This window comes from Lagopus leucura, unplaced genomic scaffold (assembly GCF_019238085.1).
Source record: "Lagopus leucura isolate 7727_CA_CO unplaced genomic scaffold, USGS_WTPT01 Super-Scaffold_100001, whole genome shotgun sequence".
Classification (NCBI taxonomy): Eukaryota; Metazoa; Chordata; class Aves; order Galliformes; family Phasianidae; genus Lagopus; species Lagopus leucura.
The window spans coordinates 46566252-46854609 of NW_024962262.1; the positions used below are offsets into that span (position 1 = coordinate 46566252).

Here is a 288358-nt window from a genome sequence, read left to right on the forward strand (position 1 = left end):
AGGTATGACCATCCCTGTCTATGAATTTGAACTTTTTAGAACTGATTTACATTAAATAGAAATTCATATTAATGTAGAGCTAATACAAATTACAATATGAATGACCTAATTATAAATTGCAATATGAGTGACTGCTTACACAGAACAAGCTTATGAACAATTTACTCAGCATTTTTTCTTGTTGAGTCTAGCAATTTGAGCATGGTCACCAAAATAAGTCTTCTTCACTACCTGCTCCTTGTCAGATGTGTAAAAGAAAACTTTTTAAAAATCTTTGCACTGTAAAGTGTTCACTTTCTACCTCCTTTTTTTTACATTTTTACATCTTTTTTATCTCTCACTGTAAAAAAGAACATCTATGTGACGTCCAATACTTGAAAACTAACTTCCTCTGCAGGTGCCCGTGGTACTCTACCATGAAAATTTGATAAGCATTTGTGTAAAAGCATCTACATCTTTATTCTAGAGAAAACGATATTACAAATGACACGTAGAAAGGTTTAAAGTTACGTCACTGATATTCCCAAAAGGAAATCTCATGGGAGATTTTCTTGCCAGATTCTCTGGCATGACCAGGCTCAAGCCTCCTAGAACAGAGTTTGTGATCTCCATCTGCTTTCATTTCAGGCAAAAATGATAGCTTGGGATCTTCCTTGCCTAGAAAAGCCCCTTTGGAAAGGGTCAGCATCTCCAGGTAGACCCTATATAAGTACACAGCATTTCTAATCAGCCCGAACTCAGACTGTGTTAAAGGTGCTTACACAATGCACAATTACATCTCTGGCTCCTCCAAATTCAGTCTGTTCTCTGGAGACCTCAGCCAGGCACAGTGCTGCGAACTTAGTTACTGTCACCATGGCCAAGTAGTGGTTCTGTGCAAGTCTCTAAGGCTGAGCCAGAAATACTATCTTCCCAAGAAGTTCGCTATTCCTGCAACATTCAAAGACTTATTTCCAGACCATATGTTCCTTTGAACACTCTCTAATAATAGGCATTTAAAATGAAAACTGATAAACTACAAGCAGAATTATATCAATTGTATCAATAACATTGTTTTTAATACACAGCTTATACATTGAACTGTATGTCTAAATATAACCTAAGACTAACAGAGAAGACACATGTAACAGAAATGGGTCATTTTGAGTATGTTTTTTTAAAACCTCCCACATTTATTCTGGTTTCAGTCACAGTATGTTTCATCATTATTTAAGAGTTTCCTTGCTAAAGGTTAAAAATAACTCAAGGTGATGACTGGACTCCTTTTGATTACACAGGCAAGAGCTCTGAAAGCACACAGGTGGGCAGGCAGCCTGCTGGAAGTCAGGAGAAAAGAGTAATCAAGGAACAGGACATACAGAATGTGCAGACACTTTGGGAACAACAGGTTTTGCATCTCTGCCCCCACATCTGTGCATCTAGATAGGCAAACTGAGAAGCTAGAGAAATGCCAAATCTAATCCCTACCAAAACCAAGGTTCTTCATTTTTCATTTTGCAACTCTTTGTCACACAAATTTTATTTTATGCCCTACATACATTTAATACTTCATCTGATCTCTTTTGAATTCATTCAGACATCTAGGGTTCCTCTTCTGAACAAACCATGGCATCCTTCAGGAAGAAAAAAAGCAAAAAAAAAAGCCCTAACTGCTCTACTGCTCTGCCATACCCATGTATTCCCTAAAGCCTATATACGTGGATTTTGCTCACAGAAAACCCATAGAAGAAGAGGTTGATCAAGAATTGTTACTATGTTGTGTTCAGCTTTTTCTGGAGTTGACCTTTGTGCACATTTTTCTCCAAGCCAAAAGCCTCATGATTTTAGTCTCTCCTTTCCCTGAGCTCACATTTAGAGCTTCCTGTTAGACAGCGTATGCTTGAAGTTCTCTGATTATTCACTGTTGGAACTCTTCCATCCTCTTTCACAATCCTGAGCCTGCAGCATATTAGCTGCTTGTAAAACAAAATATATTCACAGCCCACACAGAGGGGGCACTCGGAGCTTCAGAGCCCATAAGAACTCGTGAGGCTAAGACTGCTAAAGAAACAACCACAAAATCCGTGCGTGTACCCAAGTGGACACAGCGTCTGTCTGGAAAGGTCAACAGTCAGATTTAAAAGTGTTTGAAGTCTACAGGCCACTACCAACAAACAGATAGAATCAGTATCCCTACTCTCATAGGTTTTCTGCTTTGTATTAAAAAAATATATATGTACTGTTAGATTACAAACCATGGGTTTTTTTCCTGCTCTTCTTCAACACAGAATTGTTGGGCAGTCTCATTTCATAGAATCATAGAATCATTAAGGTTGGAAAAACCTCCAAGGTCATCCAGTCCAACCAAGCACCTACTGCCAGTATTTCCCACAAAAATTGCCCCTCAGTAACACATCTCCCTGTTTCTTGAACACGTCCAACTCCACCACCTCCCTGCTCAGCCTACCCCAGTGCCTGATCACTCTTTTGAAGAAGTTTTTCACAGGTTTACAAAACATATTTTCATATTTTGATGCTATTTTCTGTGTTTTCACTGGATCAAAAACCATGGTCAGCAATAGTGATCAGTCTAAAGCTCTTCTTTTCTGCAAACTTCTCAAAAAAAGACCAAATTTCAGCTAATATTTGATGTGCTATATATAGCAGATATGCAACATATAATTAAAAGCACAATCACATCTCAATCTATAATTTAATTACAAACCTAACCAAATAAAACTCAATGAAAGAGGACATAGACCCATGAGTAAAAATACAGTTTCCTATGCAAAACTTTTTGTGGTAAGGAAATAAAACTTAATTTGCAAAACATGAACAAAAAGAAGTCACCAAAGATATCTGAGTCCATCATCAATTTCTCCGCCACTTAGAGACAACCCACAGGATGCTGAACAGTGGTTAACCAAGTAGGTCAAAAAAGCAACAGAAGTGGGAGATTACATGTTATTTTTGGAGTTTCAGGAGATAAGTGATCTTGAGTCCCCAAAACTGGGATGGAAAATGGACCTGAAAACCCCATGAGGTGGTTCAGGCACTGCTCATGAGTGTTTCATATTTCCTTAAGGATGGCAGCATTTCTTTCAACACAAAGGTCTTATAAGGTATGATTTGATAAGGTGAAGATATTACAGTAATGGAACCACATAAACCACAGGAAAAAATAGTTGTAGAAACAGAACCTCTTTTGTGAGGCATGGCAATCAAGAGCACATTACAACTCTAAGACTAACTTTTCCTGAACAGTGCAGACTGACTCTTGTGGGGAAGACCACAATTTGTGAAATGATTTTAAACAAGCTTCCAACTACTTTTGTCTTCCCCTTGCCTTTCATAATCATTTTGCATTTGCTTTTGTGAGAAGAGACTGATCATTCAAGTTGACTCGTGTCCTGAAGTTGTCCCCAAGGTTTGTGGGCCCAGGAGCTGCAGGTCCCAATCGTGCTTTGAACCCACGCCAGGGAGACACCTCAGAACATGGCATTATTCCCACGTTCTTTTCTGTGGAAAATAAACCTCATTTTGAGGGTTAAAACAATATCCTTTAGATTCACCATATGAGTGCCTAGAAATCCAGAACTTGAGGGAATTGCACAGCTCATGCTTTCTTTGAGTGCATAGAGAGACTGAAAAGATTAGTTAATTAAGAGTTCAAGTATTTGTCCAAATTCTAGTTATCATGCTGCATGAAATTTCACACTTTCACACATACAGTGGAGTAACTTGATGGGGACTGAGGACCACTATACAAAGTTTTAATTGCTTATGAGTTTGAACTCTTCTCAGCAGTGTCGTGAAGTCGTTCTGTGTTTTTCAATATCACAGCTGCAATGTTGTGCTATAATGACAATTTAAACACACTAACGTGTTTATAGTTATAAGAAAACAGAGAGCAAATCTGAGCTGACAGTATGGGCCACATGAACTCAAGCAGCCTTAAAGTTCTGGACTATCCCATGCAGGACTTGGTGTTTAACATGGCACAGCTGACATTAAATCTTGTCCCTGAAGGCAGTTTCTGTAGTGCACATGGGTCAGTGTGTCCAACATCTACAAAAGACCGCTAATCTCTTCCATCTTTTGCTCACTAGGGTGCTTGCTCTATTTTTAGGAAGAAGAGTTGACACACATCTTGTTTGATCTTCACTGTACAGAGCAAGAAAAACATTGATATCATCCATGTGCATTTTTTTAGAGTGGTAATCTTAAAAAAATACGGTCAGCAACTGTCATTGCTTGGAGGGGACAGTTGGTTTTACCCTAGAAGATGTCTGGAATATATCTGGTAGAATTCCAGCTGTGCATTTACCTATCAGGTATTCATACCTCATATGATATAGAGATTGTACTTAGTCTCCCTAAACAATTGTCATGCACATTAAATTAAGTCAATTAGTTGTATGTTCCCATTATAATGCCTGCACAGATGAGAAATCCCTACAAAATATTAGTTCAGTTCTATATTTATATTTACTGCTTGCAGATCTGATCCCAAATCTATGAGCTATGATCAGAGGAGAACTCTGCTGCTTTCCAAAAGCTTTGGCTTTGGTCCTAATGAGAGAACATCATTAGAAAGCTTTTCAGTTTAGAAATACTCACAAAATGCCAAATGTTTGGCTAACATTACCCAAAGCAAAGATCTTTTTCTCAAAAGCAGAACAGGATCTCTACCTTCTCTTTTTTGTTTCTTTCTTGGGTGACAGGTCCAACTTCCAGCAAAGCATGCACAGCTATTCTTGGTCCTTTAAAGTCAGTTCGTGACTGAATTAATGACTGGAGCCCGTTTGTCTGGTAAAGATTAGAAAGTGCTGTGTACAAACGTGTGCGGTGACCAATATTGAAGCGCACAGGCAGCACACTGTCTGGCTTTTTTAAATGCTAAGACTTATTGCAGTGTTTGAGAAAGAGCCAAAGCAGAAGAGAGAGAGCACTGTGTGGGTGATAACTCCTTCATTATGCTGCATCATGGACTGCTTGTATCCTTTAGGAAATCCAAACAGGAAGCTGAGGCAGCTGTGTTTCTATGAAGCAGCAGAACTGTTTTGTTATGTTACAATAACCAGGAAGTGGCACATTAGGTTGTTTTAACCTCATTCTCAGCAGTGAATAACTGAACACGAGTCTGTTTTCATGGCTTTCGTATTTAAAGTGCACTTGAAACCTTCTCATATCTTCTCTCTGCTATGTTGCCTTCCCACTTCATGTTGATATGCAAAGGTTAGACATTATTTGATCTCATGTTGATTTTATATCTATTTTCAATGAAGCTAATCCTCATTTTTCCAGCAATTGCTGCTTGAAGTATGTAGCTTGTGAGTGAACAAAACAGAAGTGTTTAAAACCACCACTTGCTAAAGACAACGTGACAGAGAACAGAAATATAAAGCCATCCAGCACCCAAGAAAATCTCGTGTTTCTGACTTTGGCCAGTTGCAGATGCTTGGAAAAACATTTGCTGTTGCAGTTTCCAGTAACAGCATTTCAGGCATCCTCTCCATCAAGGGTCATACCCTGACTGTCCCATTCAGTGGTGACTAATTCACTTTCCCTTTATCATTTTGTCTAGATCCCTTCTAAACTTTTTATCTTTTCTTGCTTCCACATCATTCAGTGGATATGACTTGGACATTAATCACTAAGTACTAAAGACACACTGTGATTAAAGAGAAACACTCAGCTACCCTTTCCTTATCTGTCACTCTATAATTCAGCTGGGCACCCTGTGCTCTGCTTATGTGAGAAAGAGCAAACACATCTTCTACCTCTCACTTTCTCCAGTACTTTTCATGACTCAGAGGGATCTCTCATCATGGAGATCCCTGACAGTTAAGCCACACTGGTGTGAATTGCATCCATTCTGGAGCTGATGTGCATGTGAGTGCCAGACCTGAAGTTGCAAGAAGTGCTAGTGCTTCATAGTGATACACACTAGCTTGTTCCATGTCATCAGTATTCCAGATACCACAAGCGGTGAACAACTCTCAGTTTGAAAAGGCCAAGTGAGTTGTGAAAATGTTGCTCTTCCTGGTTGTGTTATCAGCACAAATTGGGAGGAAATGAAGAAAGATCTGTGGGAATCCATACTTTCCTAACAATTCCTTGAAGCTGGACATGAACTGGAAGAGCAGATACTAAAGAATTATCTCAGTGTCTACAAAAGGTTTGTGGAGCATCACTCCAAATTCCAGAGAATTTACAAGGAAACAAAAAGCTTCCTGTTGTTGAAGATCTCAATGAGCTTTCTCATTGATATTTCTCTTCTTTCTACATTGTGTTGGAGATGAAAAATTGGTGAGTTTTTCACGAGGAAGCCTAAAGAATGTGTTATCTCCTGAAGAAAAGCCAAGTTTTCAGCAGTGGGAGGAATTCAATCTCAAATTTATCTACTTTGGGAGAAACTTAGTGACATTCTGGGCAAAAGTTCTTTCTGGAAATTAATTTGGACAATATGAATTGATTTTTATAATTACTTTACATTTTAATAAATTGACATTTTCTTGTAATTAAATCTCAACTATGAAAACCATTTTCACTTACATTGGCCTCTCCCATACTGAAAGAAAACTTGCCATCTTTTTGTATGAAGCCACCTACTTAAGTAACTTTCATTCTCTCCAACATCTGTAAAACATGTACTTTCAGAACAGCACCAATTTGAGCCTAGCTGTGCCAGTGCTTACTCATTGCACTACAGAATGTGATCCAAAACAGCATAACCAGTGCAGTCCACTTTGTGTGCCTTTGCAGAGCCTGCTAAAACAAACAAAACAAAGTCCTCTCTGTATTTTTGCCATTTATCTAATTTGACAGGGGCAAACAGAAGAGAAAAAAAGTACTGAGGGCTGATTTACTGCTTCCAGTACTAATTACCAAGACATTAACCAAGTCACAACCAAAGCAAAGTTCTGCAGTAACATGCAAACCAAATGCAAGCACATGTTGTGGCAGGGAAAGCCTACCCTTGGAGTGGCGGTCGCATGTCCTTCAGGAAGAAATCTTTCATCATCTTGCTTAGCTACACAGATGTAGTAGCAAAGTAAGAGTTATGTATTTCAAGGTCTGGTAAGGAAATTGGGAAGCTTCCAAACCCATATAGCAGAAGTCAAGTGAAATCTTGCTTTCCTACTATTTCATTGTCATGTATCATTCATATACATATCTGCTAACAGTGCATATCTCATTGTGCATACATATGCAGAGTAAGAGCCTGAAGATGATGGCAACTTTACTCTTCTTTTTAAGTGCAAATAGAGTTGCACCCTGCTGTATGCCTCAAGTATTTTTCTCCCTTAAAAACTGTGTGTCCTATCCACATTCAGTGTGGCATCTGCTCATGTATCATCCCAGAAAACAGGAACAAGACTCATTGAACCATAGAAACATAGAGTGGCTTGAGTTGGACGGGACCTCAAGGATCACCAAGCTCCAACACCCTCACCACAGGCAGGAACGCCAGCCTCCAGGCCAGGCTGCCCAGAGCCCCATCCAACCTGGTCTTGACCACCTCCAGGCACGGGGCATCCACAGCCTCTCTGGGCAGCCTGTGCCAGGTGCTTACCGCTCTCACAGTGAAGAACTTCCTCCTAACATCCAAGCTAAATCTTCCCTCCTTCAACTTAGAACCATTTCGCCTTGTCCTACAGTTATCTACCCTTTCAAAGAGTTGGCTCCACTCCTGTTTGTAGGATCCCTTTAGGTACTGGAAGGCTGCAATGAGGTCCCCTTACAGAGTTCTCTTCTCTAGGCTGAACAAGCTGAGCTCCCTCAGCTTGTCTTCGTAGGGGAGGTGCTCCAGTCCCCTGATCATCTTCGTGGTTCTCCTCTGGACCCTCTCCAACAGCTCCATGTCTTTCTTGCATTGGAGACCCCAGACTTGCACACAATACTCTAGATGGGGCCTCACAAGGACAGAATAGAGAGGGACAATCACCTTCCTGTCCCCTCTGGTTGCTGACTGCATGTGCTAACTATTGAGATCAACCTCGAGACTCCTCATATGCAAGAACTGCTTTGGCAATCTGTTCACCAAAATGAGTCGTGTTTGCTCTAAGCCTTTTGTGCAAGAGCTTTGGGCAATCGGGTTTACTGGAAAAGAGAGCACTAAGGCTCCCTCCCTCTCAGAAACAACCATTCAAAGTAATAGCAGTCACAGGTCACAGCCAAATGCTCTTTAGGAAAATTCTTCCCAAAGACTTATTTGCTTCTTTTTCTTCACTTTTGAAAGCCAGGCTCACTCCTCAGCTCCTCTTCTCACTGGAAGGTGCTATGTACCCCAGTGAGGCATGCATGGCTGCTTCTGCTAACAGAGTGGAGCTACTTCTGCCTGACATCATTGGAAAGGTTCCTATCACCTCCAGAGAGGTGTTGATTGAAAACTGGAGGATAATTAATGTTGTAGATAGGTTTCAAGACCCTGAAGTATGCATATTTTCATAAAGGAAAACCATCCTCCTCTGTAATCCTGCCTGAGGTATTAAAAGAAGTTATACGTAACTGTGAGACTGCTCACACTTACCAGCAATTACAGATACTATATAATACTACAATTACTTGCATATGTAGATACTGTGTACACTACAGCCCACAATAGCAATCCACAATTGCACTTGAGAAACCTAGGCTCTGCTGGAAATGTGTGCACAGAGATGTTTCAGCTAATGTTCACAAAGCCAACATTCTCTTCTCTTTTCAGAATCACAGTTCCAGGCACTAGTTTCTTAAACTTGCTCTGCACTTCACTCTAAGTCCCGCTTTGCTTTGAAACAGGGCTGCTTTTCTTGTAGCCACAACTAGTACTATCTGAAGAGTACAGCAGCACAGGTATTTAACTAAATACAACTACCAAAGCTGTCAAAGCATCATATTCCTGTCTCAGCTTCTTCAAAAGTAAAGCAACTTCTGAAAGACACAGCCCAAGATGCCTCTAAGTCTTGCAGGACTGGGGCAGAGCAATGCTTGAATGACAGGCACATTTTGGTCAGCAGCAATTAACAGACAGGGGATGAACTGAGGAGGTGACTGTAAGCACTTAGGAACAGATGCAAATTATTTCTCTCCAGAAAGGAAGAGAGTACTTCTCATCTCAGTGTTTTTCAGGTTTGCATCTCAGTGTTTTTCAGGTTTGAGCCAATTAGCCTGAGGCCAAATTCCCTCAACAGCCAGTGTTATGTTGAATTACTACTGAACAATTTTTCTATATGATATCTTAGGTCATGGTTCTATTAGCATTTTTTAGGAGAAAAGCTGATGAAAACTCTGAGATCATTCCCAGCACAATCCATCACTTTCTGCATCACTGAGTCAAAAGCTGATCCATGCTCTCATACCTTGGTTCTTTTCGTCGGGGGGGGTGGGAAGAACACAGCACCAATCTTGGCTTCCCATCACCAGAAAATTCACCAAGCCTTTGACTAATCCTTAGTGGCATTTCAGCCATGTCTGGGTGGTGAGTCAACTGTTGAGTCCATGCTATGCTCAGCAAAGATATGCAGTGAAGGCACATGTGCGGTAGGAGGTTCCATCTCCTGTTTTCCTCCCAAAGAGATCTTCTAGAAAACTCTGCTTTGGCCCCCAGTCCAACATGCTTGCTGTAGGCACAGCATTTCACATGGCTTGTGCCAGCTGTAGCTTTACAGCCACAGGCTAGCCTTTGCCACTTAACCCTCCAAGAACTGTGGCAGAAAGCAGAGGAAAACTTCTTTATCATCACATTCCAATTATGTTTGTTCCTAATGCATAATTCCAGTTTCTTCCAGCTGGTTTTCAAGTTTGGCATATAAAAGTTCCATGAATCATCTAAAAGTGCTAATTAAATTTAAAAGGAAAAAGAAAGAAATGAATTATACTCACGAATTTTACATTAAAATTGGCTTCATTAGCTAAAGTTCCTGCAAATGTCTGATTAGCAAAGATACTTCTTACGACGGCATGACCATTACTTTGACTGTGGCCTTGTAGTTCTGAACTACAAATTCCAGACTGTTGTTTTGTTTCGCTTTTTTAAAGCTTTAAATTGCTTTTCCTTCTAATTCCTTGCAAATAATATATAATACTGGGCAATTTACAGTGCCTGTAACTGAAAATGCAAGTAAGTTTCTGTGAAACCTCTTACAAAGTTACAGTAGGAAAAGCAGCAGCCAAATTCAGTAGGAAATCCTTGAGCAAGTTTACACGCTGCATGACTGCAAAAGTGTGAGTGTCAATACCCTAATTTTTTTGTTAACTTGCTGCTGACGTCCAAACTTCTGTAGCCAAAATATCCTAACAATGAAGGGAAGAAACAGCAGTGTTTTCCTGGTTTAAAAAAAAGCAATAACCGCACATTAGAAGCTTATACACACATGCAAAAAACGTTAAATACAGGTGAGTTTTGCAATTGCAAAACCACAAAGTTGGTTATGTAACTATATATATGTAACTATACTGCTATTTGATCTGTGAACCTGAACTATCATTGAAGTAAGTATTTACACATGATGTGTATTTACGTCCAGAGACTTACAGAGGTCACATACAGAAGACACACCAGTATTGATTTTGTATATTTGCATTTGCAGATGTCATTGAAGTCTCCCGAAGAACTGGATTTTAAGCCATACTGTGATCAAACATTCAGCAGCAAAATGCAGTCTCAAATTACTGAAAATGAGCATGAAGTTTCTGTGAAGACATTAAACACACATCCATCCCTAGTCAGAACAAATGGGAAAACTGAGGCTGTTGGAAGATACACAGCTCTGCCTTACAGAGTTACAATCATTTCTGCTCACTTAAACTTTTCCGTTTAAGGAATGTTTGCAGCTCAGTGGGCAAATTCAGCTGGATTAATAGGCTAACAAAGAATCATAATTATCTCTGCTTAGGTGCACCCAGAGAAAAGGTTTGCTCTAAAATAATCTAGAACTCTGATAAAGGTGTTGGACCTACAGAAAGAAGTTTCTCAAAGAAGGACTTGATGTGTTTAACTCACACACAGGTACACTGCTGCCATTTACTCCACAAACCCTTGCACAGGAACTTGGATGAAAATGTTGGGATGGGACTTTATGAAGTTGTGTAAGTGATGTGTTCGTCCTGAAGCAAAGTCAGTACATAGAATCATAGAATCATAGAATCACAAGGTTGGAAACTACCTATAAGATCATCCAGTCCAACCGTCTCCTCATCACCATTGCCACCACAAGCACTAAAACATATCACGCAGCACGTCATCCAGATGCCTCTTGAACACAGCCAGGGACAGCGACTCCACCACCTCCCTGGGCAGCCATTCCAGTGCCTGACCACTCTCTGAGAGAAAAATTTCTTGCTTATGTTTAATCTTCATCTGCCACATCTTAAGGGATGTTCAACTTTTTGTAAAGATGCCATAGTTCATGCATCATGGGGTCTTTCTGCACTTAAACTAAAAAAAAAAATAACCATGCTTCAGGTAGACCTTCTTTCCTTAGATGTTTATTTTCCAATGCTAAACTGAAGAGACTAATGTCCTAATCCAGTGAACGTGGAAAATAAAATTATTTTCTTGCCATTTTTGAAGCATGTTATCATGTCATTAATTTGACTTCAGTCTTCTCTTACGTAAACAAATTCAGTTGTTTAAATTCACTGCCAATAGATCTTATATTCCATAACTCTTCACGGATCTCTGTTTTGGACTGTCTTCAATTTTTGTGCAAATTTCTGAAAGCATGATTCCAAAACTGGATGAAGTTTGAATGCCAGATGAGATCTTCCCACTAAGAATAGAACGGAAAAAATACCTCTCATGTTGTATTAAAAAGAGCAGTGTTAGTACTTGTTAGTACAAATTGTCTGAGTTGCAAAAGTAATGCTTTACATTATTGACTCATTTGGACTTCTGCTGACCTTAGTTTTCCGTGTATCTTGTAAAGCTGTTATTGCTTCATCAGTTTCTCAGATACCACGAAAGTGATGGTTGGACTTATCAGTCTTGTACCATTACCCCACATACCAGTCAGTATAATTTGACCTCATTGTGCTTCCACTCCATCTTACTTTATCTTACATGTAAATTCATCAAGCTACCCTCTAGTCCATAAGATTAGGCAGAATTAAACCATTTACAGGGATTAAATTTACAACATTGCTTTGAATTTTGGCAGAAATTCTTTGGTGATTACTCTACAAGACAGTTCTCCAACTAGTTGAGCATTAGCCATACATTATTTTATCCACATTTCTCTAGCTTACTTATGGCAATGCTCAAAACTTTTATTAAATATGAAATGCTATATCACAGCTGCTGCTTCCTCTTTAAAATGAAGCTACTTATTCTCAAAAAAAAAAAGGAAATTCATATGACATGACCTTATTTTTAATCAGATTTTATCTCTTACTTGTGTTCTTTTCCTCTGATATTCCTTGGAAGTTCTTCCAAAGACATGTTACTTGTCTGTCTTACATTGAGTCATGGCTTCCTTCCTTTATTTATGATGCTATTGTTTTATGGTCTCCTATTACTCAGATTACTGTTCACCATCAGCCTGAATTTCAAACAGATTTAATTACTATTCATTATCTATTAAGTTCCTCTGTTTCTAAAATGAAAATCTGTCCCTAACACATTCCCAGAGCTTGCTGGATCACCCATATTCTCATCTGTTTCTTCTCAAGAGATATTTCAAAAAGTCAGACCTCCTCTGCCAGCAAATCCTTCTCTCTGCTTTTACTGTGAGACTGAATTTACTCTTTTCCCTATTTATTTTTGCCTGAAAACATTAGACAAGTCTCTCTTCCAACTCCTTCTGGACTTTAGGAAGACTGTTGACAAGCTGAATTGAAGATATCTGCCTTTCTCAGTGTATCTTCGTTTAACAGGAATCCAGTGTAATCCAGCAATATTATTAAGAGGCCAAATTACACTAAAATATTTCACAGTAAGATATTAAAAAGAAGAGAGAATGAATTGTACAAAAATGGAGGATAATGTAACAAAGAACATGGGATAAAACTATAGGGATAAATTGCGCCTTTCATACATTGTATATAGTATATATATGCTATTATATATATGTGTAGAATTGAATGCATAAAATAAATTCAGATGTAATCCATTTAAAATAATAAAACAGCAAATATTAGTTCAAAATTATGTATTAACTACTCAAGTTTCTTAATGTTTATTTTGGAAGACCTTTGTAACGTGGAACATATTTATCTCTCTGACACAATCTGGTGAGCAGGAAATTAGCTAACAAAATATATTTCTCACATTTTTTCCATTTTTTTCTAATGGTGTCTTTATGTGTCAGGAATGAAACAAGTAAATCAGCCCCACAGGTTAAAGGAAATTGAGAACATCTTTTTATCTGAAGAAAGCAATTGTCCTTGTTTCTGGAAAGAAATCCATGCTTTTTTAGATTATGGTTGCTTGATACAAGTCTGAAAGGAGAATGGCAGATAGTCTTTGTCTTGAGTTGCGGATGAGAGGGTGTGTTTCAAAGCTAAGCTCAGTCTCTCCTCTCTGTACCCTGAATCATGAGGGATGTGCCAGTATGCACTGTTGAAGGATGCAGATTGAGACGTAAAATGCTTAAGTGTTTCTGCAAAATACTTGAGAACCAAATGGCCTTCAACAGCAGTTTACACCCTAAACTGAAAGCACAGGTTTGTTCTCAGTCAAGGAAGGAAAAGTACCTCTTTATGGGAACTGGGAAGATATTTTCCAGCTTAAGTAGTCGTCATCAACAGGCAGATACTTGTGGAAAAGCTTTCCTTCTCATCTGAATCCAAGAAAGCAGTGGAGAGATACTGAGTGAGAACATATGGCGTGATTTCACCTCCTTATAGCCAAATTGCAAGAAAAAAATTAGCAACAAGAAAGTGGAAAATGCCTGAGTAGAGACTGTGCCTGGGTGTAGGCAGAGGGGACTGAGCCGGGAGTCACAAAAAGCAGGGGAGGGGTTGGGGGAAGTAAAGAGTCATCACGTAAGTGGCAAGCAGTAGAAATAACCATAAACCACAATCAGCAATTTTAAATGGTGCTATCCTTCTGTGTCTACCCACAATAAGTGGTATACACTGTTGCACCATTTCCATAGTTGCATCCTCCATCCCTTTGACTTCAGCTGGGCCTGGCTTGGATAACATTGTCATGGTTCCATGTTTTTTGTTTTTGTTTTTTTTTTGTTTTTGGGTTTCAGTATTCCACATCAAAACATCATGTAGTGTACGGGGCATTAAAGTGTCACTGCCCCAATCCCAGCTACCTATCCCTGTACATTACAGCAGTCACGGGATCTGGCCCTTCCGGGTGGGGGGGGCGCTCTCTTGCTGCCTGGCAGTGGGTGCTGGAGGTGCTTTCCTAGCCGTTCCAAGCTTTTCAGGTTTGAATCGGTCCCGGGAACTCTCTCTCTCTCATCTCGTCTGATTTATTAATCTCAATTGCAATTAAATTGTATATATTGTGTTATCTTGTATTCCAATATTATAGTGAAATAAGTTTTCCTCCATAGATTGTTGCCGCTGTTCTTTTCCTCCCTTCCTTCCTTCCCATTTTTGTGGGACTGGGGTGGAGGGGGGAGGGCAGAGGCCTGTCGCCCCTGTCACGGACATAGATTGATCTGGTCAAATCCGTGACAAACATTCACCTTACCACTGAGAGTTTTAATTTTAAAAAAAATGGCTTTTTTAAAAGGAAAACATGCATACAATGTTGCACATACTCTTTCTTTCTCTCCATCCTACCCTTTTGTGCATTCACTATGAAGTATAGGAAGTAGATCCTTAAGCCCATAGTGCAAACACAGCTCTGAAAATCTGTGCAAGACCCTGCCTTTAAACTCTGAGAGTCCCAAGGTTCTAGTGAAGTCTTCAGGAGATTCCAACGTTTGTCATGTTTTGTAAAGCATCCTGAGGTCTGTGAGAGGTCAGCAACTAACTCGTATTCATTTATTATTATTATTATGTAAAAATGTATGAAACTGCTGAATAGTAAGTTGCAAAAGTCTAAAATATTTCAGAGGGAAGCATACGTCCCCTATGCTAATGGCTTTCCAAGCTATAAGGTACAAGCTCTCCACTAATATTTGGTTTTAGTCTATTTCTGTGCATAAAACCAACTGTAATGAAAGCCAATGGATTTTGAACACAGGGAGGTCAAAAGGTGAGCAAACAACTTACACCTAGCGAAAAAATAAATGTGCCAACTCTAAAATTGCCCCCTTTTTTCAACAAAAACATACACACAGTCCTGAATGTACAAGTTCAGACCGAGTTAAAATCTGCAATTGTATTGATCTTGGCAACATGCTGTGTTTCATGACAAGTTTGACATTTAACTACCTGCACAACCATAGTGTTTAAATGACATGAGAAGTGTAGAAGTTTGAGAATACGGTACTATCAACAACTACATTTAAAAAAAAACACTTTAGATATACCTCAGCTCAGAGTATTTTGTAGTCATGCACAAATAATTTGCGGTCTCTGACCACATTCATGAAACCTGCACTCAACTCACATGGAAAGGTTGAATGACAGGATATGGCCACAGGCATCCATGATTCAGTGACATGTTTTGTTTTGTGTTGGAAAACTCAACTATGTGCCAATTCCATATTAGATAAACAACAAGGAGTCAAAGGCTCCCATCTCAAAAGACAACATGCACTGCCTCAGCCCTGGGAAACATACCAGACCCTAGTACAGGCAGAAGTCAAAATGATTGCACCTAAATACATGTGTGCACAGAGCAGAAGCCAGAGCTGACATCACCTGGGATTTCAACTAAATTAAAACAAACAAACAAACAAACAAAAAACACCCCAAAGCAGAGATTACAGATGAACACGAACTGCGACTATAACAAGGCTTTCTCCTGTCTCACAGGAGGAAATATGAGAGGCAGGGTATGGAGGGCAGGAAGGCCAGACAACCTGGCCACTCTGACGAGAATTCCCATTTTAAGAGAATGGGTGCTAGAGGAGTTGCACTTCTCCCTAAACAAAAACCTGTTTATTTCAGGCTACAATTATGTTTTGATTCAATAAACCTGTGACAGCAGGCCACTTTTTAAATCCTTTTTCTCTGCCCCCAGCATTCCTTTCAATGACAGAACATACTGCTTTCATTTGAAGGCAAGAGTTGGGTGTCCAGAAGCTCTAGATTGCTGTCAAGACTGCCAAATTTGGGACTCTTAGGTCCTGTTCTGCAGCACACTAAACACCAAGACCTGGCATCTCCACTCAGGTTGCTCTGTTTGATTTTCCACATCCAGAATGGCAGGGCCCACAACATGACATCTCCTCCTTTTGCCTGTGGAGCAGAGGGAAAGATAGCAGAATCATTAAGTCTGGAAAGATCAATAAGATCATCCAGTCCAACCATCAATGCATGTCTGGGACTACTCCAGACCATGTCTTTCAGTGCCACATCCACATCGTTCTTGGACACCTCCAGGGACAGTGACTCCATACCTCCCTGAACAGCCTGTGCCAATACCTAACCACTCCTTGAGAAGGAATTTTTCCTAATATCCAACCTGAACCTCCCCTGACAGGTAAGATCTGTGAAGATGCAATGGAGTTTTCTTTCAGCCATTCTTATGCAAGACATCTTGGGAAGAGAGAAAGGAGAAAGACTACTGCTTACAGGGACAGGCCTCTTTGCTCTTCTTCCCCTTCTCCATGAGGGAGCATAAGTCCTATTTGTATATTCTAGGTTTCCTGAATGAGTGCTCTTCACTGGAAGGCAGGTAAATGGGGGTAGCATCCACTCAGAGGAACTCATACAGCTGTAAGAGGCCTGCACACACCTTATCATGTAGAAGTGGCCTCAAAGTTGCGAGCAAGGCTCAATGAGCCCAGAGGGAGACACCTGTATTTGTAACACTGGTGAGGGCATTCAGCTGGAGAGAATGAGCCTATCTCCTTGTGTGCTTGATCTCCCCACATCCTCTTTGCTGAAATACATGCTACAAAAATAACAGATGAAAGGAAGATGAAAAAGCATAAGTGCTGAAACTAGAGCAATTCCCTAGAGAGACATGACATGAAGGATAATCTATTTAAATAATGTTTTGCCTCTACAAACAAGCTGTAACATACTCAGACTTCCTTGAAGTGTTGCATAATAACAATTGGGTTTTAAGAATAACATGACTAAAGTCCCACAATACACTTATAAATGTCATTTTAGAAGTGGGATGTGATTTCCTTTCTTAATAAAAAAGAAATCTAATGAATGCAAATGTTAAATATTCCAAGAAGTATACCTAAACTGCAAAACTGATGAGTAGTATACACACCAATGCTCAGGCTGCTTCTGGATAGCCAGTGTGTTCTGGCATCAGTGAGTAGACTGATGATTACAGATTTGACTTAAGGGCCAGTGTTACATCTGTATAAATCAATATTCTGTTTTATAATTCAGTTTAAAAATAATATCCAGGCACAGACTATAATCCGGTAATGGGATCCCAGGAGCTGTAACATACTTCTGCCAACCCACTAGCAGTGATGTTTCAGCAGTTGGTTTCTGTCCCCAGAGGCTCACTGCCAGGACTGTGCATCAGGTGCTACCATGACTTATCATTGCTGCACCTTTTTCTCCTTGTTTCTAGTGATCTGACATTGCTGATAGAGACTTCACTCTTGCTTGCATAGTATGCTGACACTGTGGGCTTTTGATGGGGAGCTCCTGATAACCCTCACCATGTCAGTGTTTCTCCATTGTGGTTTCTAGTGCACCACCAAGTGTGAAAGCCACAGGAGCAGCCATTAAGCCTTAAAATAAACAAGTCAAAAGTTACATCTGTGAGATGGAGTGAATGAGAGCAGAAAAGGGTTTGAGGGCCTCTTCATCTCTGCGTAACACAGGCACTTGGGTCATAGGAAGAGATAACTCATCTCTTACAACACGGTTTTGTGTAGAGGTTGGATCAGTCCCTCCAATAGGAAAGCAGACTCTTTAAGTGCTGTTTTCCAGGGGCAGCTGGCATCTTCAAGAAGAGCTTAAAGCAGATTAGGTCATTGGACATGACTACAAAGCTATCCAGTAATTGTCTGTAGCATGTAATTCTTTTTACTTCCATCTCTTAAGAGCTTGAAAGGGCTGTATACATTTTTCAGTGGAGATTTAGCTGAGGAAATGAAACAATTGCACAATAATTAAACACTTAGGCGTCAGTTTGTATCTGCATCTCTCCAGAGTTTTTAAATAATGGAAATGAAGTGTACATAGCTGCAAGAAACAATGTAGCTTTGCAGGAAGACTCCCTGCTGTAATGTGCATCGAATCATTTTCATAGACATACCCAGCTTCACATTAAAAGTCACATATTTTCCTCCCCTTTACTCCTGCTGAGAAGCTCTTTCAAGACCTCACTGTTGTGCAGTGATTAGTTTCCAGCGTAATTTTGGTTATGCATTTTTTTATCTTCTTTACCTGGAATATTTACATGCACAAGATCTCCATCCCCCCTGCGTCTGCAGCACTTCATAGCCCTCCCTGCAGGAAATCACTCTCTGCCATCTCTTACATTCCCCCATTCCATATTTCCTAAATGGCACTGTGTCTGTGTGATAAAATAAACAAATAAATAGCATTTTCCTATCTGTTCTTTCCTAACAATGAACAATCAGTCATGTAGGACTCTGCCCCTCATACGTGAAGACATGAATTTGTGACCTTTCTCTACATTATATCCTCAGACATTTTACTGGTTTACATTCAGCAAGTCAACTAAAATTTGTGGCCAGAGGTAAGGCACCTGTTTCTCCCCTGAACAGACAGCTCCTCTCTTCCACAGGAAAGAGGTTCTTGTCTTCACTGTTCACAGTTTACATAGGGTACAGTGACAAGAGCTGAGAAACCATTGCCGTTAGCTGACTCTCTCTTCTGGAGAACACTTGAGTTGACTGACAACCAGTCATGGTACGTCCTAGTCCAAAGGAAAAGATTGGTAGCAATGTTTTGAGGAAACTTGTAATGATACTCTCTGTTTATTCAGTTCATCTCTGTCCCCAGCTTGAAAACCACAGATCAGTTGAGAGTTATAATTGTTGTAAGTAAACTAACACGGTAGCAACTATTTCCAGTCATAGTCTGGCCTCCCTAACACTTACGGCAAAGTGCATTTAGGAGACAGAACAAGCAAACAGGATGATTCATTTAGCCTGCAGCTAAGCAGATGGATGAATCCTCAGTAATCTAAGGCAAAACAAGACCTCTGTATCTGTACCATGAAAACACAGAAGGCAGAAAAGCTGGTCACTCTGCACTGTCCACAAAGAAACCAGAGCCCACCAAGACTTCCAGGTCTATTAAACTTAAGTACACAGAAGTAAAATGCTATGTATCAAATGAACAAACAGTAAAAGCAGTGAGAAAGAGAGAACGGAAAGAGAGGATTTATACTTTTTATCAGGACTGAGAGTGAGAGGCTCTGTTAGTACATGGCAGAAGAGCACATTGCCTGAAGCTGTAATCAGATTTTGAGATAATTTCAATTTATGCAAAGACCCAACATTGGGGGGAGGGACACACAATCAAATGAGCCAAACTAGACTTTGTCATTAAGGATTCAGTAACGGGTGAATGTCCCAAGTTTTGATAGGTGAGTCTCTGTAAGGTTTTGAAAGTGTCCCCGTTGTTATTAAGCATCCAGCTCTACCTTGAGGAACTTCAGGAAGACAGCAGCGCGTCCCTCCTGAAAAACTGACCACTGCTATATTTGATCTGTGTTATTGAGCACCTTGGCATCACGTATATCAGCTAATGTATAAACTGCCACGGAGAATAAGCCCTGGGACTGCCTGCCATCACACAGCAGACCTTCCAGTCCCAAGGAGGCTCTGGTCCTGCCCCACAAACACTGCAGCTTTCTTTTCTTCCTGTAATAGCTATGGCTGCTCTCCAGGCCATGAACCGCTCCGTGAGCCGCAAGTATTTTTCCATCAGTCAGGCATTTTCAGCCTGTTCTTTTTCTGTTGGGTACATCCATCTGTGCTTGCCTTCCAACTTTTTGCAGTATTTTTCTTTGGTGTGAGCTCGTGTCCTTGCTCTGTTCAGGGAGCTGCCAGCATTAGAGTCATTTCCTGAGAAAGTCCATCAACTTTGGCTGCGTGAAAGGGTGTCTCTGGGCTTAAATCTACTATTTCTTTCTATAACCAATAGGAGAGGACAGGGAGTTCTCAGCTCCAAAATGAACTCCTTATTTTGTTTTGCTCTGCTGTGTTTCTTGTCTTGCAAACTGGAAACAATCATCAAGCATTGTCATCAGTTATTCCTGTATTTAAAGCCTAATTTCTGGCAATGGTGTTTTGCATTTCTTGTGCTTTCTCTTGCTTACTTCCCCCCTCCAGCTTGTAAAATTAATATTTGTAACCTTCTTGTCTTGATCTACCACAGTTGGCTCTGTGCATAGGTCTGATTTTTATTTCCACTTGCTCTCACATTTATTCAAGGGTTTTGCCTGAGAATCAGCAGACTCTTCACTGCTCTCCAAATTGTGTTCACATTGTTTCAGTTGCTACTTAGATGAAACAGTAGTTATGTTTTCCATTTAAATGGACAGCTGGTATCAAGATATGGTAAGTAACACAAGAAAATTATTGTTAATTAAACTCACTCTTCCTGAAAATAACTATTTCCATGGAAAATTATGCTATTCTGGAAACTAGCTCACACAAAGGCTGCAGGACACCAGGCTTTTCCCTTTGTAGATGTTGCTTTGAAATTGTTGCAGACAGATGAGCTCTACCTACAAATGCTGCAGACACACACAGTCCCATGAATGTGGTGGCCTTGCCCTCCTTGCATCATTGATTTTTCTGAAAAGAAATGTTGTGGTGCAGAGCCCTAGGCCCTGGAATTGAAGAGACTATCTCTTCTAGTGTGTTTCTTTTCAGGTTTTATTATAAGCTAATAGGTACAACTAAATCCTCAGACTCAGTCTGCCTTGAGACTCAGGATATTTTCTCCTCAAAATACATTAGACTTCATTAAACCAGGCATGTCCAACCCGAGGACAAAGGGCCACATGTGGCCTGGCCCAGCCCTGAGTGTGCACCCATCACTCAGCAACAGCCACACATCGTTGCAGTTGGCACTGTCTGAACTTAAATTAAAGCATGGGGAAGGCACAGTGCAGTGCTAACTCAAGAGACGGCAAATAATGTTATGGATTATGATATATTGTCTAAGCACACACCTGTGAACAGCAAAAAATATGCAGTTTTTCTTTCCACTGTGATGAAGGCATTTGAGGATAAGTTTCAAGACTGCCAAAAAAATCATCAGTTTTTTTTTTTTTGTATATTTGCAACTCCATTTTCAGTTGATATAAATACATTACCTAAAAAATTTCAAAAAGAGTGTATAGAATTGCAATCAGATTTTCAACTCAAAAATCTGATCATACATTTCCTACATGTGTCTCTTTTATAACACCCAAAATATCGGAGAAATACATCCCTCCCTTTACAGTCACACATTATTTTTGTCATCATTTTTTGGCAGTACGTACATTTGAACAACTATTTTCATGGATGAAGCACAGGAAGAGCAAAAATTTCACCAAAATTCTCTGATGAACACCTAAGAATTGCAATCACAACCATTTAATCAACCTGATGCACTGGTTTCGCATTAAAAGGGTCAAATATCTCACTGGTTTTATGCTTTTGTTGCTATCTATTTATGTTTAAATAAACAATATTAGCAATTAAAATAAGTTTTGTTACTTATATACTGTAATGATATTATTACATATTTTATGAGGGCTGCTCCAAAAGTAATGTCTCCTGTTTTATTTTATTGGCCCATGATGTCAGAGGCAGATGTTGGTGGGATGGCAGTAGGGGTTGAACCTTCCCACCAATATTCCGTTATGTGTTGTTGCCATGTGACAGATGGCAGCAGAGGGACAATCTGACACAATGCAGTCTGACATGGAAGTGTGGATGGAGCAAAGGCGTGTCACTGAATTCCTTAATGCACAGAAAAAGTCACCACTGACGTTCACTGGTGCCTGCTGAATATTTCCAGCCTCAAGGGTCAGTGGAGGGACCAAATATTACAAAGTCTGGAAGCTAGAGAGAGAATTATTACCCAATCCCACCCCAATCCCTTGGGAGACAAAGGAGCAGAGACAGCTCTGACAGTGGCAACAGTCAGGAAAGGAACCTGGTCCATAAAGATTAATTTGCCTTTTGGTGTGAAAAGGCAGTACTGCAGAGTAAGAGCAGAAGCTGCTGTAGGACTGAGCCCATCCTCTGCAGTCCCACAGAGTCACTGCTGCCAGGGGACAAGCTTCTCTGCTGGAAGAAGTGTGGCACTCCTAGACAGCCACTGTACACTTACCTTCCTACCCAAATCACACACTGGCATTTCATTTTGTTTAGTTTTCCTTTTTCGTGTAATATTTTCAAGAACATATGGACCTTATTACAATTATTTACATCAGTACAAAACATTTATGTTGTGTAGTTTGTTTGAATGAGCAAAAACCACTTAACAAAAGATTATCCTTTTTTTCCTTACATTCCCCTTGTATTCAAGGCACCACTGAGTAACCACAAATCTCCTTATGTCCAAATTTTATCTCACATTCATACTTCCTTCTCCAGTTTGGAAGACAGTCTGAGGTATCAACTTTCTCTGGCACCAGCACTCCATGTAACAAGTTCCACTTCTTTTCCACTACTGAGTGAAATCCAACTCCTCTCCTGCAGCCAGATGTGTCATCATGCGACTCACAGAGCATACATGAAGAGCAAATTACATTTTGAAAGGTTACATTTATTGAAAAACCTAATTCTCTAGTTAGAGAACAGAAATTGTTGAAAAAGAGCACTGCTGATTTACCTAAAACCTTCTCTTATCTCATGTTCCTTCCAGCAATGTTCAGAATTTTTCTTCCTTCAAAGAATAGATATGCAAGAAAACTAACATTTTCCAGCACACTCAGCCACCTTTTTCACATCCGCCCATAAAATATATGTATTCTTTCTCATCATCTTTAATATCCTGCACTTGGAAACAATAATTCCTGTGGTCTTGTCTGGTTGTCATTGACTCAAACTGTCAGAAATCCAACTCCTGTATCTTCACAGAAAACAATTAGAATATTTGAAGAGAAATTATGACTTGAATCTCATAAGCTGTGACAATTCCTGCTAATAGAATTAAGGATTTCTTAATTCAAGCCACATCCTTCCTTTGAAATGCTTCAAATATTTTTAGGGTGTAAATTCAGAGCCAACTTTAAGTGGTGGTGGAAAGCACTTTGATTATGGCCTCTCCCAGACAAATGGGAGTAGTTCATCTCTGTAGTTTGGTTCCATGCAGTTCCAAAATTCTTACTTTACAAATTTGTTTATTTGGAGCCAGCATTTTCCTGATTATTTTTTCTTTGAGTTTGAAAAGTGTCTGTGGTGAACTACCAAAATAAATCTTTTTCTTTGGTGTCCATGAGAGGCGTCACTTATGGATCTGTAATGATCTAAATTTTAAAGCTGGATCTCTTCCCCTCCTATGCAGATGAAGATAATACATATGATGGAACTACTTATCCACTGTTGTGTATTGCTTGGAAGACAGAACAACCAGGTTCTTCTACTCATTTTGATTCTCAAACTGCAGCATGGTTACTGATTACTTATTGCTCCCTTCTGGTTTTTAACAAGACTTGAATCCAGTTAGACAAAGCCAAATGGGCAGCATTTTGCATCATGACTGCATACTTCACTGTAAAGGATGCGTGGTTCCCAAAACTGCATCATGGTGCACATTTTTTTACAGGAATCTATTAAAGACATTCATATCATTAAAGACATTCATATCAGAGAGGAGGAGCAGGCCAGCAACAGAAGTTGGAAGACCAAAGGACAAGACTGTCCATTATTACTGGTAATTTGTCCAATCACTTCCAGGAATAAAACTTTATTTGTATCAGTCAAATGACTTTCTAAACACTAAAACATTATCCAAATTCTTTTCTTGGCAAAGATAACAACGTTACAGCTGCCTGTGAATCTCTGGATATGAGATGTTGGCAGATGCAAGAGAGCTGAATTCTCCAGTGTACACTATTGTTATTCCATTACATTGAGGTAGTTATCTCTGGGAGAGGGATATTCTGAGACAACCAATTAATGTAAAGAACAATCTGAATGGTAAAAGAAAAAAAAAAATTCTGAAAAAGTTCATAGATTTACAGTTGAGATGACAATTGTATTAGGATCTGGAAAAAAGAAAGATAGGCTTTTTAAAGCAAAAATAAAGTGAGTTTGGGTGCAGAAGGAAACTACATTTTTACACTGGTGCAGATTAACCCTTTTGGAGATGATAGCTTTCTTATTGCTTCATAGAATCACAGAATCATAGAATCGCTCAGGTTGGAAAAGACCTTAAAGATCATGGAGTCCAGCCACAATGTCACCATACTACCCTGACTCTAACAACCCTCCACTAAATCATGTCCCTGAGCACCACATCCAAACAGTTTTTAAACACATCCAGGGATGGTGACTCAACCACCTCCCTGGGGAGCCAATTCCAGTGCTTAACAACCCTTTCTGTACAGAAGTGTTTCCTGATACCCAACCTAAACTTACCCTGGTGCAACTTGAGGCCATTTCCCTTCATCTTGTCACCTGTCACCAGTGAGAAGAGACCAACCCAGCTCTCACTGTAAGCACCTTTCAGATACTGGAAGAGAGCAATAAGGTCTCCCCTCAGCCTCCTTTTCCCCAGTCTAAACAGCCCCAGTTCCTTCAGTCTCTCCTCATGGGGCATATTCTCCAAGCCTTTCACAAGCCCTGTTGCCCTTCTTTGGACCTGCTTCAGCACCTTTCCCTTTCTATATGGAGGTATCCAAAACTGAAACTGAACTGAACTGAACTGGGTTTTTGCATATATATATATATATATTTTTAAGGTTCTCAGCTTTCTCTACACCTTTCCCCCCCCCCAACCCTCCCCTTCCCCCAAAGGATAAAACTATTGGAAATACAAAGGAGAAAATAATCTAACTTTCCTTACCTGTCTCATAACAAGGGCATGTACGTGGGACGCTGCATTTCAAAATGCGGTAAGTCACAGCCTAGCCACAAAACAATAGAAATAGGTTCCCCCAAACATATTTCTAACTTAATCAAATCATGGAAGACATGGAGAAGAAGAAAAAAAGCTGATAATACATCCATCTGGAAAAGAAGTGTGTCTGGTCCAAAATGTATCCCTGTGTCTCACATGAAAGATAGCCAGGATGAACTTTTCACTGTTGGCAGTGAGAATAAAGCAGATCTTAAACCTTTGCTATTGTATATCCTTTATCAGCTCTCTGCTTCCAGCACTTATGTATGCATATTCCTGCCAGGAAGACACAGGCCAATGCGACTGGAATTGTTGCAACGTACCAGGGCAAGCCGACAGCTGGAAAAGTAAAGAAATGACGTATTATCAGAAAACATGGTTCTCTATGCTCAAAGAGGAAGAGGAGAAGCCAAATTAAAAAGGATGTCTGCAAATTAACCTTTCAGCAGGGCTAACTGCTTCTGAAAGGAAGAGGTCTATTGATGCTCTGGGACATATGTTTATTGGGGTGGGAGGAAAGCATTGGAAAACAATGGAAGATGAGAATTTACAGTTCAGTCCTTTTGTGTACACATGGCTCTTCCCTGCTCGGGGTGGTTGTATATTTTCAATCTTAATTTGGTGAAAGCAGCGACACTTCAAGCAGGAAATAAAGGTACCGCATGGAAAGAGAATACATAATAGCTATTCCACTCAACCTCTGTGAACAGTTTTCTCTGTTCTTTCAAGAGCACTTGAAAAATTATTAACGATCAAGATGAGACTGTGAGCTTCTTCCCAAAATACACCTGATTTCCTCAGTTTTGTATTATGCAGGCCCATACTGGTTCATGGGTTGCCTCCTCTGTAGCAATACTTGTGTAGCTCATGGAAGACCTGGGCAGCACATTGTATAGATATGTGAATACAAGTCCCTCATCGTATGATGCTGGCGTGGGTTATGAGATACAACTCATAATGAAGACTGTAATTGTTCATGTATCTTTCTAACACGGTGTGAGCAAGCTTTGGTGATTCATCAGTGTTATGCAAGGAAACAATTAGCATTGCTTCATACTGTTTTTACAGCTGGTTCTTAGCCAACAGTCACAACATGAATTGCACTGAGTTTAGGGCTTCTCTTTCCATCACTAAGAACCAAAATAACAACAGCCACCATTATTTATATTTCTTGTTATTTTGGCAGCAGTTTGAGGAAATGGAACTCTTTGATCTTTATTTTGCTATTGTCTTTTTTTTTTTCCTACTTGTTGAGGAACTGGGTAAGATCTGTCCCTGTTGCATCCAGTGAGAGTGTGCCAGTAATCTCAATGGAGCCATCATTTCACAAAATGTATCTATATTTGAACCTTATCCAGCGAACAGATATACCAGCACAGATTTTTATGCCTGTGGAAAATGTCAGCAAGTGACCTACAGAAAGTGTTCTTTGTGAACAGACTATTCTAAAACGTTGAGCATTTTGAGTCTACATGTGAAAGAGGTAACCAATATCTCCCAAGCAATTATCACACTAATACTAAGGTCTGAAAGCATAAAATACTTCAATTGTAATTTAGATTTAGAATAAGTATAACAATTGCAGCCTGTTTCTCTCCAAGATAAGTAGTTAAATTAGTTACCTTCCTGCTTGACCCGTGTTGGCAGTACTTGGGATCCATATCTGTTCTGGGCCAGACACTTAAAATCTGTGTAAAAATCCACTTCTTCCACAGATTTAAAAATCAGTGGAACTTCAATGAAGTTCTCACCATTTTCTGTGATTTCTCTGGAAGAAAAAGAAAAATTAAATGTGAGTTCCTTTTATCAGCTCTCTATGGTGGGCTCATTCTAACAGCACATTGCAAGAAGCTGCATTGGATATTTACTCATTTCTGAACTAGCTCCTCTGCCTTACAGGACACTGCGTCACCCAGACTAGTTCTACCAACTCACTGAGTTTCCTCCTTTCCATTCAGTACCCATGCTGCACTCACTGAATCTTCCAGGAAAAAAAGATCTAGATTTGTCCTGCAAAAATGAAAGCAGGGAAGAAATGCAAGCAGAACTGTGTATAACTGAGCTCCCCACACAGCATCATGGAAGGATCTTGTTCCTTCTCTCTGACTCTCTGATTACCTATTCAATTTATGAGATTGATTCTGGGAGAGGGCATACGTAAAACACAAACCTGCAGCCCCTCTCTCAGCAAACTGAGCCACCATACCTGCTTATCATCCACCCAAAACCGAGATTTCAGTACAAGCAACTGTCTAGAAAGTTTCTAGCCTGATTTCTCCATCAGTGCAACTACTGAAAAGTGGTTTTCTAGGTGCAGAATAATTCTAGAATATTATCTCTGGATGTCTTTTAGTCACTGATGGAGAATTTATCCAGCTGCTCTGTAATGATTTGTTCATGGTTTTGCTATGCGCCATGACAATGGATTTGCCTGTGCACACATCCTGGGTCAGTACCACAGGAAGGCAGCAACTTGGCTGTGGGTGCTTTGACACAGACTTCTGTGAAAAATGTTTTTTGTTTTTGTTTGTTTGTTTGTTTTTGTTTTTTTTTCCAGTTATATTTGACCTGTTTTGATGCAGTGCCTCTGGAGGAACCCAGAAGAACTGTGGCAGCTTCATACCATGGGTTCTTTGTGATCCCGAGCTGATGTAGCCTCCCTCCTCATGCTGTTATGTAGTAATGTATAATAGTAGCAGCAGAAAAAGCAGCAGCAGCAGTGGCAACAGCAATACAGGTCTAAGTAAGAAAGCATATGTGTTGTTCTATTCTGAATCCTGTAGACGCTCCCGCTGTTCCACTGTGTATTTTAAGGCATCTCACCATGAGTTCAAGGCTTTCTCATTTATTCATGTAAACAACATTATAAATTAATATACTCAGTCAAGCTGTAAGGAATAACAAAGCACATAAAGGCTCAGATCCCCAGCTGTCAATGTTACGTCTGGTTGTAACTGTGCAATAAACTCCACATGGCCAGGTTGTTATGTAGCCCTGAGGCTGAAAACAGCCCACATCCACAAATATTAAACACTTTTGCCCCTCAAAATAGGGATGCCATATCCCCAGATCCTGTTGCCAATGCCTCTTGCATCATGGTAAGTCCTAATACCTAGCCAGGAGTGGTTTGGACAAACCGTATCTGGTGAGTGACCAGTTTAATTGTTAACAGCATAGGCAAAATGTCAAGTCTTGAGGTATGCAGCTATGAGGCAACTCAGAGAATGGCTCAAGATAGGGAGAGACAATGAACCATGGCAAGAGGATGTTTTCCCTCCCACCAGCATCCTGCTTGGTGCTGCCCTGGTGCCAGCACTAGCACTCTCTGGACATCTTTGAGAGTCAGTTTAACTATTAACTAACAATAAAGGAACAATCCTAAGGGGAAAAATAACAATAAATAAATTAACAATAATTAGAATAACAATAATAAAAAGTGCAAACCAGAAAACACAGACAGTTTTCTGCTATCTCAGTGTATTCAGAGGTTCATGAAGTATCACACGAATGCCAGGGCTGGTGCAAAGGCAAGGATGTTGACGTTTCCTTGGCACAGGGCAAGAAGAGAAATAAGACAGGCACTGGGAAGGATCAAGGCCCCTTGCTTATCACTGCAGTCAACTCATACATCAGCTCAGCTACCCACAAAACTGCACTTCAATGTAAGGCTCTTTGTTGGCTCATTTACAGTATAAAGACCTGCTTGGGCTGATCTGCACTTATTTGTTTTGTTGATTTTATGTTTTCATTTGCTTATTTTTCTCAGCTCTCTCCTGCACTTCTGGGCTCTCCATATCCCATTTCATTACCTGGCATCCAGCTGAAAGCCCCTGTTGCACCACAACCACAAGAACTTTCACCCGACTTACTGTCGTTCCCCTTCCATAACTCTGTTTTGCTTGTAAACCACATCGATCGTGGTATCATTCGCTAACCATTCCACATCAGTATAGATGTTGCTGTTTGGTCCAGCAAATACTTTACATGGGAGAGTCATCTTGGAGCCTGTTGGCAGAGGAAGATTAAAAAAACGTTCAGATATATGTTGAGATCTACTCTTTCTCCTGGTGAACAGAGCATCCCATGGGAGATTGAGTTCCCACACATGTCAAGCACTACTACATTGAAAACTGATGTTAAGCCCCAGCTTGCATTTGCTCCCCTACCCCTTGGCAGCTAGACAATTCAGTTTGGCAGTCCTTTCCACTACTTAGCAAATTACTTTTCCATTCCAGCAGTTATCAATCCTCGTACAATACATATTTCTTAGGAGACAAAGCTATGTTCCTATGCTCCTTCTGCTGTTTTGCAGTTCAAAGGGCAAGGTTGCTCCAGAGCAATTGCTCTAACCCACAGCGATGCAGATGAGGACATTCAGTACTAGATGAGACCCTTGGGGACAACGTGACCATGCAAAAATTCAGAAATGTTGCTGTAATTGTTGCAACTCTGAGCTAAGGATAAGGAGCCCTCCTTATCCACACTGGTGGATATTTATTTCATATGGAAAACGCTTGGCTCAATAATCGTACAGTAATTCTGAAGAGAATACAGTACACTCCATGGGGCAGACAGGCAAAAAAAGAAAGACAGTGTTACACTTGCAGAAAGAAAAGTGGTAGTGAAAACTAAGGCTCATGGAACATAGCTGTGTGTATAATACCCAAGTTAGGAGACCTTAGTGTCAGATATACATGGCATTCTCTAAAATGAGGGAAAGCAATGCTGAAAGAACTTCTGTACAGTGAGGTGACGGAGCACTGGAACAGGCTGCCCAGGGAGGTCATGGAGTCTCCTTCTCTGGAGATGTTCAAGACCTGCCTGGATGCTGACCTGTGCGACCTACTGTAGGGAACCTGCTTTGGCAGGGGGGTTGGACTCGATGATCTCAGGAGGTCCCTTCCAACCCCTACAATTCTGTGATTCTGTGATTCTGTGAAATGCATTGTTACAGCATCATCTTTGAAGAAAAATTGAGATTTTTGCAAGAAATGTTCTAGCTAGTGATAGATAACTCTCTGGTTCAAACATTAAGAAGCAATGAAAAATGTCTCCTCTCAACTGGGTGGTTCACTCAAAGCCACCTGTCAACCTAGGGCTGACTGGGGGAATATTGAAAAACGCATGTTCTTGACAAAGGAGGAATTCTGAGCAGCTGATCCAAGCACGCAAACATACCTTTCATGCTTTGTTGCTAAAATCTACAACTATTTTGCTTTGGTTTGCACAAGGAGACATGTTTAGTGAGCATGGTGGTGATGTGCTGATGATTGGACTAGATGATCTTAGCGGTCTTTTCCTTGCTGATTCCATGATGTTATGAAAATAGTTTCTTATGGCAGACAATAAGAAGGAAAAACTACAATGAAAAAACTACCACAGCACCAACATTCAGTTAATATAATTGAGACCAATAAATCAGGGTACAAATCAGGGAACCTGCTCTAATTTTCTTCCAATTAGACACTTTCAAAATAATACTGATCCTTACCAAGAGCAGCTGACGTTGTCTTCTGAGTTGGATACACAATTATGGGGGTAATTCTCTTTTCTTGTTCTGCACAAAGAGAGAACAGAGTCAGTGCTACCACGACAGAAATAACAGGCGTTGTAAGGTGCTGCTCGGCTCAGCATCTTGCACTTCTCACACAGCAGTTTGTTTCTAAACTCCGCGGCAAGGAGAGTCATTACCCACCCAGAGACTCTGTCAGCGGGGATAGACGGGCCCAACCCGGCATCGTGACCCCGCGTGATGGATGAGGAAGGCAGGGATGGCGAGGGGATCGGAGTAACGCCGAGCCCAAGGGTGCCACAGCCTCCGGCCGCCCCCTGGTGCCCGCCGGGCGCCCAGCAGCAGCAGCCGGGCCAGCGGCTCAAGCCGCCTTGAGGAACAGCGGTTTTCCCCCAGCCCTGGAGAGAATACTCACTGTTTTATTTCCTAAGCCCTCTGAAGTCGTTCTTATCGACCTCCAGCCCCCTGAGAGATTAATTACTCGGTTTTAAGACCGCAGGCAGTTGCCATTGCGACAGCCAGTTCTGCCTCCTGCTGCTGAATGCCAGGGCAAGCTCTGAGGTTAGCCAAAGGGCTATGTCAGCCATGCTGCTGGAAACCCCCCGGCTTCAGCATCAAAAGCCAGTATGCCTTCTACCCTACTTGGCAGTACTGAATCTGAGCTCCTCTCCCTGATTTCACCAGCAAACCATCTGTTGCAAAAGCTTTCTTAAGTGTTCTCAGTGGTCAGTATTTACCAAGAATCTGCAGTTTAATTGTTCTGGTGATTTCATATGTGTCACCTTCATATGGAAAAGTCATTTTGCAGGTGTAGTAGCCAGAGTCTGTTGGTAATACAGACGTGAAGAACAGAGAAGACGACTCCTTCAGAAATACAAATTTTTCACTGTCATCTTCCAGAAGCAGAGCATCCTGAAGAAAGGACAACTTATGTTACAGCTCAGATAGGTGTGGGTAAACCCTGTGTAACCTCCAGACAAAATTATTTATCTTTGTCTCTCTCTTACAAAAAGTGTGCTGATCACTGTTGAATCTGTGCAGCTTCACTTTCCCACCATAATTCAAGTTCTATGAATACGTTTTCCTCACCAAAAGGTTCTGAGTCATTATATGAAGTATGAAGAACTGCTACTTTAGCATATCTTTCCAGTAACACACATTTTAAAATGGAAAAATACACTAGGTTACTTCCTGAGTCCTCTTATGAGCAATCACGTAAGACATTCTTCTAAGATAAATAAATTACGGTAATCATAAAGGTTTTCACAATATTGTTTTCCGTACATGGCCTCATAAGAGCACATTCAGAGGCACTCTTCTAAGACAAATACATTTCAGTCATCATGGAATCACAGAATGATTTGAATTGGAAGGGACCTCAAAGCCCACCCAGCCCCAGCCCCTGCCATGGGCAGGGCTGCCCCCACCAGCTCAGGCTGCCCAGGGCCCCATCCAACCTGGCCTTGAGCACCTCCAGGGATGGGGCACCACGGCTTCTCTGGGCAGCTGTGCCAGCACCTCACTGCCCTCTGAGTAAAAAATTTCCCCCTAACATCCGATCTAAATCTCCCCACTTTAACACCATACCCCCTTGTCCTATCATAATCTAAACCATGTATAAATTTGTGTTCCCTCCTGCTTATAAGCTCCCTTTAAATATTATTCAGTATAATAGCATGTCATGCAGTCCTTCATAACACTATAACTGATCGTGCAAGATCTCATAAACTGTGAAAAATTTCTGCTCTGTCCCACTAATGCTCACACACAGATGGGAGCCCTCCTTCTGGAAGGCAGGATAGCTCTTCTGAGTTGTGGCAGGAAACAAGTTGTGGGGAAGGCCATAGACCAACAAGTGAGACAGGAGACCATGATAAGCTCTGAGTGATGATCCTGCTCTCAGTACCTCAGAATGCTGTAATCCAGTTGATCGTTGAAGGCTATCTCCTCTGAACAGCTCACACAGGAGGTCTTACTTTGTGGGATTCCCTACAGGGGCTGTTAAAAGAAGCGTAGCACCAAAGAGAAAAGCCTAATCTGAAATGGCTATCCTGGAATCAGGTTAGGTGAGCTGGACTTTAAAACACTCCCTATGGAGCACTTCAGACCACAATGAACCCACCCCAGAGAACCTTTCCTAAAATACATACACCCATCCCATAAATCCCAATATATTATGCTACAACATCAGATTCCTCATGATTTAACAACACAATGCTCCGGACAAACAGAAAGTGAAGATAGATGTTCGTCTACAAATGAGACAGTGTTTTAGATTTTGCATGAAGAGAAATTGAAAATTCTACCTTGTACCATTGGAGCTCTGTGTTTGTCCTGTTTGTTGTAAACTCCCACAGGTTGGGGCAAACGAGCTTCCCAGAGCTGAAAGTGAAGAGGACCTGGGGATAGGCGATGTCCCGAGCAGCTGCCTTCTGCACAACCGTGAGGTGGATGGACACCTCAGCACAATAGGAGGAGTTCCTGAAGACAGCAAGTAGACATGAGCACACAACGCTGGTGAGGAGAGCTCAAGTGGCTCTTTAGTCCTCCTTCAAATCTCTTCCTCTCTTGTGTAAACTAAGCTTGCTGTGCCACCCTAGACTAAGTCACGATTTTTGATTTTACAACACCTAAATACTCCACCTAAATACTAGCAGATATGTCACAAACTCTCCACTTCTTTCTTTGGCAGAGGTCTTGACTGTGAACACTGATTGCAATGTAAGGGAGAAATAAAAAGTTTAAAGCGTGTATTAAAATACATCTGCAGTCACTACTGTGCAGCCAGCAGCTTTTTCCTTGAGGACATATTATTTTACGCAGGGAAGAAGGTTTCAAAGTTTTACAGTATTTATTTCTTTCTCCTGGTCCCAAGAGGCAATTGTTTCCAGCCCCAGGAAGGATCAAAATGCATGTCACTTGGGGGATACAGGTGCTTGAGCTGCATCCTCTTCCTCTTCCTCTACCCTCATTTCATAGCATGCTGAAGAAATGTTTTACTTCAATGATATGAGATGAACATAGGGTTTGTTTCTATTCTATCAACTCTGTAACAATGTTAGCGGTGAAGCTATGTACTTAGCCTCTGCATATGTTTCTCAAACGGGTTTCACAACATTTTACTACATTTGGAATCCATGGATGCATATGGATACTGCATAATGTGGAGCGAGGTGTTCACTGTCAGGCGTGCCCTGGGAGGTGGCAGGAAGGAGGAGCTGGCAGGGACAAGGACCCTATATCATATGGCTTTCAAGCCTCAGTGGCACTGGTGGTTTCTGCCTTCCTCACTCCACCACAAGACCAGATCCCCTTCCTCTTTCAAAACTATAGAGCAGGCTGTCAGACTGTAAACACACAGAAAACAACGACCTGGAAAGAGCCTTGGCTCACATTGCAAACCACTGTAGTATCACAAGTCTAATCCCAGCCCCATAAACGCACATTGAGTCTCATGTGAGATCTTCCAGCAATGCCAAAGCAATCCAATTCTGATTAAAAACGTGAAGTAGAAGAAAAGTAAAGTTCAGGAAAAAGGAACAGGGAAGAAGAAAGAATCACAGAATGCTGCCTTGGGGTATTCTTTATAAGGCAATCTCAAATGCAAACAATACTGTCTGCTTCTCTAAAGCTGTGATGTAGGAGTTGCAATCTGCAGGGTACCCTGTTTGCAGCACACCTCTGCTCACTGCAGCCCTGACTGAACAAAAAATAAGCTAAAGCGAACTTTCATGTACACTTCTTCCTTGTGAGATTACAGAATGACAATCCTTGTCAGTATGCATTGAGATTTCAGTTTATATATATATGTATAGGAGACACAACTTTTAACATTTCTAACTTTCCGTATTTTTTCCCTAATAAAGCCAGTAAGGAAATGATCTTACACAAATAAGCTCTGAGGACAGCTAGACTCAAATTAATCTATTTTAGGCACAGCAACCTTGTTAGTGAATTGAAGTTCCTTTTAAACACCTACCTTCTGGTACAGATATACACTCCTGAATCTTCTTGTCTTGCTGGCAAAAACCAGAGCGCGTCTCCTTTTGCCCAGATTCTTGGATCTTCATCTCTTCCTAATATCATGGTTTTTGAATCATTTTTGTACCATGTGATATTATGTGTCAATGCAGAAAAATCCACATGTTTGTATCTGGGGGAAGGGCATTTCAGAACCACAGGCTCTCCGTGCAGTTCATAGTAGTATTGGAAAAACATGGTGTGATCTGGGCAGTTTTCTATATGAATTAGAGACATTTAGTCATTACTGTTGGCCAGGCATACTAAAGAAAAGGAAAAGGAGACAGAAAATAAAACAACCAAACCCATGCCCTTACCTGTGCTTTTCCCTTGCTGGAGCTTGAAAGCAGAGGCACACACTGTGCATGTAATCAAGGCAAAGAAGAACCCATGCATTCTTTCCCAGAGGAAATGGGAAGAAGATTGAGGGAAAGTGTCTTGAAATCTGCAGGCAAGTTTTTTATGACACAGAAGATACAATCAAAATACTCAACATTAACTAAAGGGTTTACTATTCTTCTCCTAACTCCAGACTTGGAAAGCTTTGATAGGCCTTGATGAACGAAAGTGCTTCTTCTCTCCCAATTGAGAAAAGATAATTTGTGGAACAAGAGCATCTGGCTTAGTGCAAATGCTTCTTGTCTGTCATTTTCCTGTTACCCTGGGAGATGCAAACAACACACCACAAGATGCTGCTGTCCCCGCGGTAGAAGGGTAGAAAAATACAGCTCTGTGTATTTTGCAATAAGCTGTGACTGAGGCATGGGCCAGATGCTTCAACTTAGCTGTAGTGTAGCTTGTTTGGATAAGCACAGGAGAAAAGCTGCAGTACTGCAGACTCTTCAAGTCTCTGCTAAGGCTCTACGCCCTCATTAATCCTCTGCCACATTATCTTCTCCACTGTGGCTACCAAAGTAGGCCGGGCAGCACATATCTGCAAGCAAACAGTATAACCAGAGAGCCAAGCTCTCAGTGTCTCCAACAAATTTATCTCCTGAGACAACAGCTTTGACTCCCATGGTGTGCACACCCACCTTGCTGTTGGGACACGTGAGTTCTCTCATGTGAACACCATAACAATCTGTGCAAGCAAATGATGACAAAAGCCCTGAACAACAAGTCCTAGGTATCTGGCACAGTGACCTCAGGGGAAAACAAAACTATCTGCTACAAGTCATTCATTAGCCATCATACAGTCGTGAGCACAATGGCTAGCACAAAGTCAATCTCTTACTTAATAATACACCATTATAACACTGAGTTGCCTCCTGTAGTACAAGGTCTTCACTCATTTCCAGCACACCGATGTGGAGCTGTATCCCTTCTCAGGGCCGTACCTGGATCTGGAACTTGTGACTCCCTTTGCTGCATTAACAGCCCCAAAGGTACGCAAGGAACATACTGTAGGAGGAGATTTTCTCTCTTTTTATATCCTTAGCTTAATCAAAATACTTGGTTATTTAATTCAGTCCCTTCAGTTTAATATCAAGCAGTCTCCATGGGCCCTACACAAACAGAAGCTTTTAGGGATAGCTTTCCTTCCCAGATCTATGTTAAGATTCACTTACCTGTGGTTCTGCATCCTTTCAACCATTAGTTTCTCATGAAAAGATGTGAGAATGAAATTGCTGGTATGGACGTTATATAGAGCTTAACTGAAGGCACAGCGGAAATTTGTCTCCCGTTGCCCAATCAAATTTGTGTCAAAACCAAGTGACATTTTAGGTCTATCTTTCTTTCCTTCCGCAGAGTGAGGATGAGGGAAATACAGGCAAAGAGAAAGAAAATATGCGCTTGGATTTCCCAAAAAAGGGGAAATGACTGCTAAATATATGAGTAAATTTCCCTTTTTCTGACGAATGGTAGTTTGCTTACACTCATGTCTTCACATGACTTTCTTATACTCTGCCTGAAATAAAATTTCTCATGGGTAACAAAAGGTGTCTTTCAGCACAGTCAGCAGCAAAATAACTGCAGTCTTCACACAGTGTGTTTTGCAAGTTTTCGTGTGGACAATACGGCAGGTTTTTCCTCTTTTGTGATTTCTCAGATAGCTTGTGAATCACGAATGGGTTGATTCCTCTTTCTTTCCATGACACCCATCTCAATGTCACACTTTGTATGGAGGCTGTCTTCACAGTGGAGTATGAAGAACAGACAGATGTAGGCAGGTCATGCTCTCGGGGTTCATAAGCGGAATGGTAAGATAAGGGTTACTAACTGCGGTAATGTTGACATCCACCTTTCTAGAAGAGGGCAGTCAAGTGTAAGACTTCAGTCAGCAACAGTACCACAGGTCAGTTTTGCCTTGTCCAAACATGTGATGCCTCCTGTGGGCTATTCAGTATTTCTCCCAGCCTCTTGATCCTTGGGAAACCAGCCATCATGCACTGCGTCACTGCTGGCAATGTGTGGTGTCTGGCTGACCTCCCGGAGCTGGAGCTGGCACACGCATTCCTGCCCACAGATCTCAGACAAACCTCAGCGGAGCAGCCCTGGATCTGGAGCACTAGGATCCTAACTTGATGTTAAGGCTTCCTCATGCTCTCACTAACCAAATAATGACTCAAAAATGAAAACAAAATAACCACTTAAGATCACACTGCCATTTTCTACAAGGAGAAGTACTATACAGCTGATGGCATCTATCAACATACTGCAGCCTTTAGGGATATGTCATAACTTCATGTTGCACATTTTCTTTTGTTCAGGCATTATCCACAACATTACTGTAATTTCAGGAAGTAAACAACAGGGAAGGAATCATGAAGCTTCATATTTCAATCTGGGATGGTCTTATAGTTTCCATATTTGATCAACACAGTCATTGCAAGGATCTCCATAGCTATCAGACCCACTTGCGTCCGTCTGTTTTTCCTCAGACAGTTCTGTTATCCATAAACCAAACAGGCTGATAATGCAAATATCATTAGCTACTGTCAAGAGAAAGGACTCATCTCTGTTCATACTAGATGCCCTTGTCTGGGCTACAAAAGCACTAGTCTGGTTTTCTGGAGACCCTGCACTGCATTCTGAGCATCCAAACTCATGAATTAAGATGATTTTAGCCCTTCCTTTGCCAGATCATTGTACAGCAGCCAAAAAGAAGGTCTGTCAGATAAGGTGAACCATTTTATATGAAATATAAGTTCAGACTATTACTACACAACAGTCTTCACTTACGCAATGGAGATGGGAGTCTCTAATGAATCATAGAATCAAAGAATCATAGAACAGTTTGGATTGGAAGGGACCTTTAAGATCACCTGGTTCCAACCCTCTGCTATAGGCAGACATCTCCCTCTAGACCAGGTTGCTCAAAGCCCCATCCATCCCGGCCTTGAATGCTTCCAGGGAGGGGGCATCCACAGCCTCTCTGAGAGACCTGTTCCAGTGTCTCACCATCCACACTGTAAAGAATTTCTACCTGAGGTCTAGTCTAAATCTACCCTCTTCCAGTTTAAGGCTATTTACCCTTCTCCTGTCACTACATGTCCTTCTAAAAAGTCCCTCCCCAGCTTTTCTGTAGGCCCCTTCAGGTACTGAAAAGCCTCTATGAGGTCCTCCCAGAGCTTTCTCTACTCCAGGCTGAAGCCTGTCCCTGTAAGGGAGGTGCTCCAGCCCTCTGGTCATCTTCATGGCCCTCCTCTGGACACGCTCCAACAACTAATGGCAACCAGACATTTTCCCAGAATAAGCTGACATTAATCACATTTAAATAGAGCAAAAATGCAGGGAATTATGTTTGATGTCTTTGAAAAGATTGCACCTACCAATTAACCTGTGCTAATTACATTCAGTGAATAAAGCCATCCGATAGCAAGCTGTTTAGTGAGCAGCAGAACGAGCACAAATTGCTCTTCTGTAAATATTGGTCTTATGCTCTTAACATGCACATACATACACACAAACCCCTCTGCTACAGCCACTTCAGCTCATGGTCCTTCATGGCCTATCTCTACCTTACTCCAGCCCTTTCCTTCCCTCCACTTTACATCCTCTGCTCCCACCTCACCCATGACTACCTTGTCCAGACAAGGTGCAACCTATCCTTCTGCTCAGGTACAACTGGTGCCAGCCAGTCAGTTTGTGTGCCCATCAGCACTCACTGGGACCTGACTTTCCCTCCACAAGGCAATGATTTGGGTCTCCAATCTGTATGTGCCATTAGTGACCAGTTTTCCTCATACATCTGCAAATCCAGGTGATTTGAAAACAAAGTGCAAAATACATCTGAAGTGGGCAACACAATTCAAAGTAAATTTACAGTGCAACAACTTACTCTGTCTTGTTTTTGAAAACTAGACCAAAACCAAGTATCTACAAATAGTAGTGCAGTTTTTAGGTAACATGTTGTCCTCAGATTCAAGGATTCAGTCCTAACAAAGATTAACAATTTCAATCAACGTCCTTCAGAGAAGATCTTAGTCATCTTTTATCTCAGAAAACTTGTGATCACACACATCCGTATCAGTACCTTAAGTCAAAATACTTTATCTGAAAGTACGAAAGTCTAGTTTAAAGTAGCTCAGCAAAAAAAATGAAAGATGTGATAAGCATTTTTTTAGGACCTGTCTGCTGAAAAGACCATTTCACTTTGTGGTCATTATTATTTATAAACAGAAATATGCAAGTCTAGCAGATACATATATGGAGACACTTTTGGGGAAGCTGGTGTCATTCTGTGGTTTTGCTCTGCAGATGATTCATTTATACTGCTTGAGATGATGGAGCATAGCTGTGAAATTCCTGACTTGAAGAGCAGGCTATTCCCTATATGTCTCACTTGTTGCTCATCTCACCAGATAATTATTTCCCACAATGTGCAGCTGCCTTGCAGCATTTGGGTGGATTTTTCTCCGTAATAAAATTACCAAAATCTCAAACAATATTTAACATTCTAGCAGTTTCTTCCAACCTAGGTTTCAAAAGACTTCCACAAGCAAGACATGTCTGGTCATTATCTGCAGTTCATGAAAATTCAGGCATCATGGAGCAGCAACAAGAACATCTATGTTATGGACAGCTAAAGGACCAGGTTTTTCTGGTGACTGACTACCAGGTCCTGCTGTCTTTGATGGAGGAACTTGTCCAAGCTTTTGTGGCTGATGCTATTTGACATCCAGGAATTGCACTCATGGATATTGCCATTTATTCCTGTTACTCGGCTTGGCTGAGTCAGCTCTACATGATTAAAAATAGGAGTAAATTGCTCTGGTTCACATGAGAATAAGGTGGTGAGGCATTAAGAAATATTGAATGCTGAAAGCTGACTGGCAAAAAAACGCAAAATAAAACACAGCTATTGCACCAACACATGTTCTTGGTCTTACTGATATGAGCAAACCTGGTTTTAATAATTTATAATGTTCTTGTGTGTAGTTCCCAGATGGGCTCTTGGGGAGCATTGGAGAGGGAAGAAAAGCTGTCCAACTCCAAGAAACACCAAATAGACAGGACAGAAAGAGTAAGACTGAGCAGAGGGACTAGCCTGATTTGCATCAGATGTCAAGAATACAAACACTTGCTGGCTTTTCCAGAGAAATAAGTGCTTTCATATATTAATTTAAATGGTACATGAGAGGAACAGGGAAACAGAGGCCAAGAAACATACACTCTGTCATGGAGGGGTGCTTGTTTTGCAAGAGCAGTGACAGCTTGGTGTCAGGCTGCCTCCCTGCTGTCCCATGGCTCCTGAGTTTTCAACAGCTTCTTTCACTGTAAATGCAACCTGGCAGCCTGGGAAGACAGATTATATTGCAAAAACTGGAAGGAGAAGGGAGAACAGGGAGGAGAAGGAGGAGGAGACCCTTACTGTAGAATTTAACAAGCAGCAAGGGACTAAGGGGCTGGAAAGGCCCAGAGCTAGCAGCAATAAGCCACAAGGACTTCAAACAATAGAAGGCTATGTTTATCCTCTCCAGTGCCTCCCCTGCCCTCAGCCCAGAGTCAGAGCTAGCACAGGAGGGCTGGCTAAGGCTCTCCCTGTGCTGGCCATCCTTATCACTGCATACATCATACCTGGGTTTGTGGTTTCCTTCTAGGAAATGGAGAGGTCTTCTCCTGCCCAGTAGTGCTGTACACAGGCTGCTGGCAGCAGGTCACCTCATCTGCACAGAAACATTGCTGTAGAGTGAGAGGGATGGAATAAAGAGAAGATTGTTAAAAAAGTGGGGTTTGCTGGATCTGGGTTTAGGAGAGAAAACCTTCCTTGGGCACTCTCTATGTAACATATGATGCAATGTGGGCAAGCAGTGCAGGCAGACTGTTGCAAAGCTGAGTCTTGAAAGATGAAGAGGTAAAGCGTCTCTGTCTCTGTGCACTGAAATGGGGAGGGTAATCCAAGTTGCTGAGTAGTGATAGTCTCACCATCACCATATCTGAATGCTTCTCTAAAATCACAATAGAGAATGAAAAAAGTCTCATATTTTCTTTTTATTACCCATGGATAAAAATACATATGGGCATGCTACGGTGCGTCAAAGAGCAGCTTCATCAGTGCAGATTGTTTGCTGTGAGTGAAAACAGTCAGGTCACTGTTGAAATGCAAAGACAGAAGCATGTGTACTTCTTTTAGAGAACAATAGAATCATTAAGGTTGGAAAGTCCAGTAACATCACCCAGTCCAACAGACAAACCATGCCTGTGACTACTCTAGGCCATGTCCCTCAGTGCCACATCTACTCTTTTGTTGGACACCTCCAGTTACAGTGACTCCACCACCTCCCTCGGCAGCCTGTGCCACTGCCTCACCACACTTTTGGAGAAGAAATGTTTCCTAATAGCCAACCTGAACATCCCTGGCTCAATTTAAGGCTATTACCTCTAATCCTATCACTGTTATCTGGGAGAAGAGATCAACCCCACCTTGCCACAACCTCCTTTCAGGTTGTTGTAGAGAGCAAATTGCACTTCTGCAGATGATGGTTGACAGGGCAAGTGGACCACAAGCAGCAGCTCAGCTCAAGAAGTTTGCTCAGCTACCAGTCACTCCCCTGCTTGTTGGGAGTAAGCCAATAGGACATATCATCTACCATGCCTCTGTGCAAGGCTTTGAGCACAGCTGAACACAAGCATGGTCACTCACCGCACTGGGGATGACTAGTGGAGTAAACGATGTCAAGGAAAAACACAAACAAACACTTCCCACCTCTATGGCATCTTCTCAGACCGCAGGCATTGAGTCAGAAGGGGACACGTTTTGAAAGAGAGAAAAGCAAACCTGAGATTGCTGAGTAAGTTGATTTCTTTCTTCTCCCAGAACTGTAATGGTGCTTGTAGTCATGAACCATTTTTTATATATGATGCAACACAATGCACTCTGTGGACTTGCATGTGAAATGTATGTGGGAATTTAAAACCACAACTGCGATTATGAAAAGCCCATGGCAACGGCAGACAGGGAAGGATCTGTGTCCACACAAGAAGAATGACTTATGTGAGCCAGAACATTAGGAATAATGTAAGATTTCTAAATCTGTTACAGTGGATGGCTTAAACTGCCAATGCAAAAAACAAGGAATTTCAGAAGCTGAGCAAAACAAAAAACAGATAACAAAATTTTTGTTTACTACCTTTTTTGTTAGCTGAACTTAAATTCAACTGGTAAAAAGTAATTTCTTATCTCTGAGAAACAGTGACAAATATATGTCCTGTGAGTGTTGAAGAACTGAGCTTGTGCTGATCATGGATTGCTGTAAGTGCACTGGGAGGCTAACAATGACCATTCATTGTTTTTTAGATAGCCCTGAATGAGATCTGTGTTTCATCCAAAAGATGAAATTATTTATTTGATGCAGGCAGTAATTTCCTTATTTGTCTTAGATTTAATATCCTTTTTTATAGTATTGTTCGGTCACTTGTTTTAAGAAGCAGAAGCGTGAAATTCTTACAGTGGATACAGTTACCCAAGGTATTTCTTTCCTATTTCACTACCAAGACATGAAAATTCTTCACAGAAATTGTGTGGGACTTGAGTGGGGTGTCACAGTGTGAAACACATGAAAATATAGGTGATATGGAGGTAAAGACACCAAAGTTTCAGCAATGTCTTTTATTCCTGCTTATTGCTTGTCCTGTGCTTAATGGAACGACGGTCAACACTTCTGACTGGCAGCAGGAGTGGCTTGAGAAAAAAGGGAGAGAAGATGTGAGACTTGTGCTGGATGAGTGATATAATGGAAGAAAGGGTTACAAACAAATAAATAACATAAACAGATTTTTCTTAAGGGAAGGAAAAATTCAGCATGTTTGAAAATAGGACTTAGGAGAAATCAGGTCAGTTCAGAAGAAAAAGAGCAAATCCCAATATCACCATTACACTCTTGAAGATGAAATGCAAGAGCAACTCAGATTGGTGCTGCCAGATCACATTTGCTTGCAGATCTTCATCTGTTCAGTTGGTGCACATACACCATGAAGCACCAAATAAAACAAGAATTGGTACAATTAATTCATTACAGTAGTTTTAATAAAGCAGTTATCATGAGCAGAGCATGGAGGATTCTGTTGCATTCATAATGGTTGACCACATAAGAGGAGCACAAACACAAGGGGCAGGAAAATTAATCTTGCAATGGTTTATACTTAACCTGCGCTGTGCTGAGGCCTTCTCCAGCACATGATGTTCTGTCCCAGATGAAAAGGGAACTCTTCATTTCACAATTGCTTTTTATAAGACTGTGTGAGGATTTTACACGTGATGAAAATCAAGAAAATATTTACTGTTATTAATTGAAACCACTGTTATTGACTTTGTTTTGGAAAGCAAAAAACAGGGCTTTTAGCAAAAGAGCCATGGCTTTACTATGCAAATTCTCATTAATTATAAGCTGAAAAGTGTTCAGTCAGGGTTGGGTAATTTAAAAGAGAGAAAACTCAACATGAGGGCTGCCACAGGAAATATGGATAACTTTAACAAAAGACTGCAAGTTGAGTTGTGTTTTTTGTTTTGCTGTTGCTTGTTTGCTTGTTTGTTTTTCCTCCAAAACATCCTTGGATTCAGAGCTTCCCAGGTCAGTTGGACTGCATGATCTTGGCGGCCTTTTCCAACCTTAGTGATTCTCTGATTCAAAAATAGAGACCCTGTTGGTCCTTCTGGCTGTCATTTCCAGGAGCTGATATCTCAGGGGTGGTTACCAAGCAGACCCTGCATTTTCTTTAAGGACAGCTCATCTAACATGACCTTCTCAGAAATGTTGAACCATTATTTTTGTCTTCACGGAAAGCTGGAAAATGTCAGGACCTTCACAAGTTACCATTTTGGTTAATGTACAAGTTCTCATGAAGTCTTTCCAGGGAGAGTGGTTTCCGGAAGAGTGTATGAATAATTGATACAGATCTTGGCTTGATACCATCATTACAGGAAAAAATGGGGAACTGAACTTCACCATGTAACGCCATGATGATATGGCAGCTCTGTTTAGAAACTTTGACCATGGTGGGCTCTCTGAAAGTTGCAAAAGGCAGCTATGAACAGCAAGGGCATAGCACTCATGGAACAAGCTATCTTGCTGCTCTTCCATGGTGGGGAGCTGCCACTTGCTTCACAACATGTTTATTTGCCTGGGCTGAGGGAGCTGTGATTATATATCCTTGCAGGGGATAAAAGATTCCAGAGATATCCTGAAAGAATTGTTGTAAGAAAGCACATAATCCTTGGCACTCCAGTGGTAATTCTTAGACAACAAATCTCTCTCTGTACATAGATCCAAAGAATGTGAGAGAAAAATATTGAGAGAAATATATATTGAGAGATATATAAATATATCTGTCCATGGAGAAATACAGAAACTTGACACTGCCCCCCAAGCCTTCTGGCTGGAGATTCTGCTGGTTGGTCCTTCTCCAGAGGTAGGACTTGTGAAATGATTGCTTACAACTTTTCCATTGCCTTCAGATTCAATTGCTCACCAGTTCCTTCTTTGTTTGCCTGGCTGCGAAGACCACAAAGTACATGAAGTCTTTCTCCATGCAACAAGGCAGAATTTTTAAAGAAGCAGGAGTAATGGAGTTGCAGTGCCCAAGGTGACCTGTGCTTCTCAGGGCACTGTTCAGTAGGTCTGCATGCTTCCTGAAAGTACCCAGGACAGTTCTGGAGCAATGCATCATGAAACATTTGACCAGAACTCACAGCATTTACCAGCAGTCAACATTCATATGAGGTGTACGTGGTGAAATGAAACCTATAGACAAAGATTGCAGAACAGAATGTACTGTGTGTGCTCTACTCACAAAACCGTATGGAGCTGCAGAACACATTTGCAGCAGGGCAGATATGCTCTTAAAAATATGCTCTTATCTGCTCATGTTTGAAAATAATTCAGCCCTACCATCCATTTTGAGCAAAAGATGATGCTATGCACTTTGGGTCATAAAGCTGTAGGTCTCAGGTTTTTAGGTGTACAAAGTAGTGTGCCCAGAGTACACTGAACAAAAAGCATCCTATTATTGCTCAAGCGATAGGAAGGAATGCTTGCGAAATAAGACCCCGTGACTGTGTTTACTTAGGCAACATCTCTGTGCAAGTGTTCATTGATCAGTCTGCCAAGGGGCTGTCCCACATTGCGTATAGCCTGCCTTGTTCCGGAAGAATTGCCACACGCTGAGAGGCTCAAACTCACTTCCCCTTTATGAATCTGACTGCTAAGTTTGCTTCTAAGTTTGCTTCTAAGTTTTGCATTTGGGCCGGAAGAACCCCCGGCACCTGTACAGGCTGGGAGGAGCGGTCCTTGAGAGCAGCTCGGCAGAGAAGGACCTGGGGGTCCTGATGGACGAGAGACTGAATATGAGCCAGCAGTGCGCTCTGGCAGCTCGAAAGGCAAATGGGATCCTGGGCTCCATCAGGAGAGGGGTGGCCAGCAGGGACAGGGAGGTGATTGTCCCTCTCTACTCGGCTCTTGTGAGGCCCCATCTGGAGTACTGTGTCCAGGTGTGGAGCCCTCAGTACAAGAAAGACATTGAGATTTTGGAAAGGGTCCAGAGGAGGGCGACTAAGATGATCAGGGGGCTGGAGCACCTCCCCTATGAGGACAGGCTGAGGGAGTTGGGCTTGTTCAGCCTGGAGAAGAGAAGGCTGCGGGGTGATCTCATTGCAGCCTATCAATACCTGAAGGGAACCTACACCCAGGAGGGGAGTAAACTGTTCAGAAGGGCTGATAACAGCAGGACTAGGGGAAATGGTTTTAAGTTGAAGGAGGGAAGATTTAGGTTGGATGTTAGGGGGAAGTTCTTTACTAGGAGAGTGGTTAGGCCCTGGAACGGGCTGCCCAGGGAGGTTGTGGATGCCCCGTCCTTGGACGTGTTCAAGGCCAGGTTGGACGGGGTCCTGGGCAACCTGATCTGAATGTCTATGTTTGGTGGCCCTGCTGGGCAGGGGGGTTGGAACTACATGATCCTTGGGGTCCCTTCCAACCCGGGTGATTCTGTGATTCTGTGATCTGTGATTCTACCTCGACAATTAGAAGCTCTCCCTGCTGGCATGGTTCCATTTTCAACGAGGGCGAGTGAACAACGCTGAAGAACAAGATGATATGAAAGCACCTGAGAATGATTAGAATTTAACACTGTGAACATGTCCTAAAAGACACCAGGCCAAATGGCCATTATAATGACTTATGTTTTAAAGTTTAATGTGTCCTGTTGATGTACATGCTCATTTTTTTTCTTTCGATAAGGATTAGGAAGTTTGGAAATCTTGGCTCAAACTACTGAATATTATATCCTGCAGGACATCTACATATAACTAGTACTACCTGTATGCCTTTTCACCCTAGAAAATACAACAAGGAACTTGTTCCATATTGTAGAATGCTTCCAATTTTGGTGGATTTTGGAACTGCTTCTTTTTGATGACCTCGGTCATCGCTATATTCTGCAGTTAGACGTTATAATGTTTGATGAAATTATAGACTGAGTTTTCTGTATAACATTTCCTTCCAGAAGCTGGATTTGAAGGAATATTGTGGTGTCTAATGACTCCATCTGCTAAGGTTAAGAATATTGAGTCAACGTCCACATGCGTCTCACCAGTGCAAGTGTAACTGCATTATGGACTGCGGTACAGTAGGGAAAGAAGCTGCAGAGGCAGTCACACGGACCTATTTATCATTTCAGTATTGAACTTACCTCTCCTTTCAGCCCTGTCTCTTCACTCTTTTCTTCATTTATATATATAATTTTTATCATCTCTTCTCTCTGCTTTATCAAGTTTGAACGTGTGATACAAAACTAATAGATTCTAATATCTGGTCTTCAACTTTTCTTTGATCCACTGCCAGTTATCTTTTCCTGAAAGACTTAATCCGAATTTCAACAAAAATAAACCATGCATTGTTTTTGTCCAGCTCCAAAAATAACAACTCCCTTCTCCATCTGTGATTCTCAATAAATATTCATTTTATCATGTATCCAGAGGTTTTTCAGCAGCCCTACAAACAGGCAGCTTACAACTGAAAATGATTTTCCATTTGAATTATTATTCAAGTAGTAACATTTTTCTTAATTAAAAAACAAACACATTCACCTGAATCCAAATGTGGTCCTGATTATTTCAGAGAAAAAAAAGAAATCATATAGGCTTCATGAGGATCTTTACGGATCTTCTTTTTCATGCTAACAGTTAGCAGTTCGAGTAGCTTGTCCTTCTCCAGTGCATGCAGTATATCTTGGTTTCTACAAGAAAGACAGCTGGCACCCATCTGTCTGCACATAATGCCAATTACACTGCTAACTTAACTAGCTCCTTTTTTAGATCCTTGTTCTCTCTTTCTTCATATCACACACTGTGCACTTCAAGGATACCGTACTTTTTAAAATACATCTCAAATGCAATGCTTTTTAAAAATAATGCCCAACAGTGATCAAGTCACGAAGTCTGACTCCACCAGTTTGAGTTTCAACACACAAACACAGACTGAAAGCAGGAAAATAGTCCATTCGCCCATCCACATACTCACCATTAGGCAAAAAGGCTTAATGGAGACAACACAAATTGACCATTGGGCCTAAACCACCTCAAGTCTGGGGACAAAATCTGAACCTGATGCTGCCCCAGAAAGACAAGTCTCAGCACCAGCCATCATGATAACTCTTGGACAAACAAGGCCGAAGCATTTTGCTTCTCCAGTCCGGTTCTTGTCATGCAGCTTAAACAGTTCAGATCTATTCTCTCACTGAGGAAGAGCCCAGGTTTCCATGCAAGGTTTATTGAAGGTAGCTTTTTTATTTTACTGCATGCTCTTAAGTGTTCCTTAAAATATAGTAAAAGCTTTACAGCAATTTTCTTGCAATAAAAAGCAATAAAAGAACTATAGAAAGCAAAGCAATGTAAGATGTGCAGTATCTCTTTGACATTTACACTTGGTCTATTTTAAGATTAATTTATGAAACCACACGCTCACATTTGTACGGTACTTGAGAAATAACAGACATGCTTGTCACTTATGGCTGGGGCTTGGAGACTTAGCAGAGAATAGAGCACTGGCTTGCTGTAGTTCAGGGAGATCTCCGGTAAGTGATAGCTACATGGATTACAAACCCTCTGTTTCACATCATGAAGAAACACAAATACCAAGCACTATTCCCAAAGCAAGAGCCCAGATGTGCTAGATTATGCTGTGAACAACATAGTGAGCCAATACATCAACAGCTTGCCTGTTTTCCTCACCAGAATTACACACAGTGCAGAATTAGGCACAATGCACACCATGCACTACCACAATGGGTTGAGCTCATGCTCAAATCACAATCAGCTGAAGTAGTCTGAATCTTTGAAGTGCAATCTCTCAACAAGGAGATCAAAATGGGTTCATAACACATCTATGTGATACCAGCTTGACAAAAGTGTTTTTGTTGTTGTTGTTGCTTTTTTTTTTTTTTTTTTTTTTTTTTTTTTTGTATTGTTTCTGTGAGGACAGAAATAAAAATCACTGGAACAGGTTGCCCAAGGAGGCTGTGGATGCCCCATCCCTGGAGGCATTCAAGGCCAGGCTGGATGTGGCTCTGGGCAGCCTGGTCTGGTGGTTGGCGACCCTGCACATAGCAGGGGGCTGAAACTGGATGATCGCTATGGTCCTTTTCAACCCAGGCTGTTCTATGATTCTATGATTGAAAAATCTATGAAAAAATCTACAGGAGAAATTTAAAGCATGTCTACAGCCTTCCCCAATGACTCTTTGAGCCTTATTTGGGTACACACATGCTTTAAAGATCTCAGACATATAGCAAGGAGACCAATAGATTCCATCTAAGGGATTAAGACTCTACATTCAAAATATACTGTTTGTTCTATTGAGAAATGGACCGCTCCCTGCTCTCTGCTTCCATGAATCTGCCTGAACTAATAATAAAAGTAGCAGTACAGGAGAAACTTCACTGGTCCTTCCAGGAAAAGCCTCTCTACTGAGGGAAAACCAGAACTGAAATCACAAGCATTGTGAGAGTGCTGGAAACTGCTTTCTAACTGTGGGCAAACTAAATTTTGTTTTCCTTAGAGGGCTTTTTAGAGTAGGTTTAAATGTTAGAAGATAGTATGGATCCAAGAATAAACACAGTCATCATTAAAACTTTTCAGGATGAGATTCACAGCCTACCCTTACCTGTGTGCTACAGATGCTATATACCCTGACAGCAAAACCACCACTTCCACATCTTGCAAGTCTCCATGGCCACCGTGAAACTGCAACAAAAGGGTTTTTTTAATCTGAAATGTGAACCTGTTTAGACTGTGGCTTGAAGTTGACAATCTTAATGTAGGTATTTAAAAAAAGAAAAAAAAAAAAGGCAAAAAATAATGTAAAATACTGAAACGTGCAGAGCTGTAAAGGTACTGCAAGTAAAACGTGTCCCTTGTGAGTGGAAGTCTTTGCATGTACAGCATCACTGCTATTCAGCCAGAAAAGCTTTATTTTTTACCTCTGACCCATTATGACCTCCAGAAAGTCTTTAGTGCCACTGTCTCTGCACACTTCAGACTTTTGAGCATCCCTTACTCTATTGCTATTGCATAAAACTCCCACAAGATCACATCCTACATGCCAGCAAGAACTCGGCATCCTGGCTGAGGGACACCACCAGCTCAACACATATTTTACTGGAAGGAAACTGGAGGTACTTCTCTGATGGCCACATCTTCATGAGAATAGCACTCACTAGAGTGAGATTAGAACTTGCAAAACGAACTTGCTTAACAGCACTCTATTTCAGATCCAAAGGGAACTTGGAGACCTTCTCATCCAGTGTTTGAGAAACATTAGCATAGGCAATGCTTTCCAGAGTTAGTAGTGAGAAAGATCATTACAAAACTTCATTAGTCAAACTTCAGTTACCACAGCAAACTGGAAACCAAATAATGTATATTAAATTATAATATTTGCTGTTACAAATATCACACACAGAATCACAGAATACCCCAGGTTGGAAGGGACCTCAAGGCTCATGAATCTCCATCCCCCTGCCACTTGCAGGGCCACCAACCTCCACATTTAACACTAGGCCAGGCTGCCCAGGGCCCCATCCAACCTGGCCTTGAACACCTCCAGGGACGGGGCATCCACAGCCTCTCTGGACAGCCTGTTCCAGCACCTCACCACTCTCTCTGTGAAGAACTTCCTCCTGACATCCAACCTAAATCTTCCCTCCCTCAATTTAAAATCATTTCCCCTTGTCCTGCTGTTATCTACCATTTCAAAGAGTTGACGCCCCTCCTGTTTAGGTACTGAAAGGCTGCAATGAGGTCAATCTACAACCTTCTTTTCTCCAGGCTGAAAAAGTCCAGCTCCCTCAGCCTATCTTCATAGGAGAGGTGCTCCATCCTTCTTGCCAAAAGATAGCAAATTTAGAAGCCAGAGCTGGATTTGGCCTGTTCAAAACATCTTTTGCAGCCTCATCCCTACAAGCAAATCTTCTGCTATTGGCACAAATTTCCATCGTTAGCCCAAACCTGTTTGCTTAAAAGCTGGAGTGCCGTTCTATCTGAGACATTTTGCGCTGGAATTAGTGCACAAGTACACACTGCAGTGCAGAAATGTGACGCCAGTATCACACAGCCACAGTTTTGATGGAAGGAGCAATAGTTGTGTTCACTGAAAATCCTCCAGAGTGTTGCTTCAACCCATTATATTGCAAAACAAGCATTGCTTTAGGCAGAAACTGCAGTTCCAATGCAGTTGTCCTAAATTGACCACAAGAGCTCTGGAGACATAGAAATTAAAGATGGATAGATAGCGAGGATGAAAAGAAGCTGAGAAAAGGAAGTCAGGAGGAATGAGACTAATAGTACTTCTTCAAGTAAGATCAACTTTACAGCTACTGCTGCAAAAATAAATAAAATAAAATAAAATAAAATAATAAAAATTATAATTTTATATATATATATGTATAAACAACCTCTCAGTCTTCCAAAAGGTGAGAGAGTCCTGCAGGGCCTGAAGCTGTGATTCGCAGCGGGAAGAAAACTCCTGCAGTGAGATGTGGGATGATCCTGAATGCCAGGACTTCACTGAGCAAAACTGTTCACTGAGCAACACGTCACTGAGGACCTGCCACAGATTCCCTGCCTGGTTGCACCCAGCTTGATCAGGCCTGCAGGGCAGCACAGGGCCTCACCAACCTCCATCTGTTCCCCAGGCTGAGGGCACAGCTGTGGGTGGCATCCAGGTGCACAGTCCCTGGCATCCCTCCTTCCTTCCCTACAGGCATTGAGAGTGGAACTTTGAGCTCTCGTGTACTCGGTCTCGCCACGCAAACATCTCCCAGCTACTGGGAAATCACATCCTCCTGCAGGCAGCACTATTATTACAGAGGAACGGCAGGAAGGTCTGGTAGTCAGCTGCTCCAGCAGCGGGAATGAGACAGTGGTGCTCTCCCTGTGATTAGAAATAAAACTGAAACCAAAAGGGCAGCCTATTTATGGAAGGGTAGTAAAAAGATGTCAACAACTTCACTTTGACTGGTGTCATGACCTCACTCTCCTCTTCTTGCTGTCTGCTGCTGAGTGAGAACGGGCTCCCTGGGGCACTGAGCAGCAAGGACAAGGCTCTCACTCCATCCCAGGTCACTGCAGGAGTGCCGTGTATGGAGACAACTAAAACCCCAAGCAGCCTAACACCTCTCACAGGAAGGGCCTGCTGGTGTTGTGCCGTGCCTGGCCAGCTCTATCAGAAGGGCTCAGCACCTAGCCCCACCAGTTGAAGGTTGCTCTTCATTGCCTACGACCTCACAACTTACCTGAGTTAACTTTCCCCGTTCTGAGGTACCTTGGATGTGGTTGACTTAAATGAAGAACAGAGATTTACACGTTTCTCCCAGTTCACGCTCCGTCCAAATTTCTGCAGAATCCAGATTCACACATTTCATTTCCAGACAGCATTTCTGATTGGGAAATAACCCTAAGGGAATGCTTTATCTGCTAGCCACTCTCCAGACTGTCTATTCTGACTGGTCTTTTAGGAAGAAAAATTCTGCTGCAATGAATCTCAGCTGCAAACTGAGCTCAGGGGAGCAATATCTTGGATCGATCTCAGCTGAGAAACACAATTGTGAGGCGTTCTTTGTGAAAGTGTGAACAGCAGTGCTGAATAACGCTGTGTGATTTGTAGCCATGTACACATGTGCAATAAGGAGCAGAGGGAATCTGTTCTTAATGCCCCCACGCTGCAGCTTGGGGGCTCGCGCCTGTGTCATGAATGGTGCAATGAATCTCTCTTTGAAAGCCCTCGGGCAGCAGGAATGAGGGATCCCATGAGGGATGCGTGGAAAAAAATGATTTCATGCTGTCTTTACAAATACAGGATCATGGTATGTGCCTGCTACTTTAGGGCAGAAGACACATTTTTAAAGACTGACAGTAAATCACCTCCCATCGACAAGCTTGAGAAACAGACAATCAGAAATAAGGCACCCATTGAAGACACTGATTTTATAGCATAGCATAGTCAGCTCTTTTTTCTCTTTTTCAGCCCAAACCTTTCTTTGTTCCACTGGAAACATGGTTTTGCTTAGGTAATACCCTGCTTATCTCCTCTCTAACAGCCAACCATCTATCATAAGCTCTCCTCCCCCTCTGAGCCATAGATGTGGTTGGCTGAACACAGAGGTCTTGTTCTCTCCTTGTGTTTAGCATACCTAGAGAAATCCAAATCTTGGTTGTTCCAACAGAAAACATCACTTCTAGGCACCTACACAAAACAACAGGCTGCAGCTTTACGCACGGGTTTTGGAGCTATTCTCATCTCCTCAGAGGCATAAATGTAGCCTCATGTAACACATCTCCTCCAAAGACAAACTTCATGAGCCAGACCACGAGAGACGTGCTTTCAAAAAGACCAACATCTAGGGGGGTTAGGATGTAGGAAACACTATGAAAACACCTTTAATTCCAAATTATAGTTAATGTGATGACACAAAAGTGATTATTATAGAAAACAAAATATTATAGCATCCAAATTGAAGAAATTCGTTTTTGACCAACTACTGCAATGCCTCACTTTGACTTTTCTGAAACAAAACGTGTTTGAAATTCTCTTCATTAAAAACAAACAAATAAACAAACAAACCCAAATCTGTTTGTTCGTTATTTCAAATTGAGATTAAAATAATAATAATAATAATAAAAGTGCTTCTAATGTTAATCCTCGCCCACCTTACAGGAATGTAGAGTACTTGTTACTACAGGGGAACCGTATTAAGCTGATACATCACATGATAAAATGAGCACTTTGGATGACACCAAGTAAGATACACATAAGGCTCCCAAACTAATTAACAAGGATAAAGAGTTTTTGAATGCTTATCCCTCCCATGAGGACCATCTGTTGCAGTCTGAATATGACACTTCAGGAAAAGATTCCAAACACAATTAAATTTTGAACAGTAGTAAAGGGGCCTGTGTTAAGTTTATCTTTGGAACATGAAACCCTAGCGTTTTTTCAATTTTCAGCATTGCTGAAGAATCCTTTGTGTCACACTATCACCTGGTTACATGACGCAAGGCGGTACTCAAAAACATGCAACAGATGGCAAGTCCTACAAAGAAGATTTTGACGTCATGAGAAACGTGTTAAAACCTGGTTGCCTGCTGACTTCTCGGCTCATGGTTTGTAAGATACAGCCACCCTAGGTCTCTGGCTCCATCAGCAGCACACCTAGCCCTCCTCACAGCCTCCAGGGCAGCTGCTCGTGAGCCAGCTGTTACTTGCCATGTTTCACAAGGGGCCTTTTAAGGCTAATGACCATCAACGTTTGTCACAATGCTGTGAACTGAAACTTTTCCCAGTCAGATTTCCAGCTTCAGCCATCTGCGGATTGAACCAAGAATGCTGTTAGCCCCTCTCAACCCTGTTGTCCTTGCTCTGTTAGAGACTGGAACTGCCAATTCACCAAATCACTCAGTGTTAAGCATGCGAAGAACCCAACTGAAGCTGGCTGCTGGCCTACGTGCTTGATGGTACGCATGAGTTAATGCACTTCCCTGAGCCTTAGTTTGAATGATGCCACTGAACGCTGTGTGATGCGAAATAAATCACTTCATAAAGGGAACCCAGTGCTTTCATTAGCAGAAAACTGAGATTCCTCCACTGGTACATTTTGAAAAAAATCTAGAAAACGCTTTTATTGGAATGGCAGACAATAAATGAACGCACGCCTAACCCACATTACTCCATTTTAGAAAAAACAGCCTTAAGAAAAACCTATCATAGCAGCATAGTAATGATAATTGCAGCTTAATTACCCATAACTGATTCTTTATGCCCTGAAATAATTTATTCTCCTTTTATACTTTTCTCTGATAACCATTGGAGTCATTACAACTGCGAGTCTGTAATTACATACTTTGCATTTTAATGTTCTTTGCCAGTTCATCCTCTCTTCCTGTCTTGCAGTTAATTTCATTACCAAAACATGGAGAAAATTTCCACTTGGATTTTCCAGAAGTTCTTGTGATTTGATCTGGGGAGGTCTGGGATTTCATGAAGTCCAGTGAGACAGATCTTCAGACAGAGCTTCTGCACACACACGGCTGCAGCTCCCCCAGCTGAGCTCCTCCATGTGAACTCTGCATTAGCGTAGGCCCCATCACCACAAGTCTGCCTTCAGGTTTGGGACTAAAGCATTCCACAGAGGTTAGAATACAACTAAAAGCCTGGAGAATGGGGGCTATGGCTGTGTTTATGTTTGAAGTTAACAGATGCTTAAGGCTGCAGTGGAGTTAATGCCTATAGCTGGGTGATCCCTATACATCAAAATAGCCATCTTAAGCATCAAAATAATTGTTTTTTAATCATGGAAGGCATTTTCTGAGCCTTTAGCTTGTGTAAAAGAGGCACAAACCTCCAGCTCCTTGCACCAGGTGCTACTCTCCATGCTGAGCTCGGGTGAGAAATGGGCCACCATCTGGGTGCGTTCACTCTACTTTCAGCAAAGCTGATGCCTTTGACCATTTTGTTCCTTTATGTTCTGTGTTCCTCACTTGGGCCTGTCTCATCAGTGCCACCTACCCAAGCCCCACAGAGATCAGCTGCTCAAACGCCCTCATCTTTAATCTCCATCTTCCTGTTGCACACTCTTTCACAGGAGCACGGAAGTGTTGCATGGTATGGCCTGTGTCACCCCAAACCCCTAGGGCTGCTGGATCCAGACGCTTTTGTGCTTGACTATCCAAAAAGCATTCTAACTCAGTGAAGTATTCAGCTGGTGAAAGACAATGAAGGAAAGCTGGCAGCTGCAAGAGCAGCTTGCTGGCCCCCATGGCTCTCTCAGTTCAGCCTCTCTTGGTATCTGATATGCACAGAAGCGGAAAGCTCGAGGGTTTCAGATACCTTTGTCTGCAGGAAGCAAAGAAAACCCTGGAATGTGTTTCAGCTCACAACATCCCCTTGCCTTCAAAAGATGAAAGCGGGTGGGAAGACTGGAGGCCGGGAATGCAAGTTGCCCCCTCCTCCAGCAGAGAGCAGCCTATGCAGAAAGGAAACATCTGCTGCTTATCTCCACTGAGAAAAACAGACATGGTCCATGGTGGAAAATATGCACAAAGGTTAACGGGAACTCTGCTGGCACACACAGCAGCCTTGCATCAAACCTGCCCAGTACTCAGGGCTCGGTGCTCAGAAAGCCTGGCCAATTTCTTGGATCTGTGCTTTTAGACCATGGGGAATCTGGCCCAGGTCTCCAGCTCATGCCACTCCCTTAGCAGTATCCCATTCCCAGCCACCAATGCTGAGGGCTGGAGGGAGGTGGGAGGGCATGTACACAGCACTTCCAGGTTGTCCTTCGGGCAACATCTCTTCCCAAGCCGCTGGCCACATACCAGTGCTTCTAAGCTTCTTTTTTCTTTTTTCTTTTTTTTCTTAAAGGAAAACTAATTCTCAAAAGAGCAATTGCACCACGAGATAGGGCTTTCTGCAAAAAAAAAAACAAAAAAAAAGAAAAAAGAAAAAGAAAAAGAAAAAGAAAAAAAGAATTAAAAAAGCCCTCAAAAGCCCAAGTTTGTTGTCAAAGTCTCCATAAAATTAAGAGATTTGACAATAAGGCTTTTGTTCTTATGCAAGCAACTGGGCAACATGCAGCTTGATTTCTGCAGCCAGCAGATATTCAAAATACTTTCCACATACGACAGGTGTCAATTTGACTTTATTTAAGGAAAAACGGGGAAAAAACAGTAATTTCCATAATACACAGAAGACAAGTTAGATAGCACTGCAAAAAAAAGGCTGAGTGTTTTACTTGTCACCAGTCTGCTTTGCAGCTCTACGATTAGTAATTTTAATGCAGTTTGTCATTTTGTAGTATTGTTTAGCATCTTTATAATCAGCAGAACCTGGGGTTATAAATCACAAAAAGTGTACTACTACTACTATGAAAAACTAAAAAACCCACAAAAATCACTTTCAAATAAACCATAAATATGTGATGCACATTAGTGTAACAAAACCATTTTTGTAAACATTTTCTCCAACATAACATGTGCATAAGATAAAAAATAAAAACACTGCAGTCATACAAGTTAGGGTTACTTTGACTTAAAGATACAGAAAATTATTACTTATTAAAGCTTAAAACTAAACCTAGGAGCTTTTCTTTTCTTCTTTGCTTACAAAAGCACTGTTTAGAGTTCGATGTCTGTATACGTAGTGGTTTTGTAATACTGGGTTTACCTTGCCATGTTGCTGTCCTGGCACTTCTATGGAGACAAAGACAGAGGGAGCTTCCCACCGGGAGCCTCCCAACGCCAACAGCGTGCATCCGTGACCCGGGAATCCCTAACAGCACAGGAGCATCTTCCTCTGGGAGAACAGCATCAGCTTTCAAGGACTACATTGATTTTGGAGCACAGAGCGCTGGAAGAGTTAAATCACGCAGACTGACATTGGGTCAAATCAGCTGGGGTAAGCTACGCTACAGGGCCGATGTGTGATTACACCCGCGTTGCTTCTCGAGTCCCCTTTAGTTCATGAGAGTACAAAAGGTTCATCGTTCCTCTGGCTGACCGCGCCAGGCATGGAAAGAACACATCCTTCACCTTCAACGCTATCCAAAAGTCACACGGTTAAAAAAAATATTTCTACGTACTCCTCTGCCAGCACACGTAAGGCTTTCTTGAGTTTTAACTCTTTTGGTGTGTGGGGTGTGTGGGTGTGTGTACATGCACTCGTGGTACGCATCTACCACTCACTCTTACACTGTCTGTGACGTTCGAAGGAGCCTTCAGCAGAAACGCTGCTTGGGTTTGAAGGATTTACAGCAGTCGGATTGATACCAAAAGAAAGTTGGCTGAGTCTCAGCTCCGCACAGCTCATGCTGGAAAAGCCCTACCTGCCATGCCAGGAGAGAAAGTTCAACGTAGCAGAAGACAAAGCCCACGGAACACTGAGAGCCTGTTCACTGAATGAACAGCTTAAGGCAGCTGTCGACAAAGTACCCCACCAAAGGAATAATAATAATAATAATAATAATAATTAAAAAACAAAACGAAAATAAAAATGGCTGAATCATGACACTGTGCATTATTACATCACCAACAGATTATTATACACTCAAGGTTTTCTCAAGTAATGAACATGTAGCCATTAAACAAATTATTACTCTCAAGACATTTATTACAAATGTCAGAACTTATTAATAAAATAAAACTGACTTAAAAAAAAAAAAAAAAAAAAAAAAAGAAAGAAAAAAGCCAGAGCTGGGATCTTACATCTAAACACAAGTATACGTTGTTTTTATGAATAAGCAGTATTAACTACATTCTTAAAAGAGTTTTAGTGCATTGCATTCTTAAAAAAGAAAAACATCACCGCCCCAAAATGTTTCCTACAACATTTAACAGTTTATAGAAGAACTAGCCTAGTTATTTACCTGCCTGTTGCTAAGCCCACATGTTAGAAGAGTGAAACCTCCGGTTTTAGGCTAAATTCAGACTTCTATTAAGGATGAAACTGGTTTAGAAAAACGCCTGCTTTCCAAATTTAGTCAGCAAATTACAATAATCAGTGTCTCACTGCCATAACGCTACCACTATTGCCCCAACGGCCCACTCTCTCCTCCTGCTGAAACTTGCTACACAATAACAGTCAGAAACCTCTCAATCTGGTAGTTTTGGTATTAAGATTAAATTAGACATTAATGGTTTTCATCTAAAAATGTATAAACTAAACCACCTCTTTTCTTTTACGCATTAAAAACAATGAGGTAGGCACAAAAAATAAACATATGTAGTTTGGATTTTATTTCTTTTTTTTTCCTCTTTTTTTTTTTTTTTTTGTTTTTTTTTAGTTCTGCGTGTGCAGACTGTGGTAAAACTGTTGTTGCACTTCTAGGTTTAAACAAAAATTAAACCTTTAACTGAGGCAGTGCTAATACTGTGACATAACCAAGTTCTGGCCTAACACAGAATCATTATAGAAAATGAACTTTTTTTTCTCTTTTTTTTTCTGTTTTTTTTTCCTTTTTTTTTTTTCCTTTTTTCCTTTTTTAACCATCTGCACATGTTTCAGGCAATATCTGGTACACAGAAAATGACTAAAGTTATTGGCCAGGCCAAAAGGAAACTGCAGAAACAAAAAAAAAAAAAACAAGAATTCCACCCTGACCCCATCCCACCCTCCCTGTCCCCAAGAAGTTCTCCATCCTAGTCACTGCATCTTTCACATTTTATAAATATTAACTTCTTAAAACCTGCACCTTCCTCTTCGTCCACATATTGTCACATTACAAAAAAAGAAATGTCAATTAAATACATTGTTAACATTACTAGATAGACTAGATCTGCCCTTCTGTTTCAGCCTTTCTGACTCTCTACACCACTTCTCACCTTCTCTTGCCTGCCTCCTGTCCACTCAACAGCATGTTCACGGTAAATCTGTTTTGTTTTCCTTTTTTTCCCCCCCTCTGTTTTAACACTAACAGAGTCCTTCAAAGCCTAGGAATCCTGGAGCTGAAGGCAAAAAAAGACCTGTAGCTTTCTAGCATGATCCCAAACCTCAAAGACACTGTAGCACCTGATGGCAATATCTTTACAGCACCAGCTGCCTTGCAGCCTCAGTTGAAAAACAAAAAGAAACCTAACACCAGTGATGCCTGCACACACATTTACACAGAGTGCTGCATTAGTGCAGGTCTGTACTCCAGTTGAAAATAATTCCGAGTTATGAAGATCTCAGACTCTGGATGTCAGCAATTCCTTGCCAAAGCCCACTGCTTCTACCAGCTCAGAAGAGAAGTCCTGCCAAGGGTCATGAAATATACTTGACTGCTTCCACCTGACCGTACGGAGGCAAAGAAAACCTGTGAAGAAAAGAAAAAAGGTAAGGAAGCAGAGATTTTCCTTTGTATTTGCTGCCTGTGACATCTACAGTGCTGTTACAGTTCTGTAAAGCTCAGTACTGGGTCTGGCTGAGATGCAGCTGACTTTGTTCACTGCATCCTATATGGTACTGAGCTTTGCACTCATGGCTAAAAGAGCACTGCTAACACACTGGTGTTTTGGCTGCTGACAAACAGTGCTCGCACAGCATCAAGGCTTTCTTACCAGGCCCCTTACCCCCAAAGACTGGGAGAGGGTAACACCTGGATGGTGGGTCCCAAATGACCAAAGAGATATCCCATACTGTATGGGAAAGCATGCTTGGCAAGAAAAGTTGGCAGAAAGGAGGAGGAATGAGGACATCATTGTAATGGGAAGAAACTGACGAATTCCTTATTACGCTTGGCTTGCACAGCCAAGCTTTTGCTTTCCTTATTAAGCTGTCTTTATCTTGATCCATAAGTCCTTTCACACTCCTTTTATTTTCTCCCCATTCCACGTGAGAAAGGAGTGTTTGGCTGCTGGTTGGGGCCAACTCACTGCAAGCACCAGCTTAAAGTACACGTCTATCATCTCGGCAAGAAACAGGGGTGGGGGTGGATTATACCTTGTCATTACGTTCACATAAGAACTTGAGTCTTTGTGCCCTTTTGTGCATGAACACACCGTCCAAGTGTCCAGTTTCTACCGAGCGTATTTCGATCGCTTTTTCTCCCCAGCCCATAATCTGATTGGATCGAATATATGCTGCGGAGAAAAAAACACAGTACAACACAGCCGGTTAGCACAGGTAGAGGGCAACACAGAGTAAGTTTTTAAAAAAGCAGGGGAATATATTTAAACACTGTAATTAACAATGACTTGCCTGTGCACACCGTAAAAACACACAAATGCTCAGAGCGCTATTTCAGCCGTCAGCACTTTCACAGCACTGCCCCCAAAATATCCTTTTTTTTCCTTTTATTACCACACGAGCTGTCCATGTTAGTAATGTATTTTGTGCCTGAGCACACATGACACAATAGAAGCTTTCCAATTAATGGAAGGAACACTGAGTTTTACAAAGATTTTTCCTCCCAAGTTTGGCAACGAGACAGGTTAATTAGGTGTCGACAAGGAAAAAACAGAACCCAAAGTTGAAACAGACAAAGCCTATCCGCTCCGGAACATCCCCAGAACCATTTCAGTGTCTTACAGTGTCAATTCCTTGCTTTGAAGGAGTTTGTTGGCAAAAGAAAAAGAGACAGAACGGAAAAATTAGGAAAAAAGAAGGAAAAAAAAAACCCTGCTAGCCGCCTTTAATAGGAATAATGCTTCAAAAATCTGCTTTCCTTCCCAAAAAAGCCAGCTGGCCTGACAAGTACTCTGCATATTTTAAAAAGGGTTCATATTAAGCTCTCCAAGTGGAAGTACTATTATTTGTCCTTCTGCTTTCCTTCACACACAAATAAATTAAAAACGAGCATTTATTCCTCAGGGTATCACTGGGGAAAACAGATTAGTACTGGCATGAGGAAAAAATCTGTTCCTGGTAGCATTAAAAACTGAATGAAGGAGAAAGGCAGCAGCATTATGAAAAGGTATATTCAGAAAGAAATTTGATGGATAGTCTTAAGAATGCTGCCAAAAATAACATATGGGAACTTAGTGAAGAATAAGCTGTTGCCTCTGATTTGTATGCACACTGAACAGAAAAAAATAAAAAGAAGCACAACAGATCTTAACAAGGAAAATTTAAAAAGATTTAATTTCATAATACTTCCCCATTTATGTTATCTTTTTTTCACATTAATTTTCAGTGAAATTAAGCCAAATTATCTGCTACGGTACAACACATGTCTATACCAACACATGTGCCGTTGTGCCAGAATATTTTTACATATGTCACTAGTGATAACTGAGCCAAACATTTTATCAGAATTGTCAGATGAGATATTCTGATGGTATCAACTGCCTCTGTGCCATTTACTTCACAGCCACTTCAGTCCCCAGGGCTCTACAATTTGCCAGTTGATAGAATATGCTTGCTTTCAGATCTAGTCAAGAGTTAAATGCAGCAGAGTGAACATGCCACGCATAAAACTTTTTAAATTTCCTTCTCCCATGTTGCTCTCACAGCAGCAGTAACCTGAGCAGTAACTACTGGTCCATGCATCCATTCCAAAACAAGCAAACTCAATGTGTTCACACAACAAAACAAAGGTGTAATCACAGCCCATGCCACACTCAGCACTGAAATAAGGCAGCATAGGCAGCAAGAGCACCTATACCAACAGGCTATACCAACACTTTCATGCAAAGATAGATAAGCAATCTGCAGATGAATTAGAGTAAATCCATCAAATCAGATAGACTGTCATCAACCTGTAATAATATCCTGTGTGTCACCTTACACATCTTTATAGTTAATGGCTTTTCTAATTTTGTTGCTGTCTAGGAAAAATTCTGTAATGGACTGGAAAGATCATGTTGTATAATAAAGGAGTTTTTTATTCCTGAAGTCCACACTTTTCCTTGGATCTTGTTCTAAAAAACTCAACATGAAATGGATTCATACGATTCCTCCGAACTTTGCACAGCTGTTTTTCAGCAATATCACAGCATCGCTGCTTCTGAATCTGAGATCAAACCTGATGCATTTTCTTTCTGCCCACATGCACTCTCACTTTCTCACAGCATATTACATTTGACTCTCTGGGCACTTACCAACTGACGTTGGCATTTCTCCCCATTGCAGAACCACATCCTTGGTGATCCTTCCATATGTGTTTACATAAACTCCTTCATCCTCATAGCAGACCAGTAGCTCCATTCCATCCGTATTTGGGAGAATTATGATTGCGTGAGGTTGGATACTGCTCTGGATCTAAAGAGACAGAAATGAAGACAAATTTGTTGTTGTTTTTTTTATTTTAATACTGAAGAGCCCGTGGTGGGGGAAAGGCCTAGGTGAATTCTGATTTTTGTCCAATAGCAGATCAAGGATGTACACCAGAAGTGCTAGCTCTCCCTTCAACTTAGACACCCTACACAGCAACAGCAGGTAATTAGAAAACTTTAGGGAATGAATTCTTTCATCTTAAGGCAGACATCTGAAAACAGGAAAAATGAACTTCTCGGTAGGAGTGCCCATTTCCACGGCAAGAGATGAAGCCACATGGCCTTTGCCAAGCCTGCTGAGTATTATCAGAAGGCAGTCATATAACTCATACTGCCACCTTCCCTGCAGCTGACTATGTGCTATGCACTCAGCCATCTACCTATCACCCCTGAAACCCAGATCTGAGCAGGCAGCTCCCAGGCAAGGAGATACAATGACCCTGAGGACAGGACACAGGACCTCCACCCACTCCCACTTTGCACAGGGACAGCCTGGCACATTTTTCATCTGAGAAAAAGGAGGGAGGGGAAAACCAGAAGGAAAGAAACTCCCCCACCCCAGGAAGAACTCTTACATGTGTTGGTAGATAAATATCGTAGACTGATCCCGAATCCACATCAACAGCATGGAAGCCAGCACAGGAGCCATAAATGACTTTTAGTCTCTGACCCTCTTCTACAGTTAGATCCACCAGCAATGGCTTATGTACCAATTCACCAAATGACTGCAAGAAAACAATCAGTGAGATTTATTTTCCTGTTTAGAATCTCGACAGGTTTTATAAAAGCATGCTGTTAATGCACAATTGATTAGTCTACTTCTCCAGTAGGCCTTTGCTCCATCCACCAGAGCAGTTAGAAGCTAACATCTTCCACAGACAAGGAGAGATCGCTCAGCACCCTGCTGCATTTCAATCATGTAATACTACACACTCTATTCCCTGGGGTTTACTGTCGTCTGTTTGTTTTCAGTAAGAATCACCTTGAACTTTCGCGAGAGCAATTTGATACTCCTGGAGCATTTACTTCAATCTGCACAACCGGCAGTAACTGATTGTCTGCAAATCAGTTTGGTAATTACACCGAGGCAGCTAAATTCATTCTTGCTGTATTCAAAAGATAACAAAGCTGAACATAATCTAATGACATCTTCTGCTCACATGAAGATGCTTAGACTCAGCTCGCTTCTCTTGGCTTCATGTTTTATTTATAGCAAGGATACAAACTGCTGTGATTTTGTGTCATTTTGAACATTCATTTATGCATGGTTGCAATTCAGCATTCTAAATACAATGCCTCTCAGAGCCAACCCTCCCTCATCCGTAACTGAAAATGTAAGAAATTCAAGGCAGATTTACCACAGAAGCTGGACCACAGCCGTGACAAAACGTCCGTCACACCACTTTTGTAAAAGGGGCAACTGTAACTCAATATGTGAAAACCCAACAGATGGCTGAAATATACTGTTACCTTAAAGGCCATAAATTTGTGGTATGGCTTTGGTGCCCATGCATAGACTTCCACAGAACTCTTCAATGCAATTACCAAGAATTTGATTCTTTCATATTTTACTGAAATTAAACCAAAACAAAAATTAATTCAGTAATTGGAAAGCGACGCTAGTTCCCCATATTTACACATGTTTGAAGGTTTTTACTAATGCTTCATTTTAGAATTGCTATTTCTAAGCAGCTAAGTATTTTGACACATTTATACCACCAAAATTGTTACTCCTGTCAGTAACTGAACCTGTCATCACGCTTTCTATTACCTAGCCAGTACACATTTATTTACACTTTTCTTTCCACATTAGACTGTGCTAGCTCATCAAGAAAACAGTTTTCAGGCTGGGATGTTTCCAATAAAAGAAGCCAATGACTGTGGTAGTGTATTGGCAATCACAATCACAGCACCGGGAGTGGTATTTTGAGCTGATGGAACAATTCCCCAGAGAAAAGGAGGGGAAAAAGGGAACTGAAGTGAAAAGTTGAGAAATGAGTCCATTTCAAAAAACAAAAGGTGGCTTTTTTGTTGTTCATTGCCCAAAAGAAAAACTGTTATCAAAAATTTCACAGAAAATAAGTAGGTGGCTGACAAAAAGCCCTTCCTCAGATGACAGTTTAAAGGAAACAGGTAGCTGACCAAATGCAAACAAGTTGTACTACCTAAGCTGTCTCCAACTGACCTTACCTCTAATTCTCAAGTAAAACATGAGCTCAAGTCACCTTAGTGACAATTCTGGTGACAAATTTTACCTCCTGCCTAAGGAATGGAGAAGTTTTTAGAGGTGTTAAGGAGTCAGGAGTTTCTCAGGAACAGTTCAGAAACAACAACATTTTGCAATCTTTTCTTTTTTTTCCTCATTTGACAAAAGCAACAATTGTAGCATTTCAGCCACAAAATGCTTCAAGCAAGAACTACACCAAAGACTTAAAAAATAATCACAGAATTGATCAGAATTAACGTAGGTCACGACATGGATGACTTGCAAATTCTTGCCTATCTTTCTGTTCCCAGTCAAACAGCTGGCAAATGTAACCATCTCAAAAAGCTCTGTTTACTACTGCTTTATTTTATTTTCGTAGGAGGGAACTGAACGTTTAGAAATTGCCATTCAATTAGTGTCGCTGGATCTGCATTTGCAGCTGCCATTTTCATTTGTGTAGGAAGAGATTGTGAGGACTTTTAGAATACTGAGGTTTGTTAACCTGTTTCTGGTGCTCTTTTTGGAGGAGAAGAATGAAAAAAGAACATTATTTGGATTACACTTATCTCAGGAGGCTTTCTCTATCTCTTCAAGTATTAGGAGTGGAATGCTTTTTGAAAACAATGAGTAAGTCCCTACATCTCCACCTGCCATTATTATCTCCTAACTAAAATTGATTTTGAAATAGGGCTGAAGCGAAGAATCTCAGACTTGTGAGAAGAACATTTCTTTAGTAAGTACTATTTAACGTATTTCAGATATCTTACCTACTGTAAAAGCCTGCAGTTGCAATCTATTGGTAGGCAGGAGGGAGACAAAGCTATTACTTGCTCCCCCTTTTATTCTGCAGGGAAGCAAGAATACTGAGCTTTAAGTGTTAGAAGACTTGACACTTCAGCAGACAAAAAAAGCCTCTCAACCTCCACAGCTGTACCGATGGAAAAATAGAGCTTTTGTTCAGTCTTGTCTGGCTTGCAAGACTTCTTGGAATATTTTCTTGGGGAAGAAGGGGATATTGAACAAAATCACCTTATCTCTGAAAGGAAACCTTTGATAATCCTCACTCTTTGCTCTGGGTGCTATCTGGGAATTCACCCAAATCTTAAGTTTCAAAAGAGCGATTAATCACTGAGAGGAGCCAAAAGTTGCCTGAAGCAACTGAGAGCCATAAATACCACTTCAGCTTGATGTCTGAAATGCCACTGCATCAAAGAGACAAGGAAGCGACCAGTGCCAGCTGCCTCACTGGCAACCTCCAGTCTGTAAGCACAACTATTCACAGGGCTCATCCTTCTTGGGAACTGAGGCACAGCTGCCAAAGGGGCCTCTCACTACCTGAAGAAGTCTACTGTGTGTTTTCAGCTCAGAGGGAAGTTCAGTGCCAGGCTGCAACAAATCACCCTTCATCTGGAAAAGAATGCTCTTTGTTTCTCACGCTTCCCTACTGGAAAGCCTCCTTTCTATAGCTGTTAATGTATTGTTAACAGACCACTTCATTATGCTGCTGACACCCAGGGATATGATACTAGAGAAGTACATTATTAATTGTTTTTGGGGTCAAGCTCAAGGTTCAGCAGTCACTTACTGCAATAGTTATTGATTATGCTCTTCTGCAAGAGCGCGTGCATGACAGAAAGAAACAGCTCAGTCTGACTGCTGCTGCTCTACACTGACTGACAGGGCTTGAAAGGAACTGAACTGGCTCTTAGGGGAAAACCAAACCAAATGCAACACCCGGGGTCCATTAAGATGCATCAGGACACTGAGCATAAGGAAGAGCTCTTTGTTCATATCCCCACCTGCAGGGCAGCAGGCTCACTGCACATGGCAAAAATGTGATGTGTCTTTGACTAGCTGTTGTGGAAGCTTCTACAGCCAAATCCATTCAAGCAACTTAAGGGCACTCAAAAGGTGCCTTCGTAGTGAAAACACACTTCATCCCCATAATCCCACAACTGTACTGCAGTGGATCTGAGAAAGCATTAGGAAAGTTCATGAGCTAAAGGGAATCAATGAATCATCCTGAAGTTAAACATATGCTTCTGTTCCCAGATGCCTCCCCAAAGCTCGTGCACTAACTGGGCTTGCTTTTTCCTCCCACACTCTTCTTTTTTTTCTCCACCAGTCTTAAAAATCTACATTAAAAATGAGATGTTTTTCACTCCATTCCAGAATTTGATTTCAGCATGATAAAATAACAGGGAAACCTGTTGGTAGAGAGAGCAGCTGCTGGTTGACAAGAGTCCCTCTGTCATCTCCAGGGTTTAACAGAGGTGGTGAAATGCCACAAGCCCCTGCTGTCCCTATCAGCCTTCTACTGAAAGTTGCATTCACAACAGGAAGAAGGCAGATGGAGAATCTGTGCCTGCACCAATTTACAGCCCAGTATCTCATATTTGGTTTAACCCAATAGCTTGCTATCTATTCTGATGTTTCAACAGAAAATTTGTCCTTCGGCCTAAAGAAAACAGTCAGAAACAAATCTTAAACCCAGTAGCTACATGCATTGCAATTCTCTTTCTCAGCCAGCTCTTATCCGACAACTCGATACATTCGTTACTTACCAACTTTATAGTGCACACAGCCTTCCAGGTCACCCACTGTTGTCCAACCTTGTTTCTTTTCTACTTCAGGATCATTGTGAAGGATTTTATTTCTCAACCAGGACAGATAGTAAACTCGCAACTTGTTCTTCTTACCTAGCCACAAAGGGAGAAATAATGGTTTATTTCCAGAGGAATGTAAATGCTAAAAAACCCTGCCCTGACAAACAGAAATCCCTACAGAACAAGACAAAAGAACAATGAAGGAGAAACTGCTGCAACCACTGAGATCTCATGCAGTATTTATGTCCACACCAGCATCACTCCAGAGTCCACCCAAAGATATGCTTTCCTGATAGTGACAGAGATGCATGGTAATACCACCTAAATACTCAAAATGACAAACTCCTTAGCTGCCTGGTTCTTAGGACAAAGCTTCTACTCGAACAGGGTTATCAACCTACAACAAAAACACCAGATTCCTGCACTGAGGCAACAGCTGAGCCTCAACGATTCTTATTTGCACAAAACTTTAGGAGAACAGCAAAGCAGAATTTGAGGCTCCAAATGATCTGCACAAGTAGAAGAGAGTATGACTGGTTTGAAAGGAGGAAGCAATGGGAAAGAAGAATATGGTGAGGGAACGTTAAGTTACAACTTCTGCACAGGTAGCAAGCAGGACATTTCCATCACTTACACCACCTGCAGATACAAAGTGATCAAGTTTTTACTAAGGCTGTTTATCATTCAACTGGTGGAAAAGTACATCAAGAACAGTGCTAAACCATTCCAGCATTTAACCACTTTACAACAGTACTGAACAGTACTGTACACTGCTCAGAATGTAACTCGCAATATGAAAAGGCCTCAAATGCAGAGCAAGTGACTTAATCAGTTCTTTTTGATTCTGGGGAGACCTCACTGGCCTTTCAGTAAAGGGAGCTCATAAGCAGGAGGGAGAGCAACTTTTTACATCATCTGATGGTAATAGGGCAAGGAAGAATGGCTTTAAACTAAAAGAGGGCAATATTACGTTAGGTGTTCAGAAATAATTCTTTCCTCAGAGGGCAGTGAGGGACTGGCACAGGCTGCCCGGAGAAGGCCAGGTCAGATCAGGCCTTGGGCAGCCTGATCTAGTGAGTGGCAATTATACCCATGGCAAGGGCTTGGAACTGGATGGTGTTTAATGTTCCTTCCAACCCAAACCATTCTATGGTTCTTTGATTCTTTAATAACTAATGGCCAATACAGCACAGGCTGAACTGGCAAGAAGGTGGCTCCAGTGCAGATATTCAAAGCTTGTCCCCCTTCTTCCTCCTTCAGCTGCTTTGCTGTCCAAAGCCACCACAGTCCTGCAGGTGAAGCTGGAGGCAAGGAATAGAGATCATCTCTGCTCTGATGAGGAACCACTATGGAAGGCTCCATGAAGTCTCTGTGCAAGGAAAAGAAATAAGAAATGCCCACAGGGCCCCAGCTTGTCGGTGGAAAAGCTCCATGCCAGTGCTCCAGTAGCTGATGGGGATGAGCACACGGCATCAGGAATTACAGGTTACAGCAGGACAAGAGGTCTGAGCATTGAGAGCATCCTGCTGTTCTTGGCTGGATTCTAGAGCTGGCACCTAGCCCTTGCCTTGATGGCAGAGGACCCCTGACACAGCTCGGCTCCTCAGGAAAAGCAGCTGGGAAGGCAGGGGCAGCACATGCAGATGCACAGCTTGCAAACAGGCTGTGCCATTGACTCCAGCTTTCTCCTTATAAAAGACACAGTCTGAAAAATTTTCTTTGGGATTACTTTGATGGGGAAAGGCATGGGGAAAAGAACAGGCAGTTACAAAATGAAAATCTGTTCACTGAGCTTAAAGAGGAACTGGAGACCTGTTTTCAACTACTGGATCTGCTCCTTAATTTAAAAAGCCTCTCTTGCTTTGATGGCACCCAACAGAATGTGAAGCAACATCATGCTGAACTTGTTTATCCCTACTACAAACATGACAGCTCATTTGGCAGTAAGGGAACATACGATTTATTGTTTGACTTCATATTTATCAAATTTGACAAGGGATAAAATCCCACTGCTGACACAGCTCTTAGAGATCTGGAAATGGGACCAGAGCAGTAAGGTCCTCCCATGAAAATACTGCAAATGACAGCTACAGCGGTCCTTTTAGAAAAATTGGAATAGAAAAAAGAGTACAGACCAGAAAGCACTGTTCTTCTGGGCAAGGAAGAGCTCACAGGACACAACTATCACAAGTTCCAGTCGATTGGGAGAAAAAATTATCTCCCAGTTATTTCTATGACTTTAGCTTCCCCATAGCTTAGTAAACCTTAAGACTCAGACCAAATAGTGCACATGGGAATTTCCCAGCACGTGGCTACTTTTTTTTTCCAGTTCACATGCTGAGCAGCAGGGTATTTCTCTCCAGCTGGAAACATTTTCATAACAACAACAGAAGAATATCTAAAGTGTGTTCCCATTGTGTTTTAGTGTCTAGACCACAAGGAAAGTCACAGGACAGGAAATTCCTCAGCCTTTCAGCAGGCTGACATGAAAAGAGCACAACTGGTCAGCTAAATAAACATAGTTATGCATGTATTTAGAGTTACGCTGATTTTAATATTTATATTGGAGAGGGGAATTAGATCCTTTTGCTTGTAAATCCACAACGCTCAATTTAAACAGCTCTCAAATATCTGCAACTTCTTTTTTCCCTTGTCTAACTGTTATGGCTATGAAATAAGAAAGAAAACTCTGCTCCAACCATTAAATAAGCTGATTATTGACTCCGAAAACTCCCAGCTCTGGTTCACCCACAGACATCATTTCAAATGCAAAGCCTCCTTTCCTATATTGAGTTTTTGTTTTTACTGTTGTGTGGTTTTTAATTAACAAGCATGCAGATTCCAACCAGTTCTTCGACACCGTCATCCTTCCCTACATTCCCGAGAGCCCAGATCAGCCAGTTGGGCTTACAAACACTTAGGGAACCACAAATGGAGCATGTTCTATATGCACTAGTCTCTCTTACAGCACTCTTAAGACTCTCAGCACTGTATATTACCTGAGCATTCAAAACTATGTTTTTGCTTCCCAACAGTATGAGCTACCCAGCTTTGACCCACAGTTTTCTTGTACCAGCTGTAGTAGCTCAGTACCAAAAGCTTTCTTGTCAAGGTAAGTTTTGAATTTGAGAACTATATTGCAGGAACAATTGGTTTCATGCTTTCAAACTCAGAAGAGTATACATTAAAAGCAAATTTTAGGTGACAATCCCCTCAAAACCGTACTGCACCACAACTTCTTACAGTGCGGTGACATATCTCAAGTACTGACACCATAAAGATATTGATTCCTGAAAAAGCAGATAGAACATATGTCTGGGAGAGATGTAGACTGAGCAGAAATGCCTCTTTCCTGCCTTGTACTTCACTATCCTCCCATAAAATGCAGGATATGGGGCGGAGACAAAGCCATAAAACAGACCAAGACCAGCCTGTTTCTTAAGGGTTAATGTAGCGTGTCTTAACAGAGGAAGCAATAGTTCTGAAGGAAACAAAGAAAACGGATGTGTTGGGGTTCTCAGATCGTGACTGACGCAAACATAAATAAACCTAAAACAATTACACACAAGATTTAATCACAGGCACTTCTGTTTGTGTAGAGTATGGTTCAAATCAACACATTTTGCACAAGTTGGATTATACAGTACTTTTGTTTATAAGGTCTACTATAGAATTGTTTATAAGGCCTACTATAGAATAAACTATCAAATGATGCTTTTCAAGTAGCTTGTATTTTTAACATACTGTGGAAACACGACAGGTTGCTTTTTTTAAACCCTCCTTGATTCATCTTTTCTTTTTAAACACTTCACAACACAGCTGGGGCTTAGAACTATGACAACACCAACACGGGCATGGCTCATTTCAATTGTATTAGTGTGATACATCTAACACATGGTCTAGCTGCGTGTCCTTTTGTACAAGAGTTGGGAGAGAATTCCAGCAGGGTAGGATGAGCTCAGAAGCATCAACAATATTTTTAGTGGCTCCAATGAATAACATGGCCCACTGTGCAGAACAGTGTCCATGTCATTTAACATTCTCTCCCTCAATAGCACAGCATAGCAAAGACTCATTTCCCAAACAAACCAAACAAAAAATAAAGTAAATGGCTGAACACCACCTGTGAAGAAAGATTAATAGTGCACCACATCAAGTAACTTAATGGCAGAATAACCTTATGCAATAACTCTTTGGAGCCAAGGAGTCTGGAACCTTGAGCTTTATAAAACACATTTTCCATCAGTGCACACAAAATAAACACAGCAATCACCACCGCCCTTCATCTCTCAATGCTGAGTCGTCTGCACTTGCATCCAGTGAGAGGCAAGGCCAAAAGCTGCTTCAAGCTGCCTCCTCACAATGGCAATTTCCACACTGCACAAATACTGCACTCCCCACACCCCGTTAGACACACACGTTCTCCTTCTCTCTCTTGTCAATCTCAACTATCTACTTTGCAAGAGCATTTATCATTATATATATTTAGACACACAAACTGTCTTTAAACTCCAGGAGCAAATAATGTTTTGGTTAGAAAGAGGCCAGGTTGCAAGTAACTGCAGCGGGGGGGTAGAATGTCACTTCTACAAATTTCACAAAACATTAACGTACAGCTCTGACAAAAGAATGCTTCCTCCAAACCTATAAAGATATTAAAAGGAGGAAGGAGAGGGGGCAAGCTTGCACAGGGTACTATGGAGAAAATGATTCACTCTTAGAAACAAACTGCAGATTCAAGAGAGGCAAAATGATGGAAAATCCACTGACTTCATTCAAGTCAAGACTTTCCCCCTCAACACACAGGCTGTCAAGAAAAGATTTTTGCCATGCCATGGAGGAAAAATCACATAGAACAGTTAACATTACCAGAAATTGTCACCAAGACGTTTAGCCCTTCAAGTACATCCATTTGCTGGAATCTTCTTCGATTGATGAGTGGATAAACCTTCCCCTGACCACTTCTGTCTAGCAGCATCAGACCACTTTCCGTGCCCACTAACAAGTTCACTCCTAGATGAAACAAAAAGATCTAAGTTAGTAGACAGATTTTCCATATGCTCTGATGAAATTATACCTTTACATAACAACTGCCTTGTCTCAAGCAAGTCTAATCACACCTGAATGACCTCTACATGCTGTATGTTACCTGCACTCAGAGACTGCTGACACCAAATTACAGTGTAGAAGAGAGTGAGAGACTGGAAGATCATGAGGAACTTTCTGGAGTATCAGTTCCCAAACAAAAAGTCTCACTAACACTGGAGATGGGGGGGTGAGGCATGACTGAGTACCCAAGGTTATATATTCTGAAGGATGTATTAGCTTTGATTAGGGGAGTTGGTAACAGGATGCAGTATATAAGGACAAAAAAAGCACTGGCTTTGGCTCTATTAGGAGGACTGGACTGTAGTGCAGCCCTCCTGGTAAAGAGACAGGCACTGGGCTGGTCTTCATCTTCCCAACAACCTTTTCCATCTGAATGTTAAATCTAGAGAAATTATATTGTGTTTCCATCCATTTCTCCTAAAGGCCAAGCGATTATAAATGAGGAAGGTCAGCTTCTTTTTACAAAGGTACACACATCCACTGGAAACCTTATTAAGAGTACATGGAACCTTAGTGCTTAAAGCCAATTGCATTCTATTTGTGTATATGTATACATATACACATACATCATACCAAAAGGCTTTAAAATCTATTAATATGTAATTACTTTTAAATTTCATAAATTTAATAATTTATGATAATAAATTTCAATAATTTCAATAATTATTACGGCGTTTCAGTCCCAGAGCCCACAAATCGTGCAGAGGAAGGTCAAATATAGTACAGGGAATGGAAAGCAAACCACATGCATGGTTTGATTTCCATTACACTTCTCTGTTGCAATCTCAATGTAAAACTTGCTATCCTTAAACATAGTAAAATAATGAAACAATAAAAGACAAAAACTCACAGAAGATAATCATAATTATATTGCTTAGTGCTTTAATCTCCGGACAGACAATCTGTAGACATAGCTACACAGGTGCCAATGGTCATACACCAACTGATCACATAACAAACCCTTTTTAATGCAGCATGTGACCCATGGGAGTCTGCATCTGAGCATAGCCTGAGTCTATAGCAATCATTTGCCTTTTCAAAGCATTGAAGAAGCACATTACTCATCAAAACTGCCCACCTCCAAGGCATGTGGAAAGCCACCTAAACATCACCCTCACTATCACACGTTGGAGGAGTTGGAAAAAGAAGGGAACATTCACCCTATCCTATGGTGCACCATTTCCCAAGGGGGATGCAGTGTTACGGGGGAGCAGAGCCACGGCTAGGAGGTGATGATGGAGCTGGGGCACTTTCAAAAGCCTCTGGATGGAAAAGAGAGACAATGGAGGAGTGACACATCGTTATACATCTCCATTTTCCTCTCTCTTGACTCTTTCAAATTTATCCTGGGCCTCATTTGGAGCATAACATCCAGGTCTGGGACCCCCAGAACAAGAAAGACAGTCAGAGGGTTGGAGCACCTCTTCTTGAGCAGAGGCTGAAGGAGCTGAGCTTGTTCATTCTGGAGAAGAGAAGGCTGTGGGAAGACCCACTGTGGCCTTTCAGTACTTAAAGGGAGCTTATAAACATGGAGGAAGACTGACTTTTTACACAGACAGACAGTGATAGAGGGAATGGTGTTAAACTAAAGAGAGGAGATTTACATTGGGTGTTAGGGAGAAATTGTTTACTCAGAAGGCGGTGAGGCACTGGCTCAGGCTGCCCAGAGAAGCTGTGGTGCCCCATGCCTGGAGGCACTCAAGGCCAGCTTGGATGGAGCCCTGGGCAGCCTGAACTGGAGGGGGGCAGCCCTGCCCACAGCACGAGGGATGGAACTGGGCAGTCTTTATGGTCCCTTCCACCCCAAGTCACTCTATGATTTTTCTAAGTAAACTTCAGAGGGCTCAGCAGTCCCCAGAAACAATCACCTCTCCTTGCTCAAATGTGCTGCTCTGTTGTTTCTCTACCCCCTCCAAGGTAGGAGAGCCCATGGACACAAGTAGCACAGAGCCTATCTCCACACTTTCCTTTAGCTACTGATGCCCCTCCACTGTCTTCTTCCCGCCCTCCTATGTAGCCCTTACACAGGACTGAAACTGCTGGCTCCCACTGCACACCCCCAGGTGTATTTCAAATCTCCCATCTCCCACACTAGGACGCATCCTCAAACCAATAAGTGGAGGAAGGATACAGGAAGAGTGAGGCACGGTGCAGGAGCACCAAACTGGCTAAGGAAACACCCACCTCTCAGCCTCTTTCCTGCAGCTCCAGGTCTGAGCAACTAAAGCTGTAAGTGATTCAGCTCTAAAACATATTTTTTACTCTTATTCACTGTGGTTTATAGTTACAACAAAATCACACACAAACTGCTGCCTCTCAGTCCCTTTCTCTCTTTGCATATCAGGACTCAGGCGCTTCTGCCTCCACCCTCACCTCTTCCTCTGCTGCCTTTGCATCACAGTTGTCCCTGCTCTGGGTTGACATGTGCGCCAATCCCAAACTCCTTCCTCATTAGCTGTATCAGGATGAAACTAATGAGGTACCACGCTGGTGGCAAACAGTGCCTGTATTTTAAAGTGCAGACATTGCCTTTGTTCACAGCCAGTCGAGCTCTTCTTCTACCTCCACTCTACGATAAAACAGTTCTGATTTCTCAAACATGGAAATGTTTCCTGAATAGGCACAGGGCCCCTGCAAAGGCTGGGCATAAAAATCCATGCAACTACATCCGTATCATTAACTTTCACCACTCAGTGCCATTAGAAATACTGTCACAGAATTAAAACACCCAGAAATTTACCAGACACTGGTATTAGCACTGGAAAAGGAAAACAAAACAAAGCAAAGCAAGTGCCTTATTTTTAAATAATACCATTATAAAATGACTTCATTTGCTTAAGGGAAAAGGAAGCTAGAACTTATCAAGAAATAAGTATGTGCATCAAGCTTGGACCACCATCAGTTCAGCAATAAATGTTCAACAAGGAAGTGCTTTGTTACAGCTGTAAAACATCTCAGATTTTACACCTACATTTTAAATCACCGTAACAGTCAGATATATAGATCAAAGAAATATTAAACCATTAACACATATTGCTATTGGCAAAACAAGCCAGATCAGAGAAACTATGAGTCATCTTTACTGATCCCATATGACTTCTCTCTGCCTCTCAGAGTCTGAAAGCTAACACTTGCACAAGTTTCCTTGTTTTACCAGAAAATTATTCATATGAATACATGCAGAAGTAGCATGGGAGTAAAAATTCTTACCAGTAAACTCTAAAAATAAGGAAAAACGGAGATAGAAAGAGGATAAGGTGTTAGAAAAGCTATTTAACTGACATGGCTTTGCAGGCAATAGGGAAAGGTCAACAATGCTTTTCTGAAAAACAAGAAATGCTGGAAATAACCTCAAAAGATAACTGAAACCTTGCAAAGAGCTGTGAAAATGTAAAGAAGAAAAGTGACCTGTCCTACCTATACACTCATCATGTGACTCTGGGGACTGGCCACATCTCTTCTTCATAGTCTTTAAAATTACATGCATATGTATTTATAGCATGTTCAGTTTAAGAATACTATATAGACATCTGTGTAACATATACAAGATCACTTCTTAACATCTAGGTGGCCTCACAGATAAGTTATGCAATAGAGAAAAGCTTTTAGCCTGGCACTGTAGCAGCGGTTTCACATGGTAGCAGGCAACAAGCACTGCCCTAAGCCTCTCACCAGCACAGGATACTGACTAACTGTCTGAAACTGTTAAAAGTTTGCCCTTGTAATAAGGTCAGACATGCTGGGTCAGCTGATATCCTATCACTCAGCTTCTCCATGCCACTAACCACCTTACAAGAAACAAAGCCAAGTCCCATGCTGGAAAGTGTTCCTCCTACGCTTCTCTTCCTACATAATCTGATGACTGAGGTGGAAAGTCATCTTATGAAACACATCTTCATCAAGCGCTGTGGTATCAGCATCAAGATGGTTATTTTAATACCCTGTGTGTACCAGGTGTAATATGAAAAGATCGTCACAAGCTCCTCAAAGCTTCTCAAAAGCTGTAGGAAATGCACTAGAAGGGGTTAGAGAGAGCTGAGTGAAGTCTGAACTTCCTTCCTACCATTGGAAGTTTTTATACAGAAAAAATTGTATCAAAGCAGAAGCAACACTTTGCAAAACTGTAATAAAAACAATCAGATCTTGCAGCGAAAAGATATACACAAGCACTGAAAAACTGCAAACAAATAGCCTAAGGTTTGAGAGAGAGGTCCTCAAAGACCACAGGGTCATTATAGCATGTCTGCACTTCAGCACTGCAGGAGGCAAGTAAGGAACAGGTTTTCCTTACCCCATAAGGCAGCACACAGTATCTCAGAATTGAATCTTTTCTTGTATTTGCGGATCTCTGGGGTATCACTTTGTGGTCGTGTATTTGTAGGGTTCACGTTGACAACTGATCCTTTCCGTGTTGGGTCTTGTCTTATTGCCTCTGATCTCATTGCTTCACTAGAAAATCCTACTGAAAAAAAGAAAAGTAAAGTGCATGTAGTATCCCTTAAGTGATGGATTCTGGCCATATATTCTTCACATCAAACAACCCAAATTGATAACTGAGAATATTGAGCAAGCCTTTCTTTTTGTAAGAAATGTAAATGGAAAAAGAAATAAAACTATGCAATCCACTGCAAATAAAATAAAAAGCATGATGGTAACACTCGCAGTACTTTAAAGAGCCACTGAAGTAACTGAACCCCTTTTCAGTTGTCATCTTCATCTATTTTACTTACCCACAGAAGTCACAGTTGTCCCACTAGATGGAGAAATCTGAAGTAATCTGGGGTCTATAAAAGGTGTAAAGGAGGAGGAAGATTTGTGTTTCTGGAGTGTGTTACTAGCGGACTGAGTCTGCAATGTAAATTTCAACTTTATTAATATTAATGACAATAAAAAGCAAGGACAACAACAACCAACATTATAAAGTCACTACAGAGCCTCCCCAAGCTTTTACACTTCCTTTACAGTTACATAATGCACTGCAGGCACCACAACTGAACATGTACACACTGCACATGTTACAGCAAAATGCAAGTAGCTAAATCCTCATCTCTGTCACCTCAGTTGCTAGCAAAGATTTTTTGAGTGGCCCCTACGATCAGGCACAAAGGAGGGAATGCCTCCTTTTGAAAAATCTGCTTAAATGGATGTCCACTACCTTATCTTAAAGCTCTCCACTATACTCAACTTCAGTATGTATGAAGAACTTCCTAAAATGAGCTAGTTATGAAATAAGTTCTGAAATGCCACCTCTTGGCTTGTGCAACAAAATCAGAACCATATGCAATCAAGCATTCACTTCTGTGATGGTTTATGTTTCACTGTCCATTGCTATTTGCTCTCCCTATTTTGTTTAACCTGAGCCTCTTGCCAGAAAGCTGCAGCAGGTTCTTCCACCTTTATTTAACAAAGCAAAATATAAACCTGTATTGAACAAAGGGGCTCATTAGTGTGGAAGGTGTAGCAAACGGTGGTATGGAGCTATGAATATGTAGTGAATAAAATCACTGGTGCTTGCTGAGTTATATGGTCTAAACATGAAAAAAAAAAACAACAAAAACATAAAGAAAGGAAGAAGACAAGTGAAACAATGAACTGTTAAAAGTGGAAATGGAACAACTTAAAGACTCTTGTCAGTTTAGTATTAAAGTGACAACATTGCACACTGAAGCAGAATGGGACAAGTAAAAATATATATGTATTATGTACATAAAGGGTGTGCATGTGGGTGAGTTATACCAAGCAGTACTGGGCTTTTTGCTCAGTCTTATGCAAATATAGTTAGAGACTTCATCATCAACAACTAATCTTCAATCTCTGATCCTTCCAAGCCTCTACTCTGCACAAAAAAATAGCAATGGGTCTTATGAGCACATCACTCCCCTGCACAGCTAAATACCAAGAGGCTCCTTCACCACCAGCCACTGCCACTGCCTCCGCCTGCCAGGCTGAGTTAACCAAACCCTGCACATTTATTGCTCGGATCAAAGGAAGGGACAAGCCTATCTGTGGATCCATTGCCTGATCTCTGTAACCTACATGAGTGTGCTTTTACACAGATCAAAGGCAGATGAAGCATAACTGAAAATGAAATATTACACTAACTGAATTTCCAGGAGGAAACCCTCCCACCCACCCTCCTGTTACGGGGTTCAGAAGCATTTTTGAATCCATTGTAAAAATGTGCATTGCCAAGGGCCCACCCAACTCATTGCAGTCCATTCCTCCCATCCCAGCACTTCTATACCTACAGGGTAGGATGGCTCTAAGACTGAGAAGCAGCTGATTCTCTCCACAAGTTTCCCTCCCCTTGTGCCACCCTTGTTTGCACAGAAGCTCTCCCTGAACAGTTGGCCACCCAGTGGGAGCTGAGCAGCCACGCTGGGATCCTGACTGACTGCTGGAGGTATTAAGGGGGGAACAGTGCCCTCTGTTCATACACGTGCATCTCCTCTACTTTCGAGGGACCATACACACGTGAAGGGCAGGGCTTGTCTAGCTGCACTTGGCGACTGAAGGAAGGCACTGCTTCTATCAGTGCCATGGGGCTAGCCCAGGACAGCAAGAGGGAGCTCCCCCAGTAGAAAAGCCTTGGTTCTCCAACAGACACAAGCAGCGCTGGTAGAGGGCACATTTACACAGCTGCATTTCAGAGCACAAACATTTTCTTCATTCATTATTCCAAAGCAATAATACCTAAGGATTTTAAAGCCTCCTGATGTGTTCATCCAAGCCCACGTGGTAAGTTTTAAAAATCCTTCCACGGTGGCTTTCTCTTCCCAAGGGTGAGCTTCCACAAGCAGTTTTATATGTGCACAGTTACTAGCCCAGCCTCTATTGACAAAGGCAAAATTAACTGCTATTTTTTAAGAGGCACTCTGCTCACAATCAGCCTTCTCCCAGAATAAAACAGAATTAAAAAATAAAGAATATTGTCTAGAAAATGCAGCAGTCAAGTTTAGATTAAAACAAACGCCATGCAATTAATGACTCACTAAGAGGAAGCAAAAATAGTAAACTGGCAAGTTTGGCGTAGGACTGCTCTACAGTTAAGGGCTTCTTACAGAGAACTGAAATGTGTTATTTTGGGGGTGGGAATAAAGGTGACAGAAAAAAAAGCAGGGGAGATTGGCTGGAGTTCCTTTGCAAACTAGCTACTAGGCAATGCTGCTACAGCCCTACGAAAGCAGCCAGCTGTGGTGTAAGACATACCTCATTAGTAGTTAGCTTGTCCTGGGGTGTCTGTGGGGACATGGTGGGTGTCGGCTGGCTGGAGGATGGGGAAGAGGAGGTGGAGGAAGTGGAGGAGGAATGGCTTTGCTGTAAGAGATCTGGCAAGAGGTGAATGCGACCGGCAAAGCCATTGCTCTCATGATGGCTGGCACGCTTTTTGTCAACTGTACTCTGTAGAGAAAACAGGCACACTTGTCTTGCTCAAGTGCTGCTTAAAGGTCTATATCTCTAACAACCTCTCTCCTCTCCCTCACTCTTTCCTACCTCTTTACATTTAGTTTTTAAATTAGCTGACAATCTATGCCTTGACATCAGGATTAAAGGGGAAAGTGGGCAGCATTACCTCAATTCTGCAAATTCCCACCTTTTCTGGCAGCAGAAGCTTAGTTTGTGTGGTTGACTTGCACAGGCAGTTCTAGAAATTAATGTGAAAGGAACTGCACTGGTAAGTATTCCACCAGAATGCAGACAAGCACATTTTGGGGGGCGAGGGAGGATTTCTTCCCCTATTGTTTTGTTTAAAACTAACTTAAATCCTACAGAGATATGAAAATTGACCGTCTGGTGAATGCCTTTATCTAACTATTTAAAACAATAAGCATGAAATCTTGATTTTCAAACCAGAGGGCTCAATGGAGAAATTGGCATTCAATTGTGAAATTCGGAAAATGTGATTATTGGAGAAACTCCTATAAGCTAACATGCTCATTAACATAAGCTCATTTATAGCAGGGAATTGTTATCTTTCACAGGCACACGAATGCAATATTTTCACAATTAAAAGCAACACCACAACGCTCTAGCTCTGTCCACACTCTCTGCTTCACCATCTTCTTGCTTCTCTATTCCCCCACATGAATTTGTGTGTGTGAGAGTGTGTGTGCTATCTGGGTGGTCTGTATGCCCTCAACTACAGAAGAATTTTTTTACAGCCCTGTATACTTCCCCTCCAGCCACCCTCCCAGCCCCTCTCCTGAGAGTCACATTTGCCTCCATGGTAAAACTAAACTAAGTTTCTTGCTTCAGGTACCAGCTCCACACACCTGCAGCTTCTCTACCATTCTTTCCTACAGGCTTTGAGCTACTCTACATGGTGCTGCCATGGGTGTCACTGGAAAGCATGCAAAACAGTAGCAAAGGGTGAAGGGCTACTCTCCTCTTTGCATGCATCAAACACCTTGCTCATCTGAAATTCACTAGAGCTGTGTCTTGATAATACGAACAACGAATATAATGTAGAAACAGCATGGGTGAATGAGCGAGTGGGTTAATGAGCACAGAAAAGGTGCAACACTGCACAGAGAAGGAAAAGCAATACCTGTCGGACAATTAAGGTGCCCTCCTTAGAAGGAGTCAAGGCAGGTTCACTCTCCACATCATCATGGACAATCATAGTTTTTACAGACTCTGTTTCACCATTGCTCAAGTTCAGTGTTGACCTATTTGCCAGATAAAAAAATAATCAGGATGAGATAAGAGTATTTGTGTCCTAACTCTCCACACCAAGGTACAGTCAAAATTGAATTTGAGATTGTGTCCAGGGTGGAATATTTACATAACCTGCCTACAAAAGCTTCTCTCAAAAAAAAAGTTAGAAATTTGTTAAACACTGCTAAAACTACAAATCCAAACAGAGAAGAGGGAAAGGATATAATTTACATGTAGAAGTGCAGTCCAGCCTACTTCACTCTGGGCCCACAGCACTTTCTTGAGGAGCTGCAAAACTGATTTCTCACTTAGAGAAATAACTTAAAGAGACTTCTCTGTTAACTCGGTTCCTAAATGCCCAGCTTGATTTTGAAAAGATTTTTGGAATTTGAGTGCACAAGGCTGCTATGCCTTGTTCATAGGTTGCTGTAAGCTGACAGAACTAACGCACAAGCCAAAATGTCCAATGTTCTTTTCCTTCAACCCCCTAAGAGGAAAAACAGAAGCAAAACACAGAACTAACACTGCTCGGACATCATCTGGTCCAGAAGTGGATTCATCTGCTCCTTCTTGTTCCATATCATCATCTTCTTCATCTGTTGTCCCCGACTCCTCACTTGAGGACGAATAATCTGTCACTTTATGCGGAGGTCGCACATCCTCTACTGCTCGCAGCTCCTTTGCCAATGCAGTTAAATCCTGATGGGAAAAGGAGGAAAAAAACTGTGTTGCAGTCAACAGAGAAGAGTTTGCAAGGCAGTGAATTAGTGCCGAAGTTCACTCACTTGTCCACTGCTGTGTTTCCATGGCAGTACTGTTTCCTTTGATTTAAGTCTAAACTATTTTCGTTATGACTTCAGTTTATTCCACTATATCATATGAAAGACTTACATAAGCATCCAGATCTACTTTTACTCAGCAGTTGACTGCTGCAGTTCATTTTTAACTTTGCAGGTCAATAGCATCCACCACAAGATAGCAGAAGGAGTTTAAGAGTTACTGAGCCACCCAAGGCACAGTGTATTTGACCAGTTGCACAGAGCTGATCACCTTTAAACCTTTTCACTCATGTCCAGGTTCATGGATCTGCTCTAAGTTCACCTGAGCAGTCAGATTCTTCAGCGCTAACTCAGTCACACACAACTGCATGGGACATAAGCAGCTTTCCTGTCAGGAGCTTGGGGTGTGGATAAAACAGGTTTACGGTCAGCGCAAGCTTAACTGTGTAGCTATGATTTATTTAGATTAATATGGTTTATGGCAAATACTTCACATATTATACACCAGAAGTGAAGGACCAACCTCTCATTCTCTGCATTCGTTTATTTAAATGAGCAGCTCTAACTGAGAGATTTGGGTGCCAGTGCAGAATCATGACAGCAAGTGAAAGAAGTTGTAGGGAAAGCTGGAATTACTGCAAAAACCTCCTGTGAACCCCAGCACACATAAAACTCTAATTAACCATAGCAGCAACCAGATGAAGGAAACATTAGAAAATTTTCAGAGGAAACAGCAACATTTTAAGGTCTTACCACTTCTCCCTGCACCATTCAGCACAGCATTGGTACATTCAGGTCAAATGCATTATCATTGGTCCAGTCACAGCAAGGAAACACAAGATTGAAAGAAAGAGAATATGAAGGTTAGGAAGGAAGCAGATGAGAGAGAAGAAATCAATTCCCAAGAGAGAACAAATTCTATTGTTTAAGGGATGCATAAAGGCAATTGCATAGCCAAGAACTTACTGCCAGGCCCACACAAACTCCAGCTGAAGTTGAAGTTTGCCCTCGATGACACCATGAATGGAAATTCACACAGTATTTTGGGGGACTACTTAAGCATGAGGGAGGACAGGAGAAAGCAGGTGCAACTTACAGCAGGCTTGATAGGTCTGAAGACCTCCTTCTTCTCTTCAGGCTTTTTAGGTGCACTTTCATGACGCTGCGATGGTGAACCCTCTGATTTGGATGATGCTGTATGTTCCAAGAAGAAAAACAGAACAAAACAGGGGTTTCACCAAGAAGGTAAAATATGTTTTCTTATCCCACTTTGGAGTGAAGAAGAGAGCTGAGAAAGCTATTAAGGCAGCATGTGACAGCAATACATCAGTTTCACTGGTTCATCATTACATCTTCTTTGAACGACTTTACAAAAAATTCTTCCTAAACTCTGATCTTTATAGGTGCAGCTGACCTGTAAGTGTAAATTGTCACACAAATGTGAAAGTAGTTGCAGATACCATCTCTTTTGCACAATGAATTGGGTTTGCAGGTGATTGGATCTGCATAATTTGACTGAAGCCACAAGTTGAATAACGTGGATCGGCATCTAATGTGCCCCTACCTGAGATCCATCCCTAGAGGACTGCACCCATTCAAAAGACACCAAAGTGAGAGACAATATGCATCATGAGATGTAGCAGTGAATGAACACGGAAAGTGTTTCACTGTTCCTTGACATATTTGTATTGTCTCTCTTTCCTAAGCAGGCATGCATTGACAAGGGAGGAGTTTGAAAACTATGCTATCCAGTATTGTAAGTTCAAAGGCCTTTCCCAGTGATGGTTACAATCCTTCATTACTGAGTGTTACATGGCTCAGGTTTAAAAAACCCTGTGTTCTGGTAGGGGAGGAAGGACTTACATCTCATCCGGAACCGCTCGCCAGACCCACTCTGAGAGCCAGGGTGAGAACCAGGCTGGGAGCCAGAGTTGCTTGAACCTGAAGAACTGCCACTGCCTGGTCTTGGTACGAGCTTCTCCACCCTTTCCCACAGCAGGCGAGGCTCTATATTGCTGTATCAGAGGAGTGAAAAAAGCCTTGGTCATGCACTTCAGATTTCTGTTTCTAAACTCAAACTTCATTCTTCCCCAGTGTTCTGCTAATAATTGATCTATAAGAACACCTCAGACTGAGCTGAGAGTCTGTCTCAATGACAGTTCACAACACAAGCAATGACTCCCTCTGAAATATCTATTATCTCATTTGAGATGGCCCAAAGCAAAATGTTTATGTAGGTATAAGCTTTTCATTTTATTAGGAATTCCCTACCTGTCATTCTTACATATCTAATCCAAAGTGACTGGATCTCTCAGGCTGGATGCAACAGGTTTTAAATTGGCTCAGAAGAGCCCTGGCCACCCAAGCACAAGCCAGAAAGCTGGAAATTCCTGTCCCTTTTGGAATACCCTCACCCATTTCCAGCAAGCAAGTTTTGCTTTGCTGAGATTCAAAAGCAATCCCTTTCTCCTCCCTCCTGACCTCCAATGTTCTATGTTAAAGCTTAAGGTTGCTTCTGCCTCTCTTCAAGTCTGATTCTGGCTGAGAGGTTGGAAAGTTTCTCAGATCTCTTCAGTTTAGATCTTACAAACACTACTGCTGCCAGCAACCCCCACAGTAACCCAAGATGACCCGTTGCTCCAGGAGGCATGATATTCACCAATTGCCACATTTTTCAGTAATACTAAGGATACTTCGAAATTGTTGCAAAAGTCATAGGGTAGGCAACTCGGAGAAGGAGAGGCAAGAGGAAATTTAGCCAGTGTTTGTTGGCACATGTGGAGTACCAAGGGAAATTAATATTAATCATTACTGACTGGTAACGGTAAAAAACTGACCATTTCTTCCTTTCACATCCAACAGGTATACCAAAAACTCTGAAAAAAATTCTAGCTTCCCATAAACACAGGAAGGCATGGATATAGACAAGCTGACAAACCTCGTGGAGTTTCTTTGACCTGCTTGGTTATTTTGCTGCCCACTGCCCTGCAGTGGAGAATCACGACGGGACAGAACTGGTGATCGGGATGTTGTTCTCACAGGTACCTTGAGAGGAAAAAGTCTGAGTTAAATCCATGAAAAGGAGAGAAAGAAGAGGAAGATTACATCTCTCCTGCTACAGAATATACTATGATTTTAACACCACTTAGACTATGCTCAAATTAGCATCAACAACCAAAAGCAATAAAACAAATACCCACAAAACCTTAATAGGAATGCTGTTCAGATTTTGAAGAAAACTCAGAAGTTTAATCTTAAGTTTAATGTTAAGTAGTGCTTAATAACTACCACGCAAACACATACACACCTCACTACCTTCCAACTACTGAGACACTTGAAAAGAATACAGCACTTTGACTGAAGCAGGGGAGGCACAAAGCAATTTGCTGAAACAGCATGAGAATCAGGAGAATAAGCTTAGGGGAAACCAAACAAATGCCCAGGAATGGATCAGCAGAAGGCAAAGACTGGTGGTGTAGCAGGAATATACTTAGAAGAAGCAAATCCCAGTGGATGGAAAGGGCTTATGGGGAGAGGAGGAGGAAATATTGAATGTTTCCTTTTTGTTCAGTTCCATTTCAATTTCAAATATGTCTATGATTCACAGTTTGGGTTGCTACCAAATGAAGAAGAAAATTAACTCTGAGCAATAACCTCAGGGATATTTTAAATTCTTTCTGGAATACAGTAATGATTTGTTAACTTTGCATAATCAATTGTCTCTCTGAAATAGCTGCATTCTATAAATAATTGTCAATTTTATACGAAGCTTCAATATTGTACTTCAGGTTCATTATTGTTAGCCCACTGAATGAACATCTACATGATGATCTTGCTTCTAAAAAGCTGTTACCGTGGTTATGAGGGCATGGTCTTCCCAGTGCCCAGCCTACGACATCCTTCAAAAAAAAATCATCATCATCAAGAAACAGCATACATCTGTCTTTCTACTCCTTACCCTTGGAGGCACCTCGTCACTGTCTGATCTAGCCCAAGCCTTTTGGGTAGGGTCGGGTACCTCCGACTTAGAGTCAGAACTCTGATTTAGCACTTCACTGCGTGAAGGTGGATATGGGTCCTGGGAACGAAGATGGTGATGAGCAAATTTGGGAGAAGGGTCACTGAAGGAATGGGATCGCGAGACAGGGGAAACATTGTTCTTGAGAGATGCCAGATGGGACCACTGTACCTTACAAGAAAACAAAACATAAAACATTCAATGCGCTCAGAATAACTGGCTGTCCAATTAACACAGAATAAAGGCAGGTGGGGTGGGCAGAGACAAATTGTTATGGCATTAGGTAAGCGTGGGGTGGAATCAATGCACTTAAAAGCGAGGCAAGCGCCCAAAGAACGTAACAGACTGAAAATACAGCACATATGCATTTTTGTGAGATACGCTCTCCACATACACATACACTAGTGCCCAAAAGAAAAGGGGACCTAATATCTGCACCATGAGCCTGGGGCCAAAGGCCACCCAAGACAGAAGTCATCTTCTGCTTCCCAGTCTTCAGCGGACTTTGGCCAGCCCTCATGGCAGCACCGATGGCTTGGGAAATTTGAAGTGGTGATCCAATTGAAGAAACGTACAAAATTAAAGAAGGCCATGAAGTGTACAAACCAACAGACGTTTACATTGTCTAAAAAATTTGGAAACTAGACACAGTTCCAAACTTTTGGAGAACGGCCATAACAAAAAAGCCTTTATTCCTTTATAGTCGTTGCAATATATATACAAAAACATAATATGTATTATTGTATATAGTATACATATGGACAATGCATATTATACATATGCCATATATGTACCATATACCGTACATATATACATATTCATAAACAAACTAAACACACACATATACAAGCACATATTCAATTACAGATACTAAGAAGGCACAGCAGTGACTCCAGAGGTAAAAACTCTTCGGGATTTTCCTTGAAATCCACACTGACCCTCTACTCCAGCCTACTCCCTCCTTGTGCATAAACACATATTTCCAAGTTAATTTCTGAAGCCAAGGAGGAGACAAGATCATAACTGAGGAACACGCTGCCTTTGCACCTAATAATTAATCAAAACTTCACTTCCAACTTCATTTTCAGTAGGTTGGTTGTGTGTATTTTTATTGGGTTATTCTTTCCTCAATTTTTATACACACAGCTGTTGAAGAGCCTGATTATTCTTAATGTGAGTGGAAGGCCAGACTTTAAAAGTAACTGGCACAGAGAGCATGAAAATACAAGTGCAGTACTTTGAAATAATCATAGAGGTTTGAATAAAAGCCAGGAATTAATGAGTCAGAGATGAAGTTCTGTCCTGATTTCTCCCACTCTCTCGTCTGCTCAAATTCTCCTGTCACCCAGAAGAGCTGCAATGCCTAGTCACAATCAGGAACAGGTTTAGCTTGCACTGTCATCAACCGACTTATTTGGGAGAAAGAAATTCTGCATGGAAACAGACGAGCTTAATATAGAACCACACTTTTAATTTAGCATATCTCGACTGCTCAGAACTTACAGGTTATTTATAAGTTTTAGACCAGATTTTTTTTAAATTTATACAGCAATTCCTAAGAGATATAGCTACCAAGTTCTGGAGGTTTTCATTAGCAAACAACAGAATGATGGCAATCACATAGCTCAGTGGTTTCAACCTTTTTTTGATTTTCCAGGGTGGTAACAGAGCTTTATTTAGCAAGTATAAGCTTACTGACAACAAACTTGCTTTTCTTAGTCATGTTTTGTGGATTTCTTTGAAGCTTTGCTTCTGTTAAAAGTGTTTTTTTTGTTTTTGTTTTTGTTTTTTTTCCAAAGAGTTTAGAAGACTATATCAGCTCACTTCCTTCCTGAATATTCTTTTTGATAGCAAATATTTTGCATGGATCAAATTCTGAATTGTAGAAGTGTTTTGCAACTGTGACCAGTATTTAGCCTACTATTCTCCTCTTGCACAGACAACAACAGAATAACAGTTTTCTTTAAAAACAAAGCAGAAATCTACGCCTTGATCAAAACAATTAGCAAAAACATACAAAGTCAATCTACTAAATAAGCTACTTTGCGTATGAGCGTTACTCTTTACATAAGACTTTCTACGTGCCAAGATCTGAAAAAGTGAAGGAAACACGTTAGGACTTCTTCTAGGCTCACCAGTATTTTCCTGGGCACTTACTTGGGGCTCCATTGGCCTCTGCAGGGCAGGCTGAGCAGGTTCTGAGTTTCCATTGGAAAAGGACTCTGATCTTGAAGGCACTGGTGGCTCCAACACTTTGCCCATCTGCTTAGACTGTGCTTCAGGGGAGCCCTGATTAGTTTTTCTAAATCTCTCCTCCACCTTAAGGAAAAAAAACAAAACAAAACAGGCTATATCAGGGAGTCAATAAAACCAACTGCAGTAGAAATAAGAAGGTGTCTAGCCCTCTTCTTTTGCCATAAAGAAAAGAAATATACTTCAGGCTTGGCAGGGTTTTCATCCCTGCAGGTTTCACCAGCAATCTAAAACATAGAGTGAATTGCATCAAAACAGCAAGTATGCCAACATGGGAAATACATACTAGGAAAGGTCTTACAGCAGGCAGTATGTTGTGAAGTCATAGGAAAGACTGTCAGGGTGCTTCTTTCTGCCTAGACTATTTAGCACCCATCAGCAGACATAGACAGCAAAAGGGATGTGTGAAAACAGAAACAACTTTACAATTTAAAAGTATCTTTCCCATTGTTATCCCTTATTATAAGTAGAAACCCCACTAAATTAAAGGGAAGTACGTTATTTCAGTTATATGTTTTCCTCTGCGTGTCCCTTCAGCAATGTAAGAAGAGATAGCTAGGATATGCTTCTCTATCTGGTAATACTTGAGGCAGTTCAGCTTTAGGTATGAAGTTGTAGGACTACTCAACCCCTCTCTTATCAGATGGCCCTGAAACAACATCAAAAAGCTGCACTCTGACCTCAGACTGCAGAGAACAGCCCCTGCAACTTATTTCTGGTTCTCAGAGCCACATAGAAGTGACTGTATGCTAACCCAGAGTTTTTCGAAGGGAAGATTCTATCAGAAAAGTGCTCAGCCCTCAAAGAATATCAAGTAAGCTTCCCATGTAGAAATGTCACCTCTTTAAAGTCTGTGGCATTGAAAACAAAGAGAGCAGTATGGAGGGAAAGAGACAGAAGGAGATATGAAATATCCTCCCATTTCCTACAATGAGCCACTGCTGGGATCACAGCAGTGTGTGCTGTGCTTTCCAGTCAGAGGAGTTGCCAATGAGGAACGCTATACTCCCAGCACTTCACCAAATGTTAAAGAACAAACTGGAAGCTGGGGTTGATTTTATTTGTTGAGATGCTGCTCATATGGTCAGCTTTCACCCTTGTGCCCGGAGCATGAAACCATCACTGAGGTGCAGCATCCTAATTGCTCCTTAGCAATGTTGGCATGATGAAACTATTTCTATATCCATGTTGGAAGACAGATGAGAGTCTCCAGGACTCCTTAGCAAGGCTGCTTTACAAACCCAACCTGCCTCTGCTTTCCAAAATTTGAGGACAATAACTGTTTGCCTATGGGAGCAACCACAGAACCAAGCTTCTGCCAAGTCCACACAAAATACACCACGTCTTGAGAAATACTGCAATAATGAAGACAAGTATCTTCACCATACAATCATTTTCAATATCATGTCAGTCTCACAGGCCAAACTCCTCTTATCAGACTCCTTCTTATGAATAGAATAAGGAAAAGCCCCAAGCCCTTCTGTCTGAAGGAACAAGCTTTAATGTCTCTAGCTTAAATGACAGGAGGTTTCCTCCACAAAGAACACAAACTGCACAAGCCGCGTGTCCTTAAAGACTGGCAAGGCATGGGAAAGAGACAGTTCATCCCTGGATTGAAGTAATCCCTGTTGTAGTCATCTGACTGTCTGGACCAGAAAATGGTATTAAGTTTCATTTCTTGCTCTAAGCTTCCTTCTGTTTCTTAGAGCCAATTTTAGAAATCATTTTCCTTATATACTCATTGGAGCTGGAATGAGGAAAAAAAAAGCCCAGATCATCATTAGACTTTGCCAGGACTGGAAAGTTAGCCCACACTGGATTATCATCTTGATGGTCGACGTCTCAGTGGACGAAGACTTTCTCTGGACTGAAGTTTTTGTGAAAGTATGAGGCACAGAATACTTGCTCCAAGACACTAATTCATGTCAAAAATTACATTGGCTGATGCTTGCTTTTAAGACTAACTGGTGTCGCTCCCACTGCCAGACCAAGAGATACTGGGCTATACTTCTATTGGACTTTTTCAAAGAAAATATTACATGGCAATCTCCAAGAAAATCTGAGTACTCACACATCTTTTTCCTTTGCCTTCACTTTATTCCTTCTACCTAGCACAATCATAATAGGAAAAGATTACATTAAAAGAGCTGAGTCAGCAGTTCTGTTAAAGCACTTTGAATTTTTAGGAGTTTTTCTCCTTTTCAACTCTGAAAGGAAAAAGGGAGAGGAAGAATGGAGATGTTTCTCTGCCTCTCCAAAGCCCTCCCTCTGGCGGGACAGGAGTGCTGGACTGGCACTATGCTTTCACCAAGGCAGGCCAGGAATGCACACCAGGAAAAGAGGGCAGGTTCCACACCTGCACCACAACATGCTGGACAAGTCTGAACCTTTTCCAGGAGAAATACACATACCAAATATTTCAGCCAAGAACAGATGAGATAGCAAAGTGTGGTTTGTGAAGAACGTAGACAATAGTACCTCTAAGAAAAGGAGGTTTTGCTCATCAAGTCCCAACAGCAATACTTCAAAGGCAGTGAAATACTAGTGGACATAGGTGGACTGAAAGCTATTCTATGTTTAACAACCACAAAGATTTTTTTTGTTGCTCTTGTTTCAAAATGTATTAACCTCGCTCATAGACACTGGTGATGAATGCCATTAAGAGTTTTGACCAGCACTGCCCACTCTATTGGCTTGCAGGCAGCATAATGTTCAAAGGAAATACAAGAAAAGGACTGCTGAAGAAGCCAAGTACGCATCAAAGAGGTAGTTGCTTGCTTAGCTACGTTCACCATGGGCCAGTGAAGTCAGGGAACCATTCACTGAAACAAACAGAGCTGTGATGATTTCAGATGGACTTGTGAGTGCCTGAAGTTCAATAAGGCAGCACTACAGAGTATCATAAAGCCAAGCTGTGAACTCAGCAGGTAATATTTAACACATGAGAAATGAAATCAACTCAATTCAGGTTTGTATTTATCTGAAGCGAATTTCCAAGAGCAAGGACTAAAGCACCTACAGGTGCTGTGTGCAACCATCCCTCACAGGTCTGTGTTTTCCAATTCCCTCCAAATTTCCAGTTCTCAGTACCTGCCAGCAACACAGTCTGACAAGTGCACTAGTACTTCCTGTGAAGACATCTTGATAAAGTCCAGATGAGATTACCTCCCTGACTGGACGATTCCAGTAGCAGGTACCCCTCAATCTGCAGCATTTCAGAAATTCTTTCAACCTTTTACATCTAAAAACTGTAACTTACAATGACAGCAGAAGTATTCAGAAATATTCCTTGGGTTGGACCAACATTTAAAAACATCCCTCTCCTCAATCGCGACACTTTGGTCTCCAACCGTACTGCAGCAGAGCCACGATGCCAAGAGGTGCAGAGATGGGGGAGCAAGTAGCATATTCCTGTCCATGAGCAGGACTTACCTCACGCGCTCTTTCAGCAGGCTCATAGTGGGATTTTGGCTCAGGGGTATGATAGCTTTGTTTATTTCTTTCCTGCTGCTGCTGTTGTTGCTGCTGCTGTTGCTGCTGCTGCTGCTGCTGCTGCCGCCTGTGATCATGCTGCAGTGACAGGAGGTAGGCTTGCTCCTGCTGCAACTGGCGCTGGAGCCGCTCAGCCTGTCGATGCTCCTCCATCTCTCTCCATCTGTATTCCTTTGAGAGAATGTGTGAGTAATTCAAGACATGGCATGGAATATATGGTAGACATGTCCCTATGCATCCCATTAAAAATGCACGTTTTTGGTTGCTGTTGCTTTGTTTTTTTTATTTATTTCATTGTTAAAGTGTAACCAAAAGCTAAGTTGGATCAATATGACACGCGTCTCATGGAAACAGACAAACTTAATATAGAAACACGCTTTTAATTTAGGGAAAGTTGAGAGCATACTTCTAAGCTTCATGTGATTGGAGAATTATGTCAAAACTGATTTTTATTAAAAGAAAAAAGAACAAAGTTATTTATACTAGATTCAGTGTAAGTTCATAAAACAATGATTTAGAACAACACTAGGCCATTGTATCCTGGGGTGGATTTACATATCATGTGCGCTTTTGATCCGCAACACAAGCACTCTAGTTCTTCAAGGTCTGTTCAGAAACTCGACCGCCAAACCAGAACTGTTCCACTTTAACATAAAGCCTCCTCTTACAGCCCAGAAAGCAGTGTGACCACACAGCACTTCTCATATGTGCCTGTCAGCCCACGACGCTAGTATAAATGGCCTTTTAATCAAGCTCCTTTGTTGTCATACTGTCAGTGCAGCTGTGCCCGACTGAGGGAAGCCTAGGACTGGCCAGATAAATGGATCCTATAGCTACTGAACAAAACAGATACAGTGCTTTACCAGTAACATGGCCTGCTCCTGGAGCAGCTGCTGCTGTAGAATTTCCAAGTGCCGCTGCTCCTCTTCTAGCTGTCGCCTGATATACTCCTGTCACATAGAAATTACCCAGCAATGAATTTATTCAAAAGGAATGCATCAGAACCCCCTGGGTGGCACACCGCACGCTACTTCCCCAGTTCAGCTTTAACGAGAAATGCACTTCAGGGTGGATTAGTGCCTGCAGAAGAATTTAGGAAGCCCTGTCTCCTGAGCATCGTATTTTGGCCCCTTCCATTCCAAAATTTGGACTACTGCAAATGTTGTCGGCATGAGCCAGAACTCATTTACATATTTTGGAAGTGATTTCAAGAAGCAGCACAATGCACTTGAAGGTTTTGGTAAAGTTAAAACATAGCAAATCTGACTCAACACAGCCAACACAAAGTCACATGCAAGTTGTATTAAACATTAGTTTGTTGCACTGGTGCGATGAACTGTTAGCAACAGCTAGAGTCAGGCTTAGTGCGGGCAGAGCTGGTGCAAGCTCCCCCCAAAGGGGCTCTGCCAAATGCAGTTCAGCCCTGCCCTGCCTTCTCCCCTGCCGCCCTCACCAAAAGCTTCTCCTGAGCAGACGCTGCCAGCCTTGCTGAATTATGCGATGAGTTATGACACAAACAAACATCCACCAGGAAACAGATATTAGACCAAACTTGCTCGCTCTTGCGATCTAGCCGTCTGTTCGCCTGCAGCCTTCACAGCTCAAGACATTTACCTGCAGCTTTGCCTGACCCCCCTACAACAACTCAAAGTCTGAAGCACCAAACCCAAGCTGGTAACATCCTATCATGCAATTAATGGAAGTACGTAACACGTGCATGCACACACACACACACAAGCACGCACACACGCACGCAAGCACGCATACGTTTACAGTGTATGCATAAAGAAATTAATGGTTCAGTGATACAGTGATGGGAGCTATAGAAAGTCTTGCGACAGACTGATGGCGTCCACTATGTTGTCATTACGCACACTGGCTGAGCCGTTGTTTAGGGGAACAAAAACTCTAAGAGGGGACACGTCTTCTCTCTCTTTTAAATAAAAAATAATTTGTAGTCGTTTGACTGCATCAATTAACCATTCGTCATTATTGGCACTGTGCGTAATTTGCATTTCAACAGTTTAAAAAGCAGCTGGGGGAATACCCGGTGTCTGCCCAAAAGCAAATTGCTGTGCTGTAATTAAAGATTTTCCATATTTATTCCCATCGGTTAGTCTTCTCTTCTTTTGACTCAAAAAATCTTTGAAACATATATAAACACAATAAAATTCCCCAGTAACATGATCATCAATGATCTCAATGACTTTATGGAAGAAAAATTAGGTATGTCAGGCCAAAACCAACACTCCTGAAGGTAATAGGAAATTTACAATGCCTCTAGGAGAGTAATTTTGGCTTTTTATTTGAGATCACAGTGATGCAGAGTAATTATTACCTTGATTATCAACCCGATCAGAGTTTTTAAATAATTTTTAAAACATGAAGATTCCATGCATAAATTCGGCAGCTCAACTTCATATGGTTTCAAAGGTTTCTCACCTGTACTTTCAATGTGTTAAGAGCACTCTGACAACTTAAGACACATTTGCTGCCTGAATTGGCATACATTATCATACTTGATTTTAAATAAAGTGAGATTGCATATTTAACTGTATGAATTTTAGAAAGGAAAATCTTCTGCAGCTCAAAGGTTCCACCACAAATTCAGAATATGCAAAACTTGTGAAGACCCTCTGACCCACTCTGGGTGCCAGAAGTCGACAGGCAACAGAACTGCCTTTCTCTCGGAGGCCTCTTGAACATGGGGCACATCCTGCAAGAACCACAGATCCAGAAAGACAAACCTATAAATGGTTTTCAGTCAGTGATTACCAATTACCAATTCTGATGGTTTTTAGTCAAGTCCAGAGACATGAGCTGAATTTAGAGTAACTACCATAACAAAAGGTCTTTTTTGAGGGAATATTGAGGCTGCAACAATTTTCCATAAAGCCCTACAATCTGTGTTACTGCCTTTGCTGTCAGAGACAACAAAGATGAAAATGCCAGCATATGGCTGTCTCTAGACTGTTTTAGCCTTATTACTTTTTAGAAAATAAAATTAGAATCAAGAAGAAACAAACCCATTCCATATATATACGTATCATGGACTCACCTGCTCCCTTTCTACCCTCCTCTTTTCCTCCTCTGCTCTTCTTCTCTCTTCCTCTTCCTTACGTCTCCTCTCCATTTCTTCCAGACGTCTTTTTTCTTCCTGTTCCCTCCGCCTTTGCTCACGCTCTTGTTGCCTGCGAGCTTCCCGTTCTCTTCTTTGTTGCTACAAAAAGGGAAAAGAAACCACAAAGTTTTACTTTTGTTGTTATCAAAGAAAGAGGTGGGGTTGTTTTCTGCTGGGAAGAGAGGGATTTACCAGGACTGGCAAGCTCTGCAACTAAGTGACAAAACATTTTATGCAAGCGCTCCATCAGGAAACTAACTTATACCTAGCAAAAAACTACCTCTAAAGGCATCACTTACTCTCCTGGGCTTCTTATATAAGAAGTCACATACTATATTTTTGACAGTTGTGGTGTGGAAGCTCACCTCTGCTCATCAAAACAGAGACTCGCACTGAAATCTCAATCTCTGAGGCACTGTTATCTCAATCTGTGAGGCACTGTTGAACTTGAGTATAAAGCAGAGGGACAGTTTTCTGGGCTTCAACACATTACCTAGTTGTTTCCAGCAGGAAATGATCAGCCTCACTGAATCAGCTAAAAGTCAAACGAGAACCATCTGAGCTTTTGGTAAGCAGCTTCTCTTTCAAAGACTAGCTTATGGTCGGCTAAGAATCTGGCGGTGTTGGGTCAACAATCAAACTCAATTTAATGTACTGCCCAAAACTTTGCCCGACAGAGAATGAAGGCTGACCAACAGCACCTCAGCCCCTCCCAGAACATCAAAAGCACCTATATGTAAAAGACATAAAAGAGCTGAGTTAAGCTTTTATGCTTCCACAGATAAGCTTCCACACATGACCCAAATCCAAACTGGTGCCCATAAGTCTGCTCAAGTCTAAAAAGAATTTGGAAAACAGCTCTAAAAAGCACGAAACAACTCATTTACGTCCAGATACAACCACGTATGACATTCAGAGAAGACATTTTAAATGCCCATACAGTCGTGACCAACTCTTTCAGCACTTCTGCAGAAGCATCCAGTTTGTCCACCTACCTCAAAATCCCAGGCAGCCTCCCACAACTGCCTGAGTGTCAAAAGACCCAGCTGTCTCCTGTTCAACTATTTATCTACTTTTTCTTTTATTACAGATTTCTACAGTATGATAAAAAGCAGAGAAAAACAAGAAAAAATAAGCATACTCAAATTTAATCCCAGATCCAACAGTAAAACCCCAAGCCCATTGGTTATTGCTTTTTACATTCAGATCAATACAATCACCACTTTTTTTGTTGATGCAAAGCTGCCACATATTTACCAGTTTAGGGCACTACGAACAGTCTTGCAAGAACGCTCTGATTAAGATTTTGGGAGGGTTCATAAATCCATCGTTATGGGTGCGTTTTTCACTGAAAGTGTTTTGTTCACTGAATGAGCAAAGGCCCAACTACACTCCTTGGGCTACTTCATGGAACTGGGATGAGCTTCCTCTACTCACTATGTTACCTTACATGCCTATGAAACAGTTGAAAGTCCAACTGCTTTTTTGCCTTCTAGAATCAATGCTGACACAACTCAGGCATGTTAAGAATTGGTAATAAAAAAAAATGGGCTGCATTATGATTCTCTTTAACTACATGCTGTTCTGTAAAACATACAATTTCCTTGAAGACCACTGTTCAAATATACTTTTCTCTACTATGACCCCTTTCTTCCTTGCCCAAAAGGACATCCTAGGTTCATTACCACCTCTCTATGCCACGAAGGACAAGTTTCTCTCTCTCTGCATTCTTCTCAGAAACATAGCTTCTGCACTCTTGCACATCCTCTCCTAACTAAACACATCTACCAGTTTTTCCTCTCTTGTTTAAGGAAGCTCTCTTCAATGAGGATAGATACAGAAATAGTTGGAGTGCTGCAAGGCAGCTGTCAAACACAGTGCATTTCATAGGTTTCACTGCTCCCTCTCCTTCACTTCGATGTATGCGCTCTTTGAAGGCATTAAACAGGCACTCTTATTTCTGAATATACACATCTGTGTCAAACAATTTCTATATTTAAGCCAATATATTCGAGTGCCTCTTGGCTAATCAAGTCTGACAGGCTCTTTGTTTAAGAAAACTAAGATACGAAGTGCAATAATTCTGTTGCCCTGCGGATGTGAGAGACAACACACTGCTGGCTGCTTAATATGCACATTTATCAACTCAAACACTTCTTAAGCATATGAAGCCTGCCTGTCTAACAACACTGTGTTGATGTTATCAAGTGGATATTCTGCAAATCTTGTGATGGCATCATTCTCGTTACAAGGAAAATGGGCAGAGTTTGAATCTTTCAGACAACACAAATTCATCACTTCTTGAACCAACAAAGGAATAGTCAACAATAAATAAATTGAACTTACTAATATAAAAACAAGTTACAATTTGACTAAGAGACAGCTGACTCCCCACGGCATCATGAAAACAATTATTGACTGTTACAAGACTAGATTTTTCAGCCACTCCTGAACAAGACTGCTAACTTGGTAGCTGAATATTTATTATCCAGCATTTTTTTTTGTTTTAAAGGCAGATCTTCTGCCACCAATGTGCAATTAAGTCAACTCCCCAAAGCACAAACACGTTATTCGTTATTGTCTAGACACCAAAGAGCACAGTGAGATGGCATTTCAATGCATTGCTACTGCCTTCCCACCAGAAATCCCCTTAACCCACTGCCATGCAGGCAGAAAGCAAGGACCTGGCACCACATGCATATTCACAAATACCCTACACCATCTGTTTATTCTCAGTCTCCTAACTATAGGAGAAAAATTCCCCTTCCTTTGAGCACTACCTTGTAACCTGAGCACCGGAACAGTGACTGCTAACAAAGTGGAACTGACTTAACAACCACAGGGAAAGGAAATCCACAGTGACAAGCAACTCTTGGATCCGGCTCTACAGTTTGTCAAAAGTAATGGCAAAGGTGGTTAGTTGCAAGCTGTCGTTGACCCAAGATGGCTTCAGGAGCAGCCCTTTAGGTGATTTCCAACCATGCTTCTGTTGGCACAAGGTTACCTGGTTGCCTCCAGTAATCCTTCCACAGAGATAAAGCCGTGGCCACTGAGTTCCTTTAGCTTGCCCCAAGGAAGGGAAAATCACTAAAATCTGCGGCCTGAGTTAAAACTATTGTCAGTTCTGTTTACAGAACTTGAATTTCTGACTTTAATAAGTGTGGTTGTAAGATGTTGTAATTTTTATCATACACTACAGAACAGTTCTGGTGTAAAACAGTGTTCTTCTACATACACATTAGGTATCAAGTAAACATCAGGATTAAGCGGATGCATACATCTTCTGTAGTTGGATATGGTATTACCAACTTTCTTATCCATATAAGATGAAAAGTTTATTTTCAAAAAGGTAATCAATACCCAGAAGGTAAGTATAGGAACTACTCAAAGAAATATCAGAGATGATGAAATAGAATTTTTATGGAACACACGCAACCTCAAACATCATAAAACACTAGAAACATGCAGAGACGTAAATAAGATACAGAAAACACAGTGTATATACTCAGGCTCTTCAGCTGGCTTTAGGGTGCATTTAGGATGATCTCATAGCAGTACCCTACACCTCCACGTTGGAAGGCCATGTAGTAGAGTATGATTTACCAGGAGGGGGCAATGCAACTACACATGCAGTTGGTATTTACCAACAGATCTAGGACCCAGTTCATACAATGAAATGCCTAAGGTGGATATAGACCTCCTAATTTAATATTCAAGAATATTATTACACTGCCTTGTTCTCAGGTAAAGGCTGAGAAATATATATGTTAATTATCTATTTCACAGAGAATTGGGCAGGCTGGTATCAGCTTAGGAAGAGGATTATTCAGATTGATAGAGGGACTTTTGCTTTGCTCACACAACAGATAAGCCAGATGTAGAACTTCTTACTCAGTACCAGTCCAAAGTGCAGGCAATTCAAATGAAGTAGATATGAATAATCTCCTCATATGTAAAAGAAACAAAGCTACGGCAAAAATCACCTGCGGGTATAAGTACATTAGCATCTTAGTTCAAATCAGGAGTGCTCTTTTGAAGTGAATCATCCAATCGTCTCCTCTTACCAGGTTTTGTTTCATATTTTAAAGAGGTCTCACAGTGCCAACCACTCCTTTTGGACGAAATTAAAAGGGCAAATGTGCTCCAACCACAAGCAGGCAGGCAGTCTAGACCTCAGCTAATCCAAAGCAATTCCTCTTGTCTTCAAACACTGGTAGTGAAGCCTTTGGGTCCTCAGCACTCTAATTACTGAGCTCCACAAATCTGTTTCTATTGGAGCTATACCCTAACACCACAAGAACATCCATCTTAGGTTCTCATTACCAGGCATATAATTTCATCTGGTTATCCTGACCTACAGAGGTCCACACAGAATGGGATACAGATCAGCTAATTCTGAATTTGTCAAACCAGACTCAGTTTTGCAAAGTATAAATTTCGGTGCCTTTCCATGTGCGTTACACTGAGCACTGGGACCACCATGTTGATGAACAGAAGCATGATGAACCTGTTAGCACAGCCTAGAACAACTCAGGTTCCTTGTTTTAACCATCCAAGTATACTCATATGTCATATAGCAGATATTTATGCAATGAAGCTTTATGCACATTCTAAAGTGGGGGGAGGAGGAGGAGGAGCAATCCTCTTCTCAAAATGTTTCAAATAATTTCCTGCACTTTGACCTTGTATAATTTCCACCTCCTAATATATAAATAATAAGGTCCCTGCAACAGTGACTTTTAAAAGTCACCTTTATGCCATTTAGAAAGCCATCTTTTCTCACACACTGCTGAGAATTACAGTTTTTGGCAGGTATCCTAAGCACCATTTCTGTTGCAGTCTTAGTCGAAACCGTCTAGGCTCTGTGTCAGCATTGTAAGAACAAGCCCTCGATTTTAATTTAGGAAGAGGGAGACAAGTAACTAGGCCAGGGAGATTATCTAATGCACAGAATTCTTTCCTAAGAATGTCAAACAGGTATACCAAAACATATGCTGCACACAAGCAAAAATTACAAGAAAGCAGTGCTTATTAATAATATCCAAAAACTGACATAAACTCAAAGATTCGATGCCTGATGCTAATCATAACATTACCAAGCTCCTCATTGTTTACTGGCTTCATCAAACAGTGGGTGAGTTAAGGACAAAGTGACAACATTTCAGTATTTTGGCCTTCAATTGTGTCACAATACTGATGTTTATCTAAATATGTGTCTACTACCCTTCCCCCATCTTAAAAAGCTTGTTTTGGCAGATGCTTAGTTAAGAATCACTGGGGAACTTGCATTTTTCCAACCGAAGATCCAACACATTAAGTGAGCTGTTTTTTTTTTAAAGTTCTGAAGCCATTTTTAATTCACTTTAAGAACTCCCCCACCATCATCTGTACAAGAAAACCTTTAGAGCTCATCACTCATATTAATGACTTTAAGGGAACCAGGAAGAGGTTACAGACTCAATAAAAGGTAATAGCTCTTCTCTTTCAAACTCTACATGGTTTACCATATAACCTTATTCAGTAATACATCAACCTACATTACATGATGTCTTGTGGTTGCTGAAGCTGTTAGTTCTGTCTTGTATTTTAAGAAGCAGCAAGACTGCTTTAAACATAACTTTCAGGTAATTGCCTTTTCTTTCAGATGCTCAGCAACTTACGATTTCTGCAACTTCCCAAATACCATTCAACCCTGTGCAGCAAAGAGGCACATTGCTTTGTTTCCATTAATAGCAGCTGCATTTCCTTTATTTTAATATGAAATTCCAGATTTTAAAGTTTGTACTGATTACTGAAGTTAAATGACTTAGATAATGTAATTGTAATACCCCTCCTCACCAAAGAACTACTCCCCAGAGAACCCTAGACATAAAAGAGGCATTTAAAAGAACTTACTGACCTTCAGACTAAAATCAAGCTTAGAGCAGAAGTGGTATCTCTCACCCACACCTGACAACGTAAATTTTTTAAAAAATATTTTCATATCAGCCCCTTGTTTTCTTTTTATAGTGTCTTTTTGTCATCTGTTCCCCTGAAAAATTCTTGCACAGCCAAAGTCTAAAAACAGCTGGATGAGCAACAATGTTTATCTTGGCAGTCTCAGAAGGGTGGGGAAGAAACAAAGAAGAAATGGAGTTTATAAGTCTCCCCCTTGCCCCTCCTCCTGGCTCTATGTGTGGCTGAGCGTTTGCTACCAGTCCCTTCTTATAACAGCACTGAACTCTCTGGCACACTTAAAAAGGAGGGATAAGGAGCATAGCGTGACCTGGAAAGCCATTTGGAATTTTCTGTTATTTGTTACATAAACACATCACATGAAATTTGAAGTTGGGATGCAAATTAACATTTGGTACTGGTTGCCTCCTTGTTAAGCATTAGCAGGATTTGGAAAATCAGACTGGGTGTAGTTTTTTCACCATTGCTAAGTGAACAGTAGAAACAGTGACTCAATAAGAGGTCATTTAAGGACAACTGGAGTTTGACCCTGCATTTCCTGCAGAGCCAGATGACTGGTTTCACTGCAGCTCTCATGCCCAGCTTTGGCTGAAGAGCTGTTTTGAAATCTTTTACCTCAGAAGCTCACACTGACTATTCCATTTACATAGCTATAAACACACATAAGAGGCGAAAAGGAACAATGCTTTACACGTTCGTTTTTTTCCCCTAACCTCCAGGTTGCACATGCAAACTGCTTACTTACCATATTACAGAAGCGTGATTTAAGTATTAATGATTTTTGTACAATTATAAATTTAGGATTGATTTTTAAATCATACTTATTAATCTGTGTCACTTCTAGTCATCATGCTACTATGTAGGAGGGAACAATATATGACAAAATAGGTTTCTACCTAACACGAATGAGTGTCAAACACAGCTGCTTGAGAAAGTTTTCCAGTGAAATTCTAAGCACATCACGGCCTCCCAAAAATCATTTTGATGCACTGCCCAGTTTTAAAAAAAAATCTGCACAGTAATAATGTCTCTTGTTCTCTATAGCTACCTAGAGTCTAGACATGTTGCCTCTTCTTTGGAACAGAAACCAAGGCCCAGACTTCCCCAGATACTTTCAAACAACTAAGGCTTTGGCTCCTCTTGCCTTCACAGGAGCTCCTGGAAATTCAATAGTTTGGAATACTGCTCACATTCATGTAGGCAGACTTGGGTTTAAATCTTCTGCTCTACGTTTGCCAGTGAATTTGTACATTTTCTTTCCTGAGATGTTCTGAGGCTGCAGAGAACTCTTTCTAAATGGGCATGGGTATGGGAAACACAAGTGGAAGAGGGGCTCTTGCTCCCAGGCTCTGGTCTCCTGTCTCTACCTCTTCCAGCCGTCTCCTTTGCTCCTTCTGCTGCTCAATGCGCTTCTGTCTCTCTGCCAGTAGCTGCCTCTTGTACTCCTCCTGCTCACGGAGCTGCTGCTCCTGCAGCAGCTGCTGTCTCCGAAGGGCTTCGGATCGTTCCTTGTTTTCCTGCTGCAGCCTCAGGAAATCACGTCGGAGGGTTGATTCTCCAGGCACATTGACAATGGAGCTGCAACAAAAGGAAGCTGAAGTCTCTCATACAAAAAAAAAACCTGATGGGCCATTAAATACCTTTTCCAAAGCAGGGAAACATTAATAAAACATATAATGATGTTAAATTTTAATCCCATTTCTTTCAAAACGACACTGGATGCACATCAAATACACGCTCTCAGTGGAAGGCGTGAAATGAGGCCAAGCAAAATACGGACCAACTCTGACATGCTGGAGCCCCTGACCAATCACATTTGCCATAAATCTCCTTCCATCCAGAGCTCTCTGGCTCTAAGCCATACAACAGGGAGCTTTAAAACCTTCAGCAGTCACAGAAGAGGCATTCAAACCCTTTGGGTGGTTTGTGCAGCTTGTGCATGCACTTAATAGAAAACAGAAATTCAGCATGCTCCTGATTTACGTCATGGGCATTTAGACTTGCTTAGCATGGACTGCTCAGAACCCTCCAAAGAGCAATTATTACCTTGGCTCTCCTTCTTGTTCAGGCACTTCCTCCTCTTCTTCCTCACTTCCACTATATTCATACTCCGTCTCATCTAAAGGAAAGAAACATTGACCTAGACAGTGCTTATCTTTTATTTCAGGACAGTGCAGATTTGAAACAGTGCCTTAATGAACCAGTTCCTAACCCCTTCAGTGAGAAGGTCCATCTCAGACCCTAGGATTCATTTACATACATATACAAGCCCATCTTCCCACACAGGTAGCAAAGCAGTGCTCTGCAGTAAACTTCTGGCAAATTCCCTGAATGACACCAAGTTCTATACATAAGACAAAACATCTGGGGTATCTTGGCACCACCTGAACAAAGAGAATAGGCTGCCCGAGACATTTGCTTCACGGGTCTCGTGATGTGTTACTTCCTGAGTTTCATTTATGGCATCATTCCAGAAATGAACCTACCACAGAACAAAAAATGCAAAGGCATAAATGCCAATATCCTCCTGAATACTGTTTAATGCTCAGATGGAAGAGGCAGTAGCTCATACAGGAGTAAATGCAACTTCTCTGAAAACGAGATGCTTGCACCTGATATTTTCTCCGTATAATGACAGAACAAAACTCAAAAACCCGCTGAGAGTCAACACATGAATTAAAAAAGAACATCTCAAGGGCATGGGGTTTTTTGGAGCTTTTCTAGCGGTGGGGATTTAGATCAAAAAGCAAAACAAAAATACCTACTCTTAGTAAGCTGCAAGAATGGATTTTTAGAAGCGCATACCTTTCTCTCCTCTCTTCTTCCTGGTCCTGTCTATATGGTCCTTAAGCTGGATTCGGACTTGCCTTTCATTTGGTTGGTCACGTATAAATGGATGTTTCAGTAGTTGCTCTGTAGAAGGTCGCTGCATGTAATTCTTCACTAGACAACCTTCTATAAAGCTGAAAAACTTTTTTGACCTGAGGAAGCAGGAAAGGGGAAAAAAAAAAGCAAAACAAAGTAAGATCACAGCCACAACTCAGCTCAAACATCTTCTCCCATTCTTCCCCAAAATCTAACTCCTTTCCTCGAAGAGCATCACATCCCAGAAGATGGCAAAAATGCTGTTTGCAAGTGTGCTTCCAAAACAGAGCCAAGCATGCTCCAGCTGAACACCGGGCTGGGCGGACACAGGGCAATGCCAACATACCTGCAGTGCTTTGGCACAGCGTTGCAGAAATGCGCCCTCTTTCACAGGCTTAATTGCCCTGAAATGCAGGATATATTAGTGAAAGCAAATCATGCAAACCCAGCTCTGCTACTTCTGGACTGGAGCTGGCTTGCATCCAGCTTGCTTGGAGCACAGGCAGGGCAGCTCTGGTGTGTCTCCACCTGCCCATGCTATCTAAGGGCATGTCTACTTCAGACAAGCCATGAGGAAAGCCGCAAGAGTTGCTGCCAACACTGCACTAATGCAAGCAGCACCATGCACACTGCTGCTTTTACAGGCAACCTGGGTTCACTGAGAAGGGTCTATAATAGCTTAAGATTATTTATTTTCCACCTGAAGACCCACACAAAGCAATTCTCACAGAATAACACGCGATGTTGAACAATGCTGTCCATTCAACACCAGCACTTGGGGGCAAATTCTCACTGGTACAATTTAAGGGATATAAACTGAACTGAGTTCCTCCTGCACACTGCGTAAAGTGACAGGGAATGGAAATCTGTCAAGCTGGGGCACCGCCATTCTCAACCTGCACTTAATTTGAACTCTCCAAAGAGGATCTCTCCAGACAGAAGTCTCCAAACAAACTGCCTTTCAAAACGCCAGCAAGGGAAATATTCACAACTGTATTTTTCACCATTTGGCCTATTTTCTCATAACCTGATATTGACTACAGTAAATAAAAACAGTTGAGTCCCAGCAGCCCTGGCTTTGGCCAGATTCACTTTTTGATTGCTTGGTGTTCTCAAGCTGCTTCCGTGCTTGGGCAGCAAATGCTTCTATTATCTGGTTAAATGCAAAACCAACAACGGTTTCCATCCATTGCTTCACTTTCCTAGTGCTATGTAGGAGGACGAATTCAAGCTAACTTCACTTTTTTTCTGTTACTACTCACACCTAGAATGTTATGACTCTGAATAAAAAGCAATAAAAAGGTTCATGAAATGTTCGTACAAATACTTTATTTAACACATGCAGAAAGCAGATTCGAAAGAGGGAGTGGGATACCCTGACAGCATAAGTGCATAAATAAGTCAACTCAGGCAAAGACCAAGTCCAGCAAGCAAACCAAGATCATACTATGTTGAATATGGCAAATCACTATTTTGACAGGATCACAGCATTCTGCGATCACATTCAATCTATATGAAACCTCTTCCAGGGAGTACTTTCATTTCATACATGCCAGTCATAACCAGTAACTGTGAGGAAATCCTCCGATACTAATGGATTCTTCTCAGCTGGCAAGGAGCACACACTCAATTTCAATCGTTTACAATAATTACAATAAAAGCCTTCATTACTTTTAATAGCTCCTTTCAACTTAGCAACTAGTACACTACAGTGCTGCTCTGCTTCTGTGTTATGATACACCGGAGAAAACGTACTGCTTATTAAGAGTGCTGCAGGAGTTTATTTTTTAAAACACAGCTCTATTTGTCCCCTTAATACTGATGCTGTTCCATAGAGGGAAAAAAAAAACACGCTTCATTTTTATTTTCATAGAATTTGGTACCATACCTCTGGGACAAACAGAACTAAATAAACAATACACGCTTTTTATTTTATGCTTTGGTTCAATGGCACAGGAGATAACAGCAGAGCGATTTTAGGTAACAAATTGCCCTACAGTTCTGTGGAATTGGAAGCAGAATGATAAGCACAAAGACAAAATACCATGGCTACAAAAGAAGACAGAAACAAGAAGCAACGTATACATACCATTTCTTGGATTTTAACCGGGGGGGAGGGTTTCTGGGTATCAGAAAGAGTGCCCTCATGGGATGCATGTCACAAAGTGCTGGAGGACAGAAAACAAAACCAAACACAAATATGTAGGCATTTGCTTAGTTGCTCTCTGTCAATACCATGGCTTCAGCTCCCACAGACATTCCCACAATCCCCACCACACATGCATGAATTGTAGACAGCAACCCAGCTAGATGGAATTTGACCAAAATGACAACAATTCTGTAGCTCAACATGCTAAGGGCAGCCCCAGAGATCAGGGCACACATTAACCTTCAGAATCAATCACAATGGGAACATTTGTGCACAGCCCTCCTCCATTTCCAAGTTATCTAACTTAAGTTTTGCTCAAGAGAATACTGGGAGACAACGATGGCAGAAAGAAAGAAAACCAGTTACTTTTACATGTAAGTTCTTCACTTTCCCTCCTCTCCCATACACCAACAACTAAAGCAGGATGCCTCATTTTCACTCTCCAAACTTGAAGCTTTTCTATACTCCCAGGCCTGCAGATTTCGAAACATGGAAGTATCGATATGGAAAAAATAAATAAAATATATATATATTCCCTGCAGAACTGCAATGTAAACCTGAACTCTCTTAATTCAGAGAGCGTGGAACTGGAGTCTGGAATTTCTGCCAGACGATCTTTCTTGCTGTGCTGGAGCAGAAGTACCATGGCAGAGCTGACAGAGCAGGGAAGGAGGCCGCCCAAGAAAGGAAACTGAAAGCAAATCCTCCATTTTGATCATCTTCCCATGGCTGACCCCTTGCACCACAATTCCAGCTCCAATGATCTCTCCAGGAAGAGGAAATGTCTGCCATGCACAAGAAACTCAGGACAAACAGACTGACATGATAGGAATCCAGGTTTCTGAGACAAGAGGCCACAATGCTGGTGGAGAAAACTCTTGGATGCCCACGGATTCTACTAGATCACTGTATGGGAACTGCTGAGTCACGGCCTGAACCTCTGATTGATCACCTGAGGTGAGCCTTGAGTCAGCCAGAGGAGCACAGGTGAAGGCAATTCACCTGTGCTGCCGGAAGGGGTGGAGCCAGGCTCCCCCCCCTCCTGGACCTATTTAAGAGCTGGCTACCAGAGGGGAAGGATCTCTTCTGGAGATCCTCCTCTTTTGGTATCTTCTGGTGAGCTCAACCCAAGGGTAAGCTCTTCCACTTATTCTCTTCTTGTGATCGTAGTCTGCTTTGCCTTACTCTCTTGATTATATTGCAATTATAACATCTTGATATCTATTGATTATACACAATTATATTGTGATTGTAACATCTTGATTACACAATCACCAACTTTAAGGACAGATTTTTCAGCTGCCTCTTGAGGAGGCAGATCCCACATACCAGTGGACAGTCCAAGGCAAGAGCTATTTAGCATTAACATAGGATTTTTGCTTACTTTCAAAATGCCCTTCTTCTGATTTCACATGAAAAGGGGCCACAATTTTTTTCAGTGCGAAGATGAAAAAATATTCCTGTCCAATTCCAGGCTTACAAAGCCCACTGAAACAGCCTTTAATTGAGAGCCTCCCAGGCAACTCAATGCTCTGAACAAGAAGGTAATGCAAAAAGGAGGTCAAGTGGTAGCTCAAATGCTGTTAACACAGGGCTGGCTGAGGTGTCCTGGGAGCAGCTCTCATATGGGCATTCATGCAAAATTGCCATTAGAAAGGGAAAAAAAACCCAAACCATCAGACCTCCTACAACGTGAATCCAAACAAGAATGTCATGCTTCATTTTATGAATTTTACATTAACAACAGCAATGATCTAGCAGAGGCTGCAAATGAAATGACTGCTTTTTTTTCTGGTAGGAAAATGTCAATACTTCATTTCAATGCAATCATTTCAAGTTTCAAGCTGGGCTCTTGTGTGGTGGTAGCGTTTGTTTACACTTAGAAAGAAATTAATATTGTAGTTTACTCTTAAGTACTTTACCCTGCTTGGTTTTTTTAAATCCAGAGCCAAACCTGGGAGTGGGGGTAAGAATATCTTCCTATATCCTAAGGATTTTTTCCAGTTTTCTCCCTCAAAAATATCAATATCAACTCATGAGCGCTCTCAAGCAGTAAGCATAAATAAAGTTCAACATTATGTACCGAAGATGGATTTACAGCTTAAATCATGCCACTTCTAAGGAAGATCAACACCGCCCGCTGATGAGTTGAAACAAAAGGAGAAGCAGTGTTAGCCTTACCCAGCCTCACAGAAAGGCAACACAGAAAAGATTGTTACAGGTGCTTTATTCATTACGGTCAAATTTCTCAAGGCTCCACTGCACCTCTCCCTAGCTGAGGTTCCAGTATCTCAGGCCAGACCATACACAAACTGGGTCACGCTTCCAAAAGACAGTATACTACCCATAGGAAGGAAGTCTGATGCTTGATTAGCTTCCAAATATTCCTGCTATAGAAATTAAATTATTGCAGCCTGTGCTGTAGTGCTTAAGCACTGTATCAAAAGTGTTGCTGTTTAGGGGATTTTATATTTATAGGGCAGGCAAAACCGAAGAGAATAGAAATAACACGAGGACACTTTCAGAAACCTCAAAACTAGGTTTAGATTACAACAAGCATCTCTTAAGTATACGTTTCAGCTTTATTCAGCCCACTGGAAAAGCACACACATCACTTACGGGGAGCTCCTTCTGCCATTTCTATGGCTGTAATGCCGCAGGACCAGAGGTCACTCTGCATAAAGAGAGACAGACACCATATGTTAGGAGGTGGATTCACTCATTCAGACAGTAAGAGTGCTATTTGCAGAGGCCCTGTAGGTAGGGCTGTAAGGAAATAACAAGGTTGTTTAAATAATAAGCTATTTTTTTCTTTAACGGTATCACAAAATGCTCCTTGCCATATCATACACATTTATAAACAAATGCATCTACATATTCATACAGAGCATGCAAATGACCCTTCCTAAGAACACATGAATGCATTCACATTAGGACAAAAATACATTTGCCTTAAGTCTAAGTCTACAAAACAACAGATTTTTTCCTTGTTCCACCCTTGTTTACAAGGGACCAAACGCTTCCCTGTAATAAACTCACAGAATACACTCTTGATATTCCCCCAAGCAGAAGACAAAGAAAATGAAGGACTACATAGGCCGTGGGGCAAAACCCCAAAACCCCGTAACTCTTTTTCACTGTCTAAATCAGCAAATAAACAAGTACAGATTAGTGGAATATAGCCCTTCCTTGACTTTTTTGTACTTAATGGAAACCAGATAATAATATAAGCACATAATATCATATAGAGGAATAGCCATTACTGCTAAAAAGGTAAGAAGCCTCTGTTGGCCTCTATACTTGTGGCCAAAGCAAATGCTCTTTCCCTGTCGTATCAGTTTTGCTTGAAACATCAAGAAAGAAGAACCCTTCAGTGAGAGTCTTTCAAGGTGTCACCTCTGGAGAGTGTGCCTGGCTGGAAGCTAACTGCACTTGCTCCTGAATTAGACCCAGGAGGCTCAAACATAGCTGGAAAAGTCCCAGCAAGGAATGAAAGAGATTCCTTATGGGGAAAAACAGTGGAGGAGGTTGCTGAAAGGAGTATAGCCACTCCTACGAAAGACTTGTTCTTATAAAAAGCAGCGTTCATTTCTGGCAACAGTACTGATTTTGAACAAATTAATGAAAACTGATGAGCAAACAAGCTCTTCTGTACTACCAGCAGAGAATTTCTAATGGTCTGGCAATTGTACTTTTAAGCCCAGCAGGGCAATCGTTTTTCTTGGTGCAATCCTTCATTTTAAGCAAAACTGCACAGCCTCCTGGTCTTATGGAAGCTTCAACCATCAATTTTCTAAGGGAAGAAAAAAAATAAATAACTAAAAAAGACTACTGCTTCAACACCCCTATGGGGTGCATCAAGAACGATACATGCGTGTGAAACGAACCCCTTTTCACACTGCTGCTGTACCAACGACTACAGCAGAGAGTTCTTCCCTTTTGCTAAATCATGTAATAGTTGCCTTCCTAATAATCCCATCTGTAAAGATCTGAAGCACTGTTTTTATTTCAAAGAGCTGTTAGCTGTAAAAAGTGATTAAATCAAGACAAACATGACCAACATGATCAATAAATCAAAAGGGGTACAAACACCACAGCAAACCTCCTGTTTTTTAATAAATTTTTACACACCAATATCTAACATTACATCAATCTCAGCAACTTGATATTCAGCCTTAATATTCGGTATAAGAGCCTAATCATTGCTTTTTCAATCTCTTTGTTGCCTTTCTTGGTTAAAAGTTTGAATGGTAGCATCAGTCTACGTGAAAATTTTTATAAAACCTTATTTTCTCATTCTTCTTGCTTTCATTAAACTAAGCTGAGAAATATATTTAAGATTACAGGATGCTCTGCCTAGAGAAGTTTAACTCTGAATACACAAACATAACATCCTTAAGGGTAAAGTAAATACCATCACACCCATTAATGGTTTTGCAGTAATTAAATCTTTTATCAAGATCCGCATGCATCCAGTAATCAGGAACAGACACAGTGTAAATACCTCCTCCTGCCCTTTGCTAGCTCTCCAGACGGTGCATCTATTTAAGGCAACACCTAAAATGCACTGTTCTGGGTTATTACAATAACTGGGGCATATTCAAACACAGTTTATAGGAACAGCATTACACAAATTGAGAACACAAGCACTTTCAGTTAAGCTTTTTTTTTTTTTGGCTTTCCCCAAGTAGCTACAGCACACTGAAGTCTATACCTTATGAAGCTAAGACAGTACAAGCCACAGAAATGAGCCATACCTTGAGCCCCCATAGCAAGAATGTACCTACACAAAACAAAATTACTCTTACAAAGCATACGTCACAAAAACTGCTGGCATTCATGGATGTTTATAATGCAGTGGTAAACTATTGTGTGTTCACTGTGTGTTAACATGACTCTCTTACTCTGTAATCATACGTAGCATCTGGATTTTCATCACAGGCAATAACTTCTGGAGCCATCCAGTATGGAGTTCCAATGAAAGTGTTTCTCCTGCCAACTGTCCTGTCCAGCTGAGCGCTCACACCAAAATCCACTGCAAGTGGGAAAAGATTAAAATAACATCAGAGGGGAAAAATAATGCAGTGATTACTTCTGTATGATGATTTGGAAATAAAACCAGGTGGGTATTCCATGTGGGAGGACCTTGCTGAAGAGAAACATGATGATTCATACAGAGGCAGCCGACTCCTTGTGTTTCACTTGCAATGTGCTCAGGCCACAAGCCCATGAAAAGACACAGCAGGGTCTCTTCACCGTTCTCCAATCTGTCTGTGAAGCATCACCTCCTCAGAAGGGAACGTATGGCTGAAAAAATACCATCTTGGAGGCTGAGGAAGGACCATTCTCTTCCTAACTGGTGAAGCTAAGCACAAGACTGTCTACACAAGCGGACTCAGCTTCCCAAAGGTACCTTTCATGCTATGGGAAAACCACATGTGAACAAGTCTCCTTTTTGGCTGTCCACCTTTTTTGCTCTGAAGCTGGACAGCAAAAATAATTTGTTGCTCAGTGAAGAGCTGCTCTCTGCTCTATAATGCACAGAGCAGATGCATCATAGGAAGGAAATATGAGGATTATTCAGGAGGTGATAACTTCAAGCACATCTGCACATGTGTTGCAACAAATACATTTATTTCATTACCAGAGATTTTCCTTCCCTTTACTTCTCCTCACTCCCAATTCCACTGATGGGACCACATTCACAACAGTGATATATGCCTTTCGATACCAGAAATTTTGTCTGTCTAGGAAGGCTGTGTCAACTTCACAGAATCCATCATTTGAGTGATACAAACAAACTGGTAGAGACAAGCTCTGTGGGAGCAACAGTTCAGGAGCTACTGTGCTCCACTTTGGGCTGAAAGAAAAGCTCTCCAGAGAACTTCCTCCTCTGTCAGGAGGACAGAGTCAGGACATCTTTCTATGCCTCGTGCTGCAGGAAGGTGTAATGCAAAACAGAAGGGATGTGGGCTGGGTAGGAGGCCTTCAGCATGACATATATTTAACCAAAAAAAGGTGGTGAATGTAGTGTGATGCAAACACAGAAGGTTGAAGTGTGCAGTAACTGGAAGAGACAGACTAGAGAAAAAGAAAAAGGAGATTGTCCACTTGCAAAGGAGAGAAGAGCCATGGAATGAGCATGGTTTTCAGCAGGCATGCCAGAGGTGGAAATGCATTTTGAACTTCATGCCACTGCTTCCTCAAAGGCATCATCCAGGTCACATTCTTGTGCCCAGAATCTGAACAGCACGTGCTGGTTTTAATTAAAACCAAATACAGGAATGATTTCTATCACCTCCCAAGTCCAGAATGAAGGGAATCAGAACGAACCTGTGCCACACAAAACTTGATGTAGACACAAAACCATTCACTCACTAATTCCAATAAGAAAACAAATAACCCTGAATGAAATGCAACAACTTGCAGGAGGAAATACGTCCGGAGCCTCAATCCACATGAGAGAAGTGGCAGAGTGTACATGCTAAAGAACATGTTGCAGGGCTTTTGAAGTATGAAATTAATATGGAGAACATCAGGAAAAACAACAAAGGCTAGATGAATCAGGAAGCAGTTGTGCTTGTCTACTTACCAAGTTTCACTTCTGCATTCTCTGTTAACAACACATTTTGCCCTTTGATATCCCTGTGAATCACATGGTGGGCATGAAGATGTGCCAGCCCCTGCAGTAGGGAAAAGAGAGGAAGCAGACAACATTCAGAGTTAGGCTCTTTGTTCAACAGCAGGCAATCCGTGCCTTGCAGCCCTGTAGCCCGTGCTTTGGTGCATGGGTTTGTGCTCAGCAGATACACATGCAATGCAATCCACAGGAGCCTTGTAGCAGCACACCACCCGCTCAGCTTTCGATAACTGAGCAGGGAATAAGGCCCCAGGTTGTATCCATGCTGTGCATACACACAGCTCAGCATCTGCACTGTGTAAACACTTCTCAGCTGTCACTTGGAGGAAGCTCAGCGACCAGAAAGTCTCAGTACAATTACGTTGTGAATGACAGTGGTGCCAGTGTGGTTGGTGACATCCGACATATACCGAATCACACTTAGAGGAAGGGAAATTTAGTCCAGGAGTGGGGCAGAAAGGACAAAGGAGGGAGCAGCATGATGCAGGTATGTCTTGTGAGAAGGAGGAGGGATGGTGGTGGGTTAGCATTTATATTGGAGGGAGATGGAATACTGATGGCAAAAAAAAGTGCTTTTGCAAAGATGGAGTGGAATTCTCTCATCTATCTTGACTTATCTCCCATAAATACGAAGGCAGATAATTGTTCCTCAGGAAAAAAAAATGGAGGAAAAAAAAAGAACAACGAGCACTGTACTTTCCAAAGGAAACAAAACCTCCTGGCATACGGTGCTTTTTGTTGAGACAGCACCTGGATGCATGCCCCAAAGCGTTAGCCATGTGGAGGGAGGGTCGGGGAAGACATATGTTGCATTCTACTCCCTAATGTAATTGGTGGAACAATAGGCAACCCTCTTAGCAACTGCCCATATTTTGGTTTCTCCTCGGCACTCTGCTTGGAAAACTGCAGTCTCCGGTGGGATCATCTTGCCTGTTTGCACTGCCCTCACAGACTTCTAATGTTTTATGAAAAATAAAGCAATAGAACCTTTACAGCTGCAAAAGGTTAAGAGAGTAGTGCTTGCTGCAGAGAAATATTTTCTAACACATGTTCTTCATTAAATGATCATTTATCAGTTTGCCTACATAACCATTGGGCTATTTTCTATTTTAAAAACACTTAATGAGCAGGACAAAAAAAATATATAATCCACAGCTCCTCCTTGCATATGCCACAAGGAAACAAACTGAATGGTTAATGTCCTTGGTATCCATTCACTGGCTCTTAACACTAAGCGTGGCCTTATTTTTTGCAAGAATGAAGGCTTTTCCACAGCTTCGCACACGATACTTTTCAAAGCCTAACGTTATACTGCCTCAGTCAGGGAGATAATCATATGAATCATATGTTCTCTCTGGAGTACAATCTGATCTTACTGGAAAAATACATTCAAGCTCTTGAGGGGTTAGGATGTGACCAAGCAGCAGCAGCTTGACCCTCCTGCAGTCCCAGGTAAGTTCTCTGAGGTCCCTCCGACCACACAGGGATGCATTCAGGAGGCTCTCACCTCCATCTTAACCTGCACAAATCTTTGGCACTTCAGCTCATTTAACTTTTCGTTACACAAGCTCTCTCATTCACCACTGACAAACTCAATGTCAAATCAGGTTTTGCAGTGCCTGTTTGCAATGTGAATTTTGCATCCCTTTTTTTCAGATATTCCAGTTTCTGCTCGTAAACAATTGAGGCTCCTTTTACAAACGTCTCACAAGAATGAGAAAACAGCTGTAATGCTTTTCTGAAGTAAAACCTTCTTTCACTTTCTCAGCGAGCATGATCCTACCACCTTAAGAAGAATTTACAGTGAAGGCAACATAGCATGCAGTACTTCCAGGTTTGCACAGCTGTACTCAAGCATAAGATTGGTATTCTGTATTACAGCAGTTAGCTTGGATAGCATGCTGTCCACTTGACTGGAAATACAACCACCAGTAGGTATTCATGACGGTAACTTTTATTCCTTCTAGTAAACAATAATTCAAAACGTGCCAGCCCAAACTTCAATAGCCAAACTCTCTCCTGGCAGATGGAGTTTGAGCAAGAGACCACAATCATATGCCTCCATCATTTAAAATAATCACCAAGACAGAGCCAATGTGCAACGCAGACATCAGCAGCATTGATTTATGCGAGAGCTACTGGTGGTTTCCTTCAACATAAAGCCCTTGGAACTTCAGTTTTGATGAGGCAATTGAACAGACTCACTGTATAATGGAATGGGTAGAAGGCAATTTGTTTTACAAAGAAGCACGAGGAAAATCATACCAGATTTACTTAGCACAGCAAACATGCCAATTCAAAAAGCACTTCAACCATACCAACTGGAAATTAAACATGAGATGTAATTAGCTTTAGCTATCAGTTTTAGAAGAACTGATAAGTAGCATCCCTCTTTCTGAGGAACTTTTGCAGTGCCTTATGCTAGCACTCTACAGCGCATGCGACATATCTGCTCACCCTAGAATGACTGCAGCAATAAGCAACATGTAAGCACACTGCAGCACAAAAGTCCCAATGGCTGGCCTAAGCCAACAGCTCCCTTCCTCCACAGGCTCGATTATAAGCAGAGAATGAAGGCTGTAAGCACATTTGGAAAAGCCCATTCTGCACCATCTAGTGTTATGACACTGTTGCAACCTCAGTCTTCTAAAAATAAAAAATCTACAAAAAGCATCATACAGGCACATGGGTGCTGTTTCTCAGCTTCTACGGTAGATAAGGACTCTGGTTCTTAAGCTGCCTTCTCATGCAGCACTGCTCTCACAGTACAGCACAACTCACACAGTGTGTGAGCATTTGTGGTCTTGTCCTCACTGCCAGTGTAGGAGATTGAAGTTAAATGATGCACAGCAGACATCCATCTACTCCTACACGCTCTTCAGACAATGACTTGGCTAACAGGACTGATAGGAACAGTTTCCTGCAGAACTACAAGCTAAGTTACATCCGCAAGATTGCTTCCGTGTTTCTGAGTGCAGTGAACTATTTTCCTTACCCTGAGAATCTCTCTGGAGATGTATGCTATCCAGTCTTCTTTCAGAGTATTCCCTTTTGTGTTCTTCACAAGGTCTGTGATAGAGCCTGCTCCACAAAACTCCATAACAAGCTGCAAAAGAAATACCAGCATGCAATCAACATTAAACACAGTTTCCAGCTGTCTAGCAAAGTAAAATAATCACTCTGCAGCATCGATTTGGGAAACCCTCATGAAGCACAGAATATCATTTATTCTACCTCTCTGCCTTGAAAGTGGATCCAAAACAAATGTCTCCAATGTGTGTCAGACAAACATGGAATATGTCTCACATTAGTTACCACATTTTCTAGGACTGATTTAATCACTGTAATTTAATACTGGGAATCTGGATATGCTCAGCTGTGCAAAATGCATTAGCAGTAACAGAAGTAAGAGCACATACAGTGCTGAAGGAATCAAGCTGACCACACCATTGCAACACATCTTAATCTATAATTCCCACTTATTTATAGGAGACAAGAGCGTGTACTCGTGTCTCTACACTGCCATTTCAAACCCAAACTTCAGTCCTCTGGAGGGAATAGATGAGATGCAATGAGAAACGGGTAGAATTTTCAAGTGCAGCTTTACTTTCACAGCCACACGTTCCTACTGCTCAGCTCATCTGCCTTGTTCCCATGAAACACACTACTATCCATCTTTGAAATGGGGAAAAAAATTACTTAAAGAGCAAATACACTGCTACTAACAAATCTTAGCTCAGCCATCACATTAGCCTATGTTATTCAATTTCTATCTGTTCAAGCAAGCACCAAATTCTATTAGGCAGTCTTTCCATAATGATATTTCTATCATCCTCAAATAATTTGCAAAAGGGAAAGGCTTATGAACATGCTTGAGAAACATCTGCTTACCCACAGTTGGTCATCATGTCCTGGAGGACTTTTCTTAATGAAAGCACCATAATAAGTTGCAATATTTCTGTGATGAGAATATTTCTTTAGCATATTAATCTCCAGTTTGATTTCTTCTTCTTCATCCTTTGGAAAAGCAAAACCAAAAAATGCATGTTTAATATACCATGGGCATAAATTATGCTCTTTTTTCTTTTATACAAGTAGCTTTTAAAAAGTTGAATTGATATCATCATCATACTTAATAAACAAACCCCAGGTTCACAACAAAATCCTCTTCATTGAGATTGTCTCAAATAGACCCATACTTCTCTAATCTTACAGTAGTACAAGAAGTAAGCAAAGGATCACAGAATCACAGAATGGCCTGGGTTGAAAAGGACCACAATGATCATCTGGTTTCAACCCCCTGCTATGTGCATGGTCGCCAACCAGACCAGGCTGCCCAGAGCCACATCCAGCCTGGCCTTGAATGCCTCCAGGGATGGGGCATCCACAGCCTCCTTGGGCAACCTGTTCCAGTGTGTCACCACCTTCTGTGTGGAAAACTGCCTCCTAAAATGCACTGGTCTTCATCCAAAACCCAGTGACTACACTACCTTAAACAAATATGCACGTAACAGACTTCTATTCTATGTAATCCAGAGAACTAAAAAAAAAAACACAGAAAAATCTGTTAATTTACAATAAGTATTATTTCTCTTTTTTTGTTTGTTTGTTTGTTTGTTTGCCTGTAAGGATTTCAACCTGTTCTATTTAAATGCCACCAGACGGGCTCAGTGCAGCAGGAATTCCCCTCCCTGCATGAACAAGACATTCGCCTCACACACAGGTTTCCTCCTCCTCCATCCGGCTCCACAGAGGAAAAGCAAGTGCATCAGGAAAAGAGGGCTGGGAGCCCGACCCGTAAACAGGATGCTGCAATACAAAGGCAGAGGAAGGACTTCCCCCTGCTCGCCCCTGTCAGAGCTGTGCCAAGCAGAGAGCAGCTCAGGTGAGAGGAGGCTGTCCTCACCATACATGAGATCAGCGTTAGAACAAACCACACAGCTGTTTGAAAGGGGCAACGCTACACAACCACTTCTTAAGAGCACCAACAATACGCAAGTTAAATAACAGCGGGGTGCATTTCACAGAAGGATCCATGCATGCTTCTGGAGCAATGCAACGACAATGATGTACATGTGTGAAGACAGTAAGCAGGAGAGAAGGAGCAGCCACCATCCCACTCTCCTACCACCAACGCACTCCCTGGCCTTTCTGTAAGCACACCTAGACAGTGGGAGTCCTCACTTAGCCCAACTCAAGGCAGCTAATTAAAACAGAGCTGATTTCCCCATTTAGTTGGGGTGTGTATTTGCTCCACAACCTTTTAGCTTTACATACCCACGGGCCACTTTTCTGCCTTATGCTGACTCCAGGAAGAAGCTGCTACCTCTACTCCCTAGGGTGGCAGGCTGGCTGAGATGACAGCGAGTGTTTTGATTATCCTGTATGTCAAAGCTGATTACATTTTAAGCTTTAAACTTCCTTGCAATTTCAAGCACACCAGCAATCAAACATCCTATCCACGACAAATGCAGATGTTAATACTAACTACATGTTAACTATTTACATGCATCGGTACGCATGGCTTTAGTGAAGGAAACCACCGCGTGCTGTAAAGGAAACAATTGTTTGAAATACACCAGCACTGGGATGCAGTGCTTACTCATACATTACTGGGCGAGAATTCCCAAAATGCACCAGGGATAAACTATTCTTAAATCTTCTCGTGATGCCTCTTTAAAGTAAAATACTGCGCATTTCTGGAACGCTGAACGAAACAGTAATATTATCTAGTAAATCAAAGTTACCAGCAAACAGCAGCCCCGGGAAAAAGCATTATTATCAGCATGGCTTGTTGAGCCAAAAGCTAACCTGGGGTTTCCTCAGCTGTTTCTGCTGTCATTGCTGTTGTGTGATCTTTTTTTATTTAGTAAAAAAAAAAAAAATAGTAGAAGAAATATACATGATCACTGCTAGAAAGAACAATTCTGAGCTTTGAATTTAGGCAAAAAAAAAAAAAAAAAAAAAGCTGCATTGGGAGCTCTGCTAAACATAATAGTTTGGGACTGTTATGCTTGGTAGATTACTAAGTATAATTGGACAATCTGCTATTTTGTAGTCACTCTTTATAAGAAAATTATTTCCTACCACCAGCACATAAACACAATGGCTTTTACAATACAATGAGCAGGATGTCCTAAAAGCTGTTCGTGCTTATCTATTATAACAACAGCAGCCAAAATGATGATGCCTAGACAGGATCCATTTCTGAAAAAAAAAAAAAAAAAACCAAAGAAACAAAAAAAATAAACAACCACCAAAAAACACCCAACCCAAAGGTCCAGAGATCCAGCAGACTGTAGGCTGTCACTGCTCTATCCTTTTTTCCTTGTGGCCTTGTCAAGGCACCTACACCACAGCCTGCGGCGGCCCTTAACTAAGATGAGAAATGGTGCTAAACTGCTACTTGAGCTGTCACTGAGCATTTGTTCACAGTGTCTCACCTACAGGTCCAGTCCAGTCCGATTGCCAGCTTACAGAAACAAACAGATTCGGTAAGCCTTGCCAGTCTTTGGAGGACCCTACTTACTCAGTGTGGATCAATAGCTCTCTAGCACCAAGTCCTGAAGACTTTGAGGCAACAGACTGAAGTGACCGTAAGGCTTAATCAGTGTGGAAAATTACAGAATTGTAGGGGCTGGAAAGAACCTCCAGAGATCGAGTCCAACCACCCTGCTGCAGTACGGCTACAGGACAGGAATTGGTATAAAAAATAAAATAGTAAAGAGCTGAATTGCTGTGTTCCAGATTCAGGACCTTTTATTTTTTCCAGGGTAGAATTGACTTCATTCCAACGTGGACATCTGAAGAGGCCAAACAATATAAACCCTACGGGTGTTTATTTCTCCCCCCTAACTACAAAAGGAGGATGAGGTCATCAGCAAAGATCCAGACACTGACTTTGCAGATGTCTTCGCTCGGGTGAGATGAGTCCCACCCAAAAATGTCACCGGATAAGAGCACTTCCGCACAGCTCCGCTCGCAGCCACGTGCGAGGCAAGGCGAGCAGCTTGCAGCCACCCCACAAGGAAAGCACCCGTGGGGCCATCCTGGGACTCGGACACAAGGGCTGACGTGGGGGAAGGAAGCTCCCTCGTCTCTGGCCTTCAAAGCTGTCCCTGCTGGTACTGCCCAGGATCACAAAGGGAAAAACTAAATGTGACTGAGGAGAGACTGCACTTTCACGAAGGGGTACAAAACTGCGTCTTTTTTTCCACTGGAGGCGAGAGGCAGCTGGTGAGCCCTTCCTAGTGATTTTATGCAGCTGGCATCAATTACACTTTAAGCCATTATGTGCAGATACAAACTCTCATTGAAATATTCTTTGTCTGGGCCTGTGCTGGGGCTGGTGCGAGTGTTTTATACTTCTACACTCACTGTCTGTTTGTGACAGCATGTCTGATTACCAGCAATTTTTGCAGTAAGCTATACTTTTGTAGGAGTCACATGGTTAAATCAGGCTTGGAGTGGATTTCCTCTCCTTTTCCACTTGTTTCCTTTCCAAAATTCAATGGCCACACCAGCACAACACCGAGGAATTTCTCAACGCGAGGCTGCTTTTATCAAAAAGCCTTGGGCTGGGAGATTACAAACCACATGCACAGAAATCTACCATGGAGCATAAAGCTTATTCCTAAACGCCTGCATTACCACACGACAATTAGCAGCAGGCCAGCCACCCCTCGCTGTGCCACCTACTGGCTTCCCAGTCTGCTCACTACTGCAGCACCAGGATGCTGTTCTCCAAGGATCCTGCTCACCCTTCCATCATCCTTCATCACAACCACTCATTACTGCAAGAAAATTCTGTTTGTTTATACTAATCTTGAGAGGATGAGGAATTCATTAGCACTTTACTGGACACCATGGGGGGAAGGGAAGAGACTGGAACAGAAACTCTAGAAAGAAACACAGAATCATAGAATAGCTTGGGTTGAAATAGACCATGAAGATCATCTATTTCCAACCTCCTACTATAGGCAGGGACACCTCCCTCTAGACCAAGTTGCTCAAAGCCCCATCCAGCCTGGCCCTGAATGCTTCCAGGGAGGGGGCATCCACAGCCTCGCTGGGCAACCTGTTCCAGTATCTCAGATAATCAAATATTTTGTCCAGACACCTCAGGATACTGAGGAAGGCAGTCCCAACCTGTCCCTGCTCCACAGATTCTGTGAGGCCACCAGCAGTCTGAACCAGGAGTGCCTGTCTTTCAGGGACAGACCTAGGGATGACAGGCAGCAGCATTGCTTTCCATGCTCTATAATACATGTCAGGAGCTGGGAGGAAGACAACAGTCTAAAGGTACAGCAAGGAAGTACCCCAGGGCATGTCCATGGTGGTCTTACATTCACTCTCCCTTTGATGGAAGAGGTTGCATCTGTGGTTGCCTCCAAAAAGCAGCTTGTGGTGACTGCCAGGCTTCACTTGTATCTCAAGGGATGCCACAGGTAGGGGAGGAGAAACATAGGAGAATTACAGAAAATTTTATTTACCCTAGTGAAGGATGATGGGCAACATGAATGAGGAAACATGGCCAAGCAAAGTTACAGGAGAACAGTGCTTTGTGACAAAAGTAAAATCAAGTTTATCTAAGCTTCCAAGTAGTTTACATACTGTCCTACGTCAGTTTGCAGAGGAATACAAATTCATCCCTTCAGCAATTTCCCTTTTTGATTTAAGAAGTGAGACAATAAAAAATTTCCCATTACAAATGTCATAAGCTTTAAGAAAGTGTTTTAATTAATAACACTACCCAGCAATGGAAACCTAAATATTCAGGCAAGGGGGGAAAGGAAGTCTCTAAGTCTCCTTTTGTCTGCTTTTTCCCATGCCACCACAAAGCTCTGCCAGCCCATATCCAGGGGCTGCACTGCCTGGAGAATGGCTGCTGGTTGCACTGTACCCAGGACTTCAGGATGAGCTCAGCTGGCTATGAACCACAGGCAGCAGCCTGTAGGCTTTGGGACTCTTTCAACTATCAGAGAATTCAGATGCATGCAGGGAGGCACAGAGGAGCATCAGCACAGCTTCTCTGTAAGAGAAGAAAGGGAGAACTAAACCACGGGCCCCAAGACGGTAGAAATTGTTTTGCCTTCAACAGGCACCAGAAATGACAGCTCATCCTTTCTTTCACCAACTCACCACCATATGAGAAACAACAACAACAACAACAACAACAACAACAACAAAAAAGGAAAGGCAACAGGAGAGGACCATAATCCAGTTTATTTTCCTTTCCCCTCCCTTTCTCTTATAACTTCTGCTCTCCCCCATCTGAAAAAAAGTCATGAAATATTCCAATTGCAAACAAAAACCTTCTTGGATAAATCACAACACCAACTTTTGCAAACCACCGTTCTGCTTGTGTGTCACATCCTCTCTCCTCCCTTCTCCCCACACCCCTAATCTGGCTTGCATCCATTTGAAGAAGGATCTGTCCAGAACCGGGAGAGTCTGAATAGTGCCTAGCACAATAGGTGACCTTTTCTGGTATTGGAATCCATAATATACACAGTCGCTAATAAAGTTTCACACACAAGAGGGAAGTTTTGGCACAAGGAGCTGGGGCAGTATTGCACACAGAGCAGTATTCAAACCAGGAGCTGTGGTACTGCCTTCAAGACGGGAAGGAGATCGCAATTTTGGGAGGAACCTAACCACAATAAAAATGAGATTCCACATGCTGGGCAAGTCCCTGCCAGAGCCTGCCAAGGTAGGAAGTTCATACAAAGAGAAAAGCAGAAGAGCTTGAAGTACTGAGAATGCTATGTGGAGAAACATAATCCTTTCCAACCCCAAAATTGTGTCAGAATTGGGAATACGATACAAAATAGTTCTTTCTTTTTTAAAAAAAAAAAAAAAAGCACAGGCTTCTTGGGAGGGAAAGCCTAAGCTGTTGAATAGAAAAGACTTTAATCAAGACATGCAGTAAACATTTACAAGTCCATATGCAGTGCCTCCTAGATCTTAATATACAAGAGCCTCCAACTTTGTTACTACAACTCACTCTCCTAGAGCATTTTACAGAGCTTTTGAGCTTTGTTACCCTCAAGGTAAAGACCTCATGCAAGTTTGTTTGCCATCTCCCTCCTCTATTACTTTTTCAGCCCCAGCACTCCCTGTGTCTGTCCCACCATATGTGCAAGGCCCTTCTTTCACAGACCCCTCACCCACAGTCTGTTTCCAGCTTGGAATCGGTGCCTTTCCTTTCTCTGCATTGTCCTTCCAGTTTTTCCTAAACATGCACTTCTCCAGCAAGCTGCTTGTGCTTAAGAATAAGGGCTTGTTGCACCACATGCTCAGTGATACCCCAGGAGCACTGGACATCCAGCATGCAATAGTGGGGGTAGGGAGCACCTTCCCACCACTGCTGTCACTTTGCCCCTTATCCACATGGGCAGCCCATGCAGACAAAGCCCTTTGTAGTCTTTGCTGGTTAGAAGCCTCCCAGAGCCTATCCTGATGCTGTGAACTGCACATAAGCCTTTGAGCTGCCAGATATAGCAGGACCTTGCTTGAGAAGTACAGTAGCTAAAGACAGCTGGGCTGCTTTCCGAAGGGTCAAAAAAATCTTTTTTGTGAGAAATGGTTGGGAGAAAAGGGCTGTCCTTAGGACTACGTTTGGTTACCTTCGGTCATTAGATTTTGTCAAGCAGATTAAAAACACACTTCACACAACACACCAAACAGAGAGTGCTTCATCTCCCTTTGGCTCAACACCCTCTCTACTGCATACTAAAGGCATCATCTGAAACAAGTAAGAAAATGAGCCAAATTGTTTGCAACAGTGCCATCGCTGAGGATTCAGCTATAAAGCAACAATAAAGTTAACTGGACAAAGAAGCACGAGGGATGGGTAGCTTTTCAGTAGGGTCCCAGCACTGCCTGAAGGAGCCTGTGTAGCAGTATTGTGCAGGAGCACAAGAGGGAATCACGTGCGCAGGGGAAGGAGCCAAGAGCCACGTGAAGATAATACTTGTCTGTTGTTTCCCCAGAGCCACCTCCTCTGCCAATCACGATGACAACAATATTTCCTTTCTTGCCTGATGTGCCCCTGGTGACTTTGCTGGGCACTGAATGAGCTGTGCTAAAGGCAGAGGGAAGGCACTGCTGCTGACCTCCCCCAGCAGAACTCCAAAGCACCAAAGGCTTTTCAGAAGGCAACCCAGAGAGAAGGCTCCTAAGGGCAAAATCCTGCAAATATTTCCAAGGCTGGTCCCTTGATCCTTGGTCATGGTTCCCTAAAAGCGTTTCCTGCTCAGACTGCATTCTCATCTATCAATCTACAATTGTCCATCCTCATCAAGCCTGAATTATTTACAAGTTATGCAACAAGCTATCCTTGTACTTACATCACTAGAGCTCCTGCCAAAAAGGGAAGGGTTAGTACTCTACTTCTGCCAGTATAATTCACGCTAAAAAAGGCCTGTTGCCATACAATTCTACATCCAGTCTCAGATTTAAACCCTTGCTAGCAGGTATCAAAAATAAGTCTGTCTGCGAAGGAAACAGGTTAAAACATTCTGCTTTATGCAAAGGTCTGGGGCTGAGGGAAAGAGAAGAAACATAGATACCAGAGAAAAAACAGTTTCACATGCAAAGCCAAAAAGTTGTGTGGCTTTTCTGCTTCCCATCTCAGTATATATTTGATGAGAAGGAAAGCAGCATCTCTGGGAGCCACGAGAGGCATCTTCACACCACTTGGCTGCTGCCCCCTCCTACACCCAGATTCAGACAGCAGGTCTCCATCCAAAAGGGCAGCAACCCATAGGTCCTTCCCTGGATGCGCAGTCCAGGCACTGCTGGGACACAGGATCTGGGAAAGGCTCCTGAGTCCCACAGGTTTCATGCATATGAAGAGACTCAATGATAAATGAAGGTTCTAGTGGGAAACTAGATATTAACTTTGAGAAGAGTGAGCAGAACGCGAACATCTGGGAGAGGAAAGAAAACAAAAGGCTGAAACAACTGAAAGTGTTTTTCTAATGCACAAAATACCACAAAGATGTTATATTACAGAAATTTAAGATGGGACAAACAACAAATTTGGCCTAACACAAATGCACTTTTAGCAAGTACGCCACAATAACCTATACTTTAATGAACACAGCGATTTCCTTACTGAACAGATTTGTTCAGTACACAGCTTCATACCCAAGCAACCAGTAAGTCCTACAGATGAGATGTACAGAGAAAAGAGATTTTTGCAACCCCTCTTTCATTAAAAAAAAAACAGACCTGAATTTTGCAACCATGAAACCAAAAGCTGTCACCATGCACACCCAAACAGGAGCAGAACAAAGGAGAGCAAGGAAAAGTAATCCTACTTCAGCATTTCCTTGGGGCTGTTTCACATAGATATTTTATTTAAAAGAGATTGGGCTGGAAAAGTAGCTGACAAGAGAAATTCAGAAGCTCTATCACATGCCTGACAGCAATGAAGGGCTATGCATTGCTCAGTACGTAACTGTGTTTAGTCCAGAAGCAAACACAGACCTGTGAAGCAGAGGAGCAGACTAGAGATGGTACTCCCAAATCAATTATAAAAAATAAATTTTAAACAAATGGGAGAGCACAAACCAACACCACTGCAACTGCCAGCGGCCATGAAGCACGCACCTTTGACCTCCAGGAGACACAGTCCTGCTGGTGACATCCACCCCTCTGTAGGACGCATCCTACCTCAGGTGGACGGACCTGACCCCTTATACAGGCACCATTTACCCAGCGCTATGTTGTGTGTACCCAATGCACCAAGCTTCAACACAATAACTAAGTGCCTAAAATAAGACAAAATGAATCCAGGCTTTGGTCATTACTAACATCAACCATCTGCTGAAATGACAGCAAACAGGTAATGGAACACTGCAAGGTTTATTACTGACTGGCTTTTGAAACCATATCAATTGGTAGGTGGAAGAACTTCATAACACACTGCTGATCTTTCAGCTGTCTGCATTCCCCAAGTCTTCCACGCTTTAATTAAGCAAACCCTCCTCATTAAAATGTTGCAAGTATTGCAACTTTTCCTTCCAAATATTTAAAACTCTGAGAGCTACACTAAAGAGCCCTGCAATTTATCAGAAAATGAGTACTGTGGAAAGCCCTAAACAAAGAATTACTGCATCTTCTTTGTAGCCCCAAATCCACCTGTATAACATGAAACATTGCACTGAGCCCATACTACGAAGAAATATATAGGACACTTCTTCCTTAAAGAAATCTGTCTTAGGTACACCTGCAAAACCCTATTGAATAGACTGCCATCACATCTCCCTCAACATCATAGGTCATACACTGGCTTAGGAACACATCATACCCAAGTTTAAAGACTGTTGTACACGTCACCCTTAACCTATGCCCTGTTTTACATCCACAAAAGGAAAACTTCAAAATTTGGGCTACAGCACAGCCTCCAAAAAACTTCTTGTAAGCAAGGACTGGTGTGTGAGATCATGATCTGACATTTAACATAAGGTTTCTTTTGTGAGCCAGCCAAAATATGTAAATTACACAGAAATAAAACGAACCGTCCAATCTGTACATGTGTCTTACAAACCTGCTTGAATGACACAGTGAGAATTCGCAAGCCTTTACAAGTCTTAATTTCAGGTAATCTTTGCCTCAAGGTTGAACACCTCAGTTCCCCTGGACCAGAATTAGTCACCATTCAGCCTGCACAGGTAACCCGTGGCCTCCTCCTCTGCTCTACGTGCGGACAGGGCCAGCCATGACGAGTGACAGCAGTGGGTGGAGTGGCCAAGTGCCCCTTCTTCTCACAAGAAAAGGAGGCAGAGCGTGTGAAGCAGGCTGAGCAGGCACTGTGTGCCAGGAAGAGAAGGGAAGCTGGGAAACCTGCCCAAGGTGACACTGGCAAAATACCACTCTGGCAAGGCCAGGATGGCACAGGGAGGGAAAGGCACGGAGGGGATGGAATGACCAGCAGTTTGTATCTGGGCTGAAAGCATGACCATACTTAGAGCAAAAAAATTACGGAGCTCAGATGAGCGAGCCTCAAATTCACCAAGTCATTCTTTTATTTATTATTCTCCTTTTAAGCCTTGTCAAATTCCTCTCAGCATTGATAAGGTCACAGTTGGAATACTGCATCCTGTTCTGGGCCCTCCAGTACAAGGGGGAGATGGGCATACTGGAGAGAGTCCAAGAGAGCCACCGCAATGATGAGCCTGAAGTACCTCTGCTATGAGGAGAGGCTGGGAGATCCGGGGCTCTTCAGCCTGGTGAAGAGGAAGCTCCGGGGGATCACCACAAATACCCAAAGGATGGGTGCACAGAGGACTCAGCCAGGCTCCTTTCAGTGGTGCACAGTGTCACGATAAGATGCCGTGGGCACAAACTGTCACACAGGAGCTCCCTCTGCTCACCAGGAGCACTTCCATGCTCTGCCAGTGGTGAAGTACCAGCACAGGCTGCCTAAAGGCTGTGGGGTCTCCTCCCTGGGATCTCCAAAAGGATCCTGGAAATGGGTCTGGGCACCCTGCTGTCAGTGGCCCTGCTGGAACAGGCTTTGAGCCAGAGGGACCCACATGGCCCTGCCAGACTCAGCCATCCTGTGAATCTATAAATTCCATTTTCCCCTTAAAAATTACCCCAGAAAATACCCATGCTGGATACGGGGGGGGGGGGAATCAACACCTCAAGCAAAGAACATTTGGCAAGCCAGCAGCAGGAATTTTCTCCTCCTCTCTTAACCCCTATTTCCACTTTCCCTTCCTTCATTCTCCCCCTAAGTAAGAACAGGCCCCCCAGAAATTTCAGCACAGAGGAGCAAGTCTGCAGCCAAAGACAGCCAGCCCTAAGCAAACACACACATACACTGCTCCTGCCTGAAGGAAACTTGCATAAAACTCCCCACTTCGTCCTAGGAAGCAAAGGGCTCTTGTTGTAAAGGGTGAACCCACAATAGATGCCTAAGCAGATGCAAAGCCTTCTGCTCTTCCATGCTCTTCAACAGCATCCCTGAAGCCTATGAGCAGCAGCAACTTTGGGGGTGAATAAGTGCTGCCACGCTGAGTGGCTGTACTAGTCTGTGGGAATGAGCACCAAGTCAGAAAAGAAATAATGAGAAAAATACAGTCCAAGAGCAACTTCGCTGGAGTGAAGACCTGTTTTAAACTTGCTTGGTCACACAAGGAGGAGACCTATAACCATAAAGGTTTTAAAGACAGGAGGGAATAAGGGTGTTAAATTTTAACTCTAAAATATATTCGCACTCGGAAACACAGCTTTTCAAAAAGGAAATCCATTATAGAGTAATTTACATCTGACTGACAAGATGATGATGATGACTCTATAATTATTAGGTCCAATCACTCAAATTATAATTTACCAGCAGACACACAAACTACTCAATTCACAGCTAACATTTTCTTCGGCATGCATTGCATTTTTTCTAAAACAAGAGAGGAGACAGACCATCTCTATCAGCAACAAATAAAGCAACCACCAACAGAGGAATTCAGGGACATCTGTGAGGGGCGCATTTTCCTTCATGCTCATGCCAAACCCTGCCAGAGGACAGATGACAATCAGGGCTGTTACCAAAAGGCTTTTCCTTTGTAATTGGACAGGAGCAGCTTCTAGGCAGGTACAGAGTTAGATCCACATCTGTGCACGCTTGATAAGCAAGTTCTCCATAAAAACCAATCGCTGAGGTTTTGATTTTCTTTGGTAGATTCATGCTGACTTACGCACGGTATTTAAAATCACCCTGTGCTGCCAAAGCGCTATAAAGGCTGTGCACTTTAGTGTACCAGTAAGTGCATTTGGCACCACGCCACTATGTACAAAATCATTTTCATGCAGCTGCCAGCAGAAGGGAACTATATTCTTGGACCAGATGTTTTTGTTGTCAGTGCTGCCAAGCACGCTTGGAAACCTCACAGCTGAGCGGTGCTGCAGGAGTGAATTAACAATGAACAGAGCCACAAGATGCTTGTGTCCATCTATCAGACAGGGTGTCGCAGCTCCTGATCTCCCCTCCTCCCCTTCTCAAGCAAGGAAGCTGCTGATAACCACGTAATTATTGCCTGCCTGAGAAGGACACTCCCTCCGCCTCCATTGGGATAAATAAAAGCAATAAATGCTGGCACAAAATATCACACCTCAGCTCCTCAGCTGCCTTTACCCTTAGCTGGGCAGGTGAAAAAGAGACCATGATTAACAGCCAAGAAAATAGGATTGGAGCAAACATAGATGGGTCCTAATATTACAGTACAGGTTTGTTTCTGCTGCTGGGCTGCAAACAAGCTTGCGATTATTAAACAGTATTTCATCTCAAAAATCAGAGCTGCCACAGTATCTTTCTCTCCAGTTTAAAAACAAACATCCCTGATCCTAGCACAAGGCTCTCTCTTTTCAGCTGAGTCCCTGACAGCCTCTGCTTACAGCAGAGTTGGAGGACTGGAGCTCCCCATCCCAGCTCTTGTCACCAGCCCCTGCATCACCCTGCTGTTCCCTCATGCAAAACCAGGGCTGCCAACAGCCCCTGCCTCAAATCCCCCTCCCCAGGCTGGCTCTAACTCAATCCCAACGCCTCTAAAAGAAATTGAGTGTGGGGCAGTCCACACAGAAACAAAAACTGCACAGGGTATAAGTGCACATCCACAGGCACACCAAGAGGGGCTGCCCCTGTGGTGGGGGGAGAGCACTTCAGGCTGGGTGTTGCGTAGATGTGTGGGTTGGTTGGTTGATTATTCCATTTCCCGAGCAGTCCAAGTATTCAAAATGAAAGGCAGGCAGAAAGAGGATGTGTGTGCAGCAGGTCTGCCGGAGCTTTGGTCTCTTCTCCCCATCCCCAGGCAGCTATGCCTTGAGCAGCCTGCTCCTATCCAAGAGCATCCTCTTGACTGGCAAGCACCATGTCATGATGACTTACGGCATGCCTGCCTGCTGGTCCTCACGGCAGAGCAACACACGCACATCTCTGCTAAGCGACCTCCCAAGTAGGAAGCTTCACGCCCTCATTCCCAGCACTTGCAGCCTTCAGATGTAGTTACCAGCTCATTCCTCCTCCTCATCTCCACTGTTAAAAAGTGACACTCAGCAACTTGGCTGCAAATCAACATGTTTCACTGAAATCCTTCTCTACCAGAACAATCTGATCTCTTTAGAAACAATCTGACCTATCATAGAATGGTTTGGGTTGGAAGGGAGCTCAAAGCCCACCCAGCCCCAACCCCTGCCATGGGCAGGGCTGCCCCCCACCAGCTCAGGCTGCCCGGGGCCCCCTCCAACCTGGCCTTGAGCGCCTGCAGGGATGGGACACCACAGCTTCTCTGGGCAGCTGTGCCAGCGCCTCACCGCCGTCTGAGTAGAGAATTTCCTCCTAACACCTAATAAAAATCCCCCTTCTTTTAGATTAAACCATTTCCCCTTGTCCCACCATCATCAGACTGAGCAAAAAGTCAGTCTCCCTCCTGTCTAGAAGCTCCCTTTACGTACTGGAAGGCTGCATCTCCTCAGCCCCCAGTGGCCACATCTTCAACCTGCTGACATCTGCACGGGAGCAGTGCTCAATGTTAGCGTCTGGAACAGACACAGAACAAATTTGAAAGTTGCATGTTTAAAAAGAAACAAAAACAGACGACCTCTCTCATCTGAATAAATGGCCTCCTTCTCAGGGACTTTTCCTTTAAAACAAAAGAAATGCTATCACCACAGGGTCTCTTGGGAAGATGATTCATAAGCAGGAAAAGGACTGTAATTCTATGCTTGGGGTACTCACCCTAACAGATATTACAACTTTTTACTATGCTAGTCCTGTAACACGATGAAGTGACAGTCTGAAAAATCTCTTTAATCACACTGATTTGAGATGGAACAAAGAGCAATTAAGCCCAGCGAAAATGTTGGGGGGTGGGGAGGGGGCCATTTACATCTGAACGAGGAAACCTGAATTGTGTGCAGAGCCTCGAAATCAGGAGGATGTGCTTTAAGGCACTGGATTTGCTCAGAGCGGAGCTGTCTGACAATGAAGCCATGCACAAAGGGAGCGATCGCACCAAACGTGCCAGCTCCAGCTCCGCCACCAAGGAACAGAGCCACTAGTCGGTTTGGAAACATTACTGAGCATCGCGGAAGGAGAAATCCCACACACAGCAATCAGATCTTTGCAATAGCAGGAGAGAGGCAGCTAAGTGAAAGACCATGTGTTGTGGAGGTCAGCTTCTGCCAGACTACAGGCATTCAAACAAAGCCTGTCATGGCCAGGGACTCCTGTGGTGCTGTCGTTCTAAGAGAAGCATGTAGAAATCCCAAAGCCCGATCAAAAAGGAAAGCCTCATACAAAGCACTGGTTGAACTAGTTGAGCTCATCTCTGCTGGGTTACCAACAAATGGCATTCTGCTTGGAAAAGCCTTTAGTTGCACTCTGGCTGGCGTGAATTGCTAAGAGTGAGGGGCAGGGGTGCAGAACAGGAAAAGGAAGAACAGGCAGGCTATTATGAAGTCAGCAAAACAATACAAAAACTTTGTAGAGAGAATTTTGAAGGTTGTGGGTGCTTTTTTTTATCCTCCCTGTTTTGAAAATCTTTCTCCCCAAATCAGCTCCATCTGCAGTCTCCAAGCATCTAGAAGTTTCTGCCAAAGTGATCAGCAGCAAAGAGCTCACATTTGGCTTTGAATTGCACCCATTATGTGCTCCAAAGTTCACACACCATGGAGAGAGATCGAAGAAAGTCGGAACTCTCTTTGGGTGAACACTGAGTCTCCGATGCAAAGCACAAGAAATGACGACAGTGCATGTGAGCTGCTTCAGCAAAAACAAGGCACTGTGGAAAAAAGGACATTGCCTCTTTTCATGACCCTATAAAACTTCCTCACTGAAAGTAGGCTGGGCTGAGGGCAACTCTCCAGCTTACTGGCAAACATCTTCAAAGCAAGACATCCAGCTCAAGTTTTCTTTCATACAATACAGCCTTTATTCCCTCATGCCTTTGCTTCACCATCGAACACATTTCCCCAGAAGCTGTACCTAGCTGCAGCATGTATAGCAAGGCAAACAGTCACAACCCAGCTTTCACCACCACCACACAATGTGTTTCTGCAGCACCAGCCTTCAGAGTAAGCATGTTCCACACTGACAACCTCTACAGCATGTCCTCTTCCTTTTGGGGAGGTGCTAAACACTGCAAAAAACTGTTCCTCTGCTGCTACCTAATCACAGCCCTATTCGCCACACACATGGAAGGGCTGCTGAGGCCCTATTTGATCATTCATGTTGTAAAGATGGCTAATGAACAAGGCTAAAAAGGAAAAGAAAAAGAGGAAAAAGAAAAAAAAAAAAAGGATGAAACTAGTTTATCCAAATAGAAGATGACAAAAACACCACTCAACACCAGTAAGCATTAACTCAGAGGGGTCAGCATTGCGTTACTGTAGCAGACTTCAGAGGAAACTTCTGGCTCCCACTGTCATGCAGTAGGCAAATCATTTTCTCAATCTGAAGCCCTCTAGTGATGGCCCAAAGTACAGCAGTCACACAGGCGATCACTTTTACTAAACAAGTACACAAATTTAGATAAACAAAAAGACCGCACAAGAAATCGCTGCTCTCCAGCCAGTTAAGATGGCCATTTCTCAGAGAGGACACAGCTCATGAAGTCACGCTAAGCAGGGTGATAGAAACTGTTTGTCCATGCTCTAATCTGAGTAGCTACTTGCACTCCAAAGGCCACTGATATATGGATATGTTCAGAATGATTGTGGATTAGACCTGTAATCCAAAAAAGAGGCACTGATTCATTATGAGTGGTTATTAATTAAGATCCAGAAAAAAATGTGAAAAACTCACAGCACCGTGGGCTTGATACTATCAGTATTATTTTTTCCATCTCAAACACTGGAATCCAACTTTTCCATACATGTTAAGCTTTAGCAGTAGGCACGCACTCTGCTGCCCACTAACCATACAGTTTGCGAACACTCCTGAGTTCCCACAGCTATATTCACCACATGCACTGGTGAACAGCAGAGAAGACCAATACAAGAAACATCTTCATTTTTCCTTAAAAAAAAAACTACTACTAAATGCCAGCGAGTTGCTCAGCAGCCCTCCAGATCCAGCACAGCCTCAGGGATGCTACTGTGTCAGAAGGCCTTTCTATTGAACTGTATAATGCTCTGCCCAAATCCAGCACTTTATATTCTTCTGCTTTATCCACCAGCTGTAGGAAATTAAACTATAATAGATCTAACTGTATTGGCTTTTGCATCTCAGAGCAGCAAATTGCTAGATGCATCATAAGCAGCAACGTTAAAACAAGCTTTGTTTCCCACATAACAGTCTCCTGTACCTCAGGACCGTTTCACTATCAAATAAATACATGATTTAAGTCATATCTATCTAACACCTGGAGAAAGAAAGAGCAATATCCAGTCCGTTAGCAACGGCACTACACTAGCATACACATACTAGGGCTTTTCATTTTGTACTTAAAGCAAATGGGTGTCTTTCAGAGGTAGATCTGCTTCGGGTACCTGGCTCAAGCTGTTCCTGGGTCACTTTCTTTTGCCATTTGCCAGCAAAGGGACCATTAAACCCAGGATTAAGAAGATTCTTCGTTGGCAAATACAGAGCATGGTCCAAACCCTGGTTCACAAGGCCAGTCTCCTGTGGGTCACCAGCTCAGAGGCCACTGGCACGCTGCCTCAGTGCAAATTTCTGGCTCTATCATTGAATCAAACTCGCCACCCCGCAACTCTTTGCTCTAACATTATCCCAAACACTGGAATTCAGAATCACAATGAATGCTATGGAAGTGGTCCAACACAAAAAGTGAAGTAATTTCTGAGGCAGGCAAGCAGCCTAAAAATAGCCTGCTGCACAGCAGAAAGAAACAGAGGGTGGGGGAATCCCTGCAGAAGATCTTGGCACTTCTCTCCCAAGCCCCCAGGTGCGCAGCACTGCAAACCCTCCCTCACAGCCATTGCAGGTGGTTGCGGAGGATGCAGTGAGGCCCTCAGGAAGACAGCATGACCAGCTTTCCTCCAGGCATCGCAAAGCCATAGCTGTGTGGGCACGACTCCCAGACGGCCCCACAGCTGTAAGGAATCCTGGGCACCCTGCTCTGGGTGGCCCTGCTGGAGCAGGCATTGGGCCAGAGGAACCCAGAGGTCTCTGCCAGCTTCAGCCACCCTGTGGTTCTGCGAAGACCACGCTATCTGAATATTTATAAATAGAAAACAAACTGTTCCTCCTTTCTTCCCTGAGAGTAAGAAAACCTTTCATTCATTTATAGCGGTGTTTGTTTGTTTGTTTACATTGGTATGCATGGAGAAAGGGAAAGAGTTTGCAATTTATATGCTGATTCCTTCATTTCTACAAGAACAGTACAAATGGCAACACGTTAACAATTTGTGTTGCAGATCAAGGCTAGGTACACTTCCCAAATTGAAAAACGTCTAACCCTTACAAAAACAGCTTTCTCTCACAGACTAAAAGAGAGAAAATTAAGCAAATGCTAGAGAAAAGGCTATCAAAGTAAAATACGCCAAAGACAAAGAAATCCCTCCCTAGTGGTGCTGCCTGTGCTCACAGTTTCCAAAGCATGGAGTCAGCACAGCCCCGCTATATCTGCGGCCACAGCCAAGAGGACAGGTTAGCACAGGGGGAGTCAAGCAGGCAGCCGGGGTGCTCACTCCTCCTTCTGCCCGGGATCTGTTCTCTCAATTACATTTCCATTTGGTCAAAAGTTCCACATCAGAAAGCCATTTTCAGTAATCACGTGCATTCTCCCGTCTCGCTCTCACATGCACGTCCAAGGTGCTTTGCCAGGCTAGCAACAGTTATCTGAAGGTATAGGGGCTGCTGCATTTACACTGGGATTTCCACTTAATTCTTACCAACTCACGTAAAACTAGAATCAAACACTGAAGCTCAGTTCAGGAAGAAAGAGCTATAGTGGAAAATATCCCTGCTCTAATGACAAACTGCAAAAACACCTCATCCATCCACTGACACGCAAAAAAATGAAAGTTCATTTCTGGAACCGACCTTGACACTTGGCAGAGGGAAAGGCCTCCATCATCCAGCAAAGCTCTGTGCAAGCAACCAGGCTGCTGAATTCTCACCATGCCATTTGCATCAGCGGTGCTGGGTAAAGAAGCTAGCGTTTTACCTTATGGGCACAATGCAAAATACACAAGTGATGTGCTCCCTAAGTAGGAACAGCAGCTCCTTCTGCACCTTTCTCTCTGTTCTCAGAGATACTCTTTCAGACCAAAACATCTGAGAAGAAAAGCCTGACACGGAAAAGATAACTGGGAGTCAGCACATAAAGACACCCTATTGGCCAGATTCCCATCATCTTATTCCTGCTTGAAGCAAGATCCTATGAAAAGAGAAAGCAAAGACAGGAAAACAAAACTGAACTGCATGTGCTTATTACGAAACAACTATCTGCAGTTTAATGGCAACACCTTTGCAGATTTATTTAGCAGTAGAAAATATTCTCTGCCAGAGAGACTACACAAAGCACACTCTGGGCTTTAATCCCTTTTGGATTAAACCTATCCACAGGAATGTACACAAGCCCCTTACTGGAAAAGATGTTTCTAGGTTCAGGAGACAAAGAGCAGCTTCTAGACCAATCAGCTAAACTAGTTTGCACAGCATCTTCAGGGCTCTTTTAACACTTAGCTCAGCCATGTGCTTTCTATTGCATATTTAAGAGACTGGGCATCAGGGGAGAGAATGCTTTCCTCTCAGGCACGAGGGGGGTGTTAATCACGGTTACAAGTCAGCTTGGAGTACAACAAATTCCCATGTCCTTGCACATTAGCACTTTCTGCCATAATCTCCAGTTTTAGGACCTGGGTTTTAAGACTGTATTTCAGCCAACAACTCCCTACACATCACTCAAACTTTCTGTCTTGCAAAAGAAGTGCTGTCGAGAGACTTTGAGCAAACATTTCTCTCTCATTAAACATTAGAGAACAACATCGCTATTTTACGGTTATATATACATACACACATGTTAAAAACAAAGCACAAGAGAGATCACATGGGATAATCTCAAATGTACAATTCTATTTGTAGACCCATAAGCTAAAAACAGAATCAGAGGGAGATTTTTAAATGCTGGAAAGCAATTTGCATGCGCTACGCTGCATCCATTCCTGTAGCTGCAGTACGCACTTGAAAGCCAAGCATTAGAACTTTCTCTTTAAAAAAAGTTATCTACTTTCTCCTCCTGATTTACTGCAGAACAGTGGCCAGCTAGCTGATAATGACCAGTGGCTGAGGTCTGTCTGCCATACCTGGCACAAAGGATGTAAATTGCACCCGCTCTCCTCTGTGCTGCTTGCCAGCTTTCACATAACTCGTTGGGACTTCATATCTTTGGAATTTCTCCCTCATTACGCTTGGCCAATGTTGGCCAGCAGACCTAAACAGCACTGGGTGGAAGAGCAGGCAAGGAGGCACACGTGCTACCACCGAGAAGCCTCATTTCCTTCGGAAGTTGAGATAAAAATACGGAATGTCACAGAAGAAACAGGAGGAGCCCCCAGGCAGGTGGGGTTGATGAAACTACAATTAAACACAGTCAGGAAAGATTACATTTCAAGGAGATATATCCCTTTTAACATAAACAGCAAATTAATTCTCCCGTCTTTGATCCTAATGCCAAAATGTAAAGCTCACCCCTGAAAGACGGGAGCTGGAGCTGTGCTCCCGCCGCCTATGCTGGCAGTAGGAATCTGCTGCAGAGCCCACTTCAGACTGGGTACTTGCTAACATTAAAGCACGGTGCTCTGTCACAGCTCTCATTGGGTTTTATTTCAGCCCAGACTGACAAGAGCACACATGTTCTAACAGTGCATTGACAGAGTTGTCTTGTTTTCCCCGAGCAGACAGTGTGTCTGATTCACCAGCGGTAAATCGAGCCGTGCTGCATATTTGACAGAAAATATTCCAAATGCAGCCCCATGCCTCTTGCTGTTACCTCCACACAGCACAGTTTCCCAATAGAAGCTGACCCTCCTCAGACAACTCCAACACACTCTTGGTCATGCAGCCAGGCCACAGCTCCCTCAGCAGGGCCCGCATGCAGCAGTACTCAGCTTTGTGTCAGCACAGGTGTGACCAGGGGGCTTAGATATTGCGGTAGTGAAAGCAGCTGTGTGCTGCCACACAGAGACTTCACCATGGTTGATATTAGGATTCCCTCCCACAGATGCCAGCAGTCGTTCCTTTCAAACACACCTGGAAATCACACTGCCATTAGTGGCTTCCTTGTAGGTCTCCAGGTGGCTGCAGGTACCAGGCCTGCAGTTAAACTGCATTTTCAGTGTTGCTTAGATTGATAAAAAATAGCCAAATGCTGGAATGCAAGCACCTGTCCCACTCACTGTAAGGACAGCAGCAGACATCAGCAGCTCTTCCACTCTTTGCTTCAGAATGCTGGGCCAGTTGCACCAACAGACCAAAGGAAAAATTTTTAAGGAGCAAGTCCAGGCTTGTCTGAATTGCTGGAGACTTGCTGAGAAACCTTCATACACAGATGCACTGCCACCCATCTGCCAGTGGAAGTCAGCTGCAGCTCGTGCAGCCTGTGGCACTATGCTTCAGGTACACAGGCACTCGCTGTCACGCACTGATCAGTAATAACAGACCTTGGTGGTACAGCTCAGCTAAGGGAAGCACCCTGACCACCGCTAGCTGTGCTACAAAAAGGTGCTATTCGGTTCTCCCACGGCTAGGCAGGCAGGATTTTACAACTGCCTCCCTAAGAGAGGAGATTCTTCTGCACTACAGCAAAGTTCCCTTTAGGTGGACATAAACAGAGTCAGGACGTCTTTACAATGTAAATTGCATGCAATTTATGGGGCAGGAGCAAAACATTTTCTGCTAGACAGGATGAGGCCTTGCAGATCAGACCGAAAGCAGGAGGAGATGAGAAGACAGAGTCAATACAGCTGACTTTACATCCTCTCAGTACAGAGATCCAATGCAAAAGCTACTAAATGAACCACGCTAAGTCCTCACACTCAAAGCTCTTTGGCTGTTAACAGGTAATAGATGCTAGTGAAGCAGCAATGGTGCCCTCAAGGATCTTTATGGCAGAAAGAAAACATCTGTTTCTTCCAGCCTTGAAACAGTCAGGTTCCAAAACAAGCATGTTAAAATATATAGAGGGAGATCCACCCGCAAGTACAGCTGGCAACAGGCCATGCATGCAAGCAGTCTTTTGCTCAGGTGGAAATCTTATACTAAGAAACTATATGCTGGAAAAAGCAAGTAGAGCAACATGCGTGTATGAACATTTCACATCTCTTCTCTCCCCTGTTGCAAATTCTCCACCCAACCACACAGTACCACTGTGAAGTTGCTCATTACTGGAGCCGTCATGCTAAGTGCTAGCTCTCTCCATTCAAACCATGTTGTATATGGTTTCCCAAAATGCTTAATAACACCCAGGGCTTCCTGCCCCACTTGAAGAAGCATGTTCAGCCTCCTTCCTACAGCAGCACCAAATCTTACACCTCCCCCCCTCCTCCCAAATAAGCTTCTCTAGCCTAACAGTCTCACCAACCACCCCAGCGCTTGGATGAGCGGAGTGAAAGTTTGCCCTCTGTACAACCTGATGCCAGCACTGCATCAGGAAAGTTTATTGGATTATGTCCAAACATACTTTTTGCAGTTGCAAAGTGGCTGCCCCACTGCCTGCACGACTATCTTAGCTCTTCTCTACCATCTTCCAAACCAGGTTATTAGAGTTCAAGGGACCATACCATTCAGTTTTGTTTTCCTCTGACCTGCAACAGAAAGTGACCAGTTTGTTTTTTTTTGTTTTGTTTTGTTCTTAACATCAACTAAATCTCTAGAGGAGATCAGAGGTTAATCAGCTTCAGGAGGGACTGGACAGTAGGGCTGCACACACTGTAAATGCACTTCCTATTTATTCATTTTCCACAGAACAGTTATTTCATAGCTGTGCCAGGTAACTGTTTATTCAAAGACTGCAAAATTTTGTACCGACCAATATTAAGCAAGCTCACATCTGAAGGACACACAAGCAGAGTGCCAGCACTCCCCATGGGAATGACCTTTGTTTTCAGGTTCCCCAAACCAGTTCATACAAAGAGCAAAAGCTTTCGGCAGCACTGTTGGCTTCAAGTCTGCTTTGGCTAACCTAAGAACAAGCACAGCCATGGACGATAAGCTAGTGCTGTAAGGAAGCTGCTCTAAGCCAGGGAAATCAGTGTGCTCTTGTCTCCATACTCAAAAGGCAGCCCACATTCAGCTTCTTCAGACTGGCTTGCCCTAGCTCTATTGCATGCTACCATGAAGACCCATACATTCATGGTCTTTCAGAGTGACGCATCAACTTCTTTTTTTTCTCCACACTAAAAGATCAAAATCCATAGACTATCTTTTGTTTTGTTTTGTTTTCATTTAAAATAACAAAAGTTAGGGTAAACTTTTGATGCTTATTATTTTTTTATTTTTATTTTCTCCTCATTTAATCTGCCTGTGTGCACAGGAACACAAAACACTTATCTTCTGTAGTCTTTCCACAGGCCAATTTTGGGGTGCAAAGGATAGATAGTCCGTAATGTCACAGTTCACAACACCGTATGGACCATCAGAAAGAGACAGACAAGACTCAAAGTGACTTGTCCACCATAACATAAAAACCATTCAGCAGAGCTGGAAAGGCAGCAACGAATAATTCTGGTAACCTCTCCTACCGGAGTTCATGAGATGAGACATACTTCTGTGCAGGCCTGGAGGTTTTGGTTTGGGGTTTTTCATTGTTCTGTATACCATGTACGGAAAGGGTAAGACAGGCAAGCACTAAAAGCAATGCAGCCTCTTTCATAAATCAGGATACAGTACCCAGTTGTTTACTTAGCATAATCTTACACAGACTAGACTGGACAAGTCATGAAACACTGGGCACAAGAGCTGAGAAATGCTGCTATTAAAAAGGCATGCGGAAAAATTTCCCAGAGGATGCCAAGAGAATGTGTGGGAAGAGGTAGGAGGAAGAAGCAGCAGCGTCAGGGTTATAACAAACAGTGAAAAAGTGATTTGTGCTTTTTCCTCAAAATTAGCTACTGAAGATTTCAAACAGAAAAGCATCTCTGGAAGTGGAACACAGGACCGACACTGGAAACAACTGTGCAGCTGCAAGTAAGGCCTCCAAAAGAGTCGAGCTGCATGTTTAGGATAGAATGCTAACAAGCTCAGATGCACACAAATTTGCCAAGTAAGCTTTGCTAAGGTTTTAAATGGCTTGAGGGTTTTAGGGTGTTTTGGGTTTTTTTTGGCTTTTTGTTTTTTTAAAAAAACTTCACAATAGAAAAGGATTCTTCTAACTAACCAGTGAATGCTGCCAAATCTCACAGCATACTTGTGTTGCATCTGATAACATCAGTCACGCTCACTTGGTGTGCTACAGAGCTGAACGACGGTATGGAGCAAGCAGTCTGTGGAAACCCAGCAGCATGGGAGGGAGTAATTTTGGGAAGGGGTCAACACTTACTCAACATGGACTTTTCCAAAACAATGCCCCATAAGGAACGGTCACTTACATAAAAAAGCTTCAAGACAGACTGCAAGAATCTCTCAAACAAAGCCTCCCCACCAACATGCGTGCAAGCCTGAGATTCAGCCTACATACATACAGTTTAGAAAACAATTTTTCAAGTGTGTGTATGCTGATAGCTCATCCAACAGACAGAACAGCTTTCAATTGCTGAAGACTGGTATTTTGTTGTTACTTGCTCTTTGTTCCAGTGACATTTTTTCACCCTTACATGTGCTCCAAATTCATCCTCAGACAGCACAAATATGATCTACATGCATGCCATACTATTAGAAGGCTTGCAGACCTTTAGATCTTTCAGTGCTTGCTTGAGTGCTGTAGATCTGTGGATTTATACAGACCTACACGATTTTACAGAGCTTTTCTTAATTTGTTTAGAGAAGAGAAAAGTGGAAGAGACAGCAAAGCTGCACGTCGACATCCCCCACCATTTCAGGCAGCAGTACTGACGAGTCATAATATATTCAAAGATCAAGCTGATATCTTCAGCCCACCTCCTCTTTTCTCATCCTTACCACCATTCTTCTCAAAATTAAAATCTGAATAGAAAACCACAAGAAAAGCTGGGAAGGATGAAGAGCATTACCAAAACACCATGTACAGTTTGAGCTATAATGTTTCTTCCAGCATTGCTAGTTGGAGGTTACACAACCTCATTTTCTTTGTGCCAACCAAAACTTTCTAAGGGAAGTCTTCACTTTGACTTGGACATTCCTTCTGTTCAGGTCATCAAAGCTTTACAGAGCTGATGTAACCTTGGTGATCCTGAGCAATGCAGGAACTGCAGAATTGGGCCTTGAAAACCGAAAATCTGAGGCGTGCCTACGGAGCTTGCCAACACATTAGGCTTTCTAATTTTTTAAGTGTTTGGCAAAGCAAGCACTGGATCAGAGGTACCTGAGAAGAAAGAAAGTCTTGTGTGTGTTCTCAGCATCAGTTAAACAAAACAATCAGATATCATCCACAGCAACATTTAAGCATAAAATACTGCCAGCAATACATGTGCAGAGGCACGAATCACCTAGAGCCACAGTAGCTGCTCATAAAAAAAAATTCCAATTTCAGTTTTTTAGGAGAGTTTCCATTCCAGCCTCTTTCCCCACATACACACAGTTAGTTACCATTAGTTCTCAAGAGCAGTTCGTGCAAACAAAGCTATGAAAGCAAGTTGAGAAGATCCTTATGTTCTCTGCTCTTAAACGTCTGCATAAGTTGCAGTCAGCTAGAATGATGAAGAAGCTGCTTTAAACATGATCTGCCAGTAAAGGAGATGCTTAGGAAACCCTTCCTTGAGGAAACCAAGCAGTACCTGGATGGCAAGGCCATCTTCGGCAACAACACCAATCTGAGCTCTTTCCTCCCCTTCTCATCCATGACCATCAGCGGCTCTTTCCCAATCTCATGCCATATTCATCGTAGTGAAGACTACGTGCTAAACTACAGCAGCAAACTCATCCAGGTTATAAATAACCATCAGGAAGAGAAAAGTGAGTGAATTTTTAGTGGAATTGTGGCCTGCTCGCTGATCCAGGTCACCACCTGGCCCTTAGGCCTTGATGCCAGCACAAATACGGAGATGCAGACAGGGAGCCAAGTGCTGATGGCAGCAGGAGCAGACAGGAATATCCTATGGGAATATCATCCATGCCTGGTGTTAAAAAGTAGAGTTGACTTAGCATGACTTGGAAGAATTTACACCACATTTTTGGCCTCCACAGGCTCATTACTTTGAAGTAAAAACACATGAGCTCCACTTGTAGGAGTAATGACACTTCTACACTGCGTGGGGCTAACATCTCCCAATCCTCCCTCTGACTGCCATGCATCCCTAAAAAAGAATGAGCTTATGAGGTAGAAGATAGTGCCAACATACAACTTTCAAAACCAGCCAAATATTGCAGAAAGTTTCAAAACATAAGCCATCTCCTGCAACATGAGCTCAGCCACTCTATACACAGCATTTTTCAATTGCTTGCCTTTTGCTGTGCAACCTCTCCATTACAACTGTTAGTGATTAATATACGCTATTAAAAACAGAGGGAGTGTGCAATACAGCCAGAGTTACTGTTATGGAAGAAACCTTCGCTGCTACAGTCCAGCAAGCTGCCCTACTTCAGAGTGCTGCACAAATGGAAACATTTGCTGAGCAAAGAGCATTCGCTTTATGTCAACGCACCTTCATCCTTCTCTGTTTTGTCTACATGTTAACTGCAGAAAAATAGCGCTGCCTCTCGAGAAGGCAGCCTTTGAAAATTTCCAGTTGAACATCAATTTTTATCAGGCCATCTTACAAAGCAAGAATGTCTAGCTCTTGGCAGACACAACAGCTTCAATTAGAGATCAGCAGTCACACTGCTCATCGATCACAGGGAGATCGAGAGATAGGACTGAAGTACTATCAGTTGACCCATCCCTGCCTTCTTGTTTTCCTCTCTATCCAGCCTGGTCGCCCATCACACCTCAGCCACTTGCCAGGCAGCTTCTGTCCAAGTCCATTTTGACCTGCTGGGGCCCATGCACAAACTATCAAAATAGAAAATATTTTGCAGCTATACCCTTGTAAGAGTTTTTTGCTTAATACAACCAGCTTACCAAAGACCCCTGCTCCATGCAATGTATGCACATTAACTTAATTTTTTCCCTAATGTCTATGTAAGACTGAGGAGTTTAGAAAATTTAGATGCTTGATTTCAGGATGAGCTTCAAAAAGTGCAGTATCAGTCAGGCATTGTGGATATTGCACAAAAGGAGCAATTTTAAATCTCAAGCCATCGCTGAGGATGTAACTTGGTAAAACACAACTGGAATCAACAGGGAAAACTCTTGCTTTTTCTGGTCTGTTTTGAAGTCTTAATTTAAACTGATTGCTTTTTGAACAGTATAAGCTACATGACAGCTACGGATTCAAGCATGGATGTATATTTTTTATTTCTGTGGCTGGGTTAATTTCCCGTCTTTCTCATCTAAAGCTCCACAGTAAATCCCCTTGGGTCAGTTACAACTACTACTTTACACTGCTGAATTCTGCCAGCAATCTGCTCATCGTTCCTGCAGATGTTTCTGCTTTCAGGCTTCTGGGAACTTTATTGGACCCATTTCCTCTGAATAAATGTACGCCCTTTTTAGGCTGCAAATGTACCAGGGAAACTACTGTCAAGCAGCCTCCTCACCTTCTTTTTTGGTACAGCAGACGCAAGATGCTACATTTAAAAGAAAAAAAGTGGGAAGTGGGGAATGTGCCTTTCCTCCCCTCTTCTGAGAAGTTTCAGATAAGGGAGTGCTACACATGCTCCTGGGGGCAGCCACGGCAATTTGTGAAAGGCCAGAGGCCCCTACACACAAGCACACAGAAATCTCATAATGGGCAGACAGACTCAAGAGGTCAGGCCCTGCAAACAGAAAGCAAACGTTGACTTGCAAGGACCATTCCCTTCCACATAAACCTGAGGTAAACCGCATGCCATCTCTTGCTGTTGAATTTTACTCACATTACTAACCAAGCAGAATGTTTCTCTACTCACCTCAGTAACGTCCATGACTTTGATGGCTGCCAACTGGCCGGTTTTGACATGTCGACCCTGAAAAGAGAGAGAAGCATCAGCACCAGCATTTCACCAATCCCTTGAGCACACACAGAGCAAAGCATTTGGAGAACTCCAGCTGCTGGGTTTTGCCCAGCTGTGCTGGACTCTTCTCTTCTGCTATTTCATGTGAAAAGCAACAAATACACTAGATAGCTAAAGAAGAGAGATTCCTTTTTAAATGTTCTTACAGAAATCTTAGGACCCATTCTTTATCTCCACATTAAGAGGATGATCATTAAGATTAAGCACAGACATTGCATTCGCTTTTCTTTCTATCTCAGCAAAGCTCATAGTAAGTATGGATCATTTATTAATGCATTATAATGTTAAACTCCATATACCACATATTTTATTTGTAAGCATTCGTGCCTAATTAGAATAGCCTGGGTTGTATTCTACTGGGTAAATGCAAACAAGCTGGGCGAGTTAAAAAAGTACATTTGTCTCTGCTTTGGTCTTCACTGTTAAGTAAAGGTAAAAACAAAAAATGGTGGAGTTTCTGCAAGTGATCTATCAGACCTGCAGAGCTCTCTTTGTTTGTCTCTTGATGATGAAGAGGATGTCTCCCTTCAGCTCCATCACCATAAGGGTATGGTTAGTACCCTTACTGTACTGCTTGAGCTGAATTAATAGATCCCAGCTACTGCAGGGGGGAGCTCTTTCCCCTGCCTCCCTCCCTCCTCCTGTCACATATTTCTCCCATGAGCATCGAGCTCATTCTGGCACTCATCAGATCATATGATAAGCTGATTTAGATCACTAAAATGGCAGAAAGTTAACACAGAAAAAGCAAACTGCGGGGCAGGGAGGAGGAGGGATGCAGATCAGGAAATTAAACGGGCTTGCTCTGCAAGCAAAGCAGAGCCAGAGCTGGCACAGGGGCAGACCACGCGGAGGGGAGACAGGAGCACAACAGTCCCTTTCCAGCTCTGCTGAGCTGCTACTCAGCACAGCTGACTTGTGACAAAAAATATTTTTCTCTAGTACATTTTTGCAGAGACTGGAGCCATACCAATTAACTATTCCTTTTTTTTCTTCTAGCAAGCATTTAGCGATGGTTCCAGCCCTTCACATAACACTGAGTCTGTTCGAGGATGTCCAGCTCGACAATCTGGCAGTGCTTTACATATTCAAGACTGGCACCCCAGAAGGACAGCACAGCAAAGCACCAGTCCCTTTGGAGAAATCTCAGCCCCTTCATACTTTGCCATGCCCTCTGCTGAGGTAATGTCCAGCTACTTCTGTTGCATGACAAAGAACTCAGATGAAATGCTGCAGAATTCACAGCCTCCAGCTTCTTTTACAACTTGCATTGTGCTGCACTCTCCCCTCATTAACCAATTCACGTGTTTTCTATAAATAAATTACTGTACTTGAGATTCTGCCTGCTCTGTAAAGTCTCGTTATTACATGCATTTCTTTGTACAGTTTGGTCTCAAAGCTAGGTTGGATTTTGAAACAAAATTAGGGTTATAACATATGTGCAATGGCCAAGACTGACCTCACTTTGACCCCGCTACTTCTTGAGGCTTTCAGCAAGCCTTGGGGATCTCCAACTCCAACATCCCACCCTGGACCTCTGCCTAATGACAAAAGCTGTGGTGGTCTTGTTGAGATTTACCATGCTACCAAGGAATGAGGGGAAAATGCCTTACAATGAGCTGGAAAGATGCCTCCTCTCTCAGCTCTGCCCTTGTTCTCCGCTACTCTGTGCAGAGAAATAAAAGGGCCAAGGATAACAGGCAAGCACAGTTTGAGATACAAAAAGAACACGTTCAAGTTAAAAGAGGAACAAGGACATCTCTGAGAAGGACTAAGGAAAAGGAAACTTTAAAAGAAAACAGTGAAACATGGTTTGCCAGACTGCAAAAGTGGCATACAAGAAGAAGGAAGGAGCATGAAATCCCCAGGGTGCCTTTTTTTTTATGAGGAAAAAAAAAGTTTGCTTTATTTGTCATTTTAAACCTATAAATTACTGCTGGGCTTACTATTTCCAGACAGGAGCCTGAAACCTCCCAAGGCTCAGCTTCCCAGCTTTCTCCAGACAACATTCCTCCCTACAAGGCTGCTCAACTCTGATGGGCCATGCCCCAACCTCACCGTCCCTCTCCCAGCCTCCTAGCATCCCACCAGTGCCTCCACTCTTTGAGAGTGAACCCAGAGCGTGGCCATCACTTGTGCTTCACTTCACTGCCTCTGCAGCAGGGAGGGGAAAAGCCTCCCCACAGCCTCCTGAGGGACTGGAAAACAGGGGAATTGCAGACTGTGGGAAACGTGGGCTTCTCAGTATCCCAGGCCAAATTTAAAGCCTGGTCATTTCAGAGCATCGTTAAAAATTACTCCGTATATCCTTTTCACAACGTATGGAGTGTTCATACTCTAAGCATCCACAACATAAATTTGGGGGAGGGGGGAGGAGAGCATAACAAATTGATTTATAAGTGAGAAGACATTTTCAAGTCAGATTCTTTTTATTAAAAACATTTTTAGAGAGAGAGGAAAAAAAAACATCACAGGCACAGCATATAAGCAGGAGAAGAGCTTTTGTTTGTTTGTTTATCCGCTCAACAGCTCTGCTCAAGAACAGACTCGTCAAACTATTAGCATGCTGGTACAATTATGCTTGCAAGATAAAATGGCTAAGTAAGCCTGGTTTGGAAGCCGGTATTCTGACATTCATAGCTGGCTTTCACTTTGGAAAACTCTGTCTACATTAATAACAAAAACAATAAATAAATTGTTAATTGGCTGAGTGCGCCAAAGAGGAGACACCCTCAAGACTCCATCTCCAGGGGTTCGAACTTACTCAATGCCACCCCCCAAGCACCTCACAGAGGTGGCAAGCACCAGGGCCCAGCCGTGCATCATCTCAGTGATGCAGCCAGCCCATGTGCCAGCAGGACACCATTTTGTGCTGTCCCTAGAGCAACCTGGATCTACATACCCCTCCATAGGGACGATGGCAAATGTGGTTGGCAACCCTGCCTCATGACAGAGACGACTGATCTTTGAGATCTCTTCTAATCCAAGCCATTCTGTGTTGGCACTGCCAGCTGAGCTGGCCACCACCCTCATGGCCAAGAGCATACTGATGCGTCCCCTTCATTCAGGCCATCTTAGGAAGTTTAATAGCCAGAATTCCCAAACTCCTTGCTGTTTTCTTTTTTGTTTTGTTTTTAAAACACACCCTCCCCTCAGTCCCTTCCCTCTTTCCTTCCATCTATTCATAATAAAGCACTTGCTTATCCTCCTGAGGAAGGAATGTAAGGATATTTTTACAACAACTACTGCTCCCTTCTATTTATAAATGATCTGTTGGGCAAACACAGAGCTAGGATGAGCAAGTCAATGGAGCTGAGTTTACTGACCCCAAACCTTGTCCTGTGTCTTCTCATGGGGGTGACAGGATTTTCATTATGTACAGGAGATTCTGAAACAGAGCTCTTCTCATCAGCAGCACAACATTTAACTGGATGTTAGACTGGATCCCTGCATGTTCCCAGCCACATTTGATAGCAATGTGCTGTTTATTTCTCGTCTCAGTGGGCTTTCTGCATGTTGAAAAGCAGAGGGGACAAGGGGAATCCTTGGTCGACTGCCAGGATCTGCAGAACATTATGAATTCCAAGCCTACCCACGCTCTCCAAGTCAGTTAATACACCTACTTCTTGCCTCCACACATTATTACTGTATTGTTTGGGAAAGGTTCAAAGGGAAGTAGCGTAATGTGCTGTTATGGGTGGTTTTTTTTTCCTCTCAGATGTCTTAATGTTATCAAAGAACTATGCAAATGAAATGCAAAGGAAACGCTATCTGTTCATTTACTGGCTCTCCCCTCTAGTTAACCAAGACACATATTCCACAGTAATGCAATTCTCCTATTAACACAACCTCTTGCCTGAGTATTAATGTGCCTTTTGGGGGACTGTTCCTGGAAATCTGCTCCCCAGCTGAATGGCATGAAAGAAGAATATGGAGCAACATCACAAATTCAGGAAGGAAAACAGCATGCGGAACTCATAACTAGCAAACTTGCATTATCCTGTGCACTACACAGTCTTTGGAAAACCTTCCTAGCCTCTCATTATTCTGTGCTGACAATTAAGAAGAGATGAGCAAGCAAGATGAAAAAAACCCTACTAATTCACATTTCAGTTGCTATGATGCATGCATAAGCAGCAGGCCAGATTTAAACAGTTAGCAAGTAAAAACGTACTGCTCCACCACCTCTCAGTACAATGCCCCCATGCCAAAATTAACTTTTCAATTTGTTTCTCACTTGGTTGACTCTAAGCTCCTACCAGCCTGAGGCAATAGGCCATGGAGCAATGCTCTGCTATTAGGTTGCACACCCTGGTGCAGTAAATGATACCGTGTTGTTCCAACACATGTTTACAACCAGCTCTTTTTGTCACTCGCCAGCACAGGCAGTTTCACAGCAACCAACTCAGTGCTGTGAACACCCAGGCTCCATGAGGCATTTCTTCCCACTCCCAAAAAACGACCAGATCTACCCTGTGAAAAATAGTGAGAGCGGGGCTTGCAGAGAACATAGAGTATGCATTTTAATAGGGAAAAAGATAGAACAGAACAAAGCAAAAAGAAAAAGAAAACTCCTCGGTTAAGAAATAAATAAATAAAAATAAAACATTATTAAGCAAGAAGCCTACCTCATTGCTTTTGTAGCCAAACTAATGCTGTTCTGATAAAGCCTTTTGCAACCTAAATAATTACAGGCTCCAGCTACGGAGATAAATCTGTGAAAAAGAGATAAAGTTTGTCTGGCATAGAAGCTCCTTCTACAATGAAAATCAGCAAACAACCTCAGTACAAAGGCCTGGCACATCATTGCAGAATTGCAGAAGAGTTAAGAAAAGGCCAAAATCAATGTTCCTTTTTCCTGTTAAGATGACTACTAAGCCCAAACCAACCACAAGCTATTAAAGACTCCTACTGTTCAAGTCAAAAGACGGGACAAGGTTCCCGTCTAGCACTTGACATCAAATGCCTGGAAAGCAAAATAGAAAACACCACCCCCTCTATCCCTCTTTAGATATCCACAGACTCCCTAGCAGTCTGTTGAAGAAATAATAATGACAATTTACTCATGCATAGTACTGCATTCTGTAAAGTATGAAAGACACAGTTACTATCAGTTCTGTACTTCCAGGAATGGAGGAAAAAAGTGCAACACTATGAAGCAGGGCAAAAAAAAAAAAAAAAAAAAAGAGAGAGCCCAATGCACTTTTTACTTCAATTACTACTTTTGTGGTAGCTTTCCCACCCCCAAAGATGCTGGATGTACATTACCACAGGCACTTCCTTCTCCCTACAGCTCATTGCCTAAATAGGCAAAAAGGAAAGCAAAGAAGAGAACGGATGGTGGGAAAAGCATGGCAGAGAGCCATCCTCTGACTTTCCCAGGATCACAGCAGGTCAGTGGCAGAGCTCAGAGTCACAATGCATCCCAGGACCCTGCCCAAAGGGCCACCTCGAAACACTCTATCACGTGCCCAAGGCTGACACTTATGCCCACTTTGGTTCTTGGCCACTCACACACCTACTGACTGACTGGGCAATAGGTGAATGAACACTTGAGTTAGCCCACTTGAGGCCCCAGCCTGGAAAACACCCTCTTGAAGAGCAGTCTTGCATTCCCTCTTCCCAGCCACCACAAGGTTATGCCTGGATTCAGCAACCTTCACCAAACATGCCGTCACCCCTTTTCTCTCTCTCACAAGGGAGTCCCCTCCCCCCATCCTCTCTGAAAAAAGAACTGCCATCTGTTTTTCTGCTTCTAACCTTATTATTCCTTATTTTCAAATGTAGCTCAGTAACTTAGTTGGGTCAGTATCAAAACACACCAACAAAACAAAGCAAGAAAGAAAGAAAACTGAAACTCTCTAAAACAAAGAGAAGAATGAAAATACAGAGCAGAGGAATACCTCCCGCACAGACACAGTTGGCTCAGAGCACCTCTGGCTTCCTCTGGAAACATCAGCTAAAAGCTGCTGCTTCCAGCTCTCACTCAAAACAGTTCTTCACCTCACTTTAAGGCTTTAGCATTCACTAAATCACCCCTTCGAACTCTGATTTGTCTTTCCTGACCTCCCTGCAACAGCCTCTTCCACGCCGAACAACTTATTTCTAGTAAGCACAGCTGAAAACAAGCCTGTAAGCAGGAACATGAAGAGTACAACTGAGATCAAAACACATGCATGTAGATACAGATGAGGGCTACAGATGCACATGCACTTTCATTTTGCACCCAGCCAACCTATTTCACCACCAAACACCCCACAGCTGGGCTGGAGCTGGTCACACTGTTAGGATGACCGCAGGTCCAGGTGCCACCCCACAGGAATGCTGCCCATAGCAGCAGCCCACCACAAGATGCTTCTGTCCCAAGGGACAGGGTCCCCATGTGGGCAAGGGAGCTTCAGAACAAGGCAGACACCTTCACAGCTGAGAGACGGGGCAGACAGAAGGCAGAGCCTCCCAGTCGCTTCTCCAGGGAGACGGCAGAATAAGCCTGAACGAGAAGAGCCCGAGGCCTCTTCTCTTTGTTTTTAAAATGAATTCATATTGACATTTAACTCGCGCTGCTGGACAGGCAAATCTGAGCTTTCTGACCCAAGGGAGCAATTTACACCTTGTGACTGAGGCCCCGTGCTGAGCTTGACAGGCCTGGGCCTGATTCTCCCAGCACACCACGATGGAGAAGCTGCACAGGGAGCCCCTCGGGCGGTGCTGCAGGAGGTGACAGCCTCCCAGACAGTGCTCCCAAGCAGCACCAATGCAGGTATGCAAACATTTACTTGTCTTTTTCAAGGGCTTACTATTTGGTCCCACCTACGATTAGGTACAAGAGAAACGGCCCCAAGAATCTCCTTCTCTTTGGCTCTTCCGTGGGATTATTTCAGGAGGTACAAAACCTCACGATGAAGGCAAAAAGAAAAGAAAAAAGAAGAGGTGAGAAGGAAAGGGGAAAGGGAGAAAGATTGGCTCTACCTGTTGATTTCTATTTTTACTATGGCTTTGCTACTGCTTGTTCAGCCTGCTCAACAAGGAGGAGCCCACCATACCACTGTATCCAGTATCTCCACCAAGAGGCCTCTGCCCCCCTGCGCGTAAGATGTTACAAACACTCTTTACCGATTGGATTTGAACCTATAATTTTCCAGTTTAACATTAAAGAGGGGCAAGGGAAAGGAGAACTATTTTCATTTATACCACCCAGTGGAACAGTACAGCCAAACAGAGCAGGCAAGTTAAGACTGCGTAACGAGGTCTATTTCAACACAGCTGAAATAAAAAAAAGAATCGCATCCACGACCTTTAAAAAATTCCAGAACATTAGCGTTAAAGGGGAAAAGTTAATGAAGTCTTAAATATATAAAATACATATGCACAATGAAATTCCAGTCCAAGTGTCAATACTCCACCACTGCCACAAGGCACAATAAAGAAGGGCTGGAAACTATGTTAGGACTTCCTGCATTTTATACTGGAGGCAGACTTCAGCTGGTATCTCCTTCGTTTTCAACCAGTCGTTACAAACCTGATCAGTGCCACTTCCTGTTAGTCACATCTCCTGGCCTTAATGGAGCAGGGAGACATAATTCACCAGGCAGCAAATGCTGCAGCTGAAATGCAGTTTCCAAGGCACAAGAGAGCTGGGGAAGCACAAAAGGAGGCTTCCTTGTAGAACACCACACCAGCCAGAGTAGAAGCCACACAGACTCAAGACTGTGCTTTATACTGTGACCCTCATGTACGAGCAAATTAAGAAATATTTTCCCTACTTGTTTGCAAGATGCAAAACATGCATTTAGCCTAAAGCCATATGTATTTTAATTAAACGAGGACTTACACTGTAAGGCTCTTTCCAGAATTATTCTTTTTTATTAATTTTCTGATACCCTGCCAAGTACATCTGTGATTCTAAAGCAAAAAAACACCTTGTCCTTGAGAAACTGGCAGGTAGCCAGAGCGATCTGTAAACAGCTTTCTGTCCCATGAACTATTTTCTAATACTCGCACAGTATTCTCAGGCCTCAAACTATTTCTGCTTTGTCAGCACTCAAGCCTGACTCAGAAACTCCAGCCTATACTAACAATCCTTTCTTTATCAGACTTGGAAACAATAAAACCTCAACCTCAGAAAGACTCTGATCCTATTATTTATTTATCCAGTGAAGGAGGGAGAGTGGAGGGAACGATCAACAGGAACACAATTTCCTCTTGGTTGCTACCTGAGTAGTATTTAAGTTGCATTCCCAAAGCCTGTGGCCACTGTGTTTATTATTTGAAAGGGCCACTCAACAGAAAAGCCATTATGCAACATATTCAGCTTACAGGTTAATCCACGGATGAGAACAGTATTCATTAAGTAAATGGAGCCTGCACATTCTCCAATTATTACTTTTTACCAAGTGCTCAAGAACACACCAAGTGCCTTGCAAAAAACTAGTCAAAACATGTTCAATGCTCTGAAATAACACTGCATGGGCCTTAGCAGACCAAGCTGTGGCAAACAAAAAGGAAAAGGAATTCCTCAGGAGGGCATGTAAACACGCACAAGGTGCTACTTCCTCCAAAACTGATCCCTGACCACCCCTCACAGTGCACTATGCACTTGTGGTACAAATATCATGCAGATTAAGCAAACGTTTTGCCCAGTGCAAAAGGATTTGTGAGATTTTAGCCACAAATGGCAGTCACCTTCTGTAACTGTAGATAGCACACAAGTTGCAGATTTTCTTAGCCTAATAACAATCGCACTTGGGAAAAACAAAATCTTTTCTCATGACACTGCACAAAAGTGGTATTCATCTCATGACCCAAAACCATCTGTTCCTGCAGACCACAAGTTGCTAATCTGGAGCAGAACTGTCATTAGATGTAATACAAAAATTGTTATTCAGAAAGGCCAACATTTTGGTTGCAAACCATTTTGCAAACTGGAACAAATAAGACAACACAGTATTGCTCCAGACTACAAAAAAGCTGTGAGTACCAAAATTGAACCGTGGAGGCCAATCAACACGTTTGGTAATCAGCTGTGATCAATTACAGTTGAGCAGCCCATCCTGGCGTTACCATTTGTGAAGCCTTGTCTTGGATGCACAACCTGAAGAAGCAAGGAATGGGCAGCCCCCCCTAAGACCACAGCAAACTGATCACTGACTGGCTCATCTCCAGTAAATACAGGTAAGAAAAACAGGAGCCCCAAACCATTTCAGACTGCAGTTCCAGTCCCAGCAAAACAATCAAATTGCTCCAGACTGTCTCAGGAGTCCCCTACACACCCAAAGTTTCCGTACTTAGCTGGGTGTTTTCCAGAGAGGTAATTGTGAAAGTTCTCACGTATCTGCCCATACCCTGATGTTTCCAAGAGCATGCCTGCTGATGATGCAAGGGATGCACTCAGCCACATCCGAGTTGGCACATCAGGCACATCTGAGTTGACACATCAGGCACATCTGAGCCACTCTCAACATAGCTGAGAGCCTCACACCATCTCCTGCCACTTGGGTCTTTGCAAAATGACCTCTGCCAGTGCAGCTTAGAGATGCACACAGACCAGGAACAACCAAGAAACTCCAGAAGAGAGAACAACATCTGGTTTGGGACTCATTGGTGAAAAAAAAAAATCATTAATTGCACTCAGAATGTAGCCACAAAAGTCTACTTCAGTGGCAGTTAGGGCATCTGTGTTCACAGATTTGAACACACAATCTTTTACCATTACTTACCACTACTTCCAACCTCACTAGAAAGGAGTGGGAAGGGGAAAAAGAAATTTAAATAATAGTAATAATAATAAAGAAAAAAAAAAGAAGAAAAAAAGCAGGAGCCATCCACTTGCTTTAAGGTATTTGTGCTATCACACTGCCCTAGGAAGTATGCAAGCCTATTGAGAGAGGAATGCCTCCAGTTTGCTGCCATGAAAGCTACCTACCATTTATACAAATCACTATTTGAATCTGGAAAACAGTCATGGTAAACGATCAGGTAAGTCTGACCAAAAGCTACAGCCATGACCTAAATACATTATGTGGTATGGTGGTGCAGAACAGCAGTTCCAAGAATTAAGCAATCTTTCAATTAAGTGCCACACACCGAAAACAAAATTAAATCAGCTGTGATGCTACTCTACAGTTTCTCCTCCCTTCTCCCCACATCAGGAAAGCAAACCCAAACGCTTTCCATCCATCTGAATGCTGTAGCTGAGAGCTGCAGCACCAGCACAACTGGATTTCCAAGTTTCTGGGGGGGGTTCTCAAATGGTAGCACTCTGAAGAGAGATGAAAGAAAGAAATTATTTTTAAAACTGTCATAAAGTTAGATTTCTTAAAAGTTCTAATGCTTTTAAACTTTGCCTTTAAAATTTACAGCCACTTGTCTAATAACCAAAAGAGCATTACAGCTTATTATAATCATGTGTCTGCTCTCAAAACATCAATAAAGCATGCTGGAATTGATTGCTCAATTACACAATGCACATCTATTGCAACTGCCATCAAAGTAGAATTCATAACAAATCTGTGGGCTTGTCTTTCAAAACAGGAACAAAAGTAATACTTAACACTTAAAGGAATTTCACTGAACCATGGAGCTGCCAGGAGAAGCACACGCGAGGTGAGATTCTGCACAACGTGCTGTCAAACACGGGTTGTGTTTGCAGACACATGCATGTGCATACATGTGTATTACTGCCACGTGAGGTGCAGTCCCCCAAAAAACACCACACCACTGAATTCAGGGATGACGCATATGGGATGGGCGTATTTTTTCCAGACTGAACTACAGCAATATGCTTTCTAAATTTCTGCACCACCCCATCACCAGCCCCAGGTGTTGAGGTCCTGAGGAAAGCCAGAGGCATATTCCTGCTGCCAGCCCCTGCCATACAGGGACACTACTGAACCCAGAACCCACTCAGCACCAAAGGAAGGAGAGAGGCAGAAACATCGAGGCACAGCCCTGTGTGATGCCGGCAATCCCAGCTCTGACAGAGCTGTTGAGATGCTGCTCCACATCTACAAAAAGTGAAACACATCCTAGAATGTCTTGTTTTCTCCATCAGCACTCACCTCTGCTTGACTCTTCCTATGGCAAGCTCTTACAATCAGCTCCTCCCAAAAGAAAGCCTGGAGCTTTCTGATCCTCTGAAGGCACCACAGGGGCACCCGGTCTCTGCAGCCACACAGCCTGATAGGTGACAGCCATGTCCCAGCAGGCACATGAGACTGTCCCAGAGGGCTCACATTAGACCAGGAGGATGCTTTAGTCAAAAAGGAGGAAAATGAAGAGGGTTCTTTTGCTACTTAGTCTTCATATAGCTACTGCATATCTCAAATAGAGATGCCTGGAAAGAAAACAAACAAGCAATAACAAACCCAAAGCCTCCAATGAATTTCCATTCAGAAAACCTCAGAAGCTTAACTTGATATTGCACTGGGCTTGAGTTCAAATAAACAAGAGAATTCAAAACTGGAAGCATAAAAGATGCCCAGTACTGAAGGAAAGCGGGGAAAAAGCACACACTTCCCACAGGTGGAAAGCTACAGGGGCTTCCTGCTCCCATTTCTGCCACAAACTCTAAATTCAGCCACTAAAGGATGAAGGCTAAGGGAATCAGAGGTAAAATCATCCAAGATACATCAGAAAGATTAAAACTGGTGAACTGTAACACCCAAGTTTCTACAGGAAGCACAGAAAAAGGGTTCCTAAGTAGGCAACCACAGGGTTTGGGGCAGAGAAAACAACCAAATGCAAATTACTGGCAAATGCTAACACTCTGTTTTAACAAAATTAGCAAGTGCTTAAGTTTAATTAATTTTGATGACTTTTTTTATTTTCATTTTTTACTAATGCTTTGCTAGCCTACAAGCCGCCTTATGCGAATGTTTAAAACTTGCTAATGTACTGCTTCCATTTGGCCTGCCCATTGGTTTAAGTATTTCAGAAGAGACTGTTCCAAAGCAGAAAGAAAAAAGAAAAAAAGAAAACCGATACTTCTGCACTACATGAATGAGCAAGTAACAAAACCAGATTTAATCTATTTAATAACACTATTTGCCACTTGCATTTATAGTTACTCTTGAAATCAGTGGGTGAAATTCAACAAGAAGTAGCAAGCAAAAGAAAGCAAACAGTCAATGTGCTTGCTACGTGAAAATGTTTGAAAACCAGCCCTAGCTGCAGGAAAAGCTATCAAAAATTATTAGGAAAACCTACTAGTGGGATTTTGAAGTAGATCATTCCAGCTTCTCAGTCTTCATTTTCATGCTCGTTGCAGGCAAAAGTTCGCTTGCCTTGCTTCTGTGACTCTCTCATGAATGTGTACATACACATTCAGCTCTAAGTACACTCCTCTAAGGACAAGTTTTGCTTCTGCCTCAAGACAGAAAACCATTCAAAGCACGGGCAAGTGCCAAAATATTCCAAGAAAACAAACTATAAAATACATAATACACTTAAATCAAGTCTGATTTCTTCACGGAAATTAACTTAAAAAGGAAGCCTTCAGGCTGCATTTCCCCAGCTGTCCTTTTGTAGAGAGCTAGCAGAGGATGGGTGATCCCCAGCAAGGAGCCACGATGGAGGTCCACATGTCCCACCTGGAACAGCCTTTCCAGGGAAACAAGCTGCACTATGGTTTTGGAAGAATTCAAGAGCATAGGGAGAAAAGATTGCAAACAAACAAAAGTATTTGAATGGCGGATGGGTCAATGGTAGCAGAGCTGGAAATATGACATGTAGAAGCAAGTACAGCCTTATCTTTTATCTCTTCCTCCTCATCAGACCTTAAGCACTCACACTGACACCACCTCTGCTCTTCTCAGAAAACAGGATCCTAACTGGAGAGACCCAATAACTTCAACTATAGGTAGGATTTCATTTCCCCCAGCTGGAATCACCTTGCAAATGATGAGCAAAGCCTTTCTTTCTTTAATCATGATTACCTGATACTGGATCGCATGTGACACTCACAGACCTGCTGCCCTCTGGATCACCCAGTAGTGACAATCAACCAAAAACCTAGAAGGAATATAACCAAATAAAAGCCTAGAAGGAGTGTAACCAGAGCTTCCTTCTGAACATGAAACTCCTGACGCAGCCAAAGAAATGTATTTAAGGATTATACCATGATGCTGAGAAGCGCCATCCATTCCAGAAAGGTGGAAGGGGCAGCCATAGAAAAAGAGGGGATCTTCACATGGAGTTATGATTGAAAGGTCAACATTCAAATACAGCTATCTGTATAAAAAATAAAATTAAAAAAAAAACAGCCTGATGTTCAAAGATGAAGAAAGAACAAGTTTCTGTACAATAAATAAAAATGAAACTTCAGAAAGAAGTATCTATTTAATGCTTTCTGCAAAGCTCTTTGACAGACCCACAGCCTCTTAGTCAAACGACTAGCAGTTGGGCCAGACGACCTCTGTACACATAAATTAATTGTGGAAAAACTTCTGTAAGTGCATAGATGTTAGCACCACTATTATTTTTCCTTCAATTCATGCATGCAGCAACAATCTGACCCACACAGTGCCTGTATCTCCACCCTTATGACCACTTCCCTGCTTCTCAGTTTGCAAATATTTCTTTCTTCTCTTTTCAAGTCACATCTTGCAAAGTCTGCTAGTACAAGAGCTAAGCACTGGGTTTCTTTTACCACATTTCACTTCCTCAGGGGAAGCAACCTTAGCATTCAGGAGGCTAGAAGTATACACTTGCATCTTGTCTTTGCTTTGAAAGACAAAACATGCCAACCATCTCTTTTTCCTGCTAAAACCAGCAGGAAACTCTAATCCTCTGATTACAAGAAAATACACAAATCAGAATGGTTACCCAACTGGACAGCAGGTTTGAAGCTGGAAGCGTGTAGATAGGAACATTTCCAGGGTCAAGGAGAGAGTTAATATTCAGGACAAAGTTTGTAAAGCCCCAATCTCAACATCAACTCAATTTTTCTAGATTTCCCTTCAAAATTATCAGAAGCTTTAAAACCATCCAAGGAAGAAAAGTTCACAAGAAAATTGCTATTTTGGGGAAGCTGAGACACACAGGACACACACTAATCTGACATGTTTGTCACCTCAAAACACTGGGAGGTGGGAGAATGCATGCAAAGAAGAAAGGTCTGAGAGCAGATGACGCATTTCCACTCCAGCCACTAACTTCCCAGGCAATTTTGAGCAAGTACATCGATTTCCTCTGTTCTTTATCTATAAAAATGCTAACCAACTTCACAGTTGTGTTGTCAGGCATAATTAACTGTGGCTTATTTTTTAAAAAATGCCTTTATATTCCTGGGTAAAAGCTGCTACAGATAAATCACACATTAAGAAACAACTGAACATTCCTAGGACTGGTATCTAACACAAGTATTAGCTGTTCCTTGTACGGAGCAGCCGTTTGAGACCAAGAAACAGCAGCCAGCATTTCCAGCAGAAGCATCAGGCACATTCAGTGCCTTGCAAGATCCGGACAAGAGTAGCCAACACCACAGAAGCAAAGTAACAGGATCATGTGTGCTCAGGGAAAACCAAGGAAATCGAGTCAGACTTCCCTTTCCTCCAGCAAGCAACCGAGACTGGACTGCCAGCATCCTGTGGCTCAGTTCACTTGGTCTAGGTACGGGTGACTGCCGGCTGGTGGGACATCCCGGGGCAGACAGAAAACAAGATTTATTACAAATCTGTGTCCTTTTGGTGCTGGGCGCTGGCAGAATGCTCTAGTGCACCTCAGAATTAAAACTAGTGCATGTGCACCTTGTGACTCCAGTACAACACTTGAATCCCCTTGAGAGGCAGCAGTAAGGAAGTCCACCATTTAGTGAAGACATGCCAAGCAGCTTTGTGGTGTATCTCCACAACCTCATGGAGGTGAGCTCCTCCTTGAAAATCATACTTGGCTGAGAAGAGCAGAGATGACAAGAGCAGGACATCACTAAGTGCCAGCTTCCATCCTACCACCCATGAAGTGCCACCGCCAGCCAGCCTGACCTCAACAACTCTCTCCCACACAGGAGGAGAATATGCATTACAGTTTCCAGCTTCCAGATATTAAGTGATTTCCATGTTAAATTTGGAAAAGCAGAAAGGATTTAGAAGAGGAATTATTGTTAATGCTCTCCACGCTCTTCATTACAGCAGAAGAGAAAGAGCAGGTTAAGACAGTCTCGAGAACAAGCAGATATTTTATTAAAAAAAGATCTGTTGAATAAACATCAAGAGCATCATTTGGAAGTCTTCAAGAGACTGTAAATCCGAGATTTGCTGATGCAGAGGAAATGCAGATCTTTATCTGCAAGCCTGAAAGCAAAGCAAAAGACAGTAATTTTCTGAATTCCCTCGCTGCAGAAGTATTTTGTCCTTCAGGACAGAATTCAGGTGCTTCAGTGCTGTCTCTTCTGCACCTTGCTCCACTCAGAGCTGGAGCTGCTGGTGTACTTTCAAACCTAAGGTGTTTTTGTTTCCAAATTAAAAAAAAAAAAATAAAAAAAAATCACTAAATCCTCCAAAGGCTCTGTGTTTCAGAGGTGGCGAGAAAAGACTGCCTTTAACATGGGCCAACTCCTCCCACACTCCTCCACTGATGGCTCGCTCTATGCCAAATCATTAGAAAATGGTGCAAACACAAGAAGGAAGGTTCCAGAAAGGAGCAGCAGCCCAGAGCCACACGGCACAGCTCCTAGGCCACAGGGATCCAAATCTTGCATCCCAAAACCTGCCACAGGTTTAGAGCTTCCCCCAAAAGAACGATCTCCGGAGGGCAGGATAGGATCTCCAAGGATCTCCTCTGAAGTGAAGGATTCCCAAATCCCTCGGGCAGGACTGAATCAACATCATCACCAAGCGCTACAGAGCACATGGGCCTGGATGACCACTCCGCGACCCTTCTGTGGCCAGCCTTCCTAGCCCCCTTCAGCTGTTCAGCTGCAAGAGTTGCAACTATTTAAAGACAGAGCAGCACATTCAATACTTGTCACCATCCACTGAGGCCTTGCAGCCCTCCTCCCTGGCTCCTCAAGCAGGGGCAGACATTCGGCGCGCCATTAATTAGGCCCTCAGATCACCCTCTGCTTGGTGCTTTGTGGGCCTCTGATTCATTAGAATATTACTAGGGCCCAATTCAGGATAATCACGCCCTTGGCAGGGCAGCTTACAAGATTACATGTAACAAGTATCAGTTAAAGGGAAGTGCACAAGTGCAACATGAATTTAACAGAACATTATAAAAAGAGCAACGTTCCAATTATCTTCTCCCTACGCCAAGTTTCAAATAAAACTCTCTGTGAGGCAGCACTATAGCACAGTAGGGAGCAGCACAGTGGGCTGAAATTCTGTTATTCTTCTCTTTGTTGGGCAAGGACAACTAACAACTTGGACGCGGGGGCATTTAACTATCTGTGTGATTAGTCATTCAGCAGAGCAGCTGGGGTCACCAAAGAACCAGCCAGCATAAGCAATGTCCCTGACCTCACAGAGCAGGAGCAGGCCAAGTCGCAGTGCAGATCCTCTCCATGCTCCTCCCGAAGCTGGTCCTGATACCAACATCCTGATTTAACTTATTTACCTTCAACAACTGTGTTTCCTGCCTTTTGAAAGAAGACCTTTCCAAGGTTGAAGCAAGATGTGGAAGAGGACGCAGAAGTTAAACATGTGGTATTTTTATATAACCGTTGTATAACCTGCAGGTTATCTGCTTGATGTGAATATGTCCAAATGCCAATGGCTGGAACAAAGCAAGGGAGAAACTCATGGCAAAAATAGAATCATAGAATGGCTTAGGTTGGAAGACACCTGAAAGATCATTCAGTTCCGACCCTCTGCCCCAGGCTCCATCCAGCCTGGCCTTGAGCACCTCCAGGGATGCTCCACCACAGCTTTTCTGGGCAGCTGTGGCAGTGCCTCACCGCTCTGGGAGTAAATATTTCCTCCTAACATCCAACCTAAATCTCCTCCTTTTTAGCTTAAATCCCCCCTTGTCCTGTCACTGTCTTCTCGTGTAAAAAGTTGGTCTCTCTCCTGCTTTTAAGCTCCCTTCAAGTTCTGAAAGGCCACAATGAGGCCTCCCCTGAACCTTCTCTTCTGCAAAAATAAAATTATTTTAAAATAAACAAATAAAAAAAGGCACAGAGGTATTGCTTTCTCTGTTTGTCTTTTTTGTTGTTTTTTTTAAGCAGAACCACACTCAACTTTCAGCTTGATGCAGTTCATTCTTCTTAGGTGAAGGATCAAAGAGGATTCAGAGGCTGAAGAAAGAAGAAAAAAACTAGGAAAAGGAGCAGAAGTTGAGAGAGAGCTTACCCTGGCTATCTGGGTGGAACTGCCAGGCTACCAGATCCACAGATAGGGAGCTACAGCAAACGGGAAATTAAATTAAGTCATCTAGGGAGAGGCATAGATGGGAGGCACTTCACAGCTGCTATGGACAGTCTAAAGCACAAGTAAACACATCCCTGCGTGCAGATGTTCTGCAAGTTATTTTCAAGGTCCAAGCCATCTAGAGCAATGCCAGGCAGTGTTTCTGCATCGCCAAGTGTACATGTTGGCTGGGACAGGGGCACACTAATGCGCAGGGAAGCATAGAGGGACTGAATGCAATGGGAACTCATCCATTGGGAGCACAAAGTAATCGAGGAGCTAAGGCTGCAAAGAAAGCCTGTGGAGACACAGCCGCAGCCTCTCCATGGGCCACTGGCATGGCCTGGCTCCTGGAGGATGCTTGCACCGAAGGCTAATTACAGTCAGAACAACAACCCGTTGGGAGTGAATGGATTTACAGAGGCTCAGCGTGGGAGTGCAGCTCAGTGACAATTTATTTCTTATTTATGTTGCAGTACCACTTGGAGCCTCACATCACAACCAAAGCATCACTGTATCAGATACCGTTCAACCGCCCCCATACACAAAGCGCTTAGACCAAACAGCTTACGCTCTGACATCCTGATTCAGAAGAGCATTTGCACCCCAACTACCCAGAGTAGCACATGCTCCCAGAGCTAAATCCTGTCCTGATTTGTGCAGAAATGCTAGTCTGGAAACAACTGAGCAACTGTTGCAGTAAAATCAGCTTTCATCCTGGCTACGCTCTAATGCTCAGCACCTCTAAGTTGCCAGTCATTCCTTATGCAGGAAGGGAAAACCTCAGGCAGCTGCAAAGGTTTAGTCAAGACTTTTCTGAAGTGAAGGGCTATGGCATTCAAAAAGAGGACACAGTATTTAAAGAATCCTTCCTAGAAACACAGATAGAAACAATCCAGCTCTCATCTAGCTTTATGTTTGCTCCCCATTTTTAGGGCTCAGTGAAAACATTGTGTGCCCAAAACTTTGACTACTGTCAAAATTTGACTACGTGTCTCCCTGTGCATGGCATTTCATTCAGACCACCACAGTACTAACCTGTGGGAGGTCTGTGCTACTATTTACATTCATGGATTTAAAAAAAGTATTGTGAGATTTTGGTGGAGGCAGTTTCTCATTTCTTATACAGATGGACTGCTTGGAATATGTGAAAATTTCCACATCTCAACCAAAGTAAAATCTGCCTAATGCCAAATTTTCCCGTAGTTTAAAATGTTTTCTCTAGTCCACTGCAAAATAAAGGACAGAATTTAATCAGACAAGGGGAACTAATTCCTCCCATCACCCTCTTGATTTCAAAGACCCTACCAAAATCACTTAGCACAAGCACTCAAAGCAATCATATGGGAAAACGAGCCAGATGCAAACTTTCGGCCAAAACAGGGAAAAAGAAAATCAATTAGTTTGAGGGTCTCCAGTGTGAGGTTCATAACAGAAACCGTTTTACAACTTGAATTACAACTTACAGTGGAAGCTGAATTTATAGTATTTTCTTAGCCCTTGTATATATGCCTAAATCAAATCAATAATTAAGCTTTGGGCTTATAGGATTTATTTTGTTATAGCGTTCTACTTGGCAGGGTATTTTACAGCAGCAAGTTTACATAGCAGTTCATCATAACCATGATTTACTTCACTTTCATTAGCTTAAAGACTGAAATCAGAAGACATTTAATTCTTCTAATTTAATATTTATAAATTAAGGAAGTAGGATCATGAGTACGGGGTTGCTAAAAGCCACTTTCATGCCAACAAGTTCAACATGAAAAACTTACTCCTGCCAAGGACATCACTTTCAGCACAGCTTTGCAATTAACTACTGCTGTGCTATGTGACTGGACCTGTGATCAACCCTGTCCAGAGAATAAAAATATCTGCCTTTCTCCAGACAGTTTCCAGAGGGTATTCAGTAAAGTTCCAAGGAACAGAAAGGTAAATTGGAATGGTTGAGGCAGAGTCTTGCTTCCATGACTTTTTCTTCTGTTACTGCACTTAGCGGCCTTCAAGGATGGATGGATGGATGAATGGTCAACCTCCTATCTCGGTAAGGAGGACCAGATCCATGTCACCGAGACAAGCAACCAGTTTAATTCACAGGCTGCTAATGAAGACCAGGAGCTTAACAGCAAAGTGGAGCTTCTCCAGCTGTTGTCCTTTTCTTGGAGAATTGCAATTAGCACCTCACCCCTTCACTGTGCTCAGGCAATGACAATGCCTTCTGCTAGCTAAGAACTAGCAAAAAAAAAAAAAAAAAAAAAAAATCAGAAGAGTAAATAAAATAAAATGTTATCTCAGCTGCAGACAATTTTATTACTACTCTACTCCCCACATTTTTACTAAAAATAATGTCATTTAAAGAAATTCATTTGTTTTGCTCTCAGCTATGAAAACAAATCCTTGGTTTTGAGGACAATGTAAGAGTAACTTAAGCCTTTTGAAAACATGCCTCTCTGAAAGCAGGCTCTTTCACCCTAGCCAGAGCAACACAGGCCTTTTCCTCCTAGCTTGACTTCATCTCTTCTTCTAAAGCCGGGGAAATAAAAAGGTTGGTGCTGTTTACGGGAAGTTAAACTCACCCCTTTTAATGTGTAAGGAAAGAAAGGTCTAGACTGTTGTAAGTTAAATCTTGAAATGTACAGGATCACTCACAAAGAATGTGTTCGATTTTATCAGTTGCAATAATTAACCAAAGCAAGTATAAAAAAATATCAAGGTATCCCCAGAGAGAAAAGAGACAGTGGTATCATTTTATCAGCTGGAAATCATGTGCGATTTCATAACTAGGGGTTGCTGCTGGCCGATCTTACCTGGGAGAAGGAAAGGACAAGTCACAACCACCTTAGAATGACCTACACAAAAGAAATGACAATACAGGACAGTGCCACATGTCCTATGGCTAAGGCCTGCAGTCAGAAACACTGGCCTCTTACATAATGCTTGAGCTTTGTTCCTGGAAGAAAAGGCCAGAAAAGGTAGAATCCTCGAACTGAAAGAAATCTCCACAACGTTTATCTGATGACCATTAAATAACCCTGGCCAGTCACTCATGGGGACACAGTCACACGTGCTGAATTAACACACTGCCCTGGCAAGTCACCGCCACTGCCCCTCGTGCCCAACAGTGCACTCAGGAATAAGGCAGTGAACCCTGATTTGTCCCACTCCCCACAGGAAGAAGTGCCATTTCACACTCCCTGCTTGGCACTGGGGCCAGCACTGCCAGCAGGGTCAGGGTGGCAATGGGGAGAGAGGAGTCACCAGCTTTCCTGAGGAAATGCCAGCAAGATGGTATCATTGCATCCTTTGAGAACAGGGGACAGATAAGGCCACACTCTAGGAGATAATTACCCAGTTGCTCTACAAACATATTTTCTTTTACAATAGCCAGACTTTTACTCCTAAGCCACTGGGCAATCTTTCTCCCCCATGAGGAAGGTTAGATGGCTATTATAAGAAATACTTATGGAAAATGTCTGCTAGAAGCTTGAGAGCTTGCAGAAATGCTACAGACTGAGGACCTCATAGAGCAGAGCAGGGGAACAAGTCAGCTGCCCCCGCAAGAGCACAGTGGGAACTGGGGATAGGCAGAATGAACTGCTGCCCTTACAACAAGCATCTCCAAACCTCTCTGCCTCCACGCAGAGCAGAGGGAAGAGCATCACGGTGATGACAGCATTAACGTTAGATGTTAAAAGTTAACTTTTAGTCCTAAGTCTGAAGAAAAAAAAAAGGAAAAAGACGCAGTCGGGGATTTTCAGAAGACAGGTACTGTGTGCACTCTGAGAAAGCCAAATTTCTCCATGCCCTCCCAAAAACTGAGGGCATGTGGAAAGCCAACCCTGTTACATCTGAATGTTTTCATTGCAGGCCCAGCACTCCACGGGAATGAACTGAGAAACCTAAGAGAAAGACCAAAAGGTTTCGAAGCCAAGCACACACAAATCATGCTTACTTCAGTCAGCTTCTTCCACTCCCCTCTAGAAACAGTTATTTTATCTGGCACAAATTTGCTCTTCCCGTAACACAAAGAGAGCGGTGAAAAGAACGTGTTTAATAGAATTTACCCGTAATGAAAGCCAAGGCCTCCTAAACACTGGCTTGGAGTGGCCAGAGGCTGAGAAAATGCAGCTTGCTTCTACCTCCCTGGGCTTAGCCCCAAAAACTCGACCTCCCTAAGCCTCCCCTGGACACAGCCAACCGCACATGCCAAAATGTGCTGACCTCGGCAGTGCTGTGTGATGCGGTAATAGCCGGAGACTGAGCCGGGGAGGGGGAAAGGACCACCAGGAGCTATTTCAAGCCCCACCACAGAGTCCCTGACACTTGCAGTTTGAGTAGCAATTATAGAGCACCAAAAAAATAATCATGTGTAATATTACATTTGTAACAACTGCCTCCAGGCCATACTGAGGTAAAAATTACATAGAGGATTTTCTCTCGGAACAGCACTTTTATACAGCATCCAGGGTCAGACTGCTTCCTCCCAGAAAACATAAAGCTTCATCTAAGAACTGCAAACTTTGAAAGCTTAAGGTGCAAGAAATTTGACTTTAGCATAAAGAGCTCTGAAAGAGGTCTCTCTTCTTTAAAAGCTGCAGCAGCTGTGGGGATGTGTCAAACTGTGTGAGCTCATGACCTTCTTGAAGCCCAGCTCCCCAGACAGAAGAGGGATGTGCTGAGCAAAACAACCCCACCATTTCCCTACATAGTGGGGCAGTGAGTCTGACTTGTATTTCTGGCTATCAAAATAGTACTACCTCACAAATTCCCAAAAAACTTAGGGGCCAAAAGCAGGAGGAGAAGGTGGTCAGACCCCCAGTCTAATAAAAAGACAATAAGCTGGAGCTTTACACAGCTTTCTGAAAGTTACATAAAGCATGGGAAAGGCTAATCGCTGATGTTTAGTCTTTTTCTTTTCAGTAAAACAAAGCAAAGATGTCTTAAAAAAAGGATTAAAACCAAGATGTACATAACCTAGAACATACGGTTTTTCTCAGCTTTTTTTCTGTAATGCTGTAAGCTCTGTCAATTTACCAGCCTGAGACAGGTGATGCCAAGATTCACGCTTCCTTCACATGCCTATTGTTCCCAGCCTCCAAAAGTTAAAAAGCTTCAGTGCCAACCTCCTCTCCTTTCCTGAAGCTCACACAAACAAAGCAAAAAAGGGATCCTGCACTAAGTGTTGTGCTTTACCTCCTCTTTCCTTCATTAGGTACAGAGAGCACAGGTCAAGAATGTGCAGCAGTTCAGCTCCCTCTGTAAAGATTAATGACTGAGCCAAGGGAATTAATACCGGCTACATTTCTGAAATACGTGCAAAATCCTTCTGATAAGAGCAAAATACCAGAGCAAGCTCAGGTCTGAATAAGCCCTGGAACCTCATTTCTGCATTCGCCAGCTGGGAGTTAAACCTGAGCCTCAAAGGCAGGAGGACAAGGAGCGCTGAACACCCCAGGGAGCAGCACAGCCTCAGCTTTCTGCTGCCAGTCCAAGGTGGTCAGCAAAGTGGCCAATAAAATTAGAAGCCAGCTGAGAGAATTTGTAACACAAAACCGTCAGGCGCAATGCTGAAAATTTTCCTGTCTGCTGAGAGGGAGAAAAAAAACAGGCTGGGGAGGTCATTAAAGACAGATGGTTCATGAACGGAGCTAGTAAGAGTGTGCTCTGCATCCCTGTGACACCTCCTCCAAAATGGGGTGAGCATCGCTGGCAGGCAGCTGCTTACAAGGGCTAATTCCTGATGGGTCCTTAGTGCGGCTGCGGTCAGAAGTGACTGCAGCATCCAGCCAAGGAGGGAAAACCCAGCCGCCGACATCCCCTGCCTGCAGCCGGCTGGGACTGAGCACAGATGGGCTGGAGAGAAGAGTGGTGAGACCTCGAATGAGTTTAGCGCTGAGGTTTTCCTGGCCTAGCATCAGCAATTTGTCAGAAAAGGAAAAGCAAAGCCCTAACCAAAGCATCAGTTATGCTCATTAAAATACTAAAGATGTCTGGAGAACGGGGCCTTCTGCGGCGTTAAGTCATGGTGAACCTCATCGTGGCTTCCCTGTCCTTCTGCCCCCAGCCAAGGCTGCAGAAGACAGTGCTGGATCCCGCTCAGTCACAGAAGGAGCCAAAGGCCTGGAGCAGCGTGAGGAGATGGGGGGGGGGGCACACAGATAAGGAAATCCTTTGCCTAGCACGTGGCTTGTCATTATTTATCCCCTTGCTGCTATCACGTGAAGCGAAACAGAGCCCACAGGCCAAACAAAAGGCCTTTGCTGGGAAGTCCACAAGGAGCCTTTTAAGGACTCCTGCACAGCATCTCCCCAATTAGTCTTTAAACTGTGACACTGAAATAAAAATCCTTTCATGCCACAATGTTCCCCCTTCACCATTCAACGAGGAAGGTGCCAGCAGGCCTGGCTGGGATTGCCCCCCTCCCCCCCCACTCCTGCTTGTAAGTTCCCTTCAAGTACTGGAAGGCTGCAGTAGGGTCTGTCTTTCCCACAGCCTTCTCTTCTCCAAGCCAAACAAGCCCAACACCGTGAGCCTGGGTGAGGTGCTGCAGCCCTCTCATCATCTTTGTGGCCCTCACCTGGGCAAGTCAACTGCCTCAAAAGTATAAAATGAGTCAACATGTGCAGAACCAGGCTGAGATAGAAAATCAGCCCCTCTGCTTAACCACAGCAATCGTCTCCTGCCAGTTCTTTTTAATTGCTAGACTGACAGCCATGTGGTAAACTCAACGTGGCCAAGTACTTGTCATTTCATCCGTGCTGCCAATTCCCATCTTGCTGAGACAATGACACATCAAAAATAGCTTTCATCTGTTTATATTCTGCATGCTCTGTAAACTATGTCACCAACTGCTGGTGTGGAAAAATAGGCTTTTTTAACATCCCCATCCTGAGAAGAAAAAAAAAAAAAAATGATGATGTACTCTCTGAAAAATATGAAAAATGTATTCCACACTTTGGAAAATCTTAAATGCATCAAATGTTTCATTTCAGATTACCGTATTATGAAAATATTTATGACGTGAAATCACAATTCTTGCTCTTAGTATACTGAGAAAGAGCAAAATAATATAAACAGAGAACCTTTTTTTTTTAATTGGTACTGGTTTCCAAAGTTGCTGCAAGTATTCAGAAGGCAGAGTCAGATATGTGAAAGCATTTTTCCTTGTATATTTTGCAGGTCTAAATACATGCCAAAAGCAACATGCACAAAATTTCACATTCTTCCTTCACAATTTTCAGTTGGCCTCCCTAGAAGACAAACTGTGTGAGTCACATCCTTTTGTTCCTGTCTTCTTGGGTTATTCAAATTTGCTGAGCTATTTCTTAGTGGACAACATAATTAGAACAAGTCCTGCTCCCTACTGATCTGATGCACATCTGAGTTTGAGTATGTAAGAAGACACTGTGAAATGTTTATTTGTGCAGCTTCTGCTTTGTTCTTCCCTCTCCCTAAATATAGCACAGAGGGTAAAAATGGTCTAAAGCACTGAACTTCACACATGAAATCTTGAATGCAGATCTACAAAAAAAAAATCCATAAAACCCACAGTAACATTGGGAAGGCCAAATTGGAAAATTATAGCAGATCTGCTCACATGGGTTAAAGCCATAAGTTGGGACTGTTCTGCCTGGAGACGGAGGCTCAAGAGGGATCTCATCAATGTCCATAAATCCCTGAGGGGGAGGGTGCACAGAAGACACAGCTCCTTTCAGTGGCGCCCAGTGCCACAATATGAAGCCATGGGCACAAACAGGGGGCTCCCTCTGAACACCAGAAGCACTCTTGTGCTGTGTGGGTGATGGAGCACTGTCAAGGCTGCCCAAAGGCTGTGGGGTCCTCCTTGGAGATCTTCAAAACCTGTCTGGCCATGGCCCTGTGCACCCTGCTCTGGGTGGCCCTTTTGGAACAGAGGTTGGGCTGATGAGCTGCAGGGTTCCTACCAGGGTCCTCAGCCAGTCTGTGGTTCTGAGATCACCCTTACAGCTGAGAAGATATATCCAACAGATGCTGTCAGGCACTACGTGGCCAGCAATGCCTAACGTGTGACTTGATTCTTAAGCAAAGCCTAACACTTGATTTTATCCTTAATAAAAACTCATCATATACTTGGTTTGCAAGTGCGAAATTAACTGCAGAAATTCAGGAACAAGATCTCTTTCGCAGCTAAAAAGAATATATTTAAAGCTGGAATAACATTTGCTTGAGCCCCAAACCTCCTGTTAAGAGAAAAATTCTCATGAGAAGGATTCTCTCATAGCTTTCTGAAGGGAAAGAAACTGTTAACCCTACATATATGCTACTGGAAAGGCCCACAACTCCAGAAGTGAAATCTGACACAAGGAGACAGCTCCAGGAAAGCACGGCGTAGATGTACCACCTTTCCGTGAGGCCACAGGATCAGCAGGAGAGGCAATGCTAGGCACTGGCCAACTAAATCTATCCAGCAAAACCATGCTGTTGTGCTTTTGCCACTGTCTACCAGACAGCCGGTTCAGCTGGCACATTTCCCCACAGCCAGACTCACAGTCACAGGATGCTTGCCACCAAAGCTAAAGGCAGAACCATGGTGATACCATGATGGCTCATGAGGAACTGAGTGTGACCTTTGTCAGAAAAAAAAACCAAAACACCTACCAAATATACACGCACTATCAGCTGCCAGAAATCGGTATAACCATTGGGGAGAGCTCTTTCTTTGTATTTAATTTTCTATCTTTTCCTCCATCCCTGCCAACTATCCCAGACCTGAAATCTGACCCCACCCCACAAAGAAGCTCACTGGCTAATCCAAATACATGTAGTTTTTTGTCTAGATTTTCTCTTGGAAACACAGTTCTACATCAGGAACAGCTGCTCACTGGCATCTTACAAAGTCAGACCCAACACTAAGTGCTAATGAAGGGATGTTTTGCTGACAGGATCATAGAACGAATCATATCATAGAACGGCCTGGGTTGAAAAGGACCACAATGATCATCTAGTTTCAACCCCCTGCTATGTGCAGGGTCGCCAACCACCAGACCAGGCTGCCCAGAGCCACATCCAGCCTGGCCTCGAATGCCTCCAAGGATGGGGCATCCACAGCCTCCTTGAGCAACCTGTTCCAGTGAAAGTAGGAAGCAACTAAGCTGAGGAGAAAGTTCCCCTAATATCTCCTGACCAGGATTTAAAATCAAGTTGGTTAAATGGAGCACCAGAGTCAATGCAAAAAGGAGACTTATTCTCCCTCACTGCCCTCTCCTTTTAACATGTTGTTCTGGAAGTAGCAACACACAGGGCCCCATCCTGCACCGCAGAAGAGGGGGATGCAGAGCCAGCAGCACCTGGCTCTAGGTATCAATAGCACAGTCACCAGCTGCTGGTCTGTGTCAGACCAAATCAAGCAAGTGGAAAGACTTACATATGTTTTAAGATTAAATCTGTATTCCAAAGTACTGTCAATAAAAGACTGATGAGATCAAATGCAACACATTCAGTGCAATTGCTGGATTAACATGGGTTTGTTTCTCCCTTCCCCACCCCCCATAAATGTATTCTGTAAGAGCGAAGAGAATCCCAGACGGTTAAATGTTAATTTGGCTGGTTACATAAGCTACACACCACTATAAAAATTCTTACCAGAAGTTTCAATTCCATCACTACATGCTGTTATTCACTTTCCATGATTACACATTCTGCTCCTCTATAAAGCTCCTCCTTCTACTTCAGACTCGGTTGCAACTCCGAAAATGCATTTAAATCAGCCTTTAAGAGAACTCGGTGAACCTTCTGAGTATGAAATCTACTAAATATAAGCCTGACTTTGTCATCATACTTCAGCAATCTGTCACCAACTTCACCGTGTACCTAAAGGCAGCGCTGTTCAAAACTGAGACAGGGCATAAGAATGCTGCAAAGAGAAGGCGAGTTCTCACTCAGTTTTTTCTTTGGTTACACTACAAGCAAAAGACTAGCAATCTGTTTTGTTTTGGTTTTTAATATAAAACTATAAATTGAAGCTTTTCTGGAAAAAAATCCAAGAACATCATGCAGCAAACACCCAAAGTGCAGCCTTCGTACTGAAACACATATGCTCTTAACACAAAAATAAAGGCCTTCATGAGATGGTTTGGGTATGCTTTGCTTTATTCTCCAAATGCTAGAATAATTAAAATGTATTACATGCAAATGCTAGATGAGGTTAAGTCTGTGACTCAATTCTCATGTCATCTCCCATCAAAGAGACAAATCTGCTCAAGAAGACATGCGAGATCTATGGGTAGAAAGATTTACTGCTTCTAGCTCTAATTAATCCAAACTCAACTGTTCCTGATTCTTTGCTATGTAAAATTAACTGCATACAGGTTTCTCGCATTTGCGATGCATCTAATTCGAACAGGAAACTCTTCAAATTTAGGATTACAAAAACGTAATGAATAAATTGGAATAATTTGTCCCTTTAGGCCCCCAGTCAATGAAATGATTTGTAAATGTAAACTCAAGAGCACACCTATAATTTCCACAGTATCAATACACTGGCATAGCCATCAAAAAAAACAAGGATAACTCTTCAGACCGTGGCATTCTATACACAGCAGTCCAAAGGAGCAATCAAGCTGAACAAACACCAGGAAGAGAAATACAAGGGAGAAGGACTAAGAGACTAAAATTGCCACTTTTAACTGAGATTATAGCCTTTTCTTAGCCATGCCTGCCACAGGAAGGTGTTTCCACAGATGGTTAACGTGCACATGCAGTTCCAAAGAATCCAGAACAGGATAAAAATATTAATCTTTTATTTTTAAGCTCCAAAAGCACCCCAAATAAACCCTCTGACTGACAGCCTCAACCTGTGGCCATCGACATAGCTTAAAGCACTGTAAATAATCTCCAAGGGGAGTGATAATGTACAGCCAGCCCCGAAACAGCGAGTAGGGGTCGGGGGGCAAGGAGCTTATGAATGCTAAGCACAGCATCTCAAAAGAGCAGCCCCAGCTCCCTCCAGCACCCAGCACGCTTGTGCGTGACCCCTAACCTGCCGCTGAGTCCCAGTGCTGGGGCTCTGATCCCACTAAATCTGGGAATTATTTAGGATTTGGCCAATACGGACAACAGCAGAGCTGGATAGGAACCGAATGCCTGCCTTCAAAGCAAGATCAGCTTGAACAATTATTATTTCCGAGAGGCCAGGAAAAAACAAAAGTGCGCAACAGAGATACTGCAAGACAGTGTTACATCTCAAGGAGTGCCAGAGCCATTTACAATAGCCAAAAAATAAAAAAAAACTCAACACCTCTTCCCTAGAGCCTTTTTCTTTGTGTTGGATCTATCCTGTGCCAATATCCAGAAATCCAAGTGGATTCATCCTTGTATTTGAGGTTGCATTACAATTCCAAAGGGCAGTCACAAGTGCTGGCTGGGTTAGCAGTATTGCCAAGTAGTTGAGTGCAAGAACAAAGCCCTAAGTTCTTCATTCTGCAGCCCTCAACTGCTCATCAGAGCCATGCACCAACGGCTCAGCTCACCAGCAACTTCTCCATGAAACAGTGCAGGTGCCAAGTATGGAAAGCACAGTAATTTCCCTACCAAAACAAAAGGTACTGGCCACAGGATTCCTCTTCATTCAGTTGAGCAGAAGGTGGTTTGAATTTCAATCAAACTATGGCAGAAATTCTGTTGTGTCATTCAGTTCTCACCAGAAAAACAAATTCAGGTTTGCTGCAAAGGATGCAAATATCGCTGAAGAACCATAACAAGCAAGCAAGCAAAAAAAAAGAAAGAAAAACAGTCAGAAAGGCCACTGATGTCACCTGCTCTGCTTTGCACACTTAAATAAGAGGAGAAAAAACTGGAGGGCAGCAGTTATGCCTGACTTGCTTTCCCATAGTCTTTTCACCTGTCCTCACAAGAAAACCTCAGCTAGTAGCAGCTTTGGGGTTCTTCTTGTGTGCTTTTTTATCCTATAATGTGGCTACTGCATCTCTTTGCCTACTGAATGTTTAATTGCATGCTTCCCTTCTTATTTCTTTGAGCAAGGAGACCTGGACAGAGATGCACTTGCACTCACACAGTTCACAGCAGAATTAAGAAAGCTGAGTGAAGCCATCACTAAAAAGACTGAGAGACCTAGGAGACGATTCCCCTAAATAAAGGAAGTTATCTTTATATCTAAAGCCATATTTTATTAATAAAATGCATAAGGTGGTATTCATAGCACTGGAAAACCACTTGCACCACAGACAGTCCCATGGCCTGCAAATGCCAAAGCAGCAGGCAGGGAGCACAGAGCCTTGCCCTGGAGTGAGGCCACCCCACAGACATCCACCTGCTTGGCAACCCCATCATATCATGGACCTGTCCCTCTGAATGGGTGCTCCAAGGCCATTAGGCTGCTGTGTTCCACAACAGCTCACTGTCCTCCTCTGCTCATCCATAACGGGCCACTATTTCTAAACACATAGCTAGATCCTCTACTCTCAAGAGCTCTTTAATTGCTTGGGGCTTTACAACCCCATTGTGTTCCCTCATGTAGCCTTAAGGTCCTTGAAAAATGAGCACATCATTTGTATGAGTCTTCTCTTCCATCACTGTTTTTCCCAGGATCCAGAAATCGAGAAATGCAAGTAGGGTTAATAAAGCTGGTGAAGGGTCTGGAGCACAAGTCTTACAAAGAGCAGCTGAGAGAACTGGGATTTTTTGGACTGGAGAAGAGAAGGCTCAGGGGAGACTTTATAACTCTCTACAATGACCCGAAAGGAACTTGTGTTTGGTAGGAGTCAGTGTCTTTTCCCAGGTAACAGCAGTAGGACAAAAGGGAATGTCCTCAAGTTGCACCAGCAGAAGTTCAGGTTGGATACTAGGAGCAACTGCTCAGAAATAGCAGTAAGGCATGGAAACAGGTTGCCCAGAGAGGTGGTGGAGTCACTGTCCTCGGAGGCATTCAAGCAACATTTAATCATTATACTGAGGGATACGGTTAGTGGGCATGGTGGGGGACGGGTCAGCAGTTGGACGAGATGATCTGAGAGGTCTTTTCCAGCCTTAATGATTCTACAAGCACCAAACAAGTCATTGGAGACACCATCACAACAAAAATCAAGTGTTGGATAATTACTTTGGCATTGGCAAGCTCAGTAAGAAAACTGAGAGGAAGGCAGCCCCATGGCAATCAGGCCAGTGTCCACCTTCCTGGTGCCCCTCCAGCACTGCTGCTGCCAGCACCGCTGCCCCCTCCTCCAGAGCCTGCAGAACAGAGGCCACAGCCACCACTCTAATCTTCCACCAGTGGTGGTGTTTGCAAAGCACTCACAGAAAAATGAAAAGTTGAGTAGATATAAAATAAATATTTGGCATAGACCATTTCAGTTCATAGCGCAGTACGCTTACAAACCCCGTGAAATCAGCTTTTCCTGGTTTTGTTTCATTACAACACCCACTCGCACACTCTAGGAACAGCTTACAAGCATCACTCTTCCCTTTTTGCTCTGCCCCACCCCTCTTCCACCAGCCTCAGAGCCAATAAATTAAATATAAGAAGAAAGTTTCTACTGAAAGTTTCGGTTTCTGACTTCACTTAACGTTTCATCATGTTTGGACTATTTCAAACATCCCCGTCTGGTTCATCGCTGCCAACGGCACCCAGCCACCACTGGAAAATTAAGTGCTTAAACACCTCTCGCTTAGGTCAATGAAAATAAAACATCCAAACGTGAAATGTTTGGCATCTTCTTTCTCCCCCCTGTGCTTCTGCAGCTCCTTGCTCTCACTGAGCCCGAGGGAGAGGTGGTGCCAATCAGCGCCTCCCTGTCTGTGCCCACCCTGGTGTGAGCCCTTTGCCCCAATATACAGACACTGCCAGATTCCTCTGGGCTTCAGGGCTGTCTGTCACGTTATCAGGGCACCCAGGGCAAAGTGACAGTCCCTGGTTTGATCTTCCTCGCTATCTGGCCTAGCTGCAGAGACTCATGCAGAAGTGGCTGCCCACAAGCTGAGGGCAAATGGTCCTGTTTGGGAAATCATTTACAACTGTGCCTTGGAGACGAATGGCTTCAGCGCAGTATCAAAATAAAAGTTGCCACTTCAGCAGTGTGAAAATCACATGAATGTATGGAGCCTCTATAGGCGGGCACGTGTGTTTGTCACTTACTGACTGAGAAGTGCCCACTGCTGCACAACGAAACTGCAGGTTTGCCCACCAGCATCTTCACCAAGCCACCAAAAGAATATTAACACAAAGACCGAAAGCGCTAATGAGTATGAAAGCCATGTAATCATTTCTCCAGATTACACCCATCTGTCCAACAGAATCCATCTGTCCAAGAAGCTTATTAAGGCCAAAATAAGTCCTTTATTAGTCTGGTTACTCGCACCCAGGCTTTGTCCCTGAAGCCTCCCAGCCCCAGTGCACGCAGCATCTCCAACAACTCCAGCTCTATGTGAGAAAAACAGGGCTGGGTGCCTCTTGTTCCTTTTTGACGGCTCTCTGCAATTACACTGAGACCTTTCAAGCTGAAAAACTACTCTCTGAATAAGTCTCCCAGCCCAGAAAAAAATTGCCTCCAGCTACTATGGGGCCCAAACTTCCAGCAGTGGCACAATCCTGCGCCTGTGCCTGGGGAGCTATGAAGAGAGCCTCTCAAACCCAAACCCAGGACAAAAGAAGGCAACTAATGTCTTCATCAGCCTGCCAGGGCACAGAACCCGCACCCCGTCTCACTTTGCCAACAGCAGCCAAGTGGGAAGCGAACAGTGCCTCGTCAGTCTCTCCAGCCACTATTCAGAGCCTGGCAAGCCAGGAGATTGCTTCAAGTTCAGCTTTGTTTGCTGCCTGGCATGGCCAGGACCGGCACCAGGGGCACTGGAGGAGAAGGGTCCCCCAAACACAGAAACGAGAGGAGGGATGTCTGGGCAGAGAAATATTCCCACCACAGATGCCAGAAAAGAAAGGAAATGACCAGCCAGGGGAAAAAAGAAAAAAAAAAAGAAAAAAAGAAAAAAAAAGTGCTCAAAGCAATTTAACTAAGGAAAGAAGAAAAAAAAAAAGGCATGAGATCAGTTCAGTTTGGAAGGGAAATCGCAACAAGAGCATTCACCAGGCTGTGATTTTTTTTTTTTATAAAAAATATCCATCAACGATACACTACAGTTGTGTATAAAGCACAGCTTTCGCTCCTTTGCAAGGGTGTGTTATGGGTGTACTTCTTTCCAATCCTACAGGAATTTTCTTCTGTGTTTTATAAACCCTCCACAAAATGAAGAAATGCGTGCATGTCTGCAGGCTGACAAGTGACTGGATCATGCACTGCAACAGACAACAGCAGAAACAGGAAGAATTAAGTCAAAAGACCTCAAAGACGTGGTATCTTCAGTTACTCCTCACTATCTCTGCTGCAGGATCCAAGGCATGCTTTAGAAACTCAGTGTTACATCAGGAGGGACACCAACCAGAAGCCACCACCGCAACTGCTATGCTTTAAAGACAGACTGCATCAAGGTCAACACTGTGGAACAGTGCTGTGAAACAGAAGAGGATGACAGAATTGCTTTGATTTTAAGCACTACACAAAGAAGGATGGGGAGAGCAACATAAATCCCCGGTCCCCTGTGGCAGTACCTCTAAGCCGTTACAATAGAGGACCATTAAGACAGCACAGACAGGTCTTAAGGGGATGATCTGTAACATACAAACAAGCCCTGGACAAACAAGCTTTCTTTGAATCTCCGCCTTGAACTCAGATACACATCCAAAGAGCAAACATGGCATAACACCCTACCTGGCCCATTTCATCCATATGACTGGGCTTATTTACTAATGAGATGAGCTGAAAAAGGGTTGCATTTTTTTTTTTTGCCATGTACAATAACCCTGTCTCCTCACCCACCCACTGAAGAGGAATAAACTGAGAGTTGTGTTCCAGCATTTAAGTCACCAGAACCCCCAGTTTCTCCAAAAAGCTATAATGAAAAATTAGTAAGGTGCAGCCAAAATTTCCACAAAGAAAAAAAAAAAAAAAAAAAAAAAACAACCAAACCTCAGGGCTCCACATTTTGTACCAGATCACGCAATTTTCCTTCTCACATTTTCTACTTCCCAAGAGAAAATAAACAGATACCAGGCAGTGAAATGGGATGAGTGATGAGGGAAATAACCATTGGTAAGTACATCCTATAAAAAGTGTCATTTGTTTCTGTAATTTCCATGATGCTAATCTACCCTAGCAACTCAGGAATCAAAAACAGAATTACTGCCTCTACTTGCACATCATTTTTTTTGAAGGGTTCCTTAACAGTGTAGTATTGAACACATTCAATACATACACAAAACCTACACTTCAATGAAGAAACAGCTCCTTATTGTCTAAGCAAGGGTAAGGACATTCCTCAAAATCATGATGCTCTGTCAGCTTTTGCTTATAACATATAGGCTGAGGTTAGGCTGCTTTGGAGGACAAGCACCTTTCCACACCCAGCCCAGAGGTATTTTACACTTAGATGTGATACATGCTCAGGTCTCCATCACAAGTCACTCCTTCCTTCCCCACATCTATATGTACAGTCACGAGGACGACAAAGCCCCATTAAAATCTAATCTGCAGTGAATCTAGTAGAAAAATGAAATGAATTAAAAAAAAAAAAAAAGAATCTAAGCCAGAACTCCCAACAAGGACTTTTTTTATCCTCAGCTGACTAAGGGCTTGTCTACATGGGAAAGTCAGGGTGAAGGAAGCTACAGTGTGAATTTTCAGCACACTTTCTTTCAGCGGACTGAACCAGCTGGCGCAGCGGGCGCTCGCAGTGCACACTCAGCATCCACAGGGGCAGTCAGTGCAGAGCAGCTAGCGTGCTGTCAGCTCACACCCTAGCTTACCGCGCACTAACTTCCCCATGTAGACAAGCACCAAGCTGCTGAAGGCTTCCTTCACATAAACGTGTCCGTGTTTGGTTTGGTTTTTTTTTTTTCCTTTCAGTTCTCAGGCCTTCACTATACCAAAGGAAAAAAAAGAATAACAGAATGAATACTTATTCCTCTGGTAAAGCAAATCACAATCTTCAGGTAAAAACTGCTTTCTGAATTCTTCCCAATTTTGCATGTTATGCCAATGAAGAAAACAAGATAAAAACAGAAAGCAGGAGAAAAAAGGCATGCACCTCAACGCTGTGAAGCGAGAAGAGATGCCCCAGCACCAGCAGTGTGGGGCCACTGACTTGTTCATGCCTGGGAAAGGTCTGTGCCACAGATGCAATTCTTCTCTCTGTTAATTAATGAGACCTTTCCCCGAGCCCCAGGTGACTAAAGGCAAATTTGTCAGCCTTTCCAGCTTAATGGCTGCGACTAGTGCTCTATCACATAAACTTCCCCTTGCCCCTCTACAAAGCATAATCCTCATTAGTAAGCTAACGATTCAACACCGCTCAGACACTGACATCCTGATATAACTGTTTCAGGAGCTGTCTGCACCCAGCTAGGATTTTTCAACTCCAGACTTATCCCATCAGTGATGCACATAAAGCCATGGCAGCTCATCCACAACTCTGGTGAAAAGCACCTTGGCGGGCAACCCAGTGACCGATTAACCAGGCCCTTCCCCAGGAGGACAAAGCAGCTTAGCAAACAACAGCTCCATCCCCTTGTCTGTCATTGTTTCCAACTGTGGATTTGGCTAAAGTCATCAGGCTTCAGACTTTTGAATCATTTACCCAGCGCTTGTTTACCCAAAAGACCATTACAAGGTTAATATTGCACTGGGAGGAACAGAAATCATCACTCTAACTTGGTTCAATTCTTACTTCTTTTGCCTCACTTCTACCTTGGCAGTAAAAAAAAAAAAAAAAAAAGAACAAAAACACACGGTGTGGGTGTAAGGAGCTGCCATCTACAGTGTTGTACACCCCACCAGCAAGACGATCTGAACTCAGAAAGGAGCTGGTACTCTGCCTTTGCTTCCTGCATTTGGTCACCTACACTATGGAGACTCACATTTGTCATTTTCTACTGCCAGAGCACAGCCACAGCAGAGACAGCAATAGGACAGATGGAACTCTACATAGTTTTCTTCACCTCTGACCCTGCCATGGTCTCAGTCCTATCAGAACATCACCTCTAGTTGGGTACTGCTAGGACAAGGTTGATGCTGCAGACCTAGAAGGACCACTGGTGAGCATGCGTTACACAGCCTTTGATTTTCTAAATCTTAAAAGGAATTAAAATTTCTTTTCAAATAATCAAATATAAACAAGGAAGTGGGTCTGCTGACTACAGTTTTATCTCTTCATTGGCAGTGCAGTGATTGTCAGGACTGCAAAATCCCATCACAGCCTACTGCTGGCCTGATGGTCCCACATTAACACAATACCACAAAGGAGACAGCTTTCTACTCAGCACAGCCTCCTTCTTTTAAGGCCAGTCAAACATTCCTGTATAATTACCTGCCATAAAGATATACCTTTATCCACAGACAGGGTTTTTTTCTGAGGCAACCGAAACTCGGCAGCATCTTCCCTGATGAACTAAAGCCATGGGGTTCCCAGCATTCCTGCTGATAGTGAGGTCAAACTCAAGAAAGAACATTCTCATCAAAAGCAAGAATTTGGATTTTCACACTTTAGCTTGTCTGCTTCCATCTTGAAAAGGACATAAGCCTCTTAGATCACACAGACCAATGCTACTCAGTAAAACATTATGGGGTGTTGTTTTTGTAAAATGTTGTTCCCCCCCCCCCGGTTTTTTTTTTCCCCTCAAATTTGTAAGAGAAACTCCCCTAGCTAATTCCCCTGGGTATGCTTTAAGAAAATCAAAGCAAGTGATAAAACCCCTGTTTTTCACACGCAGCCTTGCAGTCTCTTCTCTGCACTACCCTTTGCTCTCAGTGACCTGCAAATTAACCAAAACAAGAAATCTGACCTCACTTGTCTGCTCTGCATCGCCCAGTCAGCCCACCATAAAGTCCAAAGATGACAAAGAGGTTTCAAGTAAAGCTGTTTAAATACATTATGGTCTATTGCCATTATGCTTTCCACAAATGCTGCTGTCCCGCCTAAATGTGGCACACACTGTTAGAGCAGGGAGGGAACAAAGACTGAGAAACACTCCCAGAATAAGCAACAGCATGGTGAGGAGCCAGGGAAAACAAAGGATGGCTGAGTGGCTTCCAGGCACTTTGCAGCTCCTCTACCTCGAGCTATAATCAAGCTAATCTGATCAAAAATAAATCTGGTCACTGCATGCAACCGGGACTTTCAGAGAATTCTCAGCACAGAAACTGATAAGGACAATTGCTCATCGCTGGTCTTGCTGGAGCTAATAAAAAAAAATCCTGAAGGTCTGCAAAACGCTAGCCATTGGAAGAACCTTGAGAACAAGCAGAAACATAAAATGGATGCAAAAACAAAACTACCAACCAGCATCTTGAACCTTCAGTTTTTCCCATCTTGCAGTTTCCAGGAGCAGACACACATGTGGAACTAAAAGCAGATATCTGGGCTTATATCTTTTCCTTTGTTACAACTCTAGCTCTGGGAAGTAAGGTTCCCATGGCTCACTTACACTTCTTAGAGCCCATTCCTCCAATACTAAATGAAAAAGTAGGCTTTCAGGCATATATGCAAGGTCACCAAAACAAGTCTTCCACTTACTTCCATACTTACAAAGGAAGGTGGGAGAGCTCTACCTCAAAGTATCCCCCTCCAACTTTTCTTTAGCAGCCTAAACCAGAAATGCTGAAATTCAATTGTAAATTAAAACCTCCCAGGAAATCAAGGTATGGGACATGAGGTTGAAATAGTGAGTGGGCAGCAAGCATTCCATTTCTTGTGGAAATAGCCAAAAAAAAAAAAAAAGGAGAAAATGTAAGCGAAACACAGGAGGAAGAAAGGAATATAAGCAACAATTGGAGTGTAGGAGTCTCATTTCTGGTTTGTTTTCTGTTTTAACTTTAAAATGCTTCCTATGAAAGACTCTCAGATCACAGAGGCTAGTATTGTGAAGGCTACAATAAGAGCTCCTAAAATGCAAACAAGAGAAAGATTTTGTTTATGCTGACAGAGCAAATTGAACAGACCAAAACCTATCTTCAAATATTTATTTTCACATTGTGAATGTCAACATTCTTCTTGGTCTTCAGATCAAGTGGGTAAGGTACAGTAACTGCACAAACCAAGGTCAAACACATCCCCTTCAAGGTTTAATTTGGCTAGATACCACTGCAGGACTTATTTGTGCAAGCTTGGAGATACGTAATCGAGGAGGAGACCGCACAAATTTCTGAGAATGCGGTGTATTTGAGCAGTGTATTTATTAGTGTTTTGAATTATAAATGGGTGAAAGATTAATTGTCAAAACAATAAAGGAGCAGAAGCTGAGAGGAGGCCCACAGGTGCCAGTGCAGCAGGGCTCCTTCCCCTGCACACCCCACACACCTCCTGACCCCCGGTCTGAGGAGGGAGGAGAGCTCTGTGTAATGGAAAGACAAAATAAATACCTCTGGCATTCAGGCTGTATTTCTTCCTACTGTTAGATATCCCTTACAACAGTAGGGTCATAAGGCAAGGTCCCAACAGATTGAGCCCACCACTCTTCAGAAGGCTTTCAGAGAACAGTTTTTGACAAAGATTTCACAAAAGGTTCTGTAGTTCACCCTCTACCTGCAAGGCAAATGTTCAGACACCTCCAGTACACACATATGCTGTATTTTTCCATAGGGCGGGGTCAACAGAACCATTTTTCATCAGAAATCCCTTTTGTGTGCCTGTCCAAAGCAGGAATAAAACTGCTGCTCTGGGCAGGAACCCAGCATCTGTGCTGAGATGGTTGGGCGTGCAGGGGAACCTACCAGAGCCCTAATGGCCACAGCAATGCGCCTTAGCAGCGAAGGTTTTTAAGAACATCCCCTAAAAACAAAACAAAGCAACAGCAACAAAAAAACAGATGCAGCACTTCTCCTTGCTTAAAATTTTTTCACCCTAAAATGAAAGAAACTGGCTTCTGGAAGAGTTCAGGATTAAAAGCTGCATTAGATACCAGGATCTTTTAGCAGTGACTGCAATTAAATGTTGACGTTGATAACCTGAGCTTAAGCAGAAGTACAAGCAGGCAAGGGTGTAAAACACAAAGACATAAAATTGCACATTGTGGGGCTCTTTTGCATTTCTGTTTCTGACACATAAATCTTATATATCACAACCGCCCCCCACGCACACTGATTACACTTTGAGGCACAGCATTTTGAGATACCTCTAATTAAAGATTAGGTCAGGACTCAACAACTCAAAACATCGTTTTTTCCAAACGTTACCCCTTCCAGTGCTGCGCCTGGGGGAGTTACTAGCAAACTTCCAGGCAGTAATTTTAGCCAATGCTTGCTCCAACCAGCCTCACCTTTACCTGATCCTACACTGAAACATTCCCTGTGCTACCTTCGTGAGAGCCTCCAACCCCTTTTAGAAAATACTTTATTACTCATCAAAGTTCAATGAAGACTACTCTGGAAAACAAAAATTACGCTTGCATTTACACTCTTTGTCCAACATCTAAATCATCTGGGGGCAACCTGGGAGCATTTGGTTAGTGCACCTATATGCAAACATCACACCTTCCCTTCCAGCTAAAACGACAAGGTGCAGGTGACAAGCAGTGGGGTGACAGTGTGGCAACCAGGAACTCCTAACACATGCTTGGTCTCATCTCGCTCTGAGTCACCCAGCTCAGGCTTGCAGCACAGGGCTGCTGCTCTAAGCAAGTCAAGTGTGATGCATAAGGGAAAGGAAATATTTCAAGACCTCTTCCAGGATTTTGGGGGGAATTTTTTTGTTTGGCTGCTTTTTTCTGGCACGTGTGTGTCTGAGTATTAATCACCTTATTTATGAGGAGTAGTCACTCCATCTCCAGATGATAAGCGCTGCCCCTTCTCCTGCTATCACTCTCAGGCACATCTTTCATCAGAATTCATTGTCCCATCATGCGAAAGAGTAATCAGCAAGTCAGACAGGGGAAGGCAGCACTAACCAAACCTAGATTTGTGAAATTTCAAGTGGAAACTGCACAATCAACCTACACAAAGGTTGGTATCGGACAGGCACACCACGCGGGTGCAAATCAGACACACAGCCACGTGCAGGAACACATGCACAGCCAGAGGGGACTTACCACAGGAGAGACCTCACTCAAAGGGCTTTCCTTTTTTGATTGTTTTCCTGTTGGGAGTATCACAACTAGGGCCCTATCAGCAGTTACAGCTTTGCAAAACAATCCACTCCAGAAGATTCTTCTGAGAGAGACAAGGTAAAAGCAATGCCAGAGATGTCTTAAAAGTAACCAGGTACGACAGATCAGAAACCTTGACTTTAAATAAAACCAGGAAGGCTGTATTTCTAGGAATGTAAATGAGACACCTGCACACACCTAGCACAAGGGAAGCATTTCAAAAGCACCAAGAAAGAATGAAACTCACCCACTCAAACATCCAACACAACACTGAATGAAACAGTAACCATTTGGTGAAAAACAAGCTGTGGTTAAGGGCAGGACTTTGAATCCCTTCTGTTCCTTTTCACAGTCTACCCAAGACCTTCACGCACCACCTCGGTGCACTACCAGATCCTAGATGCTTTTGTGGGGAGTCAAGCTGAAAAACAGGCATGTTTTCATGTCATCCATGGAATCTGGGCTGTAGGGCTGTTGCCATTTTTTTATTTTTTATGTTTTTCCTGCAGATGAGAAGTCCCACCACTCAACCTGTGCACAAGGTTAAAAGCTGAGTTAAACTGCACAGTATTTATGAAACACAGCAGAGAAGAAAATCAATAGCATCACATTTACAGCCATTGTTCAATGGTCTTGTACACAAAGCTTTGCCACTGCCAAGTTGTAAATTGTGCTTGTAGTTTCCATTTATGCCTCGCGTTCCCCAAAACACAAATAGTCAAATTTAATCCTAGAAAACTATGCATTTTTCTATCCTTACATCCAAGCCGTACACAAGCACTCTTAACCCTGTTAGATGAATACTGTATGATTCCTTTTGTAAGAATCCAGTATTTGGTATTTGGCTACGCAACAGCTTTTCGAAGCTGATAGTAAAAAGAAAGAACACTTCAATAATTTGTCAAGTTCTTTCCCCACACTACCAAAAATCACAACCCACATCTTTGCACATCTTGCAGCCCTCAGTCTCACCTGTTCAGAACTTCATAACCAAAAGGTACACAGCTCCCGGGCAAGAAAAGGGCTGCAAGAAAAAGACAGAACTCTATCTACAGCGTTCCTGTTTTGCTTTAACCTACAGCGATTACTCATCTCCACAGCAAGAATCCAGACTATTCTTCTTCCTGCAAGCACTTGCCCTCCTCTTGCCTTCAGTCTCATCCACCTGATGCTTGCTCATCTGCGCACCTCAGGGACATTCGGCTTGCGTGGAGAAAAACAGTAAATAGAAAGAGAGAGCATCTCCAGTTCACACAAATAAAAGGGTTTCACAGTCAAAATACAATCTTAGTGAAAAACCTGTAAAGAACGTTGCACACTCCTGCTAGAGCCTTGGGGTAAAACTAAATTATGTACCAGTTTTCTGATGTGGGTTTTACATGTTGATTTCATCTCCCACCAAGAAAACAACAACAACAGTAACAACAAAACAAAAAGTGAATTTGGTATTGCACTGGCCGATACACTGGCTACCTCACAGACACAGGGCAAGATGGGAAGAAGCAGGGAGCATATTTTCTTACTGCTCTTGAAAGGAGGTAGCAAAGGTATCCCCTAAATAAATTTTGATTTTGCTTTGTAGGGTACATCCTACACAGAGTTTCTTCAGAAGCACTGGTGTACCACTGAAAGCATGAGTATACCATCGCAATACAAAGCTCAATGAGTGCATAAGAAGCCACGTAAACCAATTCAGGGTTGATGAAGCAGCTGCATGGTATCCCTGATCAGTTATACTTGGAGCCGTTTCTTTGGGCCAAGCAGTTCTTTGTGGAAAGAGACCTAAACGTACACTTTCTTGGCCCACATGAAAGTGCAGGGACCTCCTTTACTCAGAGACAGTAAGGCACAGTTGTGGTGCCCCATCCCTGGAGGTGCTCCAGGCCAGGTTGGATGGAGCCCTGAGCAGCCAGATGTGCTGAGAGATGTCCCTGCTCACAGCAGAGGGTTGGGGCTGGGTGGGCTTTGAGGTCCCATCCACCCCTAAGCATTTTATGATTCTATGATTCTCCCTGAAACACTTCAGTCTGATGTTTTTAATCAAAGCTCTGCATATTTTTCAGTGCTCTATCTGGAAAGTTTCAACATTCGGCTGATTCAGGCCCCAGCAGAAGGCAGCCAGGGCTACATCAACACAGAGTAACTAGCCAAAGGAGGTAAGTCTGTGACACTCCTAGAGCTGGGCAAGCTGGAGGGGTGAAGGTTCCCAGCAAGACAAGTTCCACATAGCAGATTAAACAGATAGGCAGACAGATAAATAGATATTAAATAGCCATGGATAGACTTGAACCAGCAGTGAGTTAGCACTGTGAGGAATCGGTACTTTTGATTTGGTATAGAAAGCTAAAATTAGCTTTCACAAATTGTCAATCTTCAACCACCCTTTCCCAAGTGCTTGTTTCAGCAGTGGGGCCAAGCCCAGCGTCCCTCCTCCCTCTTGCCTGGGGCCGGTGTATGCAGCTCAAACTTTGCAAAGGCAAAACCCCAGAAGAAATACTAAATGCGAATCTACGTCAGCCTTATTTTGCAATGAAGATCTCACAAACCAAACTGTTCTCTGCACTCTGCCCCTTTCCTAAGCTTGTTTAGATTGCCTTGATTTACAAGGCAAGTAGCAGCTCTCTTCCCCATACACACCTCCTAGGTGCTATGTAATGCGCAGCATGCTGCTTCTTAGGAATGCATTAATAGTTTGAGCCTTGCTAGATCACATCTGTAGCACTCCTTTAGGATTTTCTCATGTTTGAAAACTTCAGCTCTTTTCTAGGAAGAGAAAGCTGGAACAACCGGAACATGAAGGACAGGAAGCTGTGGACAGGCACGTAGGCCCTGAATGGAGTAGCTGATCACAGCAGAGGGCACACTGCTTGTGAAATAACCATGCAATCCATTATTATAATTATAGGTGGAATTTACAATGTTGAAAACCCCATACAGATAAACAAACAATCTCATCATTAGGAGACCCAGACACCCATCTCTCCCAGCCAAATCAGAAGCAGGGGATTTGCATATCTAAGAAACAGCTGAATACTTGAGAGTCAGTATGGCACTGCATCCTGAAGCAGCACATACCCAGCACAGTGCCCTCTTACACCTCACCTACTAGCTGTGAAGGAGACTGGACAAATTTCTTAAGGCAGTCCATAGTGACCCTTCCTCCTCAACTGCACAAAGCCACCTGAGCTGATGAAGTCACAGGGCTGGAGGGAGGGAGGAAGCACATCTGTCCTAACACGGGGCATTGAACTGCTCCTTTCAACCAGCCACCTTTTGATCAGGGCCCAATCAGGTCAGGTCCTAGGGTGATTTGTTTATCCCTTTCTCTTAGCCCTGAGTGTAACAATGTCTGAGTATAAGGGCAAGCCTTAGGCATTAACTGCAGGTGTTTGATGTTCAGAAGTGGGGAGAATCTGTGCATAGGGGGCCAAAATTACAACACCATGCTTAGAAAAATAAGAATGAAAATGAGCCAAAGAAATAAAGATAGGGGAAAATAAATCATTGGCCCCTCACAGGATAAAAAAGCAAATACAAATACATCACGAATATATGATTTACATATATGTATATATCTTTAATATTCCTTATGTTTCCATCATTCTTTCTGCACTAAGTGCAAGCACTTTGGGAAACTGCCAGATTTCACTGTAACTTCCACAAAACACGCACACCTCTATGTTCAGCTCTGCTTCAGTGGGTCAACAATCTGTGCCCATTACTCCCATTAAGGCACAGAGCACATTACAAAAATAGCCACATTTAAATAAGCACAGTTGTGTAACATCATGCAGTAGAGCTCCAATATAACCTGGTTTGTTCTTGCTAGCCTGGATAGAAGAGGCAGGCTATAATTACATTAAGAAACCCCTTCTTTAACCCTGAATATGCCTGTGGAAGATAAGCCCTGTCAACATTTGTGCTTTCTATTGACAGTGGAAGCAAAACAGAAAAACAGAATAAAGGCAGAAACACGTATTCAGAGCACTTAAGCCAACCCATAATTCATGGCAGCTGATTAGTTCTGTTGTATAATCAGGTCTCCTTGATGCAGCAGGGAACTGCTGTTCATGCAGTGGGAACTTACTGTGCCACTTTCACCCTAAGCTGTATTAGACAGGATCTTTTTTCACCTTCTATCAACCTGGCTGAGCTTCACATAAAGCTACTGCCTGAGACAGGGACCTAAAGACAAATAAACACACACCCAAGCAACAGGGAGAGCATCAATTTGGAAGTTCTAATTTTCAAGCAGCAAGCAGCCTGCCAGAAGTCAACATTACCTCTTTAATAAGTTAACATGCATGATTTATATTATTCTGATGTGCAGAACACACACAGTTTTCTCACACACTGAAAAATTCATGTTAACTACACAGGGAAGACCAAGCAGCAACGCAACAGCTCTTTGTCAGGAGTTGCATGAAATGCCTGAATAGGAATATTTCACATTTGGCTTTAATTCTACACAGCAATTCAAACTCTTTACACAAGGTCCACCTTTCTGTTCCTTTTGTCTTCCTTTTGTTGCCTCACCCATTATGGAGAGACAAACTTTTGGTCAAAACTAGCACTTCACAGGATTCCACCATTCAAACCCTTGCTGAGATTTCCCTTAACATTTCCAGCACAGAGCAGAATAGCTAAAAGCACAGCACAAACAACACCATTCTAGCAAATTCTCATTTGCCTTTCGCTATTTGCTAATCTACAAGAATATTTCACCTTCAGCTTTAGAAATAAATGATATGGGGCTGTAAGCACTACCACGCACCAGCCTGCAAACCATCCTCTCTACCAACACCTTTCTGAACCAATCTTAAAAGCAAGAGGTCAAAGCGCAAAGCTCTGCTCCTAACTGAGCTTCAGCAGCCACTGAAGGTCGCTCTACCCTGCTTCTGGGCTCAGCCCTGTGAACTTGAGGAGAGCTGAAGTTAAAAGAGCGACAATAACCTGAAACCATTGCTGGTCCTCATTAAGTTCATCTCCCTAAACTAACGATTTTAGACCAACAACTCAAAGAGTTTTCCTCTCCCAACACATCAGCAACAAAGGCTAAGTCAGGGCAAGCAACAGCCTCACCAGGAAAACAGTTATATAGCCTTCTCCCAGTTTAGCATTTTTTATTTCTGTTTGAGGTGATTAGATTTATGATTCAGGAGTTGGGAAGAACTCAAGATGAAAAGGTGAGTGCTAGGCTCCAGGTCAGGATTAACTTCAACAGCAGCACATCAAGGTAAAGGAGTTAATGTTCAAAGCAGCAATCTCCCTTCCAGCAGGCCATGTAAAGTCAGTGCATTAAAGTCAGGCATTTTTGTTTTCTCATCATTGCTTCCTCTGAGGTGCAAGGATTTAGAAGGAAAAAGGCGACACTTCATCGCTGTACACACACACAGTAAGGCACACCCAATTCTTACCCAACTAAAAACACATCTTAAGCTGTTTCTGATAAGCCAGGTAAAGTAGGCAACAGAAACACCATCCCCATGTAATTCTGTGGATGGGAAAGTAAAAAAGTGTTAAGAGAAATTATCGCAGTGTCCTGTGAAAGGAAATTATTTGTTCTCAGCTGAGATACAAGACACAGTTTGAGCCTGTAAACCTCTGAGGACGTGCAAGCCTGATAAAGGAGGCAAACAAGCTTTCTGTTCTCATCAAGTATGATATTTACAGAAGAATTCAACTCCCTTGTTCCTCAGTCCCTCACTGGGGGTAAACTGGTACCAAACAACAGCAATTTCTCTGCTCAGCCAGGCCTCCTCTAGCTGCAGTTAGAACCCTGCTGAACACACTCTCACAGGCACTTCACTCAGCCCCATACACAGCTGTCTAATCATGCACAGTTTGTGCTGATGGTTCCAGAAGATAACAAGGCGCTGCCCATAACCTTGCCTAGTGTTTCCTGGTAGAATAACCCAAAAATGGAGCAGACAGCAACTAATGTAGCCAAAAGACAGGGGAAAGAATTACGGAGGCTCACAATGGGGCTGACATTGCCCAAACACCTTCAAAAACAAACCACATTTTCTATGGTGGTTAGTAGAAAACTGCTACTTCTCTCATCATTAGAGGGACTTTTCTGCTACACAGTCAAGCAGGGAACCCATTCATGGGACACCAAACCACAGTTTGCTTGCCTCGTAACTGGAAATTCTACCTGGACTTCCCATGCTTTCCACACACACAGCAGAAGGCAATATACTCAGACAGACATAAACTCTCATGAGCAAGAATCAGCAACAACCTACTTTCCAGTTCCCCCTTTTCAAACTGTACTTTCCAGCAGTGCTCCCAGCAGCTCTAGCACATTTCAGAGTTAAACATACCCATAGGACAAGCAGAATAGGACACAGGCAGGCAGCACGTTTCACAGCCCAGGCCCAGGCAGTGCCCAGAAGGGCAAGTCATGCAGGAAGTCCTAGAAATTCGGCATCAAAGAGTCCACAACGCAACAGCTACGACCTTAAAAATGGATTTCATGAGTAATTCAGCCTTGACTAGCTGCACACTCATCATACACTCACACTAGCTTGGCACACTGTGGTCAAAGTGGCTGCTGGATGACTGTTATCAAGATGAAATTGGCACCACTGAACTCTGCCTAGAAGCGACGGCAATAAGAAGCTCATAGGGGTGTGATTTACCACGGCCCTTACAGTCAGAAGCTAAATGCACCGGTCACAAAAAACACAAATAGAAGATTTGCAAATCTTCCACTTACCTACTAAAAGAGCTTGAATTGATGCACATATTTGAATTAGTATAAAGAAAAAGTCAAACTGTGCAAACACCTGGACATCGCATTTTAAAAGCATACTAGGAAAGTGCAGTTAAATTGTCTTGGCCTCTTCTAAAGAAGGATGATGTGCTCGTTACAGGGGTACCCCTGTGAGGTTGGGTTGACATTGTCTTCTCAGAGTAAAGGAGAACATGCTTGAGCAATTTGCTTAATGCTGAATCTATTTTAAGAGCAGTGACCCAGATCTTTGTTTTGTCAGCAGATGACTTGTATAACACAGATGAATTGACAAGGAGTTAAATCAGCATTGGGCAATGCCAAGGTGCTGACGAGCAGCAACAGAGGCAGGAGCTAGGTGGCACCACCAGGCCCTTTCACCTCGGTTTAAGCTTCCAAATCTGCCGCCAGCCAGAGGGTCATCAGTGGCCAGCCTAAGCCCTGCTGCAGATGTCAACTTATCAGCTATGGGACTTCACCAGTGACCCAAACCATGGCTCCAGCCACCATTGCCATTGGCAAGCCAAGGAGACATTCAGCCTGGCTCATCAGGTCCTTGCCCGATGATCCTAAGCATGTTTTTTATTACAACTGATGAATACATAACTGAACTCTTGGCAAAGAGAGACAAGACACTTTGCCCAAGCCCTAGGACACAGGGAAATGAGGGTTCTTAGCAAGAGGCCAGGAAAGACAGGGCTGGTCAGGTGGCTTGTATTGTATTTTCTGTCTGGTAAGGTCTTTTGGTTTAGCTGTCTCCAGCATTTCTTAAATACCTATGGCTTTACAGAAAACAGACTGAAGACAAATTTCCCACGTATTGGTTATTCCAAAGGACAGAGCATTCAAAGCTCAGACGCCACTGTGGGAAATGGAATCACAGAAAACATCTCCAGAAAAGATCTTAAGAGGGTACCAGGAAGGGTCTCTCAAGTAACAAACAACTGCAGACCTGGTCAAAATGGAGAAATGGAGGAAGGACTGTCAAGTTAACCCCTGGACTGCACCCCTAGCTGGCTGAAAATATTTTTAGCAGCCCTGCTGTGCACAGGAACATGCTGATTCCCCACAATAAAACTTTCCATCCAGCACACCAGTGCTTACAAAACATTTTTTTTTTTTTTTACCCTCTGCAGTCCAGAGTCTGCCTGACCAAAGCACGTGAGTGATAAAGCAGCAGCAAGAATAGACTGAATCAAACAGCTACAACCAACTGCTTTGTGGTCTTTTTTTTTTTCCTCCCTGACCTCCCTCTCAATTCAGGGCATTGGGAACAACGCTGAGCTGCTCAGCATAGTTTATAAGGAGAAACAACATACGGGCTGATGCAAAGGCTGGAAACAGGACTGCTCAGTGCCAAGCAGGTAAACGCTGCTGTGACCTTTGCTCGGCCAACTGCCAGAAGAAAGCAAACAGGCACGACATCTACATACAAACAACCTCCAACACAAAGAAAATATTTTCTGACAAACAATGAAAAATTAACTATCAAAGAAAAGAGGGAGAGCAAAAGCACCCCCGCACACACTCATCTCACCCCACCCTACCATCCTCCATGCTCTGACTGCTTATCACCACCCAGCAAATTGCTGCCAAGATCAGAGAAAGAAATGGTTCGTTAGAAGCAAATACACACGCTGGCGCTTTTAATAACAGGTTTTAATAAAATATAGGAAGTAGCAATAAAACCTGTGCTAACACAATACAGTTAATCAAATACTTCTAATGCAATAAATTTCAAGAGCGGTGCTTTCAGTGACATTGGACCTCTATGAGTCAGAAATTCAGCCTTAACACCAGCTCCATAGGGACTGCTCTGCCCATCACCAGGACGTGACCATGTCCTATTATAACCAAGCGCTCGTTCCCAGATGAAATGGGATCAGTGTGGGGGTGGGGGCAGGAAAATGGCAAGACGAAGAAAACTGTCAGGATCTTGCAGGATTAAAAAAGCAAAAGTAATTAAAATCAAGCAGAATTCAAGTCTTCTACAAATTTATCAAATATTTAATACAGGAAACCCTTAAGCACACCACTGTCAACCGAGCTTGAGAGAAATTTGCTTCCACCCCAGTATATGGCTTAATCTGTTCCCAGGATGCACTTGCTTGCTCAATAATTTCAGTTTAAACAGAAGTGAACTGTGGATATATATTTTAGCTCAATGACTGCCTTCTTTAACTAGGCCCTGGGCAGAAGGGGGCATTAACCTCCTCCCCCCCAACCCAGCACCACTTATCAGCAACATGAAGCAGTCTCTTTTCAGAGCATGCCCTTTAATCCACCTGGTGCCTGAATGTGAGGCTCCAACAGTGCAATGCCTCCCATGCCCCCACTCCAATATGCGACCAGGCCTCACACTGAGAACATGAAACACAGCAGGACAAACAGGATTCCTATCCAAGGGCAAAAGAGCCTCCCTTCAGAGTTTGCTCAGGTAATCCAAACACTGAAAGGGGGCTGGGCTAGAAACGTGCTTATGTGGTTTTTTTTTTTTATTTTAAATTTATACTTTTCCCAAGAATGTAACCCACTTTCAGCAATTCCTGCAAGGGCAGGATTCAGATCAGAGGAGGGAATGGATTCCCAAGAACTTAAGCACCAACTACTATTGAATTTGCCATACAAGAGCAATCAACGATGATTTTTCTACTTAGTGCACACCAGCTAGCACCAGTCCCCGCCAGAAAAATCAGCTCTGCCCACTTGCCTGGCATTCCTGCTATTTTTCATCTAGTTAATTCTACAAGAAACAGAAAGTCCTACAGTAGCCATACAGAGCCTATACCTTTCATGAATCCTTTTTCAGCATACAGGAAGGTCCATAAATACACCACATCCGAATGATTTTCCTCTGGGATCAGCTCAGCTCCTCAACAAATGAATCCCCATGTCCAGATGGTGTCCTCCACAGAAACTCCTCTAAGTAACCCCTAATACCTAAAAAAACAGACTTGGCTCAATCCTCCCACAACTGTCACCTCCTTGCAGAGCAGGGGGGTAGGGGGGAGGGAAGAGGTAATTTTAAAAAACATCTTCAGTAATACATACAGTTGTTTTTTTTCTGAAATAAGGCTATGTGAGTATGCTCCAAGTTGCAGTCATCCAGGTGGGGAGAGTTCTGGTGTTTATAATTTGTTATTGGATGCAATCAGGCAGACACAGTGCCACATTATCCAGCACGTCAAGGACTACATTAAGACACAGCAGCACATAGTGTTGGAGAGGAGATGTACATCAGCTTGTTCTTTATCCTCCATTGCTCACAATACAGCACAAGGCCCTGGTGTACTTTTGTCCAGCTCTGCAGGCCCTGCCTACATGTATGCACACTTATGTATCCCTTGCAGATTTACCCATCGCCAACTGGGGCTCACAGAGCCATCAGGCCCCTCCTAACTAAAGGAGCTGAGCATTGACAAGCTGTGTCCCCATTTTGGAAAGCCAGAAGCATTCAAATAGCATAAAACAGAGCAAGCAAAGGAGACCAGGGGAGCGCCGGTGCCCTCACAGACCACAGCAGTGGTGAAGCACACGTGCTGCAGGAGGAAACAATTTTAGAGGAGGTTATCCAAAAGAAGCTGTATTCAAATCTAAAGCAGGTCTTCCCTTTTCATCTCCCTGACAGAACTCCTTTCTCACTTGCCACACCCAGCTTCAGAACAAGTCAGCTGAGCCACAGCGGATCCAGCTCAGCAGCACCAACACTCTCCTCTCCTGAATAAAATTAACAGCCACCTCCAGTTTAGACAGAGATGCCTTACACAAAGAGCTGCAGCACAACCAGCAGCGAAGCTCGAGAAGCTTTCGCTTCAACCCACACTCGGGAAAGTCATGAGTGAGTTCATTTTCACAAGTCTGAAGACGCAAGAAAGTGAAATCTGTAGCTAAAATTTGTTCTGTAAACGTGTAATGAGGCTCTCCTATAGAAATGCCTTTTGCAGAACCACCCAGAGAAGTAACATGAAGCCGCTCTCTGAAATAAAAGAACAGACCGATTTGCAGAGGTAGGGCTGGGGGCTGAAAGGGGCAACTCAGAGCTCGTGCTTTGGTTTTGTTTCCAACTGAAGAGTTGCCCAGATCTCCATAGGACACCTGTCCTGAACATCCATCCATAAATTGGTTAAACAGAATCTTTTGTTCCCACTCTGCACTAACACTACTGTCCAATAGCTCTTTTGAAAGAAAAAAAAAAAAAATCCCCACAAGTCCATCTGGCAATTCGGTAGAATCCTACATTTCAGCGACGGATGCAGTCAGAATTCCCACAGCTGGGCTGCACCTGGATCAGCAGCAGTCAGAAGAGGACAGCAAGCTGCGAGGCGATGCGAGGTGTGTGCTCAGCTCAGGGGGATCAGTGGTGCCTGCAGTGTGAGCCACGCAGCAGCATGCAGCGGCATCGCAGCACGGCATCGCAGCACGCCTTTGTCCTGCGCTGTGCCTTCCCTCCCTCCTCCCCCAAAATAGAGAAACAAAGGGCAGCTCAAGATCTGGGGTCTGGTTTATGACATGCTTAATGGAGCACTCAATTGCTGGTGGTTACTGCCTCGTTTAACTGCTTTCGTTAAAAGAGAAACATGAGTAAACAGGCGTGTGTCATGAAATAGCCCCTATTCAAACAGGAGCTGACAAGAGAAAGGACATCCACCTCTTACAGCTGCTCCTGAGCAATTTAGAGTACAGGCAGCAGCTGAGATGACAGCAAAGACAAACGCAAAGAAATCCTCACCTCGCCCACCACCAGCTCAGAGGCTCATCTCACCCTGGATTTAAGGCATGAGGTCAGCACGCGCTAAGCACTCCAGGCTTTAACTTAACCAAGGGAGAGCAGCCTGCTTCGTCTAGACAAAGACTTTCGATGCCCTTCAGTCAGCATCCACAAACTTCCCACCTCCAGCCACGGGCTGGAGCATCCTGGTAGCTCTGTGAACCAAGAGCGTGAAAAGAGCGGGCAGCAACCCTCACACCCTGGCACCTCTTTGTCCATTCTTTTTGAAATTTGCAAGGATGTGAGGCCTGTACCCCATATCAAAAGGCAGCTGAAGTCAGCCCTGAGGTTGAAAACTTCCAGAGAATAGGGTAAATTAAAAAAAAAAGTGATAAATCCCTGGAGGTTTTCAAGATAAGGGTAGATGTGGCACTATGGGACATGGTCAGCGAGCAGGGTGGGAATGGGTTGGACTCAATGATCTGAGAGGTCTTTTCCAACCTTAATGATGCTACGGTTCTATCAATCTCATTTCTTCGGAAAGCCTATAAGAGACTGCCTTAAAAAAAAAAAAAATTAAATCAAGAGGAGGCTCCAGAATGCATGTGGAGAAAGGCATTAATGAAATAACAAACCTCCTATTGACAGAACTGCAGCCAGTACCAGAGGTCACACAGATTTAACCATATCCCTTCTATTTCCCAGCTACTTTTATACCAATTTAAAAAACAAACAAACACAGTCAAGCCTAGAGGAAGAAATGCAAAAGATGAGCGTAGAGTTTAGAGAAGGGAAAACTGCAGGAGAAAATTCACCCACATCCCATGAGTATGAGGAAAGAGCAAGAAAGACAAAACAATTCACTCAAAAGGAAAGAAACCTGCCATCGCTTAAAAAGGGATGCAAATTGAAAAGAAAATTAATTCTAGGAGGAAAGATTAAATAAGTAAGATGTGATGCACTTCAGAAAACTGATATTTCCAGAAAGAATACTCTTTTCTTTCAAGTCCAATGAGAGAACTCCCATCAAAACTGTGCAAGCCTTTGTCAATGCTGCAACTCCAACCTGCAGAACCAGACTGATACCAGTGCAATGTACTTCTAGCTTTACAAAAATACCCTAAACCAGACCAATATACACCTAAACATTGCAAGAAACAGCATTATTTCTACCATACTCCTATTCCATCACACCTCTTTTTCTCTCAAATGACATTTATGCCTCTTACATCATAGGCATAATCTCTTAAGGATATTACAAAACATTTCCCTCAAAAGACTCAAATCACAAAATCAAGTATTTGTTGAAGAGGAGGTTGGCTCAGGCCCTCACAAGACTTCTGACATCATGCAGAGCCATTCCCAAAACTAGGTGTTTTTGCTGATGGATGTGATTCAGACGCAAGTCCCTAGTCACTGCAGCGTGTTGTTTTTATCATCCTTCAAAGCTGTTCGCAGTCACTATTAAAAGAAACCCACAGATTTCAGCCCAGCAATCTGTGCCCTGCAGAAAATCCCAGGGCTGAGCATCCCTGGTAAATGCTCAGCACTGCTGCTAGATATCCAATCTGCAAAGGAAAAGAGGAATAGCTTTTAAAGGCAGACAAGCTATTAAATTTTTACTAGGTGAAATGTTTACCAAAATAAATCTAGTCCTTTCCACTCTTAATTATTATTATAACACATATGGCAACTGACGTACAACTAATGGAGCTTTAAACCAAGAACCCTTGGAGGGAAAACACCCTCTAGATGTTTCAGCCAGTCTTGACAGAAAGCCAGATCCTAACAAGATTCAGAAAGCGGCTTTAGGAGGCCTCCCCTCACAAGGAGCACAGGCTGCACGCTGCAGTGGTGAGGAGGTCCAGAGCCTCAGCACCCAGTGGCTCTGCAGGCCCACAGCTGCTCTCGGCACACACCACACCTATCACACCCATGTGCCTTCCCAAACCTGCCAAGAGTTCAGATAACAGCACCCTGCAACAAGAGCTTCAGATCCTCCTCTCCCACCTGGCAGAGCAAGCTGATATTGAGAGCAGTGCAACCTTTTTCCCACACAGCCCAGTGCACAAAACATATTTCATTGCAGCCAGAGCACATGCTGACTACATACTTTGTTATTAAGAAGTAGGAAGCACACAACAGCAAAAGAAGAGGACAAAGTCACATGCCAGATGCTACCTTGAACACAGCAAGGACTTGATGTGAAGCAGCAGTGGTTTTGTTGCCCACTTCTCTTTCCCCAGCCCACTGTTAAATATGAGTGCTACCACTATGCTCCATCTATGAAGAGGCATCTCCAAGCTCAGCAACTTAACCAGAAAGAAGTCTGGTCAATAACTAATACAGTTTTATTCCTGAGGAGGAAACCAGAGCACTCTTCCATTACCTCAGAGGAAATTTAAGCAAAGGTAGCACTACTCAGGACTGATTTACTGCCTCTAGCCATTCATAAAACCATAAAGCCAGTGACATATAAAACAAGCAACTCATTCACAAGAGCTCTTTGATCTTAAATACAAATAAAATTAGGTCAATATTAAAGATTTTCATTCCTTGCCGTATAAGACTTCCACAAAGGCTAAGTAAAGCTTTTCCCATCCACCCCTTTTAACACTCAAGTTATTTAGAAACTCACATTTCTTTCACATGACTTGAAACACATTCTTGATATTCACTTGTCATCACTCCAGAATTTAACTCTTGGTGCAAAGTAAGCCCAGGGTATAACAACACCTTGCATTTTCAGCTTAGCATGCATGAGTGTGTTTCAGACTGGCTTTCAAATTTTATTTATTTGCTCTCTAAATCAACCCAGAGCTCTCATACACAGCAGAAGGCCCCCGAAGCTATCACTGTAATGCTGTATCTGCTCATAAACATCAGCATACCAATTTTAAAGGTATTAACACTGTCATTTAGTCACGGTAAAATATCCTACTGCCTGCCCCACCCCCACTTCAGACAGCAGCACAGTTAAATGTGAGCAATTCAGCTAAGGTTTCCTGCAAATGTCGTTTAAACATATATAAACCCCATCACCTGTAAGGTAGCACATAGCAATTCTACTGCAAACCTGGGTAAGACATGCAGGGGGGCAAGAAGATCTGCTTGTCCAATGCTCAAGAACCAGTACACCTTTCTCTGGGTGTTTTAAGAAACCTGAAGGCCAACATACAGAGTGTTTCCTCTCTTAGGCCAGGGTGAGCATTAAAGCAGACCTCAGCTATCATGAAGACAAAGATGGGATCCTATGTGATTGAAGTACGCGCAACTTCACATCCAGAGATTTGGTTCTTATCTCTGCTATGTATTTCCTGGGTGGCTTGGAGTAAGTTGCACCAATTCCTGGCTGTATTCCTTCCCACATCCTCATTCAGAAGCAAATCACATTGGATGGCTTCAATATCAGAGAAGAAGCACTGGATAGCTCCACCTCCTTCTGTGTTTATAACCAAGACTGCCATGCAATTGGTAGCTCAGTTTAGCAAATGGTGCAGAATATGAAATTTTAAGCAGTGCAGGAATGTCTGCTGTTCTGTTCCATGAAGGAACATGACGTATATTATGTATATTGCCTTTGAAAGAAAGTGTTAATTAGAGAGAAGTTACTCAGATTTACAACAGATTGAGATTTAAAAATAAGGTTCACAACCAGACCGAATCCTACTAAGCCAAGTTTACAGCCACAGAGAAGCAATTAAAAAAAAAAAAAGGAAAACAGCTTTGATAGGAAAGGATGCCTTGCAGAGAAGCACACCTTTGAGAAAAAAAAAAAAAAAAAAAAGCAGCATGGGTGTCAAGCACTTAATTACAACCCTTATCAACATCATCAAAACAGTTAGAAGTATTTCTGTAATTCTGCCCTGAAAAACAGTAACCTCTATAGCAATGCAATCCACCTGAAAAGATGCCAATGCTTACTGCTGAGGGCACAGAGAAGAGACACAAGGCACTGTCCACTTCTCACAATGACTGTTCTTCCCAGCAGATACCTGAGAAGTTCTGCAGAATCAACCTTTTTCCTGCAGGCCTGAGACAGCAGTAATGCTGCCTGAATTCAGGTTCCCTGGCTTTGTATAGAAGTAGAGATGGATAGTGAGGGTAAGCACATTCACTTCCTGGTAGACACACACAAAAACAGGTCACTTATTTATGACCCTTTTGGGAAATGGGATGCTTCCCTTCCAGTGATGGAAAAGAGGGCTTTTCACTTTCATGTATCCACTAAAGGCATCTTCACTTGTACTGTACACTCCTCAAACAGCAGGAGTTATCAAATGCATGGCACAGACAGGGGTCAATCTGTCCAACCTCAGACATACAGAACATATGCATCTAAGACACTCATCCTAGGCTTCCATTATAATTAATGGGCACAGGCAGCTTCATGTAAGGAGCTATTTATCTCATCCTAAGGTATGCGTCTCCAGAGACCATCACAGAATCACAGAATGGCCTGGGTTGAAAAGGACCACAATGATCATCTGGTTTCAACCCCCTGCTATGTGCAGTGTCACCAACCAGCAGACCAGGCTGCCCAGAGCCACATCCAGCCTGGCCTTGAATGCCTCCAGGGATGGGGCATCCACAGCCTCCTTGGGCAACCTGTTCCAGTGCATCACCACCCTGTGTGTGAAAAATTTTCTCCTAATACCTAATCTAAACCTCCCCTGTCTCAGTTTAAAACCATTCCCTCTTGTCCTATCCATCCACCTGATCTACTTCTCTCCACTACAAGTCCTAGAGCACGCAGTTCAGATTCAGGCATCGAAAAGGCAGCTCACCAACACAAGCATGTTTCAAAAAAGAAACATTCCAATCCCAATGCACAGAAACAAGCTGTAAATTAAGAAGAGGTCATGTGCATCTGCAGCTCTCGCTACAGAATGCATTTTTTTGCCCACAAGGCCACCATAAAATAACTGGAGATACACAGCACTATCAGCTCCTGGAGAAGCACAAAAGAAATTCAATTAAAGCTTCTACTCAGGAAATACCTCATCATTACATTCAGACACCACTATGCCAATTCCCCTAGGAATTGGTTTGATTATTGCAGTTGCATAGGCTAGCAGCCCTACAGCCAAGGGCCTGTCAGCTTTTTCTTTTTTTTTTTCTTTTTCTTTTTGTACCCCTACATGTAAGGGTTTATAACTTAGCTACAAGTATTTCCTCTTGACAACAGCCCTGCAATACCAGCACAGCTGTGCCTCCTTTTAGATATTCAATAGAGCTTGCCTTGAGAAGCACAAAAAATGAAGAAAAATAATGAACTGCAATCACGTTGGTGGGGTCCCAGATTTCTGAAGTTATACAAAACCTAGTATAGCACAGAACATGTTACTGTAACACATTAAGAAATAGGGACCTCATCCTCTCCTTTCCTAGTTTTGAAAACAAAGCAACCAAAAACAACTGGATGCCTCAAAGTGTAGGGGGCAAGTTTTAAAAATGTAGTTTCCTTTGAGCTCACTGTTTAAATTAGAACGATGAACATTTATCCAGTCTTCCCCTACTCTTTTTTTGTGAGCTACTCTCACAAAATCCTGGAAAGATACAATTGAAACTACCAAAGCTTACCTAAAAACGACTGTTGTATTTTTAAGATTTCAAGTTTTAACAGTTCCAAATGCAAAATCTCCCCAAACACTGCATCAGTGTTGTGGTGAACCAGGAGGAGCAGACCTTCGCCTAGGCAGCTTCCAGACCATTAATAAAAAAAAAAAAATCAGATTTGTTGCAACTGAGTATTCCAGGCTGCTGCCAATCTTCTACCTTCTTAAAACACACCCTCCCATTTTACTTCTGTCCTGACGTCAAGCTGCCAGGTGCACAAACCAGAGCCAACGAGTCTATATCACACACTGGTACAGAATAAAAAAGAGGGTACCCCAGCCGTCAGAACTCAGCACCAGTCTGGTTCACCTTGCTGTTTCCAACCCAGTGTGGGCCTTCTCAAGATGCACGTGTCCACAGCCCATGCAACAGGTACCAACCTGTGAGTCACCGTGAGCAGAGAGAAGCTCTTATCGACATGCAATGGGGCAGCTCCAAAGGGAGGTGACTGAGACACACCAGATAAGCTCTACAAGACCAGTAGAACTGCATCCACGTAAGGCGTTTTACCACATCAGTTGTTTTATTACTAGGGCTTGCTGGCACTTGCAGTGTCCTGTCTGAATGCTGTGACAGCTACGGTGGCAGAGCAACCCAGGGAGGTGCAGCTTCATGGGAACCGAGCATTTCACCATGTTAAACCACCTCCTCAAAGACATCTTTCCTTCTGGCACATGGACACAATGTAGCTAGGTGGCATGAAAGAGGTTTGGTCAGCACAAAAATGTCTATAAAGAAACGTTCACCTGGGGTGCATAAACCCAAAGCTTGGTTGCCTAGTGAAAGCAGAAGACTCCCAAGCAACCAGAGATAAAAGCTGATTTGCTTCATAATGTGGAAGTACATATAATTTTTAATATCCTTCTACAGACAGTGAAGCCATCTTTTTTACTTTTTCTTCTATTAACCACTTTCCTGACTCCACAGTACCTTTGTTTCCCAAGCTGTGAACTGCCTACTAATCCCACTCTCAACATTCAAGGCAGCATCTCCTTCAAAACCCTCCAATTCCCTCTGTAAACTCACCTTCGCTAGGTTGCTTTTCTTTGAGCTGTCCCACTTGTCATTAGGAGGCAAAATCAAGCAGGAGGGTATGGGAAAACCCCAGGGAGAAGGCAAAACACTCCACTCCCATGAGTTGTACGAGGAATTTCAGATAGGACTCAGCTGAACCAGTTTCTAAATAAAATGGAGAGAAGCCTACTCCATTCATATCACAAAACAGCTTAGGTTAGAAGTCCATCCAGTTCCAACCCCCTGCCATGGGCAGGGCTGCCCCCCACCAGCTTAGGCTGCCCAGGGCCCCATCCAACTTGGCCCTGAGCACCTCCAGGGATGGGGCACCACAGCTTCTCCAATTCCCATCTGATCCCTACACGTAGTGAAAGTTCCAGTCCTCCGCAAGAGCGGGCACCCCCAGTTCCACCTGCTGGGATTTCAGCTTTCTTTTGGTGGTGATTTTCAAAGGTTTCCCAGTTAGTATCACATTAAATCCAATGCCACTGGGGCCAAATCACAGCTGTTATTCACATTCAGAGGAACAGCTTTCACATGGCTGCAGAACTATTGTGCCTCCAGTCTGTACTGAGATGTAATGTTAAAATCTCCACACTCCCTATATTGAGAGTTACCTCAAAATTCCCAGGCAGTTGCTTTTTCTTCCCTCCCCTTTCCTGTAGCTGATTACTTACAGAGACCACAGTATCTTTTTGTTGAGCTTGTGCCAACCTGAGAAACAATCAGGGACCCATACTGCTATGAACCTAAGGTATTTGATAAGAAAACTGTGCAAAACTATGAGATCCCCTCCCAAATCCACCTCTTGTTCAAGTGAACTGAATTCTTTCCATTAACTTCCAGTGGGAGTTGGACAGGGATCTAAAATAATGCCATAGATAAGGATCTTACTGTAACTTTTGACTGCAGTCAAGCTCACATTGTGCAAGGCAATGCTATTGAGCTTAAGTATCAATGTCAGCCAAAGGCAAACAGAAATACTTCTGGAGGACCAGAAGCATATAGTCAAAAATGCGTAAAGGGATAAATAAAAATACCATTTTCCTCCATGGAAAATATATCTTGAGAAAGTAGGGACATAACCCACCAGGCTGAAGTCAAGTTTGCAAAGGAAGGAACTTGAAAATGCCTGGAACACAACTCGTACTCACAAACATACACTAGGCCACATTAGAAAAATCTGCTCCAAAGCTTTATATTAAAAAATGTATACACCGAAGGCAGGGAAACGCAAAGGGTGAACACCTCTTCTAAGACAGGATCCCCTTTAGGAACATTCCTCTATACTGTCCCCTAGGATAAGAGGCACAGACTTGTCATCACCTCAGAGGCAAATATGCATTTCTGCACACTGCCGTGGAGGCTCCGGTGCCTGGAAGTTGATAACAACTCACCAAAATTTCCATTACAAGCACAACCCCTGCCTATGTCAATGGGGGTAAGCTGGGCAGCAGGAACACGTCTGCCAGCAGCAGCTCAGCTGGTAAAAGGGAGAGCATGCACACAAACAAGAAGAGAGAATGCGATACAATTTCAGTTCTGATTTTATCCACATCAATTGAGAAATGTTCCAACAGGAGAAAAGAAAAAAGAAAAAAGAAAAGAAACACCAACTCAACTTCCTATGAGTTAGCATAAGACTTTGGGCTGAATACTGTTAAATCCATCACCTTGAAGCACTGCGTACATCCAGGTCCCAGAGAACTGGAACCTGGTCTAATTACATTAATAGAGTCCCTGCCCCAAGAGCCTGCCATTGGATTTAATACCAGGTGCAAAAAAAAGATGTTTTGACAAAAAGACAGATGGATTGGACGAGGAAGAGTGAGAGGAACACACAGTTACCCACAATTGGCAGGTTGCTTTCTTTTCTCCTTTTTTTTTTTTTTTAAATAAAAATAAATATCAGTAATCCCCACTGGCCACCTGCCTAGCTTTTGTATATTTAATTAAGAAGAATTTGGGTGATGAAGAATTGGTCTAAAGTTCAGCCACTTTGAAGGATGGTGGAGTTAGAGGCCTAAGGGCCGCATCTAACCGTAGGACATTGAGAAATGCTACTATTCCAGCCTACTCTGGAACCAGCCAACAGCAAATTCCCACTTTGCAACAGAATCCCCCCCAAAAATAAGAGAAGGAATGGGAGAAGTTCATAGTGAGCTGGTCTGGACCAGTTTCTGAAAGCCAGTGACCTCACTGCTCCTCAGCACAGCTTGTCTTTATAGCGATAAGGCTGGAATTGTATTCATGTTTAACAAAATCATTTCAATCCACAATGATGGCTGTTTAGCAGTGAAAGAAAGAAAAGGGAGAAGGGAAAAAAAAATCTGACTACACGCAGAATATCAACCGCTGTCCTCTCTTCCTACCCCAACACAGCCACCTTATATAGGACAGAAAGTCCCCTAAGACAAAAACAAAGTATCCTTAGCATGGGAAAATATTTATCCAAGTTTTGATTTCTTCTCAAATCAGCATTTAACAGCATTTAAACGATCACATCTTACATCATTTCCTTTTATGCGCCAGCAGTTAGACAATACACATCATTTACATGCAGTTTTGGAAGGCTGCAACATAAATCAACAAAAGAAGCCTTCACTATGAATTAACTATTACAAGGCTCCTAGAGACCCACACCAGCCTGCATTGGGGACAATCAGAAACATCACCCCTAACTCTGAGCTTTCTAGGGCAGTCCTGCCACACACCTCAGAACTCTCAAGGAGCCACCCTTCCCCCATCATTTCTGCTAAGGGAGAATCATGGTGTCTATCTGGGGGGGTCAGCTGACTTAAAAACATATACACACACACAGAAAAAGAGTGACTGAGCAAGTCAATGTGGTTCAGTCTCAACAGCAACAGTAATAAGCCCTACACCTCTGGGAATGATCAGATGGTACAGATTTGTACATATGCAAAATATCAATCGATGCCTTTAATTCACATTTTTGCATGCAAAAAAAAAAAAAAAAAAAAAAAAGAAGAAGAAATAACCACTTCAAATCTTATCTCAAGGCAAAATTCGGGTGTGTTTTTATTCTGCGTGAGCAAAACTTCAGATTAAGCTCATTGCAGCATAAGGAAAAATAAAATTCAACCACAGCAATGCTAAAAATGCCCTTTCACTATTTGCAAAAGATGAAAAAAAGGATCCTTAAGAGAGTCAATCACTTGGGAAGCTGGCTGCAAGTTACAGTCACACTGAAGTGCTGTGATAAAGCAGGAAGGACTTCAGGACTGCCTGCACGGCCTTTGTTCTGCCAGACAGCAACAGGCACCAAAAGCCCAACTGCTGTTTTTCTGCAAAATCCCCCATTGCTTGCAGTTCATAGCTGTACATCACAATCCTCATCCCACTGCTTGGAGGAGGGCTGCAAGGGGAATCCCTACACAGTCAGCCCTGCCCAGAAGCACCCCACTGAGCTCTGACCAGTGGAGGGAAAAATTCTCCCAATTCCAGCAAATGTCAGACCCTGGCTCTTCACAAAAGCAAAGTTATCAGAGGTGTGTGGCCACTTGCTGCTGCAGCAACTCCAAGGTAAATTTGCTGACTGCATCCCACACAACTTAACTGCTTGCTGGCTAACTTAAAATAAACACTGCTTTGAAAAACTTCCCTCTTCCTTTTGTGCTGTCATCCACGGATTTTGAACCAATTCCAAAAGGGCAAACCACTTCCAAGCTGGGCTTCCATTACCCAGGATTTGCAATGGCAAGCTGCAGAGCCGTGCTTTCCTCAGGGATGCATCAAGCGTTCCTCCACACAAGGACTGACATTGCTTTATAGGCACACAGATCTGGGACCCTCAGCTCATTTTTTTCCCAGTTCACTTCCAAGTATACAGGAGAGACACAGCAGGGTTGTGATGACAAAAATTACTTCAACTCTATGCATGTCAAGCAGAGCAGCCCAAAACTCAGCATGTTCAAACACCATATTGCAGTCACAAGAAGCCAACCCACTTAAAAATGGCTTAAAATCCCAGGGGAATCCATGCTGTTCTATGTCAGGGAGCAGCATTCAGGTGCCAAGCAGCAGGCAGGGAGCAACCTCTTATTTTGTGGGGGCATACAGGTAGGTATCTATACAGCTAGACATACACAGAGTTAATAAATAGCTGAGCTATCAGCTCGCCAATCCTGAGCTATGTTCATTAGGCCCAGCCAAGGCTCAGAAGGGAATGGCCAGCCCACATGTGGCCTTCCCCCCAGGTCAGGGCAGTCTCCCACCAGCCTGCAGGCCCCAGAGGGCCGGGCACCGCCAGTGCCACCCTGGTGCCTCCCGGCCAGACAAAGAAATAACGTCACCAACTGCCCCCATCCTCCTCAAATGGCAGGTCGCCAGCCAATCCTGCTGCCAGCAGGATTGTGTGACATCACAGCCATGCCAGTGATGCCAATGCCTGCTGGTGACAGAGAATCAGGGCTTGGAGTGGAGCTCCCAGCTTGAGGTGCTGGGAGGAAGAGAGGAACTGAGTTGGAATCAGAAAAAGGAAAATCTTGTTTATGTGCTACCCTGCTATGTGTACACACCTCACATACATGTACGAAGCAAAGAAGTGGCTGTGCAAATCCAAACTTTAACACCTGAGCTTAGGAACATCTGGCAACTGCTGCAAGCATACCAATATTAACCATTTCCCATATTCCTGATGCTCAGGATGCCATGTCCTCAGTTACTAAGCAAGAGGAAACAGGGAGGGAGGAAATTCTCAGAGGGCAGCAAGGCCCCTGGCAGAGCTGCCCAGAGAAGCTGTGCTACCCCATATCTGGAGGCACTCGCAGCCAGGTTGGATGGGGCCCTAGGCAGCCTGAGCTGGTGGGGGGCAGTCCTGCCCACAACAAGGGTTGGGGCTGGGTGGACTTCGAGGTCCCTTCCAACAGACACCATTCTGAGATTCCATGATTCTAGGGCCAGAGGAAACCTGGTCTGACTCACAAACAAATCACAGCCAGGACAGCAGCCGCCTGCCACCTCTGCCACTGATGCCCATAGCACCTCCGGCTATTGGTTGCTCTTCCACAGCAACAAGCACACGTGCTGAGGGTGGTTCCTATAGTAACTTTACTGGAAGAGCTATAGCACAGCTAAGAGAAACCAAATTCACAATTTCTAGGCTTAAGCCAGTTAAGTAACAAAGTCATGGTTGGTTTAAGTCACAGCATTAGCAAGCAAACCGAGAAACAAAGCACTACATTGCAATCATTAACAGAAGAGGATAAAGTCACACCTTTTGTGCCCTATGATTTTTTGCATAAGGGCTTCAGGTGACGCAAGCTCTGGAGCAGGAGGATTGCAGCAAAAAACCCAGCCTGCCGAGAGCAGGCAGTGCCAGTGCACCATCCCAACCCACTGCCCCTTCCCTCAGCCTGGGGATCCCAGTTTCTTGCCTGGAGCAGCAGCCCCACCATCCCACCACTCGCACCGCACATGCTGTGCGCTGCCTGCTCCAGCACAAAGGCTGAGGTTCACGCCCTCAAAACAAACCAACATGTGTTTCATTTTCAGCAGCATCTAGCCATCAGGAATGCTTAAAAATTGCACTGCCTTATCTATAAGCAAAAAAAAACCCAAGCAGCTGGGCATGTTCGGCTTCTTCCAGTTATCTCACCCTCCTTCTGCACATTCTGCCTGCATTTCTGTACAGTTTAAGGCGAGATCCTTCCACCTCCAGCCAAGTACTAAGACTGTATGAATAATTAGTCATCCTGGTCACCATCACTCACTGCAAAGTCATGCAATCTTGAGATTTGTTTGTTCCACTGACTGAACAGTGGAGGGAAAAAAAAATAAAAAAACAAAAAGTAGGCTAGTTTCACACCCACACGGGCACTCTCCTATTTCTATTTTTTAAAGGCATACACTTGTCAAACAGGTTCATCTGGGAATTCTGATTTTCACAAAATAACGCTCTCATTTCCAACGCTGATCTGATGGCCATTGTGTGCCCTCTGTCAGAGCAGTGCTCAGCACACCAGGCTCCTGGGAAGGTTTCCCAACAAGGAACTGGGTGGCAATTCCCACCAAGGGCAGAGCCTTTGTTTCCCATCATGGCAGCAGCCGTAACTTCCATGAGGATTTGAGCAATTCTGAATGAGCACTAGGAGCTATTTCTAAAGCTCAGACACACTGACAGTGGTTTGGTCTCTTCCTTGGGGGAGAGGGGGCTATTAAGCTGTTTCGGGATGGGTGCTCCTTTTTGAAAGCAAAGACAGAGGCCAGCAAACTTGTCAGGGGCTGCAGCAGTGACAAGGACAGCCTTTCTGTCACCCTAACCCCTCTGCTCATCATCAGCCAGGCGAAGGACCCAGCTCCCGTCTGGACAAAACAGCAATACAGAGAAAAGAGAAATCCTGCCACCAACCTTGTAGACTTGCCCATACGTGCCATTACCAACCACTTCGACCAGCTCAAAAATCCCGGCGGGATCCTGCAGGGGAAAGGGGCAAAGGGTCGGGAGATGGACAAAACAGAAGCAGGGTCACATTTTTGCCAGCCGATGACCGCTGCCACAGCCCTGCCAGCCCGCTCCGGAGCCAGCCAGCGAGCCGGGCTGCCGGCGGCGTGCAGCTGTTGCGCCCTGCTTTTCCACGCACATGCCAACGCATGCAAACAAAGGAAAGCGGCCCAGGGCCGCGCTCCCCCCGCCCGCCCCCTCGGGAAGCCCCGCACACGGCCGCCGCTCCCCGACTCCCGCTCCCCCGTTTCCCCCAGCCCCGCTCCCCGCACCCGGCCCGGCCGCAATGCCGGGGAGCGCCGGCCCCCGCCCCGCCGGCCTCGGGAGGCCCCCGCCCCACCGCTCACCCGCAGGGAGGAAAGGTCGATGTCCACCAGACTTTTTGCAGGAGAATCGTTCGCCATTTTTGAGGCTTTTTTCTTTTTTTTCCTTTCTTTCCTTTTTTTTTTTTCCTTTTCATCTTCGCTTCCTTTCTTTTTTGTCAAATAAGAGCGAGGCCGCCCGTTTCCCCCCCCTTTCCCCGAGAACGATGCGAATGGCGCGGAGCTCCTCTCCTCCTTTTTGCCCTTCCCTTCTTCACTCCAGCCCCGGCGGGTTGAAACTCTTCAGCATTGGGAGGGGTTGGCGGGGGGGGGGATGATGGATGGATGGCTGCCGGGTGGGAGGAGGGGGGGGCGGGAGGTGAAGGCGGGCAGGGAGCGAGGGAAGTAGGCAGGCAGGCAGGGAGCGGAGGTGCTGCGGTCCGGCGGGCTCTCCGAGGAGGGCGGCGGCGTCCCGGTCCGTCGGTCGGTCGGTCGGTGCCCGGGCGGGCGCTCACACCATGTCGCGGCGGCGGCGGCAGGAGCGGCGCCGGGGCCGGCAGCCTGTGGCAGCGTCGCGGTGCTCCCCGCGGCCGGGCATGGCACGGCTCGGCCCGGCACGGCTCACGCCGGCAGCCGATGGAAGCGACGGGCGCGGCCCCGCTCTCTCATGGGGGGCTTCACGCCCAGCGCCGCGGCGGAGCTGCCGCCGCCTTCGAGCCCTCCCCGCGGCGCTGCCCTGGCATGAAACGGCGGCGGGCACCGGGAGCGGGGTGCTGCGAGCCAGACAAAGATAGCCGGGGAGGAGGAGGAGGAGAAGGAGGAGGAGGAGGAAGGAGGAGGAGGAGAAAAGGGATACAAAATATACTGCGAGCAGAGGGAGAGAGAGAGAAAACAGCTCCCCCTTCCCTTCTCCAACAGGAAAAACCGGCGGAAACGCGCCCGCACCAAAGCACTTCTGGGTAAATTCGTGGAGAGAAAGAGAGAGGGCGAGGGCCGGGGCGGGGACGGCCTCGCAGACCCGCCCGGCCGGCAGCAGCCCGAGAGCCGCCCCGCAGGCGACGAAGGCCGGACTGGGGCGGCCCGCTGGTGTCCTTGGCGGGGACGTGGGCGGCGTGGGCCGTCCCGGGGTGCCGCAGCCCCGCGCCCCCCGCTGTGCGCTCTGCCCTCCGGGGACCTTTCCGTCACCCCTCCGAGACCCCCGCCCAGTTCCGCGCTCCCAGCCGCCCCTCGCCGCCAGGCAGAGCCGGCTCAGGCCTCGCGCCCGCCCAGGAGATCCTCCGGCAACAGCCTCATCACGTGGAAAACTCCCAGTAACCTCTCCCGAGCAGGCAGTCGCATGCAGGTGTAAACCTTGGCAGGATTCATCTTCCCTTGAAGTTCTTTATCGCACTGATATGGCAAAAATGTTACCTGCCTGCGAGAGGTTGGGGCGTGTTTCCTGTGGGAACCAAGGTTTTCCTGTCTCTTCGGCTTTAACCACAGAATTACATATACGTAGCTATAAGTATCGCAGAAACATGCTTTTAAAACAGAGCAAACCTGTTGAGCAGAAAGTGTGAGGTGAAATTACCGTAACAGTTTAATGGTGTGTTGCGTTTTCACTGAGTGTTGTTACCAAGATGGCAAACCTAGGCCGAGAGCAGACCGCTGTGTTCGCTGCAGAGGAAGAAGGCACACGGGTGGTGGAATCAGAGGTGTGCAGCGAGCTTTAGCCTTGGATTTACACCAAAATGTATCGACAGCAGATTGGTTTCGTTATTTGGGCTACTTAACTTGTCCTTTCTGCATGTCCTCTGGCAGGGAGTTCCACAGATTGCTGGATTGAAGACCATTTTGCCCATTGCCATTGAGTCCAGTTGGCAGGAAGCCCCTGCTGGTTCTTGTATTGGAAGAGACAGCAACCATCTCCTATTTGTTTTCTCTGCAGGAATTCTTTTTTTATAGGCTTGTGTTCTCCCCCAGTTTTTCTGACTTTTCAACTGATGCTGTGAGCAGCAGTCATTTCATGTAGTCCTTTGTTGAACTGTTCCTATTTTTGAGACAGGGAAGGGATCTCCATGCCCTGTTCATGGCGTGGGATGCCACATACAGTCTTATGTCATTGCCCTGTTTTCTAGCCCCTTTCTATTAATTCCCAGAGACATAGGTCTCTCTGAAAGTAATTCCTCCTATTTATTTCTGTGGAAACTACAAAGCCATACAAAGAGCTCAACAGCACTGTTTGATAGAGCAAATTCTCAGCTTTAAAACACTATTTTTCAACATAGCCACCACCATTAACTATGCATTTTTGCCAGTGATGAGCAAGAGCCTGCATGCTGCACTTGTAACAATCTGCACCACTGGAGGTGACCCACTGTCACCACTGCTGAAACGCACTACCTCACTGTCCTCACATCCACTGTTTGGTCTCCAGAAATGTTCAGCAAGAGTCAGTGAGTGTCAGTGAGTGCCATTTTCTCTGCATGGAGGAATTCAGTGATGCATTTGCTTCATTCTTGCTCCCATGTCAGATACCATTCTGTCAGACCACCCTCTGTTCCCTCCCAGCAACAAAATGTAATGTTGACAGGAAGGTTCAGCCTCTACTGCCATCGCACCAACGTCTGCCTGTGATGTCATGAGCCAATCTAATGAAATAGGAGGCATCACTTTCAAAGCAGCCCTTCCATTCCTGCTGCGGTTCCACCATGGTGGTCCCTTGCTGCTTTAAGCTTGTATTTTACTGTAATGACTTTTGTAATTTATTCTAGCATTCTACCAGAATACTGGTAAGGAAGCAGAAGTGCTGATGATAAGACAGTGAGTCCTTGAAAACTGTCATGACCCCTAACTTCAGAGAAAAAACAGTTTCCATAAGAGAATGAATTGCCATATGACTGCTTCCTTCTGGTTCCCAGGGAGAAGCACCGCACTGCCTCACCTTCCTTTTCCTCCCTACACAAGCTGAGGGATGAAAGAGCTGCTTTCTTGAGGAAGAAGTCTCTTTGCCTGTGGCCAAAACCGCTTGGTTCACATGTTCATCATCCTCTGCACCAGCATGGTGAGCTTGCCCAGTTTAGAAGGCATAAAGGTTAAATAAGGATCTGAAACCACTGGGAAGAAGATGAGCAGTCTGCTTTAGCTCTTCCTCACAGAGTTAAACCAGGATCCCTGAAGGAGATGGGTAGTGAGGGCTCTAGAGGGGAAGACGTGAAGAGCAGCTGCGGCCCTTAAGTGTGCTCAGCGCAGAGCAGAGGAGCTGAGGGGAGGCCTGATGGCGCCTGCAGCTCCTCACAGGGAGCGGAGGGGCAGCGCTGAGCTCTGCTCTGTGTGACAGCGACAGGGCCCGAGGGAACGGCATGGAGCTGTCAGGGGAGGGCAGCTGGGGTTCAGGGAAAGGGGCATCTTTGGAATGCCACAGGGCGGTGGGCGTGGGACGGGATGCCCAGGGCTGTGGGCACGGACCCAAGTGCTGGAGTTCAAGGAGCATTTGGACAGCGTTTGAAAGTTCTTAGTCGTATGGTCTGATTTTTTGTGTGGGCCTGCGAAGGGACAGGAGTTGGACTCAATGGTCCCCCCTGGGTCCATTCCAACCTGAGATATTATATGATTCTATACAGTAGCATGGCCTTACAAATCATAATGGGGTTAAAATCCATGGAAAGATTATTTCAGCCCCATGCATAGTGTCCATCCATCCATCTGTCCCCCCACTTCTCAAGCAGCGACTGTGTTTCCTAATGACAAACTAAGCCGGAGAGAGCTGCAGGGCCAGTGCGCTTCTTCCTGTGACCCACAGACATGGTTATACTTCTTCCTGCTTATTGTGCTCACAGAAGCAGGGGAACAGGGAATCTGTAGTTTCCCAGGCACTCTGAGCATCCTTGAAAGAGACAGCTAGAGCCTTCCAGTCCCTAGCCATTCATTCTTATCCTCTGGCACCTCATCCCTTGTGTCAGCATTCATACAGCTGTGCATTAAGCTGGGGCTTACTCATAGTAAACCAAGGAAAGGAAATGGATTTTGAATTTTAGTGCTGAAATTTCATGTTTTAGTTCCCCAGGCTGGTGGCTCATTTCTTGCCTGCTTGAGCAGCCACTGACAGGAAGGAGGGCAGTGAAGGGGCCAGAGCTGTGTGCAGGGGGGAAAGGGCAGCCATTGCCTTGTGGGGGCCACTGCGGCTGAAGGCAGTGTGAACTCTCAATGGATCTATCGGGGTAGAGCTGGAGAAACTTCCTTCCTTTCTGGAAGAGGCACTGTGGGGTAATGGAAGCCCAACGTTCATTTCTGCTTACAAAGAAATTTCTTGCCATCTATTTTTTTTTCCCCCTCAGTCTTTAAAGTTGCCTTTGTTTTATTCTTTTCCACATTTAATACACTGGGGTCCTGATCTCTGACCAGAGTTCTAGAGGTCACCAACTGCATTAATATTCTATGAGTTTAATCATCAACAGTACTCAAGCAGATGAGTAAAGAGACAGGAAGTGCTGAATTTTCATTTGGTTTCCACTACTGATTCACCCTGTAGCCTTGGGGCATCTCATTTCCTGCCTCCCCTCCCTTTCGCTATTTGGAAAATGGGAGTGATTTTGACCTGCTTGATACTGTGAAGTGTTAGACTTGTGCCCCCTGTACTGTCTGGAGAAATGGTTCTCACCTCATTCATACCTTCCTTTCCTCAACCCCTGCTGGGACCCACATCACTGCTGCTCTCTCAGATATGTCAATGCAGCTCCCCTCTGCTGTAGTCAGATAGCTGGGTGATATGAGCTAAAAAAGAAAACGTTTTTTATTTTTGTAGGGCTTGCTTCACCTCTTGTGAAGACCCTGCCTTGGAGGAGTAGTCAGCAGCAAAGTGAAAGCAGGATTTCCTCCAGTTGTTATCACAAGAGACTTAGGTATTGTGAAGCTATGTCTTAAAAGGTACTTTCAGGTGAAAGCATTACCTCAAATGGCTTTGCAGCATAGCCTTAGGAGACAAGGTAACCTTAGCCCTGTAAAAATTGATATCTCATAAGTGCAGCACTAGGGCATCCAGCAGCTCTGATTTTATCCAGATCATAAATGAGCATGGGACAATGTTTATATGAAAAGAACAGAGCTCATAACACAGTGCTTATAGCACCTTAATGCTGTCTGTGAAGAAGGAAGATGGGATCTGGTCCATCTAGAAGTAGAGGACATCTATAGCTAGAGGTCCACCCAAGCTGTAGGACACAGGGATTTGATGGCTGAAATGAAGTTTTTCAGGACAGCCGTGCTTCCAGAGAGATCAATGAGCAGATCTGAACCAGCAGAGTGAAGTTTACCAATTTGCATCAAATAGCTGGGGCATTTTGCATCTGGTTCTGAACATGCCCACACAGGATTTAAAGCCAGTGGAGCTGTAGCTGGTATGAGGAGACTGCTCCCATCCCTCCAACAAAACAGGGCAAGGAAGGGCGATTCCAGTCCTGCAGCCAAACTTAGGGCTGGCAAAAATGCATAAGCTTGGCAGAAAAATACTGTTGCATGCTTGGGCTAATTGAGAAGATCCTGGGTATATTTTCGGACACTGCTCACTCACTGAGTTTTAACCAGCCAGCTGTTTCTGGTCCTGCTATCCATCACGCAAAGCATGCTGCTACTGAGCTCAGATGGCTGTCTCAGGCTGTCTGTTTTTGCAGCTCAGCTGCCTTCTGGTTATCTTCCTATGACCCAGCTGTGGCACCTCACCTCTCATACAGGGCCATGAGACACATCCGAGCTGCTTTGACCAAACTTCCTCTCTCTGAGTCAGACCTCCTCAGTGAGCATTGTCCTCCCTCATGCTCATCCTGATGTCCCTTATCTCACTCAGGAGCAGTTGGAGATGCTCACTAGAGCTGGAAATAGCCCCCTTTATTTCTAATTTTGGTGACAGTATGAAGTGTTAGACAGTGCTTCCTATACTGTTTGGAAAAATGGGTCTCACCTTATCCATGCCTGCCTTTCCCCAGCCCCCGCTGAGACTCACATCCTCTGCTGCTCTCAGCTGCATTGTGCTCAGTTGTGCTCACAGTGTGGTGGAAGACTACATGGAGATGGCTGGATTGTGCTATCATAATTCTGCACCTTATATAAATGTAGTTCGAGTTTGCAAGTTCACTAGGCTTTTGAAGAGGTAGGTGGAGTTTCATTCTCGTAAACATAGGCCTTGTTTTGGCATGGACCTGAATGCAGTCTTTATATGCCATGTGCTGCGTCAGAGATGCCACGACGACATGATGCAAAGCAGTGAGCTCTACAGACTTTCTGTGTGAGTGAAGGACTTATTTAGTCACAGAACACCTTTAGTTGGACCAGGTTCTGTCAATTTCCCTGTAGCCAGCCTAAACCTGGTAAAAAAGCATAAAGCTGGCACAGAAATATTTCTGTGTACCGGACTAACTGAAGAGAAAGAAGATTGTTGTATGCTTGCAGCTGCTCCAGGGCAAGTTGACTTCATAAAGCTGACAGATCTGCTAATAACCGTCCTGTCACCATGGCCTGAGCTGGTACAGATTCCATTGCAATACCAGATGAAGGCAATGCATTTCTGCCAGCAGCAGACTTCAGCAGGAAACCTGTGAGGGCATTAAGTCCCACAGTGCCCCCGCTCTGAGTACGGGTGCATTTAATCCTACCAATTTATCCCTTTGCTTAATTTCATGCAGTGTGCAAACTCCCTATGAATTCATAAATCTTTGAGGACTGTGCCGTAAGTGAGGTAAATTAGAGAAATTAAAGTATAAAGCATATATTTTAAACAAGTATTAAGGCTACTGAAGTGTGCCCCTTGAAAGCTTTCTTCTTTGATTTCCAGGTGACATTTGTTTGAATGCTGAAGAGATTTTATTTAGCTTTATTGTACAATCAGTAGGGAGTTACGTTTTGAAAGTAACTCTAAAAATAAAGCCTGAATGATCACTAAAATGCAAAAGAAAGGGGGGGGGGGGGGGGGGAAAGAACATAGGTGAGAATTGGCTGTCCTCTCAAATGAAAAATTAAAAACCCAGAGCTGTTGAAGGAAACTTGGAACAAAATTATTGGCTTAATTGGCTTAAATTTCATCTGATACAGCACAAGGTTCACAGATGCCACACTTTCATGAAACTCTGGCTTTGTCAGGGAAGCTAGCTTAAAATGTTCCCTTTCATCCCTTCCCTGGTGCCTCATAGCTGGCTCCCCACCACAGAGCACTGTCCTGTCCATGGGCATCCCCCACCTCCAGAGCAAGGTATGTGGTTCAAGGTTTTTAACCAAGTTAGAAGTAACAATCCCCAGAGGAAGTGCTCTTTAGTGTGAATCAGTTCAGAGTTTTGGTATGATCCCACAGACAACTGTAGTATTGTCACAAAAGAGACTGTGGAGGCAGCAAGGAATATATGGGTGCTGGGAGACTGAGATGGCAAAATGGCACTGGAAACTTTATGAGCTACCTCTGACACCAAAGCCAAGCTCTCACAAAGCTATTGCTGACGTATCAATAGAAATGCCAGGGAAAGGTCTGTGGGAAGAGAAAAAGCCTTCAGGCATCACCATGCGGCATGTAATTTAACAAAAGACATCCAGTGGTCATAATAGATGGTTGAAATGAAAGGTGTTAGTCACCCTTGGGATGGTGATTGACACAGGGTAATCCTCTGGGTATTATTTTCTTAAAAACAAAATGTTGTAATCAAAATAAAGCAAAAGGCTGAATGTTATGGGGCACTGTTGGGTTTTGGCGTGAGGAGTTTAGCTACAGTTTGGCCTGAAAGGGCAATTTCTGTTCCTCTTCTTCTGGATCTTGTTGACTGACCAGCTGGCTCTTTTGTAAAACACATTTACCCTCTGTGATCTGGTTTTGAGAAAGTCAAATATCAGAGATGCTGTGACACAGAAGTGCCTCACTGTAACTCTTAGGACAGGAACTTTGTAATCAATGAAATCCTTTTCTCCTCTGAAATATGGAGAGTTTTGGGGGACTTTCTAATCACAAAAGAAACACTTCTGAATAAAGAAGGTTCACAAAGAACTACTATCTCAGGACAAGACTTCTGGGGTTCACCTGTCCACACATGGTAAGCATTTTGGATGTCTGTCTAAGCTGATTGCCTAAGCTGCCTTTAACAGGTGGCAGAAGGAAGTAAGTACTTCCAGGGCACAGCTAAAGAAGGGTAGAGGAATGGTGTCATAGCGTTGACTACATGGAAGAGTCTGGCATGGTGAGTTCGGGTGCTGAAGCCTGCTCTGAAAACAACTCAGGCTAGTGAGATCAATGCCGGGCAGCTGGTCAGTGCTCTTGCAATGGTAATTGTAAGATTTTCAGCTGCAAGGTCCTGCATACTTGAGAATATTTGGTAAATAGCATTTACTCTTTGGACTAGCAAAGTGAAGCCAATGGGTAAGACTTAATTGCTGCAAAAGAGTGCAGCTCTTGTAGTGAAATTCCATGGTAGCTCTGTTGACCAACTTCTCCCACTTAAGACTAGTGTATTTAGTGCAAGCATTTATCATCAGAAGCAAGTGTGCCTAGGCATTGAATAGGCAATCTGCCCTCTGTTCGATTTGCTTTGAAATGGAAAAAGCAGGAACATTTATACAAAGAGTAAAAAACAGCACATGATTTCCCAACAGCACTTGAGAATTGCTTTTGCTGCTTTGATTGTTCTTGTTCCCTGCCCTCACGAGCCCAGAGTGGAACAGTTACTCCAGGAAGGTGGAAGCACATAAGGACAAATGATGAGATGAAGATGTGCATCATGAGAGTAAGGTCCAGTTTAGAGGACAGCTTAAGCACTGGGATGTTAATGGCATGCAAATACGTGCTTCTGCATAAGGATATTTCCTGTGTCGTTTCCTAAGCACTCGGAAAGAACATTGTGCAGAGTTCTCCAGGATACTGCTAGATGTACTCAGACTCTCCCTGCTATTCTTTGCCTGATTGAGCCCTTGATTTCCTCCAGGAGATTAAGGACATATTTTTACTACTGTCATGATCTGAAACTCTGCTCATTGAGGATGAATGTGAGCTTTCCAAACTAGTCTTCTCTTGCACTTGAAATTTAACGAGACTGGGGACAAAAACCCCTGCAGCTGGAACACTCTTGACCTCCATGGAATCATGCCAGCACTGGAACTGGTCCTTTGGTTTGCCAAGGTGGACACACGTACAGCAGAGGAAAAAAACGGCTCGGCCTTGCCATTCATTCAGCTCTGCTAGGAAACAACATGAAGATGTATTTTCATACCATTAAAAATTCAATAGCAAATAGATGAAATTACAGTTTTAAATAAGGTTCCAGCACCCTAGAGTCAAGCATTCCAAGCATTTTTTCCATGCCACTTTCTTCTCACCACCAAAATAATGTAAGATAGAAATACTTTATAGTTTTTTGAAGATTAAATGTTACAATGACAAGATAATTCTGTTCTATTTAGACATAAAATCTTTTCTTGCATCACACAGCATTTTCCAACATGTTTGCATACTCTATTTTACAAGACAACAGATAATATCTACACTTAATATCACCCAAATCTTACATAGTTATCTGAGGTCTCAAGCAAGTCTCTTAGCACCCAAGTGCTAAGAAATCACAGGTCACGATTTCTTTTAAACCAGGAGCTAGTTTTACTATCTTAACTTGAGATTAACTGTTGTATTCTTGGCGACTCTTTGTGTGCCTTTTTTCTTGGCAATTGACTTTATATAATCTTTCTCAATCTTAAATCTTTCTGCAATCCTAAATATTCCAAAATCATAGAATCACATGATAACAGAATGGTTTGGATTGGAAGGGACCTTTATGATTATCTAATTCCTGCTAATGCATACAGATATCTAAAAGTTGTCACTTCCTTTGAAGAATCCTGAGGCTAAGAGTCCTTCCCAAAGAGGACTTTGCCTGATGAAATCTGCCGCTATGCTTTCTTTTTGCAGAACCCTTGCAGCAAGTCTGACAGGCTAAGGCACCCAGGCTCACCCTACGCACACACCCACCACACTGCCACCTCAGCTTATGTATAGCATGCTTATGCAATCTGGCTTCCTATAGAATGTGCTGGCATCATGCTGCATAGGCAAACCACTGCCATATTTGATCAGATTTCTGTTGATGCTCTCCAGATATGTGCCAGCATGTGCAAAATGCATAGTTTTATGCTGTGCTGCCTCTATGTACTTCAAATGCTGAGATAAGGCAGGCTGTGCCATCTTGCAGTGTTTTTCAGTCATTTGAGACTCCAGAGCGGGCCTAACACTGCTGAGGACAAACATTACCTCCTTGCTGCTTGTTCCTTTAAGAAGTTCAATCAACAACATGATGAGGTGAAGATCATCTGTCCTCATGAAATCGTTTCTGGTGCATGTATGCAAAGAAGTCTGAGCTAAGAGTTGCAAAGGAAGAGCTAAGATATCTCCATACTGAGACACCTTGCCCTGGCTGCAATTTTCCACAGTTCTTTTCTGCTCACTCCAGAGATTGTAATATGGACTGTGCAACTAATGTGTTCCCTAAAATCCCACAGACTCAGGTCTGAGGAGCCCAGCCACACAAGGAATAGGTAGGGTTGTGTTTGGGGCCCTAAGCTTTGGCCCAGTGTTGTCCCATTGCTCAAATTGCTTCTGAGCTGTACCTCAACAGTACTCTCTGGTGGAAGCAAAAAGAAGGGACCCATTCTGCTCCTAGATTGCTTGTATGAATTTCCAGCATTCTGTGGCTTGCCTGTGTTTTTTAGTTGCCTGTTTAGTCCTATTTTGAGGCAAGGAGATGTTCATCAAATTTCATTGCAGTTTATGGTGTGTAAAAATTTACTCTAAATAATAACAGATACACTTCTGTGCAAATTTCATAGGTAGGAATCATCCTAAATGTCATAAGCTATACACAGCGTGGAAGCCCAAACTTCACCTTCTTCCTATAATCTCTGCCAAAAGCCATCAGTGAAAGAAAGACACTTCTTGAGCATGGTTCATCTCGTATGATATAAAACAGGACACACAAATCCCCGTCAAGAAATGCCTATTTCTCTGTACTGACTCTGAAGGGAGTTGAGGTGCACAACTCACACGTAAATGCTTATACTGTAAACACACAGAGTTAGATGGGATGAATCCCACATGCCTTCCCTGGATTTAACACCCTATGGAAAGTCTTTTTTTCTCATCTACTCCTAAACTAGGTGTGCATTTTCAGCTGCTCAGGTAACTCTAAGTGTCCGCTGCAGAGGAGTTAATTTGTCATTTCCCCCAGGAGCCCCAAACACCACACCACAAGATGGTTGAGGGATAATAGGAGTAAAGGAAGAGGGACTTAACTGTAGGGCATGAAGATCAGCAAGCAGCATCACAGAACAGCAGAGGCTGGAAGGTGCCTCTAGGAACTGTTTAGTCTGATAGTTTAGTCACCCCATTGAGTATCTGCGCACGTGGATAAGATCCTCCCCAAGTCTTCTCTACTTCAGGCTGAATAGTACCAGCTCTCAGCCTCTCCTCGTGTGTCATGCTCCAGTCCTCTCATCATTTTTATGGCTTGCTCCAGTAAGACCCTGTTTCTGCTGTACTGGATGAGGAGCCCAGAACTGAACCCAGCACTGCAGACATGTCTCACCAGGGCTGAACAGATGAAAATAATCACTTCCCTCGACCTGCTGGCAACCCTCTTCACAACGCAACTCAGAGGGCTGCTGGCATCATTTTGAGCAATTGCAGTAGACAAGGGCAGAGGGCAGCTGCCAGCATGACTTTAATTCGGTTCCCAGGAATGCCAGAAGCGTGTCTTCTAGTTAAAGAACTGCAGCCTTGAGGCAAGCCAAGGACAGCATGCTAGGAAGATGCTTCACAGGGAACTGTGTGGGAAGGCAGGTTGGAAGATCATGAGAAGGACCACTATTTTGGTACTAGCAGAGAGAGCGGGGGGCAAAGAAACACCAGCTGGCTCTCCATACTAAAGGAGACTTGTCCTGTTGCTGACAGATGGGGGAAAATACAGAAAAGAGGTAAATTTTGAGAGGGAGAGGTGGAAAAATAGGCTAGACAAAAACAGGTATGTCCACAGGTATAAGGTCTCCAAAGGAGTTAAGCCTCTAACATTGATGCAGATGGCATTGCATGTGGCTTTTCTTGCTGTGGAGCAACATTTATGGAGGCCATTGCCAAAGTTGTTTGCAGGTTTCTGGAGAGTCCTGGAGAGTTTTGGTAAAAGCACGTAGCAAAACTGTGAGGGAAGCGGGGCTTGCTATATGACAACTTCCAGCAGATCACTTTGTCTCCATTTGGGCCTCTGTCATCTCTCTCCAAGAGGTGACATAGAAGGGAACAAACATCCAGCGAGCAGCGTGGGCAGATGAAACAAGACCATTGCTCCATGTCAGCCTGAAGCCATGTAACTACTTCCCAGCCACAGGCTCTAGTGGAAACCGGTACTGTGTTTTTGTGGAGTGAGGGTGACAAAACAGCTGTGGCAAGGGCTCAAGAGCACCAAGGGTGGCACAATGCTGGAGCAGAACACATACGCCAGAGCAGGGGAGGGCTGTATGGTGGCAGTTCACAAGTAGCTTGGTTAAGGCTCTGGTGAGATGGGAGCCAGCAAAACACAGACAAAATGCTTGTCCTGTTAGCTATGGGGGAGCATTTGGAAAGGCTTTATGCACCTGAATGAATCACCAAAGAATGTTGCTGGGAATTTTTTATTTCTGGTTTGCCCAGTCCTCTGAAATGAGTCAGTTACAAGTGGAGATAACAGGAAAGTATTCCCTGAAATATTAAATGCCAACATTCAGCAGGGTGACAGCCCTGCTTGGTGTCTACTGTAAAATTCTAGCAGGCAAGGACAGTCGCTTGGCTCTTGCTCAGAACCTGTCAGGAACACCCCCACTACACTGTGATTCAACACCAAAGGAGAAAAATAAATCCATTCCTCTGTAACAGGGAGAGTAGGTGAGCATTGCTGGGTTAATAAAGCAATGCTGCCATGTCACATCTGGAAACACAGCTTGGGGCAGAAAAAAATCCAATTAGCTGCAATATCCTTACTATAGTGGTCCTGAATCAGTCCCTAGAGAGCCATTGCATCAGATAACTGCATCCCAAGATGAATGACTACATCCTTTACAACATTTGCCACAGACGGCAGCCACCAGCCAGCAGAGAGAGGTGCCCATTAGTAGAGAGGCAGGACTCAGCTAGAAGTGCCTCCCCAACCCAGGAATGGTGAGAAACAGAGCTGCCTGCTAGCAGATGCCCCCTCCCATGCAGAAAAAGTTGCAGATCCAAATTAAACAACAACAAAAATAAAATCTTGCAAAATACTCTGAAGTTTGGCTTTTATTTTTTTATTTTTTTATTTTTTCCCTTATAAACACATGCAGGCAAAAGCAGAGTTTGCAGCCCTCCCTTATCCCAGGTGCTAAAGCTTGTTGCGTGCTGAAAGGCACCGTGAGAGACTGGCTGGATTCTCTGTTAGCAGGTGTTGGGAGCCTGCAGGGATCTGCACGTTAATTAATTCTGACTTACCAGGGCCGGGGAGGCTCATTAGCCTCCACCCTAAAAATGAGGAAGACAGGAGGAGCCCTCTGGGGAGAAGGCAAGCAGTGTTTGTGGGGACAGAAGCTAAAGGGGAGCTAAATCTTTAGGTGGGGCTTTTAAATTCATTTCTTATCCATTTTTTCATAAATACAGCAAAGTTCAGAAGATCTGTATTTTTACACTTTGAGACAAACATCTAATCTGTCAATAGTTAGCAGAAGCTCCTTTTGCAGAAACCAAAGCCTCGTTGCACTCAGCTGCAGACAGAGGCAAGTGCTATCTCTGCTGTATCTTGGTGCTCCTTACATCTCTTTCTATGTCCCTAAATGGGGAATTCTAAGGCCCATAAGAGGGGGAAGGAAGGGGATATTTGACTTGTTGTCAGAGCTTGTGAAACCACATGCTTGACTTGTTAGGTTTTCTGTGCTTGCCTGCCTGCACGTCATATCGTTATTTTCTAATCAAATCCAAAAAGTCAGGGAGAGTATCACTGGCCAAAACCCTATTAACTATGGGGAAAGGGGAATGGGAGAGCCAGAGGAGGGGGATGGACCAGTTGTTTAGCATAGCTTCAGATCCAAGCATCTCCAAAGTTGTTCACTGTTCAAACAATTGAATGACAGCACCAGCTTGCACATTCCTGCTCAACAATGCTTCCATCTCATCTTTTCTCCTCTTCCTCATTGCCCTTAAGGTGCTGACATCCTGACAAACTCAGACTTGCCCCAAGCAACACTCAGAGCTGAAGCACCCCAAGTAGAAGGCAGGATGGAGTGCTGGGAGATGCCCTGGCTGTCACCACCAAATGAAGTTTGAACCAAACCAGAGTACTGTTGTACAGACAAGTAAGAGTTTGGGGACAGGGAAAGGGACACTGCCTTCCTGGGATATGGAATTGCGCTGTCTGGGAGAGAAAAAAAAAGAGATGAGTGCAGAGTTCCTGGTACAGGAAATCATATAAATCCTTGTACACAAAGTGAAGGGCAACCCAAGAAGCACTGTGGAGGAAAAGGAAATGGGAATGTGAGGAAAACAGAGATTTGTGATAGAGAGAAGCAAGAAAACTGAGAGTTAGCAATTCCTCCAGGGCATGCCTGGAGAGAGGTCAGGAGGGTGTCAGTCACAAAAGCTTGTAGGGATCAGCCTTGTCATGTGGTGGGCAGTGCAAGCTCTTTTCTCGGTATGTTGGATAGACCCCTTATCGACTATGTGTTTTCAAGGCAAACTCAGGTCAAAGTAAGCCTTTAATGATGGTAACAATTGCCTTTGGTAGAGCTTAAAAGGAAAGAAGAATACACATATTTCTTTTATCGGGAGAAAAAAAAAGAGTGACTGGTATTCTAGGGAGGACTACTAGGCTCCAGGCTATCCCTTGTCCCAATTCTCAAGGAATAAATCAAGAGAAATTCCCATTTCATTTCACGTGAGAAAGGAGAATGAGCTCGTTCCCATTTCATTCTTTAGCTGGGATGCCCCTTTCCCTCCTCCAGCATCTGCAACCGAGATCTGAAAATTACAGAAGCGATGAGGGTGGTGCTCATCGCCTAAGGACAATTCCTAAATTCCTCCCCCCGCCATGCATCCCACTGAAAGTTGTTGCCCGGAGTGAATTCAGCATTGAGCCACCTAGTGGTATTTGATAGAAAACAGCCTAGGCAGGCAACATCAGGCTATAAAGCCCCCTAAAAGGCAAGGAGAAAGAGGTCTGTTGGAAGCCTCGTAGCCCTTCCGTGCTCTGGTCGAATTACATGAGAAAGTCCTTTCTGTTGCTAAGGCAGCCATCAAGACATGGAGCAAACGCGTATCAGTGCAAGAGCAGCAAGCAGGGGGTGGAAGCCGTGCAGCACTCTCCTGAGACCCAGCTGCTGTTGGTTTCCTTGCCCAGAGCTGAAGATGCTCACATGTTGCAAATACCTTAGATGAACACAAAGTCTTCTTGCCTGTATAGAGGAGCCAGGGGACTGCGTGGCTGCCTTCCTGTGGCTGCCGGCAAAGGAATTAAAAGGAAAAAAAAAAAAAAAAAAAAGGCTTATTGTCCAGTAACAGGGGAAAAGGAGCTCTGCCTGGTGCTATTTCCCCCCAGGCACTGCTGTGGGGGAAGGGGAAGCCATGCAGAAATTGAGCAAAGGCAGCCCTGGGGTATTCCATAGAGTGATAAACTGCTGTGGAATGGACATCTGAGCCTGGAAGGAGCCAGCCCTTATTACTAAATTAAATTGGTCATTCTGGCCGCTTGCTTCTCATTGCATCACATCAAGGAATATCTTGAATAATTATTTTTCTCTTCTGCTTTTTCAAGAGGGAAACCCAAAGCTGAAAAAACCCTGATTTATTCTCCCTAAAATCAGCTCACACCCAAAAAGGCAGTTCTTCAAATTTACTTTTGATCTTTCATATTCTGTGGCTATGAATCCATGTATTGTTTATTACATGCAATATTGAATGAAAGGATGCTAACATTCTCCCACAGTCATTGCTTATTGGAGTCAGGGGTTAATAAAAGAACCAAATGTCACAAGACTTAGAGTAAAATCATGTGGATTCACATTATTAATATATGTAACTTTGTCTTTTGGATTAGTTGCAGCCTTCTGAATGCCAAAGTTCTCCCCTCTCAATCTTTTTTCTTTCTACAGAGCATAATCCAAAGTATCAAAAAGCCAAGTGAGAGTCTAGTTTAAAGAGCAAGGCACACAATATGTAGAGATGAGGGTATGGCAAGAATGCTGTGATTGGACATATCAATCATTTCTATGGCAACAGGAGAGGATGTAACAATAATGTAGAACAGAACAGAGAAGACTGTAAAAAAAATAAATTATACACTACTAATACTTTCATTTACCCATTACAGAGATAGAATCAAAATACAGAAAACCATAGACAAAATATTAAGAATTATTTATATTTCCACATTTCTCATTTACAGTAGCAAAAAAAAAAAAAATCTTTTATACAACAAGTGCATTTTTGTTCATCTGGAGGATCTGTAGGTCCATTTGAGAAGGCACACATTTTGTGAGAATGTAAGTAATATAGCATAGTAGGGTATGATGAAAAGGAGTATGTGTTTGCATGTGGAGAAACAGAGATTGAATCTTATCCATCCACCAGGCTTATGCCTTTTTGTTCTTCACCCTGATGAAAATGACAAATGATGGCACAAAGCCTGATGAATTTCATATTCTTCTAATAAACGTATATAGATGTATTCATTCTTCTTTTAGTCACCAAAGTTGGGATTTAGTTTGCCTAATTTGAGTGCCTGGACCTGAGGTACTCCCTACGCTGCTCTTGGTTTATCAGAGCCTCACAAAAGTCTTCAGCTCTTCATGAAGTGAACCTCTAAACTTTGTCAGCCAAATTGCTCTGCAAGGTCTGCTGATCCGGATCCTGGTCTAGATCCCTACTGACTGCAACAGGAGCTTAGACACTTAGCTCACATGCAAACACTTGAGGCAAAAATTCAGCTGCCTGCCCACAGGTGTCTGACACCATGCCATGTCAGATCCCTTTGAGTAGCTGTGACATCACATGGGGCTGATGGAGGCCCTGTAAGAAACTTCTGAGTAACAGCTCAAAGCTAAGTAGGAGACCTTAAGTCAAGTCAAATGGTGAATCAATCCCTTCAATGGGGAACAGCAGGAGTGGAACTGGATGCGCAGCCAACCTGGAGAGCCTAGGAGCAAGTCAGGGTCAGCAGGGAATGGGGGTCCAGGCACATCTACAGCACAGCTGGAGCAAGGACTGGTGCCAGGATCGGAGCTCACATGCAGCCCCTGAAGCAAGGGGTATGGGTTGCCTGCCTGGAGGTGCCATGAGAGGCTGGTCAAAGCAGTTACAACCTTTGACAGATCCTAACTTCTGAAAAATCAGAGTGAGGTGAATCTTCAACCTTGATGCTTATACACCGCAGAGATCTGCATTTGAGCCTGCCACCCACACTTCCTTTGTAGTACCTGGAAAGAAACAGAGACTGCCAGGAAGTTGTAATATCTGTTCTGAAGGTGTGCTATCAAAAAGAGAGATATCAGGCCCTGAAGATACCCGTGTATCTCCTCTACCACAAGAAGAATCTCAGCATAGATTACTGTGCGGTAGAATGGGTCAGATGAACACTGCCTGATGCATCTGCAAGAGCCAGAATAAGAATGAGCACAGATGGAAGAAGCACACAGGGATATAACCCCATAATGTGGAGTCATTTTATCCATTGACATCTCTATTGCCACACTGAAATCAATATTAGCGTATTTCTTAGATTGGATACTCATATTTGATATCTGTCTGAGCATTTCAAATTTATTCTGCTTCCTGTCCCAAGCACAGAGAGGTTATTTGCTGCCACGCATTGCTGTTTCCCTTGAGTCTACCCCTGCTGCTATTTTTCTTTAAATGATTCTGCATAGCAAGACCACGTCGAATTTTTTTTTTCCACAGACTCTTACTATCTTGTATGTTAGAGCTGGAGCCAGAGGAATAAACAAGCACACAAGTAACAGAGATGTGTATTGGAAGTGATATGACCCAGGCTGACAGCTCTGTGCCAGAGCCCTTCCTCTGCCAGATAGCTCAGGCACTCTCCCACTGTTCAGCTTCCACACCTGACCTCAAAGGAGAGTTGCATAGCCTTATACACATTCCTTTTCTCAAATCTCAGTAATTAGTTTTATATGCAGTGGTGATCCTGTCAGCTCCATCGCAGAACTGGGAATGAAAACATCAGCTCTTGCAGGGTTGTCTCTTCTCTTGGAGAAAGCTAGACAAGACTGTTTTGAATTAAAGTACTAACTAGCCTCCCACGCAGGGCTAGACATGGTTCTGAAAGCCTCTCATACACCTACGTATAAACACATACACCACAAAATGGATCACAAAATAATTTGATCAGAGGTGGTCTGTTTAGTTGCCTGTCATTCATCTGCTGTTCCTTCACTAAAGCAGGGCTGTCTCAGATCAGGTTGCTCAGGGCTTTGTTAAGCTGTGTTATGTGCATCTCCAAGGACAGGCATTCCAGAGTCTATCCAATCAACCCATTCCAGCACTTACTGCCTTCCCTGTGTGACCTGTTTTTCCATGATATCCTTTGTTGCAAAATGTGCCAGTTGCCTCTTGACTGGAGCTCAGCCTTTATTGTAGTATCTCATAGGATGCTTAGAGCCAAACTGCTGAAATGTCTACCAGATGAGTGGACTGTGAGGTGGGTGGAAAGCTGGCTGGAGCGCTAAGCTTAAAGGTTTGTTGTTGGAGGTAAAAATCCAATAAGCAACTGGTTGCTAGTGGCCTCCCTTGGGGTCAGTGCTGCATAACATCTTTGCTGATGAGCATTGCTCTCCCCTTGTTCACACACCCGATTATCTCATAGAAGGCAATCAGGATGGTCAGGTATGATTTGTCCTTGGTAAACCCATTGTTCTTCACATCCATTCATGGCTTCCAGAATTACTGTTTTTTTTCAGGAACAGAGATTAAGCTAACCAGCCTGCAGTTCCCTGCATCCTTCCTTGCCCCTCAGATTCAGCATTTTCCTTTTTCCATTCATTGGAAACCTTCCCCAGTGACCACAGCCTTTCAAAGTTGGCAGTAAACAGCCTTGCAATGACTCCCTCAACATGCTCAATTGCATCCCATGTCCCCTGGACTTCTATCCTGCCTGTCTTTGGCCAAGTGTCTTATCGTGCACATTTTATAATTCCAAAACATTCTATCCACCTAACAAATTGAAGCCAGTGTCAGGAAATGCAATCTTCTAGCTGTGTTCTTCTAGAGAATCTTTCATATCTTTGTAGTTCTGTTATGGGAAATAAAACAGAAAACCACTGTGATCTCCATGCTGCTGTTTTGCAACTGAAGAGAGAAGTCAACCTTTTCTTTCCTAAAAAGGCTTACAACCACCATCAAACCCGCTCTTAGAAACTTCTTAGTCCTTAAAGGAAAAATTAAATCCTCCTCCCTTATGAACATCTCCAAAAACAACATAACACTCCCTGCTGAATCAGGAACTGGAAAACAGGACTCGAAGGTCTGCTGCTTTTACTTTCTTCGCACATTCTGCTACTGTAAATAAGCTAATTCTTATAACAAACCCTGCTTCTTGCTCGGCCACAAAGGGTGGGAAGACCAAGTGATTTGTAGGCTTCTACATCTGAGCACGTTACCTGGATCCCCTCACAGCTCATGGAGGCTTTCCTGGCATGCAATTCCTTACTCCACAAGAGAGGGTCAGGTGTTTCTCACATTTACCAGAAAGGGACAGAGAGAACCAGGCTTGTAGATGCTTGTGCTGTAGGAACATAATATTAGCCAAGACAGATGCAGCCCAAAACACATACAAAAAGTGGCACAGATCTGAGAAAGCATGACCCTGGCTCCTATGTAGTCTCCTAGCTAAACTCTTCATGGTGTGAACGTAAGTCCATTTTGCAGAGACCCACAGACAGCACGTGAGAGAAGACAGAAAGGAATCCGAGCCCTTGCTCACGACAAACATGTTCAGAAGCTGAATGGAAGGGATTAGCCCAGATACTCCCTACAATATTGCATCAACGTTGTGTTTGCATAGTTACTCCCAGTCTCAGAACAAACAGTAAGGAAATAGTGAATCAGACCATGGAGATTTCCAGAAACCTGAGCAGACAGACTGACTGAGAAGCTTGTGCAATGAACAAGAAGTACTGTCACTTCTCCACAGCCAAACTCATTCTGCAGCAATTTATTCAAAGCTACATGGTTGCGTGAAGCACCTGTAAATGTTCCAGCAGTAGGATGTTTAACATTCTGTTAGGAGCATGAAGTTGAGAAAATATTCTATCTGAATACACAGTACATTCAAGAAAGACTTTAGCTTCAAGACAAATAATTTCAAGCTCAACTGAAACCTTTGTTTTCCTTAACATGCTGAGCCATGCCTTCATCTCTAAATACAGTGTAGTTCCAACTCTATTATCTGGATTTGGGCTGCCTACTAGACGTAAGAAGGATTTCATTTGGGAAGGTATTGAAAGAAGCAGGTCTAGAACAAACTACACTAAATATTAAAATGCTTGCATTACTCTAAGCATTTTGAGGCAAATCAAAATTCCTTCAAAAGAGATTTAAAAATATATGAAAATACTGAAAACAAAACTGTGTCTCTTTGTTATGACGTGAAATTAATTACAGTATCACTGGCTTTACTTCCTGGTTTTGGTGGACTATTTCCAGGGGGCTGTATTCTATGCTGCACAAGTTTTTATTTACATATTTATTCTCCAGTGGATCAAACGTACAGACTCTGGAGCTCCCATCCTGCCACCAAACAGGCTAAATTCAGAGAGAATAAAGGCATTTGTAATCTTTTGCTTTTCAGATATGAAACATTTCCTCTTAAATTAAAGAGAAAACAGAAAACAAATATAAAAAAAAAACAAAAAACCTTTGTCACTACGCTGAGATATATTTATCTTTGGAGGTAAAAACACGTAATGAGAGAGGAAAAGATGCCAGGAGACAGGTGTGACCAAGCTTTCATTACCTATACCTTTATCTAACCGGGTGGAGACAAAAGAAACAAAATCTTTCCATTTAGCTGTGTCATTACGGGGTGAGGCATGCTGGTTTTGGTGCACTGAAACTCTGACAGTGGGTGCAGTCACACTCTCCCACTAGCTCCAATTACTCCCTCTCTTTGCCAGCTTCTCAATATCCTCACTTTCCCTAGCTTTCCTCTTCTCTGGAAAGTGGTTGTGTCCCTAAAGGCACGTCCCTCTATATCCTTCCAGCATACCAGTGTCTTTATGGTACCACAACCAAACATCTTTCCTCTCACCACTTTGGCCAGCTGACGGTCTGTGCAGCTTGTCTCAGCAGACAGAATTCAGCTCTCAGATGTCGCTCACTGCTCCTACTGACCGCTCAAGAATTTGCACACGCAATGCCCAGTGAACAAAGGAATTCAATCATACAGCCCATCATGTAATACACACAAAACTCTGGCTGGGACAGAAAATATGCCCATATAATATTATCCATATAATATCCCCATAGTTTCAGAAAGAGAAGTTTAGCTTTTAGGCCTTTTCAAAGAGTAAATAAGATACTTAAGTGCACTGTGAATAAAACTACAATTTCCTGCAACTTGCAGGATAAACCACTATGTTATCTACCAGAGATTAGAAGCCATTCTGCAAAAGCTTTAGGAACTTATATGAATTATCTGCAGAAAAGTCAAAAAAGAAGCACAGAGGTGTGCAATTCACCCTTTGCCAGCAGCGAAGTTCCAGCCCTGCCATTGTGAAGCTTGTTGCTTAGCACCCCACATGAGCTGAGTGTCAAATCCAATCGCTTGCAGATATCAAATATTTTGCAAACATCAAATGAAATACTTCATAAACAAGCCATGGTTTGAATGTTGTTCCAAAGTATTTGGGCAATACTTTGAAATACATCTATTCAAAGACAACTGGGAATTTTCAACATTTCACCAACTCAAACAGACCGACTTCATAAGAATTATTATTTTTATCTGTTTCTACTAAGAGAATATAAAAATTCTAACACTTAATATGTTTAGGCAAAGCAATGCTGTGTCTGGAAGCAGCACAAAGGAAATAAGAGCTTGCTGTGCTATCAGGGGATTGAAATTGGCAAACATATTCCACTAGCCTGATTTTCCAATAGAGTCACAGAGTACAAACAAGAAAGGCACTACATTGAGGCATCTACTCCTGTAGATGGAGGGCGGTTCCTTACAGGGCATTTTGGGTTCTAAGACCTTGTGGGTGGGACATCAACTACTTCCCTGGGCGATCACATGGTAACACAGCTCTCTCTGTTGGGGCACAAAGGAAGCTTTGAAGTCCATAGAACCATGGTATCACATAATGGCTTGGGTTGGAAGGAACTTAAAACCATACAGCCCCACACTAGATCAAATTGCCCAGGGCCCCCATCCAAACTGGATTTGAACACCTCTGGGGATGGGACTTCCCCAGCTTCTCTAGACAGCCTGTACCAGTGCCTCACTGCCCTCATACTGAAAAAAAATGTCTTCCTTATATCAAATTTAATTCTTCCATTTCTCAGTTTAAAACCCCTTGCCTGACCACTATACTTCATGATAGCGTCCCTCCGCACTGTAGACCCCTCTAGGTTCTAGCAGGCCACTGTAAGGTCTCGCCAGAGCCTTCTCTTCTTCAAGTTAAACATCCCCAACTCTCTCAGCCTAACCCCATAAGAGAGGTGCTCCAGCCCTCTGATTATCTTTATGATCTCCTCTGGACACACTCCAGCAGCTCCACGTCCTTCTTGTACTGCGGGCCTCAGAGCTGAACTCAGTACTGCAGGTGTGGTACCTGAGAGTGGATTAAAGGGGAAACATCACCTCCCCCAGACTTTTGCTCAATGCTGCTTTTGGTGCAGCCCAGGACATGAGCTACCAGAGCAGATCTACCTCTGAAATGAACATCTGAGGTTGTTGGTAAGTGTCAGTGGTTCAAGACAGCGTTCTGAGCAGCTTGTAGTATGCAGTTAGGCTGAGCCAGCACCTACAAGGATTTCTAATCTTCACTCCCTGCAAATCCCACTAGCATAACCAGTGTGTTTAAGTGCAACATTTCTTGGATTGCTCTCTTTTCCAGTGTCACTGGAGGGTCATAGCTACAGAAAATAACAATCATAGGGCTCCCTCATAATGGCTTACTCTTCTCTTCTCAGAAGAGCAAAGATGAGACCAACACCAAACTAACATTTTCCAGCTCTCATGGGAATCAGTCAAAATCACTGGTTGTGTTTGTATTTGAGCTGCCCATTTCAGATGAAACTCCCAGGGTGAATTTAGTAGTAGTTCTTCATGAGATGTGGCCTGAGTCTGATATACGCTGGTCTATTTCAGGTGACAAGTTCAAAGACTTGATTGCAATTCTGCAGCATGGCCACTCAATCGCCCCTCTTTGCAAATCCTCCCACAGCAGCCAGTATTCCAATAGGAATCTCTACCAGTAATGGAATATGGACAGCTGCACTCAAAAATTGGCTTTTAGGAATTATTTTCAGTAATTTGGAATATGGGCCAAGTTTTCTATGCACAAATAACAGATGCAGTGATGTGATGAATGACAGTGATTCTTGAGGAAATTTGGCCATGGGATTTAGCCAGAAAAGTCTGTGAAAGAACATATATCATAGAATCATAGAGTCATTGAGATTGGAAAAGACCACTAAGATCATCTTGTTCAACTTGCAGCACATCCCCACCATGCCCACTGACCAGGCCCCTCGGTGCCGCATCTACACATTTCTTAAACACCTCCAGGGACAGTGACTGCACCACTTCCCTGGGCAACCTGTGCCCACTGCCTTGTCACTCTTTCTCAGTGTAATTTTTTCCAAACATCCAACCTAATATACTCCTAGCTAAGCTAAATTTCACTCTGGTGTGAAAAAACTAGTTAGGAAAGGACATGAGCTGAAACAAAGTAGAGCTGGCCACAAGAAAAGATAAGGCGTATTTCCTGAAGGAGTGCCATCTCCTGTGCAGAAACAGGAAATAATCCAACCCAGGGTTAGTGGTCAGAAGTAGCATACAAGAGGTGCTACACAGAGAAGACCTCTGGAAAAATATCAACACCGACCCACAAACCAGTGGGAAACCACTGAAATAAGACAGAAAAATCCCCTACTTTTCCAGCCTCATGGAAGAGTTCGCTAATTCTGCTGCCCCCAAAATGGCCCAGCATGGCCCAAAGCTCCTTCTTCTGCCTTGCTGCTCAGCCACCAGCATAAGGGAAGTTGCAGCACAGCAGGATAAGACCTGTTTGCAAGCATTGCCCAAGGTAAGTCTGTTTTGCTTCCTTGTTCGCAGCACCTTGACAAGGTCAGGACGAAGCATTTGGCAATGAATGACTAACCCAAGGCCGCTCTGTGAGTCAGCAGCCGCGGTCCAACAGGATTCAGGAATGCTGATTGCCAGGTCTTGCCGTCACCACCAGATAATGCTTTCCCCACAGCTGCCCCAGCAAAGCTCTTATGGGCACACACGGTGTGGAAATACCTCCCGTCATGAGGATTTCCCACTACAGTTCTTGGCAAAGTTGAACTGCTGCAGATTTATGAGCCTCTCAGATCTCCTCTAATTCCTCTTTGAAACCCCATTACCTCCATCTGTGCTTCCTTTTGCATCAATCGAGCCATTTTTACTCGATGGGCTGGGGTTTTTTTTTGTTTGTTTTGTTTTTCACAAGCTCCGATAGAATTTCACCAAGTGAATTTAGTAGACTCCTTCATTACTGACATCTTGCGTGCAAACATATGCAGACCATTGAAGGAAAAACCACAAATCAGCACAATCGTGTTTTTTTTCCGAAGAAAGCAGAGAAGTTCTGAGTTTTATGCAAAGCAAAGCAGTTTAACTGAAAAAAAAAAAAAAAAAAAAGTGTTAACCAACAAAATGGCAGTACCACATGATTTCAGTAACATATTTTTCTGAGCAATTTTTCCAACCCCAGTACTGATTATTATTTTGTAGCTTCCACTTCAATTTCCTTCAAAGAGTGAAGATCAGGTTAACCCTGATGCTGAAGAGTGACCTACCAGAGAAGTGGACCTGGATTATGCCAGCAGCTCTTGGATCTGTTGGCAGAGCATTGGTGGTCAAACCACCCAAGCAGACATCATCCTAAGAAATGAACAGAGCTGATGGCCAGGGCCAGAATTCTTCCATATTGCCTTGATGCCAAAGCTGCTCCCTTGAGAAACACTGCTGCTCATTGACAGGGCTGCTCACTCTGATACAGTGGCACCAGCTTCCCTCCTAACCTGAAGGGGGCTTGCCCCACACATCCTTTCCTCTCTGCACCAAACTGAAGTGCAACCCAAATTGTTTTTCAGTTTTGAAATCATTTATTAAATTAGTTCCTATTTTTAGGACTTCATATGCTTTGTCTAGTCATCCAACTAGCTGTGTATTTATTTATGAGAGATGCTGACATCTAGAATAAAAGAAAAATTGTGATGTCATTGTTTTTGAATTAATTTTGCCTGGAGACTTATTTCTGAAGTGTTCTTGTTGTTGGGTTGTAAAATACTCTTGGTTATTTCAGTTGTATGAACTTTTAAACCTCCTCAATAAAGAAGAAAGTTCTTTCCTTTTCCCAACTTACAGAAAAGCAGTTTGATTATGAAAGCTCCATTCCAGAACCTTTTAGCCAGAGTTGATCATGAATTATACAAATGCTTTTCTTTCAAATTAAAACCAGAAATAATAGAGATCTTGTCACATTTTTAGTAGTAAATATTATTTATAACAGTTATCAGAAAAATATATGTCAGAGAAGGGACCATCCAGCATCCTATAGAGCTGCTACAAGTTACCATCCCTCCAGGAAGAGTTGATGCTGAGGTTGAAATCCCAGCTGATAAAGCTGTCTATGAAGATAGCTACATGGCAGTACCACCATTACAGCTCTTTGATCACACTCTCATGTTTTAACTGGTGATCATTTGGTTCCGGCAGAAAGCATACTGTATCTACTACATTTTTAATATGATGAGGTGTGATTTGCTATCCGTTACATTTCTCATCTGTGTGGGAGGGTAGTACCAATTTGCTTTATGGGTGCAGTGACAAATCTAGCTCATAAACTGCCCAGTATGGTATTTGAATGCTTATTGTGACTGCTAGCCACAATGAGCCTGCTGAAATTTGCTTTTGACTATGCTAGAGGGCATTGCTTGGATCCTACTGATTTGCCATCTTCACATGACCATTTTTGGGCCACCTTTTGTCTGCCTCCACTCCTTTGGAGTACTGCAGTTTTCACAGTCCTATCCAGCTCTGGATAGAACCATAGAATGGCCTGGGTTGAAAGGGACCACAATGATCAACACCCCTGCTATGTGCAGGGTTGCCAACTACCAGACCAGGCTGCCCAGAGCCACATCCAGCCTGGCCTTGAATGCCTCCAGGAATGGGGCATCCACAGCCTCCTTGGGCAACCTGTTCCAGTGCATCACCACCTCTGTGTGAAAAAATTCCTCCTAATACCGAACTTAAACCTCCCCTGTCTCAGTTTAAAACCATTCCCCCTTGTCCTATCACTATCCACCCTCATAAACAGCCATTCCCCCTTCTGTTAACATGTTCCCTTTGAAGGCCACAATGAGGCCTCCCCGGAGCTCTCTCTTCTCCAAGCAAGTGGAGAATAGGGCCAACTTGGACTTACACATCAACAGTGATTTACGTAAAATAGTTCTACCTCTCTACAACAGTATAATTGCCATCAGCTTATTCCTGGGACTTTAGAAGAGCTGTTGGAGATGGTTACAAGCTACTCCTGCAACAGAAAGACATTCTGCTGGTGTGTGATGGGAAGTACTCTCAGGGGCTTCCCACTGTCTTTGTTTGAAACTACAAACCCACAGGCAGTGCATTACATCAGCCCTCAGAAGGGCTCCTGACAGGCATCGAGTTCTGCCTTTCTACCACACTCTGCTGCTTCCAGTTGTCAAATACTTCCTCCCTTCTCTCACAGAAGGTGATCTGTTCACCATTATGCATGTTTTTGTCAACTTCTGTCTAGACTTGAGCAATGCCATATTTATGAGCAAGAAACCATAGATTCTTAGGAAATTCCAGCACCTACAGAAGGCTGCTGCACTCCTCACCACCACAGGCTATGACAAGAACCCTCCTTCTTTGGCTTTTTCAATTGGTGAGTCCAGCCCATGTCCCTGATCTTCAAAGTACTCATTGGCCTGAGTCCCAAATTCTCCTTGGGCGCCTGTATAAAAGTGGTGATGGACAGATTTCTCCTCACTTGAATAAGAATAGCCCATGACAATAAACGTTATTTAATGGGGAATGATCTCCCCTGGAATCTGGGAACAGCATAAACCTACACCTTCTGTGTGAGACCTATGTTTTATGAAACCTCACTTTGTCTACTGCACACAAACAGCAGCGTATACAGTTTGGATAAAAATTCTATCAAAGCAACATAGTGTGCTGCACCTTTCCTACTGGGAAAGGGACAGAAAGCAAGTTGCACTTGAAACCATAGCTGTGCAGGACACGGCAGGAGAGCCTGTAGCTACCAATCAGCTATCTCAATAAAGCATACAAGAGAGCACAGCAGGTGCCCCTGCAACCTGTGTTTCGTTGTTTATAAGCATTCATGGGTATCACTTTATCTTAGTATGCTTGGTAGGCAAAGGCTTGAAGGTCAAACTGTTATTTCAGTAGGCCAGTTATGTCCTCTCACCTCTCATCTGCTGAGAGTAGATGCACAGCAGCTCTGTATGCATGGAAAACTCAAATTGGGTGCTATTGGGTATGAGCTTCTTAGTAAAAGTTCCCTGAAGCTTGGGTGTTGCTCAAGACACTGTTCTTAGGACAGAGATTCCTCCATACTAGTAACTTGTATCAGTCAATGTGGTATGAATATATCTGGATAACAGAGATACAGAACCAAAAATAAACTTCTGCATTTCAAGAACTGAAAACAGCACAATCAAATGTTATTCCCTTCAACAAAGCTTTGAACTACGATGCAGAAGGATATATTTCACAATATAGAAAACAAAAAGTGATATAAAAGACATAAGGGGAACGCTCAAGAGCAGAAATTGCTTTTCAAGGGGGTCTCATGACTATCATGACTAGCAGCACCACCGATGAGGCAAACATTGAAACTGGTCACAGCACAGGTGTTTTGTCCTTTCTGCAGCAGAACCTTGGTTTTTGGGGAATGAACAAACAGACTGCTCTTCTCTGAGTTGCTAAGCCTGTGGTTAGACCACACGGAGCTGAAAATATAAATTGTCACTACCCTGCAAAACACTTTTCACTGTCATATGCAGAATTAACAGCAGTATTTATGAGGATTGAACAGACAAACTCGGAAGCTGTGTGTGCAGACTACCTCTGCCCTTTAACGTGACCTCCCATATCCTTGCACTTCAGGTGTATCTGCTAGAGCTGAGAGTGTGCCATTTACATTGGGGTTAAAACGCAGGAAAACCTTTCCACTTTAAGGGCTTCAGGAAGCTTTCCTGCTTTCAGGCAAACCCGGATATTGCACCTAGTAGACAACAACACTTCCCTATTTATCCAGATATTTTTAATTTATTAGAAGCAGTCAACCACAATGCTAGATGTTTTATAATTACAGTACACAAAAGAACAGGATGAACTGGCAGAACATGAGCAGCTGCCTACCAACTGAAACACGGGCTGAAATGCTGCATTTAATGCTATTAAATGCTATAGATTAAAAAAAAAAAAAAAAAGCACTAATAATGAAAAATTGCTTTAGGTTTATCCATGCACAGCTTCTTTTCCATCCTTTTATCAAGGGCTAAGGTTTTTTAGAATGCACTAATAGCTAACAAATTGGAATTTGGGAGACCAAAGAAGCTTTGTCACACATATGCACAGATGATCTTCCTTTCTTTCAAACTAGCAGACAACAAACACTAAGCCCTCTGTCATTAGTGTGTTCATCCATCCCTTATTTGAAGCTTTTCCTAGTTCCCTTGATTTCTTCCTGCATGTAATAATCCACTCTTCAATATGAGGCATTTCTTCTCACATTCATTTGTTGCATAGGTAAAAAACGAATCAATCAAATACTCAGCAATACTGAAGTGACTTGTATAAATCTTATTTTCAAAGTAGAATTTGTCCAAAATAAAGTTAGAAATTCATTAATAACTGAGCAGAGGACTAAACGAGAGAAAACTTCTTTCTTGTAGTTCAGAGACAGTACTAAGTTACTCACTTAAAAGTAAGTCCATAGATACAGCTTCATTTTTACCTGCTAAAATATCACTGGGCATGGAAGTTTCTTAGCAGAATGCTTGCTGGAGATTCATGGGAATTTCCAGCCAGGCTTCAACAGTCTGCAGAAAAGGAGGTTTCACCCTGTTCTGTTTTTGTTGTGCTATTCTGTTTGTGTGCTAAGAACGGACAGTGAAGGAGAGAAGCGAAAGGAAGCCCCACAATGGAATGGAAAACAGTAAGAAAAAATCACTGAGAAGGGAGTGGATGGATGAGTGTTTCAGAGATGGGAGACTCTTCCAGAAGAAGTGAAGTGGAGAACCCCCTTTACTATGGCTTCTGATTACAATTAACATGAAAGAACCCACCAGCTTGAGCCAAAAGTCAGAGAAGAAAATACTGTGGATATTAATTCCACCAGAGAATCTGAGGCTCATCTGCAAGGGTCACAGTGGTCCCTTCGTCCTTCAGGTACTGGGGTACATCACTCCTGTCTGTTCTTCACACGGTGCCCCCCACATAGCAAGGAAGAAGACAAGGGTTACTGGTACATCCCTCCAAATCTCCTTCCACTGTGGAATCAGATTGCAGTTGGATGTCCTCCCCATTTCACATGGGTAAATATTAGCTGCATGGAAAACAACGTCAGAGGCTTAGCTATGCAGTGAATGTTGCATGGGCAAGTAATGCTGCAGTGAGGTCAGCCCTACATTTTATTCATGTATTTTCACTTGGCCAGGTTACATTTCTGCAGAGACTGTGGCCACGAGTGGGGTGATAACCTTCCATTCAGATGCAACCTCTGAAAAGAAAACCTTCTGCACTTTCTAGAGTTTGTTAGGAAGTGACTATGTGTAAACTGACGAGGTATTTGTCAGGCTAAATGCAGTTTATGGAGAAGTTTCTTAACTGCTTGCATCCTTAAAAACACTACTGCACATAAATGGAGTGGATAATAAAACAATTCCAGGATGATCTATAAAAACAAAGCATTTGAAATCAGTTTTGTTTTGTTTTTTTTTTTTAGCTAAGAAATACATTAATTAGATAAAGATATCTGCTGCAGAAGCACAAAAAGTTGCCAAAAGATTTTCTGAAGTCACTCACAGATTATGAGGGTTGTTCCGAAAATAATGCCTCCTATTTTATTATGTTGGTCCACAAAATCAGAGGCAGATGTTGGTGGTATGGCAGTAGAGAATGAACCTTCTCACCAATATTCCATTACATGATGTCACCATGTGACAGATGGCAGCAGAGGGACAGTCTGACGCAACGACATCTGGCATGGAAGTGCATGTGAAATGTTATTGAGCACTTGATATCTGCTGTAGTTTCCATGGAAATAAAGAGGAAGCATTACTTTTGGAGCAACCTAAGTAAATGATGTTGTTTACCAAGACTCACTTATAGCTAGAACTGTCTGTCTTCCCAACCAGGAGCTTTGTACATTTCCAACAGTATATTTCATCTCTTTCAATTAAGAAAAAAATTAAAGACTTGATTAAAAATATTTTTCTCTGTGGCCCCTGAGGCTTCAAATGATTGAAAATACTTCTGATACTAATTTACTGTTGCACAGTGGAAAAGGGAATTGTCCATTATCTACTTGATATTTTCTAGGTAGCATCCTGGACACCTACCTGTGTGACCTGGTGTAGGGAACCTGCATTGGCAGGGGGGTTGGACTTGATGATCTCTGGAGGTCCCTCCCAACCCCTAGAATTCTGTGATTCTGTGAAAACGTATTACAAATATTTGACAATTTAAAAGATATATTATGTTGAACATTTGAATTTTGAAAATATAACACAGTCTGTGAGTTTTAATTTGGAGGTTATGCTGCCCAATAATAGGAAAATCTAGGATCTGATAATTGTTTATGAATATCTGAAGGGAGCCGGGGGACAAATGGATGAAGCCAGGCTCTTCTCGGTGGTTTCTAGTGATAGGACAGGGAGTAATGGCCTAAAACTTGAACATGTGGAAGAACTTCTTTACGATAAGGGTGCACTGGAATTGGTTGTCCATAGAGGTCGTGGAGTCTCCTGTTCCACAGGAGACTGTGCAAGACCTGTCTGGACACCTACCTGTGTGACCTGCTGTGGAGTAACTGCTTTAGCAGGGGTTTGGACTTGATCTCTTGAGGTCCTTCCATCCCTTGCAATTTTGTGATTCTATAATGGATGAGAGCTTCCAGGTAATTGCCCAATTTACTATGTAAGTTGTATAGCTGAGGGTTTACAGTGTATTTTCTTCATCTGTCATAACATTTCAAAAGTACAAGATTATTTTATCATATTTGAATACACTAACATGGTGAAGTATGTGTCCTCAGGATCCTGGTGTCTGTAGCCTAAATGTGAAGAAATATTAAAATGTTGACTAGGCTTGCTTTTATATGCAGCAGGTTTGGATAAATAAGTTTCTTTGGTACAGCAGATTAGGATTCCCCACTCACATTTTCAAAGTCATTAAAGCTGGCAACATGAGACTGGCGAAGAGGCATGACTTGTCTTGAACCTGATTCCTAGACATTGTCATAGTTTGTTTCAAAAGTTTCACAATGGAGGAAGTTTTAAAACCACAAGGTGGTGAGGCTGACAGGGCCCTCTGGATTCCTCTGGCCCACCCTCTCTCCAGCAGCAGCACCCAGAGCAGGGTGCCCAGGGCCACGGCCAGGAGGCTGCTGGAGATCCCCGGGGAGGAGACTCCACAATTCGGGTCTTAGTGATTTTGTATGGATTGAAGCTTGTGAAAGTCCTTTATTTGTTGAAAGGTAAATTACACGTGACTTCAGAGAAAGCGTAGTTCTACAAAACCTCACTTTGGCAAAACAGAACAAAAAATATATCTGCAGTCAATCAAACAATCTACATGTTTGTTCTTTAATACTTATCCCCCCTTTGTGTTTCAGCAGACAAAAGTCAGTGATTTTCTCAAAAGAAAAAGCTGACTTTTGAGGAAACAATAAGCATAATGGTGGGTGTAAAAACCATAAACTAAAAATCCAAGTATGCACTGAAGATATTAAAACAGATGAAAAAAAACACTGTGAATTGTCTATCTAAGGGCAAAAGAGTGTATTTGAGAGAATAACATGAGGTAGCCTCTGTAAAATGCCTCTTAAAATAACTGTGGATCTCTTGTTTTCCCCACAGCCTGACAGGAGGGAGATGACCTGCCTACTGCTGGCTGCAGCAGCACCTCCTGAGCAGAAGGACTGCTCGATGGGGCTGCCCACCTCCGTGTTTCAGGTTTTAACATGCCGCAGTGATGCTATTCACAAACCATCCCCATACGACCAGATGCACATCCACACTGTGCTCTCCAGGTGGACTGCTACTTAGTAACCAAGCAACCATCCCCTTCATCTCTAACTCATACATGCTGATCTCACAGGAGGATTTTCTTTGGCAAATTTTACCTTGAGTCGTTTGAAGAGCTGCACCATGTCTGAATTATTCTCGTTATAAAATTGTGAATGGATTATTTCAGTGAATAACCATAGGTCTGCAAAACATCTGATTTGTTGCTTTTGTAACCCACTCAGAAAACGGGGATGCCTCTTCAGCAATAAGTCAAGTAACTTTAATTCGTAGCACATCCGCTTTTTGATCTACGCGGGTGTATTTTTTAAGTTAACAAGGAGGGTGTGGATGTTAGTTGTTCATAGACTGTAATGCTGCCAAGCTGTGCTTTGTCACAAGGATCATAACATTTGATTTGAATAACTAATCTAAACAAAGTCAGTAGAAAAATATGAGCTACCTTTCAGTGACCAACTGTTTTAATTAAGTGTTTGTTTCTCATGAGTAAGTCACAAAGGAATTCCCAAAGACACATATGGGAGTAAAGCTCAAGAGATCATGTATTCATAGAAAATAAATATGAAAGGTTTATGGCCACAGCTATATAAAAATTCCCCTTTGAATGCAAATGAATATTCAGGGTATGTACTCACTCAGCCCTAGCTCTTGTTCATGCAAAGCTCCAACAGTGCTCACCAAAGGTCCATCACATGTTACACATAGCACTCAGCTGAAGTAAAAAGTTTGCAGCGATTCATAGAATCATAGAATCATACAATGGATTGGGTTGGAAAGAACCTTGAAGATCATCTAGCTCCAATCCCCCTGCTTTAGGCAGGGACACCTCTCTCTAGACCAGGTTGCTCACAGCCCCATCCAGCGTGGCCTTGAATGCTTCCAGGGAGGGGGCATCCACAGCCTCGCTGGGCAACCTGTTCCAGTGTCTCACCACTCTCACAGTAAAAGATTTCTTTCTGATTATATAGTCTAAATCTACCCTCATCCAGTTTCCCCTCATCCTATTGGTGCATGCCATTATAAAAAGTCCCTCCTCAGCTTTCCTGTAGGCTCCTTTTCAGGCACTGGGAGGCCACTATAAAAGTCTCCTTAGAGGCTTGTCTTCTCCAGGCTGAGAAGAGATTGAAAGAGATTCAAATTTAGATTGAAATACTTTATGTAATCCACCCAAGGAATACTTAGGAATAAGGAATGTATTTGTGTCAGTCACAGTTCAAGATTGAACTCAGCTCAGGTGAGACCACAACTCGAGTGCTATGTTCAATTTTGGGTCCCTCACTAAAAGAAAGACATTGAGGCCCTGGAGCATGTTCAGAGAAGGGCAGTGGAGCAGTGAGGGGTCTGGAGCACAAGTCTTATGGGAAGCAGCTGAGGGAAATGGGATCATTTTGGAGAAGAGGAGGCTCAGGGGAGACCTTGTAACTCTCTACAATGACCTGACAGGAGGTTGTGGTGAGGTGGGGGGTTGGCCTCTTCTCCCATGTAACAGCGATAGGACTAGACATAATGGCCCCAAGTTGCACCAGGAGAGATTCAGGTTGGATGTTAGGAAAAATTTGTTCTCCAAAAGAGTGGTGTTACATCCCTGGAGGTGTTCAAGAGAAGTTTAGATGTTGTACAAAATGTGATTTTGTGTGGAAATATTAACAGTAGATGGACAGTTGGAATGGATGATATTGGAGGTCTTTTCCAACCTTGATGATTCTATGAAGACCAGGATCACAAATCAGGACTACAAATGGAGGATGTTGGCTGGCCAGAGTGGCCCACCAACTCTGCTCACGTTGCAGTGCTCTTCAGAACTCCTTCACATCAGTGCAGCACAGTAGAAGAAAATAAGGAATACAAGCACACAAAATGGTCAATGGGGATTTTGTACCAAATATTTCACAAAGGTTGATCTTTTAATTTATTCCAGTGGAGCCTTTTGTATAAATTTATTGAAAAGATGTTTTTTCTCGTGCTAATCTGTATCAGTCTTATGCAATTTGCTATACAAGCAAGAAAGAAATATGCTTTCATTTGAACAAAGCAATTGTTCCCAACCTGTATTCAGCTTGGTGTTTGCTGCTTTTTTAGGATCAAAACTGTGAATATATGTAGATGTATATAGGCTCCTGGTAACTGTATTTGTTCTAGCTGCATCAGGTGGTCTACAGAAAAGGATACTCATTCTCTTTACAAGACCTCTTGGAGTTGTATCCCTATGCTGCCCTAGTAACAGCAGTGCTATTACTCACAAAGTAAAGAAGTGCTCTGCTGAACAAAAGTCAAAGGCAGACAAGTCAAAAATACTCAAGGCAATCAAGAAGAGAACATGCAGCAATCATAGAGTCCTGAAACCATTTAGGTTGTGAGAAATGTCTGGAGATGTTAAGTCCACCCCTACACCAAACAGGGTCCTGGTAGATCTGAACATCTCAGATCCTGAGGCTTTCAGGTTTGATTATTCTACGACAGTTAAGTCGTAATGTTTATTAAGCCTGTTATGGTATTTTCCCTCCCTAGAATTTACTGTGGGACTTAGATACAAATATTACATGAAAATGTCATAAATAGTGCTATATCCAGTGATATTTTGTAGTCTTGAGGATGAAACAGGATTTGTAAAAGAACTGTCAGAATAAAAGCTTTACAAATCTGGAGAGCAGTTATACGACTGCATACAGTTCTAGTTTTAGTCATATCATTTCTGACTCTAAACATGAAATATTTCTTTGATGTACCACTTTGCTCTGAGAAATTCAAATGGTTGGAAGATGGAGCTACATCAATCACGTAATGCTTGCTTTATATTCAGAGAACAATTAGGGTAGGATTTTTATTTGTTGTAATAGAAGTCATTCTCAGAGGAGATTAACTGCTAACTCCATCATCATTTAATTACATCAAACTTATTACACTGAAGCTTTCAGCACACACTTCCAAGAAAATTATTTCACGACCTAGCTATTGAAATAGAATATTTTCATCTGTCATTTTTAATTTATTTTTTCCCAGTGTTGTACAAAATAAATGCAAAACAAACAAAAAAATCATGATGCTCATTCAAAGTGATTCATTTTTAACCTGAACACAGGAATAATGGATACTCTAGATTTCCCATATGTAATACCCTAATATTACACAAGCTGTACATGTATTTCAAAACAAGAAATGTACCTTCTGGGCAGGAAATAGTGTTTGCTGTAAGGTTCAGATGCTTCAGATCATAAGTCCCCAATTGTATGAAATGGTTTTTGCTCTGGTTTCTAGACGTTGAGCATCCTTGCTATGGTTTTTCAGCTGGCTTCTAACTCAAGGAGAGATTCATGTTTGGAAGCACCTCTTTTCACAGTGAAGTTGTATATTCAATTTGGCACAAGAAAGAGATATTTTCTCTCTTTTCAAACCTTCTCTAAATGGACTTCCCGTTGATCATAATTCAAAGCTACCTTTGATTCCATTTGATGCCATTCTTTCCTCTGAAACTGACTGATTCTCTGCACAAACATTTCTGATGCACAAACACAGCCAAAAATCACTGGCATGTGTTCTGTAAATCAGACACAGAACAAACAGCAGAGCTGCTGGTCTATCCAGCCTCTGAGACAGGTGGAACTTCACCAAACAACTCACCATAGCTTTTCCTGTAAGGAAAAAAAAAAATAATAATTTGTTTCTGTTCAAATTATTGTAACATGCAAAACCAGCACAATTATTTCACAGCTTTTAGCAGATCCTGCAAAACACATTGTTAACAGAAAGTAAACTCCATGCAAGATTTTGAAAACAAAACAAAAGCCACGAAAAGAATGAACAAGGGAAGCACAATATTACTTTGACTTGGAGGAGCAAACTCATCTTCTGTCAGGCAGGAAGGAACCAGTTGCTTTCTCCAGCAAGCATTACTTCAGTCACTTGTGGACAGACGGGCAGCTAGCTCTTATCCACATCTCCATCTCCATGAGTCACAGTGTGATGGTTTGGCTGCCCTGAGTGGATCTGAGAAGAGAGAAATAGAAAGAGCAGATGTCATCAGCACACGATGGAAAGAACAGCACATAGTTCCCTAGCCACCCTTTCATAGGCACTGGGAACATGAAGGACAACTGGCAAAGACCAGAGTCTCTTTGGAAGAGAGGAACTGAGCTGCCTGAGTAGATCCTGCTACCACTCATGGCAGGACCAAGGGCTGCCAGAAGTCCCTGATATCAAGGAGCATGGAGACACCTGGAAACATGGCCTTCTTCATCCTAGCCAGGAGGAAATTGGTAGCCAACACTGCAGGGCTGCCCTGGGCAACATGTCTGGATAAAGTCATTCCAACAGATTTCAGAGCTTCAGCCACTGTGTGGAAGAGATTCCCACCTATCTCCAACCCCTCTTTCCCCCCTCCCCCCCAGCCCCAGGCACCTTAAATGCAGCTGAGCTGAGCTGGCACAAGGTCTGGAGTAACTCTCAGTGCTTGTCACCCACCTCAAGTCAGCAGGCCCTAAGCCTTTCTAATGGCTTCATGTCTTTTAAGAGATCTTAATCATATAATGGTTGCACCATTGAATCAGTTTGGTCTAGTCCCGACAAATCCTCATTTACATACTATTTTGTGTTCCCAGCTCTGTCATTAATGTTTAATGCCTTAATTCAGCCATCAATCCCCACTCAGCAAAACCATTCAGCTAAGTACATATTTAAAGTTAAGCACATTCTTAAATGCTTTGCCAAAATGAAGCGGTCTTCCACACATGCTTACTTGCTTTGCTGAACTGGGTTTCCATGTACTACAGAGCTCATTTGCTTCAGGCAACTTGAAGAGAAGCCTTCCTCTGCTCATTTGCATTCATATGTAAGTGGGTGGCTTGTGAAGGACACAATCTTCTGGGAAGTCAAAGCATTGTACTCAAGGAGATGGTGACTGCAATCCTATTTTGATTATGCTATTGCTCTGTGTCATGGCACAACCAAACAGAGCCTTTTATATTTTCTAAATTGTCAAGCTGATTTATTTTAAAATGTAGCAAGTGCTCTGATGAGCTCTGTACATGATAAACTGATCAGATTGAGATAACACCATGTTGTTGGTGTAATTCAGATCTCAAAGGAAGGAAAAATCAGTAAATCTTCAAACATGACATTTTGTCCCTAGGATATCACAGGGAGGGAGGGAGGGAGAGAGGCAGGAAAGAAGGCAGGCAGGCAGGCAGGCAGGCAGGCAGGCAGGCAGGAAGGCAGGAAGGCAGGAAGGCAGGAAGGCAGGAAGGCAGGCAGGCAGGCAGGCAGGCAGGAAGGAAGGAAGGAAGGAAGGAAGGAAGGAAGGAAGGAAGGAAGGAAGGAAGGAAGGAAGGAAGGAAAGAAGAGTGGTGGAGAGGAATTTCTCTTTTGTTTGTAGCTTTCAGATTCCTTTAGTGTCTCCTTTAGTGTCCTTTTACAGAGAAAGGAATTATACAAAGATCATCTAAGCCTTTGCAACTCTAGGAAAGCAGACAATTCTAGCAGTGTGTTTCCATTATTGTTGGTAATGGTGGAAAGCAGTAGTGAATTCACTGTCTTTCATGACCATATTTTATACATACTTTAGTTTAAGTGCTTAAAAAAATCTTATGTGGTACTTGTTTCAAGAATGTTAAGTGCTTGAGAGATGCTAGAACTTCTGCATTCCGTCACAATACAGCCATTTCCAACAACTCTTACACGTGCCATATACCCCTACACCAAAGAATAACTCTCCTCTTGAATGCGGGCAGACAAGAGAAGGGTGTAATCTGAAGGTGTGGCTTTGTTTTAAAGACATTCATTACAACATTTTGCAGACCTCTGCTTTACCTCCGTGTTTGATTTCAACTTACCCTCGTTATGGGTGAAAGTCAGAGGAAAGGCACTCCTTTAGCATGCCTTGTAACCAATTCAACCACACTAATCTTAAGTCAAAATTGTATTCTGTCATAGTGTATGTTCATTAAATTCTCTTTCATTTTATGCAAGGAGGACGGCCATGACAGCAATAAACAGCCTTGCAACATTCAGCTTATGCAAGAATAAAAGCTTGCCACAGTTTAACCTAGTGTACATCCACTCAATCCTATCTGACTGCATTAAACTGAAGAAACAGATTTCAGGTTTTCAGCCAAATTCTACTAATAGCTTGGTATTCAAAATCTGATTTTTTTTTCTCTCTCTGCTGAAAAGTATTAGAATTAATTGAAAGGTTAAAGAGAGATTTTCTGAGAAACTGAAAATACTTCAATCAAATAATGGTGAAGTGTAGAGACCTGAACAGGACACACTCGTTTATCTCATTACTGTGACCTGGAAATTGGGCAAGGGAAACTCTGTGACCTACTTCTTCATACATCTTAAGCCCTGGGCAGTAATTGGGCAATATCTTTGGGCGGCATTACTTCCTCTCATCAAAACTTAGTTTCGAGCAGCAGGTGCTGCTCAGGGACCTTCTGATCCATGTGGCTGCCCCCGCTTTCAGTCTGTCATCATAGAAATGGGCTGTTTATCATTTTTTCTCTTTGAGATAAACTGTACATGGTTTTTGCTGCTCTGGAGCCTATGGAGCTTCGTAAATGTTGCGGGATTTGAGGCAGGTCCAGAAAGTCATCCATTGGCTGTGAATCTTGAGAACTTAAACTGAGACTGAGGCACGTACAAAAATGTGAGTGAGTAGCTGTTGGCAGCAGATGAGACTTCATCCTCCTCAGACCCATAACCTGGGAGGTCACTGCTATTGCTGTGCCTGAATAAGCAAAGACTGTGCATCCTGGTACCAGCAGCACAAAGAGAAGGTCAGCAAAGTGGAGATACAGCACTGGACAACAATTAAGAACTGAGTGAAGCTTCCACAGTAGGCAACCGATTACATTTATTGATGATACTGTGCTGGTTACAGTCTGCATATTTTGGGCAGACATCATTTTCAAGGCTTTGGTTAGGGGCTCTGTGAATGAGCAGCATCTTCCTATGGGGTTTTCAACACAGCATGAGGCTTTACGGATTAAAACCAACATGCATTATACATGACATCTGTGCGCACTGCTCCTTAAATGCAAGCTACACAGAGAGACCAGAAAACCAGCAGCTTTCCAGTAGAAATTTGTGTTTTCTGGTCCCCTGTCCCCTTCCACTTTTAGTATTGCTGTCTACCAATATGTTGGCTTAGGTCGCCTTGTCACAACAAAGAAAGTGAGGCTGTGTCATAGCCGAGCTTCAGCAGCTAATTAGCACTGGGAAGCCATGGGAGTTTCTGAAAAGCAGAGCTCTGATGTAACACAACTCCATCCACTAGGAAGCTTTCAGTTGCTCCAGCCATACATAATTTATTTTTGTCAGTCACATGGTAGTCAAGCTCATTTTGCATAATGGATACATGCAATGGAAAAGTGCTTAAAGGGTTTCGGTGGAGGAGACAGCCTTTTCATCTATCCATATCAAAGACAAATTAAATAATTATGGGAGTTCACGGCATCCTAGTGTAAAACTCTAAAACTCTGTAAAAAATTGTGTTTCCAATGTGTGCGAATCTATTAAAACAGTGCTTATGTTGTTCAAATATGCTGCTGTGTAATTGTTCATTTATACCTCTCTCCAACATCTCCTTACCTCCTGATTTACATGCAATTAACTTCTTACCTGTAATTCCTATTAAAAACGCTGTGCAGTGATACACAGGACAGGTACTGAGCAGCTTCTGATGCCTGGGGACAAATCCAAGGTGCAGGATCATGGTCATTTGTCTTAGTTTCAGTTGGGATGGACTTGTTTCCTTCAAATTGTCTGGTATGATGCTGTGTTTTGGTTCTAGGAGAAAAACAGTGTTGATAACACACTGATGTTTGTAATTGCTTCCAAGTTGTGTTGCACAGAGCTGTTTGTAGGGAAGGATCCGAGGAGCTGGGAGGAAACAGAATAAGGATAGCTGATGTAAACTGAACAAAAGGATATTCCATACCATATGGCATCACGAAGAAGGAGTTTTGAAGGGGATAGGAGTTCATCTTGCTCTCTTCTGCTCAGGTGGCCTTAAAGGCTATCTAGTCCAACTCCCCTGCAATGAACAGGGACACCTACAGCTATACCAGGTTGCTCAGAGCCCCATTCAGTCCAACCCTGGATGTCTCCAGGGATGTGGCATCCACCACCTCTGTGGGCAACCTGTACCAGTGCCTCACCGCCCTTATCATCAAAAACTTCTACCTTGGATCCAGTCTAAATCTCCTCTCTTTCGGTTAAATTAGATAGATAAAACAGTGAGCAATACAGTGCGTCAGGTCATGGAGCCTGCAGCTCGAGCCGAGAGGCTCGTACCACCCGGCTCCTGGCACGGCCGTGCCCGGTAGCCGGTACCAGGTGCCCGGTGCCCGGTGCCCTGTGCTCGTGCTGCCGCCGCCCCGCGCTCGTGTAGCGGCTTCGAAAGGCAGCGCGGCTCGCGAGCACCCGCTGGCCGGTAAGGAACGGCTCGGCGCGGAGCGGCTCGGCTCGGCACGTCCGGCCCGAGATGGCGGAGGGCAGCCCCACCTCCCTCCTGCATCTCTCCATCACCCGCTGGTGAGTACTGCTCCTTCCCGCAGCTCAGCCCGTGCTTTTGGGGCGGCAGGGGCCGGTTAGGACCGCGATGGGTCGCGGCTGAAGCCGGGCTACGGGGCAGCCCGCTTTCCCCCCCACGGGGGTCTGCAGGAGCTCCGGGAGTAAAAAGTCTGGGTCTGGACACAATTTGGGAAGACAGAAGTTTTGCTGAATGCTAAGGATCCATCGTGGCGGTGGGGCATGAGGCATCCGATGAAAGTGGGTGAAGTTCCCTGAAAGTCTGTCTTCTGACATAACTCGTACTGACGTAGAGGTGCCTTGAGGCTGCAGGACCACCCCGATCGGAGCTGGTTGCCGTGACAGCCTGGCATACAGCTATGCTGAGCGACTGACACTCCCTGAGGTCATGTTTCCTTGGAGTGAAGGCAGTGGTTGGGCTCCTTTTCAACAAGGTGCTCCGTGGAGTGGAGTAAGGTAGTCATCATCACTTTTATGGGGCTTTGAGAAGGAGCATCACCTGCCAGGTGACAGGGAAAGGGAAACCAGGGCTGCTTTCTTCTTACCCCAAACGTGGCTGGGTCTGGCTAGTGAGCCACGCTGAAACTTCAATATACTTTTTGAAACTGTAGATAGACTATTTCCATTTCAGAAGAGCTAAAGAAAAGGAGTTGTGGAGATCATCCCACAGCTTTGAGACACCACGTAAAACTGAATCGTAAACAAGCCTTGAAAAGATCAACTGCTGTTTCTTTCATCACCATAAGCTTCTGAATCACCTTCCTGTGTTTTGAGGGTTTTTGAGTGTTTAGCTCCATTGTATGGCTGGTGTATTGACAATAGCAAGGCAGACTTAGCTTCAGAAGAGGCTTCATAGCAGACCATGTGATGTCCCAGCTTCACATATAACAGGCAGCAAATCCCAGCAAAAGGTGAAAAATGGCTCACATAGTGATCCCAATGGACAGTGTGGACAGGAAGGTGTGGTAGAACAGGAGATATTTCCTCAGGTGTTGTTTTTAACCTTCCCTTACCATTCTCTTCCCTTTCGCTCTTACTGGTTTTGCTGTCAGCTTTGCTTTGATGCACGCACGTGTTTGGTTTGCCATTTGAAAAAGGCTCGCGGTTTAATGAATGATAAATTCATGGAACAAGATTCCCAAATATTTTGTCAGCAAATAGTTAAATGCTGAGATGAAACTATTGGCAGAAGTCAGTTACAGAAGCACAAATTAATTCCTTCTGCACTTCCAGTGACTTTTGCAGCGAGATATTAAGGATGAATTTGGACTTAGATTTAATCTCCTCTGGGACTGCCTGATTATGAAGAGTTTTGAGACAGCTGCCTTAGAAGAGCCGTGTGCTGCTGTCAGCTGGGATGCAGAGCCAGGGCTCTGTTCTGGGATAAATTGATTTTTAGCCCCATGGTGTGAAATGTCCCATTGGATCTCTCAAACTTGGAGATAGGGAGGAAGCAAGAGATGAGCAGACATCATGGGGCCATGGCATGGTGATGCCAAATGGCATCTGCTACATCATATCACTTTGCTGCAGAGCTTACCTATTATCTGCTACCAGTAAAGCCAGTGCTTTAGGCAAACACTGAGTAGCCTGAAATCAGGATATTAAGAATGTACTGAGTTAAAGTCTGACCTGCTTATCTCACCTGATGGATATGAAAAGTCTGTATTCTGAACCAACCTAATTATTGACACAGACAATTGAGGCACTGTGCTGTACCAGCGTTCATCTGACGAAATAATAAAATATGCATAAATCATTGGTTATAGCAGAAGTGGAGTCACTGTAAGACAACACTATCACATGTGCAGTGTGTCATGCTCTAAAAATTAATCCTCTCTGCTTCTTTGCTCCTGTATTTGTACTGCAGGGAGCTATTATCCTCTGGCATCGAAGACATTGCCACTATCTCGTAACTAAAGGTCTTTATTCTGGTGAAGTCAATAAGTTGGGCTAAAAAGAAACTAAGTTCACTTCTTCCTTCTTGGAAAGAGTGGTGATGCAGTGGCACAGGCTGCCCAGGGAGGTGGTGCAGTCACCATCCCTGGAGGTGTTCCAGAACCGTGTGGATGTGGCACTGAGGGATGTGGGCAGTGGGCATGGTGGGGGTGGGCTGCTGGTTGGACTGGGTGATCTGAGAGGTCTTTTCCAGCCTTAATGATTCTATGAATCTATGAGTCTTCATCCTGTTTAAGGAAATAGTTCCACATTTAGAACACAGTTCTGTTCTAAACTTGTGCTAAAAGCACTGAGATTGTATAAGAGCAGTATTTGGACCTTCATAATTTGTGCACTCTCCACCCCAAACCATCATGTTGGACATTTTAGAAGAGAAAAGAGAAATTTAGAAGAGAATTATCATTTAGAAGAGAAAAGAGAAATTGATGTTTTGGTAGAGTGGAGACCTTTAGAAGTAGAAGATAAAAGTTATGTCTTATTAAAGAGATGCTAATATCTCACACAATGGTTTTAGTGTGAGATAGTACCACTAAGTTGTATTTCTTTGTTAAAAACTATGAGATCCCGTCAATTTCTTAGCAGAGTCTCACACAATTTCTCTTACACTTTGGAAAAAAAGAAAGTTGAAGGTAAAAAGTTGAAAAACTTAGAATGTATATATGCCTATGAAAATGAATTTTTTTTTAACTAAAATACAAATCAGCATAGAAGTGATAGTCCTTACTTTGACTTTATGTTCCTATAAAATAGCAGTATTAACTAGTCCACTGTAACCTTGACAAACTATCAAAATTGTAAGTTAACAATTCTTTTTTTCTAATTCTGACATAAACTGATATATTTTTTTTTGTTTTGTTTGTTTTAAAGGATAGCTGATAATTTCTATTTGTGTGAAGGATGTACCATACCGCGTTGGCTGCTGTATGAGATGTATTTAGAAAACTTCAGTTCCAGTGACAACGACAAAGTAAATTCAGCCACCTTTGGAAAGGTACAGAATAGAGAAGATTTGTAAGATTAGAAGCTGAGTTCCAAACAGAAAATAAGATGCTTGCATTTAATATGCGCATTGTGTATCAAGAAAAATTAAATAATAGAAAAGGACGCATACATAATATATTATTAATAGGGTAATTCAGCCTAAGAGCTTAGGAAAGACTGTGTTTGAAAGCTTCTATGTTATCTTTTCTTCTTCTTTGGCTTATCTGGGTGTTGTATCCATGTTTTCTGTGGCGGGTGCACTGAGATTTGTGCTGATCCAAAAATGACAGCTATGTTCACGTCTTTGCTGACATACTTCTAGTAAGCTCTCGTGTAGATACAGATATACTGGGGAAAAAAAAAGAAAAAGAAAAAAGCATTGTCTGTAATGGAATTCATTTTCTTCAGGGAAGATGTGCATGTTACACTGGGAAAGATCTCTGGGCTCCCCAGGTCAAAAAAGACAGGGTGTCCTGGAAGGAGTCCAGTCAGGGCCACAAAGATGATGAAGGGCCTGGAGCATCTCCTGTATGAGGAAAGGCTGAGTAACCTGGGTCTGTTCTGCCTAGGCAAATGAAGACTGAGAGGGGATCTGATAAATGTTGATAAATATCTGAGAGGAGAAGGGAGACAAATGGGTGAAGTCAGGATCTTCTCAGTGGGGCAAGGACAAGGAGTAATGACCTAGAACTTGAAAGTAGGAAGTTCAACACTAACATGTGGAAGAGCTTTTTTTATGGTAAAGGTGATAGAGCACTGGAACAGGTTGCCCAGAGGGCATGTGGAGTCTCCTATGGAGATATTCAAGACTTATCTGGACACCTACATGTGTGACCTGTTGTAGAGTATCTGCTTTGGCAGGGTGTTTGGACTTGGTCTCTTGAGGTCCCTTCTGTGATCTTTTTTTTAGAAGGCTTTTCCAGGGTAAACAGTGCAAGGTTAAGAAACCAGTCCTGAGAAGCTGATTCTTCTGTCCTTAAAAGACCCATTTGGTTGTTACATAATTTTAAACTTCCTTTTTTAAGTACACTTAGGGTGATTTTGCTCCAAACACACACTAAAAATTCTTCACTGAATCTTCCAAGCAAAACAAAAGCAGATGTAAAAAACAATCTCCTTTAAGAAGTCACACTCTTCCACTAAGTGGATGTTGATACAACCCACAAGGCAATTACCACTTAGAAATCCCACATGCAACACATTCTCATAGCTACTTGACTTTATTTGACCAATTAAGGAAAACAGAATTGTGCGTGATTGATATTCATGATTTTGTGTTCAGAACTTCCTATTTTTACAGCTAATAGTTTTCCAATAGTGCCTGTGATAGGAGCTGTTTTAGCATTTTTAAAGAAAAAATTCAAGAAAATGTTGTGCCTGGAATCAATTTTGTGTGTGGATAAACTCATTTTAGGAATCATTCATCTCAATTCAGTTGAACCTGTTTCATTTTGTTTTGTTTTTACTGGGTGATGATCACTCTTACTTAAGGTTTGAGTGACCGATCCCACACGATTGGTTCCTCACAGCCTAATGGCTCATCACTCATCAGCCAAGCCATGGGTGGAACTGGTCTGGTTTGGTACAGAGGTCTGCCATGAAGATCATCACCTTACCATCTCTTGGTAGTCGATGGAGAGAAATAAGTGGTTTCATACAGTTCCTCTCACTCCTAATGAGTCTTCTTGGTCAGCTCAGGTGACTCATGCCTTGAAACTGCCTGTTTTTCTCTATTGACCATGGAGTCAGCCAACAGTAGCTTACACAAGAAGCCACGTGGGTAAAATGAGTCCCAGCTCAGCATGAGCTGTGGCTGTGCAACAGGAGACTGAGGGGCAGGATCTGCAGTTACAATGCTTTAAAATACAGGTGCACATGTAAGAGGCTAGTCAATAATATGAGCTATTAATAATTTGTCAAGCTGCAGTAACTTGACCGCACTGCAGGTAAGGATTTTTGCCATCAAACCTTGTGTGAGTGAAACAGCGGTTATTTGAGACGGCATGAATTTAATCTGCCTGGTCCCTCTGCTCCGGTATGCCACTGCCTGTAGAAGAGGCCCCAGTTCACAGGACGGCCTTTTGAGACAAGGGGAGTATGTACCACGTTGAGAAAAGGAGCAGCTGAGGGGGGTGCACACAAAAATGTGCACAAAGCAGAACCATACCAGCACTGTTATCACCTGCAGGTCAGAGAATGCGATCTGTCCTTGTGCAGACCCTTCAGCCAACAAGGTGCACTCTGCACAAAGGCAGCATTGGGCTGCAGTGAAGGATCACCTGGCTCAGTGACAGCATTGTGCCCTCATTCCTATACAGCTCCAGCAGCCCTTGTTAGGCTCTGCCTTCACAGGAGAGCTCATGCAGAATAATCGTGCTGAAGTGAGGTATTACCCTGACACTATCGTGTTATTCTGTAGGGCTTAACCTTGGCAGATGCTGCCTGACCTCAGTTCATATTACCACAGGGGTGGCCTGGAGGTCGCTGTGCAGTGTGGGGATGCAGCCTCTCAGAAACATGAAGCCAGAGCCCAACATGGAGTCAGAGCTCCATGTACAAGTGAGAGGGTTGTGTGAGTGAACCCTGCTCAGATGTGGAGGTCTAGACAGGGGGAGAGGAACTCCAGCTCCTCCACAGGCCTAAGACAGATGCTTCTTGAAAATCAAGTTCCCCTTGCTGTGCTGCATTCAGTCAGCTGTGGGTGGTCTCCTGGGCATGCTTCAGTGCAGGCAAACCAGGCTGATGTGAAACAAGTCTCACCTGAGGGAGGTAATCCATGGAATTACTCACATTACTATCCACAAAAGCCTGATTGAGTTCAGTTTAGTAGTTCCCATTTGAGAGGTACGTAGGGACAGGTATTAGCCAGCAAGTGATGGAAGGAAAAATAAATGATCAAGCAGAGAAAACTGTAATGGGTACCCCTTTGTGTTTTTTGAATGAACTTGCTAAGAATCTCTAATTTTCTGCTTGTTTTTTAGCTTATCCGGTTAGTTTTCCCAGGTCTGGGGACAAGAAGGCTGGGCACAAGAGGCAGTGCCAGGTATTGTTTCTGAATCCTTTGTTTGCAAAACATGATGAATGATTGCTCTAGTAAAATTTAAGAAAAAGGCAGAATTCTCAGCTCCAGCTCTAATATATCTTCTGATATCTTTCTCCATCTCCTTTCTTTTCCCTTCCTTCCCTCCCTCTAGCAGAAGCATGAGTATTGGGATAGATATGCTTTCATTGATTCAGCATCCAAATATATATTCACACTCTGAACATCCAGTCTGGGAGAAACAGTGCAATAAAGGGCACTGAAATGCAGTCATTTTACAAGCATTTGGAGTAGCTGTAGAACGCTGGCTTTGAATGACAGACCCTTACTTGATCTGTGATTTTTCTCCACTGGCCTGGACTTGCTGTCAGCTTGATACAGCAGTTTGGAGTGCTTGGCCAAAGATGCTTCCAGCATTGGTTGGGATCATGTGTGGTACTCCGCATCCTTGTGCAGTTGTTTCCCACAAGCAGAAGCTCACCCTCTACTGGCTGCTGAAGGCCAGGAACCTCCCCCTTCACGCTGTACCAGATACTGGTGTACTCTTCCGAGACCAGAGCAGAATGATAACACCAGGATGGGCATAGAACTCTAGCAGTTCTTCTAGATTTCTTGGTTTTACCTTCCACTCATGGGCCACCCTTACCTATTGTAAGCCACTGTGCTGCAAGTGCATACTGTCCTCTGGCTCAGTGGGGACATGGGGACGTTTGCCTGCTGAGAGGTCTGTGACTTCTCTAATTATCCTGTGCAAAACTGTTGCACTATATTTGCTGGCTTATGTTTGTTCACTTAAAAGAAGGTGTCATTCAAGAGCAAAAAAAAATAAAAATAAAAAAATAAAAAATCCCAAACAGCTAAGTAGAGCTTGTTAAGTCATTCTAGAAACACTTGTGTAAATATTTTGTGCCAGGGAAATAAATTTCCAGCAGAATTTATAAAGTAAATGTAGCATTTTTGTTTTCACTTTGTCCTTTCTAATCTGAACGTGCTTTCGGTAGGGGAATATTAATTCTTTGCTAACTGTCTTGGAAATCACATGCTTGTCAGTTCATTCTTTTTTTTCTTTTTTAAATTACTTTCTAGATATCATTATGATGGAATAGCTATCAAGAAGGAGTCTTCCTTTTATGGACATTATTGTTTTCTTCTGTCTCAAAAAAATTATCGCAGGTTTGTTTTCTAAATAGTTCAATCATGAAATGTCACATGGTAATTTAGATATTGTCTGTATATAGAAGTCTGTTATTTCTCTTTGCTGAACATTGTCAACAGTATGAGTATGTTCTTCCTCTTATACACACTATAGAAGTGCTGTGACCTTAAGCAATATCTCTAACAAGAAAATCCAATTTGAAAAAGTGCCCTGTCTAATCAGATTTCCATGAATTAGACAGTGTAGAAAGGTAGATCATGCCAAATCTAAAGGAAGAACGTAACACGTTGAGGCTCTAAATGGAAGCTCGGATAAATGACAATTGCTTCTTGACACTGTAGCACTTCTGTTGGTTAACAGTAGGCTGAAGGGATATGTATTACAGTATAAATGACAGTGCTCTTTTTGACAAGTTTTATACACAACGGTGTTATCTATTTTTTTCTAAAAGATCAGGCATGCTACTTTGAAAATACTGCCCCTGTTTTATTTTAAAATGTCAGGTTTTAAAGTAACCTCTTGTTGGAGATGATATATCAGACAGGACTAGAAATTGTCTGCAAAAACAGAAAAACAATCTAAGAAAGGGATGAATGTAAGATAGCGTAGAAGCTAAGTGGAGACTTTATCTCAACCAAGTTGCAGGCAGGATGATGAAGGTCATCGTTAAGGTCATGGTTGAGGTAAATGAGCTTCAGACTTGCATTTCTCCCGGGGAGAAAGGAAAAAAAGAAATGTGTATACAAATGAATTCTGTACTTCAGTTTCCATTCTTTTAAATGGGGCTATAATAGCTCTCCACGGCACAAATGTTCTAGGGATACAAGATAGACTATTAAGCACTCAGATATTCTGGCGATGATGAAAGCTGTTTCACTGTCTGTGGTATTTTATTGTATAGTTAATTGAATACACGCTGCAAGAGAATGGAAAAATTATACCCGCGGGTTTGCTGCCTGTCTTTGCTGGTTTGATGGCAGAGCTAAGCTGCAGCAGCCCAGGCAGCCACAGCAGAGCAAGGATAAAGAGTGGAGCAGGGCAAAGGCTCAGGTTCTGCACACAATCAAGTGGCAATCAGTTGTTTTGAGACCAAACAAATTATTCATAGGCAACGCGAGGCTCATTTCACATGAGAACCTTGCTAAAGTGATATCCCCAGCTATCAATGCACACTATATTAAATATATATACATTCAGATAAACATCAGCTTTCTAGCTGCAGTACTCTTAAGTAAGCCTCTTAACTATGAAATTGTTCTGTCTGACACTTCCTTCACTGAAGCTGTTGTGTGAAGCCAAAGAGCTGCATTTAGAGCATCTTGCACTCCAAACCCAGCCACGTGCCCCCATCTAGAGCCAACACGTGCACCAGCAGCACCTGAGTGTCACTGATGCTTCTTGGTGCCTGTTAAAGGGCAGCAGAAGAAAACAGAGAGAAGACAGCAAAAAACAAACAAATGAAATGCAGCCAGAGACACTTGGTTATCATAACCCTCCTCCCACAAAATAACTAAGGAAATAAATTAGGCCACATACAACTTAAGCAGCAGCCTCAGTGAAATAAGTCAATTTCCATCTGTTCTTACAGTTATGTACTACATGCTTTACAAATGCACAGGAACACAGTAAGCAAATATCTCATCTTTACTGCCTTCTCTGTAGAGCTCAGTACTTTTGGAAATCAGAATTAATTTTTGTCATCCAGTAACACCACCACTGAACAAACAACCAAACAAAAAAGCCATCTGTGGAATAATTTTTTTAAAGTAGAGAAATGAAAGTTGGAAAAAATAGTAATAAAAAATTGAGTATTTTTCTACCCGCAAGGACAAACGTTGTTCTTGTAGAGTTAAATTGATGGCTGCAGCAGACAGTATTTGACCCATGATACAACAGTCTGGAAGAGTGTGCTGGTGTGAAAACTTCCAGATACTAGTGAAGCAGATTATTAATATACATTTACAGTGCAGTCCAGACACTTGTCTTCAAATCAGATCCAATAAATCGTAGAGACCTCACTGGCTTGATGCCATATCCCCCTGGCAGAGACAGGGATGTGTGCCATAGCAGTCAGCATGTCCCAAGTGACTACTGCATCCTCCTACACCTGGATCGAGTCTGACATGCAGGTGCTTCTTCTGGAGCTTCTACCTGAGGGGAAGGTGGAGCTGAGAGCCCAGCTGAGAGACGAACGCATCCACCCAAACTCCCTCTGGGCTGTTAAAGAATGGACTGGTGTCAGCACTACAATCCACTGTCTCTAATTACTGAAAACAGTATTTCTTGACCTTTTTGAGGTCACCAGCACTTGACGTGGAGCTGGTAGTAAGGAACTGGGGCCATGAAGGGTCTGGCACATTGGAAGCTTTGCTTGTTGGTGTCATAAAAACAGCCATAAGATTATAATGGTTGCCTTTCACTGCAAAGAAGGCGTTTGCCTCTTGGTAGTCAACCAGGCTTTGGATGTGTCAAGTTGCTGGGATGGAATGAGTTCACACTAGGAGTGATGAGGATTCTCTTACAAAGCACCTGTGAGTTGGTCTGTTTCAAAATGTTGAGTTTTCCTGAAGATACTCTGTTGCGCTGATGATGATGTGAAAGTAGTGCAAACAAGCAGAGCTGTGACCAAACAGGTCTCCAAAGGTATTATGGAGATTTAAGAGGGTGTGGGATAATTTGAAGTACACTAAGGTGACTTTTAGGAATGGGAGCTCTGAGGATGAGGTCTCCCTACAATGGCAGTTGCTCTGGTAGATCAAAGTGGCTTGGAGTATGTCAGTGCTAAAATAATGCCAGTGAGTTTTGGCTTTGTAAGAGTAGAATCATATCATAGAATCACGAAGGTTGGAAAAGACCTCTAAGTAAGAATTACTTCATGATCTAGTAACAGGGAAAGGCTTGGGTCTCTGACTTTCTAGTGAAGCAAACCTGTAATTTTTCAGTTACAAATTCTACTGTGTTTCTAGGATATTATCTTTGCTGATCTCAGTGTAATCTGTCAATCCCATTCACCATTCTCCCTTCATTAATTTTCCCTTCTTCCTTCCCATTCACCTCAGTCTTTCTGCCGTCCCTACAGTCAGACCTCCCCTATCAGCTCTCATTCCCCCTCCCCAGCCTCACAGGAGGCAGAGCTGATCTCATCGCCCTCACCTCCCACCCATCCTCCACTCTCTGTGCTCTGTCTTTGCCCAGGCAGTGCTCTCCAGGGAAGAGCGTTTCAGCGTGGCAGCCAAGCACCCCTATGGGCACCGGGTGAGTCTGGACGTCTTTTGCTGACGATGCTGGCCCCAACTGGCAAAGGTGAGGTAGGGACAGGTGGAGGAGTAGTGACAAGGAAGGCTTCAGCCTGCCACCCAGCAGGGGGCAAACGGACTAGGCAGCCCACCAAAGAAGAGGTGAGGTGCTGAGGTGTGTTGCCATAGCAGCAGCAGCAGAATGCAGCTGGCTGCCTGCTTGGGAAGAGCAGGAGCTGGAAAATGTTTGTTAATTGTATTTCACAGGCTTTAGGAACCTGCAAGAATGAGATGTTTGACAGCAGTGAATCTGTATTGACCCTTTCTTTTGTTTGTGGGGACCAAACAAATGCAGTATTAATGTGCCAGGCCTTTGGTGGGTGGAGTCCTTTGGCTTCCAGCACCAAAGTGGTGATGAAGGGAAAGGGAGGTGACGTGTGTACCAGCCACCAACAAGGACTGCACATTTTGTGCAAAACACTGGCTGCCACCTTCCAAATAACAGTCCCCAGGAGTTTGAAATGACTTCACAGACAGGGAGCACATATCAGCAGCAGATGTGGGGCTGGCTGGAGCATGTCCCATGATACAGAATCACAGTATTGCAGGGGTTGGAAGGGACCTTTGGGGATCACCTTGTCCATGACGCTGCTGAAGCCGGTTCTCTACAGGTTGCACAGAAAAGAGTCCATGCATGTTATGAATATCTTCAGAGAAGAATCACAGAATCACAGAATTGTAGGGGTTGGAAGGGACCTCCAGAGATCATCGAGTCCAACCCCCCTGCCAGAGCAAGTTCCCTACACCAGGTCACACAAGTAGGCATCCAGGCAGGTCTTGAACATCTCCGGAGAAGGAGACTCCACAGCCTCCCTGGGCAGCCTGTTCCAGTGAAGAAGACTGCACAACTTCTCTGGGCAGCTGCTCTGTTATCCCGTGCTCTGTCACCCTCTCAGTAAAGCTTTTCCTCGTGTTCAGATGGAACTTCCCCTGTTGTACTTTGTGCCCATTGCCCCTTGTCCTGTCACTGGGCACTGCCATCCACTTGGCACCCGCCCATTAGATATCTATAAAATGTGATAAGATCCCCTCTCGGCCTTCTCTTCTCCAGGCTGAACAACTCCAGATCACTCATTCTTTCCACAATACAGGAGATGCTCCAGGCCTCTCATCTTCTTTGTAGCTTTCCACTGGACTCTCTACATTAATTTTCTGTCTTTAATGAACTGGGGAGTACAGAACTGGACACAGTAGTCTGGATGCTATCTCCCTTGTAGGCCTTTCCTCTGACTCTGATTAAGAGAACCCAGTCCTTCCATTGCCATTACCCAGCTCCATGCAGTTCAGACCTTCCCTAATGTTGAGGGTTACACCTCCTGTTCTTCCCTGCCCATCCCTCCTGAGGAGCCTGTAGCCATTCATCTCTGCATTCCAGACTTGTGAGCCATCCCACCACATCTCACCGAGGCCCAGAATATCCTGGCCCTGAGACTGAACTAAAACTTCCAGTTCACCTTCCTTATTTCCTATGCTCCATGCATTTGTGTTGAGGAACTGAAGTTGGGCCAGAAACTGGCTTACTGGCTGGTGTTCCTTTGTGCTGCTTTTCAAGTTCTCACCCACAGATCTCTGTTCTTGTTGCTGTCTCTGGGCAGCCACTGCTCATACTGCTTTCACCGTTCCCCTTCCCCAGCAGTTTTAGGCTTGGCAAGCCTGTAGCCAAAGTTGTTCTTTGACAGATGAACCACATCAGTTCACAACAGACCAGATTTCTCAGATAGAGTGCGACTGCCTTTCTCTCTTGCAGGATTGACTTCATCAACACAGGCGTAGGAGGAGGGAGGAGATGACAAAGCAAGAAAGCAGCCTACTGCTGCCCAGCTCATGGTTTTCCAGCCAAAAGCTGATTGTTGAGCTTTTGCAGGCCCATGAGAATACTGAGAGTGTGGAGCATCAAGGAAGACTTTCAAAGTAGGCAGGGGGCAGCCAGGAAAAAGTTGCTGTCTGCATTAATAAAGGGAACAGAAAATGGGGTTACTGTGCAATCAAAGCTCAAGGACGATTATGATTTCATTATTTCCATGTATATGATTTTTATTTTCATTCCAAATGAACTGCCACTACCAGTTCAAAATCACAAATTTGGTACAAGAAGTTGGAAGAGATTGTGCTGCTAAATGGCTAATATCTTGCTGTCTGCAGTGAGTGGCTCAATTTTATCTTGAAATTAGTCTCCAGATTCATTAGAAAATCCTGGGACCACTGAATGATGGGAAAGGGAGGGATTTTGTTTCCTAAACACACTGCTGTCTAGTTCAGCCTAGAACTCTGCATCCACTTTGAGATTGTTTTCTCACTGAACACTGTATAAATTGGTGGGGTTTTTTAAAAGGCTTTATGTTCTGTATTTTACCACAGTGCAGACGCCTGCAGTTCTGGAGATGCAGCTGGTTACAAGAGCAATAGCAAAAAAGAAGGAACAGTGAGTTTCAGATAGATTAGTCTTATAACAAAATGCTTCTGTGTGCTTAATTAGAAATGCTATATAATGCTGTAATGAAATACAATTAACCCATCACACTCCCTGAAATAACCTTTGTCTGTGGAACCTCACTAAATGCTTACTCCCCCCACTCCTGATGTAGCTAAGTATTTTTGTTGTCTAAATGTCAGCTCAAATAATCTTTGCTATGCCGAGTGTTGAAATTGTGGCCGACAGCCCAAGTTTCCGACACTGGAGGAGTTAGTTGGGCACAGCCTTCCTTGCCTGAAGCCCACCACTGCAGGCCCTCATGCTGTCGAGTCAGTGTCCTTTCAACTCAATGAGACTATATTGGCATGGGAAGTCTTTAAAACACTGTGAAGTGATTAAGAAAAGAGAATGGCAACCCTGCTCGCCAAGGAGGCTGATGTTAGGCTAACTGCTGTCAGCTCAAATGCACTAGGGAATTGGCCTGATGCTGGGGTTGTTGGAAGCCAACCCACAAAGCATGAGCAGCAGCATTATGGGATCACAGCAAGGGAAAAGGAGACACTGTGTGTCTTTCTTGTTTCTTCATGGCGCTCAGAGTGCGTGTAACAACAGCTGAAGAAAACCTTGCTGTCAGCTTTACAGCTGAGCCAACAATCTCAAGCCTTATTTAGAAGATTGCAACTGTGAAAATGAGTGCTATAGATAATATATGCATAAGATGTGCGTAGCGTGAAATATTCACTTGGTTTGAAAATATATTATTGTTGTACTGTTTGGAATTTGAACTTTTAGTCAACCATGCTTGCTTGTTTCACCCACCTCTATTTTTTTGAGCAAAAAGAACAAGCATTTCTGTGAATAATTACATCTCATTAAAAAATAGTAATATACAACTTCAGGAAAGTACTTAGTAATTTTAACAGAACTGACAAGATAATTGTGTACTTCTTTTTTTTTTTTTTAATTCTTTCAAATTCATTCTGATGCTTTGGAACAAGGATTTGCACTGTTTTCCATCAGTCACTTATCTGAAAACTGAAGAAGACAGACTTACATACGTTTTGCCTGAATTTGGGCTAGCCTGCCCTTGGGAGCAAGAATTACTGAACAAATACCCCTATGAGATGGTATGTTTAAGTATCCAGTAATCAAGCCATTTAGCTCCTTGACTAGATGATCATTTTTACATTCTTCTTGCTCACTTTGTCCAGATCATACAGGTCGCAAATGAGTACAATAGCCACTGCCACGATATTTTAGAGGTTGTGAAAATGCAAGAGCTTGACAAGGTAAGCCTTTGCTTCAGTAACTTTCCTTGCATGATAGCAAACAAATACGATAATGAAATTGTTTCTTTGTAGCTTATTTAGTTCATGGTTTTATCTGAAGAAGACGTTCCTTTACGGACAAAAAGAGCACTCATTCAAGATATACTGAAATTCTTAATGTGACCACCTCTTACACTGTGATGTTGCAGGCACAAAACACAAGGCCATGGATGCATATCTCCCATTATATCCACATATCCACAGCACGTCTCTTTGTCTTCCTGCTCTTTGTTATGCTTCCTTGCCAGGTTCACCCCAGGATGCTCCCACTAGTGTCTGAGCTTGGCTCAAGCCAGGTGGGGAGCCAAGCTCTGTGCTCATCCCCCTGCTTCTGTGCTGATGTGTGTGTCCTTTCACTGAATCACACTTCACATGTCACTAGTGTAAAATTGGTGAAAGTTCATAAAGGATTTTGTGCAATAGGTGGAGGATTGCATCACATCATTTTGGAGGTCTCTACCGCCTGAAAAAATAGCATTTATCTCCTTGCCAGATATATGCCAGCTGTTCAAGTACTATGACAGATATCTATTCAAGGTACTGTAGACATGTTTGTTGTAATTACTTTAAGATTTTTGTCTTTTTGGTAGTTCTAGCTGGAGAGAAAGACCAGCCGTTTATTGTGTACCGTACAATGAGATTTTCTTCTCAGTCTATATGTAGATATAAATTTTGAGCCAGCGAGTTTGGATTTTGAAAGGAGACAGTGGAACTTGAGACTACAGCCATTTGCTGCCGTATCTTCAGTTCACAGAATCACAGAATATGTGAAGCTGAAAGGGATCCGTAAGGATCATCAAGTCCAATTCCTGGCTTCGCATACGACCACAGCCGAAAGTTCTTAACACCAATGGAGGATGATGTTATAAATGTGATCTGGGGTTCTGGAATGAGGATATGCATCTGAAATTCAGCCTGATAGCTGGATTCTAAACTACAAGAGGGTTATTTTTCCTTTGATAACTTTACTGTATTTCTCAGTGACATTCCACGCAGACATACAGTTTTCTGCTCAGAATAATTTACTTCTTATTTACAGCAGGTCATCAAGCAGCATCTAGTAATTAATTCAGGAGGTGCTGCTTGCTTCTAGGACCTTTTTCCTTCTGCTAATAAATATAGTTTAATTATTGCCATAAGAGGAGGAAAACAATGGGCTTCTTTCATGACATAAATTGTAATCACAGCTGAAACGTTTCATGCTGCTGTAAACATCTGTACATGCAGTTCCATATATTTACATTGTAGGAAATGGATAATATTCTCCTTGGTGACTTCCTGGAGGAAGTGTCTGTCCACTATCTGAAGTCAATCAGAATGTTCAGTAAAAATGTTAAACTCTGGCTGCTTAATGCTTTGGAAGAGCTTCCAATGTCACTCCAAACATCCAAATGTGAAGGTGAGGAACAGAGTGATTTTCATAAATAATCTTCACTTCAATTGCAGAAAAGATTGGGTTACAAGTCTCTTAAATTATTTTTTAAACATTTTAGCTGATGACCTTGATAGAAGAAAGGACTAGAGTTAGTTGGCACACAGTTAAAAATAAATGGTCTCAAGTGGTGTGAGGACAAATTTAAGCCCAAATCATTCCAAGTTCCTGGTTAATTAAAGTGTACTTGAATCTTTTTAAAGACCTGTCTTTTGCCATGTTCACTTTGGCTGTGTTGATGACTCTTAAAAATAAGCACCCTGCCCTCTGAAATGTCGGTATTGTTCTGTCTCTTTTCCTTGCAAGTGGTTTTATGCAGATAAATTAATTAATGAATATAGGGCAGTTCAACATAAAGTAGAAAAAAACCCCAAAGGCCTATAAGGGAAAATGTGACTCTGTCATTAGAGCAGGATTTTAAAATCTTGTAGTATACAAAGGTGTGTGATCCTAAGTACGTACATACATACGTACTTTGATTTATGTATGCAAAGGTGTTCATACGTACAAAATGTTCAAGGTTATGTTGCGTGAGGCTTTGGGCAACTTGATCTAGTAGAAGAGGTCACTGCCCACAGCAGTGAAACTAGCTGATCTTTAAGGTCCTTTCCAACCCAAGCCATTCCATGATTCTATAGTTTATTTATTACACAGAATCATAGGATGGTTTAGGCTGCAAGGAACTTTTAAGATCATCTAGTTCAGTTATGCTGAAGAAACCAGCTAAAGCAAAATGCTGCTCAGTTTCTCCGTGAATGAAAACATCTCTACAGTGAGAAAGATGGGATCCTGCATGGATACAGGACTGCTTGCACACGTGCTGAAGGATGGCTTGCAGTCAGTCTCAAATCTGGCAGTCCTTACGTTCAAGCAATTGATAGAGCAAATTTAGTCATTTGTTTTTAACACATTTATGTGTATGAAAGTAAAAGTAATTAATCAACCAGAATACTTTCTATGCATATTGTGGGCTTTGGGGTTTGTACAAACTTTAGAGAAACAGAATTCACTTAAAAACCATTGCCTGTCTGCAGATTTAAGTTGCTTTATACTTGATTTTCCTGCAACTAAGAATCAGTTTGTTATATTTTATTCTTAAAAAAGATATTCTTGGACCACAGAGTTAGTAATTCTAACATTATGGACAGGATCAAGTAGAGCAACAGAAATCAACTTTTATTAACAGTGCTGAAGAATTATAGATACATAAGGGTGAAAATGCAAACTCTAATCAAAACAGAAAATTTAGTATTCATGCTGCCATTAGTCCTTATGGCATCTAAAACCATACTTATAAAAGAACATTGCTCTTGTTTGAGAAGTATTTCATGGAAAAAAATATTGGAAGTATTGTTCCTCTGCATCATGATTAACATATTTCTAGTGAAGGAAGAGCAGTAATCTGGGCTGCATGCAAGCTTTAAATTTGTGGGTCCCCAGCATAGATAGGTAGCTCAGCTATCTCCCTGTGCTCTGAGTTAGCCTGTTGCTCCCACAGGGATCTGCTTTACAATTTAAAGAGATCTGCCTGCATTAATGTCTTTAAGAATGTAAAATATTAATGATATGAAACACCTGCCTCTTCTTCTTTAACAGAAGTTACAGTATTTATAAAAAGACTCAGGAGAAAGACAGATCTTTCTAATATGGCCAAGGTATGTTCCAGAATCCATGAAACAAAGCAGCTGAGCACCTCATGCACTCAAGAAGCCCACACGCAGTAAGGATCATTTATGAGGTGCTCCACTGTAGTAGAAGAGCAGCAGGGCACAGGTGCTATTATCTGTATACTAACCATGGTCCTAACCATGCTCACCCTCCTACTTATTTCTGCCCACAGTAAGTATGCTGAGGGGCCCTTTGGGCTCTTTGAGAGCCTCCGAGATGTGGTTAGTGGTTGCTATCCTGCAGTTACTCAGTGCTGCATTATTATGATGGGCTGCGCCCTTCCTGTAGCTTCACTTCCATTGCTGTCCTTAAATACTTGCAAAATCACAGCACATGCAGTACAAGATACTCCCAGTATGCCCATTTGGCTTAAATGACTTCACTTTGTCCTCACAGCAAAGGAATAAAAGAAGGTAACTGTGACTCCTTGGGTTACACAGCAGCATCCCATCTTTCATTAATAAATACAGTTTTCCTTTATGGGAAAGCTTCACCACAACCAACAGCATATAAAATTTAAACCTCACAGTTCAAAAAAAAAGCAGTTTTGGAGGCGTTTTTTAATTAAAAAAATGCATAAACGTGCATAGGTGTCCTAACATGGGCAAAAGGTCTACATCTATCAAGTGCCAAGGACTTGTAGTTGCCATTTCCTGCAGCAGCACTTTGGAGGTGCTAAACACTAGAAAAAAACTCAGCTTCATAACACTATATGCTTCTTAACAGTACTTCTTACCCATCAAACCACTCAGTCCCACAAGACTGCATGTGCCAACTATTCCCAAGCATTTGGCCCGGATTGCTGTAGTTAGACTTTACGCTGTTGTGCTTGGGCTTGAGGCATGACATCAAGGTGCTGGTTGTAGCTTTTTTATTCTTCCCTGCACATTCCTAATGCATGGAAGAGCTGTGAAGACTCAACATTTAATTTACACCCTTGAGATTTAGGAAAAAAGAGTTTTAACCTAGCTGGAGGGAATTCTCCAGCAGCAGCCTCTAACTGCTTTATATTGCGCATTGTTTAACCTGCACTAAGTGAACATTCTAGACCTGAGAACCTGGGTCAGGTCTATACTTAGAGTAAAGGACACTCTGAGCCTGGTTCCTCTTCATGTCAACTGGCACTCTTTGCACAGGTAAATGATATTTGCACCTTCTCCAGAGCCCCTTTAAAATACATACAAAGGGCAGAGGAGCTCCAGAGTAACTGATGATCAGTCCCATTAGTCCCAATTTAAAAACAACAGCTTCAACAAGTGAAAAAATGTGAGCCTTGTAAATCAACATCCCCGTAGTCTTTCAGCAGCTGTAGCCTCAGGTATAACTTCTGACCTTACCCAAGGCATTTATACCGGGCTCCAGAAAGCAGAGCAGAAAACAAGAGTCAGATAAAGATTATATTGCAAAATTACCCTATCCACCTAATGTATACCAGAAGATGGCTAGCTGGACAACACGAATATTTAAGATGTTCATCATGTGAGAAACACACAGATGCTTCATGACAAGGTGAATGTCACTCAGAGAAAACCAATCGGTGTTTTAGTTGGTCAGACCAGTCCCTAGGCTTGTGTGTGGTTTACTATTTGCCCTGGTTGTCCTCATCAGATACTCAGATAAAGTAGGCATGCATAGAGCAAGTGATGTTCTACTCCTGAGACCCATCAAACCATCTGAGATGAAGGTTGTATCCCCATCCATCTTGGGGTAGCGAGCCCCAGGATTTGATTATTTCTTGCGAGAAAAAGTACTTTCTTTCATTAGTTATAAAATTTGTGCCCTTTTTCACATAGTTCTTCCTCTGTCGCATTCTTTCTCAGTTATTTCTATCTCAGCCTGAGGTTTAATTCTCTCATATGGGAGTCATTTGGTCTTTCTAATCGTCCTTCAAGGTTTTCTCTCTCTGAAAAGCACATTGAATTTCAACCAGAGACAGGTGGTCAAAGCAGGTGACAGTGCTCCTAATGAGAACTGTTATTGAGGGACTGTGCAGCTGCAGCTTCTGAATGGTGTAAACACTCTGTGCCTTGTAGAGCACTTTGCAATAATTTAGCCACCTGGTGAGAAAATCTGAACAATTTTGGCAGGGTCAGCATTCAGAAGAAAAAGTAACTTTCCCATCATGTGTAGATAAAGCAGGCTGATATTTGCTACTACCTGGATGTACGGAAGTAATTAGAGTACAAGAAAGTGCAAATTCTCTGTGAGAAAGGAATGTGGATATAATGCTTGTCATTTCCAAGGGCTGATTCCTGTCTTTGATAAGCTGTATTTAAGTGTTGTCAGGGCCAGCTCTTAGTAATTCAGAGCATTATGGTTTGTGAAGTGTAATGGGTAAAGAAAGAGAGTGGCCTAGCATACAGGAATATGGAGCTGTGTTCCCAGTGTTCTCATTGTGTGCTCTTGCTGCAACCAGCAGCTCTTCTTCCAATGCTGGAAACTCCATGTAAAGCAAGAAAAGGAGCTTTGTCTTTAACTTGATTGAAAAAGACTACCGAGAGTCAGGCAGCTTGTGATATTTGAGTAATGCTAACACAATAGTGGAAAACCAAAGTGCTGGACTGAGTTATACTTGCAAATAAGTGTGGTGTGATAGAAAGTGGTGATCTCTACCATGCACCCGATGAATGGCATTTGTTCAAACATTCATGAACCCTGAAGTCTTCTCTGAAGTTTACAAGAAAATATTTTTCCTCTAGTAGACCAAAGTTAGCATATGGATTATATATATATAAGCCCAAATTCAGCAGAGCCTGTAGGATCTCCCACATTTCAGTATGAAAGGAAGAGACTAAATGTATGGATGGATGAATTGTAACAGACTCAGATTTAATTCCTTTCATTATTTACCACTTAAAACATTTCAATCAGGATATTAGCAATTAATTAAAAAAAAAAAAAAAGAGAGAGAGAGAGATGAGGATAAAAAGCTAGGCTGAAAATCCTCTGCAATATCTGTGTGTGTAATATTTATAGGGACAAATATGAAACCAGATTCATTCAAAAATGACTCACAAGCAAAGAAATGGGACAAATTCCCTACTAGTATCACTTTAATTAATACTGTATTTTTAGTCTTATTTTTATCTTCTCAAAGGATAGAAAAACTCAAGAAAACTCACTTTTGAATGTAATTGAAACACATATTAAGGACAAGTGGCACTGAGGAAAAGTAAATCCTAATAAATAGTTTCATTTTTTCCAGACAAAGTACCATTATTTGGCATAACTATAGTAACTGCAGGCAAAAATATTGCCCAGATACTTCAAGCATCTGTCAGCCTTGTCTGCTCCATCACAGACACTACCACAAAGTCTCATTGAAAATAATATCACCCAGAACAAAACCCACTCAAAGACAGCTTAAGATTCATCTCCTTTGATGCTTTTTTTTTCCTTTTTTTTTTTTTTTTTTTTTTTTCCATTTGGAGTCTAGTGGTAAATGTAAAGCCTCACTTCTAACTTAGCACTGAAAGGGAAGCTTTTTTGACTGAGTTGAGGGCTTGTGAAAGTGAAAGACATTAACTGTTTTCTTAATAAATGCAGACAATGAGGATAGTCTTGAACAACAACAGCAAAGTCACTGTTCTGATCTCGGATTTGAATGCTGTCATCAATCAGGGATTGCTGGATGTGCCTGGAAACCTCTTTCAAAAGAAGTATGGAAATCCAGATGAACTGCAGTACAACATAGAAATCAAATGTAATTTTTTCTATATTTTCCTATCCATTTAAGCTTCTGCCTGACGTTGTTAAAGCTCTAGCATGTTTATTCATGGCATCTGCCCTACTGGGAATTACAGCCTTTCAGTAACCCTAAGTACTGGAAAAGAGCCAATAAAATTGAGAATGGAGCACGCAGTTATATCCGTTTAATTTTAAAGGTTAACAATGAAAGGCTTTGATTCTCTCTTAATGCTTTCTATGGCGGTGGGAGTGGGTTTTGTGTTCCCAAATGATACACCTTCCAAAAGAAGGCTGATAAACAGGGACATTTTATGATTTGCTTTGATAAAAAGGAGTTTCCTAGAATTACATTTTGCATTTTCCCATTATTAATTGCAGTCACGAAATCACCTCCTGTGGCCAGATTTTACACACTGTATGCTGAACTGGATGTGGACCTTTCGTCTTTCACATCTTTTTGCTCTGTTAGGGCCTGCAGAATAGATGCTGTGCTGTAAACACTAAAACACACGGTTTGCATGCAGCCATGACACAATACATTTGCCAGTCTACCGAAAAGCTATGGGAACATAATGGCAAGTTAATTCTAATATTAACAGACTGCCATTTGAATCATTAGTAAGAAATGGGTAAGATGGGCCGTCTGTGCTTAGAGCTGATGGAGGAATCCTCAGCTCTTTGTTCCTGGCCCGCCGCAGGCGTGCTCCCTGATAGGGGATGCACCACCACCTGCCTGTGACGGCTTTTGGCAGGAATAATAATTCTCTTTGTTCATAGAGCCATTAAGAGAACCATCTGAATAATGTTGATATGAGACTTAAAATCAAAAGCAATGCACAGGAGCTTTTTATTACATTCGCTCTTTTTATTAATTATTGTGTTTTCAGAGGTGGATTCTCTGCATTCTCAGTTTCCATTCCTTTTCCAAATTGCTATTAATAATAAACAAAGATTTACAGACCCTATGCATATGTTTTCTGACAATAAAACCTGTTAGCTAGAAGGGTATAGATTCAGAGAGGTACAGTCATGATGCAGCTTGTGGCACAGAGTGGTAGCTTCTAATCTTTTGGGGGAACATCTGCAGTGCTTTTTGGCAATGCTATATATATTTCCATAGAATACTATGGAATATCTGCAGTTACTGTTTTGAAACAATTCTCTCCTCCGCAACAGATTTTTCTTTTTCAACCACGTAGAAGCTTAGATAAGAAATTTGGCATTGCATATAGCCATATTTCAGCTTGCACCTGTGCAAAGTTTACTCTTTCCACTTTGTCCATGATAATTATGCCAGTGCAGACACAGTAGTAATGGCTATGGGGCCAGACAACATGCATACCAGGGTCCAAAGGGAACTGGCTGGTGTGGTTGTTGAGCTGTTCTCCATCATATTTGAAAAGCCATGGGTGACAGGTGAATTCCTTGGAGACTGGAAAAAGGGAAACCTCACTCCCATTTATAAGAAAGGGAGGAAGGGTGACCTAGGGAACTAAAGGCCAGTAAGCTTCACCTCCGTTCCTGGGAAGATTATGGAACAGATCTATGGCTCTACGTCCAGGTGGAGGCCAGTAATGTGTGGTATCCCCCAGGAGACCATCTTGGGACAAATACTATTTAACAACTTTGTCAATGATGTAGACAGTGGGATTGAGTGCATCCTCAGCAAGTTTGCTGATGACACCAAGCTGAGTGGTGCAGTTGATACAGAAGAAGAAGGGATGCATCCAGAGGGACCTTGATAAACTTGAAAGGTGGGCCCCTGTGAACCTGTGTTCAACAAAACAAAGTGCAAGATTTTGCACTTGGGTTGGAGGAATCTCAGATATGTATACAGACTGAGAGAAGAACTCCTTGAGAGTAGCCCTGCTGAGAAGGACTTAGGAGCCCTGGTAGATGAAAAACTGAACATGAGCCAGCAGTGTTTGCTTGCAGCCTGGAAAGCCAACTGTATCATGGGCTGCATCAGAAGAGGGGCAATTGTCCCTCTCTATTCTGCCTTCATGAGGCTCATCAGGAGTATAATGTCCATCTCTGGAGCCTTCAGCACAAGAAAAATGTCAGGCTTTTGGAGAGAGTCCAGAGGAAGGCCATAAAGATGATCACAGGGCTGGAGCAGCTCTCCTGTGAAGACAAGTTGAAGGAGATGGTCTTGTTCAATTTGGAGAAGAGAAGACTGTGGGGAGACCTCTTTACAGCCTTCCAGTATTCAAAGGGAGATTATAAACATGAGGGAAAACAACTTTTTACATGGATAGATAGTGATAAGACAAGGGGGAAAACTGAAGGAAGGAAGATTTAGGATAGACATCTGAGGAAGTTTTTCACTGAGAGGGTGGTGAGGTGTTGGAACATATTGCCCGGAGAGGTTGTGGATGCCCCATCCACAAGGATGGTGTTCAAGGCCAGGTGGGATGAGGCCCTGAGCAGCCTGATCTACTTGGTCTAGCAGTTAGCAACTCTGCCTGCAGCAGAGGGGTTGGAATTTGATGCTTCTTGAGGTCCCTCCCAACCCAAGCCATTCTATGACACTATGATTCCATGATTCTATAACATAAACTTGAATTCTGACTAATTTCTAAGAAATTGCGCAGTTGCACTAATCAAAATGCTATAAACAGAGGTCTTAGTATATTTAAAGCCAAATATAACAGAAAAAAAAAAAAAAAAAAAGCTAGAAATGGCAGCAAGCCAATCACTTGATCTCCCTTCTATATTTCACAGGTTTGAATGACCTATTATCTTCACTGGCACATTCTACAGATATTCGAGTTCTCCTAACCTGTGTATATTCAGATCTTCAGGCTTTTGTCATTCAGGTATAAAATTAATTTAACCATTTCAGAAAAGGAAGAGTGATCACACCATTTATCCCTCTACACTCTGTCAAAAGTTTGAAGGAGATACATTATATACTAGCAACATGACCAGACTGCAGATTTGCATAAATACAATTTATGCATGCTGCAGAAAAAGGGAGAATTAATTGGCATACAAAAATTCCATCTGTGCAAACAACTACAAATGTATTTCTATGCATATATCCACTTCAGTGATTACAGTATTTGGTCTCATTTTGTAGATGTACTCTGTAGCACTGCCTTATAAATCAAGATCTCTAAGAAAAATGTTCATATAAATAAAGAGAACACTTAATGACTCCTGAGATTGTTGATTTATGAAACTGTTGATTTTCAGAAGGTTGTAGGAGAGTGAGAAATGCTAGTGGAATGGTTCTACCTCTCATGAAAGATTCAAGTATGATCATCTTTGTGTATAGACCTCTCCCTAGGTTACCAATTCTTGCTCCCCTGGTCCATCAGTGATCCAGAGCTGGCGGTAGTTTGATAGTAGCACTGCATTCTGTTGGTTGGACAGACCAGTGAATCTGGGGCTGGAAGGTAGTTAAATTCTTTTTTTCTATTTATTTTTCTGAAGAAGCAGGATAAACTGTACTTACTTCTTCAGCTTTTCTTCCTAATATTTTGAGTGGGTTTTATAATTAGAAATAGCATTTTGCAGTTCTGTGGTGCCTTCCTCTCACAGAACCCTCAGCTGCAGAGAAGATGGAGGTTCACAGTTATAGGGTGTAAGGCAATAGCCACAGCAAAGGAAAAATTCAAAAGATTAAAAAAAAAAAAACAAAACAAACATGAAGAAGTTACCCAGAAGGGTGGAGAATACCTCAAAGACATTCAGAACTTGGCTGGAAAAGACCTGAAAAAAGACGACATACAAAGATCCCTTTCAACCTAAGTTATTTTAACTTAATTTTCCATCTCTGTATGCCGTCTGCACAGGAAAACAGTCCATAACACAATAAGGGACTCTTTTAACCGGCTTCATCATAAAGCAACTTTTTTTTTCTCTATTTGCAGCCAAGCAGGAATAAACAGGAGTTTATAAAACTGGCAGCTGATTTCCAGTTGAGATGGAACTTCCTACTGAGCACAGTAAGCAAGGCGATGACACTCAACTATGCAGACAGTTTTGGTAAGTGAGAGCTTTGTGTCTGTCAGCTGATGTGACCTGAGATGGCAGAGGGACCTGATCGTTTCAGAGACATGCAGTCAAGCTATAATCCAAATGAGCATCACCTCTCTAGGATGAGCACAAGGGAGAAAGGGAGAAAGATGCAGCTGGAGATGGCAGGGGAACAGGACTCCCTGTTTTGGTAGAGGCCATCATTTGAGGTGAAACAGATAACGGCATCCTTAGATGCAAACCTCGCTTCACCCCCATTGCAGGAACTCCATCAGGAAGGGGTGATGGAGATCTGGGGCACCAGCAGCCCTAACCATAATAATTCCATATATATCAGGTGGTAGCTTCCAGATTCCCATATTCTTTCTGTACAACACAGTAACAGCAGATCCAAACACTTGTCAAAAATGCAGTTAGTTCTTCCTAGAGAAGGTATAGGCTCCTTCCTTTTGCTTATGCCTTACACTGACACATTAGACTGATTGAAAACTAATCACTGCTTCAGCTGGATGCTTTTTGTCTCTGTTGTAGTGCTCAGAGCTGTCTAGCACCAAATCCAACACACACTACTGTAAAGCAGAAGTGAGAGGCCTTTGCAATTGCATTTACTGAAAGTGCCTTGAAGTGGTACCACTGTGTCTTGAATCAACTGTACCTCTTCTATATTGCATCAAACCCAACTTCCTTTCTCTTTATTTGTAAGACCTTTCAGAGGCTATCTGTCTTTTATTTATTCTGGAGCAATGCACTGTCTCCTCAGAGTAACATCTCAACCCAGAATGCATGAACTACCTTTCAGACTTTCAAAGAAGCATCTTCGTAATTTTTTGTGTTCTGTTGGAGGGAGCTTCACACCAACAGCCAAAAAAACCTCATTATCTTCTTAGACATACCCCTTCAAAGCTTAGGGCTTTGTGTTTCCTACAAAGACATAACAAAGTGGTATGCTAAGGTTGCTGCCTTTTATATTCTTCAGCATTCTTTCCCTGTTACTGGCTGTGTTTGTGTATGTATATACATGCACAGCCCTTTTCTACACCTAGCTGTTACCTTTTGCCTCATAATTAGGTTGCAAACTCCCTGGAGCAGGATTGGAGGTTTGCTCTCTGACTACATGGAATACAGCACAGTCGGGTCCCTTGTCCTTGGTCGGCTGCATCAGAGTAATAATAACCACATCTCTCTGCAGAAGTGTTCTGCACAAAACTCCCCAAAGTTAGATGCAATATTTTGTGCCATGAGTGAAAATTGTGAACGAATTCCAAGAACAGCACTGGATTCTCAGTGTTTATTAAAATTGCCAGTGATGATGAAATCCTTTTCCCACCTCGAGAAGAGCTTAATGAATCGCCTCCCTGTTCTTTAGTTGTTAATGGCTGGGGACGCAATTAATACCATCTGATCTAAAGCATCCTATCCTCTGCTGAGCCTTCCTCAAACTAGTTACAAACAATATTTTCATCTCACATTATACAGTCTTATTATTGTACTTCATTAACATTGAGATTTAATTCATTTTCACATATGACAGAGTTTTTAAAGCGCCTTTTAATCTTTCTCTGTGATGTTCCAATTAAATTGGTCATTATCTTCTTTCCTAAAAGCAGTGGTTCCTTTAGATGTTGGGTTATGTGATGTAACAATGTCCCATCTTTCCTAGGTCTCTATTCCCACATTTCTATTTGAAGCCTTAGTGGGCAAGGCTTAGTTATTTTAACAAGCCACTCTGCACTCAGGCCATTGCTTTTCATAAATGTCTTAAATCTCAGCATTTCATAAAGAAATGGTGGGGATCCTGCAAGTCAAAATATGCTGCATCCACTGAGGATCCACAATTACTTAGGCAAAATGTAGAATTTTTGGTAAATGTGTGTCATGTTAATGCAGCATGCATCCCCACAGCGTAAGTCACATAGCAGAAACCAAATCCAAACTCACTTCTGGCTGGGGGTCTTGCTTGAAACTTAGCACTTCTGACACACATAAAAGTTACTTCTGAGCTCAGGATTGTCTTTTGCCCTATTCCAACCCTGCCTCCTCATGGATGATGCTCAAGTGCAATCGAAGGAACCTGCATTTAGTCCCCTGTAAGGCTGAAAGGAGCAACAGCAGTCAGGGCACAGGAAGTCATGGGACTTCACGGCATTAAAGGGACATGGTTTACTAATGGGACTCTGTAGGTCAGGTTGATAGTTGGGCTTGATGATCTTCTCCAACCGAGATGATTCCACAGTTCTACGCTAGAGCTCTTCTATTATCACCTCTTTCCCAGCATATGTGCCTCTCCTTATCTCAGACACAAAACCTTATATCAGCTGACCACCTACATTTCCTTTATTAGTATCTCCTCTGAGGCATTCAGGGGAGTACAGCCAAGCCAAGGTGGCTGGACAGTCACCTGCATACACAGTGTAAGCACTTTCAACCACAGGTGCAAGTCAAAACGCAGTGGCCTCCCTGAGTCCTTCTTTTGGCTTTTGGCAACTATAACTTGGTATTTTGGCATACACAGCTGCAAGGTAGGCCATTTAATGTCATAGGTATGGAAGAAACTGAAATGTGTAGGAGGGTTAGCTTGGGGAGAGGTTAAATAATTTATCTGTGTTAGGGGGAAATGCAGACAATGCATGCTAGTTAATAGGCCTTATAAGAGCAGTGAATCTGGGGGGATGAACTTGAATAGAAAAGTGAATAAACACAAGCACATTTTTCTCTGTTGGTAAAATTTGGGAAAAGGTTTTTTTGTTTATGTTTAAAATCCATAGTCAGTGCCCATTTTGCTATGGTAGTTGAAGGTAGGTCATTATGCAAGCATTATTTGATAAGTGCTAGACTGCTACTTTGTCTAGCCCATCACTACAATGAAGCTCTTCAAAAAAAAAGAACACATCAGGAAGGTATATGAAAATTAAGAGGTTGCTACAACTACTTTTGTTTTCTTTAAATCTAGGATCCTGGCATTTGTTTAATTTGCTACTCTTGGATTACGTTGCTCACATCTTCCAGTCCTATATAGAGGAGGAGGAGGAGGGAGAAGAAAGTTTTTGTGTCACACAGCAAAGCGACCAGCCTGTTCTGTGGGTTTATGAGCCCAGCTGCTTCGGGGGCTACTTTGCAGAGGAAGAACCTCAAGCTCAAGCTCCTCAGTCAACTCTCATAAGTTTGATGCTGAACCAGAGTGACATCAGATTAAGCAACGTATATTCGGAGTTCTGAGTTGCTTGGGGGAGAAAGCCACAGAAATCAAGGTGAGATAAAATATTAACTCTGAAGAAAACTTAAAAAAATAAAAATAAAAAAAAAGCAATGCAGTAAGTTGTGGAAATCGGGAGAGGTGTAGACTTTGTAGTTTTTCATGTGTGTGAAGTAGAACTAATGAAATATGGGTTTGCATGGAGTTATGTCCACTGTCATCCATACCTCAAGCCAAAAGCCATCCTCCCACAATTCCTGTTAATGGATTATAAACTTTGCATTGCCTATCTCCCACTCACCCCATTCTTCCTTCGTTCTTCCTTCGTTTTCCAGAAGACTTTCATCTTTGTGTTAGATTCCCCAAGTGTCATCAAGCAAGAGCAGCCTTGTTCTGCTGGGTTTGGCACAGCTCAAGGGTTAGCAGGCCAAATGGAATTTACTGATCAGAAGAGAAAGCACATAGCATAGCCTTTCTCACTGCTGAGAGCACTGAGAGACTCTTTCCTTCACCTAGCTATTAATTTTATCAAAAGATGCCGAAGTGTGAAACACTTTGAGTCTTTCTGCTGTGCCAGACTTTCTTGCAGTCAGCCCCCTGGCTCCAATTAGCAGCATAAGGGGTGACATGCAGGTAGAAGACAAAATGTCTGAGTCTTCTTAGGACACAAGGCTAAATCTTAGGACATATCGGAACACAGATCAAGCCTTTGTGGTTAATACAAGGGATATATTCATCACTTGTACGTTCAGCTGTTTTCAGATATCTTTTTTGTGTAGTAACAGCACTTAAGACTCAGAGAACACTATGTTTTCTAGACTATGGAAAAGAACAAATGTCAGTGGCACCAAGATTAATAAGGAAATAACAGTTTTGAGGTGATCATGCTGTTGTTATTCTACTGCTTATCCTTCCAGGATGTATTCAGCTTCCATAAACTAGGACCAGGACTGGAAATCGACTGTTTTAAAAAGCATCTTTATTAGTTATAAAGTCTCTTGGAAGACACTTGCTTTTAAATATGAGATATGCTAAAACTAGTTCAGTAATGAAAAGCAGAAGGAGAAAGACACAAGGGAAACAAACAAGAATGGTTTACATACGTCATGGGCATGTTGGATAGATACTTTCATTTTTGAAATGGAATGTAATGAGCTATCCTCCCCTGCCACCTTAAGTTCAAAACAAACTGATCTGGATGCAGAATATGGCTAAGGAATCCCTAAATCAACAGTGGTCAAAAATTAGGAGATAAACCAGTAGAAAACCTATTCAATATCTTTCCTGCTTCTTATGTTCTTTCATTGTTCTGCCCTTAGGGGCATTTGTGTGGCCTCTACAACAACTGCAGTGCTCTTATACAAGTGACAACAGACAAAGATTTGACCCCGGTTTTGCTTTGCATAAGTGATGTGCCAACAAATAAATGTGTAATTTTTGCATATTTTGTATGGGACCTCAAGAACAGAGCAAGGCTGGTTAGAGTGAGGGACCAGTAGTGCCAAAGTAGGAGCAAATGACTACAAAACCCAAAATGGGGAGCAGTATGACTTGTCAAGGTATCAAGGAGGGAAGGAAAAAGTGAAGGATGGAGAAAGTATAGGAAGAGCTTAGAGAGGAAAATCCTGCCAACTAAAGGACCTGAAAACCTGGGTTCCATCAGTCCATGTGCAAAATGCTGATAGTGGAATGAAAAACAGAGCCCAGTGAGAGCCTGCTAATGCTGTGCCTCGAGTGTCTGCAGCTAGTGAAGGAGATTAAAAACTGGAACCTGCAGCTCAGAAGGGTTTCAGGAGCTGTGATAGAGTGGGTGAGTATTTCTGGCACTGGTGTCCTTTGAATGGGTGGTAGCGCCCACCTCAGACATTGCAGGCTCTCTCTCCTTGGGTGTCATACTAACTCCACAGATTGATGAAAAATGCAGTTCCAAACCATCTCCACCACCCACCACTTTGCTCATATTACCATATTTGTAGACCCCCAAACTAGACACCCTGTAGATTCCTGTTGCAAAAGACTTTGTCTTCTGTGACTTTGGATCACCTTCCCATTCTCCCAGGCAGCCATCTGTCCCTGCCCCTACTAATCCCCTTTCAGACAGAATATGTATACAAACCCACAGCAGCCCGAACAGCAACCAGCAGCCAAGATGCTGTCTCCTGGATGGTATTTCAGCTGCATGACTTACTGCTCTGTATATCAAGGGTGTGTTTTGTATTTTTTTTTCCCCTTAAATCCTTCACCTCACACAGCCTCTTCAGATCTCTTAGGCCTGGTGCCTCTCTTTATCTCCCATCCTCCACTTCTCCCTCTGCCAACAACACCAACCTCCGTATCTTTTTCATCTTGTCCCACAGAGCATTTCTGTGCCTTCTCTACAGCCTGTTATGCTCAGGAAAAATCTGTTCATCGCACCTCCACCCGCATCTCATTGAAATTAGTGCTAAAAACTCAGTTCTGCTGTGAAACCCTGGAAAAATGAGAGGGAGGACTGGTAACAGAAATCAGAAGAGAATCTCCCAAGCTTGCCCTTGCATCAGCAGCAGCAATATGTGCCTGTGTCTTAGCACATCTCTTCATGATCTTTTGGTTGCCACCTTTATTTTTCCTTTTCCTTCCCCATCTGTTTTTGGTCCCCCACCTCTCCTTCAGTGCTGAATATAAATTAAACTCCTTAGCAGAGACACCATGTTTTTCCATGCATTTTGAGCAATGCAGCATATACATATCTTGTAATTTGAAGCATGAATACTGTTAATAATCTTGAGAATGGAATATATATTGCAAGCTGGTGACATCTCCCAAGGAAAATATTTTAATATTAAAAAAAAAAAAAAAGGCAGAGGGAGGGGAATGAGACAATACAAGATTTAAACAAACTGGCCTGATGGACAGCATTGCAGATTGAACTCTATCCAGCCGAGTGCAAGTAGTTTGAACTAATATCTGTTGGAACTCATGGCACAAACAAAGATGCTCTGAGTGAACTTAAACTCGTAAGAGGGCAGCTCAGAGAACGTCAGACTGATCTTCACTCCTTATCACAGAGCTTCCAGTCGCTTTCTTTTAGCAAGAGTAGCAATTTTTCATCTAGAAAATCCTATTTTGTGTTTCCTCTCTTTGTTCACTTGTTACCAAATTAAAATCCTATTAAATTGCACACCTGCAGTGGGTTTATCTGCAGAGCACTGTGCTGTGGCTTTTAATCCATTTCCACGCCTCTGTACCATACAATATACTGCAAATCAGAGCAAAGAGGCTGAGGGAACACTGTTCACAGCTCTTTTGGCAAAAAGCAAAGCAAATACTTTGATTTGTTAAAAAGGGGAAAAAAATAAGGAAGTATTAACTGCTTCACTTAAGTGAATAGGGAATGGTCATCTGAATAGTCTGTGTAATCCAGGATACAGAAATCAAGTAAAATAATTAACTAAAATGATCAAAAATAAGAGCAAAGTGTTGACCCTGCTTTAATTCATTGACAAAATTTCCACTGATTTTAAGGAAGACAGGATTTCGGTATGTAAAAGCAGTCCCTGGAAGGGAGGGGGCAGCACTATGATTATTTGTTTTGGAGAAGAATAGTTGATAGTAGCCACATAAAGTGTGAGCACCAAAAAGGCGCTGGCACTACTGTTACACCTCTGCCATCCTATGAGGAAGCTCAGTGCATATATCCTCCTGTTGCTTTAACTGATGTAAAGTAGGTTGAGTATCAGCACAAAAACGGACAGGAAAAAAAAAAAAGCAGAATATGAGGCAGGAAAGTAGAGAGAAGACTTTCTTGTTTAACAAAGTTGATTTAACAAAGATGATGAAGTTAAACAAACTGGCTTTAACAAGATGATTTACATGATTTACAGTGCCTCCAATCAAAATGCTTGCATGTTTCTTTTCTAACTTGCAGCTCACCCAGGTCATTTGGAAGACAAAACAGCAAAAACTTCCACTCAGTTGGATCTTGTGGTCAGAAGAAAAGTGCTTCTTACTCAAAGAGATGGACAGAATGCTTCTTTTCATTTTTGCCTCCCATTCCCAGTTAATTTTCAGAGAAAATCAGCCTGACTTTCAAAAATACTTCGTAAGCATAGACCAGTCTTACTTTCTAATACAATTTTAAGAAATAATATTTTCATTCTCTTAAGTTTAAGATCTTCCTCTGTAAATACTAAATACCAAACTGTGCTAGTGAGACAGCTATTGCAAGTTGTCATGTGTTTTGGTTATTAGACTTCATTTGAATAAATCTTCAGAATGAAAAGGTGAAATGTGTGGTTTTGTAATTTTATTTCTTGGAGTTCAGACATCAAGGAAGCAGAAGGCCCATCTGAAGACATTGTGTTAAACTTATCTGGAAGCTTCAGAACAGATTGATGACCCTGAATCAGTGCTGCTTTGTATCAGCAGAATGCAATTTAAAATTGACATTTATTGCATGTAGAGCTTAGCACTGATTTCTGTGTCTTGAAAAACTCCCGCTTGCTCCCCACTTGTGCGGGATACAAGAGTCGATATGTCAGACCTAATTCTATTAACTGACATCAAATAGGTTGTTATTGATTTGTTTATGTCAGAAACTAAGTTGTTGGAATGTGCTCTACAAGCAGGGTATGAGCAAAGAATCTACAAAGAGGAACCTGGAGCAAACCTATATGTTAAGGTAAATTTAGAGAATGAAATACATGCGGCACATGCATCACAATGCACGAGGAATTCAACTAATTGTCATGTGCAAACACTGGGGAATTGGGTTTCTTAGGTGCTTTTGAAAAGTGTGTCCTGTGGGAGGAGGCTTCCTGGGTGTGCTCATTGTTTCAAGAGGGGACAGCTGCTCCATTAATTTTAATAAGGGACATTTCCTTAGCTAGAGAGAAGCATTGCTCAGGAGTTTATCAAACTTTTACTCATTTTGTGCTTGAGAAATCTACATTTATTTGTTCCTTGCATCTACACTCCTCAGCTCAAGCACTGAAATGGGAATCGGTAGACAAAATAGCACAGCCCATGCAGTCAGGACCATATGCTAAAGGAACAGCAGGAGAGCATTCAGTTCCCAGGCTGAGAACTTGGTGGGGGAATTCCATACACTGGGGATGTATCTTTACTGTCTGAAAAATGAATTTCAGCCTTAAGGCTCGTTGCACTCCTTCAGATGATTACGGTGAGGATAAAGGAATAAAATAAACAAAAAGAAGTTAAAAGTACTCAGCATTTCATAGATCCTTTACACACAAGATGAGATATGCATTTTGCTCCCATGAGGCAATCAAGCAGAAGCCATTGACGAACTCTGAAATCTGCTCTTCACAGCTTTAAAGGATCTGCTACATGTCCCTGAGAACCTGCAATGGAAGAATAGCATCACAGAATCATTAAGGTTGGAAAAGGCCTCTCAGATCATCCAGTCCAGCCGTCAGCCCACCCCACCATGCCCACTGACCACGTCCCTCAGTGCCACATCCACACGGTTCTGGAATACCTCCAGGGATGGTGACTGCACCACCTCCCTGGGCACCTGGTGCTACTGCCTCACTGCTCTTTTTGATAAGAAGTGTTTCCTAATACCCAGCCTGAACCTCCCCTGGTGCAACTTGAGGCCATCACCTCCTGTCCTATTACTGTTACCTGGGAGAAGAGGCTGACCCCCTTCTCTCCACAACCTCTTTTCAGGTAGCTGCAGGGAACGATAAGGTCTCCCCTGAGCCTCCTCTTCTCCGGACTAAACAATCCCAGTTCCCTCAGCCGCTCCCCATCAGGCTCGTGCTCCAGACCCCTCACAGCTTTGCTGCCTTTCTCTGGACACGCTCCATGGTGTGGATATGTTTCTTGTAGTGATGGGGCCAAAACTGAACACAGCACTGAGGTGGCCTCACTGGTGCCAAGTGCAGAGGGACGATCACCCCCCTGCTCCTGCTTGGTCACACCATTTCTGATACAATCGAGGATATCGTCGGCTTTCTTGGCCACCCGGGCTATTTCATACAATTGAGTTCGCAGCGCTGCTCCGAAGGGATCTACTGCCAAGTGAAGCACCCCTGTGGGGTAGAATCGTTTAAATAAACTCCAACATTCACGTTTTTGCCTGATTAAGATCTTGCCCAGCGAGCACAGCACTCGCAGGGTTGCACGGCGGAGTTGTGCCCCGCGCAGTGCAGAGCTGTCCAAAGGCAGCGAGCCGTTCCCGCTCTCGGCACTCTGTCTCCGTATCACACACGGGCCGGGCGGACCCGGGGGGCGTTGCGGGCGGCCCCGCGGAGCCGCACTCGCAGCGGGCGGCCGCGGGAGGGTGCTGCGGGCCGCGCCGCAGAAGATGTCGGCGGCGCGGTGCTGGTGGTGGCTGCCGGCGCTGCTATGGGGCGGCGCGGGGGGCTACGTGGTTCTCAGCTCGGTGTCCTGGCCGCTGCCCGAGGCGGGGGGAGCGGCAGACGAGCTGCACAGCTCCTCCACCGAGGAGGCTCTGCCCGGCCTTCTGGAGGAGGCGGGCGGCATCTGGAAGCAGAGCTTCCCGGCCTCGGCGTACCGGGAGGACGCGGCGCTGGGCCCCGGGGCGTCGGCGCGGCGCTCGGAGCAGGGGGCCGCCCCCTCCCGGATGTTCTCGTACCGCCGGCAGCCCGCAGCACCGCCGGGCCGCGCCGCCACCGCCCGCCGCCTCGCCCGACACGGCGCCTGGGGCTTCGTGGCCTCCCGGGCCGCCCACGGAAAGGTACCGCGGGGAGGGGGTGGCGGGTCGCTGCCGGGGGTTTCCGGCTTTAACGTGTTCCCCTGCGTGTTCCCTGGCGCTCTACTGAGACAGCTTTGATAGCTCCTGAACGAGCCCACAGCGTGGGTAGCTCACTGACCGCTTCACTAGCTGCTGACTTGGTCTTGTTATTTTAAACTTCAGAGAGCTGGGCTGAGCCAGTGGGCGCCTACGTTAACGTGAAACAACACGTTTAACACCGTATCATTAATTACACGTATACAGCTGTGCACAAAACCTCTGGTTCCACGTCAGGTTGACAGAGATTCTCTTGAAGCCCTAAGACTTGAGCGCTGCTGGTTGATGCACTCAGCGCAGCCCCTTGGTAGGACAGCTCCCATACTGGCTGCAGTTACCTGGAGGATTGCGTCAGGCTGGCGGTTAGGGAAAGGGGCTGCACCAGAGGCGTGGAACAGGCTGCCCAGGGCACCGATTGAGTTCAAGGAGCGATTGGACAGCGCTCTCAGATACAGCGTTTGGATTTTGGGTGGTGCTGTGTGGAGCCAGGAGCTTGGCTTTGTGATTCATGAGTCCCTCCAACTCTGGATATTCTGTGCCTCTGTAATATTACTGACAGCTGCTGGTTTTGTTTTGTTCTGTTTTGTTTTTTTTTTTCCCATTGCAATTCTTAATAATAAACAGGCATTTTTAGCTTCAAAGTTATACAGCTTCATTAAAGTATCCCTACTAATGTTTATGAGGACCGTTTATAAGCACTATAAACATTCAAATTCTGAAAGTGTATGAACATTAAAAAATGAAAAGCATGCACTCCAAGTAATAACATCATCCAGAGTTTTCTTATTAAGTGTTCACACTTAACTTGATTTCGCTGTAAAGGATTTTACCAGCTGCATTGACTGATAATTATACTATTTAACATGGAAATGACCACGAAGAAAGAAATATCTGAAGACATGAGAAAGTAGTAATTCAGTAAAAATGTGTCTCTTGATGACAGCAGAAGGTGGGAGACTGAGCAGCTGGGGGTTGCTGTCCTTCCTTCTAAATCTCCCTGGGTAATGACCAACACTGGGAACTGTCTGTGTGCAGAGATGCTGACGATGACTTATTTGGGTTTTGCAGATCCAAGGAATGCCCTATGGGAACCTTTTGCCTGTCAGTGACGGTCCTGTCAATAACAGCACCGGGATTCCTTTCTTTTATGTGACACTGAAAGATAATGCAGTGGCAGATCTCCTTAAGGATCCTGTAGCATCACTGACCCTACCAGAATCAGATGGGAATTTCTGCAGGTAACAGAATTTTATCTGCCAAGTACCAACCTCAGTGAGAACAAATGCAGGCAAATACCCTAATGATTCTATGATTCTGTTCAGGAACATGGTTTGGTGGATGACATTGGTGGTGGATGGATAGTTGGTGATCCTAGAGATCTTTCCCAGTCCTAAGGGTTCTATGATTCAGTGATCTCTCCTTGGAGGTGTCTCCATGAATTCTAGGCGTTCAAGATCCAATTATAAACCATAGTGATCTAGTCAGTAATGTCTGCAGAGTTTCAAGGCCTGTTGAAGTCAGAGTATCATAAAATCATTAAGGTTGCAAAAGACTTCTCAGATGAGCCAGTCCAACCAGCAGCCCACTGACCACGTCCCTCAGTGCCACATCCACACGGTTCTGGAACACCTCCAAGGATGGTGACTGTACCACTTCTCTAGGCAGCCTGTGCCTCTGCATTACTGCTCTTTCTGAGAAGAGATGTTTCCTAATATTGAACCTGAACCTCCCTGATGCAACTTAAAGCTTTACCTCTTGTCTTATCATCTTGGCACTCTACACAGATCATCAGGTTCAACTGCCAACCCATCACAACCACGCCCACTAAACCATGTCCCTAAGTGCCACCTCTACCGACACCTGACAGCTCTGGACATCCCACTGGTTGGGTTGTAGCTCCCGAGAAGAGATTTTGGTAAACAACAATCTTCCATGTAAAGGATGCTGGGTTTGAGATGTACTGATCTACAGCCGGTCTGAGATAAACAGGGAGCTTGCTTTCTTTCTCTCTAACCACACAAACAATGAGCACAGGCTGAAGTGTTACATGTTAAAATGTATGTATGTAAACTCAAAGCTGATAGAGTTTTCCCCCACCATGCTTTCCTCTGTGAAAAAGACGTATCTGCACCATATGTTTGTTTACAGTCAGTCATGCAACAAGCGTGGCTGGGTCAGCCTTGTGTGAGGTGTCATTTCCAAAGGCCTCTTTACGTGACGAGGTAGATGACACCAAAACTGTGTCAGACAGGGCTCCATTAGCAAAGCAGATCATAGCTGATATAGGGAAATAAATAGAATAACTGGGAATTACAGACTGCCTCAGAAAGAAATGAGATCATAAGGTCCTCTTTGGGGGAAGAGAGGTTTGTCTTAGGAGCTGCATCCCAAGCTTACTTGATTGGACCTGAATGTCATCTCAAATTTCACTCCTGCTATCTGAAGAGAACATGGGAAAAAAACAGTGAATGGCAAATATAAAGCAAGGCACTGTTCCTCTTGTCTGCATTTGTCTCCAGAATATGCTCTTTGTTTTCTTAAGACTTAGATGGTGGTAAAAAGAGTTATGTCAGGCTAATGTCCCATTCCCAAGGAATGGAAGGCTGCCAGGAAACGACGGCTTCCTCTTGCAATGTAAAGCACCAATACATACTTTCCATCATTACATTTATTAAGGTAAATAATTAATGTTTATTAAGGCCCCAGGAAGACTCATTGCGTTCTTCCAGTGCTTAAAGGGAGCTTATAAACAGGAAGGAGGCCAACTATTTACATGGGCTGATAATAATAGGACAAGGGGAAATGGTTTAAAACTAAAAGAGGGGAGATTTAGATTGGATGTTAGGGGGAAATTCTTTACTAAGAGGGTGGTGAGGCCCTGGCACAGCTGCCCAGAGAAGCTGTGGTGCCCCATCCCTGGAGGCACTCAAGGCCATGTTGGATGGGGCCCTGGGCAGCCTGAGCTGGAGGGGATTTGGACTGGCTGGGCTTTGAGATCCTTTCCAATCCAAACCATTCTGTAATTCCATGATAATTCAGCTTTGAATGGTTGAAAAGGTCAACAGAGTGGTGGAGCTAAGACTCCATTACTCCACATTACTCTGTTGCTTAAAATTATTTCATTAAATATTTTGAATTAATAATTTCAAATTGTAATTAAATTTATCAGTTGTTTCATAAAAGGGTAATGGAGCTTATTCTTGCTTTCTAAGCTTTTTCATTCAATCAAATAATGAACAGAATATCTAGATCAAGTACTTAAAAATGTATGGCCAGATCCACATCCCAGCAGCAACACAGATGCCCTATTTTCAGAGGCTCAGTGCTCAGAGCAGCTGCCATTGATGTCAGCTGTTGGTGATGAGCACTTCTGAGAATTACACATGCATTTAGGCACTGGAGTGTGGCCTTTCATCCCTGACTTTAAACATCCACTTTTGAAAGTCCTTGCCTTTTATGTTTTAGCAATGTTGCTGCCTGATTTACCTGCTTAGGAAGTGCCAATTTACCAACAAAGGAGAAATGATTCATGATTTATAAAAATACAAAATTCAGATACATCACAACCCTTCAAGAATATTTATTCACTGTCATCCTATTAAGTACCTATTAATTTCCCTAACTAACCACTGCTCTATTGCTCAGTATGTCTGTGCTTTGTGCTGCAGCACTCTGGGCACTGGTAATGCCTATTTCAGGACAGCTGAGGCCTCTCTAATTGCCAGTGGCCACATCCCTACACTTGTTGCTCCCTCTTTCTTTTGCATCAGCTCAGAAATTTGCCTGACCTTGAGTTCAAACAGAATTCTGAAGAAACTTGCAGTAGCTCACTGGGAGCCAGAGAAGCACAAGGGAGAACAGAGGAGGGAAGGTGGGAGAAAATAGGAGACTCCCTTTTTAGCATGTAACCACACTTTAAATATTGAGCTTGCTACTCAACAGAATACAAAGATTCAGAGTCTAATCACTGTTCCTTGCATTATTTATTTGTTTTCTGTTTACTTTTCATTATTTCATTATTGCAACATCTCAGCCTTCTGCAGCACTCCAGTACCCCACAGGAAAGCTTCAGCAGCTTCTGCCAGGCTTCTTCTATGCCAAGTTGTCCAGAGCGGCCGTGTGAGCAACAGGGAGCATCCTTAGTGCTGGGCTTTGTGAGGTGATGTAGCATTCTTCTCTCTCCTCCTTGCTCATGCCTGTTATCCTGGCAGACCTCATATTGTGCTAGATGTCAAGGCAGTATCTGTGAGGTTTTCTTCAAAAAAAGAAGTGCCATTTATAGATGGTATTAATACCAGAACTTCTCTCAGTCTAGGACATTATTAGTTGTTTTAATTCCAAAATAATTATGCAAAATAGCTGAAGGAATAATGCTCGATGTGAGAAAGCTCATGTCCTTATATGCCAGCAGTGAATTTGGCCTTGTAGCTTGTTTACATGTATAATTTTATTAGAATGCAACTATTAACCTGCTCTAAGTTGTGCGACTTAAAATAACTGAAAGCTGTTTGATGCTCATAGTCAATGCTTGGTGTTTGTGTTTGGTGCTCTCTTGGAGAATGCTCCTGACCTATTGCATACAAAGGAAATCTCTGGCCTTTTGCAAGAAAACATAGCTGACATTTCGATAGTCTTCTTGTATCTAATGAGTTTCAAGTGGCTTGTGTGCTTGTA

At 42.9% G+C, this 288358-nt stretch overlaps 4 protein-coding genes across 15 annotated transcripts in view; 2 read left to right on the forward strand and 2 right to left on the reverse strand.

Moving 5' to 3' along the window:
- Positions 1 to 16207: 16207 nt before the first annotated feature.
- Positions 16208 to 36265, reverse strand: LOC122177827 (interleukin-1 receptor type 2-like). The gene is made up of 10 exons (XM_042867569.1): positions 36163 to 36265; positions 34912 to 35039; positions 34554 to 34812; positions 32881 to 33055; positions 31312 to 31486; positions 30554 to 30619; positions 28932 to 29067; positions 26685 to 26830; positions 25009 to 25401; positions 16208 to 16278 (listed from the first exon to the last, which is right to left on the reverse strand). The coding sequence occupies exons 1-9, from the start codon at positions 36186 to 36188 to the stop codon at positions 25274 to 25276; spliced, it is 1239 nt and encodes a 412-aa protein (XP_042723503.1). The 5' UTR covers positions 36189 to 36265; the 3' UTR covers positions 16208 to 16278; positions 25009 to 25273.
- Positions 36266 to 58718: 22453 nt separating this feature from the next.
- MAP4K4 (mitogen-activated protein kinase kinase kinase kinase 4) lies at positions 58719 to 207838 on the reverse strand. 12 transcript variants are annotated; one of them, XM_042867963.1, is made up of 33 exons: positions 207735 to 207838; positions 207295 to 207360; positions 143218 to 143274; positions 116013 to 116138; positions 115117 to 115227; positions 112074 to 112164; positions 110386 to 110516; positions 108101 to 108155; positions 105422 to 105500; positions 103273 to 103448; positions 102514 to 102586; positions 101835 to 102045; positions 94450 to 94611; positions 92255 to 92341; positions 91332 to 91562; positions 87804 to 87965; positions 85587 to 85817; positions 84567 to 84673; positions 83492 to 83643; positions 82725 to 82822; positions 82382 to 82390; positions 81373 to 81548; positions 80740 to 80860; positions 79401 to 79592; positions 76922 to 77039; positions 76483 to 76650; positions 71952 to 72095; positions 67041 to 67175; positions 63741 to 63841; positions 62846 to 62995; positions 62097 to 62256; positions 59998 to 60137; positions 58719 to 59371 (listed from the first exon to the last, which is right to left on the reverse strand). In XM_042867963.1, exons 1-33 carry the CDS (start codon positions 207789 to 207791, stop codon positions 59288 to 59290), a joined length of 4161 nt encoding a protein of 1386 aa, XP_042723897.1. In that variant the 5' UTR covers positions 207792 to 207838; the 3' UTR covers positions 58719 to 59287. The 12 variants fall into 12 exon arrangements, with proteins under 12 accessions (XP_042723897.1, XP_042723896.1, XP_042723900.1 ...); XM_042867962.1 differs by having other exon boundaries at positions 76483 to 76653; XM_042867966.1 differs by lacking the exon at positions 92255 to 92341 and having other exon boundaries at positions 76483 to 76653.
- Positions 207839 to 248743: 40905 nt separating this feature from the next.
- Positions 248744 to 276950, forward strand: RFX8 (regulatory factor X8). The gene is made up of 15 exons (XM_042868337.1): positions 248744 to 248793; positions 251617 to 251740; positions 254712 to 254773; positions 255857 to 255943; positions 259122 to 259181; positions 261581 to 261644; positions 262634 to 262762; positions 262847 to 262924; positions 263387 to 263500; positions 264212 to 264362; positions 265992 to 266050; positions 269610 to 269766; positions 272475 to 272569; positions 273629 to 273743; positions 276685 to 276950. Exons 1-15 carry the CDS (start codon positions 248744 to 248746, stop codon positions 276948 to 276950), a joined length of 1611 nt encoding a protein of 536 aa, XP_042724271.1.
- Positions 276951 to 283237: 6287 nt separating this feature from the next.
- The window catches only part of CREG2 (cellular repressor of E1A stimulated genes 2), an 18373-nt gene continuing 13252 nt past the window's right edge, over positions 283238 to 288358 (forward strand). Inside the window, exons 1-2 of the mRNA XM_042867741.1 lie at positions 283238 to 283630; positions 284753 to 284922. Coding sequence (XP_042723675.1) covers positions 283238 to 283630; positions 284753 to 284922 — 563 coding nt within the window. The remainder of the gene's footprint in view (positions 283631 to 284752; positions 284923 to 288358) is intronic.

Coding starts and splice junctions, on each gene's coding strand:
- LOC122177827 (XM_042867569.1), bottom strand. CDS start 36,188: ATGGTTGAAAGGATGCAGAACCACAG. Junction 34,813..34,911: donor CCAGCAAGGGAAAAGCACAG/GTAAGGGCATGG, acceptor TAATTCATATAG/AAAACTGCCCAGATCACACC. Junction 33,056..34,553: donor GTGTATATCTGTACCAGAAG/GTAGGTGTTTAA, acceptor TGCTGTCTTCAG/GAACTCCTCCTATTGTGCTG.
- MAP4K4 (XM_042867962.1), bottom strand. CDS start 207,791: ATGGCGAACGATTCTCCTGCAAAAAGTCTGGTGGACATCGACCTTTCC. Junction 108,156..110,385: donor ATGCTACGTATGATTACAGA/GTAAGAGAGTCA, acceptor CTCTTTATGCAG/AGTGACCTCTGGTCCTGCGG. Junction 102,587..103,272: donor GAAGAAGAGAGGAGAGAAAG/GTATGCGCTTCT, acceptor TCTTTCCTTTAG/ATGAGACGGAGTATGAATAT.
- RFX8 (XM_042868337.1), top strand. CDS start 248,744: ATGGCGGAGGGCAGCCCCACCTCCCTCCTGCATCTCTCCATCACCCGC. Junction 254,774..255,856: donor GGCACAAGAGGCAGTGCCAG/GTATTGTTTCTG, acceptor ATTACTTTCTAG/ATATCATTATGATGGAATAG. Junction 263,501..264,211: donor ATGACAGATATCTATTCAAG/GTACTGTAGACA, acceptor TTTACATTGTAG/GAAATGGATAATATTCTCCT.